Consider the following 288,358-nt stretch of genomic DNA (forward strand, 5'->3'; position numbering starts at 1 on the left):
CCATTATCAAGAAGAAAGTTGAGAACCGGTTTTAGTTTTTGTGGATTGAACCACAGTATGCATTTATGGTCTTTCGTCTGGACTATGCTGTCTTTGCCTCTGTTGTAATACAGTCTGAAGGGACTCGGATTATCTGGACATTGTTTAGAACTTCATATTGGTCTATTGTATTAATGATATGTTAACCAGAGAAAATGAGAAGTACATGGCAATATAGTCTGGCTGTGTCCCCATCCAAATATCACTTTGAATTGTAATAATCCACACGTGTCAAGGGTGGGGCCAAGTGGAGATAATTGAATCACGGGGGCAGTTTCCCCCATACTGTTCTCCTGGTAGTGAATAAGTCTCACAAGATCTGATGGTTTTATAAATGGGAGTTCCCCTGCACAAGCCTTCTTGCCTGCTCCCATGTAAGACATGACTTTGCTTCTCCTTTGCCTTCTGCCATGATTGTGAGGCCTCCCCAGCCATGTGAAACTGTGAGTCCATTAAACCTCTTTCTTTTATAAATTACCCAGTCTTGGGTATGTCTTTATTAGCAGCATGAAAACAGACAAATACACATGGCAAATATATGGGAAGATACATGAGTTTCAGGGTTAGAGATAAACTGTACTTCTCTCCATTGGAGGGTGAAGCCAATAAGGAAGAAGCATAGACAAGCAGAACCGAAAGGAAAAATGAGGAGGCAGATGAAGCCGGGAGGGAGAGGAAGACTCTGCGTGTACCTGATCTCCTGCTGGGCTTCCCAGTGATTTGAGTAAATAAATTGCTTTTTTTTTTTGTCTTAAGCTGGGTTGAGTTGAAATTTTGTCACATGTAACCACTGACACTCATTGACAGTCTGCCCAGATTAATTCATTTTCATGGGAAATGTGCCCTTACAAAAAGGACACATTCTGGCCTTTCTTCTGTATGGCACATGTCTCTTAGAGACTGTACCACCTTCAAACAAGGGGGACACCTACCCTCTTCCCTGCATCTCCCCGTTAGAGAGGAGAAAAAGTTAAGCATTCTTCCTTATGCAGATTGCATGGCTTTATTATCACAGACTGGGAGAAATCTCAGTACACAACTGGCTCTGTGATCTGATCATTGGCAAAAATTATGATCCCAGGTCAACCATTTCAACTAATAATGGTTGTTTTAGTAAGTAGTATACTTTATCCAAAAGTTGATTGTTTAAATAATTGAACAAATCAACTTAATTACCTTGGGGTATATCAAGTTTATTTTAGAGGATTCACCAGAAAATTACAGCTCTTGAAGGTAGATGCATAATGAGGATTTTACAGAGAATTTTGTTCTCTTTTACATGAGTGAGCATTTGCTAATACTCACTTTAAAAGTTTTTGTGGTTACAATTATTGTGGCTAATTTCTGTGGCAGTAACCAGTTAGCAGTTACAATAAAAAAAAGATTCTGTTTGCATTAGCAACAAAAAAGAGAAAATGTCTACGAATAACACTAAAACAAAAACTGTGAATCTTTATGGAGAAAATGATGAAATTTATCTGAGAGACAGAAAATAATTTGAATGATGTAGACATGTAAAATGTTTCTGAAGAGAAGCATGATTAATGTGGAAATGTCAATTCTTCCCAAATTAAAGTTTTAATGTAATTACTATAAAAATTAAATTGGATTTCTTTTTTACTTTTGGAAATTGCCAGTTTTTTTAGTATCACTTAGAAGAATAAACAGGTGAAATAAAACAACATTAAGAAAATGCTGAAAAAATATAATGAGGCAGAAACAAGCTTACTGGATTGTATTGAAAATATTTATTACTTATTATAAAGCATAGCAATTATATCTGCACAGTACTGGCAGATAAGTAGAAAGATAATTCAGAAGAAGAATGTGATTCAAATAAAATGTAATATCTGATAAATGATGTAACATAAGTAATAAAGGGTAGGATTATTTAATGATTACTTATAAAGTAATTAGAAAATAGTCTGTTTAGAATTATTTTACTAAATGCTCACCTATTTTCTGATGGATTAAAAGACTGCATTTAAAAACAACAAAATGTAAATAAAAATGAATAGTCTTCTGATCCAGAGATTGAACAGGATATTTAGCCCAAAGGCAATGAAAGAGAAGACTGTGGTTGATTTGATTTCTTACCTAAAGAAAAATTAAAAAATTGTTTTGACTTAAAAATTTAGAACAAAACAATACAAAGTAAAAAACCAATAACAAAGAAGAAAAGTATTTTTAACAGCTCTCTAAGGGAATATCATGTTTAGTATATAAATAAATCACACAAATCAATAAAAATATATTGAGACTCAAGTTCAGTAAAAGAGAAAAAGTTGTGAACAATTCAGAGAATTACCCAAGAAACATTAAGAATTTTACTCTCAAATGGTGGCTCATGCCTGTAATCCCAGCACTTTGGGAAGCTGAGGCAGGAGGATCACTTGAGCCCAGGAGTTTGCGACCAGCCTAGTCAAAATAGCTAGACTCCATTTCTACCAAAAAATAAAAAACTTAGCCAAGTATGGTGGCATGCCCCTGTAGTTTGAGCTGCTCAGGAGGCTGAGGCAGCAGAATAGCCTAAGCCTGGGAGGTCCAGGCTGCAGTGAGCCCTGATTGCCCCACTGCACTACATACAATCTGAGTGCTAGAGTGAGACCTTGTCCCCTGGCAAAAAAATAATAATCAGATGAATGTAAAATAAAACAATGAGATACTGTTTTAAGTATGCAGTTATCAAACAGCAAATGTCTAATGCTTGAGCATACTTGTTTAAATTTTAAATTGTAATTACATGCTTGTATTACACTTTGATTGTATATATTGAAAACTCTCAAACTGTTAATATTGTCTGATTTGGCACTTCCAGTTCTCAGAATCTATCCTAAGGAAATAATCCAAAATGCAGATTTCCACAAAACATATTAATTATAGCATCATTCATAACTGTGAAAAATAGAAACAAGTTAAATATCCACTGAACAGGAAATGAAGGTAAATTTTATTAGATCCATACAGAACAGCCATTTAAAATTATACTTAGAAAAAACTTTTATTGTTTGTATTGCAATGTTAAATGAAATTAATATTAATATTTAAATATATATTTAGAATTAATATAAGTAGTTAAATATATTTTGTTTATCTCCAAGTGTTGGGGGCATGTACACCCCTTGAGGAGCTCACCATTTTTCCTCCCATCCTTCCACCTCCACATCCCATGTCGACTCTTTGAGCATTCTCTATTTTCTTTCCTTTTTCTTTTTCTTTCTTTCTTTTTTTTTTTTTTGAGACAGTCTTGCTCTGTGACCCAGGCTGGAGTGCAGTGGCGTGATCTCAGATCACTGCAGCCTCCACCTCCCAGGCTCAAGCAATTCTCCTGCCTCAGCCTCTCAAGTAGCTGGGATTACAGTCATGCGCCATCATGCCCGGTTAATTTTTGTATGTTTTGTAGAGACAGGGTTTCACCATGTTGTCCAGGCTGGTCTTGAACTCCTGACCTCAGGTAATCTGCCTGCCTTGGCCTCCCAAAGTGCTGGGATTACAGGCATGAGCCACCATATCCGGCAGCCTTTTCTATTTTCAACCATGCCTCAGAAAACCTGCTTTTGTTGTTGTTGGTGTCTTTTTGTTTTAAACAAAAGTCCCTTAGATCTACCATGGGGTCATAAAAGCCCAGACCTTCAAAACAGCCCTAAGATAGATACCCTGATGAGATGGATACCTGATGAGTCCACGACTAAGAAACCAAAATACAGTCAATTTCTCAGTCAGATGCTGGTGATATATACAGATAAAAGAACTTTAAAAAATCATTTATAATCTAATAATGAAAAGATTACCAGAGCTAAAGTTTGCTGCACTGACAGCTTGGTTTTGATTGTGTTAGGAGATACACATTAGACAACCAAGTAGAAAAGTAGAGTAGACAGTCAAATATACACATGTTGAGGCCAGGACTTTAGAAATAAATGTGTGAGCCACCAGCATAGAGATGGCATGTAAAAGCATAAATGGGATGAGGGCACCCGAGGAGTGAGTATAGATAGAGAAGATAGGCATACATGTGGGTATTTTGTAGTATGTGTGCCCAAGGACCCTTTTAGAAATTTGAGCCTGCTATATAATGGGATTAGTATAATGTCCCCAAATGAAAGTAATTTCAGTAAGAATTCCAGAAAAGTTTGCAGCTTTCAATACTCTGTTAAATGGCAACCTAAAAACAAGGGAGAACCCATGGAAATTGTTACCAGGGAGACGTCAACATTCCAGGAATAAGAATGCATTGCAGGTCAGCTGGCTGAACCTCATTGTGACCTGGGAGCCCTGCATGATGAAGGGATGATGGGTGAGCTACCAAGGCTAACATTTTCCCGAGGACATTGAGTTAGGGAAGTGGCCTCTCCTTGAGGGAAGGAGCCAGATGACTTCTCAGAGAACAACAACCATATTCAAAATATTCTCAAGTTTCTTTTGTTTCTTCTTGTCTGCATCTGATATCCAGGACATTATTCCACAGGAAAAGGTTAACAGGAAATCAAGATCGGCCCGGTGAGGGAAGAAGGGAAGTGGGAACTTGACTACATGGGTTAGGAGGGGCACACACAGGTACATGGGTAGCTGAGAAAGGAATTGTACAGAAGAAAAGGTAACTTTGGTACAAGTTGATTAAAAAGGTAAGGATAGGAGTGCTGTTCAATGATGGACTGAAGACATTCCTCTTTCTGCCCTTCCCAATTCTCACTAAATTGACAGTAAAATAAGTCAAACCATAAGATTTTAGAGAAAGAGAAGAGGCAATAATGGACGGGAGATGTAAACACATTTTTCTAAGATTGAAAGCAGAACAGAGGAAGATGGAAACCCAGCGCTGGCTGATGAGAACTGAGACCTTTTCAGGATTTGGTAGCAGCCGGCTCCAGGGAGGATGAGGTGAAGTCACGGGACTAAAAGCAGAGGGGGTTACCTGAAAGTTTCTGTCATAGTTTCTGACGCCATCCCCCGTGCCCACCTCCCCACTTGAGAAGCAGCCAATCACCCTTGCCCGCCTCAGGAGTCAGAAATCATTCTCTAACTACAGAGAATTTAAAATGGAGAGGGTGTAGTTTTAGAAACGTAGATTATCTGACGCATTTGACCACACAGAAAATAGTTTTGACGAGGATTTATGAACGTGTGGGAGACCCTGAGACTTTCGAATTAGAAGAAAAAAGCAAGAGGCATTAATAATTTTTCCAAATCCCAGAAAACAGGACAAGAAAGAAATGTAATTACAAGACCTTTCTTAATGCACTCCTAATGATGGAAACACTATATCATGATTTAGTTTACAGCTGTGATAGAACTACACCGGGAGGATGGTGGAGGAGAAGAAGGCTACAGACTGGTGGAGGAGAGATGCCTCTTTTTATGATTAGTTTTACATTATTTGATTTCTTAAACTTTTTTTTTTTTTTTTTTAGATGGAGTCTGGCTCTTTTTCCCAGGCTGGATTGCAGTGGGGCGATCTCGGCTCACTGCAACCTCTGCCTCCCGGGTTCAAGCAATTCTCCTGCCTCAGGTTCCTGAGTAGCTGAGATTACAGGCACCCGCCACCATGGCTGGCTAATTTTTGTATTTTTAGTAAAGATGGGGTTTCACCATGTTGGTCAGGCTGGTCTTGAACTCTTGACCTCAGATAATCTGCCCTCCTTGGCCTCCCAAAGTGCTGGGATTACAGGTGTGAGCCACCACACCTGGCCTGTTTGTGTATTGTTGTGATAACAAATTGCACTCCAGCTGGGGCAACAGAGTGAGTCTCCATCTCAAAATAATAGTAATAATAATAAAATAAAACTTCAAAATTGTAAAGAGGGGAAAGAATTGTATACTGTCTCTAGGCTCCTCCCATGCCATCTCAGTTTCCTCAGCATCTCTGTATTTACTTAGCATTGTAGCCATTTTTAGAATCTCCCCCACCAAGTTTTGAGGAACTTCAAGATTTAAAAGTAGGTAGAAAAAGATGAGCGAATCAAAGAGGCAGAGAAGTGGTCAGACACGTAAGATGAAACCAGGAGTGTTGAAATTAAGAAGGAAATTGTCAACAGCCAAATGCTGCAGATGGGTCAAATGAGTAACTTTCTCTGTCTTAGCTTTTCCGTAAAGATTGTTTCTCCAAAGCCTCCCACATACTGCTCACCCGCTCCCATCCCAATCTCAGGCAGGTGCCACATCATGTACTTTCATGGCAGCTGTAATCACTCTATACCTGAGTATCTCTCAGCTGCCCCTACAGTTCTAAGCCTCTTAAGGGAAGGGGCCATATTCTCTATGTATTCATAGCTAAGCTTTACACAGATAATTCTTCTGTGTATTCAATTTCACATTCTGCTTTTTCTTAATACTTTTTTCTGATGAAAAAAGTAATACAGATTTAATTTTGAAATTTTAATATTATAGAAATATAAACTACAGAAGGTCAAAGTTCCCTTATCTCCCCACTACCTGCCTATGACTGTTGTTTAAAGTTTATCTTTTTCTCAGATAGTGTTAGGTAAAATACTTAGGTTAATATATTTTCATAAAAATGTTTAGTGTTTGTATATACATATGATCATTTGCAATACCTAAAATTCAGTGTTATTAAAAATTTAGAGCCAGGCACAGTGGTATATACCTGTGGACCCAGCTACTCGAGAGGCTGATACCTCTGGGAGCATCACTTGAATCCAGGAGTTCTGGTCCAGCTTGGACAATATAGTGAGACCCCCATCTCTAAAAAACAAAAAGAAGAAATTTAGGTTATATCTATTTCTTACCATTAGAAATGAAGTTAGATGGATATTTTGTGTTATAGGTTTGTTCCTATTTCTGATTCTTTAGATTCCTAGGAATGTAATTATTTGATCAAAATGTGTACTTTTAAGACTTTTAATTTATAGTACCAAATTAAAGTGGTGGATAGTGTTTTTCAAATTTTTTTATCTTTAGTGACATTTTGCCTAGTCATTTGATCAATTACTATAAGAGGTATATTAAGAAATAATGTTTTGAATTCTCCATGTATCCCTTTTTTTACTTTATTCCTTTCATGTATATTAAAGCTCTTAGGGGCATATAAGTTTACATTTGTTATATCTCCCTGATTTATTAACCCTTTTATCATTATAAAATTTCCTTTTTGGATCTAATAATATTCCTTGTCTTAAAGTTTATTTTTTCTGATATTAATATAGCCATTCTGGCTTTCTTTTGATTTGTGTTTGTATGATATTCTATCCTCTTACATTCAATTTATTTATGCCTTTGTGTTTGAAGTGTGTTTCCTGTAGACAGTAGGCAGTTAGGTCTTCCTTTTTAAAATTAATCTGTCTTTAGGGATATCTAGACCATTTACATTTGATGTGATTACTGTTACAGTTATACTTAGTTCCATCACTTTGCTATTTTTCTATTTGTCTTATCTGTCTTATGTCCTTTTGTTTTGTGTTAATCAGGTATTAATTCCTCTATTAGCTTTTTAGCATATATATATATATATGCTGTATGTGTATATATATATATATGCTGTATGTATATATATATATGCTGTATGTGTATATATATATATATATATGCTGTATGTATATATATATGGACAAACTATTAGCTATTTCCCAAGAAATGAGAAAGAGTCACACCTCAGACCATTTCTTTTTCTGAATAAAGTGGGCAACAACATGTTGTTGGAAATTCTGATTTACTCTCATATAATCCAGAGCTAGCTGGTAAAGCAGGAAATAGTATTTTCCTTCTCAATCAAGTTAATGTAGGGCCCTCCTTATGTTTTGATATTATATGTATCAAAATATCACTATGTACCCCAAGTTGTTGGCAACATTACATTGCAGTATGAGTATGCACACTGGAAATAGAAAGCAAACTCATATTTTGTGCCTTAACATCTATTTGAATTCAATTTCATATATTTACCTTTTCCACTTGATTATGGAGTCTTGCTGGGCACTCTAGACTTATGGCTTAGGGGATCAGCTAATACCCAATTCAGGATAGATAACTCCACTTGTATGTTCATTGGGTGTCCCATGTTGAAGCATTGACTCTACAAGGTCCAGTAGCCACCAAAAAGTTTTATTCAAAATAATAATTACAGCAAAATCCTCTAGGAGTACTCTACTGGGGCTTGCTACAATTTTCACACAGTATCCTGATTGTGCACCTCTGAGAACTGCTGACTTTGCTGGGTCATAAAGTTCAAATGGCGGAGTTGCATGTTCTGCAACGAACAATGAACAACAAGCCTTCTCTTGCTCTGAGCCCACTCATGTTTGACAGTCTTTTAGAATGCTCAATAAATAGGTCAGCATATCACACCCAAGTATGGGACATGTTTTTCTTAAAATTAAAGTGGGCCACAAAAATGATCGATACTCCGTTGGTGAGATTAATGTGCAGCAAATTGCCTTTCATGTTGAAAGGAATATTCTAGTATGACTCAGACCTTTGGACTCCTTAGAAACTTTACTGACCCAGCCTCTACATTGAATTTGTTTTTCTTTTTCTTTTTATAAATTTCAGTTCTAGGGTACATGTGCATAACGTGCAGGTTTGTTACATATGTATACGTGTGCCATGTTGGTGTGCTGCACCCATTAACTCGTCATTTACATTAGGTATATCTCCTAATGCTATCCCTCCCCCCTCCCCCCACCCCACGACAGGCCCCGGTGTGTGATGTTCCCTACCCTGTGTCCAAGTGCCCTCATTTTTCAATTCCCACCTATGAGTGAGAACATGCGGCGTTTGGTTTTCTGTCCTTGTGATAGTTTGCTCAGAATGATTGTTAGTTTTACAATCTACCCATCTGACAAAGGGCTAATATCCAGAATCTACAAAGAACTTAAATTTACAAGAAAAAATCAAACAACCCCATCAAAAAGTGGGCAAAGGATATGAACAGACACTTCTCAAGACATTTATGCAGCCGACAGACACATGAAAAAATGCTCATCATCACTAGCCATCAGAGAAATGCAAATCAAAACCACAATGACATACCATCTCACACCAGTTAGAATGGCAATCATTAAAAAGTCAGGAAACAACAGGTGCTAGAGAGGATGTGGAGAAATAGGAACACTTTTACACTGTTGGTGGGACTGTAAACTAGTTCAACCATTGTGGAAGACAGTGTGGCGATTCTTCAAGAATTTGTTTTTCGTCTGTTGGCATGCATCTTGATGTCTGCTACTTCCTGCTTATCAGGTTCATTTAGCAGGATACAGTAGACCAGTGCAATGTCACGTGGGATGTTGAAGCCTTTGGTTTTGGAGAGGTGAGATATCATTGTGTCAAATTTTTGAAAAGTTGTGTTTCTGACCCTACCAAATGAAAACAAAATGCTAAGAGCTAAGACATGGAATCAACCTAAATGTCCATCAATGACAGACTGGATAAAGAAAATGTGGTACATATACACCATGGAATACTGTGCAGGCATAAAAAATAATGAGATCATGACATTTGCAGGGACATGAAAGGAGCTGGAAGGCATTATCCTCAGCAAAGTAACGCAGGAACAGAAAGCCAAATATGATATGTTCTCACTTATAAGTGGGAGCTAAATGATGAGACCACATGGACATGTATTGGGGAACAACACACACTGGGGTCTATTGGAGGGTGAGGTTGGGACAAAGGAGAGGATCAGGAAAAATAACTAATGAGTACTAGGCTTAATACCTGGGTGATGAAATAATCTCTACAACAAACCCCATGACACAAGCTTACCTATGCAACAAATTCTGCACATGTACCCTTGAACTTAAAAGGTTAAAAAAAGTTTAAAAAAAAAAACTGATAAATGAGATGGATATACTAATTATCCTGATCTGTTCACCATATATATACCAAAACATCACTATGTACCCCATGAATATGTACAATTATTATTTGTCAGTTAAAAATAAATTTTAAAAAGTAAAAAAAAACCCAAAATATTTCTGGTAATTTTTGTTTCATGGGATAGAAAAAAAGCATTTACCAGGATAATATCTGCTACTAAGTAATAGGGGTTTTGTTGCCATTTATTTATTTATTTATTTATTTACTGTGATTTGATCACAATAAAGAGACCACATCTGGAAGAGCAGCTCCAATTAAAATCATCACCTAGTTGAGTTATCAATGATTTAATTCTATCTCCCAAACTCCAGTTGTCTTCTTGCATAGACCAAATGGTGATTCAAATGGTGGTATGACAGGAGTCATTAGTCCTGTATATTTCAAATTATTTATGGTAGCATTAAATTCAGAATTTTCCATGAAGATATATTACTTTTGGTTTAATATTTTGGTAGGGAGAGGGAGATATACTGGCTCTTCTTTGCATAATAATTCTTAATGTATTAGAAAGCCAATGTGGATGTTTTGTCAGCTGCTGATTGTTTATTCCAACCATATACACAGAAACTAAAAAAATATCTGAGGACTAGGTTCAGTATCCCATTGGGCCAACTGTGTGGTGGACTTAGGTTGTAACTCCTTTTGTCACGTAGTTTCCATGAACTTCCACTGTGATCTGAAGATTGCACTAAGTGTTCTAGATTCACTGGAATTAGCTTTAGGTCAGAACAAGTAGGTAAGAAGATTCAACATCATACAAATGTCAATGATGACTCACATATGTGGTCATTTGATTGGTGACCATATTGACGGTCAAAGGTTTTTCATTGCTAATAGTGTTGGTTCAACTGGTTATCAATATAGAAAAGTGTCTCTTGACTCTTGATGCACAAAAATAAATTCCAGATGAATCATAGATCTTGATAGGCTAAGTAAAACAATAAAGCTCTTAGAAAAAAATACAGACAATTTTCATCTGGGAGGGGGAAAACATTCTAAACAATTTGCCTAAGAAATCTAGGCAAAAATTTCTTAAATAGCATTCAAAATGGTACACAAAAAGATCCAATTATAAGGGGAAATTGATAAATTATTGTGTTCATCAAAATTATTAAAATGAAAAGGCAAGCTTCAGAATGGGACTTGTATTCATAATATGTAAAGAACTCCTACAAGTTAATAAGAAAAAGGTAGAATGTCCAGTAGAAAATGGATAAAAGATGTGAACCCAGAAAAGTATATCCAAGGGGTAGGAAACATATAAAATGTTGGTCACGTTTACTAGGCATCAGAGAAATGCAAATTAAAACCAGAAATTGATACAAATACACACACACACACACACACACACATACACACACACCAATTCTAGTTTTGAAAAAGTAGCTACTCTAAAAGTCAAGTGTTGTCAAGGATGGGGGTAATTGGAACTCTCATACACTGCTGATGGGAATGCAAATTAGTACAGCCACTTTGGAAATTGTTTGACAGTATTTACTAACATCGAATGTGCATATACTCTATAACCCAGTGACTGGCTTATATCCTAAAAATGCGTACATATTTCCAACCAAAGACATGCAAATAATAAAAATAATGAAAACTGATGAGCAGACATGTATGCCCCTGTGAATTCTCAGATGAGAATCCTAAACTCCTGCATTTTCATCTGTGTCTCATTACATTTTTCATTTTCATTTCATCTATTTTTTTTTTACAAATTTTTACCATTTTCATCACATTTTAAATTTCTTATTCTGGCCTGTTCTCTCCAGATAGCAGTACTCTATTATTTTATAGTAGAAAATTCAAAAATACATTTTATTGAGAATACCAAATAGTTCTCTGAAGTTTCCTGTTGGATGCTGTAGTAGATAACTTCCAGGTATTTGCTCTTCATTTGATCTTCCAGAAGGACTATATCTTTTACTGTCTTGAAATATTGTCCCCTAAAGCCTCCACATTAGTTTTTCTTTACTATTGACTGTCAAATATGCTGAATCGTTTCAAAGTCACTGTATTGCGACATAGCAGTATGTGGAGATTGTACTTGCCCCCACTGTCTGCACTTGGTTTATGGTTACATTCACCTCTAGAATCTTACATTCATGAACATGGTCCTCCTCTACCAAGGAGGCATTCAAAACCCACTGCTAAATTAATTGATATTTTGGACCAATGTGTATATGATACACTACAAGTCCCAGAATATACCGTACCACAACTGGATTTCTTTATACCCCTCCCTGCCCTGATACCTCATTTGACATAAGCATGGGATATAGCTAACAGCACTTTGAAATGCCCGCATTCATGACTATCACAATATAGCATGTAGCCAATAGCTTTCTATGTTATGGCTTTAGAAAGCTATCATTTTCTTAGCCTTCTTTACTTTTTTTTTTCTACTAGCACTAGCAGGTGGGTTTCCTTGGAGAACTATTTTTATAATCAATTTTTCCATGTTGCTTTATGGAGAAGGTGAACTGAGAACTATCAAGCTACTTTGGGATGGGAGCACTGGGCTATCAGATATGCTTGTTCATTGCTTAAAGGACTAATTTCAGTTCACCAAGTCAACATGCAGTACCAATTTGTGCTTCAGTAAATTTTTAAATTTGAGAATTTCCAGGATACTGTTTTGAAGGTAAAAATTAATTCGGTCATTTCCTTAATCACCTGCCAATCTAATTTAAGTTGCTACTTTCTCAGTGGAATCCCAAGATGATTCGGGAATAAAAGAGACTGAGGTATTTTGAAATACAAGTGTTGAAGACTAGATTCTCAGTAGAAAATTATAACCGTCTTTTATTTTAGGATCTGGTTTATTTATCTTAAGTGCTGTCTCTTTAAATCTGTTCTTCATCTCCTGCTTAGACCAAAGAATCAATCATGTTTTTTGTTCTTGACTTTTAGGGTCTGAATCTCAGCCCTCAGAGAAGACTTATTTTACATGGTTTCTTATTTTTTTCACAGTTTTTAATAGGAAAGAAAAAAAGGCATACAAATTTACTTGGTCATAGTTTTGCGTGACATGGGAGCCTTCAGAATGAAAACCAAAGAGACACAGAAAAGTGTCCATTTGAAGAAAAATTGATACAAAGTATTTTACATATCGATGGGCTACATGTTGAGTATTTGCTACATGCATAGAATGTGTAGTGACCAAGTGAGGGTGTTTGGAGTGTCCATCACCTTGAGTATTTATCATTTCTATGTGTCGATAACATAACATCTTAAGTCTTCTATTCTAGCTACTTTGAAATATACAATACACTGTTGCTAACTGTGGTCACTCTACTCTGCTATAGAATATTGGAGCTTATTTCTTCTATCTAGCTGTGTGTTTGCACCCACTAACCAGTCTCTTCAGTCCCAGCCACAAACCCTTCCTAGCCTCTGGTATCTTTCTATTCTCCATCTTCATGAGATCAGCTTTCTTTCAGCTCCCACGTGTAAGTGAGAACATGTAATAAATGTCCTTCTGTGCCTGCATTATTTCACTTAATTACCTTCAGTTTCATCCGTGTTGCTGCAAATGATATGATTTTATTTTTTATGGCAGAATAATGTTTGTGTATACATACCATATTTTTCTTATCTGTTCACCGATTGCATATATTTGCTATTGTGAATAGTGTTGGGATAAGCATAGGTGTGCAGCTATTCTTTTGATATACTGATTTCTTTTCCTTTGGATAAATACCCAGTAGTGGCATTGCTAGATAAAATGGCAGTTCTGTTTTAAAAAAATGTCCACGTTTATTCTTAGGTTCAACAAAGTATGGACAGCCATGTAGAAATGTGATTAGACAGAAAGGGTATGATCTAATACTAACATACTACTGAGGGGAACACCCAGCAAGACCTGTTTGTTTAGCTTCTTCTTGGCCCATTTCCACACACTTTTAAAGGGAATTACATGGCTAGGCCTAGATATTGTGATGAGATAAATACGTCTTCAGTGCCCTCAGATGTGTCTTCCATTATGTCTGGCATCCTTTCTTTCTTTCTCTTCCCTTCTTATGTCAAGAAGTACAGCTTGCTATTGTGGGATACCTCTAACAGTATTGAGGTGTTTTAATGGTAGAGTTTGAAGTTTTGTTCCTTGTTATGGGAGTGGCACTGTGACCATCTGCTAATAGAACTGATGCCATTTAGAACAGCTGATACTCTCCCCTTTCCTCCTGCTGGCCCAGTTCAGTATGTAGTCTCCGGATATCTAGTTTGCAGTTTCTTAAATGAGATACAATGGGTAACCTGATCTGAGTACTTCTGCTTTTTCCTTTAAAGATAAAATGATAAAAAAACTTATAAAAACTTCCAAAGAAGGAAGTACATTAAACTTTCCCATTCTCCATGCCTTAAGCCAGTGGTCAGCAAACTTTTTCTGTAAAGGGCCATATAATAAATATTTTAGGCTTTACGTATTTTACAATCTCTGCCGTAACTACTCAACTCTGCTGTGTCCTACAAAAGCAGCCATAAACAATACACCAACAAATGGATGTGGCTGAGTTCTAATAAATCTTTATTTACTAAAACAGGCAGCAGGCAGGTTGGCCCACATACTGTAGTTTGCAGACACACCTGACGTAAGCCCAAAATTCCCTATTCTTTTGGGTAGTTTTAGTTTCATCTTCCCCATGTGCTTCAGTTCCTCTAAAATGAAACACTATAAAAAAAGTGTTCCAGTGTCCAGTGATGTAACAAAATAGAACTCTGTGAAATTTTAGGCCTCTTGGGGAATAAGTTATTCTCCTGCTATCGCGCCTGAACCTTAACTTTTGAATTACTTAAAGCTATTTCTAAGGCAGCATTTCTGGTCCCGGAATATGACTTCTGGAACTAGAGAGAAGACATTCTCAAGAGGGGACAGGTGCTCCCAAATTGTACTCACCATCTGGTCAAACAGAGTGGGAATCAATTGTCTTTGAGGGCAAGGTGTGAACACCTGTTCTTTCTTTTGGATGGCAGATTTAGTATTTCAGGTAAATATCAAAAGGTGTATTTGCCCACCACTATGGAATTTAAGCCTATTTTTAAAGCATGAGCAAACACATCCTCAAGTTGGGCCATGGTCGGTTGATTTATGACTCAGGAATGCTGAATTCCCGTGTTGGAAGCGGACCAACAGTTACAATGTTCTGTGTGCTGCTGGCTGCTTCCCACACAGATAATTACCAGAGGCTAATTTACAGATGCCAGTGGGAACGTAAATGGAGTGAATGGCTGCCTGCAGAGCTAGGAATTGGATTTTATCAGGAGTCATGGAGAAGCGTGTTTGTTCTCAGAGAAAAAAGTCCAGAAAAGTGACTCGTTGAGAAACATGCCAGCAAAATGAGTTATCCAAAGGGCGGTGCAGTATTTAAAGCATTGCTTTAGAGTTAGACAACCTGGGCTAAAATCCTTATTGCCCCACTTAATAGGTAGAAACCTTGAATCAGTTACTTAACCTAACTTTCCATTCCTCACCTGCAACATCAACATAATAGTAGAATCTATCTCAAAGTTGAGATGATTAAATAAAAAAATGCACATACAGCATCTACCACCATATTTAGAAAATAGTAAATGATCAATAAAAATTAGCTATTATTATATTCTAACACTTCCAGTCTTGGGGTTATCACAAATTTTGTTCTCTATTCAACAATCAGGAATACACATTTTACCTTCCTCATTTGCTCAAGGTTATTGGAGATTTTGAGAGTCTTTGATTGCTTATCTTGTAGAGTAGAAAATGGAGATTCATGAATTTAAGTGAATTCCCCAAGGTTAGAAATGGATGGAACCAGAATTAAAACTCACCCAACTGACCTGCTTTTTAATCTAGACATTCCCAAATTTGAGCTTCTCCAGAAGCTGCACTGATCCTCTTCCACTCAGCTTACTTCTCATGTTATTCTAGCAATCTTAGCACCAAAAATTGAAGCTATAAATAGAGTGACCTTTGGCAAATTATATCCCCCAATCTCAATTTTTCATTTATAAAATAAGCAGCTTGGTATATAGAGATGATCCATGTCATTTCTTCCAATTCTAGAATGTAAACCTAAAAGATTTGTAGAGAAACTCATCACTGAGGTGAAAAACCAGAGTCATGGAAGTAGGTAGGTCATGGTTGACCAACGCCACCATCTTCATGAGGACATCGGTAATCAGAATTAAAGTCAAACTCTGGATTGTGACTATTACCAAGACCAGGTTTCTTGCACCCACAAAACATCCTTGCTGTTTGTATTTGGTGGCCAGCATGGGCTACCTCTGGAATTTGCATCATGCTGTCACAAGAAGGACCAGGGATTTTAGCATTTGAGGAAAACTTAAAGTAGGTAATAAATCAACTATGCAAATAGCAAAGTATGCAAGTCTATTAGTCTGTTCTCATGCTGCTATTAAAGACATACCTGAGACTGGATAATTTACAAACGAAAGAGGTTTAATTGACTTATAGTTCAGCATGGCTGAGAGGCCTCAGGAAACTTAAAATGATGGTGGAAGGGAAAGCAAACACCTCCTTCTTCACATGGTGGTAGCAAGGAGAAGTGCTGAGCTAGAGGGGAAAGGCCCCTTATGAAGCCATCAGCTCTTGTGAGAATTAACTATCATGAGAATAGCATGAGGGTAATTGCCTCCATGATTAAATTACCTCCCACTGGATCCCTCCCATGACACATGGGGGTTATGGGACTACAAGATGAGATTTGGGTGGGGACACAGCCAAACCATATCAGCAAGTAAGTGTCTTTTTTTCCCACTGAACTTAGGCAAATTTATTTTGCCTTGGAAATTAAGGTCACATAAGTTCTTGAATTAACAATAAAATAATATTATTTAGAATTTAATCTCTCTCTCTCTCTCACACACACACACACACACACACACACACACACACACACACACACTCTACTTATGTTGCCTGTTACGTTTCTCAATGTGCAGGACATTTAAATTGAAGTACCTCATATTTTAGGAGGAATTAAGTAATGGAGCTAAAGAGGGCTACCTAGTTTTCTATATTCTAGTATGATACTCAAAACTCTAAATTAAGATAATTTAAAAAATAGCATGGGGAAAACAATACAAATATTTAGCAAGATTATTACTATAGAGCTGTTTAGAATTGTTAATTAGATGTGGATATTGTTGATGAGTTTAAATCATAACTAAATAATTTAATAAATAAGTAGTTCTATAGCATATAAGAGTAACCAAAGTTTATATTTGGAAGAAACATTATCCTTAATATACACACTTCAAAATCAACAGAGATTTTTAGATTTAGACTTATATTTTTCTTTTTAAAAAAGATAGATAATTGTCTCAAAAGATGGGTCATTCTCTTTAATGTGAGATACACTCTTCTACAAAAGAAGATGTATGAGTAGCCTGAATTAGGCAGTTGATATTCAAGTGATAATTTTCTATGGTGGAGGCCATCACATTTAGGCTAGTGTTGTGGTTAAGAAAGTGGACTTTGGTATCAGACAGACTTGCATTTGATTTTGTTCTTTGTCCCTTACTGTGAGACCTTTGATAAAGTATTTGACCCATCTAAGCCTGTGTTTCTCCAATGTGAAATATAGAGAGTGATTGTAACTAGTATTTCATGGGTGACATTGAAAGAATTGAGATAATGACATGTAACTTGCTAGGCACAGCATTTGCCAAGTGCTTCGTGCCTTTGTTACTGGCTGCCTGGCTTCGAGAAACATCTCCAGCTTCCTCTTTACAGCAGCCTTCCTGCAGGGAGGGAAAGTGGGGCTTTGGGATGCTTCTGCCCACTTTGTCATTGATGGTCAGAAGCCAGTAAGCAGTGAGCAGGTGACTGTCATAAGCCTGCAGGTGTGGTGAGTCCTTTAAATGCACTGATCTGAGCTTTTCAGTTTTGTATTTGAAATGAGATGTTTTTCATGTGGGTGTAGAATTCGCTTCTTGGGTTTGGTGGATATTTTAAACCATCTGCATTTGCCCACTTCTTTTCAATTTGTCTCTCTGATTAATCTCAGTAGAGATATGTCTTAGACAATTATATCTGATGGAAATTATGTACTTGGAATTTTAGCGATAGAGTTCCTTATAGAGTTTCAATTTTTTGGAGAAAAAATGATTACTATCTTGAAACATTAATTAGAAGTAGTATATATTTTTGTCTGTTCATATAAAGATATCCATTCTTAAATTTTCCTTTGAAAATTTGAATTCAGTAATTATATAATATTTTTAGCTCAATTGACTAACCTATTTACTATAATGGGGATAAATTACACTTTTTAATTAATTAATTTATTAAGGCACAGTCTCGCTCTGTTGCCCAGGCTGGAGTGCAGTGGGCAGTGGCACAATCTCCACTCAATGTAGCCTCTGCCTCTTGGGTTCAAGTGATTCTCATGCCTCAGCCTCCTGAGTAGCTGGGATTACAGGCATGCACCACAACACTCAGCTAATTTTTATATTTTTAGTAGAGACAGGGTTTCACCCTGTTGGCCAGGCTGGTCTCAAACTCCTGATCCACCTGCCTTGGCTTCCCAAAGTGCTAGGACTATAGGTGTGAGCCACTGCGCCCACCCACTCTTTTTATTTTTATTTTTTATTTTATTATTTTTTTTTCAGACAGAGTCTTGCTCTGTTGCTCAGGTTAGAGTGCAGTGGCACGATCTCGGCTCACTGCAACCTCCACCTCCTGGGTTCAAGCGATTCTCCTGCCTCAGCCTCCCGAGTAGCTGAAATTAGAGGCACCGGCCACCATGCCCGGCTAATTTTTGTATTTTTAGTAGAGATGGGGTTTTACCATCTTAGCCGGGCTGGTCTCAAACTCCTGACCTCGTGATCCACCCTCCTCGGCCTCCCAAAGTGCTGGGATTACAAGTGTGAGCCACCACGCCTAGCCTCTTTTTATTCTTATAGATAAAACTTGAAATAAACTTGGAGTTCTTTAGAGTTCTTGACATAAATATATGTCATTTCACTGTACTGGGGTGGAACTCTCTTTTTTGTCAGTCAACCAACTTGACAGTTTATTCACAGATAATGACATATGCTCAATTTGCCATTTTTAAATTGTAATCATGCAATCAAGCATGTTCAGAAAAAAATCCAGTAGGCAGTGAATGCATGCTAGGTTACTTAGGCCATGGCTTTGGATAAAAGTGTTATTACTTTTGCAAACAAATGGTCCCTTTTTATTAATGTCAGTGCCACTTAACATTCTATTACCTTTTGATACATTACCTTGTGACTTTATTTTTTCCAGCTTTATTGAGGTATAACTGGTATTTAAAAAACTGCACATAATTAATTATGCCATTTGGTGAATTTGGACTATGTATACACTCATGTTGCCACCACCACAATCCAGGTGATAAACATATCTATCACCTCCAAAAGTTTCCTGGTAAATCCTCCCTTTTTTGTGTGTAAGAATACTTAACATGAGCTCTATGCTCTTAATAAAATTTTATTTTATTTTATTTTTAGTTCTGGGGTGCATGTGCAGGATGTGCAGGTTTGTTACATAGGTAAACGTGTGCCATGGTGGTTTGCTGCACCTATCAACCCATCACCTAGGTATTAAGCCCAGCATGCATTAACTATTTTTCCTAGTACTTTCCCCCCAACTCCCCTTTCCCCCAACAGGCCCCAGTGTGTGTTTTTCCCCTCCCTGTGTCCATGTGTTCTCATTGTTCAGCTCCCACTTAGAAGTAAGAACATGAGGTGTTTGGTTTTCTGTTCCTGCATTAGTTTGCTGAAGATAATGGCTTTCAGCTTCATCCATGTCCCTGCAAAGGACATGATCTCATTCCTTTTTATGGCTTCATAGTATTCCATGGTGTATATGTACCACATTTTCTTTACACAGTATATTATTGATAGGCATTTGAGTTGATTCCATGTCCTTGCTATTGTGAATAGTGCTGCAATGAACATAATGTGTGCATGTATCTTTGTAATAGAATGTCTTATATTCCCCTGGGTGTATACCCAGTAATGGAATTGCTGGGTCAGATGGTATTTCTGGTTCTAGATCTCTGAGGAATTGCCACGCTGTCTTCCACGATGGTTGAACTAATTTACATTCCCACCAATAGTGTAAAAGCGTTCTTATTTCTCCACAACCTCACCAGCATCTGTTGTTTCCTGACTTTTTAATAATGGCTGTTCTGACTGGCATGAGATGGTATCTCACTGTGGTTTTGATTTGCATTTCTCTAATGATCAGTGATGTTGAACTTTTTTTCATGTTTGTTGGCTGCATGAATGTCTTCTTTTGAGAAGTGTCTGTTCATCTCCTTTGCCCACTTTTTGATGGTGTTGTTTTTTTCTTGTAAATTTGTTTGAGTTCCTTGTGATTCTGGATATTAGACCTTTGTCAGATGGATAGATTGCAAAATTTTTTTTCCCACTCTGTAGGTTGCCTGTTCACTCTGATGATAGTTTCTTTTGCTTTACAATAGTTCTTTAGTTTGCTTAGATCCCAATTGTAAATTTTTCTTTTGTTACAATTGCTTTTGGCAATATCATCATAAAATCTTTGCCCATGACTATGTCCTGAAGGGTACTGCCTAGATTTTCTTCTAGGGTTTTTAAAAAGTTTTGGGTTTTACATGTAAGTCTTTAGTCTATCTTGAGTTAATTTTGTATAAGGTGTGAGAAAGGGGTCTAGTTTCAATTTTCTGCACATGGATAGCCAGCAAAATTTTAAGTGCACAATACCTTATTGTTAACTACAGGTACTTTGTCATACAGCAGATCTGAGGAACTTACTTATCCAGTATAACTGTAACTTTATTTATTTGTTTGTTTCTTGAGACAGAGTCTTACTCTGTTGCCCAAGCTGTAGTGCAGTGGTGTCAACACAGCTCAATGCAGCCTGGATCTTCTGGGCTCAAGTATTCTTCTTGCCTCAGCTTGCCAAGTATTTGGGACCATAGGTGTGCACCACCATGCCTGACAAGTTAAAATTTTTTTTGTAGAGATAAAGTCTCCATATGTTGCTCAGGCTGGTCCTCAATTCCTGGGCTCAAGTGATCTCCTGCCTTGGCCTCCTGAAGTGTTGGGATTACAGGCGTGAGCCAACATGTGTGGCCTAACTGTAATTTTATACCCATTGAATGACAGCTTCTCATATCCCCTTCCCCCATCTCCATGATTCTACTGTCTACTTCTTTATCTTTGATGATATTAGATATCTCCTATAAGAGGAATCATGTATTCAACCTTCCATCACTGACTTCCTTAGAATAATCCCTTCTAGGTCCATCCATGTTGTCACCAGAGGTAGGATTTCCTTTTATAAGGCTGAATAATATTCCATTGTATGGATATACCACATTTTCTTTATCTATTCATCCCTCAAATCTTGGCTATTGTGAATAATGTTGCAATAAGCATGGGAATGTAGGTATCTTTTTGAGATCCTGATTTCAATTGTTTTGGATATACCCCGAAATGGGATTGCTGGATAGTATAGTAGTTCTGTTTTTAGTTATTTGAGCATCCTTCACACTGTTTTTGATAGTGGCTGCACCATTTTATATTCCACCCAACAGTGTACAAGGGTTCCAATTTCTCTGCCACCTCACCAACACTTATTATTATTATTTTTGATAATAACCATCCTAAGAGATATGAGGTAATATCTCATTGTCTTTTTTTTTTTTTTCGAGATGGGGTCTTGCTCTGTCACCCAGGCTGGAGTACAGTGGCATGATCTCAGCTCACTGCAGCCTCCACCTCCCAGATTCAAGCGGTTCTCCTTCCTCAGACTATCAAGTAGCTGGGACTTCAGGCATGCACCACTGTACCTGGCTAATTTTTGTATTTTTAGTAGAAACAAGGTTTCACCATGTTAGCTAGGCTTGTCTCGAACTCCTGACCTCAGGTGATCTGCCTGCCTTGGTCTCCCGAAGTGCTGGGATTACAGGCATGAGCCACTGTGCCTGGCCCTCATTGTCATTTTAACTTAGATTTCCCTGATAATTAGCAATGTTGAGCATCTTTCATATACCTTTTGGTCATTTGCATGTCTTCTTTGGAGAAATGTCTATTCAAATCCTTTGCCCATTTTTAAATTTATTATTATTATTTTTGCTATTGAGTTTTAGGAATTCCTTATATATTTTGGAAATCAACCCCTTATCAGATATGTGGTTTGCAAATATTTTCCTCCATTTGGAAGGTTGCCTTATTACTCTGCTGACTGTCTCCTTTGCTGAATGGAACTCCCTTTTGATGGTAGGTGAAAACATTTCTCATTCGCTCTCAGGATGGCAAAATTGTAGACAAAATATAAAGTCATAAAAAGAAAATTATTCCAAGTTAGTTAAAATAGAAAACTGTTCACAGTTAGTACATAAAATACAAATGAGTTAATATGTGTGGAAAACTTCAAATCGTTTCTGACAAATGATTTGTGCTTAGTGTGTGCCAGGTGATATGATTATGTAATAGGCAGATGCAATTGCCAGTAACAGAATAAGGTAGGAGCGGGTCTTCCTATTTATTGAATAACATGACTTGCCTTTCAACTTGATCTTTGGTAATACTTAGCAATGGATGTTATTAGAATAAAAAAGATCAGGAGGCCTAATTTATTGTTAAGAATGCAAGAATTGGCTGGGCACAGTGGCTCACGTCTATAATCCCAGCACTTTGGGAAGCCAAGGCAGGAGGATCGCTTGAGCCCAGGAATTCAAGACCATCCTGGGAAACAGAGTGAAACCTTGTCTCTAAAAAAAAAACAAACAAAAAAAACAAACAAACAACAACAAAAAAACAAAATTAGTGGGGTGTGGTGCTATGTGCCTGTACTCTCAGCTACTTAGAAGGCTGAGGTGGGAGGATCACTTGAGCCCAGGAGGTTGAGGCTGCAGTGAGCCAAGATCATGTCACTGCACTTGAGACTGGGCGACAGGGTGAGAACCTGTCTCAAAAAAGAAAAAAAAAAAAAAGCAAGAACTACCATACTTATGTGATTTCATATTTTTTAATTGATAAAATAAGTATGCATCCTTCAATTTTTCAGAAAATTAACAACCCCCAGGGGCCCCAAAAGGACAGAAAGTATATTCTACTTACCAATATGATAGGTTGGTTTTTTTTTCAAATAAATGTAATTGCAATTGATACACTTATTGAATTCATACACTGTACATTTTTTTCATGTTTAAGGATTTTGACATTTAGGAATTACTAGAGGTTCAGGAATTTGACGTTCTATCTGGTACAAGACCAATATAAAATAGTCTGTTTCTCTACCACAACTTTGTGATTACTATTTAATTTTCAGGAAGGCAACAAAAGTTGTTGTAGTGATTCTTAACATTTAGATTGGGCTCTAGGACCAAAAGGTGCCATCACATCTGTTACCCCATTTCCACGTGAGATGGGCTGTGTGATTCTCATCTTAGCTGTGATTCAGAAGCCACTCACCTTACATTTCTGAGATCACCGCTCTTTCTACCACATCACAGCTTCTTGCAAGGTACTGTGCTTGTATTTAGATGTATCGTGGCAACACCTAAAAATAAGCAATAGCATCTAACAGACTTGTGTCATTCAGCAACTTTAGGTAAGTGTATTTTTCTGTGATTACTTTGCACTTGAGAGCACAGGGTGGATCCTTTCACTTTCTTCCCTTGAATAGTTTTATCTGAGGGTTGAAGGATGAAGGCTTAGGGACATAAAGAACAGTGCCTTCCCTCCCCGGCTTTTTACAAATAGAACTTGATTGCTCTCTTGTGGGAATATACACTGGCATTCAGGTAGACTGTGAGAAAATTAAGCAAGGAGTTGGGATCCTGTGACAGCAGCAGCACCTAGGAAGCTGGCACTGAGAAGGAAGACACTGTATTTTCTTTTTCTTTTCTTTTTTTTTTTTTTGAGACAGAGTTTCGCTTTGGTCGCCCAGGCTGGAGTGCAATGGCACAATCTTGGTTCATTGCAATCTCCACCTTCCGGGTTAAAGCAATTCTTCTGCCTCAGCCTCCTGAGTTGCTAGAAGCACAGACTGCTGTGCCCCCATGCCCGGCTAATTTTTTGTACTTTTAGTAGAGATGGGGTTTCACCAGTCTCTACTGGCCAGGCTGGTCTCAAACTCCTGACCTCAGGCTATCCACCTGCCTCGGCCTCCCAAAGTGCTGGGATTGTAGGCATGAGCAACCGCACCTGGCCAACAATATATTTTCTAATAGGATGGTCAGTAGAGAATGAAGTCTTATTTGTTTCCTCATCATGGTGCTCCTCTGCATTAGGGGAGTATATTTGTCCATTTGGACTGCTATCAGAATACCACAGACTGCTTGGCTCATAAACCACAGAAATTGATTTCTCACAGTTTTGGAGGTTGGGAAGTCCAAGATCAAGGCGCTAGCAGATTCAGTTGTCTAGTGAGGGCCTGCTTCCTGGTTTATAGACTGTTGTCTTTTCTGTGTCCTAACATGGTACAGTAGGCCAGGGAGCATTTTGGGGTCTCCTTCATGAAGGGAACCAATCCTATTCATAAAGCCTCCAACCTCATGACCTCCTAGAGGCCAGGCCCTACCTTGTGGTATCATTACATAGGGGGTTAGGATTTCAACTGAATTTTGGGGGCACAAATATTCAGGCTAGGGTAGGGAGCAACTTTGATGGAGCACTTTGTTTTTTAGTTCTTTGCAGCCCTTAGTTTTGTTTGTTTTTATTATGTATGTATTTATTTTTGAGATAGGATCTTGCTCTGTTGTCCAAGCTGGAGGGCAATGGCATGATTGTAGCTCACTGCAGCCTTGAACTCCTGGGTTCAAGCAATCCTCCCGCCTCAGCCTTGCAAGTAACTGGGACTACAGGAGTGCACCATCACACCCAGCTAATTTTTTGTGTTTTGTAGAGACAGGGTCTTGTTATGTTGCCCAGGCTGGCCTCAAATTCCTGGCATCAAGCGATCCTCCCTCCTTGGCCTCCCAAATTGTTGGGATTACAGGCATGAGCCACTGTGCCCAGCCAGTTTGTTTTGAAGCTTCTCAGTCACATACAGTAACCCATTGAGGAAAGTTAGAAGAGTTGTTTTTGGCTTCTTAGCTTCTTAACAGTGAATTAGGCCACTAGTTAATTTACTCTAATAGAGTCTTATGCTCTGTTGGAGTAAACACCTGTTTTGGTAACAGTCATTTAATGAGTTGGGTACCCTGACAACCCTGCTTTTCCCTTATTCTACTAGCTAGCACTAGTTCTTCAAAGTCACCCGTTCAGATTACCCCAGAGGCTTATCTATTCCCTTATTTTAATTTAACAAATATCTATTAAAAGCATATACATTCAGATAATTTTCCAGGCCTCATGGGACACTTATGAAGATGAACAAGTCAGTTTCTATCCCTCAAGATGCTCATAATTTACTAGGCATGCTATATACAAAGTTGTTTTACTCTAGCTCTGATGGTGTTAGGTGCTGTGATGGAAGGGCCTATGTCAGGGCTGCCAGAGAACAGTGGAAGGAGTTACTAATTTCTCACAGATAGGATAGTGAACTCCACAGGGAATGTGGCATTTGAATTAGATCTGAAGAAGATAAATGGGTTTCACCACCTGGAAGGAAGAGGAAGAGGAAGAGGAAGAGGAAAGGGAATTCTAGTTTGTGGATATAACTTGAAGAAAATTCAGAAAGATTTAGATTTTCAAGTGCATGATGTTTTAGCAATTTTTTTACATAAAGAATTAATGTTATAATATTCATTAATAGAGGGGTTATAATGTTATGCATGGTAATGATATTTGAGATCTAAGGTTGGAAAAAAGCATATGGAGAAAAGGGCTGAAAATGAAATTCTCAGTCATGTTCACAGTTGCAGAGTTGATGGAGGAGGAAATCTAGAGATAGAATCTGAGTAAGCAAGTCCTAGCAAATAGATTAGGAATCATGACAGTAAAATTGGACATTAAAATTATTGTCCCAGTTGGATAAAGAAAATATCCCAGTTGGATAAAGAAAAGAAATCTGAGGGTGGAAGGATGAAGGCTTAGGGACATAAAGAACAATGCCCTCCCTCCCTGGCTTTTTACAAATACAACTTGATTGCTCTCTTGTGGGAACATACACTGGCATTCAGGTAGACTGTGAGAAAATTAAGGAGTTGGGATGCTGTGACAACAGCAGCACCCAGGAAGCTGGCATTGAGAAGGAAGACACTGTGTTTTCTTTTTTCTTTCCCTTTTCTTCTTCTTCTTTTTTTTGGAGACAGAGTTTCGCTTTTGTCACCTAGGCTGGAGTGCAGTGGCACAATCTCAGTTCACTGCAACCTCCGCCTTCCAGGTTCAAGCGATTCTTCTGCCTCAGCCTCTTGAGTAGCTAGAACCACAGACTGCTGTGCCCCCATGCCCGGCTATATGGATATGTATATGGTACATATACACCATAACAAAGAACGACATCATGTCTTTTGCAGAAACATGGTTGGAGCTGGAGGCCACTATCCTTAGCAAACTAACTCAGGAACAGAAAGCCAAATACCACATGTTCTCACTTATAAGTGGGAGCTAAATGATGAGAAATCATGGACACAGAGGGGAACAACACACACTGGGGCCTACTTAAGGATGGAGGGTGGGAGGAGGGAGAGGATCAGAAAAAATAACTATTGGGCATAGGCTTAGTACCTGGGTGATGAAATAATCTGTACACCAAATTCCCGTGACATGAGTTTACCAGTATAACAAATCTGAACGTGTACCTTTGAACCTAAAATAAAAGTAAAAAACAAACAAACAAACAAACAAACAAAATGATGTATACTTAAAGACACCAAGATCAGGCATGAGAAGAAAATGCAGTTCCCAAACTGGATCCTGGATCTAAATTTAATCTTCTTTGGCTATAAAGGACAAAATTAAAAGAATGGGCAAAAATTAGAGTAAGGTCTATAGATAAGATGATAGTATTATAACAACAACCATGTTAATTTCCTGACTTTTATAACTGAGTTTGCTTTTAGAAAATACACATGGTTCATTTAGGAGTAAAGGAACATCATGCCTGTAACTTACTTACAAATGTCTCAGAAAAAAATATGCACATTAATAGAGAAAAGGATAAAGCAAGTAAACTCATAAGATTGAGGGAAACTACAGACAAGTAAACAAGAATTCTCTGTACTATTCCTGAAATTTTTCTGTAAGTCTGACATTTTTTCAAAAACAAAAAGTCACATTTAGCAAAATATTCAGTACTGGTGATCTGGGTAAAGGGTACACGGGAATTCTTTGCACTATTCTTGCAATATTTCTGTAAGTTTGAAATTCATTCAGAATAAAAAGAAAAAAGATACTAGTGTTCATTTATACTTTTTTTTTTTTTTTTTTGGTGACAGAGTTTCGCTCTTCTTGCCCAGGCTGGAGTGCAATGGCATGATCTCGGCTCACTGCAACCTTCACCTCCTGGGTTCAAGCAATTCTCCTGCCTCAGCCTCCCAAAGAGCTAGGATTACAGGTGCCCACCACCATGCTTGGCTAATTTTTGTATTTTTAGTAGAGATGGGGTTTTGCCATGTTGGCCAGGCTGGTCTTGAACTCCTGACCTCAGGTGATCCGCCCACCTCTGCCTCCCAAAGTGCTGGGATTACAGGCATGAGCCACCACACCTGGCCCATTTATACATTTAAAAGAGCCCTGACAAAAACATTTGCTCGTGGCATGGTTGTTTCCTAATATAAATTTAAAAATTGCCATCTATCTAGAATAAAGTACTTGCTGTTAAATAGACAACAAAAATAAAAAGTCGATAAACAACAAAAAAATTGTCCCAAACGTTTGCATTATTAACAAAATTCTTGATTTTGGTATGCCTTGGATATCTGAAATCAACATGAATAAATTACATTCATGATTTTGATATCTGCCATCCTACTTCTCCTCTTATTCTTTTAGCTCAGTAGATGGCACCATGCAGTTGCTCATGGTATAAACCTCACCGTCAACCTCATTTCCTTTTCTCTAGTATCTCCCACATCCTATCAGTCACCGATCCAGATGTCCCTTCCTCCAAAATACTCCTCAGTGTACCTGACTCAGCTCCATTCCTGCAGCCACTCCTGCAGTAAAGCCACCTATTGTAGCTACTGCATCAGTCACTGAGCTGGTTTGGGGCAGTGGTTCTCAGAAAACTGGGGCTATTAGGCAAGATCTGAAGGCATTTCTGATTGTCATGACTAGGGCAAGGTGCTACTGGCATCTCGTGGGTAGAGACCTGGGATGCTGCTAAACATTCTCCAGTGCACAGGAAAGCCCCACAACAATGATCTGGCCCGAATCATGTCAACAGTGTGGCCACTGGGAAATCCTGGCAAAGGAACATCTTTTACCATCTGCCTGATAAAATTTCCCGAAAGCAGTGTGCATAATCTAGAAAATAAAAAGATGTAATTACCGTTATTTAAAAATGACAGATATTTCTATGCATCACTAAAACCCCAAATGGGCACTCATTTTATACTAGAATGACAAATTTTGTTAAATGGATCCAACAGTTGATGATTTTAATAGTTAACATCAGGATAACATTGGTTACCTTAGCATATACAAGTAAATCATTTTCTCTGCCTTAATCACTGTCATACAGTTGTGTGTCTGCTCTTGTTAATTTCTTTTATAATGGTTATGTTCTTTTAAGAGTATGCTTACTACTGGATTCCACATAGGATATTCAATGGTTAGCAATTTAAACTTAAAAAATCCTAACAGAACAGAAAATACCAAGGAAATAAAAGCAATGCAAACAAACTGACGTTGTGGAGGGAAGACCAAATGAAATTATCACTGTTATAAACTGTGCAGCTAAAACTAGGTCAACACGAATACTGTGAAGGGAGCATTGGCAGTTACGTGGCAAGTTGTGCAATTGTGAAGTTAACTGCATCATGGCTTTCCTCTCCTGATGGGATGGCATACACTCAGACTCCCAGTAGATGGGGAAAAGTGCCTCTTAAGCCAAGATGGGATTTCAAATGCAACTCCAGACACAATCAGTTTCTCCTAATGAAAATGGAACAAGTTAGAGCATGACTATTTTAAATTTGTGTTGTTTTTACATTAAGCAACAACATAACAAGGATCCTAATCATGCCATGTCTCTGCTTAACATCCTTTAGAGGTTTTCTTTGCAATTTGAATTAAGTCTAAATTCTTGGCTAAAGTTTAAAAAGCTGTGCAAGGTCTGAACTCAACACCCCTCTCTTACCTCTTATCTCTCTGCAATTGGCCTTCCTGAACTTCTTTCAGATACTTGTACATATAATGCTCACTCATCCTGTTACTTCTGCTACCTTGCATGTGCTAATTTCTCTGTCTGAAACATCCTGTTTCCCCATCCCCAACCTTCCTGGTGGGCGTCTCCATCCAACTGACCCAACTTGCCTTTTAGCTTTCGAGTGTCCATTTTGTTGTGTTGCTAGCAGTGCTAAATTCCCAGCTGTTTCTGTGAGGCTTATCTAAGTTTCCAAGAAAGTGTAACCTTCCTTCCCCCAATCAATCAATCAAACAAACAAACAAAGCTATTAGAAGCGGAAGTACTAGGTATTTCATCAATTGTTAAATGTTGTGCTCCATTAACACTGACTTTTGGTCAGTATGCAATATTCTTCCTCTGTTATTCATTGATCTTCATCGAGTTTGGGTTTTCCATAGCACAATTATGCTAGTTTACACCTGAATAGAGCCCCCACAAACTATCTTTAGCAGTAAAAGAAATGAAACAAAATAAATGGAAACAGAAGAATGTATCTCTTGGAGGGGAGAGTTCAGAATATGAGAGTTAAAACTCCTTGAATACTTCATGTAATATTCTTTTTTTTTTTGAGACAAGATCTCACTCTGTCTCTCAGGATGAAGTGCAGTGGAATGATCTCAGCTCACTGCAAACTCTGCCTCCTGGGTTCAAGCCATTCTCATACTTTGGCCTCCTGAATAGCTGGGACTACAGGTGCCTGCCACCAAGTCGAGAATTTTTGTATTTTTAGTAGAGATAGGATTTCATGTTGGCCAGGCTGTTCTTGAACTCCTAGCCTCAAGTGATCTGCCTGACTTGGCCTTCCAAAGTCCTGAGATTACACATGTGAGCCACCGCGCCCGGTGTTGTGTAAAATTCTTGATCATCCCTGAGAACTTCCATAAAATTACTGAAGGGTTATCACTTTCTATGTGTGGTATTAGATCCCATAGTTGAGTAAGTCTATTTATGCTGTTATCACCATGTTAATTACTTCTGTATCATTTTAAAAACTAGCTTTTTGGAGGTGAAGTGTAGTTTTAATCTTTAGGATAGTGCTTTGACCTTCTCTTTAGAAGAAAAACATGTAAAAATCATCTTAATGCTCAGTGATTGGGAGACTGTGTTGCAGACTCACCCTGTGAATTCAGGAAGTCCATTTTGGCTCAGCTTGAATTCCAGTTTCCAACAGGGCTGTGCCCTTGCTCTCTACGTCCTCTGAATTCTTAGCTGATACTATTAGGAAGTAAAATATGATAATATGTCAAACTGTCAATGAATGCTTTCCTTAAATATAATAGGAGCTTTATGACTAAGTGCCAACACTGTTTGGATTTTATTTGACCTGAACAGCAAGTCTGCATTTATGCATAAGACATTATGATATATATATAAATTATGGTGTCTAAATAGGTACAGAAGCATTCTAGAGGTTAGCAGCTTAGGAAGTCAAGTCTTAATGTGTTTGGAGAGGAGCATCTTAAATGAGGATTCTGAAGGATGTAGATAGTTGAAAGAGTAAAAAGCACAGCATCAGAGAGAGGGTACGTAACTCTATGTGGAAGCTAATTCTAACTGGAAAATGGCCATAGTCATGAAGGATGTTCACCAATCATTCTGCCTGCCTTCCAGACACATTCCAGGCATTGAAGTTAGACATAGATCTGTGATTCGACGTGGCCAATAGAAAGATAGCTGAAGTGCTGAGAGTCTTTTCTGGCAGAAGTCTGTTGGAACAAAACTGGGAATTTCCAAGTGTCTTAAGCCATGTTCCACTGATTGGCGATGTTCCAGATGGGGGAGGCCTCATCAGCCTGCACCCCTCAGTGAAGATGATGAGGGTGTGTCCAAGTAAGCCTCTATGATTTTGGGGCCTGTGATTTTGAGGTTATTACAATAGCATAAACCAGACTATCATGACCGATAGAGTGGGCTGTTGTTTCCTTACCTAGATTGAAAAAAATTCAGAATGTCAGGGTACATCTGATTCTCTGGAATTGTCACCACCTTATAGGAGGCCATGGGGAAAGTGTATGAGGAAACAGATGATGAAATATCACAGAGCTATGTTTCTATATATGACACCTTATACAATTAAGATGAATGGAAAGAGAATTAAAATTAAATAGGTTTGCCATTTACTCTACTAGATAGCTCTATTTAATTTAATAATTGCTTAGCACAATTAATTATACATTTATTTATTTACAGACTGTAAATATCATATCTCCTCCTGTGTTTGACTCATACATCTTGAAACTCCCAGGCTATTTGATTAGAAATATCCAAACTCGGGGTGGCACATAGAATGATTATGATGGGAATTTTAAAAAACAAACTAAGAATCACCACCTTCTCTCTAATCTTAAAGTATATGTTGTTTAAGAATTTTTCACACTCTGATTTATATTATAGATAAAAAATATACCTGGATACTCAATTAGACTTCATTGTTTTGAGAGCAAAAACCTGTCTGGTGTATTTAAGAGAGTTTCTGGTCCATAGAGTGTGCTCTGAAATGTTTTGAATATTTGAATGTTTAGAATTAAATGAATTGGCAAGTGATAACAATCATACCACGTGAATGGAGATCAACAAAACCGCATTGAAATTTATGTCAAGGAACAATGATTTTGCTTTCTGGAATAGATTGAGAGATAGCATCAATCCACAGTTAGGAAGATAGCTAGTCACTGGGAGATCATTCGGAATAAGCTCTCATTTGGTCATAGAGAACATAATTCTGTTTAATATCATGATGTTTTTTAAGCTCAGAGAAGCATACGGTAGCCAAGAGGGTTGGAGAGATGTCAGAATGGAACCTACCAGGATAATTTTCTTTCATCTGTGGCAGTTGCTTAACCCAATGGAAAAAAGAGTATTTAGTCTCAAGCAAGGGACTTTGTATCATTAACATTAACATTAGGCAGATGGTGAACCTGAGAGACATGCTCAGTTGTTAGTATTTTGCCTTATGAGATAAGCCAAAGCAAATTCGTTGCTAACATTGTTTTTTCTTTGTTTTGAGACTGAGTCTTGCTCTGTTGTTCCAGCTGGAGTGTAGTGGCCTGGTTCAATCTTGGCTCACTGCAACCTCCGCCTCCTGGATTCAAGCGATTCTCCTGCCTCAGCCTCTCAAATAGCTGGGATTACAGGCATCCACCAGCATGCCCAGCTAATTTTTATATTTTTAGTAGAGTTAGGGTTTCACTATGTTGGCCAGGCTGGTCTCAAACCCCTGACCTCAAGTGATCAACCCATCTGGGCCTCCCAAAGTGCTGGGATTACAGGTGAGAGCCACAGTGCCTGGCCATATGCTAACATATTTATGCATGAATAGCATTAGTTTAGTTTAAACTGGAGTTCAACACATAGCTGCGTGCTTTATTTATTTATTTATTTATTTATTTATTTATTTATTTATTTTTTTAGCTTTATCGAGGTATGATTGACAAGAATTGTATATATTTAAGGTGTACAACTCGATGTTTTGATATGTGTACACATGGTGAAATGATTATCACAATCAAGTTAATTAAGATATCCATCACCTCACATAGTTACCATTTTGTGTGTGTGTGTGTGTGTGTGTGTGTGTGTATTGAGAACACTTAAAATCTACCCTCTTTGCAAATTTCAGCATACAATACGGTATTATTAACTGTAGTCACCATGCTGTACATTAGATCTCCAAAACTCATTCATCTTGCATAACTGAAATTGCATGCCGTTTGACCAACATCTCCCCATTCCACAGTCCCTGGCAACCACCATTCTACTCTCTGCTTCTGTGAGTTTGACTATTTTAGATTCCACATATAAGTGAGATCCTGAAGTGTCTTTCTGTGTCTGGATTATTTCACTTAGCATAACATCCTCCAGGTTCATGTTGTCACAAATGGTGGGATTTCATTCTTTTTAAAGGCAGAATAATATTATATTGTGTGTACACACACACACACACACGCACGCACACCACATTTTCTCTATCCACTCATCTGTCAACTGGCATTTAGGTTGTTTCCATATTTTGGTTATTGTGAATAATGCTTCAATGAACATGGGGTATAGATATCTCTTTGAGATCCTGATTTAATTTCCTTTGGATATATGAGGGGACTTCATAAAGTTCATGGAAAAATGAAACTAAGAGATAAAAATAAAAATGTAAACTTTTTTCTCAACATACACACTATCAAGTTCAAGACATTTTTGTAAGCGATGATGCCAGCTGTTTAGTCCATCCCTAAAGAACTGAGGGTCCTGGGAATTAAACCATGTCAATGTGGATTTTTAGATTATTAACTAAAGAAAATAGGTGCTTTTTATAGATTTGCTTTAAGATTAGGAAGCAAAAGAATTCAGAAGGACTTTGGCTAAATCAGGACTGTAAGGTAGCTGCCTAATATTTCTCACAGAAATGCTTGTAAAATTGTCCTTGTTTGATGAGAGGAATGAGCAGGAGCATTGCCATGGTGGAGAAGGACTCTGGTGAAGCTTTCTGGGTGTTTTACTGCTAAAACTTTGGCTAACTTTCTCAAAACACTCTCATAATAAGCAAGTGTTGCCATTCTTTGGCCCTCTGGAAAGTCAACCAGCAAAATGCTTTGAGCGTCCCAAAAAACTGTTGCCATGACCTTTGCTCTTGACTGGTCCTTTTGCTTTCGCTGGACCACATCTACCTCTTGGTAGCATTGCTTTGATTGTGCTTTGCCTTCAAGATTGTACTAGTAAAGCCGTGGTTCATTTACTGTTATAACTTTTCAAATAAATGTTTAAGAATGTTGACACCACTTGTTTAACATTTCCATTGGAAAGTCTGCTCTTGTCTGCAGCTGATCTGGGTACAACAGTTGGTTTTGACTCTCATTAAGTGGAAAGTTTAATTTAAATGTTTCAGTCAGAATTGTGTAAGCTGAACCAGTTGAGATGTCTCTGGTGTTGGCTATTGTTTCTACTGTTAATCATCAGTCATCTTCAGTTAAGGCATGAACAGGATGATTTTTTTCCTCAAAAATTGAAGTGGATGGTTTGCTGAGAGCAACCATTCACTTCAACAACAATTAATCCCTTTTTAAAACAAGGTACCCATTTGTAAACTGCTGATTTCTTTGGGGAATTGATCCCATAAACTTTTCATAAAGCCGCAGTGATTTTACCATTCTCCCACCAAAACTTCACCATAAACTTGATGTTTGTTCTGGTTAGATTTTAGCAGAAATCATGTTGCTGTCATAGGGGCTGTTTTCAAACTGATTATTATCCTTCTTAGTGTCTCAAATGAGATCCTGTTCAGATATGTTATAATGAGCTAGTACAAGTTTATTTTGGTGCAAAATAATTTTGAAATCCTTGCGTAATTTTTTCAAAATATTCATTTCCCATGAACTTTTTGAAGAATCCTTACACACCCAGAAGTGGAATTGCTGGATCATATGGTAGTTGTATTTTTAATTTTTTGAAGAATCTCCATACAGCTTTTTGTGTAACTACTGGCTATTTGTATGTCTTCTTCAGAAAAATGTCTAGTTAGACCTTTTGCTCATTTTAAAATTAGTTTTTTTTGTTTTTTTGCTATTGAGTTGTATGAATTCCTTATATATTTTGAGTATTAACTCTTGTCAGATATATGGTCTGCAAATACTTTCTCCCATTAAGTTGCCTTTAACTCTGTTATTTATTTATTTTTAGTTTATTTTTTTATTTTTTATTTTTTTGCTGTGCAGAAGCTTTTTAGTTTGATGGAATCCCACTTGTCTATTTTTGCTGTGTTGCCTGTGCTTTGGTGTCATGGCCAAAAAAATCTTTGCCAAGACCAATGTCAAGAAGCTTTTCTCCTATGTTTTCTTCTAGCAGTTTCATAGTTTCAGGTCTTACATTTAAGTCTTTTATACCTTTTGAGTTGACTTTTGTGTGCGGTATAAGATAAAGGTCCATTTTCATTCTTTGGCATGTGAATGTCCAGTTTCTCCAACACCATTTATTGAAGAAACGATCCTTTCTCCATTGTGTGTTCCTGACATCCTTGTTGAAGATCAGTTGACCATAAATGTGTGGATTTATTTCTTGGCTCTCTTTTCTGTTCCATTGGTCTATATGTGTTTCTATGTAGTTGGGTGCTTTTAAAAATAATATTTTGCTGGTTAATACTGCAAACTGTCTTCAGTGAGTTTTCATGTTTACATCATTTTTCTAAAATTCTAAAGCTTTATGGACTATGCACTTTGATTATTTCTTTAAAGCATCCAGAATGGTGCCATATATACAATAGGAACAGGCGATTTTTGAGTGAGTCTATGTTCTAAGCACTGTATTTAGATATTTTACTAATATTATCTCATTTAATACTCTCAACAAGCACACAATGTACGTATTTATTCTTTCATTTAATAAGTATTTATGAAATGCCCACTACTATTCACCCATGATATTCCCACTTCTGTGAGCACTGGTATAATTACTTCCATTTTACAGATGAGAAAACAGACTAGGAAACATTTATTTAACCCTGCTAAAGTTACTGTTGTAGGTCTTTGCTAAGATGTCTACATCTTAATTTCCAGAACCTATGAATATGTTAACTTACATGGAAAAAAGGATTTTGATGATGTGATTAAGGTTAAGGATCTTAAAATGGAGAGATTAGCCTGGCTTATCCATGTGGCCCCAATCTAATCACATGAGTCCTTAAAAGTGAAAAACTTTTCCAGCTGTGGTTATAGAGAGATGTGAAGAGAGGAGGAGGTCAGAAATATGCAACATTGCTGGCTTTGAAAATAGACGAAGAGGGCCATAAGCCAATCAATGTGGTTGTCCCTAGAGGCTGAAAAAGTCCTGGAAACAGCTTGTCCTCTAGGGTTTCCAGAGATGAATGCAGCCCCGTGGACACCTTGGATTTAGCTCAGACACATGAATTACATTTCTGACTTACAGAACTTTAATATAATAAATTTGTGTTGCTTTAAGCTACTAAGTGTGAAATTTGTTATGGTAGCAATAGAAAATGAATGTAGTTACATAGATAGTCTTATAGCCAGGATTTCATTACCAGGTCTCTCTGACTCAAAAAATGCACTTATTTTATTATGTACTAATAAATATCATTACAGCCAATGAAATGCCTTTCATCCTCCTCTTTTTTTTTTTTGACTGAACAGGCTCTATTTCCTCTTCTCCTCATAATAACTGCTGATATTGTTTTGAATATTTACCCCTTATTGGATATGGTAGAATTGTTAACTAAGGGACCTCACTTTCTTCTGAACAAGGAGTGGGCATGCCACACAAACCAGGTCAATTGTAGATTTTTTCCTGAGATTTTGAATCTTGGCTGGCATATCAGTTAAAATGCCATTTATATGGCAGCAAATTAGATGTCCATAGAACCCTTTTCTGATAAAAATTTATGATGGATATATGGAAAAAACATTTTTGCATGTCTATGCTGTCAGGAAAGTAAAAGATTTAATCTGAAGCAAGAAATCAGGAGAAAGATGAATTGAAATGGCTGAGCCAGCATTGGAGCTTGCACTTGCTGTAGGTTATTTGTTCATTCTGGGTGGTCTAGAATGTGTGTTTAGTAACCATATCTGTGGAAAACAAAAGGAAAAGGTCAGGATCAGGGTATGAAGTCTGATTGGAGACTCCTTCTTTGCCCATAGCACAGTGTTTCCAGAAGTGGCAGTGTTAGTTGACAAAACAGAAAAACAAAACTCACTTCATCTAGGGAGATAGTGGGTATGTATAAATATATCTTTTTTAGCTTTGGCTCTAGGCAAGCTAGAAAAAGAAAAATCCCCTGGGAGCATGAGGCTGGAATTCACACTATATGTATGATCCCAAAAGCTCTAAGTTGAAAATGTAGTTTAAAGTGGTCCCAGGTTATTGGCGTTTAATGCACCTGTAAGAAATAAACACAAATTCTGCTTGAAGAAATTTATCATCAGCCTAGACCTCAAAGAATTTCCACAAAAGGGGTGCCAAGGAACATAAATTTATGATAAAAACAATAAATAGGGAACAAATCCTTGTATCAGCAAAACAGAAGACCACAGAAACAGACATGCAATGATTGTGGATATTACAATCATAAAATAACTGTGTTTAATATGTTTATGAAATTAAAAGATTGTATGGAAGTATAATGTGAGAAACAATGCTATCAAACTTGACCAGGTAGATTAGAAAATAAATACAACTTAGGTACACATTCACAGCTGCTACATCCTATGTATTTCTTTCTGGCTTGTGTAGTTCCACTGCTTGGAGACAGCTAATGACTTACCCTTCTTGGATGCTGTTGTGCCACCAGAATAACCAGCTGTATGCCTGGTGTCTTTGGCTATTTCCACCACTTCCAGACTTGGATAAAATTCTGCATGACAGGGTGTAGAATCTGCATCCTAAGGTGTTACTCTTAGGGCCAGATGAGAAATTTGGAAGTGCAGGGGGAATTAATTTCCATTAGGGTAAAGTTAAGCTACTATAAACAAGAGACATAAAACAGCTGAGTATGGCCAGGTGCGGTGACTCACGCCTGTAATCCCAGCACTTTGGGAGGCGGAGCCAGGCGGATCACCTGATGTCAGAAGTTTAAGACCAGCCTGCCTAACATGGCGAAACACGGTCTCTATTAAAAATACAGAAAATTAGCCGGGCATGATGGCGGTCACCTGTAATCTCTGCTACTCGGGAGGCTGAGGCACAAGAATTGCTTGAAGCCGGGAGGTGGAGGTTGCAGTGAGCCGAGATTGTGCCACTGCACTCCAGCCTGGGTGACAAGAGTGAAACTTCATCTCAAATAAACAAAAAACAAAAAACAAAAACAAAAAACCAGAAACAGCTGAGTATATAAATTTTCTCTTTTTCCCCTTTTCCATGCACTATTCCACAGGATGGTTACTTCTTAAAGCCATTTGTGAAATGGGAGCCAATCTGATACTACATCATTTTTGTATTTTTTCACTTCTTTTCTTAATTTACTTTTTGTTCATCTTTGGTTTATGAAATGTTCACTTAAGAGCTCATGCTAATACATGAGTGCTTAAGATAGTTAATCTATGCAGAGCTTGTACAAAATAATAATTATTAGAATAAGTTCTTAGAAAAATCAGGCTTGATGGGGTTAAACAAATAAAATAGAACTAAAATCCTGGGCAACAGTTGAGAAGGTGATGAGTGGAGTAAAAAAGGTTCTAAGGTTCTGGTCTTGTTTCATATTAATTAACTTTGGACTTTGTAAATCTAATCAATAATACTAAAATCTCCAGAGCAACTAATAGAAATGTGGTGAAATAATTACAAAAGAAGTATAGAGAAAAAATAAAACAAGGATAAAGGGTATTAAAGCCCTCAGTCTATCCAAAAGAAAGCAAGAAGGAGTTGTGGAAAACAAGGCAAATAGAAAGTAAAAAATAAGATGGGCTATTTGTAATTACGAGTAATATAAATGAAACTCTTAAAAGACAAAAACTCTTAAGCTTGATAGAAACATCTAAAGCTGGTTTGTCTACTATCTATGAAAAACATAGCCAAAACATAAAGACACAGATTGTAGGTCAAATATGGAAAAAGGTAATAAATACCATTTAAATATTATCCCTCTGCCAAAGCTGGCATGACTGTATTAATGTCTGACCAAGTAAAATATTAAGGCATAAATCATTTCTAGAGACGAAGAGAATCACCATTGATAAAAGTTTGAAATAATCAGGAAGTTTTAACATTCTAATCTTGAATGTTCCTATTAACATAGTTTTGAAATATATAAAATAAAAATTTACACGAAATAAGGAGAAATAAAAAAAATCTTAGAGAGGTTTTCACATACTCTCTTTGTAAATGTTAAGATAAGCAGACAATCAGTAAGAGAATAGATCTGAACCACATAATTGTTACAAATTTTTAAATTTCAATGGCTTAAAACATTCTAGGTTTATTTCTTGTTTAAATAAATAGCTTAACACAAGTGTTCCTAATTGGTAAGAGAGTGTATAGGTGGTATGTAGGGCTTCTGTGCACTGTGGCCATTTAGGGGCCCAGGAAAACAGATGGTCACAATATACAATTTCCAAGATCATGCTGAGTATCAAACACTAGCTGGTAGACAGGGGAAGAAAGCATGAAAGATCACATGGGGAGTTTATATGACATAGGCTGAAGGCGGCTTTTTTCACTTCCATCCATATTCATTTTCCGGAACTCCAACATACGGCTACACCTAACTACAAGAAAGGCTGAGAAATAGCCCATCTAAATACATGATCAATATTTTAAAAATGGAATCCCATTTTATGTAGAGTATTAAGAGTTAGAAAATTCAGTGAAAATGTTGGTATCATTTACAACAGCAACAAGAATGTAAAATGCCAGGAACAATTCTAACGACAGATGTGCAATTTTGTTGGAAGAATTATGGAAGACCCGAATCAATCAATATATTATGTTCATGGATAGGTAGAGTCAGTATCATAAAGATGTCAGTTTTCCCCTAATTGACCTATAGATTCAAAGCAACTAAGTCAAAATCCTAATCGGAATTTTGTGGAATTTGACAAGCTGACTTTAAAGTTTGTATGAAAGAGCAAAGATTGATGAATAGTCAAGATGCTCCTTGAGAAGATGAAGCATGTGGCAATGGAGGTGGTGAACTGGTCTACCAGAGAGCAAGAATTAGTATACAGCTACACTGATGAAAATGGTGTGGTATTGGTATAGGATATAGAACAGATAGATGGGGCAGAATAAAAGTCCAGAGACAGAACCAAGTGTATTTGAAAACCTGATGTATGGCAGAGCTATTCAATAAATGCTGCTGGGAGACTTAACTGTAGGAAAAAAGCAATGAGGATTCCTATATACTGCCATATACAAAGATCAGTCCCAGACAGAGCAAAGACATAACTGTGAAAAACAAATACTTAAAATGTTTAGAAGAAAATATAGGAGAATATCTCCATGATCCCAGAGCAGGAAAGGGCTTTTTAAAGCAATATATAAAAAGAACAGCATTTATTTTTTTTTCTTTTTATATATTGCTTTAAAAAATCCTTTTCCTGCTCTGGGATCATGGAGAATTCTTCTATAACCGTGTTAATTAACCATGTTAAAACAAAGAATCTCTGTCCATCTAAAGATACGTAATGCAGATGAAAATATAAGTAATCAATTGGAAGAAGAGAATTGATACATAACTATTTTTTAATATTTATAAAATATAGATATTATCTATGATTCAGTAAGAAAAGATAAATGATCTGGTAGAAAATTGGGTAAAAGACCTATACAGACATTTTACAGAAGTATAAATATAGACATATGAAAAAATTGTAATCTTTTGAGATAGTTAAACCAATAGTTAGAACTCAGGAGAAAGTAAGACTTTAAGACTTTAACTTTCTTTTCTTAAATAAGTTGATTTTTTTCACTCTTGTATGGCATCATCCTTTCATTCTTTTTTATTAGCCATCTTCATCTTTCTCATCCGATGCTTAGTATGACAGGCTGATAAGTACAATGTAATTTTGAATGTCTCAAGTGGGTTTGCTGCCTTACTTAGAGTAGAGTGCTGCTTCAGAAACTATTTGGGTCAATTTCCTAATGTTTGCCTTTATCTCAATTGAATGAGTCATGCTTGTCAGTTCAACAAAGAAAAAAGAAGAAATTGATCAGTTTTCTTTGTTTAAAAAAGCATTAGGTTTGTAATTGCACATCTTGAGCTATCTGATCTTTAACAATAGAAAGGGTGACTTAGGTTAAGAGAATTATTTGGCTTAGTCAATTGATTCATGCCTCTGGCCTTTAATACACCCAGTTATGTTATTATTCCAGGAAACTAGTTTTCTGTGCTACCATTTGTCATTTTCTATATGTGAGTAATCAGTTCACTTCTTCCAAGTACTTTAAGTTTTGACACAAACCTAACACCATGAAAGCCAGTTAAGTTTTATTGTTAAGGGAAAAAAATCCTGACCTAGCAATGAGAAAATAATGTTTTCATATTTGCTTACTGGAAGAGTTCAAGTTTGCTGGAGTGCCACCTCTTATTTGTTGAAAACTCCTGGATTAGAGGAAACCCCTGCCCTCCAGAGATATTCATTAGCCCCAAAGAGTAAAGGTGTGTGTTTTTACCTCCATGCTCAAGGGGAGTACTGTGAATGTTTAGTTATTTTGAAGGAGAAAGTACAATGAGATCACAGAGAAGTTCTAGAAAGAAGAAAAACATTGTAAGGCAAGACCTATAGTCAAAAATCAGAATAGGCTGATTTTCTTTTGTTTTACGTAATGTGATTTCTGCTATTCACAAGTTCTCTTTCTAGCTCTTTTTTTTTTTTCTGATTCACCATTCATTTTTCAACACATTTATTGAGCATTAATTGCATGCCAAATCTCTCCTGGGTATTTGTGATGCATGCTTTAGCAAAACCAACAAAAATCCCTGTCTTCATGGAGCTTGCATTGAAATGGAGGAAGGCCAATGATAAGCAATAAGTGTAATCAATAAGTGAATTAAATGGTATGTTGGGAATTGATAAGTATTGTCAAGGAAAGTTGGGAATTGGTAAGTATTGTCAAGGAAAAGAACAGAGCAGGATGAGGGACACTGAATTGTTGACATGGGGTGGTTGTAATCTTGAATGTGGTTTTCAGAAAAGACCTCCATAGGATGGTGACATCTGAGCAGAAATTAAGGAAGGGAAAGGAGCATGTCAGGCTGACCTCTGTAAAGAGAGCTCTAGACAGAGGGCATAGCCAGTACGAAGGCCCCAGGGCAGGAGCATTCCTGGGGCACTTGGGGGACAGCAGAGAGACCTGAGTGGCTGGAGTGAAATGAGCATGGGAAAAAGCAACAGGACAGGAATTCTGAGAGTTAATGGCAAGGAGTGGAGGGAAGGCCAAGGGTAGGGGAAAGGCAGGCTCTTGGAACTTTGTACACCATCAGAATAACATTAGCTTTTTGCTCTCCCTTCAGTGGGCACCTATGGTGAGATAGACCGCTAGGGAGCAAGTAAGGAAGAAGAGAGACCAGTTAGGATGCTATTGTGTCAAAAAGGTGAGAACTATGATTAACTTTGGCCATGTGTGAATGGTGGAAGGGATTGCATTTCTTGACAGACTGAATGTAAAATTTAAGAGAAAGATGGGGATGGGCGCAGTGGCTTATGCCTGTAATCCCAGCACTTTGGGAGGCTAAGGCAGGTGGATCACGAGGTCAAGAGATTGAGACCATCCTGGCCAACATGGTGAAACCCTGTCTCTACTAAAAATAGAAAAATTAGCCAGGCGTGGTGGCATGCACCTGTAGTCCCAGCTACTTGGGAGGCTGAGGCAGGAGAATTGCTTGAACACGTGAGGTGGAGGTTGCAGTGAGCTGAAATGGTACCACTGCAGTCCGGCCTGGCAACAGAGTGAGACTCCATCTCAAGAAAGATGGAAGTCAAGCATGACTCCCAGGGTTTGGGTCCCAACAGTGGAAGAATGTAGCAGGCAGAAATGGTGATGACTGCATGCAGAGCAGGCTTTTAGAAGTAGGGGAGGACCAAAAGTTTGGTTTTGGATATTTTAAACTTGTGATATCTATGGGAAATTTATATGGAGTTGAAATGTGGGCTGGAGTTATAAGTTTGAGAGCTGACACCTACTGATTGCATTTACAGTTGTGAGTCTAGTTGAGATGGCCTAGGGAGTGATTAAAGATAGAAAAGAGGCTCTGAAGTGCCTGGGGTGTACCAGGGTTAGGGAGATCAGGGTGAAGAAGGGCAACTAGCTGAAGAGAAAGAGACTGAGAGGCCAAGGAATTAGGGCAAAACCCAAGAGAATGTGGGGATCTGGTAGCCTAGAGCAGAAAGTGTGCTAGGAGGAAGAACTCAATTGTATTAGACGCTGCTGAGAAGTCAAGTACAAAAGGGACTGATAAGTTAATAGGGTAGCTAAAAAGAAAAAAAAGGGGGACTGAGAATTGGCCATTGGATTTAGCAGGGTGGTGAGTTCTGGTGACCTTTATACAGAAAAGTGGTTTCATTTGCATGTTCATTGCAGTACTATTTACAATAACAAAGACATGGAATCAACCTAAATTCCTGTCAACAGTAGACTGGATAAAGAAAATGTGGTATGATATACACCATGGAATATTATGCAGCCATGAAAAAGAACAAGATCATGTTCTTTGCAGCAACATGGATGGAGCTGAAGGCCATTATCCTAAGCAAACTAACACAGGAACAGAAAACCAAATACCATGTGTTCTCACTTGTAAGTAGGAGCTAAACAAAGAGAACACATGGATATGTGTAGGGGAACGACAGACACTGGGGCCTACTTGAGGGTGGAGGGTGGGAGGAGGGAGAGGATCAGAAAATATACCTATCGGGTACTATGCTTATTACCCAGGTGACAAAATTATCTGTACACCAAATCCCATGACATGAGTTTACCTATATAACAAACCTGCACATGTACCCCTGAAACAAACAAACAAAAAAGATTTTAAAAAGTAGGTTGAAGAGAGTGGGGAGAAGAGGGCTTAGAGACAGTGAAACGGCATATGCAGAAAACTCTTTTGAAGAATTTTGCAAGGAAATATGGCTGTGCCTGGCAGGGGAAGGATTTTGATCTATTTTTGTTTGCTTGTTATTAAGAGGAGAGAAATAAGCAGGCAAAAAGAATAATCCAACAGACAGGGAAAATTTGATGATGCCGGAGAGAGTTTTTAATGCCTGCTTCAGTTTGCTTTTCTATCTCAAATTTCACTCTCTATTTCCTCAGGTCATTTGTCCTTAAAATGCATTTGTTTCTCAGCCCACTTGACGGGATCTTCATCAATAAGCATCTCTGTTCATAATAGAGCAAAAATGATTAAAAATGTAAAAAAAGGAATCTGTGGGAAACTGACGGCAGGTAGTGGATGAAACAATTCAGATTTTAATAATCAAACTTTAATTAAACATAAAAGCCCAATTTTTGGAGGTTTAGGGAGTTTGTATGTTACAATACAATTCTAGAATGAAAGCATGGGAATAACTAGGTTATTTTCCCATCCAATGATCTAGGGAGGTTTGGAAGGGCCTGGAAGAGTTTACTTTCTTTGGCCAAATGTAGAACAGTAATTTGCTGTAGTGTAGAATTCACCTGCCAGTGTTGGTGATTTCTGTGGTCATTAGTTACCAGACACTATAGATAGGATTGACTGTCTTTGGGAAATGCCAGAAAGTGGAGACAGAAATGCCTAAGAAATTGTGATGCAGTCCCTGCTTTGTAGCCTCTTCTGTGACCTTCAACAAATCATTTAACCTTCATGCTGAATAATCTATCAAGTTTACTCTTAGATTTGAGCTATCCAAGCTTTCATATCCCTGTTGTTTGATTTCCCATATTAATGGTGCATGACTCTCTGCTTTCCTTAGGACAGCATGGCCTTATCATGATGGCAGGATTTTAGGCATAGTATCTCTAGTGTTTGGGTCATCTGATAAAATGTAAAAATAAACTTCACAGATACTTTAAGAGCCTTTCGCATGGGTATAGGGATTTGCTGTCTTTTCTGTTCCTCTCCTCATAAGGAAAATGAAAAAAAAAATAAGTGGAGAACTCAACTATGAAAAAGTGGCAATTCAGTGACTATGCATGTAAGAGGTATTTTGGTGCCTAAAACTAAATCTCAATTTCCATACCAATTTACTTTTAAACACCTTAAAGTTTTGGAATCTCAAAGTCTCCGAGAATTAGCCATTTTCTGGTCCTATTTACTGCAGAAGTAAGGCTTGCATTCTTTAGCTTGAGGTTTGAAAGTGCGGATTACAGAATACAAAGAATATGAAGAAATAAGAGTAACTCATGCTAAGTGAACTATTGCTAACATTATTTTTGGGAAAATAAGTTTAATGGAGCAATATCTATTCCTCAGTGATTATTTTACTGTGCAGGTATGCTGGGAATGTGGGGACCTTTAATAACCTTCATTGCTTGCTAATTCAGATGCTTATCATTTGATACCAGCAAAATCACTAGAAAGCCCAGCAGCATAGCCATAAAACCTTTGATTTACATTACTGGAGCTATCTAAAGTGAAATCGCTTTTCCTTTGTGGGCTGGTATTGAGAAAGAGACCTCATCATTGGTAGGAAAGAGATTTGAGCTTTGTCATTCGCAAAGTGGATCAATTTTCATTTATTAATAATATCTCATTATGTGGTACTTAAGTGGAGGATAAATAATTCTTTTTTGTATCATGGGTATTCTATGACACTTTAAAGTGCTTTTGTTAAGTGCTTTCTCATTTAGTTAGAGAAGAGTAAAGTAGCTGCTGAAGAATCCTCATTTTAAGACTTGAGTATAAATTATTCTTCCCCTGTAGCTTTTCTGGGCATATGCTCAGAGAAAAGCGGGTGGTTAAGGAAAAATGCAATTATGTTTTCTTTCCTTGGCTAGGAAGCACCAGTATGAAAATTTTCTCACAGCCTAATTTTTAAAAAACAAAAAGGCTTTGTGGCAAGGTAATTGATTAAGAGGGAAAGTACTGAGGATGATGACCTTTCTACAGTGACAGAGAGTGATGAAATTGGTTCAAAGTAAAAAAAAAAAAGAAAAGAAAAAACAAATATAGAGATTCATTAGATAGTCTAAGGTTGCCATGGAAGGTAACTTTTTCTTTTCCTAATGATTACAAAATTTCTTCGCAACTTTTTGAAATTGTTTGGTTCACTTATTGGTAGTATGATTACTAAGTTCTACGAAAACTTGAAGATAGAAGGTGCCACGGACCAAATGTTTATGTTCCCCCCAGATTCATACATTGAAACCTAATCTCCAATGTGATAGTATTAGGAGGTAGGGCTTTTGAGAGGTTATTAGGTTGTGGAGGTGGAGCCCTCATGAATAAGGAGCCCTTATAAAAGGGTCCTGAGAGAGGCTCCTTGCCCTTCTCCCAAGTGAAGATATAGCCATCTATAAACTGGGAAGCCAACCCTCACCAATTGCTGAATCTGCTGGTGCCTTGATCTTGGACTTCCCAGCCTCCAGAACTGTGAGAAATAAGTTTCTGTTCTTTATACATTTCTCAGTCTGTGGTATTATGTTATAGCAGCCTGAATGGATTAAGATAGAAGGAAGAACAAAATGCTCCATTGTGGTTTCTCCCAGCCCAGTGATCTTGTTTAGAATACCAGCCCTGGTAGACAGTATACCTAACTTTGTAGAAAGATAGAATAATGGATAGTGAGAGAACAACCTGCGTTTAATCTTTAGATTACCTAGCTTGTGAGGAATGGGCTTTCCTTTCTGTTGCCCCATATGACTCTAGAGTTTTAAAATTCTAGGTCGAGGGTGGCAACTTGGAGTGAATATTGGTGTCTGTCTACACTGGGAAGGATTCTGAAGTCATAACAATTTCAGTGGGAAGACGGTCCTTTGTTGATTAGTAATTTCAAGGGGAAAAGTCCACCAGTCAGATTCTAGATGGAGGTTGTCAAACTTTTTCTGTAAAAGGCCAGATAGTAAGCATTTTAGGCTTTGCTGGTCATACAGTCATTGTTGCAACTACTCAGCATGACCATTGTAGTGTGAAAGCACACATATATATTATAATAATACTCTCATTTGAAAACAAAATTAGTGACTGTGCTCCAATAAAGCTTTATTTACAACAACAGGCAGCAGGCTGGATTTAGCCCATGGGCTGTAGTGTGCCAACCTCTGTTCTATAGACTGTTAACCAAATCCTACTGAAGTCAGAGTTCCTGGCTGTCTGCTAATGCCATCATATTTTCCTCAGGCACTTTGATCTTTGTGGAGACACACTATAGAGTCTATGATGCTTTCACCAAGGTTGCTTGACAACATGCTTTCCCAGGGGTTAACACTGCAAAAGGAAGAAGGCTGTGCTAGAGTCAGAGCTGATGCTTTGTCAAAGAAAATATTTAGGCATCAGGACTTGAAATTACGTGTACAACCCTGGCTATGTTGGAAGCAAATTTCTGGGGAAATTGTCAGAGCATAAAATTAGGTCTAGTTGAGAAGGAATGCAAGCCCCAAGGTATGGCTAAGCTGAGACAGCAGGATGGAGGAAATTAACACTGGGATAACTTATGAGTCTCAAAAGGTCGCTATTTTCATAGAAACCATGCCTCTGGAGAAAGATGATTTTGTATTTTATTCAATCTTAATTGCTTGAATAGATTAGAAATTTATCCTCTATACTTTTAGTAAAATGACTCCAATTACAACGTCTCCTATTATTATGCTTCCCAAATCCTGCCAAGTCACGCCTGCACAGACCTCACTCTGAACAGAGTGCCATTGTGAGCATACTTTCTAGAATGAAGACTTTAATCCATTCTTAGTCAAAAGCAAATTCTATTTTCCTGCCAAGGCAATAGTACATTTTGGCCTAAGTATAAGCTAAGTTGATAAGTTCCCATGTTACAAGATTTGAGCAATGGAATGGTCCAGCTATTGTAAATCTTTTTCCTTTAAAATTTACGTAAATGCTTTGATATTTCCAAAATTATGGTGTCTTTAAAGTACTATATTGTAAATACGTGAAACAAAGATGTAGGGCAAAAAGGAAAGCAAGAAAATATGCTGTAGGAAAAATCTTGTTTTAGCCAAGGAAGAATGGTAATGATAATATGGCTATGAGTTAGGCATGCCAGTTACAAGAGAGATGCCAAGATTCCTTTTGAAAGGGGGAAGACTTCCAATTTCATGATGACTCTGATATTTACGGTCTTTGTTGTTACTATTTTTATGGCATGATCTTTCCAATCTCAATAACTCACAGTTGCAAAATAGAAATCACTTCTTGATTTGAAGGCTATATTTGGAACAAATTCAGAGAACAATAAATAGTAAAGAAGGTAGAATTGAACACCATGAAAATGTGGCAGGGTTTAATTTTTTTTATATTGTAACTGAGATATGCACAAAAAGTACTGTCCTTTATTATAATTGGGAGTGGAAGGGAAAGGTCATCAGAATCCTTACTGTTTGCTGCTGGGAAAATTAGGCCCCAAAAAACGTATCCCTGAAGGGAACACGGTGTCCAATCAATTTCAAGTCAGTCTAATAGCCAGTATCCTTATCGGGGCTATTTCTCTTCTCCAAAGTCTCCCCTCATCTTCCAGTCTCCTTTGCAATTTGACATTGCGTGCGTAGAGAAGCCTGACAGCCTGTAAGGAGGGAGACAGCCCCTTGGTACAACTTCTGTTCTTCTCTGCTGGCTCCTGCTGATACCTGGTTTATCTCTGGTCTCTGGGTGACTGTGACTATTTTTATTTGAGCTCTATACTCTCTGCATGGCTACAGACAACCTTCTCTGCCCCACTGCTGATGTAAGCCCCTCTGGGTTTTTTTAGTATCCAGCTTCCAAGTTTTACACAGGTTCTCTCTCCAGTCCCTTACGTGGGCCCTCCACTCACTGCCTTGACATGGGGTACCATCTCCAGGCCTCACCTTGCCCACCACACTGCCATTTCTGTTCTGATGCAGCTGCCCCACCTTGGCCCAGAGTTAACTTGAAAGGTGCTCTCCTCCCAAGGAACCAAATAGGAGGTAGGGCACAAGTTCTTCTACTTTATTGCCCCCAACTCTCTGGGGGTTCTATGTTCTTAAATACTCCCTCAATCCAGTTCTTAGAGTAGAGACTCTAGGGTTTGGGATACTAGATCATGAGAGACCTTGGCATAGTCCTAATTCTTATTCTCACTTTTAAATCTCTTCCTATTCTTGCTGATGGAATTTCTACTTTTCCTATTTTCCTTGTAGGGGCTGCATTCATCTCCTTTTCTTCAAGCAGATGCCTGTTGTTCCTATTGTACCTCCCCTCCTAGGCCCTGTGGACTTAGGATGACCAACTACCCTGGTTTTCCTGGGACCATCCTGGTTTTAGATCACGAAGTCCTATCTCCTGGGAAACCCTTCTGTTCTGGGCAGACTGGGATGGTTGGTCACCCCATCTGTGATAAATTACCTCCATGGCTAAGCTTTAGTGTCCAAAATGCTTTAGGGGAAGGAAAAAGAGATTACTCAGAAAGAAACATGGCAAAGTACAGAACTACAAAATATTTTCCTTCACTGTAGAAATAATGGCACATTTGTTTCTATTATATCTAGCAACTAATTTATTGAAAAGGAGCTGGTGTCACTGCAGAATTAAAAACAGGCCAGAAAATCGCTTCTTGAAAGTAAAGTGGCTGTCACATTTATGAAAACTTTCCACTCATTGTAGAAGTTTTCAGTCCAGAAAACTAATCAAATTCAAAATTTTGTGAAACTTGAATCATTTAAGAAACTATTTGACTACACAATAGCTTTTAAGCCGAGTCTTGAAATAAATCTCAAACATGAACATATAAATTGATATTGTCATCGTGACAAACAAAACAATATCCATTCAGTTTCTACTATAATAATATTTAAAATTGAATTAAACAAACCAGGAGGGAAATGAAAGCTATTGGTAGATTCCCAAAACCACGCTTGATTTTGGGCAGTCCAGGGAAGCCCAGGGGGCTTATCCTGGGTGTGGGCATGATGGCTCTTTCCGTTAACACAGGGCAGCCAACCTAATGAGTGTCTGGCGGGGACAGAGAGGCAGACAAGCTGGGCCAGCATCTCAGGGCTTCCAGTGTCTTAAAGGCACATCCCAAGCTCAGGGATGATTTAGGCAACAGCCCACCTTAGAAGTTTCTAAGAGAAGTTAACAGTGTTCTGACAGGTGGGTGTGGAGGAAGCTCATGTGAGAGGACATGGATATGGGGGAGAGGGATAACTGCACAAGTGGACAGCTGTCACATCAAGAAGGCTGGTCTTAGGGTACTGGGCAGGGTTGAAAACAGGAAAAGACCAGCAGGAGCAAGAAGAAATCATGTACCTCAATAGAAGTTTGATCCTACAAATGGGCATAAGGAAGCAGAAAATTGATAACCCAAGAGACCACGTGGGATCTCAGTGGCCTTCACTGGGTTGTGGGCACTGGGTGTGACAAGAAGCTGTAAAGATTTAGGATGCAAAGTGGGTAGACTTGTGCTACAGCCTAACAGAATATTAGGCTACCATGTTTAAATTCAGTTTAGTCTTGACCCTGGGACTAGATAAGCCTTCAGGTGGGGAGAACTTTGAAGAGCAAGGGAAGGTACAGTCAGGTAAGTAGGATTAAGGGATGCAGTTACCCAGGGATCTTTTCTTAAATTGGCTTAGATGCTTTTGCCTGTAGCTACCAGAAGCCTGTTTTGCCAGTGTGATCGAAGTATGAATATAAGAGCTGAAAGGGATCCCTCCATTTACTTATACATTTTAAATAAATAATTTATTAAAATTTGTTTATTAAATTATTTAATACAATTAATTTATTATTTATTTACTAATTTGTTCATTAAATTTATTTTGAAATGTATTATTTTTAAATAAATTTTAAAATAATTAAATATTTTAAATATTTATTTATTAAAATTTATTTTTAATAACTCCATATTAATTGATTCGCTATAACTGGCTTGTGTTAGATGCTGGGGATGCCTTGGTGAAAAAATTAGAGCAACCCAAAGGAAGTCTTGTGTTCTTGAAAGAGGAATCAGACAAATACACAGGTATGCATGTTTCCATGATAGGAGTGTCAGAAAGGGTGACAGAGCACACTGGTGGGGCACCCAATTAATCTAGGCTGGGATGCCATGGTGGGCTTTCAGCTCATATAACCTTCTCATTTTATGGTGGAAGAACAGAAAGATTAAATTATTACATGTCACATAATACATCAAGGCTTAAGTCTTCCGTAGTGAGATCATTGCCCTGGGGATGATCCTAGATACCTGGTCAGGCAAAGTCAGCCAAAGCTATAGAAGGAACTGGTGGCTACACTTCCTCTCTCTGCCTGGGTGGCTGCACATAGTCTGTTGCTTCTCAAGGCCTCCAAGTGATATAAGCACAGGCATGCAACCCTCAGGAATGGCTGGCATGACAACTCAGATTATTATTTCTTTATTTGCTTGCTTGTTTGTCTTATATGAAATGGTAGAGTTTCAGGGGGGTAGGGGAACCCCTCTTGAAGCATAGCCCACAGTATGTCTCAGCCCCCACATACCTCTCCATGGGTTGCCCACAACATGGGAGAACTGTGTGCCTCTTCTTACACAGTTTCTGCTTGTAAATTTCCCTAATAAAATCAGCTTCCTGCCTGCCCTGCCCAATGTGGTGCCTGCTTTCATCTATCAGTCCGCACCTCCATTTGCATCTGCCATTCATTCAGCACACTGGCAAATTTTTGGGATAAGTCTCTGAATGGCTGTCTCACTGTCTCAGCAAAGCAGCACAAATCCAGGATTTGATAAGCACTGCTCAGTTTTATGCACAGATTGGAAAGTAGAGGATCATTACACTACTTCCGTATGGTAATATCCATTAGGAAATTAACCTACAGAACACTATGTGAAGCGTTCTGGTCACCTTAGGTGAGAGGACTAAGTAAAAGGTGTAATGCTCATTCTCTCAGAGTGCAAACTCTTTTTCATGGAACAACTATTCAGGCCTGGAAATAGGAGGCCTATGATGAAATTTCAATTCTGCCACTCTGGGTTTGAGCAAGTCACTTTACCTTTTAACATCTTTAAAAATTATCGAATCTTATGAGTATATTAAAGTTGTGATAGTTAAATACAAAACAAATGAACATAGTAGCATAACAGAGTCAGCAACAGAATGGTGCTTTGTAAACGTTTACTGAATTCAGTAATACTAACACACATGCATTGATAGTAAAAAGCCTCAAATAGCACACAAAGCAGCATATCATCAAGTGCTCAATTGTGTGGAACGCAATAGAGGAAGTCATGGAGGCTTATTCACAAGTGGGTTTGATGAAAAGTTAGCTGTCACATTGGGGTAATGAATCTCACATGGACTCAGTCACAGGGTGCAGTCATTTGGATGCTGAATTCATAATTTTAGTTTTACATCAGATAAAAAGTCTATTTTTTTCTGATTTTAAAAGCAATATAGACATGTAGAAAATAGTAACAGAAATGTTTAAAATGATATCAGTTATAAATCTCATTTCTAGAGAGAACCATTAATATGTACAAAATATATACATATTCTATATGTATCCTGGTTTTTTAAATGTATATCTCATTGTGTTTTAAATTTGTGGAAAACTGAATTTTAATAGATGTGAAATACAGTATTTCATTTATGCATGTGGTATGTTGTATTAATCACTTTCTTGTTTTGTTAGAAATGTTTGTTTTTTTCTCTCTCTTTTTAACCATTCGGTATTTTTATTTTATTTTTAAGTTCTGGGATACATGTGCAGGATCTGCAGGTTTGTTACATAGGTAAACATGTGCCATGGTGGTTTGCTGTACCTATCAACCCATTACCTGGGTACTAAGCCCCGCATGCATTTATTATTTTTCCTGATGCTCTCCCTCTCCCTGCCCCCAACCCCACGGCAGGCCCCAGTGTGTGTTTCCCCGCCGGCCCATGTCCATGTGTTCTTATTGTTCAGCTCCCACTTACAAGTAAGAGCATGTGGTGTTTGGTTTTCTGTTCTTGTGTTAGTTTGCTGAGGAAAATAGCTTTCAGCTCCATCCAAGTCCCTGCAAAGGACATAATCTCATTCCTTTTTATGGCTGCATAGTATTCCATGGTGTATACATACCACATTTTTTTTTTAATCCAATCTCTCATTGATGGGCATTTGGGTTGGTTCCAAGTCTTTGACATTGTGAATAGTGCTGCAATGAACACATGTGTGAATGTATCTTTATAAAAGAATGATTTATATTCCTTTGGGTATATACCCAGTACTGGGATTGCTGGGTCAAATGGTATTTCTGGTTCTAGGTCTTTGAGAAATCACCACATTGTCTTTCACAGTGGTTGAACTAATTTACATTCCCACCAACAGTGTAAAAGCATTCCTATTTCTCCACAGCCTCACTAGCATCTGTTGTTTCTTGACATTTTTTTTCTTTTTTTTTTTTGAGTTGGAGTCTTGGTTTGTCACCCAGGCTGGAGTGCAGTGGCATGATCTTGACAAGTGCTGGGATTACAGGCGTGAGCCACCGTGCCCACGCCCAGCGTTTTTAATGATCACCATTCTGACTGGCGTGAGATGGTATCTCGTTGTGGTTTTGATTTACATTTCTCTACTGATCAGTGATGTTGAGCTCTTTTTCATATGTTTGTGGCCTGCATAAATGTCTTCTTTTGAGAAGTGTCTGTTCATGTCCTTTGCTCACTTTTTAAGGGAGTTGTTTTTTTCTTCTAAATTTGTTTGAGTTCCTTGTAGACTCTGAATATTAGACCTTTGTCAGATGGATAGATTGTAAAAATTTTCTCCCATTCTGTAGGTTGTCTGTTCACTCTGATGATAGTTTCTTTTGCTGTGAAGGAAGCTCTTTAGTTTATTTAGATCCCGATTGTCAATTTTCGTTTTTGTTGCAATTGTTTTTGACATTTTAATGAATCTTTGTCCATGCCCATGTCCTGAATGACATTGGTTAGATTTTCTTCTAGAGTTTTTAGTTTTGGGTTTTACATTTAAGCCTTTAATCCATCTTGAGTCAATTTTTGTATAAGGTGTGAGGAAGTGGCCCAGTTTCACTTTTCTGCATATGGCTAGTCACTTCTCCCAGCACCATTTATTAAATAGGGAATTCTTTATCTGTTGCTTGTTTTTGTCAGGTTTGCCAAAGATCAGATGGTTGTAGGTGTGCGGTCTTATTTCTGAGATCTCTATGCTGTTCCATTGGTCTGTGTGTCTATTTTTGTACCAGCACCATGCTGTTTTGGTTACTGCAGCCTTGTAGTAAAGTTTGAAGTCAGGTAGAGTGATGCCTTCAGCTTTGTTCTTTTTGCTTAGGATTATCTTGGTTATTCAGGCTCTTTTATAGTTCCATATGAATTTTGTTTTTGTGTATATGTGTGATAGGATCTTACTCTGTCACTCAGGCTGAAGTGCAGGGGTATGATCACAGCACACTGTAGCCTTGACCTCCCTGGGCTCAGGTGATCCTCCCACCTCAGCCTCCCAGGTAGCCAGGACTACAGGTGCACACCAACATGCCTAGTTGATTTTTGTATTTTTTGTAGAGATGAGGTTTTGCCATGTTTCCCAGGCCGGTCTTGAACTTCTGGAGTCAAGTGATCCTCCCACCCTGGCCTCCCAAGGTGCTGGGATTACAGGTGTAAGCTGGCCTCCATATGAATTTTAAAATAATAGTTTTCTAATTCTGTGAAGAATGTGATTGGTAGTTTGATAGAAATAACATTGAATCTGTAAATTGCTTTAGGCAATATGGCTATTTTAACAATATTAATTCTTTCCATGAGCATGAAGTGTTTTTCCATTTGTTTGTGTCATCTCTGATTTCTCTGAGTAGTGTTTTGTAATTCTTGTTGTAGAGATCTTTTACCTCCCAGGTTAGCTGTGTTTCTAGCTATTTTATTCTTTTTGTGGCTGTTGTGAATGGGATTGTGTTCTTGATTTGGCTCTCAGCTTGGATGTTGTTGGTGTACAGGAATGCTCCTGATTTTTTGTATATTGGTTTTATATCCTAAAACTTTGCTGAGGTTGTTTTTCAGATCAAGGAGCTTTTGGGCAGAGACTATGGGGTTTCTAGGTAAAGAATCACATAGCTTGCAAACAGGGATAGCTCGACTTCCTTTTTTCCTATTTGGATGGCTATCTTTCTTTCTCTTGCCTGATTGCTCTGGCTAGGACTTCCAGTACTATGTTGAATAAAATATTTGTCTTCATTTAATTTCAAAATCTTAAAAAACTTTTTTTGCTGTTGTTGAGAAATGACTTTTCAAAAAAATACCAAAGATATAATAATATAAATTTGTAGTGTCAACAGAAGAGTATGCACATAAACCTTACTATATAGAAGTTTAGTCTGTGATAAAGTTGACATTTCAAATCAGTATTTTTCCTAGTGCAATTATCTTTGTTTCTGTCTTCTGTTTCATTTATTTTCTTTTTGTGTCTTATCCTATTTACTTGCTTATGTTTTCTCTACTTTTTGTTTTCTTCTTAGTTCTTTCTTTTTTCCCATTATTTTTTATTTTTCTGTATTATATTTTTATGACTATTCCAATTTTGATTAGTGATAAATTTAATGATTAATACAGTTGATGCTATGCACACAGTTTATATTTTCATTAGTGACAAATTCAATGATTAATTTTAACTTGCAAAAGGATACCTTGCTCTATATTTTTTGTCAGTAAACTATAAAATATTATCTTTTGAGACCTCTCTACTCAAGGCAAGAAAATTATACTACTTTTGTTTTCTTAAGCCAAATGTAGAATTTATGTTTATAACATAAGAATTTGTCAGGTTTATTTTTATCTTTTTTTACATTTTAGATATATAAAATATAAGTTAATATGTATATTTATATAACATGTATATACTTATACATTTATTTACTTATATATGTACATTATTGAAAATGTTCATTTCCAAACACATTTTAGGACCATTAGTTATTTTTTCCATGTTTTCTACTGTGTTGAAATGCACATAACATAAAATTTACCATTTTAACCTTTTTTAGCGTACAGTTCAGTGGTGTTAAATACATTTGTAATGTTCTGCAACCATCATTACCATCCATCTCCACACTCTTTTCATCTTGTAAAACTGAAATTCTCACGATATTGATTCTTCCTAATCAATATTGTGAAAATGGCCATACTGCCCACGGTAATTTACAGTTCAATGCCATCCCCATCAAACTACCAATGACTTTCTTCACAGAATTGGAAAAAACTACTTTAAAGTTCATATGGAACCAAAAAAGAGCCCGCATTGCCAAGTCAATCCTAAGCCAAAAGAACAAAGCTGGAGGCATCACGCTACCTGACTTCAAACTATACTACAAGGCTACAGTAACCAAAACAGCATGGTACTGGTACCAAAACAGACATATAGACCAATGGAACAGAACAGAGCCCTCAGAAATAATGCCGCGTATCTACAACTATCTGATCTTTGACAAACCTGAGAAAAACAGCAATGGGGAAAGGATTCCCTATTTAATAAATGGTGCTGGGAAAACTGGCTAGCCATATGGAGAAAGCTGAAACTGGATCCCTTCCTTACACCTTATGCAAAAATTAATTCAAGATGGATTAAAGACTTAAATGTTAGACCTAAAACCATAAAAACCCTAGAAGAAAACCTAGAAAATACCATTCAGGACATAGGCATGGGCAAGGACTTCATGTCTAAAACACCAGAAGCAATGGCAACAAAAGCCAAAATTGACAAATGCGATCTGATTAAACTAAAGAGCTTCTGCACAGCAAAAGAAACTACCATCAGAGTGAACAGGCAACCTACAAAATGGGAGAAAATTTTTGCAACCTACTCATCTGACAAAGGGCTAATATCCAGAATCTACAATGAACTCAAACAAATTTACAAGAAAAAAACAAACAACCCCATCAAAAAGTGGGCAAAGGATATGAACAGACACTTCTCAAAAGAAGACATTTATGCCGCCAAAACACACATGAAAAAATGCTCATCATCACTGGCCATCAGACAAATGCAAATCCAAACCACAATGAGATACCATCTCACACCAGTTAGAATGGCAATCATTAAAAAGTCAGGAAACAACAGGTGCTAGAGGGGCTGTAGAGAAATAGGAACACTTTTACACTGTTGATGGGACTATAAACTAGTTCAACCATTGTGGAAGTCAGTGTGGCGATTCCTCAGGGATCTAGAACTAGAAATACCATTTGACCCAGCCATCCCATTACTGGGTATATACCCAAAGGACTATAAATCATGCTGCTATAAAGACACATGCACATGTATGTTTATAGCGGCACTATTCACAATAGCAAAGACTTGGAACCAACCCAAATGTCCAACAACGATAGACTGGATTAAGAAAATGTGGCACATATACACCATGGAATACTATGCAGCCATAAAAAATGATGAGTTCATGTCCTTTGTAGGGACATGGATGAAACTGGAAACCATCATTCTCAGCAAACTATCACAAGGACAAAAAACCAAACACTGCATATTCTCACTCATAGGTGGGAATTGAACAATGAGAACACATGGACACAGGAAGGGGAACATCACACACTGGGGACTGTTGTGGGGTGGGGGGAGGGGGGAGGGATAGCATTAGGAGGTATACCTAATGTTAAATGATGAGTTAATGGGTGCCGCACACCAACATGGCACATGTATACATATGTAACAAACCTGCACATTGTGCACATGTACCCTAAAACTTAAAGTATAATAATAATAAAATTAAAAAATAAAGATAGGAAGCTAAAAAAAAAAAACTGAAATTCTAACCATTTAATCACTTCTTTCCCTTTTACCCTAGGCCCTGACAATCACCATTCTTCTGTTTGTCTTTATGATTTTGTCTACTGTAAGCACATATATAAGTGGAATCACAAAGTATTTTTTTTTTGTTACTGGCTTATTTCACTTAGCATAATGTCCTCAAGGTTCATCCATATTGTAATTCACTTATTAGTTTTAACAGTTATTCTGTGAAATATTTAAGATTTCTATATATAATATCATAGCATCTGTGAATAGAGGTCATTTTACTTCATCTTTTCCAATTTTGATGCATTTTCTTTTTCTTACCTATTTGCTCTGGCTAGAACTTCCAATACCATGTTGAACAGAAATGGAGAAGTGGAGAAAGCAGGCATTCCTGCCTTATTCCCAGCTTAGAGAAAAAGCTTTCAGTTTTTCATCGAGTATGATGTTTCCTGTAGGTTTTTCAAACATGAATTTTATTATGTTGAGGTAGTTTCCTCTATTCTTAGTTTATCCAGTGTTTTCTTAAATCAGGAAACGGTATTTTGTCAAATGCCTTTTCTGCACTTATTGAGATGGTCATGTGTTTTTCCCCCCTTAATTCTGTTAATGTGATGTATACTTTGATCTCTTTTTGTATGTTGCACATACAAACTCCTTCCAGGAATAAGCCACTGCATTCCAGGAATACATCACACTTGGTTATGGTGTATAATCCTTTTAATATGCAGCTGAATTTGGTTTGTTAGTATTTTGTTGAGAATTTTTGCAGTAAAGTTTAGAAGGGATATTGGTTTGTAGTTTTAGCATAGTGTCTTTGTGTGGTATTGGTATCAGGGTAGTGCTGGTCTCATAGAATGAGTTAGAAAGTGTTCCCTACTCTTCAGTTTTTTGTGAAAGTTTGAGAAGGATTGGTGTTTGTTATTTTCAAAATGTTTGGTAGAATTCGACAGTGAAGCCATCAATACAGGGCTCTTATTTTTTGATAGATTTTTGATTACTGATTCCATCTCTCTGTTAGTTACAGGTCTATTCTAATGTTCTATTCCTTTGATTTAGTCTTGGAAGGTTTTGTGTTTTTAGGAATTTGTCTATTTCATCTAAGTTATTCCGTTTGTTGGTGTAAAACTGTTCATAATAATCCCAATGCCCAACTTGCATCTTTCATCTTTTTTTGCATCTTTCCTCTTTTTTTCTTAGTCCATGTAGCTAAAAGTTTGTCAATTTTTTTGATCCTCTCAAAGAAACAACTTTTGGTTTCATTGACTTTATGTACTGTTTTTCACATCACTATTTTATTTATCTCCGCTCGACTCTTAATTATTTACTTCCTTCTCTTAGCTTTGGGTTTAGTTTGTTCTTTTTCTAGTTCCTTAAGTTTACAAAGTTAGGTTTATGATTTGAGATCTTTCTTGTTTTTTAATATAAACATTTATAGCTATAAATTTCTGCCTTAGTACTGCTTTCACTGAATTTCATATATTTTTATAGGTTGTGTTTTCATTTTCATTCATCTCTAATTTCCTAATTTCTCTTGTGTTTTCTTCTTTGATCCATTGGTTGTTTAAGAGTTTATTGTTTAATTTTCAAATATTTGTGGATTTCCTGGTTTTCTTCTGTTTTTCACTTTTAACTTCATCCTGTTGTGGTTAGAGAAGACATTTCATATAATATTTATCTTTTAAAATCTATTGAGACTTAATCTGTGGCTTAACATAGGAGCTAGCCTGGAAAATATCCATGTGTGCTATCCATGGCTATCCAATAGCCATGTATACTTGATAAGAATATGATACTGTTGTCATTGGGTATGGTGTTCTGATGTTTCTGTTAGATCTTGTTGGTTTATTGTGTTGTTTAAGTACTTTATTTTCTTATCTTCTCTCTGATAGTTCTATCTATTATTGGGAATGGGCTACTGAATTCTTCAACTATTATTGTAGACCTATCTATTTCTTCCTTAATTCTGTCAGTTTTTGCTTAACGTATTTGGATTTTGATTTACACATTAGGTATGTAAGTGTTTATAATTGTTATATCTTCTTGTTGTATTGAACTTTAAAAATGTATATAATGTCCTTCTTTGTCTCTTGTAAACCTTTTTGACTTAAAGTCTATTTTGTCTCATATTAGTATAGCCACCCTGGATCTCATTTGGTTACTATTTGTATGGGATGCCTTTTTCCATACTTTCACTTTTAACCTATTTGTGTCTTTAGATCTAAAATGAGTCTCTTGTAGACAACATGTAGTTGGATATGTGTTTTTAGGGATTCTGCTAATTTCTGTCTTTTGATTGGATAGTTTAATCCATTTACATTTAAAGTAATGCATAATAGGAAGAACTTCTGTCATTTTGCTATTTGCTTACTGTGTGCCTTATAGCTTTTACGTCCCTCATTTTCTATTTAACTGTCTTCTTTTATATGTAAATTTTTGATTTTAGTGGAATGCTTAAATTTCTTCCTCATTTCTTTTTGTGTATTTTCTATAGCCATTTTCTTTGTGGCTACCATGGGGATTACGTTTAATAGTCTAATGTTATAACATTCTATTTTGAATTTATAATATCTTAACTTCAATAACATATAAAAACTCTGCTCCTTTACAGCTCGGTGCCTACTCCTTTCAGGTGTTGAAGTCACAGAATTACATCCTTATAGATTGTATGCCACAAAACATAAAATAGTTCTTTCAAATGTATTATCTCTTAAGTTATGTAACAATCAAAATGTGGAGTCATTAATACAAACCAAAGTTACAATAATACTTGCTTTTAGACTATTAACTGTTTTTCTTAAAATGTATTAGTCTCTTAAATCATGTAGAATACAGAAAGAAGTTACCCTTGCTACAATAATACTAGCTTTTACAGTTGCCCATATATTAACTTTTATTGAGATCTATATTTCTTCATATGGCTTTGAGCAAGTGTCCTTTCATTTTACCTTGTAGGACTCCATTTATAATTTCTTGCAGGGCAAGTCTAGTGGTAATGAATTCCTGTAGCTTTTGTTTATCTGGGAATATCTTATTTTTTCCCTTACTTTTAAAGGACAGTCTTGCCAGATATGTTAATAGAATTCTTGGTTGACAGTGTTTTTCTTTCAGCACTTTGAATATATGAGCCCACAGACTTCTGGCTTCCAAAATTTCTAGTGAGAAATCTGCTGTTAATTTTATTGAGTATCTCTTTTATGTGACAAGTAGCTTTTCTCTTGCTACTCTCAAGATTCTCTCTTAATGTGGCTTGGTGTAATTCTCTTTGAATTCGTCTTTCTCGGAGTTTGTTGAGCTTCTTGGACATCTATGTTCATTTCTTTCATCAAGTTTGGGAAGTTTTCTATTATTTTTTCTTCAAATATTTTCTTTACCTATCCTTCTTTTCTCCTTGTGAAATTCTCATAATGCATAAGTTGGTCTTTTTGATGGTGTCACACATATCCCTTAGGTTGTGTTTACTTTCTTCAACCTTTTTTCTTTCTGTTCTTAATACTCAATAATTTCCATTGTCCTATGTTGAAGTTCACTGATTCTTTTTTATGCCTCCTAAAATCTGCCTTTTAATTGCTTTAGTGAGTTTTTATTTCAATTGTACTTTTCAGCTCCAGAATTTTTTGTTTTCTTTTTAGGTTTTCTACATCTTTATTGCTATTTCTATTTTGTTAATAACATGATTTTCTGGACTTTCTCCACATATTCCTTAAGTTCTTTGAGCATCTTTGTGTAGTGAATCTGTCATCAGATCTTTTCAAGGCCAGTTTCTGTTGATTAATTTTTTTCTCCTTTGAATGTGCCATACATTCTTGTTTCTTTGTATGTCTTGTGATTTTTTTTGTTGAAAACAGTATTTGAATTTGATAACGTATCTTTGGAAATCAGATTCTCCTCTTTGCCCAGGTTTGCTGTTTTTTTGTTATTGTTTATTGTTTTTGTTTTTTTGATGGTTTTAGGCTAACTCTGTGCCAGTTTGAGATGTAAACTTAAGATCTTCTCAAGTCTTTTCTGAGCCTTTGCCTTTCTACGGGAATATGAGATAATTTTTTAATTTTTCCTGTATATTCAACTCTTTTTTTTTTTTGGATATCCTAGTTTCTAATCTCTCATTCTCAAAAGGGGAAAAATGAAGGGAGGAAACAAAAAGGGTGCTGGCTCTTTGAATCCTCTGGAAGTCACTTCAGCCAGATGGGAAGGAGCCTGTAACAATTCAGGGAGGTACAACAACAAAGTCTGCCCACCTTCTTGTGTGCACCTCTGTGATCAGAAGTAGCAATCAGTGATCGGATGCAGATCTCTAATATTTGGAAGACAACATCCTTTTTGCCCACCCTGGAGCCCATAGGCTGCATGCAAGTTTCTCCAAGAACTGGGGGATGGGTAGCTGCTACCGTTTTAAGAGCTAAAATTAAAATTAATTGTGCTTTTACCTTATACCTTCCCCTGGAATTTGCAAGCTTACAGTAGACTCCAGAGTTGCAAAAATAGTTACATTAGGCAGATTTTGCCAGTATAATTGTTGTCTAGGAGCACGGCCAGACTCCTGGTGCTTTCTACCCTTCCATCTTCCCCAACCGCTAGTTATTGAAACTTACTTTAATACAGGAATGTAAGCAGTTTACTTTGTGTTTTTTCATTTTCATCACTTATGAATAACTCAGCTAGTGAAAAACTTCTTAGAGTAAATCATTTTTCTTTCAAAATAATGTTGACATTGCTCTGTTGAAATCTAGTGTTTATTTCAGAGAAGTCTGCGGCCAGTTTGATTTTTATTTCTTTTCAGATTACCTGTCTCTAAAGATCTGGATGCTTTAAATACTTTTTCCTTTTAATCAATAACCATGAAATATCTGGGTGTGATGTATGTTTATTGCAACACTATTCACAATAGCAAAGACTTGGAATCAACCCAAATGTCCATCAGTGATAGACTGGATTAAGAAAATGTGGCACATATACACCATGGAATACTATGCAGCCATAAAGAAGGATAAGTTCATATCCTTTGTAGGGACATGGATGAAGCTGGAAACCATCATTCTGAGCAAACTGTTGCAAGGACAGAAAAGCAAACACCGCATGTTCTCACTCATAGGTGGGAATTGAACAATGAGAACACTTGTACACAGGGCGGGGAACATCACACACTGGGGCCTGTCATGGAGTTGGGGGAGCAGGGAGGGATAGCCTTAAGAGAAATACCTAATGTAAATGATGAATTAATGGGTGCAGCACACCAACATGGCACATGTATACATATATAACAAACCTGCATGTTGTGCACATGTACCCTAGAACTTAAAGTATAATAATAAAAAAAAAGAAATATCTGGGTGTGGGTCTTTTCTCATTAATCTTTTTTATTATGTGATGAGCTGTTGTCATCTATATGCTTTGTATTGCAGATGTTTTTCCTCCATGGTTTTTTATACCTGTTGGCAGGATGGCTAGAGTTCCTTTTGATAGCTCTCTCTCTTTTTTTTTTTTTTTTTTGAGATGGAGTCTCACTCTGTCACCAGGCTGGAGTTCAGTGATGTGATCTCGGCTCACTGCAACCTTCGCCTCCCGGGTTCAGGCAATTCTCCTGCCTCAGCCTCCCTAGTAGCTAAGACTACAGGCGTGTGCCACCACACCCGGCTCATTTTTTGTGTTTTTTAGTAGAGACGGGGTTTCACCATATTGGCCAGGATGGTCTCGAACTCCAGACCTTGTGATCCACCCGCCTCGAGCTCCCAAAGTGCTGGGATTACAGGTGTGAGCCACCACACCCGGCCTCTTCTGATACCTCTAATTCTCACCTTTAGCAACTAGTTTCTGGAAGCTCGTGTGCTAGGATTATAGATACCTAGTTACATCTCCTTGTTTGGACAGAAAATTTCACCTCAGAGAGTCAGGCCTGTGTCCCTCATCAGGATAGGGTCAGATGCCTGGGCAGGGAAGGAAACTGGGGAAAATCGGTGGAAATCTTTAGCCTTGAGTCCTCTATAAATTACTATCTAACCTTCCTCTACTCAGCAGATAATAGACAGTGATCGCAGGGACAACTTGGTCTCTGTGTAGAAATGGCAGGGCATAAACAGGCAAAATGGCACTAGTTTCCTGGGTACAGGCTGATCAAGAAGCAGGGAAGGATTTGAAATGTCTAGTTCAAAGGAATCACTATAGAGCCAAAATAAAATCCAAAGAAAAAGGGCTGGGCACGGTGGCTCACACCTATAATCCCAGCACTTGGGGAGGCTAAGGAGGCCAGATTACCTGAGCTCAGGAGTTTGAGATCAGCCTGGCCAACCACGGCCAACATGGTGAAACCCCGTCTCTACTAAAAATATAAAAATTAGCTGGGTCTGGTGGCAGGTGCCTGTAATCTTGGGAGGCTGAGGTAGGAGAATTGCTTGAACCTGGGAGGTGGAGGTTACAGTAAGCCAAGGTCGTGCTACTACACTCTAGCGTAGATGACAGAAGGAGACTTCATCTGAAATGAACAAACAAACAAAAAACAAAGAAAATGTTTTGCATATACAAGGGGAGTGATCAGGATTGAAAGGCAGAGCCCACCCAGATCCTGTTCTAAAAGTATGCCTGGCTAATAGAACCTCAGGTGACGATGGACATGTTCTGTATCTGTGCTGTTCAATGTGGCCTCCACTAGCCACTGTGGCTATCTAGTACTGAGGAACTAGACTTTTAATTTTACTCAATTTTAATCACTTTAAATTAAAATTTTAAATGCCACAAGTGACTAGTGGGTACTGACAGTGAAGCTCTAGAGTGGCTTTCTCTGAAGAGGAGGGGGGCCATGGAAGCTGCAGGGTTGACTCTGAGACCATTAGCTTCCTAGACAGTGAAAGCTACTCTCATAGTTGGCAACAGGTTGACAATCAGCCTCATTATTTGATATTGTAAGTTTTATCTTTTTCTGTGTCTTTTTAGGCATTTTGATGGAAATTTGGAAGTAACTAAGTGAAGGAATGTTAAACACCATTTGAGAAGATGTGATGATTAATTTTAGGGGACAACTTGACTGGGTTGAGGGATGCCTTGATGGCTGGTGAAGCATCGTTTCTGGGTTATGTCTGCTTTCAGACAGTGCTTTCAGGGGAGATTGCTGTGAGTCAGTGGACTGAGAAAGGATTTCCAGCTCTCAATGTGGGGGTACTACCCAATTAGCTGGGAGCCCTGGTTGGGACAAACATGGGGAAGAATGGGGATATGCACTCTCTGCTCTTGCCCTCTCCCTTCCCTGCTTTTTTTCCTCCTGCCCTTGGACATCAGACTCTAGGTTCTTCAGCTTTTGGACTCTGGGACTTGCACTTGCAGTCTCCCAGGGGCTCTTGAGCCTTCAGGCATAGACTGAGGGCTTCGTCTTTGGCTTCTCTGTTCCTGAGGCTTCCAGAGTTGGACCAAGCCTTGCTACTGGCTTCTTCTGTTTTCTAGCTTGCTGGCAGCCTATGGTGATACTTCTCTACCTCTGTGTTTGTGTGAGCCAATTCCCTGATAACCCACCCTCATACATATCTTGTTGGTTTTGTCTCTCTGAAGAACCCTGACTAACTCACAGCAGATGTCTAGCATACTCTTTCCCCATCCTTTTCTTCCTTCTTTCTATAAGTTTGTAAACAATGGAACATATCTTTCAGAAAACTTTTATAATCATGCATCTTTCCATTTTGGCCCCCTTTGGGAGTTCAATTATATTATGTCTAGGAAAATGGGTGTTGAGTTTGTTATAGCAGGTGAATAGGGGAGTGCATAGAGAAGAAATACTTTCAAATTTTCAGTCCAGAGACTGTCTTCTTAGCCATTTTACAGTATTATCTTCTTCCTTAAGGGTATTTTAAAATGAAAGAATATTTGAGGGATCTAATTAAACTGAAGAGCTTCTGCACAGCAAAAGAAACTATCATCAGAGTTAACAGGCAACGTACAGAATGGGAGAAAATTTTTGCAGTCTATCTATCTGACAAAGGGCTAATGTCCAGAATCTACAAGGAACTTAAATTTGCAAGAAAAAAACAACCCCATTAAAAAGTGGGTGAAGGATATGAACAGACACTTTTTTTTATTATACTTTAAGTTCTAGGGTACATGTGCACAACATGCAGAAAAGAAGACATTTATATGGCCAACAAACATATGAGAAAAAGCTGATCATCACCGATCGTTAGAGAAATGCAAATCAAAACCACAATGAGATACCATCTCACGCCAGTTAGAATGGTGATCATTAAAAAGTCAGGAAACAGCAGATGCTGGAGAGGATGTGGAGAAATAGGAATGCTTTCACAGTGTTGGTGGGAGTGTAAATTAGTTCAACCATTGTGGAAGACAGTGTGGCAATTCCTCAAGGATCTAGAACCAGAAATACCATTTGACCCAGCAATCCCATTATGGGATATATACCCAAAAGATTATAAATCATTCTACTATAAAGACACATGCACATGTATGTTTATTGCAGCACTGTGTACAATAGCAAAGACTTGGAACCAATCCAAATGTCCAAATACTCAATGATAGTCTGGATAAAGAAAATGTGGCACATATACACCATGGAATACTATGCAGCCATAAAAAGAATGAGTTCATGTCCATTGCAGGAACATGGATGAAGCTGGATACCATCATTCTCAGCAAACTAACACAGGAACAGAAAACCAAACACCGCATGTTCTCACTCATAGGTGGGAGTTGAACAGTGAGAACACATGGACACAGGGAGGGGAACATCACACATCGGGGCCTGTTGGGGGGTTAGGAGCCAGGGGAGGGAGAGCATTAGGACAAATACCTATTTCATGCAGGGCTTAAAACCAAATGACGGGTTGATGGGTGCAGCGGAACACCATGGCACATGTATACCTATGTAACAAACCTGCATGTTTTGCACATGTATCCTAGAACTTAAGTAAAATAAATAAATAAATAATACTTGATTTATGTTTTCCATGATGGGAATGAGTTTTTAGGGAAGTCACCTTGTAACACATTTATCAACTAGTTGGTTAATTGATTAATTAGGTAATCAATAAACATGATTAACTTCTGTTCTATGGAGGTCTCTGTGCTACTTACTCTGCAAGAGAAAAAGGGGATAAAGTGATAGAGACTGAGGATAAGTTTTTTTTGATTTTTTGATTAAAGTGAAGGTCCAAGAGAGATAAAAATTAAATAACACTGTGTTAAGCATAATGATGTTATGGAAAAGAATGCAAGTGGATGAAATTTGGACAGCCCTAGGAAATCTGGGGCATATGGTTGTTATGTGCATTGAAACAATTCTTAAAGAACTTGATGCACCAGCTGATGAAATAAAAATGATGCACAAAAAAGTAGGTGGCCTATCCAAGGAGAAATGCTGAGCACTAGCAGATTAAACTGATTTACTTTTTATTTTAAAAACTGTTAGTTTTGGCCGGGTGCAGTGGCTCACACCTGTAATCCCAGTACTTTGGGAGGCTGAGGTGGGTGAATCACTAGAGGTCAGGAATTTGAGACCAGCCTGGCCAACATGGTGAAACCCCGTCTCTAGTAAAAATACAAAAATTAGCCGGGTGTGGTGGCGGGCACCTCTAATCGCAGCTGCCTGGGAGGCTGAGGCACGAGAATCACTTGACTCCTGGTGGCAGATGTTGCAGTGAGCCGAGATTGTACCACTAGGACTGGCCACTGTACTCCAGCCTGGGCGATACAGTGAGACTCAGTCTCAAAATAAAAAAAGGAAAAATTGTTAGTTTCATGTTATTTTTTAGACCAACTTTATCTAAACAAATAACTTTAAAAAACTTATTTGGTATCCCTTCACCTTCTCTTCCTTATAATTATCTCACATTTGTACCGTTAATGTTTTCTTAATGAAAAGATCTAGAGTAAATCAAAATGAATGCTATGTTGAATTCTTTCATTTCACACAAACATATTGTATCCACTACATGCCAGCCCCTGGGCCAGGTCCTGGTTGGGGGAAGAGATGCCCTTCAATTGGCCAATACTGCAAAAACTGAGAATGGATTTATACTTAATAAAAGTGGTTTCTGCTGCAGAGAAAAAAGAAAGTGTGAGTGAGAAATGAGAAGGACTAGTTGTCACAATAAGACTAATGTATTATTCTGAAGTGCAATTGGAAAGTTTCCGTGTCATTTAAGTTCTTAAAGACCTTTATTTTGTCTGCTTTTGCCTTGGTAAGCCTTAGTGTCAAAGTGAAGCAATTTTATGTTTTGAGAAAGGAGTGAATGGAGGGGAAGGAGATGCTTCAAGGTCAATCACACCAATTCTGCTTCCCCAACCTCCGTGGTAAGCGCTGTCAATTATTAAATGTTTGAAAAGGTTTGCTCTGACTGTAGCTTTCTCAGTGTTGCTAGTCAGTGGTGCTTCTAAAGCTCTTGAGAAACAATATGATGCAATATGATGTTTTGTTTTGTTTTGTTTTGTTTTTTTTCCTGAAAAGGGGGAACTAATAATCTTGTTAACTAATACATTTTTTTTGGCCATTATTGATTTGTCAAAGGATCCGTGTGTCTGCTCTTCAGCATCCCCTAGGGAGAGTCCACGTTATTTCTAAGAAGACAGGAGAGAAGGAGGGAGAAAAAAACGTGCAGATCAAAAGGCCTCAGAAAAAAACAAAGTGGGATGAAATGCTGGGCTTTATTCTGTACAACCTAAGCATTTTCTATCTTTGATGAGTCAAGGTATCCTTATTTTTTTATTCTTGTGGTTAGTGATGGTGGAGAGAGGAATACAAATGGCTGGCTTGTTTCTACAGAAAGAGGAGTATAGTTCAAAGTGGATTAAGGTGGGCAGTTTAGGGTCAACATGTGACAGGACTGGTCGATGCTAGGGTGGGCAGTGGTTGGAGGATGACCCCTAATGCATCAAAGACTGAGAAAGATTTCAAAACATGAATTAATTGCAAAGGTTCTGGAAGGCAAGTTGAGATTTGGATTTTATTCTCAGTCCTAGCTTTAATTTTGCAAGCCTGGTCTAAGTCACAGTAACCTGTCATGTGTGTGCTGTATTAGACTATGAAACAGAGTTTGTGAACGTGTCACTACATTTTCCTGTTACACTTGATTTTTCCTTCTGGCTTTTACTGATCTCACTCCAAGTCTTCTTCTCTCCAAAACGATGGTGGGCTGTTCTTTCCTCTCGAGTGGCCACTGATGTAACCACTCAGGGGTGGCCCAACCATAGGCTAAACAGTGAACTATGGCAGGCTTTCAGATGGAGGAATCTTCCCAGAGATGATAATTGTTGGCTGAGACAAATGGGCTTAATCTCTCACAAATTTGAACTAATACATCCACAGGGACATTGTTAATTGATGATGGTTGCTGAAGCTAAAACGTGTAGTAGTCCTGGTTGATGTGGTCTTTCCATGAGCTGGTTGTTTGCAACCAAATGAACCTGAGCAATAGAAAGACCTAGTAAAAATTTATTTAATTTCTTATCCTTTGGTTCCTACATTAGTCAATGAAATTTGTATACTCACTTGTTTCCCTTTATGAACATTTTACTAGAACAGCATTTCTCAATGTTTTTAATCTCGAGAACTCTTTATACTCTTAAAAATGGAAGGTCTGAAAGACCTTTTGTTTATATGCATTATATCCATCAATATTTACTATATTAAAGTTAAAACTGATAATTAAAAATATTTTCTTATTTATTTAAAAATAAAAAACTCATTATATGGTAATATAAAAATATGTTCTTTAAGCAAAGAAAATCCTATCTAGCAAAACAATACTGAATAGGGTAGGCATTGCTTTATTTTTGCAAATATTTTAAGTGTCTGAACTGATAAAAGACAGCAGGATTCTCAAATGCATATTTAGTCTGTTGCAATATGTCCTATTGATTGAAGTTTATGAAGAAAATTCAGGCTAACACAGGCTAAAGGGAGAAAAAAAGGAGAATTTTAATAGACTTTTCAGATAGTTGTGGATATTTTCCTTTATTATACCTAAATTTGACAAGTTATAGTTTCTTTTTTTTTTCTTTTGAGACGGAGTCTTGCTGTCGCCCAGGCTGGAGTGCAGTGGCGTGATCTTGACTCACTGCAAGCTCTGCCTGCTGAGTTCACGCCATTCTCCTGCCTCAGGCAACCGCCACCACACCTGGCTAGTTTTTTTGTATTTTTAGTACAGACGGGATTTCACGGTGTTAGCCAGGATGGTCTCGATCTCCTGACCTCGTGATCCGCCTGCCTCGGCCTCCCAAAGTGCTGGGATTACAGGTGTGAGCCATTGCGCCTGGCCGACAAGTTATAGTATCTTAAAGATTAGTTACAAATAAATTCTAAAACCATATCAATGAACTTTTTGTACTCTGTCATGTAAAGACCCATTAGTCTACACTACACTTTGAATGGTCTTTTTATCCATACTTGACTTTGTAATATTATGTCTTGATCATTTGGAAAATGTTGGTTCAGCAAATTATACAGATCTTCAAAATGCTGACATAATTCTAAAATATAAAAAAGTCACTTTCAGCACTGATATCAGAAAAATCTCTAAATCTTGGGAAGTTGTCAAACTCATTATGGCAGGCAAATGTTTTCCATAATACCAATTTTTGATAGAAAGTTTAAGTATTATCATTAGCAACAAATACAATTGGTTTTCCTAGAAGCGACAGGCTTCTCTCATTCTTTTTTTGAGAAAATATTTTGCAAATATCCACGTCCAAATAATCTTTATTTGCCTGCCGTCATTCTTTCTGATAAAATTGGTGTTCCAGGAAGAAATAGGTAGTTCAGGTGAAAAATCAATTGCACAACAGTTTCCCTCAAGATAACAATTGTACTTAGATATGCGTACTTCCCGTTTTGGCACACAAAATATTAAAGAGTGTACCTCAAGGGTTGAGATTTAATAATATCAAAAGTCTTGCTTCATCAAGGACATTCTTAAGTGAAACTGGCTTTTTTTTTTTTTTTTTTTCAAATACATGTTTTGCCTTGATTTTGTAAGGTACTGGCAGTTCTGTCCACCATTACTTTTGCATCATCAATGCAAATATCAACACAACAAAAAGGAAAATAATGTCTTAGTATTATTATGAAAATAATTTTGACCCTGTGGACCCTCTGAAAGTGTTTCTGCAGACAGAGTTACTGCAAGTTTCCTGGGGACCCTTGGTTGGGCTCTGTGTGCCACATTTTGAGGACTGCTGCCCTAGAGGGTAAGTATGGGTTTTATAGCACACTGGTCCTTAAGCTTTTGTGTCTGTATCACACTTTCCATTACTGGAGATTGGAGGACACAAATGAAGGGATTAAATAAAGCAAACACTAGATTTTACAAAAGCACCTTACTGAAAAGTTAAAAGAGATACTAAGAGGTTAAATGGACTTCCTTGAGGATTCTGCTTTGATCTTTCCTAAACCACTCTGTAATTTTAAGTCAATAATTTGCCAAGTGCTCCATGAACAGAGAATATGGCCTCATAAACTTAGGAGTAAGATTGTCTGCCAGTGGGAGAAAGAGAATTAGTGTCAAACAAACAAACACACATATTTCAGATTCATGTAGTTTATGCTTTGGGGGCTTGGGGGAAAAAGCTGCAGAATTACAAAAAAATGTGAATTTTGTGCTATGGAAGTATTAGTAGAGAAAGAAAATGATTAAACAAGTAGGGAAATAATCACAGTGCAGTCAAAAGAAAAAAGTTTTCTAAATTCTAAGTGGTCTTAAAGCCTAGGAATGAATTCTAAAAGACTGGGTGGGTAGTTAAGGTTTGGAGGGGAAGGAAGGTTAACTTGAGCTCATTAATTAGCTCATGCCGGTTAAATTTACAATGTTAGAAAAAGGAGCCCTTAAAATAACACATTATAAGAAAATGCCAGTACAACAGTGTATTCATTAGAGAAAAATGTCAAATATGTGGGGGAATGTTAACATTTTATTTAAAAGAATGGCTTATTTTAATGTATATAATTATATCTAGACTATGGAAATGGTTATTTTTTGTTGTTTTGAAAAATAAAAGATCCTTGAAATGACATTCATCCTATTAAAACTGTTAATAGGATGAATGTCACTTCAGGGATAAGTGAAAACCACAGAATGTGGCATTCATACAAAGCTAGTTCTGTGCTCACTCTGGAAATAGAAGATATTTTGGAAAAATCTTACTTCATAATAATATTTTATGGGAGAAAACTATAGCCTATTTGTATACTTTGTTCCATTGTAAAGTATAATTCTCTAATAGTTTTGCTACTATAGCCATGTAAAATTTTCCTGTCTTTCCCATCCAAAAGAACTGCCACAATCCACAGTGGCTTCAATATCCAAAGAATTTCTCACACCATTAGTGATAATGGCACACATTATAGTCATTAAAAAGAATGATGTACAATATACTCATAGACTGAAAAATTAAATTGTATGCATCTCACAGAAACAAATTTTATATGCATATATGTCAGTAATGCATTTATGTATGTATATATATATATATATATTTATACCAAATATTAATCGTGGTTATCTCTGATAGTTAGCAAAGGTGGTAGGATACAATTATAGATAACCTTCACTTTTCACTCTTTATTTCTGTGATATTTGATTTCTTCCAAGTATGCATTCCTTAAAAATTCAGGAAAAATCACAGAAAAAAAAAATAAAAGGAACATTGCATTTTGCTTATAGTAGAAAATTTGAAAAGCCAAAAAAGTTTTTGAGAGGAACATAAAAACCTTCATCAAGTTAGAAAGATAAGTTATATAAAAATAACTAGAATTCAAGATAGAGTCATACATTTATTAGTATTCCAGTGATATGCTTTGGCATCAGAAACTATTTCTAACTATAAGAATAGAAATAACCTTATACCACCTTGGAATCAGGGTGCCAGGGACAAAATTCCACTCCAACATTATTTGTTGTCCTTATGAATGAATAAGGGTATAAAGTAAGGATAGAAAAGTCAAATGCTCAGGTAGGTTTCCATTTATGCTACTGGTAAACTTCTTGTTTGTCTTTAAGGAGAACCCCACTATGAAGCCGGTCAGGTGGGGAGACAGCACTTCCATTCTCTTTAAATGATAGAAATGTCTAATTTCTGAGACTCTCTGTCTTGTGGAGCACTGTCGTCTTCATGGACACAGGCAGGATGGCAAGTAAGTGAAAGGCAAGGACAGTATGTACTCGAAAGTCTTCATCTACATAAAAGCAAGAGGAGAAAGGGCCTCTGAGCATTATTTGCTAAATGGTCTGTTATCATTTGTCCCCTCCAAATCTCATGTTGAAATTTGATCTCTCATGTTGGAGGTGAGGCCTAGTGGGAGGTATTTGGGGCCTCCCATTCATTGGGGAGGATCCCTCATGAATGGCTTCCTGCCATTCTCATGGAATCCAGTGAATTCTCCCTCTTAGTTCATGTGAGATCTGGTTGGTTAAGAGTCAGACACCTGCCTTCCCTCACTCTCTTTCAGCCATGTGATGCTGCTTTCCTTCACCTTCCACCTTGAGTGGAAGCTCCATGAAGTCCTCACCAGATGCTGATGCTGGCGCCGTTCTTGTTTTATAGCCTGCAGAGCCATGAGCCAAAGAAATCTATTTTATTTATAAATTACCCAGCCTCAGGTATTTCCTTTACAGCAACACAAATGGACTAAGACATGGTCATGACAAAGTCTCCCATAGAAAACTGATCTGGCCTTCTCCAAAACTGAGGGCAGCTGGGAGGCATAAACAGAAAAGGACATTGGACAACACTGGGTTTAGCCTGAGAGACTCTCCTCACTAGAGAAGCAGATTTTCAGTTGTCCAATCAAGCTGCTAAAGAAAGAGGGGCTGATTTGTCAGACTATTTTGTCTATAACTAGGGTAGCCATATATGCCAATTTCCCCAAGGCAGTCTTGATTAGCTTCTATTTTTTGGCACAATTCTGAACAGTGTCACCTCTTTTATTCTAAAATGTTTTCTGAAATAAAAATGATTCTTATGGCCGAACTCTTCTTCTGTTCTTATGGTTGAACTGTTGAGGAAAACAACATCCTGGTCATGGCAGACTCTTGACTGTGTTGGCAAAAGAGTCATTCCCAATCAGCTTGCCTTTTGTCACGTTTTGTTACAGAGGTGAGGAAAATGAAATACTTTTGCAGCCACCCTTGAAGCCAGGATTGGCCATGCTAAGTACTTTTGGCCAGAGAGTATTTTCTGGGGAATTTTACAAATATTTTGGTACTGACTTCTCTTCTTCCTGTTTTGAGTGAGGACATGATACTTGGAGCAACAACAGTCACCTTGAAACTCTGAGTGAAGGGCCAAAACAGTTTCAAAGACCAAAGTCCTAACAGTATTGAGCTGCTAATCCTATGCCAACAGTCAGCTAATCCAAGAACAGATTACAACTTTATTGATTTAAGTTTCTTTTAGGTTGGTTTTCTGTTACTTGCAGTTAACATAATTCCCAATGTACACAATGAGTTATTTTCTTCCCTTACTTTAGATTATTCAATTGGTTGACTTAGGCCTGGAAATCAACCTCTCATTTTGGCATGTAGCTCACTGCCTTTGGGGACATTAAATATATTCTTTGACTATCTCCCATTACAGGTACTGTATATAAATACTGAAACAAAACAATGGAAAAAGCAAATAGGAAATAGAGTGAGAATCAGGGGAACTGAGGGGAAGCACCAAGTTTATCTTCTTTAGATAGTTCTTATTTTGGAGACAGGATATTTATTTCCTGCGAGCTCTAAGGACTGTGCATTTAGCAAGGACCGTTCATTTTTCATCTTCCTCACTAATGTCTTAAGGGAGGGAAAGATAAATCTGAGTGTCATCAGGATACATATGGAGCTGAGGGCCACAGTTGCTAATTAAGTCCTCTTCAAAGACCCATTTGGATGCCTCAGCATACGTGATAAAAAAGATTACCCCCAATGATGTCATGTTTTTCCAGGCATCAAAAGAACCCCAAATTACCTTGTGTTAACAAGAGTGGTTGGAGAAAGCTAAGATACCACTACAATCTCCCCTTACCCTCTGCATAGTGCTGGCTAAGTGGTATGGTCCTGATTTTCTGATAATTACTACTTTTAAGGAGATGGTATTTTGTTGCAGTGTCACTGAGGAAACAGAATTCCAATCATAACAGGCCCCGAAGCAATTTAAGTGCTGCAAACCGACCCCAAATAGAATTCACTTGAACCTTGCCAGAAATAGGAATATCACTTTCTTGAAGCTCAAGGGGAGAGAAAAGTAATTTGGGAAACAGACAGTACATTGCAAGGTTCTCCTTTGCCTTCGCGATGTTCATATGTCCACTGAGTCTGACTGGCAATTTAAAGAAATCTGTTTATTTTATTCTGTGTTTTTCCAAAGGATTTCCTCCCATTTTCCCTAGCTCCATTTCTTAACCCACATGGAGAACCTGGCAGGAACTTATCAGGGCTGGTTCTTAGTCTGGTCCTATTCCCACAACGTTCCCTGCTAAAATCAAGCCAAAATGATACCAGAATCCATCTATGAGATGAAGTAAGAGTGTCTTTCAGTTCACTTTCAGACAGCTGGATTCCAGCTTTAATGGCTGGTGAGCCAGCAGAACAGATAGACTGTTTTTTGTTTGTTTGTTTGTTTCAGACATGGTCTCGCTCTATCACCCAGGCTGGAGTACAGGAGTGTAATCACAGCTCACTGCAGCATTGACCTTCTGAACTCAAGCTATCCTCCCACCTCAGCCTCCCAACATGCTGGGATTATAGGCGTAAACCACCATGCATAGCCTTTAGGACTGTCTTTTTAACCTGAAAGCTAGATGGACGCTAACAAAGATTGTCCTGTGTTTCTTTTGTGTGTGTGTGTGTGTGGAGGGGGAGCACTTTCATTTAGATACACAGATGATTTCCCTAAAGAAAGGATATCAGATCAGCAAATGGCCTGTTTTTATGAAATTTACTCTTAAGAAATGGATGTAAATATCTAAAAGTTTTCCAAATCTGGTCATGGAAGATATAGCCCATTTAGCCCAAAGTTTCTCTCACCTCGTCTTCCACTAGTTAACTTTGTTTTTCAGGAAACATTCAGTTAACAATCAGTGAATTTTCTAAGCTGATTTACAGGTCTAAGCAACATACTCCTATGAGAATCTGACTTTCTGCTTGGTTAAAATGGAATAAAGCATTTACAATTTTGGATAGCCCCTGCTTAGACTAAAGGGTGGTAGAATTGTTCTATGTTATTGTAGGCTGCTAGCCCATGAAGATTAAGAATGAGATTCACTTGGCAATATCTGACCAAATACCAGAATGGAACAGGCCAATCGCAAGGGTAAAATCAAGTCCTGTTTTAGCAGCAGGTCCAACAGGGACAAGGAAGTAAATTATTTCAATTTTGCTCCAGGATAAAAGCAAACATATATTTCATTGATTTTTTGCAGGGCTCAAGGGTGGTAGTCAACAATTTTTTCAGTTTCTACAGCAAATTTCTAATATTAGCTGCATATCTATAAAATCATCAGATCATTGGAAGGTAATTACTTTCTATATGGCAGATGGAGTTCTATTAGGTTTTCACTGAGGCATCAATAAATAATGACACAATTTCTCAATAAAAAGAACTCATTTGGTAAATTTTCCAAGACAGCTATTTTCTTGCTCGCTGAAGACATGACAAGCAATATAAGTTGAAATAGAAACTAAATTTGTCTTAATTATATCTATGTATTCTAGGAGCTTATCTCCCAAACTGCTTACCATTATTTCTCTGTCCATCTGAATTACTAATGGAAACTAGGAATAGATAAAATACTGAGGTTGAGTTGCCTAAGATAATAAAAGTTAAGATTTACTGGCAGGTGGTGAAGGAAGGGGATTTGGTTTGGATCTGTGTCCTCACCCAAATCTCATGTTCAAATGCAATCCCTAATCTGGAGGTAGGGCCTGGTGGGAGGTGATTGGATCATGTGGGGCAGGGTGGGGAGGTGGGTGGTTTCTCATGAATGGTTTATCGCCATCCCGCAATGCTGTTCTTGTGTTATAGCTCTGTGAGATATGGTTGTTTAAAAGTGTGTAGGCCCTCCCCCACCTCTCTCTATCTTCTGCTCCAGCCATGTAAGTTGTGCCTGCTACCCCTTCACCTTCTGCCATGATTGTAAGTTTCCTGAGGCCTCCCCAGAAGCAGAAGCCACTATGCTTCTTATGTAGCCTGCAGAACCCATGAGCCAATTAAACCTCTTTTCTTTATAAGTTACCCAGTCTCAGGTATTTCTTTATTGCATTGTAAGAACAGATTAATACAGAAGGGGTCAAATGATTCAGAAAAGTGGGAATAGGATAGTGGGTACACCACTTAGAGCCAGAAAACCCAACAGTTTTCTGTGGGAGAACCCAGAAGACACTCAGTTTAATCAAGTAATAAGAAGGTGTTGCTGGGAGGGGCACTGGAACCACTGAGAGGCTCAGATGCTATTAAAAAGTTGGGCTCCTAAAAGCAATGGGGTGATAAAAATCTGAAATATTAGAGACCAGATGACATTTTAACCCTTGGAAGAAAGATACAAACAAATATCACAAGTGACAAAACCAGAGTGGCAGCCAGGGGTCTCAATCTGCAGAAAGCTTGGAGATGCTGAATGGGACACTGTATTCCTAGAGGCAGAAGAGTGAGGCAGCCGAAAGGATACTACTTAATTTATACAATCAAAAGAAACCAAGGATGCATGATCCGGAAACTAAAGGCAATCACCTCAATAAAAGTCATGATCTGTTGCTCAGTTTTTGAACTTGGGCCAACTCTCAGACTCTAAACCCATTGACTGAAGGAGAGGCCAGCATCCTATAAGGAAACACACTGCAATACCATGTAACCCTCTGTATCTTTCCCCAAATAGACCTATGGACATTTACTAGGAAAGCATGCACTGGGGAAAGGAGGACACCCAGACTTGTGAGGATTGTTGGGCACACAGTCTGACTTTATTAGTACCTGGAGACTCAAAGTGGCACCCTGACCCCCAGTGGGTGGTAGATGGCGTCTTGACTCAGGACTGGCTAACTGTGAGTCCATCTAGCCCATGGACCTATGAAGATGCTATTTCTTTTGTCCCCTAAAGTATAATTGGAAGGGCCAGACTTAGTAGCTGGCAGAACACTCACATTGGTTCCTTGACCTGGGGGGTAAGAGAGCTCATAGAAGTGAAGGCAAAGTGAAAGGCTCTGAATCTGACCCCTCTTCCCAATTTATCCCTGGCCCAGATAGTGAATCAAAGTAAATACGATGTCCTGCAATCTTGGACATTTTTAATGCTGAGGAAAGATTAATGCCACTCCTTAAAATACCTAAAGAATGCAAGGATGGTGGTCTCTGTCAAATTTAGTGAAATTGCATTTCCCCTGTAACAATCAAGGCCCTGAGACCTGCAGAGATTGCAGAGGCAGGAAATAGAAATTTCCCAAGTGAATCACTGGAGAAGTCCACTAGTCTGATCCCTGCAGAAACCAGGTGGTTCAACTGCTGCAAACAAGCAAGTAGTAATCTCAATTGCAGCTGCTGTGCTGGATGCAGCACTTTTGCTGGAGCAGATTAACACAGCCTCTGGCATAGGATATGCACACATTTACCTAGCACATATATTACTTTTTGTCTCTCAGGAAGGAGACACATAAGCAGTTTTCATTCATATGAGACATAGGAGAGTGTATTTTCATAGCCTTTCCCCAGGTCTGTGTTAACCTTTCCACCTTCAGTCATGATGTAGTCCAAAGGGATCTGTAATCATCTGTAAATTCTGTAGAACATCAGATTCATTCGCCATGTTGATGACATAGTCATTGAGCTAGATGACAAGAAGTGACAAATACTTGGTAAGACACATGTGCTTCCAAGGATGGGTGATAAACCTTTGGAAATTCAGGGGCCTACCACCCCAGTGAAGCTTGTAGGGGTCTGGGTCTGCTGCCTTGACGGAGTGACAGAAAGGTTTCTCAGAGACACAGCTGAGGTGCCAGCTTGGAGATGACCCCCTTAGAAGATGGGACACCATTTTCCAGGATATGTCTGGTCACCAGACCATCCATCTAGTGGTGAAGGCCAGGAATTCAAGACTAGCCTAGGCAACATAGTGAGACCCTGTCTCTACAAAAAATTTAAAAAGAATTTAGCCAGGCATGGTGGTGTGCTCCAATAGTGCCAGCTACTCAGGACGCTGAGGTGGGAGGATCACTTTAGCTCAGGAGTCCAAGGTTGCAGTGAGATATAATTGCTCCACTGTACTCCAACCTGGGTGACAGAGCAAGACCCCGTTTCTAGAAAACATAATAAAAAAGAAGTGAATAATAGTGGTATAAGATGTGCACTGTAATAGATACTGGGGTGCTCTGCCCAGATCCCCTCTTCAGGACTGAGATATCCATCCTTCAACTGCTGGAAATATCAGCTGCTGATAGCTCACAGCTCATCTCTTGATGGGAATTGTACTCAGCCACAAGTAACTGCCTTACCCAGGTTTATGCCGCATATACCATCAGATGTTTACCAGTAACAAATTACTGGTGGTTCCAGGATTACAAATCACATGTCTGTTTGGGATGTACTGTAGGGACATGCTAGTTCCAGATCTCAATGTAAGATCAACCACAGTACTAGCTGCATTCACACTACAGTTCAGCCTCTCCCTCTGCCCATTCCTGCCTTCCTTATAGGTTTAACTCTCCTGAAATCACTTCCCAGTAAAACTGCACATATGTCTCAATTCCAGGTTTTGTTTTCCGGAGAGCCCAGTCTAACAAATGTTAATGCTTTGCATACATTATCTCATACTGTAGAAAAAGGATTCAAAATTGTCCCTGCCTCTCCCTGATACCTAGATTCTCAAAATTCATTAGTTATTTGGCAAATAATGAGAGATTACAATTGCCATGGGCCTGGAAGAAATACTGCTTCTGCAGTGATTTGCTCAAAACTGCTGCAGGATTGTGGCTCTGGGGAAGATAAAAATTGCCCTTGGTTGATCATTTGAGGAAAGGCTGATTCAGCAAAGGTCTAATTATAAAATGAGAGGGAGGGATCTCACAGTGGTTAAAATAATGTTCAGCATGACTTACAGCCAATAACAAGGTGTGCTGATGTCATCAAGCAAGGGACAGTTTTTTCCTGTTTCTGAGGTCTGATAGAAGCCTGTTGGAGTTTTAAATGTGGTCTCATCCAACTCACCCACTTATTTGCAGATTGGGGTTATGCAAAAAAGGTTGATAGAAAACCTTTTTTGAACCACAAATTAGGGACAGAATTTCAGCTATTACTGCTGTAACAACTATTTCAGCTATTACTGCTGTAACAACTACCCCCAAACTTAGTGGGGTAAAACCTTAGGCTCATACATTCTGTGGGTCAGTAATTTGGACAGAGCACAGTTAGGGCAGCTTGCTTCTGCTCTACATTTTCTGGTGCCTAAACTAAGTCACTAAAAATGTTACAGAACAAGGCTGGGCGTGGTGCCTCACGCCTGTAATCCCAGCACTGTGGGAGGCCGAGGCAGGTGGATCACTTGAGGACAGGAGTTGGAGACCAGCCTGACCAATATGGTGAAACCCTGTCTCTACTAAAAATACAAAACTTAGCTGGGCATGGTGGTGTATCCCTGTAATCCCAGCTACTCTGGAGGCTGAGACAGGAGAATTGCTTGAACCAAGGAGGCGGAGGTTGCAGTGAGCCGAGATTGCACCAATTGCACCACTGCACTCCAGCCTGGGTGAGAGTGAGACTTCCTCCCAAAAAAAAAAAAAAAAAGTTGCAGACCAAACCGGGGTCTGCTTGGCTGGTGCAGTAAGATCATATATCTACACTGAGGTTTGCATTGGTAGAAAGAAAGGTGTTTATTTGCAGGGCTCCAAGAAGAAAGGATCAGACAGTTAATGCTTAAATTCTGAACTCCCCAATGACTGGGAGGTAAGGGTTTTTAAAGACAGGTAAATTTCAGGAAAGCAGAAATTGGAGGCAAAATTATAAATCAATACATGGAGGGTACACATTGGTTTTGGCCTAAAAGGGTGGAATATCTTGAAGTGGGGGCTTACAGGTCATAGGTAGCTTCAAAAATTTTCTGATTTGCAATTGGTTTAGGATGATAAGCTTTGTTTAAACATTTGGGGTCAGCATAAAAGAATACTGGCTCCAGCTCACAGGTGTGAGCTCCAGGCCCCTCAGGAAGAAAAAAGAATCACAGTCAGAGTTCAGTCCCCAAATTCTCTCTTTCCTGAGGTCTCCCTGCTGATGGATCCATTTGGTGGGAGTCCACGTTTCTGAAATACAAAACAGGGACATATGTTAAGATGTGATCTTTAGTTTCTGTACTGGAACCAAATATCTTGTGACTCTAACTTCCTTGGCTATTGACTTAAGCTACTATTACCTTTTTCCTTATCAGGTTGCTTGTTTACTTTTCAAGGCTGGCTAGGTGCTTGGAATTTTCCTTGAAAGAAATCAAGACTTTCCTTTATTTCCATGCCTGGAGTGGGGAGCTGTAGGCCCCTAAGAAGGGGTCTCGGCTCCATCTTGAAGTTGGAGTGACTCAATAGCTGGATGCTAGAAATATCTGGAGCACGTCACTCACGTGTCTGGTGGTTGATGCTCACGTTTGCCTGAGACCTCAGCTGGGTTGTCTGACTAGAGTATTTACAGGTGGTGTCTTCATTGAGTCTCTTTGTGTGGTAGTTTGTGCTTCCTCATGGCATGGAGACTGGGTTTTGTGAGCGAGTGCCCCAAGAGAACAAGGTAGAAGTGAATGGTGTTTTAATGATCTAGCAGATAGGCTTATTTTTGTTGTACCCTATTGGTAAAAGCTACTGTAAAGTTTCACCCATATTCACCTGAACGAGAACCAGCAGACCCACCACTTAACGTGATGATTACGTGGTAAGAAGGGAGGTGAGATGGGAGTTGCTGTTGTGGTCAACTCTGGAAAATACTTTTCGCCACAGGTGGCTTACAAACAATATTAGTCCTTGAGATCTTCTCTGTTCCTTATGTTCTTATTCGGTTTGACTGACAGATTGGCTGTTAGGATGAAAGACTAAATTCTCCTTATGTATTTGTTGAAATGAACCAAATTGAATCTGTGGGATTCCCAAAGGCCATGCAAAAAGCAAATGCTCGTGGTGAGGAAAAATGACATGACATTTTGCTCCTCAGTCCTGTTATGATTTGTGTTGCTCAGGGCTCCAATCCAAACTCCGGGGAATAACAGAGACCCGGAAAATGGGGACCCTAGTGCTGACATATGTCTGGGAGTGCAGAGTCTCTTCTGTGGAGGGCCTCAGGGGAGGTTACATATACAACACGCCCTCCAGCAGAATTCAAGCCCGATTGAATGCTACTGCACTTCCTGTGAGAATGGAAGATGCTTTCTCTTTATAAAGGAGAGACAACTGCTTGAAATTACTGGGCCAGTAGTTAGGAGAGCTGAATTCTAGCTCTGGATCTTTCGTTTTAACAATTGCAAAGATATGAAACCAACCTTGACAGTTTAAGAGACCTGGGTTCTACCACCTGAAAATGGGGTTAGTGATCTCTAATATGAGATTTTATAGGATTATTGTGAAGCATAAACAAAATATACAAAGTCCTAACAGTTGTAGGGCACTGTAAAAGTGAAGGTATCAAGAAAGGTTTACTTATTAGTTTTTATCCATGGTTAAAGTCTTCATTGGGTAGGGGTTCCTCAATATGCTGCCTTGTAATAGAAGTGCTTTTTGGGGGTATGACCAAGCTTAGTGAAGCTCTTCCTAACTACCAAGTGGTTGATCTTGAGCCTGATGTTAGCCTGCCTAATACTCACAGTACCAAAATAAGATTAATCCTTGCCAACCCTTTGCTGTACCTAGCTAAGCTCTTCCCACTGTGTGCCCAGATTTTCCTACTTAATGTGATCAGAATGAATTCATATTCATTTCCTGTTTGGGCTTATTTCCCACTGTGGCTAGGACATTGCCTTGATATAAGTCTTTCAACTTTTCATGTAGGCATTTAGTATTTTAAGATAATTCCAAAGACAGCTGTTGTCAGTAGATGATCCCAAATAGCTTTAAACTCTGATCCTTAGAGCAATGATAAGGAGGACAGCAGTTGGGAAAAAACCGATTTTCATGAGTCAACATAGCAACTTCATAAATTGAGTCATACCGTGTGAATATCACTACTGTACCAAAATAGAGAAAGAAAATACTGCCATGTCATCTGCCTCTCTTGTGCCTAAGCACCCTCCTCTGTCTCTCCTTCTGCCAAATGGAACAAAACCAGCATCTGAGAATGAGTAAACATCCTTAAGACAATCAAGAACTAAATGTTCAGTCCATAGATGGAAAAGAGAAACAGTGGGTGCTGGAGAATGATCTTCCCGAAATCTCAATATAAATAAAATCTACACATAGCAACAATACTGTTTTATTGCTTTGGTGCAAAGAGGCAGTGCACATTCCTGGGCAGGATATGATCACAGGTATGAGAGCCATGAGCTTTTCTTGAGATTCATGAAGACTTCTGAAGCTTTGGTCACCTGGAGTGTGTGGCATTTGGGGCCTGTTCTTGCTCATAGGCAATAATTTTCTATTTGTAAGTGAAAGAAAATGCTTTAGTTTTTGTTCCCCCAGATAATTTTATCTTGAGATAAAAGCAAGATAACAAACCTTGTCAACTTTCCTTAAGCAGAAATATCTCTGCCACCTTGAGGTACACCACTGCAAAGTTATAAATTCTGACTCTTAAGCAAGTATTTTTAAATGATTTATTGTTTTGTTCTACTTAGAACATCTGTAAACCAACATTTATCTTTATATAAACTGTTTCAAATTCTCTTCCACTAGACAGTACGGAGATTTCTCAAAGAGCTTAAAGCAGATTACCATTTGATCCAGCAGTCCGGATCTACCCAAAGAAAAGAAGTCATTGTATCAAAAAGACACCTGCATGTGTATGTTTATCACAGCACAATTCACAATTGCAAAGATATGGAATCAACCTGGGTGTCTATCAGCTAACAAGTAGATAAAGAAAATGTGGTATATATACACATGAAACACTACTAATCCATAAAAAAGAATGAAATAATATCTTTCACAGCAACTCGGATGGAGTTGGAAGCCATTATTCTAAGTGAAGTAGCTTCTCACTTATAGGTAGGCGCTAAGCTGTGGGTATGCAAAGGCCTACAGAATGTTATAATGGTCATTGGAGACTCAGAAGTGCGGAGACTGGGAGGGAAGTGAAGAATGAAAAATTACCTATCGGGTACAGTGTACACTACTTGAGTGTGGGGTGCACTAAAATCTCAGACTTCACCACTATACAATTCATCTATATAACCAAAATCTGCTTGTACCCTAAAGCTAGTGAAATAAAAAGTAAAAAAGTAAAATAAAAATTTGGGAGCCTAATTATTTCTTCATAGTAGGAAGAAATGATTTGATAACTGCAAATTTCACAATTAGCAGTGCTAAGTTAAAAAATTTTGTTTAAGGAAGGTAAATCTGATATGAGGTTGTACTTCTGATTCCTCACAAAATTCTTTTAATCTGATGTATGTAGTAGCTTATATTTTTGGGACATTTACATTGTGTCAGGTAATTTTTTTAAAGTTTGATTTTATTTTTAATTGACAAGTAATAATTGTATATATTTATGGGGTACAATGTGATGTTTCAATACATGTATGCATTGTGGAATGATCATCAGGCTAATTAGCATATCTGTCATCTGAAATATTTATCATTTCATTGTAGTGAGAACATTTAAAATCCTCTCTTGCCAGGTGCGGTGGCTCACGTCTGTAATCCCAGCACTTTGGGAGGGCAAGGTGGGCAGATCACCTGAGGTCAGGAGTTTGACACCAACCTGGCCAACATGGCAAAACCCTATCTCCAGTAAAAATACAAAAATTAGCCGGGCGTGGTGACGGGTGCCTGTAATCCGAGCTACTTGGGAGTCTGAGGCAGGAGAATCGCTTGAACCCGGGAAGGCAGAGGTTGTAGTGAGCTGAGATTGTGGCACTGCCCTCCAGCCTGGGTGACAAGAGTGAGACTCTATCTCAAAAAAATAAAAATAAAAATAAAATCCTCCCTTTTACCTCTTTTGAAATATACCATACATTATTATTAACTATAACACTGTGCTGTGCAGTAGAACACCAGAACTTCTTTCTTTTAACTGTAACTTCATACTTGTTGATCAGTGTCTCTTCTTTTCCTGTCCCACCCCAATCCCCAGCCTCTGGTAACCTCTATTCTATTGTCTACTTCCATGAGTCTGACTTTTTTTTTTTTTTTTTATGGGACAGAGTCTTGCTCTGTCACCCAGGTTAGAGTGCAGTGGCACGATCTCGGCTCACTGCAAGCTCCGCCTCCTGGGTTCACGCCATTCTTCTGCCTCAGCCTCCCAAGTAGCTGGGACTACAGGCGCCTGCCACCACGCCTGGCTAATTTTTTGTAATTTTTAGTAGAGACGGGGTTTCACTGTCTTAGCCAGGATGGGCTTGATCTCCTGAAGTCGTGATCTGCCCGCCTTGGACTCCCAAAGTGCTGGGATTACAGAGTCTGACTTTTTTTGATTCCGCATATAAATGAGATCATATGGTATTTGTCTCTCTGTGCCTGGTTTATTTCCATGAGTCTGACTTTTTTTGATTCTGCATATAAATGAGATCATATGGTATTTGTCTCTCTGTGCCTGGTTTATTTCACTTAAAATACTGTCCTCTAGGTTCATCCACATTGTTGCAAATGACAGAATTTCCTGACTTTTCAAGGCCGAATTGTATTCCACTGTGTATATATATCACATTTTAAAACTCCACTCATCCATTGATAGACACCTAAGTTGATTCCATATCTTGGCTATTGTGAATAAAGCTGTAATGAACATGGAAATGCAGGCATGTCTTTGGCATACTGATTTCAATTCCTTTGAGTATATACCCAATAGTGGGATTGCTGAATCATACAGTAATTCTAATTTCAGCTTTTTGAGGAAACTTCATACTGTTTTCCATAATGGCTGCACTAATTTACAGTATCACCAACAGTGTTCCCTTTTCTCCATGTGCTGGCCAACATTTGTTATCTTTCATCTTTTTGATAAAGCTATTTTTACATGTGTGCAATAGTATATGACTGTGGTTTTAATTTGCATCTCTCTGATGATTAGTAATGTTGTGCATTTAAAAATATATCTATTAGGCCAGGCACAGTGGCTCACGCCTGTAATCCCAGCACTTTGGGAGGCCAAGGTGGGTGGATCACGAGGTCAGGAGTTCAAGACCAGCATGGCCAAGATGGTGAAACCCTGTCTCTACAAAAAGCTACAAAAATTAGCCAGGTGCGGTGGCAGGCGCCTGTAATCCCAGCTACTCAGGAGGCTGAGGTAGGAGAATCACTTGTATTGGGGCAGCAGAGGTTGCAGTGAGCTGAGATCGTGTCACTGTACTCCAGCCTGGGTGACAGAGTGAGACTTCATCTCAAAAAAAAAAAAAATTATGTATATATATATATACTTTTGAGAAATGTCTATTCAAGTCGTTTGCCCATCTTTCCACTAGGGTATTTGTTTTCTTGTTATTGACTGAATGGAGTTCCTTATAGATTTTGGATATTAGCCCCTTTTCCAATGTATAATTTGCAAATATTTTCTCCCAATCTGTGGGTCGTCTCCTCATCCTATTGTTTCCTTTGCTGTGTCTTTTAGTTTAATGCAAGTTCATTTGTCATTGCCTATGCTTTAGGGGTCCTAGCCAAGAAATATCTGCCCAGACCAATGTTATGGAGCTTTCTCCTATGTTTTCTTCTAGTTTCAGATTTTATATTTAAGTCTTCAATCCATTTTGAGTTGATTTTTGTATATGGTGAGAGGTAGAGATGTAGTTTCATTCTTCTGCATATGAATATCCAGTTTTCCCATCATTATTTATGGAAGAGACTGTCCTTTCTCCATTGTGTGTTCTTGTCACCATTGTTGAAAAAATTTAAAAATTTTGTGTAAATAAGGAAAGTAAAACTGATATCAGGTTGTACTCCTGATTCCTGAAAAAATTCTTCCTGTAATTCTGATATAAACAGTAGCTTATAGTTTTGGAGCATTTATATTGTGGCAAGTACTTAGTTAAGTTCTTAAATATAGTATTTCACTTACATTTCATTATAGCTCTATGAAGTAAGTGCTATAGTGCCATTTTACAGATGAGAAAATCAAGTTTCAGAGAGGTGAATAAACTCAGTCAAGGACACATACATAGTGAGTGGCTGAGCCTAGATTTAAGCCTAGATCTGTCTGATGTCAAAGGCCAAGCTCTTTCCACTATAAAGTATTGCTTTTCAAGTCACGAAGTTATAAAGTTCATTCCAAGTCCATGAGTCTCCATATCAATGATAAAGATGAGAGATTCTTTAAATATGGCTCTTTTTCCTTCTGGGCCATGGCCAGACTACACTTCTAAGCCTACCAAGAAGTTAATTATGGCCAGGTAATGGAGTTCTTGCTTATGGACTCTATAGGGATAAACTATGCATATAATTTTTCAGATCTGGTCCATAAAATCTTCTTCATGACTCTCCATGTTTTCTTCCCAATATTCCAGGGGATGACAATACCCAGGGCAATCTTGGAAACCATGCAAGCTATATATATGTAGAAGATGGCACGACCTTTGTCTATCTGGGCCTTGAATGACTGTATGGAATGGAGTTTCCTCCTGGCAACAAATACATTTTATGTGACTGAGAAATAAGCTTTGGTAGTGACATTTTGGAATTTATAGGTTAGAGTAGCTGGTGTTGATTTTGAGGTAAATTCCTATGTTATTTAAGTGGCATGCTATTGTAACAAAAACCTATAATATATGGCATTGGCTTAGCAGTTGGGTAGTGAGAAAACTGATATCACAGGCAGAAGAACTAGAGTTCCATCTTATTCAGTGACATTATTTTTGCTAGAACCATCAACCTGAGAAAACCTGAAGTCAGTCTGGTGTTTATTGAGCCTGTAGTAAAGCAGTGTGTTAGGAGTGTGTATTGGTTGTTATGGGCTGTCATTAGGAAGATATTGCAAGAAAGAGATGAGTTCAGGAAAGAGTTGGAGAAAGTATGGTGATGAAAAAGCATTTAGAGGAGTGGAAACATTTTTTACTCTGCTAGACCACATAACAGTAAAAGACGGAAATGTGTGAGTGACAAAGATTCATTAAAATTTAGCCTTAGGTAAAAAAAAATCTTTCAATAACAGCCATCATTTGCATATCCAAAAACTCACTAATGTGCTGTGCTAAATTTAACTAAATTGACTATTAGCCCTGAGTTACCATTAATAGTATAAAGAACAGCCAGAAGCTATGAAATATGAGTTTTAAAAAAACATGTCCTGGATCAAATTCTTAGGAAGAGTCCTCAGTTTAACTAGAGCAAACCACAGTGGTGACTGGGGATAGCAGTAATGATGACTTTGTCCCCTGCTTAACCAAAAAACAATACATGGGTTAATATACCCAGTTACTGAGTACCTACTACAAGCACAGCATTGGGTGTGTCAACAGTAATAAGACTCAAATCAGCTGTAGAAAAGGAAAAGTCATACACCAAGAGTTAAAATACTGTAGTCACCCCCTTATCTAAAGGGGATAAGTAACAAGACCCCCACTGGATGTCTGAAACTCAAACTGTGCGGGTTGTATAAACACAATTACGTGACGTTAAAGATAAGATTAAGTTCTTCATAATGAAGATGCAAATCTGGGTTTAGTCACCAACTTGTGTGGCCTTAAACAAGTAATTTCACTTCTGTGGGCTTCATTGGTAACTTGAGGGATTTTTGTTATGTGATCTGAGAGGCTAAAATAAACACCTCTGTATCAACTAACATGGACCCTAAGATTAAGGAAACAAAAGTTAGCTATGGATGGAGAGTGGAGGATTCAGAGATTGGCCTGTATGGCAACTCCCTAAATTCCTTTGGCCATAAGAAAGACTAAACTCTTACGAAACCCCCCTAGCAATGGAAGCTATCAGGCCAATCAATTATCAGACCCCTCCTAACTCTGATTTTCAACTCAGACCCACTAAAGAGGAATGACCTTACAAACATTCTTTCCTAATAAGCAACTGCAGACCTTAAGCCAGTTTTGGCCTGCTTATAGAGGCTGTGCCATGAACTGTCTTTCTGTCCTTTAGTAAGCCTTTTGACATAAAAAGCCAAATTCCACCTCATTTTATTGGTAAAACCTTGCCCCAGGTGAACATGGGATGTATGCTACATATATGTTTGCCCATTGCACATGTGCTCAATTGCTTTCATAAAAATGTGTAGCTTTTCCCCAAACCTGCTAAATATGTATGACTCTGTTGTGTATTACAGCCCCTGTGAGGCATAAAACCCAACCTGCCCTTTCTGTTTTTTGAGGAAAGAGTATCTTCTGTACACACTGGAGACTCTGTCTCTCTCTCTCTTTTTTTTTTTTTGAGACGGAGTCTTGCTCTGTTGCCTAGGCTGGAGTGCAGTGGCATGATCGCAGCTCACTGTAACCTCTGCCTCAGCCTCCCTAGTAGCTGGTATTACAGGTGTCCGCCACTATGCCCAGCTAATTTTTTTGTATTTTTAGTAGAGATGGGGTTTCACCAAGTTGGCCAGGCTGGTATCAAACTCCTGACCTCGTGATTCACCTTCCACGTCGGCCTCCCAAAGTGCTGGGATTACAGTCGTGAGCCACTGTGCCCGGCCAGACTCTCTCTTCTTGGTTTGCAAACTGCTATCACCAGTAAAGCTCTCCTTTCTACTACTTAGCCATCCTGGTGGTCTTTTGGGTGGCAAATGATTTCCAAAGTCCTTTCCAGCTTTATTTTATGTGACTATATTCACAGGACTACCTGCTCTATCAGGGCAAGAATCATGACTATTTTATTTACCATTATTTCTAAAACCTAGCACTGTACTCTGCATTTTGCAGGCCATCGAGAAATATTTTTGCATGAATGAATAGTGTAGTTGCACTAATGCCATCTAATGAAGGGACTCATCAATTAGGTTATTTTTGTCACAAAGTGGACTTTTATGACGTGGGCTTATGCCTTATGAGTTCTTTGTTTCCTTTTACAAAAGAGAAGAAGGTAATGGTACCCACTTAACACCACAGAGTAGGCATGGGGTGAAAATTAATCAGTTTATTGTAATTGACTATTTAGGCAAAAATGGTAGATGGAGGTGAATAACAATCAGGGCTATTTTTCAGATAATGGTTATGGGATTAGCAGTTATTGGTGTCTGCATATGTTAACCAAGATGAGGCAAGAGACCAGACTGCAACACTGTAAGACAAGGCATTGATTGGCATCTTAGGAATTGCAATTTGGGAGACACAGATTCAGCTAGAGGACAAATTGTGATTCGAAGAGAGGAAAAGGAGTAGGGATTTTTAAAAGGAAGATAAGGGTGATTAGACAAGTTGTTCTGAAAGAATTATCACTGGTGGAGGTGGCTGGCTTAGTGCACGAGTTCATAGTTCACCGGTCATTCAGGAGCTGCAGCAATGGTAAAGTTTAGTCATTTCTCAGGATGTGATCATGGAAGTACGGCCCAGTTCAGAAGTTCATGGCAAGTTTTGATTCTTTTTGCTTATTTTTTTTGCAAGGTTTTTAAATTTAAATTTAAATTTTTTTTAATTTGTAAGGCTATAGGTCGTGCATGTAGTCCTTCTTAGAATGGAGTCCTTTCCAACTCCATTTCAGAGCTCTGAACCAGAGTGATGGCATTTTGTATATCACATTTTACACATATAAGAATATGTTCATAAATATTTCTCAATTTAAACCTTGAGTGGAAGTTGAGTATACACAACAGCCTTGTGTTAGCAGTGTTTCGTGGCAATGAAAGAGAAGAGGGTGTTTTCATGCTCGGATGAAGGGTGAAGGCTGTAGGAAAGAACATTAACTATGGAAAGTGAAGAAGAAGGAATTGGTCAAGAGGAAGTTTGGAGCTAGTTAAGCGGCGTCATTTGTCTGGGGTGAATACCCAAGGTTCGTCGTCTCACGCCAAGGGAATTGAGGATGTGGACACACAAGAAATGAGTTTGAGTGGAGGTTTAATAGGCAAAAGAAAGAGAACAGAGAATAGCTGTCTCTCCTGCTGAGAGAGAGAGGCTCCCGAGTGGGTCTTCAGATTTCAAGGTGAAATGCATGGAGTTTTATAGACGAGCTGAGGAGGTTGTGTCTGATTTACATAGGGCCTGAGAGATTGGTCGGACCAGTACGACAGGCCAGCATGAAGAAGTTGGCCATCCCACCCTAATCTTTTATTATGCAGATGGATTCCCTACCTGGCTGACACCATATTTTCTGTTCCTTACGGTGCCCATGGTTGACAAAGAAAAGGGAAGATGGAGCCGCCATGTTGAACATGCCTGGCCCCCAGGTAGCCTTTTCTACGTGCACAGCTGCCGACATTTACCTTTGCAAGCTTTTAGTTTGCTTATCTATGCCTGCAGCTTGATTTTTTCAGGCTTCTTTTTGTTAGAAAAGAAATAATTTGGGGGCTGCTTTTTATTAAAAGGGAAACCTTGCTGAGGACTTTCTTACCCTCACTAACTGCCTAAATAATTTCTCTTTAGCTCCTGTATCACTAGCATTCAAGAAAATGGATACAGTTAGCAGCAAAGGAAACGGAAGCCCTTACCACTAGGGAATCATCAGAAATACTTGATACGGTTCTGGGCCTACAGTAGTTACATGGAATGGAAACTTGAGTCATTTTATTTGAATAACAAAGTAACAAGTGATCACAAAACACTGGAGGATATAAGACATACAAAACTATGGAATTATTCCATGAATTCAATACAGTAAATCTTCATTTATGGACAGCAACCATATATAGTATAGTTTGAATACTTACACTGCAAATCAGGCATTACTTTGTACATGTTATGATGAGAAAATTGTAGTTCAAAGAGTTGAACAACTAAATGTATTTTAAAAAGCAAAGGACTTGATTTTGAACTTATTTCTGTTGGGTCTAGTTAAAAGAAAAACTTCAGTTGAATTAAATTTAAAGGAGTTTAATTGAGCAATGAATGATTCATGAATCGGGCAGCCCCCAGAATCACAGCAGATTGAGGGAGACTCCAGGGAAGCCCTTGTGGTCAGAACAAATTTACAGACAGAAAAAGGGATGTGATATACAGAGATCGGAAGTGAGGTACAGAAACAGCTGGATTGGTTACAATTCAGTGTTTGCGTCATTTGAACACAGTTTAAACATTTGGCAGTGTATGTCTGGTTGAAGTATGACTGCTGGGATTGGCCAAGACTCAGCTATTGTTACAGATGCATACTCCTAAATTAGGTTTTCAATCTTGTCTACCTATTAAGTTAGGTTGAAGTTCATCCACAAGGACTCGGATATGGAAGTACAGAGTCCTTCTCAGGCCATATTTAGTTTGCTTTAACAGTCTGATGCCAAATTCTAAAATGTTCCCTTTACAGAATACCATGGGTCATCTTAGATTCTCTTTGTTGTGACAATGCAGCTCAGTGGGAGACATACCTAGGCCCACTATGGAAAAGTCACAAACTACCTCTAAATTCAATATTTCAAAATTAACTTGTATTGTCAGGAGGTAATGACCAGTAAGATTTGGGACACCATAACACTCAAAAATAGCAGATAATATATTGTTGTTAAGGGATTTTCTAACAGAATCTAGAATGATTTTGCCTTATCTACACCATTTTTTTAAACCTAGGAAGTATATTTTGGTTATCATTTTTACTTATATGTTTGTGTCCATTTGGATACTAGAAAAGTTGGGGAGACAGTTTAAAATGTGGAAAGGTTTTGATGGTTTGTGAATGAAGTAGAGCAGAATATTTGATATAAGGACAACTGCTAAATCTATGACTTTTGTTCCCAATTCAAACAAAAATTTTCTAAAACAGTGTGATTGGTGACTATAAACATACCCCCTCTCTTCTCCCATCCCCTATCAATATTTTTTCCTTTACTTAAACATGAAAACAAAAGTTAACTTCTAGGAGTTCTGGATTTGGATTTTTGAGGCTACCGTTTTCTTTCCTAATGACTGCCTGCCTATCCAATCAAGTGCAAAGATATTGTCCTCAATAATTAGCTAATTGTGACACATCCAGATGCTTGCAGGGCAACTGAGACACTTCTCTCTCATTTTGACAAAGAAGCATGTTACTGCACTTCTAATTAACCAGTTAAAGGTGAATTCTCCTCATTGATGATTTTTAGCTCACTAGGAATTTTATTTCCAAATGCTAAATGAGAAATGAGTATGACTCAATAGTCTCTCTGTTCTTCCACTGTACCTTTAAGGTCAGTTTGTTTTCTAAGTTCTCACTTAAATTCTATTATGAGTAAACAGCTATTTTTTTAAAAATCAAGTCATAATGAACATCACACTTAAATATGACAAAGAACTATTTTAGCATTGAAACAGAATAATATATATAAGATGTATATATGAAGAACATGTATAAGGTAATATTGACAGATCTGACAAAACAGGCTTTATTTTTTTTGCTTTTTTTCTCCCAACATAATTGATGTGTAATTGAAGTGCACATATTTAAAGTGTATAATTTTATCAGTTTTGACATATGTATATACTTGAGAAACTGTTCACATAATACAAATAAACATTTCTATCACCCTCAAAAGTTTCCTTTGGACCCCTTTTAGTCAATCATCCCATTATTGAGCAAACATATATATGTATATATATATATTTTTATTATACTTTAAGTTCTGGGATACATGTGCAGAACGTGCAGGTTTGTTACATAGGTATACATATGCCATGGTGGTTTGCTGCACCCATCAACCCATCTTCTACATTAGGTATTTCTCCTAATGTTTTCCCTCCCCTTGCCCCCCATCCCCGACAGGCCCTGGTGTGTGATGTTCCCCTTTCTGTGTCCATGTGTTCTCATTGTTCAACTCCCACTTATCAGTGAGAACATGAGGTGTTTGGTTTTCTGTTCTTGTGTTAGTTTGCTGAGATTGATGGTTTCCAGCTTCATCCATGTCCCTGCAAAGGACATGAACTCATTCTTTTTTATGGCTGCATAGCATTCCATGGTGTATATGTGCCACATTTTCTTTATCCAGTCTATCATTGATGGTCATTTGGGTTGGTTCCAAGTCTTTGCTATTGTAAATAGTGCTGCAATAAACATACGTGTGTATGTGTCTTTATAGTAGAATGATTTATAATCCTTTGGGTATATACCCAGTAATGGGATTGCTGGGTGAAATGGTATTTCTGGTTCTAGATCCTTGAGGAATTGCCACACTGTCTTCCACAATGGTTGAACTAAATTCCACTCCCACCAACAGTGTGAAAATGTTCCTATTTCTCCACATCCTCTGCAGCATCTGTTTTTTGACTTTTTAATGATTGCCATTCTAACTGGTGTGAGATGGTATCTTGCTGTGGTTTTGATTTGCATTTCTCTAATGAGAAATGGTGATGAGCTTTTTTTCATATGTTTGTTGGCCGCATAAATGTCTTCTTTTGAGAAGCGTCCGGTCATATCCTTCACCCATTTTTGGTGGGATTTTTTTTTCTTGTAAATTTGTTAAGTTCCTTGTAGATTCTGGATATTAGCCCTTTGCCAGATGGATAGATTGCAAAAATTTTCTCCCGTTCTGTAGGTTACCTGTTCACCTGATGATAGTTTCTTTTGCTGTGCAGAGGCTCTTTAGTTTAATTAGATCCCATTTGTCTATTTTGGCTTTTGTTGCCATTGCTTTGGTGTTTTAGTCATGAAGTCTTTGCCCATGGGGTTTTTATGGTTTTAGGTCTTACGTTTAAGTCTTTCATCCATCTTGAGTTAATTTTTGTATAAAGTGTAAGGAAGGGATCCAGTTTCAGTTTTCTGCATATGGCTAGCCATTTTTCCCAACACCATTTATCAAATAGGGAATCCTTTCGCCATTGCTTGTTTTTGTCAGGTTGGTCAAAGATCAGATGGTCGTAGGTGTGTGGTGTTATATCTGAGGCTTCTCTTCCCGTTGGTCTATATATCTGTTTTGGTACCAGTACCATGCTTTTTTGATTACTGTAGCCTTGTAGTATAGTTCATAGTCAGGTAGTATGATACCTCCAGCTTTGTTCTTTTTGTTTAGGATTGTCTTGGCTACATGGGCTCTTTTTTGGTTCCATATGAAATTTAAAGTAGTTTTATCTAATTCAGTGAAGAAAGTCATTGGTAGCTTGATGGGAATAGCATTGAATCTGTAAATTAGTTTGGGCAGTATGGCCATTTTCATGATATTGATTTTTCCTACCCATGAGCATGGAATGTTTTTCCATTTGTTTGTGTCCTATCTTATTTCATTGAGCAGTGGTTTGTAGTTCTCCTTGAAGACGTCCTTCACATCCCTTGTAAGTTGGATTCTAGGTATTTTATTCTCTTTGTAGCAATTGTGAATGGGAGTTCACTTATGATTTGGCTCTCTGTTTGTCTGTTATTGGTGTATAGGAATGCTTGTGATTTTTGCACATTGATTTTGTGTCCTGAGACTTGGCTGCAGTTGCTTCTCAGCTTAAGGAATTTTTGGGCTGAGACAATGGGGTTTTCTAAATATACAATCATGTCATCTGCAAATAGAGAAAATTTGACTTCCTCTCTTCCTATTTGAATACCCTTTATTTCTTTCTCTTGCCCGATTGCCCTGGCCAGAATTTCCAGTACTATGTTGAATAGGAGTGGTGAGAGAGGGCATCCTTGTCTTGTGTTGGTTTTCAAAGGGAATGCTTCCAGCTTTTTCCCATTCTGTATGATAGTGGCTGTGGGTTTGTCATAAATAGCTCTTGTTATTTTGAGATATGTTCCATCAATACCTAGTTTATTGAATGTTTTTAGCATGAAGGGCTGTTGAATTTTATCAAAGGCTTTTTCTGCATCTATAGAGATAATCAAGTGACATATTTTAAATTTCTGTCAATATAGATGTTTGCATTATTAGATTTTTATATAAATTAGATCATATGGGATGTGTGATTCCATTTACCACTTTTTGCCCAATTTATTTAACTGAGAACAATGATTTTGAGTTTCATTCACATCGTTGTGTGTATCAGTAGTTACTATATTTTTAATTGCTAAATAGTATTCCATTGCATGGATATACCATAGTTTGTTTATACATTTGCCTGTTGATGGACAGTTGTATTGTTTCTAGTTTTGGGCTGCTGAAAATAGAGCTGCCATGAACATTTGTGTACATGTCTTTGTGTGGACCTGTGTTTTTGTTTCTCTAGGGTAAATACCTTAGTAGGCACATATTTAACATTTTACAAAATTGACAAATCATTTTCCAAAGCAGTTGTACAATTTTACTTTCTTATCAGCGATGTATAAGCGTTCCAGTTTTTTCACAACCTCACTAAGTGTGGTTTCACAACCACACTTGCTGTGGTCCAGCTTCTTAATTTTAGCCAATATAATGGGTGTTCAGTGCTATTTTAATGTGATTTTAATTCGCTTTTCCCTGCTTACTAGTGATGTTAAGTATCTTTTCAGGTGCTTATTGGCCATTTGCAAACTTTCTTCTATTAAATACTTGTTCAAATTATTTGCCCAGTTGTTTGGTAGATTCATGGTATTTTCCTCACAAAGAATCACATAATCTCCAAATAGGTAAAATTTCATGTCCTCCTTTCACATCTTTATTTCTTTTTCTTGCCTAATTGCAATGACTAGTGCCTCCAGCAAAATGTGGAATAGAAGTAATGAAAGCAGGTATCCTTGTCTTGTTTTCAATCTCATGAGGGAAATAATTTGTGTTTCACTATGAAGTATGACATTGGATGCAGGTTTTTTGTTGAGGTCCTTTAGAAACTTGAAAATTCCCTATAATCCAAGTTTACTGAGAGATTTTTTTTTCATATAATGAATGGGTGTTGAATTTTGTCAAATGCTTTTTATGCATCTATTTAGTATGAAATTTTCCCTCATCTAAAGAGAGGTCTGGCTATTGTTCTGGCCTCTGCAAGGTTACCTCTAAAAGCATGGAGTTTTCTAAGTGATAGAAGTGTCTTACTTTGTTATTGATAGTGGGCTCCTTGGGCCATATGTGATAGTTTTTGCTAACAAGGTGACTTAGAGTGAGGGATGACCTCTTCAGAAAGACCAGCCATGTGATTAAGAAGAGCAGGGCTTCAAGCTATGTTTTATCAGCCTAATCTCTGAGAACTAAGGGAACATGGAGATTGTGTTCAACCACATGGGCAATGATTCATTCAATCATGTCTATGTAATAAAACCCCAGTGAAAACTCTGGACACCAAAGTTCATGTGAGTTTCCTATGTTGGTAATACTCCAAGTGTATTGCTACACATGGATGCTGAGAGTAATGTGTCCCTGAGGACGATGAAAGTTTTACATCTGGACCTCTTTGAGACTTTGTCCCATGCGTTTATTCCTTTGGCTGGTTCTAATTTGTATCCTTTCACTGTAATAAAGGTTTGTAATGGCACAGTGCTCTACTGAGTTCTGTGAGTCATTATAGTGAATTATAGAACCAGAGGGAGTCTGTGGGGACCCCACATTTGTAGCCAGATAGTCAAAAGTGAGAGCAGCCCTGAGGACCCCTGAACTTGTTGCTGGGGCCTGAAGTGAGGGCAGTTTTTCACGGAGTGTTCTCTCAGGCTTTGCAGTTTGCAAGATTCGTTGCAGTTCATGTTAGAAGTCTTAAGCAGACGTGGCGTTTCAGAGTATTGCACCTTTAACCTTGAGTCTGCCTAATTGTAGATAGCGTCTATTAAAATGGTCATGTGTTTTTTCTTCTTTGTGCTGTAAATTTAATTCATTATATCCACTGAATTTTGATCCTTAAACCAACTTTGTACTCTGAGAATAAAACTTACTTCATAATGATTTATTATTGTTTTCATACAGGGTTGAATTTAACTAATATTTTGTCAAGGGCATTTGCATCTATATTCATGAGAGGTATTTGTAATGTCTTGGTCTGGCGTTGGTGTTAGGATTACACTAGCCTCATATAATTTTGCTGGGGAGGTGTCCCTCTTCTGCTGGGCAGTGGATTCCAATATCTGAAAGATTTTATGTAAGACTGGTATTATGTCTTTTTTGAGTATTCAGTAGAATTCACCAGTAAAATCATCTGGTCTTCCAGTTGTTGTTTTTTTTTTTTGTTTGTTTGTTTTGTTTTTTTTTTGTGTGAGAAATGTTTTTGATACCAAATTTAATTTCTCTAATAATTATATTCAGATTTTCTGCTTCTTCATGTATCAATTTTGTGAGTAGTATGTTTTAGAAAAAATTGTCTTAGGTAAATTGTCAAATTTATTGGTTTGTTGATGGAGTTACTTTTTTAACATGTGTAGGATCTGCCATGATAAAGTACTTTTCATTCTTGGTATTTGTGACTTGTGTTCTCCCTCTAATTTTTTTTATTAGTCTAGCTAGGGGGTTGTCAATTTTGTTTTTCCTCTCAGAATACCAGCTTTGGGCTTTGTTAATTTTTCTATTGTCTGCGTTTTTTATTTTATTGATTTCTATTATTTTCTTTATTCTTTCCTTCCTTTTACTTACCTTCAATTTACCTACTCTACATTTTCCATCTATTTAAGGTGGATACTTAGCTGATTGGCTTTTTATATTTTTTTTAATATAAGAATTTAAAGTCATAGTTTATCTCTAAGCACTGCTTTAGCTAACCTCATTAATTTTGATGTTTTAATTGCCATTAAAGTTCTAGATGTTTTCTAATTTCTCTAGTGATTTCATTACTCATTAGTTATGAAGAAGTATGCTATTTAATTTCCAGATATATAGGATTTTCTTATACCACAGTAATATTGATTTCTAATTTAATACCATTTTAATCATAGAATATTCCATGTGATTTTGATCCTTTTAACTTGTTTTATGCCTTAATATGATCTGACCTGATAAATGAACCAGCTACACCTGAAAAGAATACACATTTTGCAATAATTGGAGTTAGTGTTTTATAATTGTCAATTATATCATGGTGATTAATTATGCTGGTCACACTTTCTATGTCTTTAATGCTTTTTTTCTAACTAATTCTTGAATCAATTATGGAGAAATGGATGGCAGAATCAACTACTGTAATTTTGAAATTTTCTATTTATTCTTTTATTTATTTATTTATTTTTTTGAGGCAGAGTCTGGCTCTGTCACCCAGGCTGTAGTGCAGTGATGTGATCTTGGCTCACTGCAATCTCCGCCTCCCGGGTTAAAGTGATTCTCCTGCCTCAGCCTCCTGAGTAGCTGGGATTATAGGTGCCCACCGTGCCCATTTAATTTTTCTACTTTTAGTAGAGATGGGGTTTCACCATGTTGATCAGGCTGGTCTCAAACTCCTGACCTCAGGTGATTTGCCCTCCCAAAGTGCTGGGGCCTCAGCCTCCCAAACTGCTGGGGTTACAGGCATGAGCCATCATGCCTGGCCTATTCTTTTATTTTTTAACTTTTATTTGAGTTTCAAGAATATACGTGCAGGTTTGTTATGTAGGTAAATTGCAAGTCACAGAGGTTTGGTGTACAGAATATTTCAAAACCCAGGTAATAGGCATGAGTACTCTATAGCTAGTTTTTCAATCCTTATCCTCCTCCCACACTGCATCCTCAAGTAGGCCCCAGTATCTATTCTTCCCTTCTTTGTTCCCATGGGTACTCAATGTTTAGCTCTCACTTATAAGTGAGAACATACAGTATTTGGTTTTCTTTTCCTGTTTAGTTCATTTAGGATAAGCGCCTCTGACTCCAACCATGCTGCTGCGAAGGACATGATCTCATTCTTTTTTATGGCTGCGTATATTCCATAGTGCATATGTACCACATTTTCTTTATCCAGTCTACCATTGATAGGAATTTAGATTGATTTCCATGTCTTTGCTATTGTGACTAGTGCTGTGGTGATGATACATGTGCATGTGTCTTTATGATAGAATGATTTATATTACTTTGGATATATACCCAATAATGGGATTACTGTGTCAAATGGTAGTTCTCTTCTCAGTTTTTGGAGAAATAGCCAAACTGCTTTCCACAATGGTTGAACTAATTTACACTTTCACCAGACTTGTATGAACATTCAGTTTTCTTTACAACCTCGCCAGCATTTGTTGTTTTTTGACTTTTTAATAATAGCCATTCTGACTAGTGTGAGATGGTGTCTCATTGTGGTTTTGATTTGTATTTCTCTAATGATTGGTGATGTTGAGCATATTTTCATATGATTGTTGGCTGCATGCATGTCTTCTTTTGAAAAGTGCCTGTTCATGTACTTTGCCCACTTTTTAATGGGGTTATTCATTTTTTGCTTGTTAATTTGTTTATATTGCTTATAAATTCTGGATATTAAACTCTTGTCAGATGCATACTTTGCAGATATTTTCTCCCGTTCTGTAGGTAATCTGTTTACTGTTTGATAGTTTCTTTTGCTGTGTATAAGCTCTTTAGTTTAATTAGGTCCCATTTGCCAATTTCTGTTTCTGTTGCAGTTGCGTTTGGCATCTTTGTCATGAAATCTTTGCCAGGATCTATGTCCAGAATGGTATTTCATAGGTTATCTTCCAGGGTTTTTATAGTTTTAGGTTTCACATTTAAGTCTAATTCATCTTGAGTTGATTTTTGTATATGGTGTAGGGAAAGGGGTCCAGTTTCAATCTTCTGTGTATGGCTAGCCAGTTATCCCAGCATCATTTACTGAGTAGGTAGTCCTTCCCCCTTGCTTGTTTTTTTCAACTCTGTATAAGTTCAGATGGTTGTAGGTGTGTGGCTTTAATTCTGGACTCTGTATTCTGTTCCATTGGTCTATGTATCTGTTTTTGTACCAGTGCCGTGCTGTTTTGGGTACTGTAGCCTTGTAGTATAGTTTGAAGTAAGATAAAGTGATGCCTTTGTTCTTTTTGCTTAGGATTACATTGGCTACTTAGGCTCTTTTTTGGTTCCATATGAATTTTGAAAGTGTTTTTCTAATTCTGTGAAGAATGTCATTGGTAGTTTGATAGGAATAGCAATGAATCTGTAAATTGCTTTGGGCAGTATGGTCATTTTAGCAATGTTGTCTTCCAATCCATGAGCATGGAGTGTTTTTCCATTTGTTTGTATCATCTCTTTTCTCTATCAGCAATGTTTTATAATTCTTGTTGTAAAAATATTTTACCTCCTTTATTAGCTGTATTCCTAGGTGTTTCATTTTTTTTAGAGCTATCGTGAGTGGTATAGCATTCTTGATTTGGCTCTCAGCTTGGATGTTGTTGAGGTACAGGAATGCTACGGATTTTTGTAAATTTATTTCATATCCTGAAACTTTGCTGAAGTTGTTTATCAGATATAGGAGTTTTGGGTCAGAGACTATGGTGTTTTCTAAGTATGAAATCATACCATCTGTGAACAGAGATAGTTTGAGTTTCTCTTGTCCTATTTGAATGCCTTTTATTTCCTTCTCTTGCCTGATTGCTCTGATGAGGATTTCCAGTACTATGCTGAATATGGGTGGTGAGAGTGGGCACCCTTGTCTTGTCCTGGTTCTCAAGTGGAATGCTTCCAGCTTTTGCCTGTTGAGTGTGATGTTGGCTGTTGGTTTGTTATAGATGGCTCTTGTTATTTTGAGGTATGCTCCTTCCATGCCAGGGTTATTGAATGTTTTAATGAAGGGATGTTGAATTTTATCAAAAGCCTTTTCTGCATCTATTTAGATGATCATATGGCTTTTATTTTAAGTTCGGTTTATGTGATAAATCACATTTATTGATTTGCATAACCAACCTTACATCCCAGGAATAAAGCCTACTTGATCATCATGGATTAGTTTTATGATTTGCTGCTGGATTCAGTTTGCTAGTACTTTGTTGATGATTTTCGCATATGTTAGTCAAGGATATTGGCCTAAAGTTTTATTTTTTTGTTGTGTCTCTGCCAGGTTTTGGTATCAGGATGATGCTGGCCTCATAGAACGAGTTAGGGAGGAGTTTGTCCTCTTCAATTTTTTGGAATAGCTTCATTACTAATGGTACCAGCTCTTTACAGATCTGGCAGAATTTGGTAGTTAATTCATCTGGTCCTGGGCTTTTTCTGGTTGGTAGGCATTGTATTACTGATTTAATTTTGGATCTTATTATTGGCCTTTTCATGGTTTCAATTTCTTGGTTCAATCTTGGGAGGTTGTATGTTTCCAGAATGTGTCAGTTTCTTGTAGGTTTTCTTGCTTGTGTGCATAGAGGTGTTTGTAATAGTCTCTAAGGGCTTTTTATATTTCTTTGGGGTCAGGGGTAATGTCCCCTTTGTCATTTCTGATTGAGTTTATTTGGATCTTTTCTCTTTTTTTAAATTTATTGGTTTAGATAGTGGCCTGTCAATCTCATTCTTTCAAAGAACCGCTTCCTGGATTCATTAATCTTTTGGATGGTTTTTTACGTGTCAATTTCATTCAGGTCAGCTGATTTCAGTTATTTTGTGTCTTTTGCAAGCCTTGAGGTTGATTCGTTTTTGTTTTTATAGTTCCTCTAGGTGTGATGTTAGGTAGTCAATTTGAGATCGTTCAAACTTTTTGATGCGGGCGTTTAGCACAATAAATTTTCCTCTTAACACTGTTTTAGCTTCATCTCAGAGATGCTGGTATGTTGCATCTTTATTCTCATTAGTTTCAAAGAATTTCTTGATTTCTGCCTTAATTTTATTGTTTACCCAAAAGTCATTCAGCAGCAGGTTGTGTAATTTCCATGTAATTATATGGTTTTGAGTGATCTTAGTATTGATTTCTATTTTTATTGTGCTGTGGTCCAAGAGTGTGGTTGGCATGATTTGTTTGACTTTGCTAAGGATTGTTTTATGGCCAACTGCATGGTCAATTTTAGAGTATGTGACATGTGCAGGTGAGAAGAATGAAGCTTCTATTATTTTTCAGTGGAGGGTTCTGTAGATGTCTGTAAGGTCCATTTGGTCAAGTGTTCAGATTTTTCTGTATCCCTCAACTTTGAGCCAATGGGTGTCATTATGTGTGAGATAGGTCTTTTGAACATAGTATACAGTTGGGTCTTTCTTCTTTATCCAACTTGCCACTCTGTACCTTTTAATTGAAGCAATTAGTCAATTTACAGTCAAAGTTAATATTGATATATGCAAATTTGATCCTGTCATCATGCTGTTAGCTGATTATTATGCAGACTTCATTGTGTAGTTGCTTTATAGTGTCAATGGTCTTTGTACTTAAGTGTGTTTTTGTGGTGGCCATGATGGTCTTTTGTTACGGTATTTGGCACTGCCTTAAGGCTGTCTTGTAAGGCTGGTCTGGTGGTAATTAATTCCCTTAGCATTTGCTTGTCTGAAAGTAATCTTATTTCTCCTTCACTTATGAGGCTTAATTTGGCTGGATATGAAATTTCAGTTAGAATTTCCTTCCTTTAAGAACATTGAATATACGTCCTCTATCTCTTCTGGCTTGCAGGGTTTCTGCTGAAAGGTCTGCCATTAGCTTGATGGGGTTCCCTGTGTTGGTGACCTGCCCCTTCTCTCTAGCTGCCTTCAATATTTTTTCTTTCATTTTGATCTTGGAGAATCTGATGACTATGTGTCTTGGGGATGGTCATCTTGTGTAGTATCTCACAGGGTTCTCGGCATTTCTTGAATTTGTATGTTGGCCTCTCCAGTGAGGTTGGGGAAATCCTCACAGATTTCCTTCACAGATATCCTTGAATATGTTTTCCAAGTTGGTTGCTTTCTTCCTCTCTTTCAGGGACACCAATGGGTCATAGAATTGGTCTCCGTACATAATCCCATATTTTTCAGAGGTTTTGTTTATTCTTTTTAATTATTTTTTCTTTATTTTTATCTGGCTGAGTTAATTTGAAGAACCAGTCTTTGGGCTCTGAGATTCTTTCCTCAGCTTGGTCTATTCTGCTGTTAATACTTGCAGTTGTATTATATATGCCTGTAGTGAGTTTTTCAGTTCTATCTTATCAGTTTAGTTCTTTCTTAAAATGGCAATTTTGTCTTTCAGCTCCTGTATCATTTTATTGTATTCCTTAGATTCTTTGGATTGGGTTTAGACTTTCCTCTGAGTATCAGTGATCTTTGTTCCTGTCCGTATTCTGAATTCTATGTCTGTTATTTCAGTCTGGCTAAGAACCATTGTTGGGGAACTAGTGGGGAGGTAACCATTATCTCATTTGGAGGTTAGAAGAAACTGATGTTTTGAGTTGCCAGAATTCTTGGTTCTTTCTCATCTGTGTTAATGTTCCTTTAATCTTAAAAGTTACTTGTCGTTCGGATGGGGTATTTTGCCTTTTATCTTCTTTGATGCCCTTGGGAGTTTGATTGTGGTATAAGGTGGGTTCAGTCAACTGGCTTCATTTCTGGAAGATTTCAGGAAGCCAAATCTCAGCACTGCCTTGCTGCATATTCTTACTCTGGGGCACTGGTACCAGGCCCCCTGCTTTTTTCTCTGGCCCCTCAAGGTTAGGAACCTGCTGTACTAGGGACCCAGGTGTTCCTGGTCCACTAACAACAACAATTTGATGAGGGGTGCTAGCCAAAGTGCTTCATTTGGTTGGTGGGAGTGGGATCCATGTCAGTAGCTGCCATGGCATGGTGGGATGCATGTGTATCAGCTGGGGAAGGATGTGGAGTGCCAGCATCTGTGCATACACTTGCACATGCAGCAGTGGTGCAGTGGGCTGCCTCTGTATCAGTGGGGATGAGGTGCCAAAGGAGATAGGGTGCCAGCAGTGTGGCGGGGGTTGGTGGCAGAGTGCACGCACATAATATGCACCAGTGGGAGAGGGGAGGCAAAGTTCACCAATGTGCTCATGCCAGCAAAGTAGTGGGGGGCAGCTGTGGGTGAGTGCATGTTGGCAGAGTTGGAGGCTGTAGTGGGAAGAGGCTGCAGGTAGGTTGGTGCATGTTGGCAGGGGCTGATTTTCTGGAACTCTCCAACAGTTAGGAGTAGTCTGCTGGTGAAGGAGCTATAATGGGAGCTTCTGGGAAGCACCCTGGCTGAGCATCTGAGGCTGCACTGTAAGTGGGCATGGCCAGGCTGGGGCCCCAGGAAAGGCCAGCAGACAGAGCGGTGCTCAGATTGAACTGGCCCTGTCCCATGAGCAAGATTGCCCTGCTTTGTCTGTCCAGGTCCAATGGTCACCCAAAGGGTAAAACCACCTAGAGAAGTGTAGCAAACCTTGAGGGATAGGCATCCCTGGCTGTGCTCCAGTGTAGAAGTTCCCACACCAAACCCTCTGGGCTCCTCACAGGCTAGATTCCTGCTCCTACCATTTCTTTGAGCAGCTCTCCCTTTCAGCTCAAGTGTCTGTTGGGGTTGTGGGATCTCCTGCAGCTAGGATTCCAGAGGTCTGTGATGAAAACAAGCCACTCCTTGCCTGTTCAACTCATCCCTTCCCCAGGAGTCACTGGGAGCCAGGGCAAGTCCTGGTGCTCAGCAGCCCTGTGCAGTGCTCCCACGTTTCTTCTTCTTCAGCCCAGTGTCTGTTTCCTCCCTCTGTTCACCCTCAATACCTTCCCTGTAAAGATCTGCTCTGAGTGTGCTAGTCTTCCCAATGTCCCAGTCTCTCGGTAGGAGATGTTCCTCCTGGCTGTGTCTAGTTGGCCATCTTGTCTCTAATCTGCCACTTAGTATTTACAATTTTTTTCACTCACATTTCATCATCTCTCATATTATTTCTGTAGCCAGACCATACTATCTCTTACACTTGATACTGCTGTCTCCTCTAGTTATGCTTCTCTACCAGTTCTCTCAGCCTCTATTTCTTTTTTAATTCTGCCAATTTTTGCCTTATGTTATTTCGAGATTCTGTTATTAGGTAAATTCACATCAATAATTTTGATGTCTTCCTGATAAAGTGTAACTTCTATTGTTATGAAATGTTTATATACCTGGAAACACTCTTTGTCTTGAAGTCTATCATACATTAAAATAGCCATTTTAATTTTCTTATGCTAACTGTGTTTTTACTATTCTTTACAAAATCAATTTATGTTCTACTAATAATATGTAAAGACTGAGTCTTGTAAGCAACAGATGCTAAGGTCTTGATTTTTAAATCCTCTTTATCAATCCCTCTCTATTATTTTGGGGCATTTAGACCATTAACATTGAATGTAATAATTGATATGCTTTGAATCAACCGTACCATTTTATTGTTTGTGTTCCTTTTGTTCCCTCAGTTTTTTGTTCCTCTAAGGCTCCTCCTGTGCTGCCTTTTCTGTAGTATCTTAATTTTTAGTATTACATTGTAAATTCATATAGGGCTCTTGGTTTATATCTTTTGGATTTGTTTTTTATTAGGTTTTCTAGGGTTAGGCTGAAAACTGCAGGTGGTTCAAATGTCAGCTCAGCTTTTCACCCTGTTGGTATGCTGGTTTGGATCTGTCCCATGCATGGATAGTTGAAGATACAGACAAAAGACACACGTGAGTGCATGTGCAGTGTTATGGGTACTTTACTCTGGCTATCCATTTTGGAATTTCTCTCCCTGTTTTCTGGCCTTCAAAGTCTCCTTTTCCTGGTTCTTGTGGCCCAAAGGTAGAGTTTCCTCTCAGGGTGTTAGCCACCGGGGCTGCTGCCACCATTTTCACTGTGCTCCTTTACAATATGAGCCCTCTCCCCAGGACAACGTTTTGAGAGAAAAACAAAAATGGGAAACTCATGATGGATGCTGCCACAATTTTCAATTCCTCCCCACAATTCACTTATTTTTGTTTACTTTTTAAACTCTCCAGTAGTTATTTGTTTATATTTTGTCCAGAATTTTTAGTTGTAATCATCAGAAGGGATGGATGGTTGTGGTCTTTTGCCACCATAATGGAATTGAAAGTTCTCAGTTATATTGTAGAGAGGCCTTTATATGAAGACTGCATCATAGGCACTCTTAGGTATCCCAAGCCAATAAATCATTAAATATTTTTATAATGACTTTATTAAGATAATTTCATGCACACACTCTCTCTCTGTGTGTATATATATATAAAATGAAATTATTATACTATATATATTCATACTATATACTATATACAAATTATTCATACTCTATATAGTAACTGTTCATACTGTACTAAATATAGTATGAATAGTACACTAGTATAAATAGTATACATAGTGTGAATGATTTATATATAGTATACAGTATGAATAATTTACTGTATATGCTATATACATACTATATACGTATATACATACACACATATAGTATGAAATTTTAGTATATATAGTATGAAATTATATATATGGTATGAAGTTTTCCTAATAAAACTATTATAAAAATATTTTACTATATATATACACATATACATATACCCATGGAGTGTATATGAGGTATTTTTTTGAAAATTCATAGAGTTATGCAATTCTCATTATAGTCTTTTTTTTAGAACATTTTAATTACCTCTACACGAAATCTTCAAAAGTCACCTTCATCTTTGAAACATACTTTTGCTGGATATAAGATTTTGGTGTTATTTTTTTCTTTGAGCTCTTTGAATATGTTATTCCACTGCTTCTGCCTCCACTGCTTCTGATGACAAGTCAGTCTTCTTGGAGTTGTCTTGAATGTGAAGGGTCATTTTCCTCTTGTAGCTCTCAAAATATTCTCTGTCATTGTCTTTCAGTATTTTTACCATAATGTGTCTTGGTATGGATCTCTTTGTGATTATCTTACTTTGAGTTTGTTAATCTTCTTGTATGTATAGATAAATGTGTTTTATAAAATTTAGAGTTTTCAGCCATGATTTCTTCTATTTTTCTCTCCTTTCTCACTATTATCCTCTATTATTATGTGTGTTTGTGTGCTTAATAGTGCTCCACATTTTTATGTAGCTCTATTAATTTGTCTTCGCTCTTTCTTCTCTCCACTTTCTTCGGAATGCATTATCTCTATTGATCTATCTTTGAATTTGCTGATTCTTTCTTCTGTCAGTTCAAATCTGCTGTTGAGCCTCTGGTAAGTTTTTCATTTCAACTAGCATATTTTTTCAATCTAGAATTTTCATTTGGTTATTTAAAAAATCATTTCTACCTTTTTATTGATATTCTGTATTTGATAAGAATATCCAGCCATTACCTCTTTAAGCACGAGTTTCCTTTAGTTCTTTGAATATATTTGTAATGGCTGCTTTGAAATCTTTAAAATCTGACGTCTGTTGACCCTCACAGGCAATTCTTGTTGTCTTCCTTTTTCCTGTTTGTAAGCTACATTTTCCTATGTTTTTTTTTTGTTGCAAGCTTTTTTTTTTTTTTTTTTTAAACTGGACATTTGAAGTAACATGTTGTAACAACTCTAAATTTTGATTTCCTTCCCCATTTCAGGGTTGTTTTTGTTGTTGTTTGCTTGTTTGTTTTGTGACTTGGCTAGACTCTTTCAGTTGCATCTATTTCCCATGTAGTGTGAAGTTTCTAATGTTGCCCTTCAGAGAGGCACATCCTTGGGCATGAGCACGTTCATCCTAGATAACAGTGTATTCTTTGGTTAAATTAGGGGAGTCTTTGTCTCTTTTTCTGATTTCTCTGTTAATCTGTCTGCCTCTAGTGGTATCATACCCAGCTCTTAAACTCAGCTGATTGATGGCTGATATCCCTATTGTTTTAGACAATGCCCTGGAATGTTCCAGGCATAAATCTCTCCACAGTCTCATCCAATTAAATCTGGATAGGGGTAGTTTTTGAGGCCAATCTTTGAGGCTTGTTATGTCCCCCTGGTGTCTCTTTTTGGCTGTCTCTTTCTCTGGTTCTGTCTGATAAATTAGCTGGCCTACAGTTGAGCTCTCATAGAGCTACAAGTCTTCTTTTAATTGTTTACTGCCAAAATTACCAATTGTTTTTGAGAGCATTCTTAGGCTTGAATTTTCCCACAGTTCTCTTCAAATAAAGACAGTTATTTTGGGAACAGCACTGGAGTTCTCTTTTCTTGTGGACTACCTCTGTTCCTGAGAAAAGTCTCTGAGCTACTGCTCCAGGGCTGGGGGTAGGGACAGTGGTCCACTTCTCTTGGAGTGACACCATGCATTATGAGTAGGGTGCTTGTCAGAGCCATAGCTTCTGGTATTCTTTTCTTGCCTCTTTGGCCTACAAATGAGCAGGGCTGAGGAGAGAGACCTCAAGAGAGAGACCAAGTCAGAGACCCAGTATTCTTGACCTGCCAACCCTGTGACTGAGAGTGTGAGTTGGGGCTGGGTGGAGAAAGAGAGTCCCTGACTTCTCAACTGCACTTGCCAGGAATTTAGCCTTTGCAACTTGGTGTTGGAGGTGATAAGAAATGCTGGTGGGCTGCTCCTCCTGGTGAGATACCGCATGCCTTGATTGGGAACTGAGGGAGAAAGAAGCTTTGTCTTTTTAGCTGTAGTTATGCAGAAATGAGCTTCAGTCAAGCTGAACTGGCATACAGGAGGGATGGAGTAAGTCATGGTTCAAGTGCCTCAGCCTCTTACTGTTCATACTGAGATTTAATAGATTTTCAAAAAGATTTTTCTTGAACAAATGTTGCTGTATGCCCTTAGAACAATTTTCAAATACTTTATACGGTTGTCTTTTTTAAATGTAATTTTTGCCAGTTATGGTTGTTTCACTGGGAAATGGGTCTATGGTCTGCTCACATCACCGTGCAGACGTGAAACTATCAACGAGTGTTTTTTTAAAAATTATATCCTTTGTATTCTTGATTCTGCTAGGCAAACTGGGGGATAATAACGAATTCATTTAAAAGACATAATCATGTAGCATATAATGTAGCTGGGGAATGAGATTCACATATGCAAGTAAATAGAAACAGTTGAAGATAATATGTAACTGCTAAGCGAAGTATTTTAAACTGTTATTGTCAATAAAGGCAGACATATAAAGGATGTGAAAGCAGTGCATGTGGGTATAGTGTGGTTCAATAGAAAGAACACCGATATTAGTGCTAAAACCAAGGAATAACCTGATTAAGCCCACCAAACTTAACCTGTGTTGCTTGCTTTTAACTGCTTACTTATAAGTGGTCTAGGTGCAAGTCACATAGCCAGACAATAACTAAACTTCCACTACCTTCTTTACAGACAATATCTCTGACTATGGGTTACTATAGTAATGAGTGCTTAAAGTTGTTTTTCAGGAACTAGAGGGCAGCTCTTGTCCAGTTCAAGCCAGTTGAGAATACTGACCCTTCACCTGGGTTTGCACAGGTGCCTGAAGAGACATCTTTTGACATGAGAGGGCCAAAAATTCTACCTGCAGGTCATGCTAGTGCTGCCTTTTTCTGAACATGCATCCTATAAAGAGCCATGTTGCTCAATTATGCTTGCACAGAACCCTGATTACCTTTCCTATCCACCAATTATCATTCCCCAGACATTAGACCATCCCGTTTTCTATTCCATAAGTACCTGCCCCCGACAAGCCCTATTTTCAGTGAGGCAGATTTGAGATTTGTTCTTCTGTCTCCAGGCTTGGCAGCCTTGTGAATAAACTCTTTTCTCTTTTACAAAACCTGTTGTCACACCGATTGGCTTTCTGTGTGTGCGAATAATGAACCTGGTTTAATATCAGTGCCATTAAACCTGGATTCAAATCCTGTTTCTATATCTAGATCTATGAAGGTCTTAGCAGATACAGGGATGGTTAAAGTACACTAGTAAGAGATGATAAAGTATCCTGGGGCTAGCAACAGTGGAGAGCCACTACCACTATTAGACATGAAGGGGCAAGGAAAAGGAATGGTTATGAGGAATAAGAGAGAGCTGTGGTTCTAGCTGTAACTGTAGTCAAGCGCTTCATGACAGGAGGCTGAGGCTTTCACTTCTGGCCTTTATTTCTGAACTCCAGTAGAGGAAACCAGCTGCTGTCAACCTGTGGCAGAGCAGGAAGGAAGTCAGGGAATAAACACCATTACCTTTCTTTTCTCCTGCCCTGCATTTTCCTCCTGTTGTCTCTCATTGACTCAATCCAATTGGAAACCATAGGACAAAGAAAATCCATTTATATGAGACAAGGAAGTCAGCTGCCTGCGTGTGCAACATGGTAGAAAAGGGTGAAGAATGGATTTGTAGAGCAATGTAAATATCCAGAACAATCACTCACTAGTTACATGACTTAGCAAATCACTTACATTCACTCTTTCCATTATATAGTTATAAAATATTAGGATAACAATATTATACTGGAGAAGAGCAAGAGACAAAGTCGAGGATTAAAAAGTTTAACCATATCCTATTTTTCAAGAGCATAAAACATCTGAAAGTCCTATAAGATATTTTATGTGAAATTTTATTTATATTTTATGTGCTCCTTTCTTGAATTTAAAGGCATTTAGTGCATGATGAAACTTATTTTATTTCTTCTAAAGTCTGTATCAGTTATCCAGGGGCAAATAATTCTTTTGTCAATTAATTTTGGTAAAAAAAGGCATATGCTGCCTTGGTGAAAATTTTGGAAAAAATGTGTTTTTGAATATGCTATTCGTTTAGAACTATGCAGTTAACCAAATTATGCTACTTTACATGTATTGCAAGCTACCTTGGCATTGCTCTCTTCTCTTACAACACAGTCCCTTGTGAGCATGCAGGAACACATGTAACTGTGGTTATGCGCTGTACATGAGGAGTAGCTGCATGGAAAAGTGAAGAGACTCAAAGAGAATGTGCAGGTGGCACTGTTTTTGCCAGTGGATAATATGAGTATTTTAAAAGCTAGCAACTTCTTGGTCATTTTTCTGGTCAAGTAATTTATAAGATATTTAGTTTTTATAATTTTGGGTCCAATTAAGTGTATCTGCAAGTGCATTTTATGAGTGCTGTATAAAAATTAATTACATTCAGTTTGAATCTTATTTAAAAAAATGGTTTTCCGTTGGTTGTGATTTTTCTTCTCTACATGACCACCCTGCCTTCCCCACATTACCTAGGGCAAGTCATTTCTACTTAATGTTTTTTGATAAAATAGGGACTTTCATTCTGAATCTTATCAGTGGTTTAGTATAGTATAAACTAATCTTATCTTGAGTAGAAAGACTAAAGAATGAACCAATCAAGAATAATAACTGTAACAACTTTTCAAGACATAGACAGTAGAGTAAGATATAACTAGAAACAACAAAAAGTTAAAAAGCAGGGGGATAATGTTAAAGTGTAGAATTTTTGTTAGTTTTATCTTTGCTTCTTTGTTAGCTTATATGTTTATGCTATCACTGTTAGGTTATCATGAGTTAAAACTTATGGGTTATAAGATATTTGTAAGGTTAATGGTAACCTCAAATCAAAAAACCTACAACAGGTGCACAAAAACAAAAAGCAAAAAAAATTAAAACCTACAACATGTGCACAAAAATAAAAAGCAAAAAAATTAAAACACACTACCAGAAAAACATCACCTTCATTTAAAGCAAGACAGAAAGGAAGGAAATAAGGATGAGAGGACCACAAAACAACCAGGAAACAAATAACAAAATGGCAGGAGTAAGTCCTTACTTATCAGGAATAATAATGAAGGTAAATGGACTATACTCTCCAATCAAAAGACATAGAGTGGCTGAATGGATTTAAAAAGAAAAAAAGACCCAGTGATCTGTTGCCCACAAGAAACACACTTCACCTATAAAGACACACATAGACTGAAAATAAAGGATTGGAAAAAGATATTCCATGCAAATGGAAACTAAAAAAGAGCAAGAGTAGCTATACTTACATCAGACTAAATAGATTGCAAGACAACAACTCTAAAAAGTGACAAAAGGTCATAATATCATGACAAAAGGGGTCAATTCAGCCAGAAGATATAAACATTTTAAATATATATGTACCCAACACTGAAGTACCAAGATATATAAGGCAAATATTTTTAGAGCTAAGGAGAGAGAGAGACCACAATACAATAATAGCTGGAGACTTCAACACCCCACTTTCAGGATTGGACAGATCTTCCAGGCAGAAAATCAACAAAGAAAAATTGGACATAATCTGCACTATAGACCAAATAGACCTAATAGATATTTATAGAGTATTTTATCCAATGCCTACAGAATACACATTCTTCTCCTAAGCACATGAGTCATTCTCGAGGATAGACCATTTTTTTAGGCCTCAAAACAAGTCTAAATTGAAATTATATCAAGTAACTTCTCTGACCACAATGGAATAAAACTAAAAATCAATAACAAGGCAAATTTTGGAAACTGTACAAACACATGGAATTTAAACAATGTGCTCCTGAATGACCAGTGGGTCAATGAAGAAACTAAGGAGGAAATTTTAAAATTTCTTGAAATAAATGATGATGGAAACACAGCATACCAAACTCTATGGGATAAAACCAGTGTATCATTCTTTAGTCTTTCTACTCAAGCTATGAGTAGTTTATACTTCACAGGTATGATGTTATAATATTCTGTATTTTTATGTGTACTTGCTATTTCTAGTAAGCTTTGCAACTTCAGACGATTTCTTATTGCTCATTAACATCCTTTTCTTTCAGCTCCTACAGCAAAAGAAGTACTAAGAGGAAAGTTTATAGTGATAAGCACCTACATAACAAAAAACTTCAAATAAACAACCTAATGAGGCATCTTAAGGAATGAGAAAAGAGCAAACTGAATACAAAATTAGTAGAAGAAAAGAAATAATAAAGTTCACAGCAAAAATAAATGAAGAAAACAATACAAAAGATCAATAAAATAAAAATTTGTTTTTTTGAACAGATGAACAACATTGACAAACCTTCAGGCAGACTAAGAAAAAAAAGAGCAAAAAACCCAAATAAATAAAATTAGAGATGAAAGAGGAGACATTGCAGCTGATTTCACAGAAATTCAAAGTATCATTACAGGCTGCTATGAACAACTATATGCCAATAAATGGGAAAACCTGGAAGAAATGGATAAATTTCTAGAAAAATACAACCTACCAAGATTGAACCATGAAGAAATCCAAAACCTGAACAGATCAATAACAAGTAATAAGATCGAAGCTGTAATAAAAAGTCTCCCAGAAAAGCAAAGCCTAGGATTCAATGGCATCACTGCTGAATTTTATCAGACATTAAAAAAGAGCTAAACCCTATTCAAATTATTCCAAAAAACTTATTCTACAAGGCGAGTATTACACTAATACCAAAACCAGACAAAGATGCATAAAAAAAGAAAACAATATGCCAATATCCCTTATGAACATTGATGCAAAAATCCTCAACAAAATACTAGTAAACCAAATTTAACAGTACAATAAAATGATCATTCATCATGACCAAGTTGGATTTATCCCTGGGATGTAAGAATGGCTCAACATATGCAAATCAATCAATGTCATACGTCATAGCAATGAAGGACAAAAACCATATGATCATTTCAATTGATGCTGAACAAGCACTTAACAAAATTCAACATTTATTCATGATAAAACCCTAAAAAAATTGGATCTAGAAGGAACATACCTTAGCACAATAAAAGCCATTTACAACAGACTCATAGCTAGTATAATACTGAATGAGGAAAAACTAAAAGCTTTTCCTTTAAGATCGAGAACATGACAAGGATGCCCACTTTCACCACTGTTATTTAATGTAGTACTGGAAGTCCTAGCTGGACCAACCAGACAAGAGCAAGAAATAAAGGAAATCCAAATTGGAAAGGAAGAAGTCAAATTATCTTTGTTTGCAGATGCTATGATCTTATATTTGGAAAAGCCTAGAGATTCCACAAGAGAACTATTAGAACTGATAGACAAATTCAGTAAATTTGAAGGATACAAAATCAACATACGAAAATCAGTAGCATTTCCATATGACAACAGTGAATCTGAAAAAGAAATCAGGAAATTAATCATATTTACAATAGCCAAAAACAAAATAAAATACCTAAAAATTAACCAAAGAAGTCAAAGATGTCCACAATGAAAAATATAAAACACTGATGCAAAATTTGAAGAGAATATAAAAAAATGAAAAGATATTCCATGTTAATGGATTGGAACAATCAATATTGTTAAAATATTCATACTACCTAAAACAATCTATAGATTAAATGCAACCCCTATGAAAATACCAATAACACTCTTCACAGAAATAGAGAAAAACAATCCTAAAATGTATATGGAACCATAAAAAACCCAGAATAGCCAAAGCTATCCTCAGCAAAAAGAACAAAACTGAAGGAATCACATTATCTGACTTCAAATTATACTACAGAGCTATAGCAACCAAAACAGCATGGTACAGTCATAAAAACAGACACATAGGCCAATGAAACAGTATAGAGAACCCAGAAACAAATCCATACATCTACAGTAGACTCATTTTCAACAAAGCCAAATATATACATTGGAGAAAGGATAGTCTCTTCAATAAATGGTGCTGGGAAAACTGGATATCCTTATGCGGAAGAATAAAACTAGACTCCTATTTCTCATCACACACAGGAATCAAATCAAAATGGACCAAAGATTTAAATATAAGACCTTAAACTGTGAAACTACTCAAAGAAAACCCTGAGGAAACTACCCAGGACATTGGTCTGGGTAAAGATTTCTTGAGTAATACTCCACAAGCACAGGCAGCCAAAGCAAGAATGGACAAATGGGATCACATCAACTTGAAAAGCATCTGCACAGCAAAGGTAACCATCCACAAAATGAAGAGTCAACCCAAAGAATGGAAGAAAATATTCACAAACTATCCATCTGACAAGGGATTAATAGCCAGAATATATAAGGAGCTCAAATGACTTTATAGGAAAAAACCTAATAATCAGATTTTAAAATGAGCAAATATCTGAATAAACATATCTCACAAGAAGATATACAAATGGCAACAGGTATATGAAAAGGTGCTCAACATCATAGATCATCAGAAAAATGCAAATCAAACTACAATGAGATATCACCTTACTCCAGGTAAAATGGGTTATATCCAAAAGACAGGCAACAACAAATGCCAAAGAGGATGTGGAGAAAAGGGAACCCTTGCACACTATGGAATGGAAATTAGTACAGTCACGATGGAGAACAGTTTGGAGGTTCCTCAAAAAACTAAAAATAGAGCTACCATATGATCCAGCAATCCCACTGGTAAGTATATACCCAAAAGAAGGGAAATCAATATATTGAAGAAGTATCTGCTCTCCAGTGTTTATTGCAGAATGATTCACAATAGCCAAGATCTGGAAGCAACCTAAGTGTCCATCAACGGATGAATGGATAAAGAAAATGTGGTACACATTCCATAAAAAAGAATGAGATCCTGTCATTTGCAACAACAAGTATGGAGCTGGAGGACATTATGTTAAGTGAAGTAAGTCAGGCACAGAAAGACAAACTTGGCGTGTTCTCACTTATTTGTGGGAGCTAAAAATTCAAACAAACTCATGGAGGTAGAGAGTAGAACAATGGTTACTAGAGGCTGGGAAGGGTAGCAGGTTAGTGAGGAGTAAGGAGGGAATGGTTAATGGGTACAAAAATATAGTTAGAATGAATAAGATCTAGTATTTGATAGCACAACAGGGTGACTATAGTCAACAATAATTTAGTGTACATTTGAAAATAGCTCAAAGAGTATAATTGGATTGTTTGTAATACAAAGAAAGGATAAATGCTTGAGGCAATGGATCCTCCATTTACCCTGATGTGATTATTATTTGTTGTATGCCTGTGTCAAAATATCTCATGTACCCTATAAATATATGTACCTACTGCGTACCCACAAAAATTAAAGATTAAAAAAAGATTAATTATAACAAGAGATTGCCTACTAAGAGGCAAAGAGAACTCCAAGGAATATAGTAATAGCAGATATAAGGAACAGCTACTACCGCTAGGACTGAGGCAGAACACCCAAGGAGAGGAAATCCCCACAGTCATCAAAGTCCACTTTCAACCCCCCACCTGCATCCCCAGGCTGAGATCCAGACCTCATTGGAGAGGGTGTGGGCGTGGCCTGTTGAATACAAGATACACAATGCCAGATGGCACTCTGGCAAAAGTTACTGAGAGGCCCCTTTATGGAGCTGGGGGAGGCTCTCTGTGGGGAGGTACTGTACTGGTGATATCTGCTGGGAGGCTATACTCTGGTGGACATGAGGAAGTCATTCCCAGGGAGATGCCACACTATGGAGCTTACTCTAAAGCTGCCCATGGAGGTAGTGTACTGAGAAGTGGCTCTGGTTTATCAGGAGGTGATGCCACTGAAACTTGCTGAGGGTGAGCACTGGGGCTCCCACCTGTCCCTGGCCACTGGATGCTAGAGGTGCAAGCCCAGAAGAAGCCTATTGGATTCTTCCTCCCCTCCCCTCCCTTCCCATCTCTTCCTCCCTCCCTTTCCCCTCTTCTTCCTCCCTCTCCCCCTCTCCTCTCCCCTCCCCCTCTCCTCTCCCCTCCCTCTCTTCCCATCCTTCCTCCTCTTCCCTTCCTTTCCCTTCCCCTCTTCCTTTCCCTTCCCCTCTTCCTTTCCCTTCCTCTCTTCCTTTCCCTTCCCCTCTTCCTTTTCCTTCCCTTCCTTCAGCTCCCCCTCTCTCTGACTCTTCCTTTCTCTCTCTCTCTCCCTGACTCCTCTATACCCCTTTAACCAAAGTCAGTTTCTTTAGAAGACTCAGGACACTTCTTGTGTGTCTGGGCATGGCAATTTGTTCATCAGTTTCCTATGAGCATATTAAAACACTAATTATAACTATGAAAATGTACAGTTGGTGTATAGTTAGCTCTTACACCATATCAGCTGATGGGAAGTAAGACTGAAAAAAAAATAGAATAATGTCTTTCATTAGGAGATTAGATTGTGCTGTGTGCATTTTGTATCATGTTTTCTTCTTTGCTCTTACATATAAAAAGCAGTGTTTCTACATAAGATTTGCATGAGTGAAAAGAACACAAGGTTAGGAGATATCATCCTGGTTGTGTCCCCAAGTGGTATGGTGACCCTAAGCAAATAACACTTTCTTTGATTTCAGTTTTCTCATCTTTCAAATAGGAATAACATTTATTCATTCACGTACTTGTTAATCCTGTCTGTAAACATTTTTTAGGTTGCTTATTTTGTGTCGGCCGCTGTGCTAGCACTGGAGATTTGTAGCTTACTAAGTCATTACCTGTCTCCTTAGGGAGCCACCTTGTAGTCCTAAAAATAAAATACAATGCCCCATTTTAGAGAGTTCTCATAAAAATCAAATGAGATGATGGATTATAGGTACTTGAAAAAGATTAAAAAATCACTCTTCAAATGTAAGAGGTTGTACTGATATTAATATCACAGTCATCACAACCGCAGAATGGCAATTAACTTATTGTGTTTTTTATTTCATTGACATTAGGGCTAAGAGGAGGATTGTAAGTGATTCAGGTAAGGACCAGAACATCTATATTCCCAAAGAATGTTTCCCATAAATTAACAGTCATTAAAATTAACCTGTGAAGTTAATTATGGTATGTGACACAGATGGCTTTAAGCTTTATGCAGTTATGTTCTTGACCAGATGAGGTCTTCCTTTTATTAGTTTATGAGTCACAGGGCAAGTGTGATGGTGTGCTAGGAATGCTTAATCAGGATCAGGAGCTAGAGTTACTTCTGGCCTTGGGGGGAAAAAGAAAACCTTTTCGGCATATTCATTTTTGTTTTTTATTGTGAATAAAGCACCCTTTATTGCTGCTCAGGGTGCAATAAACCTCTCAAATCCTTGGGCCCTGGATCTTGTGTGACCTGCCCTTTCATCTCTGATGCTTTCGCTTCTGGAGTTTTGACAATGTCGGATCTCCTTCATGCGCTCTTGCTCCTCTTTGCTCTCTCTCTTTTCCTTTATCAAGGTCTCACCAGCTCTCTGGGAGGAGGATTGCATCATCCCAACCACAGACTACCCGGAGCTTTGGGTGCTCTGTAGCTGCTCATGTCCTTTCCAGTCCCTTCAACCAAGGAGAAGAATGACAGATTGCTGGCTGAGAGTATCCAGAGTGGCTGTTAGCTAATGATTGCTATAAATTCTGATAATAATAATAGCAATCATAAATAATATAAAACAGTGGCATTGCAGCAGCTGGTATTCATGCTGCTCAGACTCTTATTTAAAGAATTTAAACTTTTTTTTTGGAGGAGACTTACAAGAATCTTGGGTCACATGGTACCACTTGGCCACAAGGACTTGACAAGTAGTAATGAGCAGGGTTTCTTGAAGGCAGACAGAAAGATAGGGACAGCTGTCCTGGAGAGTCACCCATCCTGCATCAGAACCGAATAAGTGAGAAATAAACCTTTATTGTGTTAGGCCACGGAGGTTTTGGGTTTTGTTTGGTACATTAGTGTAGCATGACCTATCTGTACTACAGTCACTCACATCGCTGCTGTTATGTATTTTTTTAAATAAGCTTAGCACTGGAGACCCCATGGCTGGGTTAACTCTAGTTAAAAATATTTGTTACGGCCGGGCGCAGTGGCTCACGCCTGTAATCCCAGCACTTTGGGAGGCCAAGGCAGGCGGATCATGAGGTCAGGAGATCGAGACCATCCTGGCTAACATGGTGAAACCCCATCTCTACTAAAAATACAAAAAATTAGCTGGGCGTGGGGGCAGGCGCCTGTAGTCCTAGCTACTCGGGAGGCTGAGGCAGGAGAATGGCATGAACCTGGGAGGCGGAGCTTGCAGTGAGCTGAGATAGCACCACAGCACTCCAGCCTGGGTGACAGAGAGAGACTCTGTCTCAAAAAAAAAAAAAAAAAATTTGTTATTCATTGTGCTTTTAAAAAAAAATCAAGATAGGGTTTGTGTTTTGAGATATTTTGCGGTAACGTAGTAACTTTTAGAAGCTTAAACTATGAGCTTCAGGGCACTTGCACATATTGTAATTCTAAATTCCTAAGAGAAGTTTGCGGTACTGGAAGAGCTAAGCAGCTTCCCAACTCCCATCCAAAGCTGACTTGTGGGGAGTTAATCCTACATAAGAAAAATCTTGTTTCTCTCTGGCATTTCAGAAGCAAAGCTTATTGATCACGAAGCATGACAGTGGAAGAATTTCCTGAAAATGGAAGGAGAAGATGGTTTCACAGCAAAGCTACTAATCTGAAACAGTAAAAGCAACAAACAAATGCCCACTCCCCTTAGCTGACCAGAACACAATCCTTGTGAAATATAAAAACAATTAGGTACATGTAACACAGGACACTGTTTTTCAAATTTAATGTTAACAGTGGGATTATTTGTTTTCCCTGCGACAAATTTCTTTGTGGGAGTCTGATATATCAAATAGGATTGGTAAAGTGAAGCAGGCACGGGCATCTAGAATTCTGCTGCTTCGTACTGCCCCTTCCCAGTCCCCAGTGGCCAGGAGATGCCCCATCAGAGCTCCAGGGCTCTCAGATCATTGTTTGAAAACTACTCATCAGAATGTCTCTTTGAATCAGAGCTTGGATTTCTGATGCATCGGACATTTAAACTCTCCCCGTTTTGCCACCTCTCTTGCAGTGAGTTAACCTAAAACATAAAGGGAAAAAGCAACAACAAAAAAGATCAAAAAAGCCCAAACGATCAAAAAAGGCACGCTGAAATCTGTGTCCTCACCTATTCAGAAAGTCAGGGGAAAAAAAGATAAAAGAATAAATCCTAAGCAAAAGCAACTTTCCATCGAGATGACAAGTAAGATAGCTTCTTCCCTTCTGCATGTGAATTGCAATTCCGATTTATGATCTGTGACATGATAATCAATCAGTCTTAACTGCATTTTGCAGATAGTAGCAGCTGTGGAGATGGGTGCTGAAGTTGACGTTGCCCAGAGATGATGTCATTTCTGGCAAACTCCCCTCAAATGTGCTTTGATCGATGTGGTTGTTCTTTCCTCTGCTAAGTTGACGTGTACTTAACCTCAGGCAGGAATCACGGTCAAGTCCGTTTAGGGGTCAGATCCGATGCAGCCATGGAAAGCTAGAGATTCTCAGTCCTGTCATCCCTTGATTTTACTTTTCTAGACACTAAGTAAAAAAATGAGAGGAGAAGGAAGGGAAGCAAGGGACAGGAGTAGAGACTGCTGGTGTCAAGGACAACAGGGTGGAAGGCCAAATGGAACATCACAGTCATCTTGAGTACCACTGCATGCAAGAACAGCTACCTGAAAGTCAATGATGCATTTAAGATTTTTCTTCCTGGCCCATAATTCCCGTTTGGTTGAGAGTATAGCTGCATTAAGTATATGGTAAATTTGCTGCAGGTGGCCCAGAAAACCTCCCCAGCGCTAACAATCAATTACCTCTCAGGACAGAAGCTGCTTCCTGTGCAGGAAATGCGAGATCTCTGCTCAGTGACAGAGGCTCAGGAATTTCATAGGACCTATGGATCTTCCAGTCCAACTGAGTGCAGAAAACTGCCAGGTTTCATCTTCCTCCTTCTCTGCACCAAAAAACCTGAGACCGGGATGCCATGTAGCTGCTTCAGTTGGGAGATGATGCCAAGAACCACAAATGAGGAAATGGTAATGTGGGTCAGAAGAGAGAGAAAAGCCAATAAGGGTCTATTTGTAAGTGGGCTACCACCACGGGCAGGTGGGGCTCAATCCCTCTGGGGCCCTCACAAAATTGTGTATCTCATGAAAGGACATGGAAGCTGGGATATTTGTCCAATCACTTCCTCCTCTAACAGGGTGAGGGATGCCTCAAGTGGCATTAACCCCACAATTCTGGTTATAACAGTGCAGCAGGGAGTTCTCCTGGTATCAGAGAAAGCCCGGTGGCTGAGAAGAGAGACCCAGGAGCTACACAGAGGTGGGATGCTGTTCAAAGCCCAGGAATTGTCTACCCTGGCCTGCAGGTAAACTCAGCTGGGTCAAAGTGACAGGAGGCTGTGGTATCAACAGTGGCTACTATAGCCTCCTAGAACCTGAAAAGGACTCAAATAATATAAACACATATCATTCATAGTGTTGCATTAGTTTTACACAATAAGATCAAATATAAAAATATTTATTGTAATCTAAAGTAGTTTACAACTAGGCGATCAGTCCAAAGTGGACAGAGGCTGCTAAAGAGAAGAATACAGAGAATAGCATAGAGAAAGAGGAAAATAGGAAGAGAAAATAAACTTCTATAGATTTAAAAAGGTTGGTTCATTGAGAATATAATTATTGAGCATGACTTATGTGCAGGAATCTGCTCTAAGTTGAAGGTAATAGGGTAATGATCAAAAATCACAAAGTTCTATGTTCTCATGAAGTTATATTCCAGCTGGAGGTAGACTGATCATTAGTAAGATAAATAAGTTTACAGAGTGCTTGATAATCATGAGTGCTAAGGAGAAAAACAGCAGAAAATGGGACTAGGAGGTGTGGGCTGGGGGAGGGTGTTAAAATCTTAAATGGGGCTGGGCTTGGTGGCTCACCTCTGTAATCCGGGCACTTTGGGAGGCCGAGGCGAGTGGATCACTTGAGCTCAGGAGTTTGAGACCAGCCAGGCCAACATGGTGAAACCCTGTCTCTACTAAAAAAACCAAAAAATTAGATAGCTGTGATGGCATGTGCCTGTAATCCCAGTTATTCAGGAGGCTGAGGCAAGAGAATGGCTTGAACCCGAGAGGCGGAGGTTGCAGTGAGCCGAGATCGCGCCACTGCACTCCAGCTTGGGAGACAAATGAGACTCAGTCTCAAAAAAAGAAAAAATAAATAAAAAAGAAAACATTGTAAATGAGCTGGGCAAGGAAGGCCCACTCCTGGGCAAGGAGGACTGAAGTGGGGAGGGCAGGAGGGAACCCTGAGGGTATCTGGGGAGGAGCATTCTAGGTGGAGGAACAGCAGGTACAAGACCCTGAGGTAGGAACATGCCTAGCAAGTTGGGGAGCATCAAAGGAGGCTCATGTGGCTGTAGCAGCATGATCCCAAGGAGAGTAGGAGGGCCTCAGTTCAGAGAGGAAATTGCAGATTAATAAGGTAAGCCAGATTCCAACTACAGGGCCTTGTGTACCTTTTTAAGGATTTAAGTTTCTACTCTGTGTGAGATTGTTATCAAACAGAACTTGGGTCCACTTGCCCAGCACAGCAAAGCCAAACACTGAGAAGAGAAAGTGAGGCATTTACCACAGGGTGCCAAGCAAGGGGAACTAGGCAGCTCATGCTTAAGACCCAAACTCCTCCATGGCTTACAGGTGTTTTTAAAGGCAGGGAGGCAGAGGTTACAGGCAAAGTCATAAATCAATGAATGGAGGCTATATATTGGCTTGACCTAAAAAGATGGGACATCTCAAAGTGGCAACCCACAGGTCATAAATGGATTCAGGGATTTTCTGATTTGCAATTGGATAAGGAGGCACAGCTTTGTCTAAAAGTCTGGGATCAGCAGAAAAGAGTATTAGCTCTGGCCTGTGAGTGTGACTTTCCCCAGTCCCCCCAGGATGAAATTTGAAAATAATGGCAGAGTTCAGTCCTCAATTCTCCCTTATCTGAGGTCTACATGCCAGGAGACAGCATTGTTATTTGGTTGGGGTCTGGGTTTCTGCAAAACAATTCAGGGACATGAGTTAAAATGTTATTTTTAATTTCTATAGGGACCCTATGGAGGGTCTCTGTTCCGTCCCACCCTGAGGAAAATGTTCCATACAGGGGCTTGATTTCTAACCCATTCCTGGCCGGCTAGAAGATCCGGAGTAACTTGGGCATGGATCACTCCCACCAGCTTCTCTAAACATTTATACTTTGAGTATTTTTCAGGTTCAAAGATAAAACAAGCATCTTAAAGTTCCATTTAGGCACAGTAGAATAAGTCTAGAGATTTCTCGCCCTCAAAGAATCTTGGAAGATCTGTGAAATATGCTCTATGCATTCACCTGACCTCTGCTTTGAGACCACCAATATTTTGATATTATATTGTCATATATATTGGTTAGGGTATTTGGTTGTAAGCAATAGGAACTAATTTGATAGACACAATGTGAGGTGGCCTATAGAGAAGCAATCATTGAAGAACTGGGCTTTGAGAGGGGTGGGAACTAGGGAAGTCCAGGAGAACCAGGTAATGGGAGTATGAATTAAGAATCTCAGAGGTACAACCCTTTCTGGGTCAAATCAGCTCCAGTCACTTTCTATTTTTTAGTTTTCCTGTTTCTGCAAAATATCACACAAAGTTCAAAATCTTGGTGGAGGGTCTCTAGACTCATTGAAGACCCGTGTTCAGTGGGCTGGAGCAATGAATGACAGTCCTACAAAGACTGCACACAATGAATGAGAGATAATCCCTTCATATGAAACCTAAGTACTGTCACCAGAGAAATATGGAATAGATGCTAAGCAGACCCATACAATAAATGTCCACTGGTCTACATCTGTGCTATCCAATACAGCAGCCACTAGCTAAATACAGCTATTAAAAGTAAGTCATATGAAAGAAAATGTAAACTCAGTTCCTCAAAAGTAAGTCATATGAAAGAAAATGTAAATTCAGTTCCTCAACTGTATCAGTCACATTTCAATTGCTCATTAGCAACATGTGGTTAATAGATTCTAAGTTAGCACATATATAGAACATTTCTATTGCCATAGAAAGTTCTTTTGGACTGCACTGGTATATGTAGTAATATATCTATCTGTACACATATTCCAAGCACTTTATACCACTTTTTATAAAATAAGCCCTCACTTTCATTACATTATTTAACTTGTATTTCTGCCTTGTGTTATAGATAGAAAGTATATTATTATTTCTACTTTATAGCTGAAGAAACTGAGTCCAAAATGGGTAGAGCAACTGGCACTAAAGATCACCTAGCCAGTCCGAGATCACACAGTCAGTATTAGGACTGGGGCCTTGTGCCTTCCAGTGCAGGGTCCCTTACACCAGTCATGACATAGATGCCCAGATCATGCATGACTTGATGTAAAAACAACAATTTTTGTTGTCCCAGTTTGAGTCCTTATAAATTTCCCCTGTCAAAGAAATAAACATGCAACTCTCAGAAATTATCTTTTATGGAGCTTTTAAAGGCCACTTTGCCAAAGGGAGCTATATAACCATGACATAAACATGAAGATGGATTGACAGAAAATACTCTTTCACAGGCTGGAGGAAATATTGGGGGAAAGAAATTTTCTCAGACTGCCCTTCCAACGTGGCATGGATCATGGAGGTCAGCTTTTCTAGCTTGTGCCCAGAGGTCTGTCTACCTCAGCTGTGTCTTGTGATTGATAGGAGGATACAGTCTCCCAGGGTGTGATTTAAGGTGGAGCTTATAGGTCTACAAAGCTCAAGCTCTTATCAAGCTACTATGGCATGATAGTACAATTATAAAGAAAGTAGACTAGTTTCTATAAGCTGTGTATAAAACCAGGCCCACCCTAACATTTGCAGGGCCTAGGCCAAGAGTGTATGTAGAGTCTCATATACCGTATGTCTAAATATTTCAAAGTTATAAACCAAGAAGGGCCTGTGGCCCAAACTGTGTTCCCACCCTAAGCCTGGTAGAGGCTTCTCACAGGTGTCCTTGGAGTCCCTCCAGGACCAGCCCTGCTGCTTGCCAGTCTGCATGGTCACCTGGATGTGCTGAGTCAAAGGCAGGTGGAGCTGGGTGAAAGTCTGTGGTTTTCAGTGAGGACTGGAGATTCTCAAATCTGGGATTGGGAACTGACTCAGTCAAGCGCCTCAAGGAGCTAGGGTGCTCCTTGAGCAGGTTCCTCTCCTCCTTATTTCAATTTGCTGATTAAGAACTTCTAGACAGTTCTAAGCCCCTTTCAAACAACACACGTTTTTAGCAAATGAGAAGAAGAAAGCTTGGTCATGTTAGAAATAGTCCTGTCCAGACACACACTTCAGAGCAATCTGGAATGGCCATTCCCCAAGCATGGGCTGCAATTCCTTTCTCCCCTGTGTCTCCCTAACGCCCACACCCACTCATCAGCTCTTAGTTCAGCACACTGGCCTGTGGGTCCGAGTTTGGTGTGTGCCGCATCCCTCTCCTATAAACTCTTTTTGCTCAATAAATTACTGAATCTTCAAAAGAAAAATTTTTAAATAAGACCAAAACCACAAAACAAAGCAAACAACAGTGACCTGGTATTTTGGCATTCATTTTGTGTGGGGCCCTCTAAAGCAGAGGGTCCTGGAGGAGTCTCTTCAGTCCAATGGCTGAATTACTCCAAGACTCTTTCATACAAAAGTTAGCTGGGCATGGTGGCATGCGCCTGTAGTCCCAGCTACTTGGGAGACTGAGGCGGGAGAATCACTTGAACCTGGGAGGCGGAGGTTGCAGTGAGCCAAGATTGTGTCATTGCCCTTTAGCCTGGGTGACAGAGCAAGACTCCATCTCAAAAAACAAAACAAAACAAAACAAAAAAAACTCTTTCTTTACTTTATAACCATATGGCAGGACATCTCAGTTCATCTATGACCTGTGGTTTTAAAGTAAATTCTGTTTAAAGTTATCTTTAAAATAGCTTTATTTTTGTTAAAATAGAGCCATATCTTCATCTGCGGGAAATCATATTGACTCCATGATAAGCTATATTCTGGAAAATAGTCAGTGTGCTGACGATTGCTACCTGTGAGTAGCTCACCCAACCCATAGGCAAAGTAGCAAAGAGAGAGGCATGGCAACCCCCAACGTGAGAGGCTTGTAGACAACCCACAGTTCTAGCAGATGTCAGTGCAACGGGGCAAATTTCATCCCCCTCAGAGCATGGCTCTGGGCACCACTGGACACATCTGTTTCAGGATAATTTGAAGTCCAGTTGTTCAGACAGAGTTGATCTTAAGACCATGGTGGCTACTGCTGAATTTTTTCAGATAAAGTTAGTAAAATCCGAAGTTCACCCAGGTGGTTGATGGCAATATGAACTCTATATAATACTGTCTGATGCCAAGTATCTTAGTCAACTCAGGCTGCCATAACAGAATACCACAGACCAGGTGGTTTAAACAGCAGATATTTACCTTTCACAGCTCTGGAAACTGGGAAGTCTGGGATTAAGCTGCCAGCATGGTCAGGTTCTGGTGAGGGGTCACCTCTTGGCTTGCAGGTGTCCACCTTCTTGCCGTGTGCTGTGTGTGGTGGAGAGATCTCTCCTTACGAGGGCCCTGATTCCATCATGAGCCCATCTAACCATGATTACCTCCCAGAAGCCCCACCTCCAAATACCATCCCATTGGGGGTTAGGGTTTCAACATATGAATTTTGAGAGGACACAGACATTCAGTCCATAACACCAAATCTGTATTCATCCTAGTTCAGCACAGAGCAGAACCTATGTTTACCCAATATCCTTTGAATACTAGTTCTGACCATAGCCTTTGTAATTTAAAAGCTCTACAGTCATTTTTTTTGAATTATAAATGCAATACACACTTTTACTAGAAAATAGGAAAAAATTAAATAAAACTTATCCATAATTCCACCAATTTGAGACTAACAGTTGGTTTCTTTTCTTCCAAACACATATGTGTATATAAATATACGCATATATACTTCCATAAACAACATATTTTTAAAATGAAATTAGATTCATACTGTTGAGGTTTTTTTTTTTTTTTTTAATCTTACTTCTTTCAACATGCTTTAAATAGTAAGCTTTTCCCTTGTCCTAAAAAAATTTTTACTTCTTCACTTTTTAATGTTTTGGCTGTCTGGACCATAAATTATCTGCATTTATATCTTATATTATTTAGAAAATATATATCTGCTTTTAATCCCCTCGTTTTTAACTTTTAATTTTTCAAATGGATTTTAAAAGCTGTGTTTTTGCTAAGTATCAACTCAAGAAGGAAATGTTCTCTTTTGAGTTCTACCTTTGCTAGATGAAGAATGTGGCCCACCTCTCCTCTCACTACCCCTTCATGTCAAAGCCTTGGATTTGTGGGGCTTTGGATGTTGTGCTTATTTTTTGAAATAAAAATAAATGAACAATTTCCTATGTATAGAAAATTATTATGCATATAAACCATGCATTTTTATCACAAAGGATTTTAGTTGGCAGTTTTCTGCAATATACTAGTTATTTTCACAAGGTGGAAATCCAGAGGATCGATTGACTTGAATCCTGAATCCCTACATCCTCTATCAGCACCCAGTGTTCTTGCAGGTTTTCAAAGAAACTCTCCCTGCTATTAGGCTAAGGCTTTAGATTCAAATACTCATAGAGAATCTTAGCCCTAGGCTAAAAATAGGGCCCACCTTTAGCATGGGCCGTATTTTGTTCCTTCTTCCATGGATATGTCTGGAGCAGTCTTCTTTAGTTCTGATTCCTGGCCAACATCATAGAAAGATGAATCCTTTAGGAAGTGCACCAAAGAAGGAGCACTTTTGCATAATGACTAGAGCTCCTCATCTCTGCCAACCACCCCAAGTCTCTCTCTCTTTTTAATTTTTATTTTTTTGCTGGGCCCAACCCTTGTTTCTGTTTGAGCAAAATGCATAAACTTAGAACAGACATTCTTAAGCCTTGTGCTGTGTTACACTGTTGTACTACGAGCATTTGACTTATTTTTGCTGGAACCATGAATATGTCTTGAAAGGCTGCTGTCTGCTGGATGAAACACTGAGCTAAGCAGGTCATACAACAGGCTGTAGAGTAGGAGCTCCAACTTGGAACTAAGGGGCATAAAGTGTGGTACCCTGCCCACTGGTGTCAAAGAAAAATTAAGCATTCAAAGGAACATGTGAGGGCTTTGCTTTCTGACAGTGTGGTTCTGGCTATACTGAGGGTTATCTTTTAAAACTAGCATGGTATAGAAGAGTGACCTCATGGACAGTGCAGTAACTAGATGCTTCCAAAGGGTGTGAGATGCTGCTTTTCTCTAGTAGTATTTGTGTTATAATTATTCCTGGCTTGTTTGCCTTTAGTATTTTTTTGACTGCCAAAAATTATAGCATTCAAAAAATGTGCCACAAAAACAACAAAGTTGACAACTACTGATCTGGAACCTTTCTAAATGTGACCAGTCAGAGACCATAGCCAATATTTTCTATTGTCTATAGAATGGGATGGGCAGAGAAAACAGCTAACAAAAAAGGAAAAAACAACCCAAAATATTTCATGGTTTCAGCTTTATTAGCCTAACAGTCAAGTTGTTTTGGTTCCACGACTTTTAAATTAAGCGAAGGAGAACTCTCCCATCAATAGGTTCATTGTGATGCCAAACTTTACATATTTTGGAAAAACATTCATTTACCCGCCAGGCAAGCTGCCTCCTCTCTTAGAGTTCGTGGTAGGGAACTATAAGCATAAAGACCTTTCTGAGGAGGTTTTCCTTATTTTATTGACTGCCTCATATATTTACAACTTCCCAATTTATTTTTTCAGACTGCTAACTCCTGTGTTCCTAGATTCCCATTTTTCAATTGATTGTGGGCTTTTTCTAGGGTTACAGATTTAACTTCCATGCAAGTGGTGGGGTGTCCCACATCAGGACCTTGTATATTCTAACTCTAAACACTCTTCGTATTTCTGTATGTCTCCAGACCAGCAAACTTACACAGTCTTCTTGTTATTGATATTTGCCTTTTGTGTGTTCCAAGAGCATATCCCTAAGTGCACAGAAGATGTGATTTTTCTTCTGTCATTGTCTCCAAAACCTCTTCTTTCCTGCATCTGAAGTCCCCAGACCCTGGATAAGATTTCTACTTTGTTGCACTGAGGAACAGAACTTTTCCCTTTTTATTTACAGAAGGGTCTGGCTCTTATCACCTCTGAATAGCATGCCATTCTCTTAGCCTCATCTAAGAAACAGACTGTAGGGGAAGAGAAGATCTAGAATGTTGGTCACCAACCAATGGCAGACATTATCAGGTAAGAAACCTGCCCACCCAAACTCTGGACCCTAATATGCAAGTCTAACTAGTTCCATAAAACCAATCCCTGCTAACCCCACAAACAGGTTGCCTATAGCCTTACAAGTGGCCTCCTTGGTTTTTAGTGGCATAGTGCAGGTGAGCCATATATTATGCTTCTCAATTTATTTCCATTGGTCAGAAAACTGGTAAAAAATTCCTTTTCAATGGTATAGTTTTCGAATCTCAACAGAGACTTCTTTGGTCTTAGTGATGAGTCTTCATGGTATTTTGGCTTGCACGTAGTAACAATAATCAAGTCATTCACCCAGTGCAAGATTTTGGTGTCTTTATTTTTAACTATTTGTATTGTGCATTATCACATAGATAACCATTTGTTTTGCTGGTCTCATTGCTCACGTAGAAGTCTGAATATAATTCTTTCTCAGAGTGTGGGAAATCATGGATTGATATTCTTAGTTTTTGATGTAGTGCTTTTTATTTTTAACCTTCTTAGACAATTTGTGAGCAAGGAAGTCAGGAACTGTGAGCCACCTGCCATCTTAATTTGACATCTAGTCTCACTACTTTCAAGCACCTCCACTTCAAAATACTCTTACAAGTGAATCACCATTGTTAAATGGATCTTTGAAGGAATTTTGACAACCAGACTGAAAACAATCTAGACATCTTAGATATTTGTGGCTTCACAGAAAATAAAATAAAACAACCCTTTTCAGCATCAAGTTATATTTTCCATAGCTACAGAATCTGGTAAATAACTATGTTACTCATTCATCTAGGTAGTTTGATACTACCTACTGATACTGGAGTTGGGGAGGGAAGTGCTGGGAAGGGAAGGGTGTGGTCCCTGGCTAGGGCTCCACCCCTGGGCCTGTGCCCATGAACCTAGGTGAGGACAGGCATTTCTGTTTTTGTGCCCAAATGTTGCATTTCCCAAGACCAACCTGGCCTACCACACCCCTCTCCTGTGCCTATAAAAACTCCCAATACCCTAGCTAGCAAGCACACAGCAACTGGATGTCGAGAGGAACACACCAGCAGAATAAGATACAAGTGGCTGGGCATTGAGGGGAATGCTCTGGCGTAAGAGCACATCAACAGATGCCGGCAGGCCAGCAGGCTATTGACCAGCAGGACGAGGTGAAGTTTGGCTGGGGCAGTCGAAGGAGAGAGCTCCACTGCTGAGTGGCCGACTCCAGGGGAAAACCACCTTCCCACTCCATCTCCCTTCTGGCTCCCCCATCTGCTGAGAGCTACTTCCGCTCGCTAAAATCTTTGCACTCATTCTCCAAGCCCATGTGTGATCTGATTCTGCTGGTATACCAAGGCAAGAACCCTGGGATACAGAAAGCCCTCTGTCCTTGCGATAAGGCAAAGGGTCTAATTGAGCTGACTAATGCAAGCCGCCTACAGAGAGCTAAACTGAAAGAGCACACTGTAACACATGCCCACTGGGGCTTCAGGAGCTGTAAACATTCACCCCTAGACACTGCTGTGGGGTTGGAGCCCCACAGCCTGCCCGTCTGCATGCTCCCCCTTGAGGTTTGAGCAGCGGGGCACCAGAGAAGTGAGCCACTCTCCCTGTGGCACACCCTGTGAGGGGCACAAGGGAACTTTTCCCATTTTACTACCAAGGCCAGTGACATGAATGATCAAATACCAACCAGCTACATTTTATTTAATTTTTAATTTTTTTAGTTGTCAGAAGATTTTATTAACTGTAAGCCAGGGAATGGACTGATCGATTTTATTATGCAAATCAATGAAAAAAAAAACTCTTTTAGAAGGACACACACACACGTGCTCACAGGGAAGCTGGTTGTTGGTTGAGAGTCAGGTCAGAACCTTGGAGAGCTCAAGATAAAGGGGGGCAGAACCACAATCAGAAGCTTCCATGGCTGCCCCCCACATGGATGAGTTTTATTTAATTATTTTTTTCCTTCAACTTTTATTATAAGCTCAGGGGTACATATGCAGGATGTGCAGGTTTGTGACATAGGTAAACCTGTGCCATGGCGGTTTGCTGTACAGATCTTCCTGTCACCTAGGTATTAAACCCAGCACCCATTAACTATTCTTCCTGATGCTCTCAACCAGCTACATTTTAAACCCTATTTTCTCTAAAGATACATCAACAGATTAGCTTATTCTTCAGTCCTGGATCTAACATAATTTGTACAGTAAAGTGAAGATAAAGTTTATTCAGATTATTTGTACAAGTACTTTCTCATCAAAGTGCAGCAGTCTACTTTCTGTTTCCCATGGGTGATAGGAGATAGGGTTAATGAAACAGCAGTAATTTAGAGACCAGTTTTAGCTGCATATTGCAATCTTTCTTTAGAACTATCCTAAAAGCTGTCTGTTGCTTTGAAATGAATCTTACTTCCATTTCCTCCTTTTCTTTTGGACCTGCTCAGGAGCAATAAAATAGAGCAAATGTAAACAGCAGAAATGAGACAGAAGGGGACTTGGAGATAAAAGAAATTTGTTTCTTCTGCATTCTTCAGAATGCAGAGTAGTTCCTGGCAGAGAGTAGATGCTAAGTTAATGTTTGTCAAATTAAGTGCATAACCCGAATATTCAGAATAGAAATCTAAATAGTTTTTACTTGCCTGAACACAGGAACCTTACTCCTAGAAAATTTGGCTGGCTAGCAGAAACAACTTTAAGTGCCTTGAAAAAATAAGTAACAGATGATAGGTTGCTTCTAACTGGAGGCTGGTGGAAGACAACATCACATTAGGTCTAGGGGAGGATTATTACTTGGGAAGGTGGGCTTGAGTCAGTGATGGGTTGAGAGGATGCGGTAGTAACCAAACAGGTCAGCCAAGCCAGCAGCCATCAGGGATGGAGCCAAGGCAAACTTCAAGCAGACAATGCTGAATACAAACCATGTCTACCTTCTCAGATTGCCTCCCACCCACCTTTCTCTTTACATATTGGTGTAATAGCTATGCTGATTAGCCTGTCTCCTTCTGGATGTGGGTGAAAGGCCACATTCTGGAGTTTAGGACCTGCTTTTTCAAGTGGTACTCAGGGGATTAAATGACACAATCCAGAAGTGTGTGTGAGGAGTGATTAGCTCCCTGCATGTAAAACTTGATAAAAGAAAAATGAAAGACAGAAGTCCTCGCTTCCTTCTTTCTTTCAAGGACTACTCCAAGGTGAGATTTCATTTGCACATTTTCTTAAGAAGTCCTGAGAGCTGGGCAGACATGGTTGCATCCTGGCCCTTGTGTTGCTTCTTTCTCCTCTAACCCTCATTCTTCTAGCCTTTCATTTCCCAACTAAAGGGTCAACCCTTTCATTCTTTCTTCAGGCTCTGCTTTCTAAGAAATCAGGAGTAAGGTACTGACTACCCCAGAGCTGTCTCACTTGGAGCTCTTTCCCTCAAGCTTTTCTGTTTAGTGTTTTTGTTTGCCATCCAAGGACATAAAAAGAGAAGGATCCTTCCTCAAAAACCATGCCCTCAGTCTCCTATGTTACTCCTTTTTTTGGTGCTGTGTAATAGTTATTTCACACCATAATAAATATTAGCTATACTTGCCATTGTATAGGTGTAGGGGAGGATGAGGAGGTTCAAACTGTATTCCCAACATCATAACTTCCTGTTACATCCAAGAGCTGTTGAACAATATCGAGTTTCCCAACATATGTGTGATTGGAATCAAAGGAGGAGAAGAAAGGGAGACAGTTCAGAAGATAATATCTGTGGAAATAATGGCTGGGAATTTTCAAAAAATAATGACAGAAACCAAACCACAGATCCAGGAGTCTCAGAGAACAGCAAGAACAAAAAAACAAAAAACACTCACTCCTCTCCCTACATACACATGCTGTGGCATAGCATAAAACCAAAAAAACAGACAAAATCTTAAAGGTAGTCAGAGAAAACAAAACATTACATAAAGAGGAACAAAGGTACAGTGGTGCAAAGAATTACAGTAAACTTTTTGTCAGAAACTATGCAAGCCAGAGACAATGGAGCAACAACTCTAAAGTGCTGAAAGAAAAGTATTTGTTAACCAAAAATTCTACACCTTGTGAAAATACCTTAAAAACTCAAGGTAAATAAAGATTTTCTTAGACACACAAAAATGGTGAGAATTCATTTTCAGCAGACCTACTGTATGAGAAATATTAAAAGATGTTCTTCAGGCAGAAAAAAATAATATATCAGACTGCAATGTAGACCTATACGAGGAAATAAATTTCATTCTTTCTTTAAGATACTGACTACCCTAAAGCTGTCTCACCTAGAGCCCTTTCCCTCAACTTTTCTTTTCTTTTCTCTCTCTCTCTCTCCCTTCCTTTCTGTCTTCTCTTCTCTTCTCTTTTCATTTCTTTTCTTTCTTTTTGACAGAGTTTCACTCTGTCTCCCAGGCTGGAGTGTGATATCGGCTAACTGCAACCTCTGCCTCCTGGCTTCAAGAGATCCTTGTGCCTCAGCATCCTGAGTAGCTGGAATTACAGGTGTGTGCCACCATGCCTGGCTAATTTTTGTATTTTCAGTAGAGTCGGGGGGTTTCACCATGTTGGCCAGGCTGGTCTCAAACTCTTGACCTCAAGTGATCTACCTGCCTTGGCCTTCCAAAGTGCTGGGATTACAGGTGTGAGCCACTGCACCTGACACCCCCTCAAACTTTTCTATTTAGTGTTTTGTGTTTGTAATTCAAGGACATAACGAGAAAAGAGTTCTTCCTCAAAAACCATACCTTCAGTCCCCTATGTTATTCCTTTTTTAGTTCTCTTACTCTGTAAAATTCTTTCACACTATAATAAATATTAGCTATACTTGCCTAGGTATAGGTGTAGTAGGTGGTGAAAATGGAAATAATGAAGGTAAAATTAAATTAATTTTCTAAATATTCTTAATTACTCTAAAACAATGGTTCTGAACCCCAGGAGATCCCTTTCCATTACGATTCTTCCCCATGGGAACACTGGCAATGTCTGGAGACATTTTTGATTGTCACAGCCGGGGTGGTGCTACTAATGCTAGTAGGTAAAGGTCTGGGATGCTGCTGAACACCCTACTATACATGGGACAGACTCACACAAACAGAATTCTCCAGTCCAAAATATTAATATTGCTGAAGTTTAGAGAATCTGCTCTAAAAGATAACTTCTAAAGCAAAAACAGTAACACTGTATTGTGTGTTTACAGTATATATAAAAGTAGAGGGTATGAAAGCAATAGTACGATTAATGGGGGGGAGGAATTGGGACTAACTATTGTGATGTCCCTACATAGCACAGGAAACAATGTTATTTGAAGGTAGGCTCTTGTTAATTAAAGACGCATATTTTAAAACCTAAGACAGCCAATAAAAATAATTAAGATAAAATGGAATAATAAAATACATTCAATTAAAAAAGAAGAGCCTGAAAAGGAGAGCAGAAACTAAAGAATAGATAGAACAAATATAAAACAGCTAGCAAGATGGTGGATTTTAATTGAGCCATTTAAATAACCACATAAACCTCATTTAATGAGACCTGAATTAACTTAAAACCAAATCAAAGACATGACAAAAGAAAAATGTTATGTCATTATCCCTCATGGACATATCTATCCACATCAAAATACATTAGTCCCACTTATTGGTGGGGGATATTTTCCAAGACCCTCAGTGGATTCCTGGAACTGCAGATGATACCAAACCCTATATATACTATGCATGAATTTCTTGTTCCTTCTTCACAACAGATAAAGTCACAGATGGAAAATTAGTTTTCATCATGGATCTTAGTAACTTCAGCATACGATTTTTTTTCTTTCCATATTAAGTCAAGAACTTTCACCTTTTCACTTAAAGGAGGCACTGATGGCTTCTTTTTTGGTAGATCTGAATGGCTAGCATCACTACTCTTGTGCTCTAGGGCCATTACAAAGTAAACTAAGAATGACTTGAACACAAGCATCACAATACTGGATACTATGATGGTTGGTCTGATAAATAAGACAACTCCTGAGTGAGTAACAGGTGTGGGGGAGGGTACAGACACATGGATACCCTGGACAAAAGGAGGATTCACCTTCCTGGTGGGGCAGAGCCAGGCGGTGTGAGATTTTGTCATGCTATCCAGAGTGGTGTGCAATTTAAAATGCGTGAATTGTTTATTTGTGGAATTTTCCATTTAATATTTCCAGAACACCACTGACCATAGGTAACTGAAACTGTAGAAAGTGAAACCATGAATAAGAGGAGACTATTGTATTGGCAAGTTGAATATAGCAATTTTCAACTTTTTATTTAAAAAGTTGAAAATTACTAGGCTGGGTGCAGTAATTAAAATTAAAAAATTTAAAAATATTAAAATTTTTATTTTAATATTTTTAAATTAAAATATGTAAAAATACTAGGCTGGGCGCAGTGGCTCATGTCTGTAATCCCAGCACTTCAGGAGGCCGAGGTTGGGGAACTGCCTGAGGCCAGGAGTTTGAGACCAGCCTGACCAACATGGTGAAACCCTGTCTCTACTAAAAATACAAAAATTAGCTGGGTATGGGGGTGTGCCTGTAATCCCAGCTACTTGGGAAACTGAGGCAGGAGAATCACTTGAACCTGGGAGGCAGAGGTTGCAGTGAGCTGAGATAGCACCACTGCCATTCAGCCTGGGTGACATAGTGAGACTCCATCTCAAAAACAAAAACAAAAACAATAAACAAAAAAACACTACACAGTGAAGTGAGGCTTACATGGGCATGTCATGCTGGTTCAATACTAAAAAAATTCAGTCAATGTAACTCATCATATTAATGATGTAAAGAAAAGCCACTTGATCATATCGACAGATGCAGAAAAAGCATGTGAAAAATTCACCAGCCATTCATGATGAAAAGTGTCAGCAAACTACTAACAGAAGGAACTTCCTCAGCCTGATAAAGGGCATATAAAAAAACTGTATAGCTAACATCATTTTTAATGCTGAAAGACTGAATTCTTACTCTCTGAAATCAAGAACAAAGCAGGAACGCCACTCTCCCCAGTCCTATAATTTACAGCACTAGATGTCTTAACTAGTCCACTGAAGCAATAAGAAGAAATAAAAGGCATGGAGGTTGGAAGAAGAAAAAAACTGCCCCTATTTGCAGACAACATGAACATTTATAAAATCTAGGAATTTAGAAAAAGGCTTCTAGAATGAAAAGTAGGTTTATCAAAATTGCGGGACACAGGCCAATACCCAAAACCAACTGTTTTTCCATAAACTGGTAACAATCGGAAACCACAATCTGAAAATGATATCATTTACTATAGCTCCAAAAAATGAAATACTTAGGTATAAATCTAAGAAAACATGCATAAGATCTGTATGCTGAAACCCACAAAACGCTGATGAAAGAAATCAAAGAAGACAAATAAATGGAGCGACACATGGTATTCATGGATTAGAAGACTTAAGAGAGTAAAGATGTCAATTCTCCCTCAACTGATCTATAGACTTAATGCAACACCAATCAAAATCCCAGCAAGTTTTTTCTTGTAAATAAAGACAAGCTGATTCTAAAGTTTATATGCAAAAGCAATGGAACTAGAATAGCTAAAACAACTTAGAAAAAGAATACAGTTAGAGGAATCTCATTACTAGATTTTAAGACTTACTATAAAGCAACAGTAATCAAGGCAATGGGATAGACACATAGATCGATGGAACAGAAAAGATATCCCATAAATAGACCTTCACAAATATGGTAATTTGATTTTTGATAAAAGTGTAAAATAATTCAATGGAGAAAGGGTGGTCTTTTCAACACATGGTGTTGGAACAATCTGTCATTCACATGCAAAAGGAGACATGCATCCTCAACTTTATCCCTCATACCAAAAATTAATTGACTCATAGCTCTAAGTATTCACTGTAAGACTATAAAATTTTTAGGAGAACACAGGACCACAGGGACCTCTTTGCTTAGTTATTCGGGTCAGAGAGAAGTACTTTCTTTCAGTTTCATGCCTCACATTGCTGTGTGCCTAGTGCTGTATCCGCCTATGTTGCTGCCTTGAGAATGCAGCTTCATGACTGGGACTTGCTTCAGTCTAGGGCAGGGAGAACAAAAAGAGGAAAAAAAAATGAGGATTTGCCCACAGATCCTCCATCCCACGGGGGCCCTTCTTTCAGGTTTTCTGGTTAGAAACAGAGGATTTCTCTGGGAACCTTTTCTGCCCACAGTTGCTGTGCAGTTCCTGGATTTGCATTGCCCTGCAGTCTAAGCTGGAAGATATGGAATGAAAAGATGTCAGGAAATTCACTGCCCTCTGGGTTACTTTCAGGATTTGATTTTCTTCCCAAATATGCCTGCTATTATTTACTAATCAGCCTCCAGATGCTCACTTTATGTATTCTGTCCAAGGATTTTCGCCACCCTTTCTGATACCGCAAACTGCCCTCCGTTTTACCTCCCTGCATTTCCAAATGCATCATCTTAGTACCTCTTAGTAGAACTGGAGCCACTAATTCTTTCCTCTTCTCCATGTGTTTTTTTTTTTTTTTGAATCAGAGTTTTGCTTTGTTACCCAGGCTGGTGTGCTGTGGTACAATCATAGCTCACTGAAGCCTCACTTCCTGGACTCAAGCGATCCTTGTAGCTGGGACTACAGGCATGAGCCACCATGCCTGGCTAAGTTTTTCTATTTTTTGTAGAGATGAGATCCTGCTATATTGCCCAGGCTGGTCTTGAACTCCTAGGCTCAAGTAATCCTCCCACTTTGGCTTCCCCAAGTGTGGGACTGCAGGAATAAGCCAGGGTGCCTGACTAAGTTTTTCTACTTTTGTAGAGATGAGATCCTGCTATATTGCACAGGCTGGTCTTGAACTCCTGGGCTTAAGTGATCCTCCCACTTTGGCCTCCCAAAATGTCGGGATTACAGGCTTGGGCCACCGTGTCTGGTCCCACCAACTTTTTGATGGAAGAAGTCAGGTTCCTCGTGTGGGTGATTGCTTTGAAGTGGAAACAGCACCAGGTTCTAGCCAACAAGACATAAGGGGGCCTTCTGGGAGAACTATTTTGCCCTAACAAAGAGAGCGACCCATGGAGAAATTCTACCTCCCTTTCTGCCATTGAGCGTTATTGTATAAGGACATGATGCTCAGAAGTGTGGCTGCCACCTTGTACCACAAAAGAAAAGCAAAAACATTATAGAGAAGCAAAACTAGAGCCCAGATATGTTGAGCAGTCAATTAGACAAACTTGAGCCAGTTGCCTTTAGACTCCTACTTGTGTGGGATCATAAATTTCCAATATTTAAACCACTTTTAGTGAGTAGTTTTAAAATTGCAACCCAGGTCATTTTAAGTTATAAACTAATATTATTCCATTTAGGGATTCAGCCATCCACAAAAATAACTGGGATGGAATTAATGAATATTTCTTAATAATTAAATTATGTTTTAAAAATATGGGTGAGTTGCTAGTTTATTCACTGATTTGACATATGTGTGAAGATTGTTTTTATGTGTTAGAACAATAAAGCTAAAAATGGATATACAACCTGAAAATAAATATGGATTACATAGAATTATTCTTGATTTCTTTGTGGACTTGGAGAGATGTTATAATTCTATTCATTTAAAAAATTTGTTTAAATGTATGGGGTACAAATGCAATTTTGTTACATGCATAGATTGTGTAGTGGTCAAGTCAGGACTTGAGGGTATCATATAATTCTATTCTTTATTTTCCTTCATTCACCCTTAAGAAATATTAATTGGGTGTCCATTATGTACCGGAAACTCATTCTAGGTTCTTGGGGCACTAAGAAGAGCCAGAAAAAGTTGCTGTTTTTAAAGTGTTAACAGTATAGTAGGAAATAAAGACATATCAACCAATACTGTAGTTAAAATGCAGAGTGATACAAACTAATATATGGACATGTATAAAATTATTACAGGAATAAAAAAAGCTGTTTTGAGGTATAGTGTTTCTTTCCTATGATAATGGATTTATATAACACGTATGAATACAGTCCATTTTGTTTGGTTCTAGATTACTGGGTAGTATCAGATGCTTTAATTTTCATAACTTAAGACTTTGAAAGGAATATTTGTCATAGAAATGAGTGAAAAATGGCCCCTGTTTATTGGCCCCTACATTGTTTGCTTATTCACAGCACAGTAGGATGGTTAGCTCAGAACCTGCCAGGGCCAAACGCAAATTCTTTCACAGCCAATTGCTTAAAGGTAGCCCAAATAAGCATATTTTCAGCCACTTACAGCTCACCTGCTTTGCATCCTCTACACAATTGCATTTAACATCTGCTAGCCACAGAGAAGACAAACCTTGTAGCTGTAGAAGACCCCAAACTGCTGCAGCCCTTTTGAGCTCTCTGAGCCAGAGACTCCCTGTATTGCTTCTGGGCAATACCACCTGGACACATGTGCCCCCTCACCGATCCCCGTCTCCCCTGGAATTTCCCTTGCCCTCTTCTTCTGGGTGTCTCTGGGACGTCTTCTGCTGTGAGGACTTTCCCTTTTCTGCAATCCTGTCCAATAAAGCTTGCGTTGTGCAATATTGCCTTCTTGTTCTATCTTTCTGTCTTTTCTTTGATCAGCCCCCAGATCCTCAAACTCACCATTGTTCTCTGCTATTATTTTTCTTTTAATGCGCATTAATACACACACATATATATACACACACATATACACATATATACACTCTTTGGAATTCTTTTCCTTGTATGTCTCTTCAATATTCTCTCACACTTCCTTCAAATGTCTGCCCAAACCTTGCTTCTCAATGAGTCCTTCCTTGACCACCCTTTCTGATACTGCAACCTGCCTTCCATTTTACCTCCCTGCTTTTCCAAATTTCCCTTCCCTTGCTCTATTTTTTTTCTTATTTCTCTGCTACTTGTTGTCTATTCACATACTATATACTTTACTCATATATGTTTATTGTTTATTGTATGTCACTACCTATTAGGATATTATTTCTTCAGAACTTGAAGATACTGCTCCTTGGCCTCAGCAGTTTCACTGTTGCTAGTGACAAGTCAAGATAAGACTATTTCCTTCGGTAGCCTTGAAATTTTTCCCTAGAAACTTTTAGGTTCTCTTGTTTATCTGTGTAGTTCTGAGCTGCACCAACTTTTTAAAAGAGAGCAGTCTTGTTCTTTCCTACCATTTGATACTTAGTAAGCATTTAATTCTGAAGATGTGGGTCTTTTTTTCAGTTCTGGAAACTTTTCTGTGTGTATACCCAAACACACACACACACACACACACACACACACACACAGAGATCTTTCTATAAACATAATACACATATATAATTCTGTGTGTAAATATAATACACATCATACACATAGATACACACATGAACACACACATAAAATTTTATATCTGTGTGTATTATATTTATTTCCTCTCTGCTATTGTAGAACTTGTGGATCTGTTTTTTATGCAACTGAAGGTTTATCTCATATTTTCCACCTCTTTTTGTGATTTTTAATGTTTTATGAAGAATTCTTTAGTTCAATTTGATTTTAATAGCTCCATTTTCCCCTTCAGCCTACCAGTTGAGTTTTTAAATATGACCATATGTTTAATTTCTAAGATCTCTTTTGTTATATTTTTATAGAAGGCTTTTCTTATTTCTCTGAGGGTATTAACTGCCTTATTTTAAAACTTTATTTTCCTTTGTCTTCTATTTGTTGAATTTGGCTCCTGTCTTTTGTGGATATTAATTTTCCTCAAATGTTGTGTGATTCTTGTTTGGTTGCCCATATTTTTATTTGAGAGTCTCCTTTTGCCTCTTGGTGGTCTGAGTACAGAACCCTGTCTCAGGGGGTCTAGGGGGAGGTGGGGATTGTTGCCGAGTAGGTTGTGTGAGACCATAATCTTCCGGGCGTAAGTCACTCTTGGGGATTGTGACTGATGGTGGTAGCTGGAATTGTTCTCATTGACAGGCTTTTCTTACACAAGAGTCAACCCCAAGTTCTAGGGCTCAAATCTTCCATTTCTGAGAGCTGTGCTCCCTGCTTTTACTTAGGGGCTAAAGCCAGAACCTCTGTTCCCTTTCAACGTTTTTCTTCCTTTGTTGTCCACTTCGAAGTTTAGCAGTACTTTGGTCTTTGCTCTTCTGTTTTCAGCCCCAACATTTCTACAAAGCCTGTGGCTCTAAACCTTGTTTGCTCATTGCAATCACCTGGGAAGCTTGAGAAACTACTGAAGCCTTGGTCTTACCCCCATCCCCACCCCCACCCTGAGATCTTAATTTATTTCGTCTGGGGAGCAGCTTGGATGCTGGCATTTTTCTAAATTTTCTAGTTGATTTTAATTTACAACCAAGATTGCTAACCACAGTGCTAGGAAATGGTCTCAAGCAGATCTTTCCTGTAAGTGTATTAAAAGTTCTTGGAGTTTATCGTAGGGCAGAAGCCTTCTTTATCTGCTGCTCACTGTAAGAATCAGATAGGAAGGAAGGGGGCTGTCTACACAGCCTTTGGTGACACAGTTTCTTTAATTAGTCATCTTCTTGTTTGACCAATAGCCTTTCCTTATTTTGTATCTCTTAACCTTAATAACTGAACTTGAAGTACTTAGAATTGCTTTTACTTCAATAGTTGTTTTTATTATTTTTCTTAGTTGTTTTAGGCTAAAGTTTCTCTTCCGTTTTTTCCCCATCACTCTCCTCTTAGTGATGTATGATTTTCCAAGATTATTTAAAATTTCTGGTGCACTGATTGGCGCTATTTTTCAGCATGGCAGTACATTTTTTAAAAATTATTTTTCTTGTTATTTGCGTGGATTTGAAGAGGAATGGATGGACACATCTGTGATCATACTACCAAATTTATTCCACCTCCTAGTTCTATCTCCATTTGTCTTTTTCTGCTAATAGATCTATAAAATGTGGAAAGAGATGTTTTACAATCTCTCATAGCAATCCTATTTTTTGTTTTACATAATTTGATGCTTTTATATGAAACATAAAGTTTCATGGCTATTATAAATTTTATGTAGATTTTGCCTTTCATGAATATAAAATGACCTTCTTTTCTATGGAAACCTTTTTTTTTTTTTTTTTACCTTATATTAAATTTTGTTTGAAATCAAAGGGGCCATCCTTTCTGTTTTTAAAATTTCATTTGTCTGGTAAGCCTTTGCTTATTCTTTCAAAACATTTCTCATTTTAATGTGTCTCTTTAAGCTTAAATAGCGTATGTCTAGATTTTTAAAATCTTTTTTTAAATGGGGAGTTGAAATAACTTAAATGTATTATCATAACTTATATGCTTGGCCTCATCTCCGTTATCTTGTTTTATATTTTTAGATTTTATGCTTTCTTGCTGTTTTCTGGATTTATGTCTTTTACTTTGTGTAATATGCTTTGTTTGCTTTTACCTTTTCCAATGTTCTGAAAGGTAAACATTCCTCTTAAAATTTTAATTTTGGTTTTTAGAAAATGATACTTAACCTATTATTAGAAATTTAAAAAAAATTAAAATTTCCATCAGAATTCTTACTTGCAAACAATAGAAACTGACTCTGGCTAGATTAAGCAGAAAGGAATCTTCTAGAAGGATAAGGAGCTGTCCACAGAATTGATAGGAAGGAAGGTTTTACATGGGGAGAAGCCACTGGTGGCTGCATGGCAGGACTGGCTAGGCCACCCCCAGGAATGGCAGCTATCTGATTGCCTCTGTTTTTCCATGGTCTTTGTGTTCCCTGGACACTGGCACCAGACACTTCCTCAGCCACCTTCCCCACCCCTGCTCTGGACACTGAGCTCCACAGCTGCCACTGCTGGATTTCTGAAAAGTCTCTGCTACTAAGCATCATTTGTTTCACATGAATGTCCCAAACAAGAGCACACCACGGGCTAAGCTTAAGCCTCCAGCCCATGGCAGAGCCAAAAGGGGTTTGAGAGGGCAAGTTTCTGGCTTTTTCAGCTTGGAAGTGTGGCAAGTTCTTGCTTGCACCCTTCCCCAAGTCCCAGATCTCTGCCCAATATTTATCCCTCCTCTAGTTTTATTATAATCTCTTCTCAATATTTTATAAATTATGACAAAACTGAAAAGTGAAATACCTCTATACCAGAGGTCTCCAGTCTTTTTGGAAGCAGGGACCAGTTTTGTGGAAGACAATTTTTCCATGGATGTGGGTGGGAGGGGATTCAAGTGCATTACATTTATTGTGCACTTTATTTCTATTATTATTGTGTTGTAATATATAATGAAATAATTATACAACTCACCATAATGTAGAATCAGTGGGAGTCTGGAGCTTGTTTTCCTTCAACTAGATGGTCCCATCTGGGTGTGATGGGAGACAGTGACAGATCATCAGGCATTAGATTCTCATAAGGAGCACACAACCTAGATCCCTCGCATGTGTAGTTCACAATAGGATTCATGGTCCTATGAGAATCTAATGCTGCCACTGATCTCACAGAAGGTGGAGCTCAGGCAGTAACGTGAGTGATGGGGAGAGGCTGTAAATACAGATGATGCTTGGCTCTCTTGCCCACCACTCACCTCCTGCTTTTCAGCCTGGTTCCTCCCAGGCCCTGGACTGGTATCAGTCTGTGGCCCAGGGATTGGGGACCCCTGCTATATACAGGGGTAAAAAAAGAGGGAAGAAGAGAGAATTTGGTTAAAATATATTCATAGAAGGAAGGAAGTGTGAAGAGAAATCACGGTCCTTATTGCTTCCATTGGTTATGTGGTTGCAGATCCATGCTGCCCAGTGAAAGTTCTTGTAATGATGCAAATAGTTTGTACCTGCACTGTTCAATGCAGAAGCCACCTGTGGCCAGCAAACACTCAAAATGTGGCTGGTGAAATGAGAAACTAATATTTTAATTGCATTTAATTTTAATTAATTTACATTTGGATTTAAATAGCCACGTAAGGCTGGTGGCTCCAATGCTGTACAGCGTAGCTGTGAATAGAATGATATTCCCTTTGTCTTCAGCCATACGTCAGTGAACTGGGATCTCTCCCAGTCTAATTCTTTGCTCAATTTCAGGACAACCGAGAAACCTAGCTAATTTTGCCTCTATGAGACTTCCATAGTCATTCACTCAAAACTCATCATTGAACATGTTAAGAAAGGATCTAACCATATTTTCCTTTGTCCTTATGGAGAAGGAGCAACCTTATTTCCTTTTTGATAATTCATGTCAATTACTAGGCAATCCTGTAACACTGCATTTTTATCTGTTCACCCGATGGTAAAGGGAATACAGACAGTCTGGTGGCAGTTCACTGGGATGGTTATCTCCTTCCTTGCAAACAAAACTTCCAAACTAGTGGATAACAGCTATAAGAATGTGTAAAGTTTTTTATAAGTACATTACCAGGTTTAATTCTTAGAGGTATCACACCTCCTTCTGCTCCATTGTTTCCTGGACCCATATTCTGACTGTAGAAGAAAGAGAACATACCTAGAATCCTTCAGGGCTGCAATCTGGCCTGTCTTTCAGCTGGAGTGACTCATTTTTCCACAGCTCATGGAAATGTTCTATAAGTCTAGCTCCAGCTGCTTTTAGATGATGGGATACATAATAAAACTAGTAGCTGGTTTATTCATTTTTTCCCCATCACTGTAAAGTGAGTTCCTAGGTCAGAAACAATATCCTTTGAGGCACCATGCCTGTCATGACTATATATGAGGTATTCAGTAATGGTTGCACTTGTAGAAGCATAGTTGGGAAGGAAAGCATATCAAAGTCCAAATAATAAGTGAAGATAAATGGCACCTTTATCAGGAAGGAAGGTTGCCAATGCAATTAACCTTGTGCTAGGTAGCTGGCTAGGTGGCTATCCCCCAAAGGCATGGTATTATATTGGGGGCTCCAGGTTGGTCTTTTAATGGGAAAGTTGAGCAAACAGCAGATGTGTTATCTAGGGAAGAGAGGGTTGGCTGACAATAGAGAAGGTAATTTTATCTACCTGATTATTAAAAGCATCCCTGCACTGGGTATTCACGTTTGATACAAATATTCTCTCCCTTTGGGCCCATTCTGAGGGTCCTCTAGAATAGTAGCTGAAATTGGGGTTAAAAGCTGCTTAAATTTTGACAGTCTGCTTTACTTCTCTAAATACCAGACATCTTCACCAGGTTATTCCCTTGATCTTGTGTCCTGATATTATGACCATGCCTCTGGCATTTAAGTGCCCCATGTGGCCTCTGTCACCCTCAGATCTTCCCATTTTCTTTAAAATCAAGGAAACAATTTCACTGCATCATGTTCTACTGGTCTCCCTGTCCCATAGGGACCTGCTCAAGCTGTTACAAAGAATATAGAGTGTCAGTGGTGAAATCTATGTCAATAAATACAGTCTTATGTAATATATTCTCCCCTCCTTGTCCAATATTGTCTGAATCCATTCACATATATATTCCCCATATGTTTTGCCAGCATAAACAGGTGAGGCCCTGCACTGTGTGTGTATGTGTGCATGCGTGTGTGCATGTGTGTGTTAAGCAAGCAAGTTCCTCCTGGGCTTGATTTTGATTTTGTAATAGTATCCCTGGGGCATGTTTAGATATGCTTCTTAGTAAAGGTTTAGGGACATTGACGAAAGGGAATTCTCTCATTTTTAAAATGACGTATGTAGAGTTATATTGTAATGAGGAATCAGTGTTCTTTTGGCTGGCAATAAAGGCTTACTGGAAATTGAGGCTTGCAGGCATAGAATTCTCCAAATATTTTGAATGTAAACACAAACACAAACACACACACACACACACACACACACACCACACTAGAGAGCACCAGTAAAGAAAAAAAGGTTAATTAAATTACAGTATAAATGCATATTTGTTCTCTTTTGTTATCTTAACTAACTTAAAAAGCAATTGTAAAAAAATGTAGATAATGTATTGCTTTGCCTATAACATAGGAATGTGTTATGTTTGTCAATAACAGCACAAGTAGGTGAGTGGGAACAATGGTGTGCTGGGAAAATGATTCCAGATGGTTACTTGATCAAAGTATAAATGAAGGAAACCAGAAATGATAAATGGGAAGGTTAATACAACAAAAGCTACAAATATATATTTGCTCCCCTTTCTTTTCTCTGCTCTTTAAAAAGACCTAAAATCATATAAAGGAAGAATTTTAACAATGTATTATTGGGTTGGTAATATTGACAGATATACAACAATAGTACTACAATAAGTAGGAAAAGGGAATGGAACTATTAAAATAACATATCTGTATTTCACTGGAATTAAAATGATATCAATCTGAAGCTGATTCTGGTTAGTTAAGATGTGTTGGTAGGCCCTACAAAAGACGCTAAGAAAATGACTCAAGAAAAGTAAAAAAATTGTTAAAGAAATTTAAATGCATTAGTAGAAAATATTCACTCAATTCAAAAGAAAACAGTAAGAAAGGATTAGAGGAATAAAAAACCATGAAATTTATGGAAAACAATAAGTGTAATGGTGAATGTAAATCTATATCAATAATAACATTAATGTTAATAGAATATACAATCAAAATGCACAAATGATTAGATTGGATAAAAAATAAGATCCAACTGTATGCTGTCTAAAGGAAATAATTTTGATTCAAAAACACAAATAGAATGAAAGTAAAAGGATAGAAAACATTATGCAAATGGCAACCATAAGAAAGGTGGAAGGGCTATACTAATATCAGACAAAATAGACTTTAAAACAAAAAAAGGTACTAGAGACAAGGAGAGGGACTTTATAGAGCTAAAAGGGTCAATTTGTCAGGAAGTTATGAGTGATCAGAAGTGTTTTATCAGTTTTGAGAAACCCTTTGCCAGTATTTGTTCACATCTCTCTTACCCCATTTTCCTTCTCTTTTTCTTCTGTAACTTCACTTGCTTGTTTATTAGATCTTCTCCCTAAATCCTACCTGTCTCTAATGCTTTTTTCTGTGTTTTCAATTCTTTTTTTTCCTTTCTCTGCTTCAGTTTGATTGTTTTCTGTTACCTGTTTTCCAGGTGATGGATGCTGTGTCTAATGTGTTATTGAACCCAACTAGTTAGTTCTTAATTTTAGATTTTGTTTTTTTTTAGTTCTGGAATTTCCATTTGATCCTGTTTTCACCATTTTGAATATACCGATGAAATTACCTAGCCTTTCAATTCTTTATGCATATTCTTCATTTTCATATTAATTGAACATTAATTGAATTGTGGTTATTTTAAAATCCTTGTTAGTTAAGACTAAAATTGGGATCACCTATGGGTCTGTTTCTATTGGTTATTTATTTTCTTTTGTTATTTTTTGACATGTGAAGGAATATTTGAATAAATGCCAGACATTATTTATTTAAAAAATACAGAAACTCTAGATTCCTGAGAAGGCTCACTTTCCCCTCTTGGCAGAGTGGTGGTCAGTTGGCTTACTTCAGTAAGGAACTGTGCTGAATCATGGCTGCATGAGGGATGACCTCTGGCTCAAGACTGACCTTGTGTAGTTTCATCTAGGATGTTGGTGTGTTTTGGGAACGTTCTTTTTTATGGATATCAAATTCTAATCTTTGTCATGTGAGACTGACAACAGAGCTCTGTTTTGTTTTGCAGGGTCTTCCCAGTTACGTTTTTGCCTTTTGCCACATACGGGTTCCAGTTTTCAATACATGTTTTGGGGAAAATAATCTGCCATATGCTTGAAACCTCATAATTCTCCACCAAAACTCTTCTGATTCCTTTTACTCCTGCTGCAGCCCTCTTCCAGCTGTTGCCCTGGATTTTGCCCTAGACTCTTAGCTTCTTGCCCATATTCAAATTCATCAATACCTCCAGGAGAAAAGCAACTGCAGAGGCCAGTTCACCTCTCTGTTTCTTCCCTTATAAAGTATTAGTCCATTTTGTTCTTGTTGCCTTAGCAACTCTTGTCTTTTTCAAAAGAAAATTTTTGTATTCCGTCTGGCTTTTCTAGCTCTGGATGGGAGCACTGGTCTTTGGACAAGTGGACAAGTAATACATCCTCCCTAGAAGGTAAAGAATCTTTGTGTAGTACATATTTTGAAATATCTTTCTGTTTATTCATACAAATTTGCCATTTAGCTGATATCAGAATTTGAGGGACATGATATTTTTCCTTAAAAGCATAAATGTATTTTTTTTGTCTTTTTAGCATTTTAGAGTTTATCAAGAGTCTGATTTTTATTTATTTTGTTGTTAAACTTAAAAAAAAATCTGGGTGTTTAAAGGCTTATCTGTTTAGTGAAAATACTATATATTTTTCCAGGATATGTGTTTATGTGGGTTATCTTTCAGTGATTTTGAAGAGTTTGTGATAAGCTTTATACACTAAGCTTTCTTGACAGTTTCTGTGTGGTTTTCAATTAAGCTCTAGATGTTTGCTTCTTCTCTAGTTGGAGTGTCTTCCTGAGAATACCTGTGACTCTTAGGTTCAAGCTCTCTTTCCTTTCTCCTTACCCGTAATCTTCACCATCCATTTTTTTTTTTTTTTGGTCACTTTGGTTTTTTTGTACTGCATTTTGAAAAATTTATCAAATTATTTCTGTTTGATTAGATTTTACCAAGTTTAATCTTATGCTTCATTGAATCAATTTGCATTTAAATCCTACTATTGTGATTTTATCTTTTTGAAAATTATCCTACCTTGAGTCTTTTTTCTCTCTTTTCTATGCATATTAGTCTTTTATTCTTAGTCTTTTTTTTTTCTTTGTATCTTGGCTTTCTGCTTCTGTTTCATAGAAGTCATGCATTCTAATAAGTATGGCAAACTAATGGAAATTTCTCCTTTCTTTAGCAAATCATTTTCAGATATTTGTTATCCTTGTACATTTTTAAGGTGATCTTTCCTTTCATTTTCATTGCAGTATTTTAAAAATCAACTTTAGTGAGGTATCATTTACATTTATTAATATACACCCATTTTAAATGAACACTTCAATGCCCTTTGTATATATCCATATATTCACTACCACAATCAAGATAAGGAATATTTTCACTTCCTCAAAAAGTTTCCTATACTTTTTTTTGTAGTCAGTTACTCCAACATCATTCTCATGCAACCACGGATATGATTTCTATCATTACAGATTAGTTCTGGCTGTTCAACAATTTCATAAGACCAGAGCCATCTGCTATGTACTTTTCTTCCTAGCTTCTTTTGCTCAGCTTAACATTATTAAAATTTATTAGTATTGTTATGCCTATCAATAGTTTGCTTCTTTTTGTCACTTAGTAATATTCCATTGTATAACACGCTGCGTGTATCCATTCTTGTATTGACTGAATGTTTGTGTACCCCCAGAATTCATAACTGAATCCCTAATCCCCATTATGATGGCATTTGGAGGTGAGGCCTTTGGGAGGTGATTAGGTTTAGATGAGACAATGAGGATGGGGCTCCCATGGCGGGGTTTAGTGTGCTTCTAAGAACAGAAAGAGAGCAGAGCACTCTCAATCTCTCTCTCTTTCTCCACCGCCCACACCCCCAAAACACACACTGTGGCTGTCTGTAAGTCAGGAAGAGGACCCTTATCAAGAGCCTGACCATGCTGGCACCCTGATCTTGGACTTCCCAGCCTCCAGAACTGGGAGACATAAATGTCTAAGTTTTTTTCACCCAACCTATAACATTTTGTTTTATCAGTCTGAGGAGTCTAAGACAATTCTCCTGTTGATTGGACTCTTGAGTTTTTTCTAGTTTGCAACCATTATGAATAAAACTGCTATGAACATTCACGTATCAGCCTCCTTTTCTTCATGTGTATGTTTAAGTCTTTGTATATATTTACAGTAACTGTTAATGAAGACCCTGCTTGCTAATTCAATCATTTCCATGTTTTCTTTGTCCATTCCAATTAACTGATATTTCTCTTGGATATCAGAAGCATTTTCCTGCCATTTTGTATGTGGCATAATCTTCATCTGAATGCTGGACATTTTTGAGTGTCTGGATTTTTTCCTCCATTCCTTTAAAGATTTTGGAGTTTTTCTGTGTCGGGAGGGTAATTTACTTTCTGGATCATTTTCATACTTTTGGGATGTGTTTTCAAGTTTCTTTTGAGTGGATCCAGAGTAACCTTTACTCCATGGCTATTAAGCCTTACTCCTAAGGTGCACACATTTTGGAGTCTCTATGACTGCTCCAAATGTTCAGTGGTAACTCTTCATTCTAGGTTGTCAGAACTCAGATACCTCCTGTACTGCCTGAGGAAGTTGTTCAGCTTCCAGCTTCCCTGTAGGTTTTTCCTAGAAGCCATTCTTTGCCTGGTTAGTCCTACGTTGCCTGTTGTTCAATGTCTGAAAGTAGTTGTTACATATATTTTGTCTAGATTTCTAGATGTTTATGATCGGAAGCCTAGTCTGGTACTGGTACATCATCATGGCTGGAAGCAAAAATCATATTGTAGTATTTTCTTTTTTAATTTTTATTTTTTGAGTCAGGGTCAGGGTCTCACTTTGTCACCTAGGCTAGAATGTAGTGGTACAATCATAGCTCACTAAAACGTCATACTCCTGGCTTAAGTGATCCTTCCTCCCCAGCCTGCTGAGTAGCTAGGAGTATAGGCACTCACCATCAGGCCCAGCTGATTCATTGTTTTGTTGTTGTTAAAGATGGGCTCCCATTGTGTTGTCCAAGCTGGTCTTTAACTCTCGGCCTCAAGCAATTCTCCCACCCTGGCTTCCAAAAATGCTGGGATTGTAAGCATGAGCCATCACACTTGGCCATTATTGCATTATTTTCAACAGTTATTTAAAATTCATTTTACTATTTGATTATTTTATTTTATTCACTATTCATTATTTTATTTTATTCACCATTTTCTTAGAGTCTATGTGAATGGTTTGCTTTGTAACACCTTTGTCCTTTTGGAGGTGATTGAAACCTCTTTTCAAATACATAGCTAAGACAGAAAATTAATTTCTTCCTAGTCTTAGTGAAATTCTCAGTGACATTCAATACTTGTATGTCAGCTAACATTACTGAGTTTGACTACATGAAACAATCCAATCCACAGGTCCAGATCTTTGACACTTTGAATAAATCTACTATGAAACTTCATGACTCCTTGTATGTTCTGCAGTCAGAGATCTTCATCTTTTCATTCAGAGGATAAATTTATTGCTCTTCTTTGAGAGTTATGAAATAAGACTCTCCCTTTCTGTCTTTCTGGATAGTGTAGTCCAAAGATGTTACATCTAGTATTGCTTCGGCAAGTTTGACACCACGACGGTAGGTAGAAGGATGGTAGTTTAAGCAGAAAATGGGATCCTACTTTAATTTATACAAAAATATTTATTTAGTACCTATTGTGCATCAGACACTCTTCTATGAGCTAGAGATACAAAAATACCTGAACCTTGCATTCCATTGAATCAAACCACTGCATTACCTAACCCTGAAATGCATACCATCTTTAGCTTTTTGAAGTTACGATAGTCATTTTCTCATCTTTATTGTTTAAAGCCATTTGACTTAAGTTTTCTGTACTTGCAAACAAAGGAATCCTCAGAATATTTCACTGGGCTGCATGCTCACATTGTAGTTTACCACTGCCAGTTCCCCATCCCTCTTCTAACAAAATTCTTGCCTGGTGATATTTTTGATAAGAATGGTAGCTAACATTAATTGAGCCCTTACTATGTATTGGGTACTTTTCTAACCACTGTACATGCATTGTATCATTTAGTCTTCCAAACAACCCAATGAAGTAAGTACTACTATTATCGCCCTTTTACTACCGGGGAACTGTAAACTTTCTCAAAGCTACCTTGCCAGTAAGCATGGAGGATTTGAACTTAGCTTGTCTGGTGGGAAAGTCTGAGTTTTCAACCACAACATTCTTTTACTAAACACTTGCTTTTATTCACTGGCTGTATTGTGAATATGTTTTCGTGCATTCAAATATCCTCTTACAACTATATTACCATTTTGCTCCAACATATTCAATTATGTAGGTACCATATTATATTTAGCCTACATCTCCTTTTTTGGCATTATTTTCTTCTAATTTTTCACTTGAATAATGACATTGCTATGTACATTCTTGTATATGTTACTCTTTTTTTTTTTTTTTTTTTGAGACAGAGTCTCACTCTTCTGCTCAGGCTGGAGTGTAGTGGTGTGATCTTGGCTCGCTGAAACCTCTGTCTCCCAGGATCAAGCGAATCTCCTGCCTCAGCCTCCTGAGTAGCTGGATTACAGGTGCATGCCACCACACCCAGCTACTTTTTGTATTTTTAGTAGAGACAGGGTTTCACCATATTGGCCAGGCTGGTCTCGAACTCCTGACCTCATGATCCACCCGCCTCGGCCTCCCAAAGTGCTAGGATTACAGGCATGAGCCACAGCACCTGGCCATATTACTCTTTTTAGAAAACCAGTCTAATTATTTCTTTTCTTTTTTTTTTTTTTTTTTTGAGACAGAGTCTCTTTCTGTCATCAAAACTGGAGTGAAGTGGCACAGTCACCACTCACTGCAGCCTTGACCTCCTGGGCTTAAGCAATCCTCTCACCTTAGCCTCCTGAGTAGGTGGGACCATAGGTGTGTACCACTATACCTGGCTAATTAATTTTTTTTTCTTTTTTGTAGAGATGGGGTTTCTCTATGTTGCCTAGATTTGTCTTGAACTCCTGGGATCAAGGAATCCTCCCACCTTAACCACCCAAACTGTTGGAATCATAGACATGAACCACTGTACCAGGCTACTCTAATTATTTCTTTAGAAAAATTCCTAGAAGTAGAATATCTGGAACCAATGACCAGTCTATTTTAAGTTCATGATGGAATATGCAACGTTGTCCTCCAGAAAATATTAGTTTACATTTCTACCATAAGTATATCTTTCTCAGTATTTTAGTAAGAAATGTGGTAAGCATTAAAATTTAAACCAGGCTGGGTGTGGTGGCTCATGCCTGTAATGCCAGCACTTTGGGAGGCCAAGGTGGGTGGATCACGAGGTCAGGAGTTCAAGACCAGCCTGACCAACATGGTGAAACCCTGTCTCTACTAAAAATATAAAAATTAGCCAGGTGTGGTGGCACGCGCCTGTGATCCCAGTTACTCAGGAGGTTGAGGCAGGAGAATCGCTTGAACCCCAGGAGGTGGAGATGGCAGTGAGCCGAGATTGTGCCATTGCACTCCAGCCTGGGCAACAGAGCAAGACTCCATCAAAAAAAAATTAAACCAGAAATTCCCTTTATTCATTTTTAGCCCAGATTTATCTGTTCCTGATCACTTTATTTCTCAAGGCTATCAGTGCTTATCATTTTTTCCTCTTGGGCAGTATCTATCTGAATTCTGTATTTTTAACATGTATTTTGACTCCTCATGTTCCTAGTTTTAAAGAATTAGTCTGTGAACTTGCTGTGGGTTTAAGGTTTTTTCCTGAGACCCTGAGACCTCACTAAGATTTTCACTTGGCAGGGTTAAAGAGTGAAATAATCACCTGGATATCATGGCTGAAAATGCTATTGGAAAGTGAAGAGGAGGTTGCATGCAGTGGCTCAGTCCTGTAATCTCAGCACTTAGGGAGGCTGAGGTGAGAGGATCTCTTGAGCTCAGGAGTTCAAGACCAGCCTGGACAATGTAGTGAGACCCACTCTCTACTAAAAATACAAAAAATTAGCCGGGTGTGGTGGGACATGCCTGTGGTCTCAGCTATTCAGGAGGCTGAGGATGAGGCAGAAGGATCGCTTGAGTCTGGGAGGTTGAGGCTGCAGTGAACTGAGATCCTGCCACTGCACTCCAACCTGGGCAAACGAGCAAGACCTTTTCTCAAAACACAAAACAAAGAAAGAAGGGAGTTGGGTTGGAATCACTTAATTTGAGAACTCATTTATATCTCATTAACTAGTTTCCTGTTTTTATTTTAAAACCCAGATATCACAGTGAAATTTAAACTCATATTCATAAAGGAAAACAATCTGCAAAGTCCAATCTAGTTTATATCATTAGTAAGAATAATAGTATGGTTTAAATAAGATCTATATATTTTTACTAATATTCGTTCTGCTTTCACAAATATATTGCCACGTGTAGACCTCTCCTTCATACCAAGAGTTCAGTTGGCACCATGAACAGTTCAAAACACTAATACTTGTGATCACAGTATTGGTTCTTAATTAAACGTACAATTCCCCCCCACACACTATTTATGGATTGCTAAAACAATATTTTCACCTTTATCTTTGGCTGTCAGATAGCAAGTTGGACAGTGAAGTAGAACTGACAGAAATGAAGATAACTACAAAGTTAGCATTGATTTTTGCCTCCCCCCCTCTGTCTTTTGAGATTGTTTCTTCACATTTCTCATATCTTTTCTCCTGACTTATGAAAGGCACCCTTTCTTGCTCTAGGCCTTTCATTGTTTTGAAACATAAAAAGGAACATCAAAGACTTTCATCGTGTGCGTTTTGGATCTTACTCTACGTTGACAATATCGAGAGGTTCACATTCCTACTAAGCCTGTGGGTTTAGTTCAGCAATGCTCCCCATTTTTCTCTACTGACCATAACATTTCAACCCTGCTGGAATCTTTGAAGATGGTTATTGAGTGACTTTAGAATCATCCTCGGAGTTAGAAAACCCCAGAAAGCATCTTTTCTTTGGTATTTTATTCTACATCTTGAAAACAGTAAGAACAAATGCACTTCTCTGGGGATATAATGACTAGGAATGGAGACCATACTAGGAAAATTGACATGAAGAGCAAAAAGATCCACTCAAATAGTTCTTTTGCACTATACAATGTGTCACAAGTTGCTTCTTAAGAAGAAAGCTAGTCAAAATATAGCTTACCTTTTGTGTCTCAGATGGCTGGGCTTTAGAAATTGAGACACTCTGGTCAAATATCTAGCTTCAGAAGGTGTTGTTTACATCCTCATCAATTCATCTATTATTTGCAATTGTTTGCATTTCAGGTTTTAGAAATAAAAAAGTGTTATAAGAATTCACTGTATACAAACTGACTTAAATGTTTTTATAGGCTTAGTCAAAGCCTGATTTCTTTACAAGATTAGTTCTAAATGAAAATAGAAAGAGCTTTTGATCCCTCCCAAGGGAGTATTCCCAGATAATATTATTCATTTACTCTTCCTTATAAATGATTTTCTCTGCTTATAATTTGTGGTTTATGTTTTCATACTTGCAGTTGGTAAAACTGTCCACGAAATCACTTCTGACACCAACTGCAAGTTTGGGGGTTCCCACGACCACCCTCACCTCTGACACCAGCTGTAAGAATGAGTGTCTATGAGGCTACTCTCGGGCTTGATAATTTGCTAGACTCACTCACAGAACTCACTAACAGCCATTGTCCTCATGGTTACAGTTTATTGCAGCAAAAGAATATATACCAAAATCAGCCAAAGGAAGAGATGCATGGGGCAGAGAATAGGAGAATTCAAAACGTTGAGCATCTAGTCGTCCTCTCCCAGTGTTAACTGCACCTGGAATGATGTGTAACAATACTCAGTTAGTATTGCCAACTATGTGTCTGTTGTCACATGGCACTATTTAACACTGAGCTGTGGTGACCAGAGTTTTCAGTTGGGTTTCAGACACATAGAATGGTTGGCTAACTCAATCTCCAGCCCCTCTGGAGGCAGAGCTGATACTGTGTAACCCAAAACTTCTACCATAAATCCCATTGCTAGAAGATCTGGGATGGCCCAAGGCTCTTAGCTAAACTAAGACAGTCCTGTCAGGCAGAACATTCTAAGGGTTCAGAGATTGTCTCCCAGGATCCAAGGACAAAGGTCAGACCTCTCTTTGGGCAAGATTAAATTCTGTATTACACAATACCAGATGAGCAGCTGTCTTTTGATGGCTGTAAATGGATAGTGAAGGATATTTTCAATATATTTTGGGTAGGAGTAGTGATCTGTCATTTCAGGAAGATTACAGGAGTGTAGATTTGTGTCTGGTAGGATGAGAAAGCCACCGTTTGAACCTGTAGATAATTCTGAGACCACTGATAGGAAGCATTTATCCTTTGGCCAATATTAGGTTGGTTGCCATCAAGTGTTAGCAGCATACAACAAGCTTAGGTTTTCTAAAATACAAAAAGATCCTTACTGAGAGCATATTAGAGGAAACTAATTCTGTGGAAGGAGAAGTATATTTGCTTCAGGATTAAGAAAAAAGCAGCATCAATTCTACATTCCATTTAAGTACATTTCCATTTGCTTGAGAAAACACATCCATTATTTAGTTGCGAATCAATTTTTGAGTGAGCAGTGAAGAAAGACTTAGACGAGAGTCTTTCTGAAAGCTTTTATGGGTAGAATTCTACAATAGAGACTTGATTGTTCCTCATTGTTTCCTCCAGTTCCATGAGGATTCTATGTCATCTCTCCTAAGTTCCCTTTTATCTCCCCCATTAGATGAGAAAATGTGCACCAGGCCATCTCCTGCACTCTTCCCCATCTTGGCTAATCATTGCTCCATCTATCCATTTGCTCAGGCCAAAACCTATGTAGATATCTGTATCAGTTATTATTGTTGTGTAATAGGCTACTGCAGACTTAGTGGCTTAAAACAACACCCCTTTGTTAGCTCACAATTCTGTAGTTCAGAAGCCCGGACATGGCCTATCTTGACTCTCTGCTCAGGGCCTCACAAAGCCAAAATCAGGGTGTCAGTCTGCTGCATTCTTATCCAGAGCTCAGGGCTTTTTTCCAGGTTCATCCAGATTGGCAGAATTTAATTGCTTGTGGTTGTGGAATTAAATTTTCCATTTTCTTGCTGGATATATGGGCTGAAGTTTACTCTGAGCTCTTTGGGGCTTTTCTCAGGTCCTAGTTGTGTGGATTTCTCAAAACCTGGCAGCTTCCTTTTCTGAGCAGGCAGGATGATCTTTCTCCAGTCTGCCAAGACAGACTCTTATATAATGTTGAATAATCACTAGAGTAACCATCCTACTACCTTTGTCACTTAACACAACCTAATCAAAGGAGTGACTAACCCTTAATGGTTACAGGTCCTATCTGTGGCCACAGGGAGCGATTAAGCAGGGGTTGGGGGTTTTGGGACATCTCAGAATTCTGCTCATCACCATGTCTTTGTATTGTATTACATTATTCTTCTTCTTATTTTATAGAGACAGGGTTTTGCCATGTTGTCCAGGCTGGTCTCAAACTCCTGAACTCAAGCGATCCACCCACCTTGGCCTCCCAAAATGTTAGTATTATAGGCGTGTGTCACCACACCTGGATTGTGTTACGTTATTTAATAAAATAATCATGTATCTCTTTGTAATATTAAAAAAGACTTTAAATGAATAAAATCTAGAAAGAAAAAAATAAACCAGAGACTTTAAACATTCAAATAAATGGGGGAAAACAAAGAAGATTTTAAAGTTTAATACATGCAAAATGTTAAGGAAAAAGAAAAAGGGAAGCAAAGAAATTACATGGTTAAAAAATAAAATAAGATGGTAGAAATAAATCAAAATTTATCAATAGTGCCATAAATGTCAATTGACTAAACATACCGTCAGTAGAGATTCTTTCATTGGATGAAAGAATATAATCCAACTACATGCAGTTTAAAGAGTGCCCCTGAACTATGGTGATACACAAGGTTTATCCACTAAATTATTTAACTAATATTGTTTTTGTTTCTAAGGGCTCTTCAGGGAGAAAATTAAAGTCTCTGTGCTCCTGAAGCTCACGTTATAGGGTGGGATGTTGATGAAAAATGAAAAGCTATGTAATAATGTAGAGAATGATCAATGCTACTAAGAATGGAGCAGGACAAAGGGGTAGAGAGTAGTTTGGTGGGTGGGAAGGCCTGGATCTTTTAGCTGGGCTGTTTAGGGCTGACTCTGAGAAGTAGAGATCTGAATGGTGTGATCTGAGAGACCAAAATATTATTTAATAGATGCTCCTTTATCAACTAAGATGGACCCTACGGTTAAGGTAACTTTTGTTTTCTTAACCTTAGGGTCCATCTTAATTGATAAAGTTCGATTTTCAGAAATCAGCTAATATGACAAATTTCCAAATTCTAAGGCTACAAGAAAAAAACACAATCTTGCTAAATTCCCTAAAAGTAGGAGCTATCAGGCTCCTCCTAACTCTGATTTACAACCCAGACCACTACAACTCTGACTGGACTGAGGACCGGCCTTACAAACATTCTTTCCTGATAAGCAAATGTAGACCTTAAGCCAGCTTCAGCCAGATATAGAGGCTGTGCACAAACTGTCTCCATGTCCTGTAGTTCACCTTTTTGAGATGCCCAGGTGGGAAGGACTCCCTGGCAGAACTTCCAACAGACCTGTGCGCTGGGAGCAACGCGCACTCGGGTGGAGTCTTGGGAAGTTTGCCCCGTTTCCAGTGGGGAGGAGCCTGGACCCCCTCTTCCTGGGTGGAACCTGGGATTCAGCCTGCGGGGCAGCAAGCACGCTAGCAGGACTCTGGCTTTGAGAAGGGTCCCTTTTTCCCCCTTTTTGCCCAATAAATTTCATTTTTTCTCACCCTTCAAAGTGTCCGCGAGCCTAATCTCTGATGGTCATGTGACAAGAACCCGGCTCTTAGCTGAACTAAGGAAAATGTCCTACAACATTTCGACATAAACAGCCAAATTCCATTCTATTTTAATACTAAAACCCTGCCCAAAGTGAACATGGGACGTATATTACATATATGTTTATCCATTGCACATCTGCTCGGCTCCACTTGTAAATATGCATAGCTTTTCTCCAAAACCTGCTGAATATGTATGACTCTATTGAGTAATATGTACCCTGTGTGGCATAAAACCCAACCTGCCCTTTCCCTCCTTGAAGCAAGAGCACCTTCAACCCACACCAGGGACTCTTCCTGTTTTGCAACCTGATAATGCCAATAAAGCTCTCCTTTCTACTATTTAGCCCTCCTGGTGGTCTTTTGGACCAGAATAGATTGAGGGAATGAGCCACGTGGGTATCTGCATGCAGAATAAGTATGAAGACCTTGAATTGGGATGTGCTTGTCATGCTTGAGTAGCAGCAGGCTGATAAAAATGCCACTAAAGCAGAGTGTGCAAGGGAGGACAGGTGGGGAAAGGAAGTGGCAAGGGGCAGGTGATGTAGGTCTTTAACAATTATGCTAAGTGAAATAATCCAGACACAGAAAAACAAATAGCATGTGGTCTGTCTTATATGGTAGAATCTAAAGAAGGTGAATTTGTAGACGGAGAGAATTACAGTGGTGCTTGTCAGGCACTGGGTAGCAGGATGGTTTAGAGGGAATTGGAGAGCTGTTGGTCAAAGGGTTCACGCTTTCTGTTATAAGAACAACTTCTGGGGATCTAATATACCATATGAGTGGTGATGGATGTACTAATTAAGTTGATTATGGTAACCATTCACAACGTATATGTACATCAAATCATTGTTTTGTACACCTTGAACGTATTCAATCTTTATCAATTAAATATTTTAAAATAAAGAAATAGATGGGGAAATATATTTATTGAACACCTATTTTGTATCACACTTGGTACCTAGTTTGGGAACACAAAATGGACAAGACAGATGGGGTCTTGCCACCTTGAAGCTTTTGCTAAATCATGTTCCCTATGAAATATTACTTACTGTTATGACACTGACCAAGGTTCTTTCCTTGTCCTGACTCTAATCAGGCTGCATTCAGCCTTTGTGGTCTCAACCTTGGGCTTTGGTGCCTATTCTTGTGGATTCCAGTTGTAGCAAGAATCCTGCTTAAAGTCAGTTTAGCCAGAACTCCAACTCTTGATACTTAGTCACCCTCATTCTTCAATTAAATTCCTCATCTCTCATCATCCCCCAGGTAATATCTGATCACCTTAGCCTGCTCTCAGCAAGAATCTTGCCAAGTTGGTTTGGTCAGAATCCTGTCTGATGTTTCCTGTTAGTAATTTTGCATCCACTGATCCCTGCCCTGCTCCTTGGCTGTAAATCCCCACTTTTCCTTGTATTCTGAATTGAGCCCAGTTCTATAGTCAGGTCTCTTTTCTCCTGTTGCAATAATTCCTGAGTAAAATATATTTGTCACGATTTAACTCCTGCCATCTCTGGTATTCTTTGACATCACAAATACATAAACAGCAACAACAACTTGGTCTCCTTGAAAATAATGGGAACACTCAAGCTCATCTAGGACCATGGAAATAGCTTATTTCCTTATATCTTTCCCTTCATCTTCTTTAAAAGCTATGATCTTTCAAGAGCTACATTTAGAATCTTACATGGCTGGGCAAATTTTGATCTATCTTTTGGTGAATGAATCACTGACTATTCAACCATATAACAACTTCTGGCTGCATTGTTACCCAGTAGCGAGAGTTTGCCAAACAGTACTTTGCATGACAAACTACACTGTATCTGCCCATATCCCAGCTTTCCAAGTAATCTTTGGAAAGTGTTTATTATACCACAAAGTTTCCAAATGTTTATTTCAATTGCTTAGGGGAAAAAGGATTGGTTTGGAGGGCAGTGAAATTGGTTGTTTTTCCTACCCATTTTCCATGTGTTTCACTCCATTAGGTCTGGGCTTGCAAAGTTTAGGAAGGGGTTTGTATGTCACAATTCAACTGCAAATAGAACATAGCAAATTCTCTTGTGAGTGTTTTGGAAAATGTATGCTGCTCTTTCAGTGCTTCATCAGGCTGTGAGAGATTGTGAAACCCCACAGCTTTCACAGTTTTGCAGTCAGAAGAAAGCCTTTTTTGTTTTTATTACTGAGCATTTAAAACTCACGAGAAAAAATGGAAAAGCCCTAGAATAAAAGCGTGTTGAGAGGAGGTTCAAGGCAGTGGCAAGAATGGCTATCCCAGTTTTGGGTCAAAACAAGTGACAACTAACAAGACAGAGAACATATTTATGCTTGCTACTTTAATGTTTGGTCTCATTATCTTATTAGATATATTGAACGATATTTGTAAATAGGCAGGGAAAATTGAAGCTTTGTGTGTGTGCGTGTGCGTGTGTGTGTGTGTTTTATTATAGGTAGCTTTTATAGCATGGGATTTCTCTCATAACAGGTAGAGGGGCATGGTTCCTTCCCCATTCTGAAGCTTTGTGTTGTTTTTTTGCTTTTTTTTCTAGTATAAAGAGTTCAATTAGGGTAACTCTGCCCCTTACCTCATTTGTCCTGGTGATACGTATGAAATAACACCAATTTGCTAGTTAGATTAATTGTGATTAGTGATTAGATTAATTGTGTGCACTCCACTTCTTCTTGCTCATCTTCCTTTTAGGAGGAAGGCTGCCCTTGGAGGGGAAATGTTCCCTATGTTCCTTTCGCCCATGAGAATGGGCCTGCTGTCTTGTCCACTACTGCCTGTGACTGGCTCAGAAGTGGGCCTAATGCTGGGATTCATTGAATGTGCCTTCCTACCCAGCTGTATCTTTGTAAATATTGATCTTTTAGTTTCTATCTTTAATCTTTTATGTTTATTTTTCAAATTTTTCAGAAGCTTATTTGGGAAGAAGGGTGCTATTTATTGGGGCCAATTCAGAGACCTAAACTGTAACTCAAAGATCAGTTCTATGAATATAGAATACAGAAATCCAATCATCATTGCATGAGAGAGTGCCAAGTTCAAGCCAATCAGCTAAAAGGCAAATCTCAATGTTTTGTCTCTCAAAACACTCTCTGCATAAAGACCTTGGACATACTAGTTTAACCAATAGAAAAGCTTGTCAGGGCCAGGCATGGTTGCTCGGCCTGTAATCCCAGCAATTTGGGAGGCCAGCATCGAAGGATCACTTGAGGCCAGAAGTTCAAGACTAGCCAAGGCAACATGGCAAGACCCGATCTCTACAATAAATTAAAAAAAATATATTAGTAGGGCATGGTGGCATGCGCCTGTCATCTCAGTTAGTCAGGAGGTTAAGTTGAGAGGATCACTTGATCCCAGGAGGGTGAGGCTTCTGTGGGCTGTGATTATGCCACTGCACTCTAGCTTGAGTAACAGAGCAAGACCCTATCTCTAAAACAAAACAAAACAAAACAAAACAAAACAAAACAAAACAAAAGGCTAATGAGCATTAAACCTACAGAAAGGAATCTGAGCAGAAAAAGCCAATGGTCAATGATAGGGAATCCTGATTTCTTACTGACACCCAAAACACTAATAAATCTCTTGATGATGTATGAGTTGCTGTTACCTTGCACAGCAGTGAGCAGTTCTATATGGCAATTGCTCAGTTAGCTCTCAACTTCCTGAACAGCAGTTGCAGTTATTCAGCCTTGCTCTTAAGCGTTAGTCTGCATGCTGAGTTTTAGACTAGCTAACTGTTAGAAAAGGTGGATGCTGAGACCTGCAGAGGGAAGTTCTCATGACACAGATGTATGTGTCTCAAAAACTGTTTTCTCCCAGTATGTAGCCTCCAGAGAGATTCCCTGCCTGGCTTGGCTCTGGGGTGAAGGAGGCTGGTGGTTTTCAATTAAATGCTTATAAAATATTTTAGAAGAAACAGGGACAGATTGTAAATTATAAAAATGACCACAGAAGTATTTCCAGCCCCATCTGCTCTTCCAGAACCTTGTCACTCCCCATGAAAAGGTAGATTTTATCTGGGTAGGGCTTTCTTACTGCCTTGAGGCAAAAATGTGGTTCTGAAAGTGATGCTGGGACATAAAAGACCGTAAGATACTTCTCTGGCTCTTTCTTAGGATGCGGTTCCCTGGAAACTGAGCCACCACACGGTAACGAAGCTGTGAAAAAAGAAATATATATATTATATATATATAGCCATGCACGGTGGCTCACACCTGTAATCCTAGCACTTTGGGAGGCCGAGGTGAGCAGATTACTTGCAGTCAGGAGTTCGAGGCCAGCCTGGCCAACATGGCGAAACCCTATCTCTACTAAAAATACAAAAATTAGCCAGGCATGGTGGCACACGCCTGTAGTCCCAGCTACTCAGGAGAGGCAGAGGTTACAGTGAGCCGAGATTGTGCCACTACTCCAGCCTGGGTGACACAGCAAGATTCTGTCTCAAAAACAAACAAACAAACAAACAAATAAACAATATATATAGGTCTCCATCCACAGTTTTTTTTTTTTTCTTTTTTTTTTGAGATGGAGTCTCACTCTGTCACTCAGGCTGGAGTGCAGTGGCGTGATCTTGGCTCACTGCAACCTCTGCCTCTTGAGTTCAAGTGATACTCCTGCCTCAGCCTCCTGAGTAGCTGGGTTTACAGGCTCCCACCACCATGTCCAGCTAATTTTTGTATTTTTAGTAGAGATGTGGTTTTGCCATGTTGGCCAGGCTGGTCTTGATCACCTGACCTCGATGATCCCCCCACCTCGGCCTCCCAAAGTGCTGGGATTACAGGTGTGAGCCACTGCACCTGGCCTCCACTCACAGTTTTTAACACAGAAGTTTCAAAACTTTTGTAAAGAGAGGTGCCAGGAGAATCTTTTGTTCTAATATTTGGTCTTAGACCCCAGTTCCGTACACAGGGTTTCTAAGACCTTTGTAATAACCATAGTGATAGGAGCATCTGACACAAAGCTCCTAAATCCCTTGGAATTTCCCAGGTGATAGGAGCCTCTTTTGTTCTAGTGAGCTGACTCTTGGTGGGCTCCTGGGTGGGTACTGGTCACCAGAAAAACCAAGGCATGCTTAGAAGCTTGGAACTTTTAGCTCCACATCTCGTCCTCTGAAGAGGGGAGAGGAGCTAGAGTCTGAGTTAATCGATCAGGCTTACCAGTGGCATTTAGAAATGGTGCTAGACCCAACTTCTGAGGAGTTGGCTTATTGGATACATGAGGAAATGCAAAACAATAAGAAACATACTAAACATACAATCCTTTGGTTATTGTTATTTATAACAGCAAAAAATGAAAGAAAGTACAGAGCTGGACTTTGGGTCCTGCACAAAGCTCAGTTTTGGTTTGAATGAGCTTCAGCTATTAGCCTCAAAGATGCTTGCAAAGGGAAAAATTAAGCAGGGACAACAGAAAGTATCTCTGGTCACCAAGAGGGCAGTCAGCTTGGGGAAAGGGACAAGCCAAGAGACTACTGAAACCTGGGGGTATTGCATGAAGAAGTTATCTCATCTTGTGGATTGATACCATCAGCTCCCTGAAGAACCTTTACTAACGTGGATTGTGAGAGTAGCTAATTTGGGGGCTGTGTCTTTTGTTTTGAATGCTACAGAGTGGAAGCACATGCTTGAGTTGATTCAGGATCCACAGGTCACTATTGAACAATCCCTCTACACAGGGAGTTATTCCTATACAGTATGGCTATAAAGTGTGTTTATCCTAAAAGTGGGATTGTAACTCCCCCATAAATCCCAAGTGGAACATCTCAGATGATGCAGCTGATAGGCTTCATATGCAAGCTTTATGAGGAGTGGCTATTCGTTTGCTGAATATGCCTGTAACTGAGCAGCTTGGCTTCAAATAGCATTTTAAAACTTTGCTTTCTGTCCTCCTTTCTCTCCAATCTCAAGATATAACTTTGAGACAAATTGTATATGTGTTACCTGTCATCTTGAAATACAGCCTTGGAATGTGCTGTGAACATCCACTCCTTTTCTTTTCCTGTTCTATGCTACCATGTCTGATGCACGTTTATTTACCTATATGCTTGTTAAGCACACACCATACTCACTTATCTGGTCATATGTTTCCTTAGAAGCTTCAGGGGCTGGATCCTGATATGGACCAGACACCTCCAGCCACAATGGCACCAGACGTTTCACCAGATGGAACAATAACTTAAGACAAGCCATCATATTGGTCATGCCACCTGATACCTCCTAGGCCCCCTGCCTCTTCTGCATTCCAAACCTTCTCTTTAAAACCAACCCCCGTGTTCTCTTCACAAATTGAAGAGTGGAGATTTTTGGAAAGTATTACACCCCTTCTTCCCCTTCCTAGCATGGATAATAAAATCTCACTCTCTTTTTGTCACACTTCACTCTTGTTATATTGGCTTCTTTTTACAAGCTACAAGCAGCCAGACCCTTTTGCCAATTACATGCCCATTATGAGGTTATGGAAAATGTTGTGATTAAAGGAGTTCCTTTTCCATGGGCACCCCATGTGTACTTCTGCAAAATGGAACAATAGCTTGAAAAGCCTTACCAGATTTGCTGTCTCAGCTTCCCCTGTGGGTCTTACTGATCAAGGACATTATAGTAAATAAAAAAAAAAAATGAGAGAGACAAAGAAGAGAGTCATGGACTTGTCCCAGCAGGGTAGGAGTCTTTAGATGGTTATTGAGAAACTGGATGAATGTTGTGGATATTGATGGTGTTGAAACAAAAGTATTAATGCAGCACTATTGAAGGTTAGATGAACCAATGGGACTTTCTGTTTGTCTCCCAACATTGAAAGGCTCCAACAAGTTTTCTCCATTTACCCCAGTTTGGAGAAACTTAAAAAGTCAGAGATTACTCAGAACTGGTTGGGGTGACGGTTAAGCAGGTTAATCAAGATTGATGAGGGGCCAGGGTCTCCTGGCCAGACCTCAGGCTGGCAGGGGTCCCAAGGACATATGCACATGTGTAGATAAAATGGTCAGTGGAAGGAGAAGAGACTTTTCTGGGACTCCTTGGTATAGGAGGTCAATGCATTGTAATTCCAAAAGCTGTTGGTGAAGACTTAACAGGAGTTAAAGTTAAGATTGGGGGAGTATATGGAGCTTCAGTGGTTGGTGGGGTTAACATGGAAGTTTGGAGGACAATTGGAATTCTTGAAAAAGCTTTATGTGAGTTGGTTGTGTCACCTTTACCTGAATGTATTATTGGGATGGATATTATGTCTGACTGCGGATTGCTTCCCCTACCTAATATTGTTATTAGAAGTTATGTAAGTCTTCCCTCAGGCCAGTTTTCTTTGAATGTGCTAAATGAGAACCATTAGAACTGCCTGAATCCACACAGGTGGTTAATTTAAAACAATATGGAGTACCTGACAGCAGCAGAGGGGGGTGGGGGGGTGGGGGGCAAAAGGACATTCACACTTTAATTAATGACATGCTAGATGCAGGAGTGCTGATACAAAAGAATTTTTTGAACAACAGCCCTGTGTGGAAAAGGAGGATGGCTCATGGAGAACAAACAGTAGATTATTGAGGCTTAAATACATAAATTTGTACCTCAGTACAATTTTATAGCCTCAGTAATTTTAGTCATGATTTCAATCATACAAAAAGACTGCTACTCAGTGATCGACCTTGCAAACATTCTTCTCTCAGTCTCAGAAAGTGCCAAACACTGTTTGCTCTTATATGGGAAGGATCCCAGTTTATGTATACTATGCTACCATAGGGTCATCTGAACTCACTGGTTTACTGTCATAATTTGGTCAGAAGGGATTTGGATTTGATGTAGGTCTCAAGTGTAATAATACACTATATTGATGATGAGATGATAATATTGGAAACTAAAGAGCCAGGTTAAGACTGAGTTGAATGCAGCGATGACTCACATGACCAACCAAGGCTGATCAGTAAATTCAGCAAACATCCAAGGACTTGCCCACATGGTAAAATTCTTAGGAATAACATAGGCAGGAGCCACCCAGTTCCACAAGTGACTACAAATAAACTGCTGTTGTTAATCACCCCCAAGACCAAACAAGACATCTAGCATTTGGTTGTTGTATTTGGAGTTTAGAGAATGCATATTCTACATCTGAAAATATTGCTAGCTTCTATACATAAGACTACCTGAAAGAAAACCATTTTGAGTGGGGACCTGAACAAAAGCAGACCATGTCTGAATTACAAAAATCAATAGCTCTCTCAATGCCTCTGGGCCATTATGATCTCCATTCAGATGATTTTGGAAGTGTCTGCTACCAGTGCTCATGCAAACTGCAGCTTATGGTAAAAGCCTGAGCACCTGGGATTCCAGATGCTGCCGCCCCATACACATCATTCGAGAGGCAATTACTAGCTTGCTGTTGGGCTTTAATTGAGACGACCTCAATGACTGAAGGACATAAAATAATCATGAAACCTGAGATACTGATAATGTCTTGGGTGATGTCAGAGAAACACTCTAATAAGAAAGGCAGTGCCCAGAAGAGCTCCATGATAAAGTGGAAATGGTTTATACAGAAGCATGCTACTGGTGGAATGCAAGGAGGCACCTACTGTATCCATAAGTAGCTAGCCTCAGGTCCCCTAGGACTGACTTCAGAATCACTGGAAGAACTGCCAGACTCTATTGCCATGTGGAAGTGCCCTATGAACAGCTCTTGATGGGCTGACAAAGAACTGCTGGGTTTATGGATGGCAGTTCCAAGATGGATGGACATTATGTTGTCTGGAGATATGCTGTATTAAGACCAGAAGATACAAAAACTAGTTTAAGAAATTAAGAACAAATTGGCTTAATGGGTTGAATTACATGCCGGTTTTTTTTTTTTTTAGCAGTGATGGAAGAGTTTAACAATGGTAAAAGCCCTTATGTTTGGGTTTTTATAAACTCATGGGCAATAGCCAATGGTCTGGCTATGTGGTCAGATAGATGGACAATGGAAAACTGGGCTATTGAAGGGATGGTCTTATGTGGTGTGGCCTTATGGAAATTACTATGGGAAATTAAGGGGAGCATTGAAGAACTACTTACAGGTTCAGGAGGTGACTTAAACCATCATATAGACTTATTGATGCTCTCCCATGAGGTGGTGAGCTGGGTCCATGAAATAAGTGAACATGGTGTGGGGGTTACAGCCATGCAGAAATGGACTGAATGTAGACATATTCCTCTTCACTCTCTGAAGCACAGAATGTCACCAAGAACTGTTTCATCTGTCAACAGGAGAGATAGAGATTGCAGATGGCTACAGAGAAGATTCTACATGGGGAAGGCCCCACACATAGCTGGTAAGTGGATTATATTAGACCAATGCCAGTAGCCCCTGGGAGCTACAAATGGGTCCCAGCAGGAATAGACACTTACTCTGGACTGGTAGTAAATGCAAATGCTGAAAATACTATTTAAAGATTGGAACAGACAATACTGTTCCAATTTGGCTCATCAAGCTACATTTCTTTAGCCCAAGGATGCACTTTACAACCCATAGTGTCCAACAGTGAGCAAAGAAATACTACATCAAATGGACATATTATGTTGCATATCATCCTCAGGGTAATCGTTTAATAGAGAATTGGAACAGGCAATTGAAATATTTACCACCTAAAACAAGAGAAGACAAAGGCATGAGGGACTTGCCTTCATGAGTGTGTGCTCACACTCAACATGGGGGAGGATAAAGGAAGGCTCCCCCTGGATAGATTTCTCACTTTTCTGGGGGATCTGGCAAAGCAGGGGTGGAAATCTCCCTCCTGCTGCCAGTGTGGTTATATGATTTTTCCCATATAATCTCACTTTTTTTTTGTCCCAGTAAGAAGCACTGGAGCACTGCCTGATGCCAAGGGTCCTAGGACCAGGGATGTGACTGTGTACATCCTCGTAAGCAAGGATGATTTCTAGGCAAGAAAGTGTAACTAACTTTTAAACATCTATGCCAGAAGTCCTAAGGGCCTGATAGTGTGAATTCACATCTGTGAATATTGCTGTGTTGCCTAGGGATTGGGCTAGCCCTGACATCCCCGATAGGACAGTTCTGTACCCAGGTAACCTGACCCTATCTGAATGGAAATGGACTGAAAGGGAGGCATTTGTTAGACTAGCATCACTGTCAGCAATGGCCCTCCCAAAGATGGAAAACTCTGGGTCAGAATAAATGACAAATGGAGAGAAGGAGTAATAGTAGCCGGGGGTAAAGGAATACAGTGCATACATGAGGTATGCAACAAGGGAAATGCAACATTGTCTTAATACCTCAGGAGAGACTCAGATCAGGATATTATTTCTTAGCACAATTATGAACAGATGTTTGGAACGGTGAAGCTGTATGTTTGCTGAGACCACCCCTGCTTTTGGAACCTTTCAAGGTTGAACGACAGCCTGCAAACCTGAAAGGCATAGTTCTGGGAGCCATTCTGGTCATATGGTATGATGATGAATTAGACTGTTAATGACCAAATGGGACTCTAGTAACGTATCAGTGGTATCTTTTGACTTCTATATTTTAGGCTACATCAACTACAAAGGATATCTTTTGGGGAGGAAGTTTTGAGGACTGCTTTCTACTGAGACTTCAATCTATGTGGTGTATGGCTCTCAACAGACTGATCACTATGGTAACCACAAAACCTACAAAACCTGATGGTCAAATGCTTAGAAAGGTCCTTGGTTATGATAGAAAAAATATGATGGTAGCATGCCCAACATAGCATGCATTTAGGCTATGCATAAATACATACCACTCTTGTTTTTGTGGACAGAAAGCTATTAAGCAGTATAGGGAAAAACAATGGGCCTCTGGTAGGATTAAAGAAGTTGGCATCACATTGTAGATCCAAGTTCCCCTGGGGAATGACCCCACTCGAAATAAGGAAGGCTGTGAGAGGCCTTATGGCACACTCAAATTAAATTACATCTACCTGTAAACACCAATCATCTAACTCTAGTGTGGGGACCCAAAATTTTTTGCAAAACATTTATCCTAACTGCATTCGCGCCATTAGTACGCAATACCAATGATATGCATGGTAGATTAAACAACACTGGCTCCTAAGACAGAAAAGGGCCTCAGGAGAGATAGGTGCAGGTCTAGGTATCCTGGGACAAGCTGAGTTTACTCTTAATGTGGAGCAGCATTCGGAGGAAAAAGATTTATTAACTAGAAGAGACAGAATAGAGGAAATTCTCTTCAAGGAGGAAGGCAAAGGATGGAGTCGGGGCGGAAAGATAATGAGGCTTTAGCGAAGTGGATCAGGCCAACTCAACAAACAATGCTGGGCACTGCTAACACCCAGCCCAGGGGAAAGGGCTTGTACCCTGACCCAATAGGACCTCTTGACTATTTTAATACAGATGGAAGCTGAAGTGGCCATGGGGCAGTGACCTGCTATTCTGGCTGCTGAGGTCCAAGAGACCCACCCATGGGAGTCTGATGGCCTTCCAAACTTATGGAAGTTCTCTGAGGGCACTTGTAGTTTTACACTGATAGACTATGAATGCTCTCACCCACAGCATAGATCAAAATGAAATACATCCTGCAGTACAGTTGGTAGAAATGGGAACCACTCTGAATACCACCTGTGTCCTCCCTGCAAGAAGGAGGTGGGCCTTGCTATCTAATAATACACAATGGAAACCAGCCTCAGTACAAGCCTGTGAGATGAGGTGGGGTGGTTCTTTTTGTCCTCAATTAACTAGAAACCCAGATATAACTAAACCATGGCCAACTGTAATAATGCCCTTCCTTAATAATATCTGACAAATGGACAAGAGTAGATTCTGTTGGGAAGACAAGACAAATTCCTCTGTAATTCTTACTTATTTGTTCTTTTATGAAACTGAGTTGTCCCATGACCATACGGTGATATGGTGTCATACTGGTGCTGTAAGTAAGATTCAATTACCTGGTATAAATAAATCTTATGATACTACTGATATTGGTGACTCAATGTAATGGGAGATTGAGTTAAAGTCTCTCCAGGATGTAATACTTATGGAAAATAACTGACTTGAAGAGAAATTGGATTTAGCTAACCATCAGCTGATTTTTCTGCTAAATAGTTCTGCAAAGCTTATTACAAGACACAAATAGCAATAGAATGCACAAATTAGTACAAGAATATGAAAATGTTGGTTATGATTTTATAGGATAAATTAGCTGTTCCTTTAAATCTATCCCTACTCCACCCTGGGGGTTCAGAGAGCTTCTGGGTAATAAGTACATCTGTGTGCTGGGTGAGGGAGGCACACCCCTATTCCATGAGGACAGAAACCTCCATAAACAGGACCCTTCTACACCTTGCCCTGTGTATCTCTCCGTTTGGCTGTTCATTTGTATCCTTTAAAAAGGACTAAGAAACTCACTCAAAACCGCTCAACTACATGGAAACTGAACAACCTGCTCCTAAATGACTACTGGGTACATAGCGAAATGAAGGCAGAAATAAAGATGTTCTTTGAAACCAACGAGAAAAAAGACACAACATACCAGAATCTCTGGGACACATTCAAAGCAGTGTGGAGAGGGAAATTTATAGCACTAAATGCCCACAAGAGAAAGCAGGAAAGATCTAAAATGGACACCCTAACATCACAATTAAAAGAACTAGAGAAGCAAGAGCAAACACATTCAGAAGCTAGCAGAAGGCAAGAAATAACTAAGATCAGAGCAGAACTGAAGGAAATAGAGACACAAAAAACCCTTCAAAAAATCAATGAATCCAGGAGCTGGTTTTTTGAAAAGATCAACAAAATGGATAGACCACTAGCAAGACTAATAAAGAAGTAAAGAGAGAAGAATCAAGTAGACACAATAAAAGATGATAATGGGAATATCAACACCAATCCCACAGAAATACAAACTACCATCAGAGAATACTATAAACACCTCTACACAAATAAACTAGAAAATCTAGAAGAAATGGATAAATTTCTGGACACATACACCCTCCCAAGACTAAACCAGGAAGAAGTTGAATCTCTGAATAGACCAATAACAGGCTCTGAAATTGAGGCAATAATTAATAGCTTACCAACCAAAAAAAGTCCAGGACCAGATGGATTCACAGCCAAATTCTGCCAGAGGTACAAGGAGGAGCTGGTACCATTCCTTCTGAAACTATTCCAGTCAAAAGAAAAAGAGGGAATCCTCCCTAACTCATTTTATGAGGCCAGCATCATCCTGATACCAAAGCCTGGCAGAGACACAACCAAAAAAGAGAATTTTAGACCAATATCCTTGATGAACATCAATGCAAAAATCCTCAATAAAATACTGGCAAACCGAATCCAGCAGCACATCAAAAAGCTGATCCACCATGATCAAGTGGGCTTCATCCCTGGGATGCAAGGCTGGTTCAACATACGAAAATCAATAAACGTAATCCAGCATATAAACAGAACCAAAGACAAAAACCACGTGATTATCTCAATAGATGCAGAAAAGTCCTTTGACAAAATTCAACAACACTTCATGCTAAAAGCTCTCAATAAATTAGGTATCGATGGGACATATCTCAAAATAATAAGAGCTATCTATGACAAACCCACAGCCAATATCATACTGAATGGGCAAAAACTGGAAGCATTCCCTTTGAAAACTGGCACGAGACAGGGATGCCCTCTCTCACCACTCCTATTCAGCATAGTGTTGGAAGTTCTGGCCAGGGCAATCAGGCAGGAGAAGGAAATAAAGGGTATTCAATTAGGAAAAGAGGAAGTCAAATTGTCCCTGTTTGCAGATGACATGATTGTATATCTAGAAAACCCCATCGTCTCAGCCCAAAATCTCCTTAAGCTGATAGTCAACTTCAGCAAAGTATCAGGATACAAAATCAATATGCAAAAATCACAAGCATTCTTATACAGCAATAACAGACAAACAGAGAGCCAAATGATGAGTGAACTCCCATTCACAATTGCTTCAAAGAGAGTAAAATAGCTAGGAATCCAACTTACAAGGGATGAGAAGGACCTCTTCAGGGAGAACTGCAAACCACTGCTCAATGAAATAAAAGAGGATACAAACAAATGGAAGAAAATTCCATGCTCATGGGTAGGAAGAATCAATATCGTGAAAATGGCTATACTGCCCAAGGTAATTTACAGATTCAATGCCATCCCCATCAAGCTACCAATGACTGACTTCACAGAATTGGAAAAAACTACTTTAAAGTTCATATGGAACCAAAAAAGAGCCTGCATTGCCAAGTCAATCCTAAGTCAAAAGAACAAAGCTGGAGGCATCACACTACCTGACTTCAAACTATATTACAAGGCTACAGTAACCAAAACAGCATGGTACTGGTACCAAAACAGAGATATAGATCAATGGAACAGAACAGAGCCCTCAGAAATAATGCTGCATATCTACAACTATCTGATCTTTGACAAACCTGAGAAAAACAAGCAATGGGGAAAGGATTCCCTATTTAAGAAATGGTGCTGGGAAAACTGGCTAGCCATATGGAGAAAGCTGAAACTGGATCCCTTCCTTACACCTTATACAAAAATTAATTCAAGATGGATTAAAGACTTAAATGTTAGACCTAAAACCATTAAAAACCCTAGAAGAAAACCTAGGCAATACCATTCAGGACACAGGCATGGGCAAGGACTTCATGTCTAAAACACCAAAAGCAATGGCAACAAAAGCCAAAATTGACAAATGGGATCTAATTAAATTAAAGAGCTTCTGCACAGCAAAAGAAACTACCATCAGAGTGAACAGGCAACCTACAACATGGGAGAAAAATTTTGCAATCTACTCATCTGACAAAGGGCTAATATCCAGAATCTACAATGAACTCAAACAAATTTACAAGAAAAAAACAACCCCATCAAAAGTGGGTGAAGGATATGAACAGACACTTCTCAAAAGAAGACATTTATGCAGCCAAAAAAAACGTGAAAAAATGCTCATCATCACTGGCCATCAGAGAAATGCAAATCAAAACCACAATGAGATACCATCTCACACCAGTTAGAATGGCGATCATTAAAAAGTCAGGAAACAACAGGTGCTGGAGAGGGTGTGGAGAAATAGGAAGACTTTTACACTGTTGGTGGGACTGTAAACTAGTTCAACCATTGTGGAAGTCGGTGTGGCGATTCCTCAGGGATCTAGAACTAGAAATACCATTTGACCCAGCCATCCCATTACTGGGTATATACCCAAAGGATTAGACATCATGCTGCTATAAAGACCCATGCACACGTATGTTTATTGCGGCACTATTCACAATAGCAAAGACTTGGAACCAACCCAAATGTCCAACAATGATAGACTGGATTAAGAAAATGTGGCACATATACACCATGGAATACTATGCAGCCATAAAAAATGATGAGTTCATGTCCTTTGTAGGGACATGGATGAAGCTGGAAACCATCATTCTCAGCAAACTATTGCAAGGACAAAAAACCAAACACCACATGTTCTCACTCATAGGTGGGAATTGAACAATGAGAACACACGGACACAGGAAGGGGAACATCACACACCAGGGACTGTTGTGGGGTGGGAGGAGGGGGAGGGATAGCATTAGGAGATATACCTAATGCTAAATGACGAGTTAATGGGTTCAGCACACCAACATGGCATATGTATACATATGTAACAAACCTGCATGTTGTGCACATGTACCCTAAAACTTAAAGTATAATAATAATTAAAAAATAAATAAATAAATAAAATGAACTTTGTAAAAGCCTTTGTAATAAATTGGTAATAGTACGTAAACCATTTTCCTGGGCTCTGTAAGCTGCTTTAGCAAATTGTTTAACTCAGGAGGGGATTATGGGAACCTCTGATTTGTAGTCAAGCTAGACAGAAGTTGTGGGGAACCTGAGGACCTACCACTTGTGATTGAATCTGAAGTTGGGGGCAGTCTGGTGGGGCTACAGCCTTAACCTGTGCAGATACTAATTCCAGTTAGTGTCAGAGTTGAATTGAATCATAGGTCATCTAGCTGGTACAGGAGAATTGTACAGTGTGGGAAAAAAAATCCATATCTGACTACAGTAGTGTAGAGTGTGAGTATAGAGAAAAACAGTTGATTTTTCCTATACATTTTATGTCAGAAGTGAAGCACGTATTGAGAATGGTGTGAGTATAGAAGGAAAAGCAGTTTGTGTTTCTCTATATACAAGCCCAGGCCACATGGAGAGATATGTGCAGGTATTCTAGCCGACAACCCCAGCTGAGGTCTCAGCTGATAGAATCAACCTCCAACTATAAGTGAGTAAACCTTCAAATGCTTCCAGGCCTCAGCCTTTGAACCCCAGCCAATCCTGGGTGGAACAGAGATGAGCTAACCTACCGAGCCTGCTGAAATTGCAGATTATGCGAAAACTAAATATAGCCGTTATTTTAAACCACTGCATTATGAGGTAATTATTATGCAGCCACACAAACAGGAATGGAACCCATTTTATTCAATGACAGCTTCTGCCACTTTGCTGAAGCCTTAATCATGAATTATATGGCAAGAAGTAGATTTACATTTATGAACAGGTCAAGAGGAAAGAAATGAAGTCTTGTTAGAACAACTGTGTTTCTGGAAAAACTTTTTCTCTGGTAAAAGTTTCAGCAATTGTGTTAGTTTCTCGTGGCTGTCGTAATGTTACCACCAATTTGGTGGCTTAAAACAGCAGAAATTTATGCTCTCACAGTTCTGGAGGCCAGAAATCAGAAATTGGTATCACTGGTGACACCATGATGAACCTGGACAACATTATGGCAAGTGAAACAAGGCAGACACAGAAAGATAAATACAGGCTGATCTCATTCATATGTGAAATCTCAGAAAGTTGAACCCATAAAATTAGAGAGTAAAATGGTAGTTACCAGAGGATAGGGGAGGGGAGTGAATAGGGAAAGGGAAGATATCGATTAAAAGGTACAAAATTTCAGCTAGACAGGAGGAATACACTTAGTGATTCATTGCACAGAATGGTGACTATAATAAATAATAATGCATTGTGTATTTAAAAATTGCCAAAAGAGTAGATTCTAAATGTTTTTACCACAAAAAGGGTAAGTATGGTAATTAGCTTGATTTGATCATTCCACAATGCAAATATATATCAAAACATCACATTGTATCTCATAAATATATATAAAATTATTTGTTATCTCAAAATAAAATAAAATTTAAAAAATAAATCAGTATGACTGGTATGAAACCAAGGTGCTGGCAGGGCTGTGGTTCCCCTGGAAATTCTAGAAGAGAATCCATTCTTTGCCTTTTCCAGCTTCTGTCTGTGGATACCAGAATTCCTTGGCTTATGTCTACATATCATTCCAATCTTTAAGAGTGCCATCTTCATATCTCTTTCCTCTCTCTTCATATCCTTTTTTCTGTGTGTCAAACCTTCCTCTGCCACTCTCTTATAAGAATATATATGACTGCATTTAGGGCCCACTGGATAATCCAGGATAATCTCCCCATATAAAAATCCTTAATTTAATCACATCTTCAAAGATCCTATTTCTCTGTAAGGTGGCATGCACAGGTGCCTGAGATTAAGACCTAAATAACTTTTGGGAGCCAATTTTCAGCCTCACATTGCAAATATTTTTCCCTTTGTATTATTCACCACTGTAACTTTTATTATTAAAATGTTGAACATTCTTGCACACATACATTGTTAAGAATATATTTTTAGGAAATATTGTGAACATTATTAAGAATAATACACATAACCCAGATTTATTAATATTTTAAGATTTTGCCATATTTGCTTCAGGATTTTTCTTAAATTAGTTAACACTTTATAGAAAGAGCTGGAGCTGTATGTGTACCTCTTTCTTCTTCCTTAGAGGTAGCCATTATCCTGACTTTGTCATTTATGATTCCTATGGATGTTTATAGCCTATTTCTACATGGAAGAGGAGGGAACATTACTCTAGATATCAAACCTAGACAAAGATATCATAAGGAAAGAAAACTAAAGATCAATATCTTATAAATATGAACACAAAAATCCTCAATAAAATACTGGCAAACAAATTCTAGAAACATATAAAAGGAATTATACACCATGGGTAAGTAGGATTTATTCCAGGAATGCAAAGTTAGTTTGGCATCTGAAAATTAATTAGTATAATATATTGTATCAATAGAATTAAAAGGAAAATGTATATGATCTCAATAGATGCAATAAAAGCATTTGTCATAATTCAATACTTTCCAAGAATTTATACACCACCAACAACCCATTAACCTAGGAATGGAAGAGAACTTCCTCAATTTGATAAAGAGCATTTATAAAAAGCCCACAGCTAACACTGTACTTAATGGTGAAAGACTAGATTATTTTCTCTTAAGATCAGAAACAAGACTCTCTGACTGCTTCTATTTGACATTGTACTGGTGGTTCTAGTCAGGGCAATGAGGCAAGAAAAAGAAATAAAATGCTCCGAGATTGGAAGGGAAGAAATAAAGCTATCTCTACTTGCAGATGACATGATGTTATGTACAGAAAAATCTTAAGGGATCCACCAAAAACTATTAAAGTGAGTTCAGTAAGCTTGCAGGATACAAGATCAAAATGAAAATATCAGTTGTATTTTTATACACCTGAAATAAATAAGCTGAAAATGAAATTAAGGAAACAATTCTATTTGCAGTAGCACCAAAAATAATAAAATACTTGGAATAAGTTTAACAAAAGTGTGTAAAACATATTATCTGAAAACTATAAAACATTATTGGAGAAATTAAAGAGGATCTAAAGAAATGAAAAAAATGTTCCATGTTAATGGATCAGAGGGCTTAATATGGTTAAGATGGCAATACTCTCCAAACTGACCTACAGATTTAATAATATCCCTATAATAACACCAGCTGATGTCCATAGAAATTGACAAGATCAGTCTCAAATTCACATAGGATTGCAAGGGACTCAAAATAGCCAAAACAGATTTGAAAAAGAACAAAATACGGGGACTTACACTTTCAAATTTCTAAACTTACTACAAAGTAATAATAATCAATTGGTGCTTATGCAATATGGTAGTGACATAAGGCTGGGTATATATATCAATAGAATAGAACTGAGAGTTCAAAAATAAACCCATACATCTATGGTCATCTGATTTTCAACAAGAGTATCAAGACCATTCAATGGGGAAGGAACAGTCTTTTCAAGAAATGGTGCTGGGATAACTGGATAGCCATATAAAACATAATGAAATTGGATCCTTACCTCATGCCATATACAATTCAATTGGATCAAAGACTTAAATGAAAGTGCTAAAACTGTAAAATACTTAGAAGAAAACATAGGAGTAAATCTTCATAACCTTGGATTTAGAAAAGGATTCTCACATATGGCACCAAAAGCACAAATAGCAAAAGAAAGCTAGATGAATCAGACCTCATTAAAAACGTTTTTGCTTCATAGCAGCAGTCCCCAACCCTTTTTGGCACCAGGAAGTGGTTTCATGGAAGACAATTTTTCCACACACTGGTGGGTGATGTGGGGGCTGGTTTTGAGATGCAACTATTCCACCTCAGATCATCAGGCATTAGATTCTCGTAAGGAGTGCACAACCTAGATCCCACACATGTGCAGTTCACAATAGAGGTCACACTCCTGTAAGAATCTAAGGCTGGCACTGTTCTGACAGGAGGTGGAGCTGAGATGGTAATGCTCGCTTGCCCACCACTCACCTCCTGCTGTGAAGCCCGATTCCTAACAGGCCATGGACTAGCATCTAGCCATGGCCTGGGGGTTGGAGACCCCCTGCTTCAAAGGACACCTTCAAGAAAGTAAAAAGACAGGTCAAAGAATGAGAGAATATGTTTGCAAATCATATATCTGATAAGGGATTTGTATCTAGAATATATACAGAGCATGTACAACCCAATAATAAAAAGACAACACAACTAAAAATGGACAAATATTGAAAACCGGAACACCACAAGGATGCCCACTCTCACCACTCCTATTCAGCATAGTACTGGAAATCCTAGCCAGAGCAGTCAGGCAAGAGAAAGACATAAAAGGAACCCAAATAGGAAAAGAAGAGAAAAGTCAAACTATCTCTCTTTGTTGACAATACAACCCTGTACCTAGAAAACCCTGAAGACTCTGCCAAAGGCTTGTGGAACTGATAAATGACTTCGGTAAAGTTTCAGGATACAAAATCAACATACAAAAATCAGTAGCATTTCTATACACCAATAATAGTCAAGCCGAGAGCCAAATCAAACAGGCAATTCCATTTACAGTAGTCACACACACAAAAAACACCTAGGAATACATCTAACCAAGGAGGTGAAAGCTCTCTATACAGAGAACTACAAAACACTGGTGAAAGAAACGAGATGACACAAACAAATGGAAAAACATTCCAAGCTCATATACTGGAAAAATCGATATTGTTAAAATGGTCATACTGCCTAAAGCAATCTATAGACTCAACACTATTCCTATCAAACTACCAATAACATTTTTCACAGAATTAGAAAAAACTATTCTACAATGCACATGGAACCAAGAAAAAGCCCAAATAACCAAATCAGTCCTAAGCAAAAAGAACAAAGCTGGAGGCATCACATTACCTGACTTCAAACTATACTATAAGGCTACAGCAGCCAAAACAGCATAGTACAGAAATAGACATATAGACCAATGGAACAGAATAGAGAATCTATAAATAAAGCCACACATCAGCAGCCACCTGATCTTTGACAAGGTCAACAAAAAAAAGGGGAAAGGACTCCCTGTTCAATAAATGGTGCTGGGATAGCTGGCTAGCCGTATGCAGAAGAATGAAACTGTAACCCTTACCTTTCACCACATATAAAAATTAACTCAAGATGGATTGAAGATTTAAATATAAGACCTCAAAATATAAAAATCCTAGAAGAAACCTAGGAAACACCATTCTAGATATAGGTCTTGAGAAAATGTATGACTAAGTCCTTAAAAGCAATTGCAACAGAACCAAAAATTGACAAGTGGGACCTAAGTAAAAGAAAGAGCTTTTGCACAGCAAAATAAACTATCAACAGAGTAAACAGACAACCTGCAGAATGGGAGCAAATATTAAAACTGCAATGATATACCATCTCACACCAGCCAGAATGGCTGTTATTAACAAGTCAAAAAACTGATGGTAGTGAGGCCATGGAGAATAGGGAACACTTATACACTGTTGGTGGGAAGGTAAATTAGTTCAGCTACTGTGGAAAACAGTTTGAAGATTTCTCAAAGAACCTAAAACAGAACTAGCATTCAACCTAGCAATCCCATTACTGGGTATATACCCAAAGAAAAGAAATCATTCTGCCAAAGACACAAGCACTTGTATGTTCATCACAGCACTATTCACAATATCAAAGACCTGGAATCAACCTAGGTACCCATCAAAAGTGGATTGGATAAAGAAAATGTGGTACATGTACATGATGGAATACTATGCGCCATAAAAAAGAACAAGATCACGTGCTTTGCAGCAACATGGATGCAGCAGGAAGCCATTATCCTAAACAAATTAATGCAGGATCAGAAAACCAAATATTACATGTTCTTATAAGTGGGAGCTAAACATTAGCTGTATGTGAACATGAAAACAATAAACAAGGGGGACTACTGGTGGGGAAGGGCAAAGGTTGAAAAACTACCTATTGGCTACTATGCTCATTACCTAGGTGATGGGATCAATCATATCCCAAACCTCAGCATCATGCAATATACCTATGTAACAAACTTGCATATGTATCCCCTGAATCTAAAATAAAAGTTGAAAGTATATAAAAAGGATATATTATCTGATTAAACATCTCTCCAAAATAGAATATACAAGTGTCCCATAAATATATGAAAAGATACTCAATATTATTAGTTATTAGGGAAATGCAAATAAATAACACAATAAGCTACTAATTTGCATACATTAGGATGGCTACAATGAAAATGTCAGATAATAACAAATGTTGTCGAGGATACACACTGTTATGGTTTGAATGTGTTTGCTCCAAAATTAAGGTGTTTAAACTTAATGGCCAATGTGATGATATTAAGAAATAGAGCTTTTAAGAGGTGATTAAGCCATGAGGAATTTGCTCCTTGTGAATGTGATTAAGGCCTTTATAAAAGAGGCTCCACATAGCATTCAGTTCATTTGCCCTTCTACCTTCCACTATGTGAGGACACAGCGTTCCTCTCTTCTGGAGGATGCAGCAACAAGGCACTATCTTGGAAGCAGTGAGCAGCCCTCACCAGACAACAGAACCTATTATTGCATTTATCTTGGACTTCCCAACCTCTAGAATTATGAAGAAATAAATTTCTATTATTTATGAACTATCCAGTCTTTGGTATTTTGTTATGACAGCACAAATGGACTAAGGCATGGACAAGCAGGAATTCTATACACTGCTGGTGGGAATGTAAAATGGTGTGGCTGCTTTGTAAAAACAATGTAGCACTTCCTTAAATGATTACATTCAGAGTTACCATATGACCCAGCAATTCCATTCCCAGATATATACCCAAGAGAGATTAAAAACATATTCACACAAAACTTGAACCTGGAAGTTTATAGCAGTATTCATCATAGCCAGTTCCTCAACTAAAATGTGGAAACAACCCAAGTGTAAGTGAATGGATAAATAGATAAACAAAATGTGGTATATTCGTAAAGTGAAATATTGCCAGGCCATAAAAAGAAATGAAGTACATACTGATATACATACTTTCAGATCCAAACACAAGTATGTGAGAATTCTGTTGTTCCAGACTTTACCACCACTTCACATCATCAGACTTAAATTTTTGCCTCTCTGACGGATGTGAAATGTATCTGTTTTGTACTTCCTTGACTATTAAGGCTGAATGTCTTTTCATGTTTATTGACTATATGAGTTTTTTTTTCTTCCATAAATATCCTGTTCACATGTTTTAACTATTTCTTTTTCTGCATTGTTTGTCTTTTCTAATTGATTTACTGGAGTATTTGGAGACCCCAACCTGGGCACTAGGGGTTCACATAGCTCCCTGCTTGTCCTTGTTTCTAGGCCTTTTTGTGAACTACGGTTTTTACTGATGCTCCAAATTCACATTCAGGCATAGGGTTTTAAAATAAATGTGTTAAACTCATATCTCCAACTCCTTTCCCTCATACACACAATAGTTTTAGAATAACAATGCCATGTGTTCTACAATAATAAGAGAAGTGAAAATTATTTAAGAGCATTTGCCCTATTGTTTTTCTAATTCTAAAAGAAATACATATTTAATATGGAAGAGTTATAAAATAGAAAAATCATAAAGAACAAAAGTTATTTATAATCCAGTAACCCATGTATTATCAATGTGAACATTTTGGAACATTTGTTATTCTTGAAAATGGTTTAGATAGTAAACTTTTGAATACAATGAGCACCTGTCCCATTATGTATTTTAAATGGGAGAATAATGATGTGTTCTCAGCTTATATAAAAGTCCCGAACCATTCTTCAAATATTACTAAAATATTCTTAAGCATCTATAGAAAAATTGACTGGAATTTCTGCAAACTTAAAGACATTTTAAACACTGTTGAGTTAACATTTGCTAAAATCATAGGGGGGTATATTTGTATGTTTTATGAAACAATGTTGCATAACATTGGAAATTAAAATTGTCTTTTGCATTGCAAAGAACATGTACTATAATGTAAATCAAATTATTAAATATGGTTAGGTTGCATAGGAATGCAAATAATATTTAGCAAAATGAAACAAGTCAAAGCAATTTTTAAACAAAATATTTAATTGTCAACTGAATAGCTGCCTGAATGTGGTGGGTAAAGAGAAATGGAGGACATAGTCTGTTCCTGTTTGCGGGGTGAAGGGTTGGTTGGTGGTGGCTTAAGAGACATGTGAGTGAACTGGAGATGGGATGAATAAAACAGTAAATATATTATGTTTGTTCTTATTTAAATTCAAGAAACCAGATGTTCAGGCTTCTCTTGTTGCACTCAAGACATCAGAAGTTGGTGTCTATTTTCCATAATTCATTAAAGAGAAATGTGCAACCTCACTCTTAGATTTGCAGTATCTTTATTCCAGAGAATTCTCTTTCCTTGATGGAGACCTACACAATTTCTTTTTTGTTCAATCTATGAAATTAGGATCAGCCAGGTGGTCAGCATGACTAATTTTACTTCTTATACAAGTAGCATTAAGGGAAATGAATGCCTAGGTTTTCATTTTCTGCAGGGCAGATGCTGGCTAGTTAAGCTTGCCTGTAAATCATAGTTTGTCCATAAACTCCAGCATATTCTATTTAGAACCACAGAGCGAAAAACTAATAAATACATTTAAAAATCTTAGTAGACATTAACTCCAGAGAGGTTCTTAATTTTTAACTTGATCAAAATTTTAGCTATGTCTTAGTGGTTTGGTTGAATTTTAAGCAGATATTGAGAACTCGCATTGCTTTATAAAATGCTTGGGCCGCATGTGGTGGCTCACGCCTGTAATCCCAGCACTTTGGGAGGCTGAGGCAGGCAGATCACTTGAGGCGAGGAGTTCAAGACGAGACTGGCCAACATGGCAAAACCCTGTCTCTATTAAAAATACAAAAATTAGCTGGGCGTGGTGGTGGGCGCCTGTAATCCCAGCTACTCGGGAGGCTGAGGCACGAGAATCGCTTGAACCTGGGAGGCAGAGGTTGTGGTGAGCCGAGATCATGCCACTGCACTCCAGCCTGGGCAACAGAGCAAGACTGTATCTAAAAAAAAAATTCTTAATATGCTTTATAAAAATGGACATTCCATAAAATAGTTCTGATTTGCCGAACAAAACCTTTTTAGTATAAAACATAAAGGCGTGGGTGCATTATAACAGGTTTCTTTTTCAAGCAAGGTTTAGAGTAAAGAGATACAAAATAAATGGATCTATATCTACGTTGTGTGGTAATACTCTAATTCCTACTTACTCTTGGATTGGGGTCCTGTTGAATTCTGAAGTCTTGGTGGGGAAATGGTATTGATGCCACTTGGAAGGAACAGGTCCAGTAAAAGTTTTAATAGGATGGACTGCATTCCTCTTTCTATAAAAACATACCCCCAGGAAAAGGGATCAAGGTCCATTAACCTAATCACCATTTCCACACTGTGAGAAGAAAATAGGCTGTTATTTTTTATTTTTTGCCACAGTGATTAGTTTAAGCTCTCACACTCTGGGTTTCTGAGGTCTAATGTCTGTTTCCATGGGAACGGCAGTGGCAGGCAGCTGCTAAGTTGTTAGACATCTAATAATCTGGGGAAGCTCCTGTCTGAATGCAGGCCAAGTTTCTCCAGCATCTTGGGTCATTTAGTCACAAGTGGCTGTGCAGCCTGTAGAGACATCTTGGAATATAGGGAGTTGAAATACTTGCTATATTGAAATTATATATATAATTTTTTTATTCATTTAATGGAGAAGCATTGAGTAAGAAGTGATTTGAGGCCAGGCATGGTAGCTCATGCCTGTCATCCCAGCGCTTTGGGAGGCCAAGGAGGGCGGATCACTTGAGGTCAGGAGTTCGAGACCAGCCTGGCCAACGTGGTGAAACCCTGTCTCTTCTAAAAATACAAAAATTAGTCAGGACTGGTGGTGTGTGCCTATAGTCTGCACTACTTGGGAGACTGAGGCTTGAGAATCACTTGAACCAGGGAGACAGAGGTTGCAGTGAGCTGAGATCATGCCACTGCCCTCCAGCCTGGCCAACAGAGAGAGACTCTATCTTAAAAAAAAAAAAGTTATAAAAAAGAAGTGATTTGAAAAAGAAAAAGGGCTTTAGGAAGGACACAGAATATAAACAAATCTCCTGTCCTCATGACACTTAAGATTTATAGGGATTCCTAAGTCTCCTGTACTGCATACTCAAAATGCAGGGTCCTAAGACTTACAGGAAATATTATACTCAAATGCACTTTCTTCATTCCTGTCTTGACCATCTGTGCTGAATCCTCACCTCTTTTCCTATTCTGTGAACTGGGATGTATAAACGAATAAGAAATGTAAATATCCTGGCTGCTAATTCCTTGTAAGTCTAGAAAGTGGTTAGGTATTTGACTTGTCTCCTCTGGTTCTTACCCTGGCCATTCTTGTTGCTAAGAAGGAATGATGTCTCCTGCAAAGAGCCCACCAAACACATTTCTACCCTAAGTAGCCTGCTCAAAACTCATCAAAAGCCCTACTAAGACGTTTTGCTGCACTGAACCCTTTCATTTTATAGTTTCCTCATTTAGAATTCCCTTTCACACGTCCATTCATTCATTCAACAAATATTAAGGGTCTACTATGTGCCAGGCCTGGTAGTAAGAATTTGGTATAGACATAATATTCCTTCAAGAAGCTTAAAGCCAGGCACGGTGGCTCATGCCTGTAATCCCCACACTTTGGGAGGCCGAGGTGGGTGGATCACTTGAGCCCAGGAGTTTGAGACCAGCCTGGGCAACATTGTGAGACCCTGTCTCTATAAAAAATAAAACAATTATCTGGATGTGGTGGCACATGCCTGTAGTCCCAGCTACTCAGGAGGCGGAAGTGGGAGGATTACTTGAGCCTGGGGAGGCAGAGGTTGCAGTGAGCTGAGATTGTACCATTATGCTCCAGCCTGGGCGGTAGAGCCAGACCCCTTTTCAAAAAAAAAAAAAAGCAGCTTAGAGCTTGATGGGAAAAAGCTATTACAGGAATAAATGCAAAACTTGTTATACAATAACAGGCTACGTTATGTATTATGAGGTTTCTGTGGAAAAAGAATAAGGGATATAACCTAATTTATATTGGGGTTGGGTTCATAGAGGCTATTTTCTACAGCCAAAATCCAGATATAGAGTCTAAAATACGTGGAGTGAGATGGACAAGAGAAAGAAAGTGTCTTGAATTGGTTTTTTCCCCCATTGTCTCACATCTCTTTTTGCCTTTGCAGTCACATCAATTGAGCATCTTTATGGTGGCCCATTTGTGCTCTTTCATCAGTTTATGTCTTCGGTTGCTTAACAGATTCCTCTTTGAGGAAGCTGAGATTATGGGGGAGGGTTTGAGAGCAGCGATATAGGCACTTAGCAAGAAAATAACAACCTACAGGAGCCTGTGTGTTATAGGAGCCTTACAGACAGCAAGGGTGCATAAAGTCAATGTTGAGATGGCTAAGGCAGGCTTCATTGAGAGGAAAGGACATAGGCTCGGCTAAGAAATTTCTTCTCTATCCACTGTTATGTTCTGAACCAGCAGCTATCAGGTCCAGAGGTTTTCTAGCTGTACCCTCTTCTCTCCCCTGTGGCAGGGCAGATGTAGTATCCAGGGTGGCCTGGCTGCAGGTCACCAATTTAGAACTCATATGATGGTCCTTGGCAGGTGCATGGCAACGTAATCCATTCAATCACATTGCACAGTGATAAGTCACTGCATGTGCGACAGCAGAGAATGAGCCCCGCCTGGGAAATAGCCTGTATCTTTCCACTTGTCCTGACTGATTAACAATTTATGCTGCATGAGTAGAAAATAATTTTGACCTCATTCACTTTATTGCTTGTGAAATCATGGCAGTATCCATAGACTTTTTGCTTAAACATTTATATTAGTAGGCATTTTTGTGTTTTCACATGGCTGCATGAAATGAACAGGCACTTTTCTAATATGAACATACAGTGAATGAATTAATAACTGTATGTTTCTAAGAGCCACATTTCTGTTAGAACTAGCCATATAAGGCATATGACTAATGAATTCAGATATTTAATATTGAAGTTTAGGAAAATGTCATTTCCACTGGGCTGAGAATTAGAGTCAGGAGCAAATCTTCCTATCTCCCTCTCCTACACATTCATTCATTCAGCATTGTGTGCCTATTATATGTCAAGATAGTATAATGTATATATTTAATATTATATATAGTATAGTATAATACATATTGGCACATAAATATGTTTTTTATATATATATAATCATCGATAGTAACATGTTTATAGGCAATAGCAATTCAATGTGGCAAGTTTTATGACAAGGCCATACACAGGATGCTATGGAGCATGGAAAGGAAGGAGTCCCTGAGAACATGTCATCGAAACTGACTTCAAATGGAGATGTAGGTATGAGCTGGTTGTTAGAAACGGAATGTTTGTGTCACCCCGAAATTCTTGTGTTGAAACCCTAACCCCTAGTGTGGCTACATTTAGAGATGGGGCCTCTAAGGAAGTAATTAAGTTTAAATGAGGTCATGGGAGTGGGGCCCCAATTCAACTGGATTAGTGTCCTCATAAGAAGAGACATCGAAAGCCAGCTCTCTCCCTCTCTGAACATACACACAAACACGAGGCCATGTGAAGACATAGCAAGAAGGCAGCTGTCTGCAAGCTGGGAAGAGAGCCCTCACCAGAAACTAAATTTACCAGAATCTTGGAGTTTTAGCTTCTGAACTGTAAGGAAATAAATGTCTGCTGCTTAAGCCACCAAGCCTGTGGTATTTTGTTATGGTAGCCTTAGCAGGCTAATACAGTGGTAAACTCTGCATATGGAGGAGTTGAAAAAGAGAGAGTAGATGGCAATTTGGGCAGAAGGGGAATTACCTGCAAATGTTCAAGGGAGTGGAGATAATTCTTCTTAAACTGTTTATCAGTCCTTCAGGAGATAAGTTAACAACAGAGGATAATTATCCCAGAGAACTGGTTTCTGGCAAATGTCTGAAGGGCATGGTAGGTCATAAAATACCCACTGGTGGTATTTTATATTCTGAAAACCATTTTAATCTACCTTTCATGACCTGGATGCTTCAGCCTCCTGTGCTTCCTCAGAATTTGATAACTGACCCATGAGACAAAAACTGATCTTTTATCTAGAATCCTCTAGATTCCAGTACAACTCAGCAGCTGTGAAGCCTCTAAATTTGCAACTTGCTTTCTTTTAAACTCAGTAGAATCCCTCAGCCAGAACCAATCCTCATGCCAATTTTAGAACTGTTCGATATTCCCAAGAAAAGAAAATGGCTGGTGATTGTCAACTCTCTTAAGAAAGTCTCTTATTTTGGGGGGGTGGGGTGAGGGGGTGGGGGATGGACTCTCACTGTGTCACCCAGGCTGGAGTGCAGTGGTGTGATCTTAGCTCACTGCAAACTCCGCCTCCGGGTTCAAGTGATTCTCCTGTCTCAGCCTCCCAAGTAGCTGGGACTACAGGCACACGCCACCATGCCCTGCTAATTTTTGCATTTTTAGTAGGGACAGGGTTTCACCATATTGGCCAGGCTGGTCTGGAACTCCTGACCTTGTGATCTGCCCACCTCGGCCTCCCAAAGTGCTGGGATTACAGCTGTGAGCCACCGCGCCCAGCTGGAAATGTTCTTTTGACTCTGAAATTTTAGTTCATCGAGTCCTCATTGACTTCACAGCTCTCTGGTATCTTTAAGTGTATTATTTTTGTAATTTATATGCTTTTTTTTCCTGGTTACTAGCAGGAACATTGATCCACCATAACCAATTTCATGTTTCTGAGAAGTGAAGCTCATTTTCTGTTAAAGAGAAAGAGAGACATGAATTCCAAAACAGGTAAAGGTGTCTATAAACCAGTAAGTTTATTTTAGATACCAAGCAAAATTCTAGAACTTATTATTTATAAGGCAGATGGAGAGTTATTATAAAGGGCACAGTAAAAAATGTCTAACATAGGATTATCGAGAGCATATCATCACTAAATAGTTCTATTTTTTTTGACAAGGCTACAGAAAAATAGATAATGTCTATCTGAAATTCAGAAAGACATTTGACAAAGTTTTTCATAATATCCTTATTGCCAATATAACGAGATGTGAAGTTAATACTAATACGTTCAGATGGATTTAGAGTCAAAAGATTTTATTTTATAACTTTTTAAAGAGAACAGTGTGAGTTTGAAGACATGTTTCTGTGAGTGGAGTACAAAGCTTGTTATCAAGGAAACTGGGTGGATTTTAATCAATGAGTTTGATAGAGACAGAGCACACAGATCATGTAAAGTTGGAGAGAATGCCAGTAAATTGAAAGACAGAATCAAGAACCAAGGTATCTTCTGTAAGCTGCAACAAATAACACTTAATGGGTATTAATGTCATATCCTACATTTGGATAAAATAAAAACTGTTAAAATGCAGGCTGAGAAAGACATGGCTTAATAAGAATATGTGTTTTAAAAAGCCTTGGGAAGTATTGTTGGCTTGAGCTCAGAATGAGTCAACAGGGTGACATGGCCAGCAAGAAGGCCAGTGGGATTTATAGCAATGCTGAGAAGGGCAGAGGGTGCAGATTGAATATATTGCACTGGTGAGTGCATTATCCTGAATACTGCATGGACGCGTGCTGTTGCATTCTGCTCTGAGCATCATACTTTAGGAAGGAGGACCATATATGAAGCTTGCCAGAGGAAAGTAACTAGGATATAAAGCATGAGGGAATGTAAAGACATGTCAGGAAAAGAGTTGAAGGATAAGAGAGTGTCTAACTTGGGAAAGAGAGGCTTTGGAAGATGGAAGAGGTATCTTCCACTGCATAAGGGATTGCTTTGTTATTGAGGTCAGAGCTAGGACAGAAATATAGAGAAAAAGGTTTTATTGCTAAAGTGCAGAGGAACATTTTCAAAATAGTGATAGGTATGTAAATTTTGAATTTTGAATGAGACCACTTAGCGTAGTGATGACGATTTAGGAATTTTTTTTTTTTTTTTTTTTTTGAGACGGAGTCTCGCTCTGTCGCCCAGGCTGGAGTGCAGTGGCGGGATCTTGGCTCACTGCAAGCTCCGCCTCCCGGGTTAACGCCATTCTCCTGCCTCAGCCTCCCAAGTAGCTGGGACTACAGGCGCCCGCCACTACGCCCGGCTAATTTTTTGTATTTTTAGTAGAGACGGGGTTTCACCGTTTTAGCCGGGATGGTCTCGATCTCCTGACCTCGTGATCCGCCCGCCTCGGCCTCCCAAAGTGCTGGGACTACAGGCGTGAGCCACCGCGCCCGGCCCGATTTAGGAATTTTAAATCAGGAAAAAATTTAATATTGGACCCTCTTGCCACTTACAAGCTCTATGATTTTACCTAATCTTTTGGATTCTCAGTTTTTTAAATCTTTAAAATGAGAATAATAGTACTGTTTGTTAAGGGTCATTAGGTGATCAAAGGAAATAATTCATATAAAGTGCTTGCCATGGTGAATCACACATTTCTATATGCTTAATATGTATGAACTATGTTTAAGTTACTGAGATGTGGTCAGAAAGAAAAGCAAGCACCTGGCTGGGCATGGTGGCTCACGCCTGTAATCTCAGCACTTTGGGAGGCTGAGGAGGGAGGATCACTTGAGGCCGGGAAATTGAGACCAGCCTGGGCAACATAGCAAGACCCCATTTAAATAATATATAAAAAGAAAAGCACTTGCCCCTTACATTGGCAATAGTTTTATTGCAGGAAGTAGGAAACTAAACCCCAACTCAGAATTTAGACTTGCTGCCAGAAAGGTAGGTGCCAGGGGAGCTGATGTAATCAAGTGTCACCAATTAGAGTCTACAGATCATGAAAAGTAATTCTAGGAGATTTTCAAATGCCTTTTTTAACCTAGATCTTCTGCTTGGATGAATTCATACTATGAATTTAGGAAACATCAATTCATTTATTCCTTCTAGGTGGCCAGCATTTTAACAAAATTACACATGTGTATACAAGCATGCATCCTGGATTTGGTGAGCACACATAATTTCAAATATTCTACTCTTTGTTCCTTAACATACATTATCGTTTTAAGATTGATTTGGCTGGAAAATACAACCACAGTTTATGTATGTCACATTCTTTTTTTTTTTTTTTTTTTTTTTTTGAGACAGAGTCTCTCTCTGTCGCTGCCAGGCTGGAGTGCAATGGTGCAATCTCAGCTCACTGCAACCTCCGGCTCCCGGGTTCAAGCAATTCTCCTGCCTCAACCTACTGAGTAGCTGGGACTACAGGTGCCACCATGCCTGGCTAATTTTTGTATTTTTAGTAGAGATGGGGGTTTCACCATGTTGGCCAGGATGGTCTCGATCTCTTGGCCTCATGATTCGCCCGCCTTGCCTCCCAAAGTGCTGGGATTACAGGCATGAGCCACCGTGCCCAGCCTATGTCACATTCTTGTGGTACTGAGATTGTCAAAATTCTTTTCTGTTAAGAAGCATGGTTCAAACCTACTGTGAGGTACTATTTTGCACTCACAAGTTCTGCAAAGATTGATGTAATAAATGGAAAGGATATAGGGCAATGGTAACTTGAAACTGCTGTTGGGAGAGTAAATTGGAATATTCATTGTTTTACTGCTCTAAATGTTCTCATCACACACAAAAAATAAGTATGTAAGGTGATAGATATGGTAATTATTGTGATTTAATTGTTCTACAATGTATACTATATCAACACATTGCACACCATAAATATATACAACATACATTTGTCAATTATAAAAGAAAAATATTGGCAGGAAATATTGTGTATAGAATGATATATACAATATGATTCTACTTATATAATAAGTTAGTTATAAATCAATAGTTATGCCTATGGGTTTTAAAATATGGAGCCAAGACTTATGTCTTGTCTTTTTTATAATAGCCATCCTAATAGATGGAAGGTGATATCTCATTATGATTTTGATTTAAGTTTTCCTGATGAATTGTGATGTTGAGCATTTTTTCATATACCTGTGGGCCATTGGTATGTCTTCTTTTTGAGAAAGGGCTCAGATCCTCTGCCCATTTTTTAATCAGGTTATTTAATTTTTGCTATTAATTCTATACATTCTATTAGTTTCTTTTATATTTTGGATATTAACTCCTTATCAGACATACGGTTTAGAAATATTTTCTTCCATTAGTAAGTTGATTCTTCACTCTGTTGATTGCTTCCTTTGATGTTCAGAAGCCTTTTAGTTTGATGTAGTCCACTTTATTTTTGTTTTTGTTGCCTGTGCTTTTGGGGTTATATCCAAAGAAAACATAACCCAGTCCAACATCAGGAAGATTTTTCCCTGTGTTTTCTTCTGGGAGTTTTATGGTTTCAGGTCTTATGTTTATATCTTTAATTTATTTTGTGCTAATTTTTGAATATGATTTAACATAAGGATTCAATTTTGTTTTTTTGCATGTGGATATCCAGTTTTCCCAATGCCATTTATTGGAGCAATTATACTTGTTCCATTGTATATTCTTGCTACTATTGTCAAAGATTGGTTGACTGTATATATGTGGGTTTATTTCTGGGCTCTCACTTTTCTAAAACTGGGTATGATAAGACCTAGGTAACTAAGACGGTTGGGTGAGCCTGAAAGAAGGGAAAGATTGCCTTAGGTTAGGCCTTATAGCTTAAGAGGCAAAAGGAAGTCTCAAGTCTCCTGTTTGCTTCAGCCCATTAACCAGGTTTGGAGATCATACAGAAAATTAAGGTTTAAGTGCTAACTAGCAGTGAAATGTAATAAAAAACTAGTTATGACTCTACTGTGGTTTTAAATGGATAAATGAGATCGTGAGTCCAAAGATTCAGAAACTCTGATACTGTTCATATTGAGAGATTTAACTAAAAATAAGTTTCTGCTGGAGAGAAGAATGAAAGGTAAGTACAGAGGAAGGCAAGGTACAAAGGAGATTTTCTGAGTCCAGTCAGGGTTAGCGTGGAGACCCTGTGCACTTGGGGAAATGGAAAAAGTGGCAATAAAGAGCAAATTGTAGATAGAAGCAATGAAGGCCCAAACTGGTAATGTCACACTTTTGCTTTGAGCAGGCTGGTAATGATTTCCCCAGGAAACTCAACTATGCAAATAAGAAAGCTTGGAAGTATGACTTAACGATTAATGAAGCTCACACTACTTTGTTCAATGGAAAATTTGTTCTTGTCTAAATGTCCAGAGAGTAACTTGGTTCTTTTTCTCCAGGGTTATGCAGAACAGAGGAGACGCTTTTCTGCCAGCTGGAAGGGGTAGCAGGTGGGGTAATGGATTCCCAGCTTGCCAGCGGCTGAGATTCTAATTAGAATCTTCCTTCTGGCTTTTAGCAAGCAGCTTTCACTTCATAGTGTCCTTAGAGAAGAAAGTTCCATATTCAGCAAGAAACTGCCCTATTTAAATGTATAAAATCTTTTTGTGTTTGGGCTATAAAGCAAGTGGTCTTCAAGGTTCATGGCAAGTATATCGTGTAATATAAAAAGCATCATTAGCTCATGAAAATGCTATTTAAAAATGCAAGTTTGCCTTAGGTAATAAAGTTGAAGAAAGTAGTCTGGAAATTTAAGACAGAATTGGGAAACTTAAAAATTTAGATTTTTTAGTTTATATATTGTATGGATTTTAATATACACAGATGAATGGTGAAGCTGGTAGAAGGAGAAAGAAAAGAGAGATATGGAGGTGAGGGAGGGTGAAAATGTGCAATAGATGATGACAGTGTTGGAGAAGGCAGAGGTTTTTGCCATAAAGAATCTCTAGCTGGGATCACTTGAGGCCAGGAGTTTGAGACCAGCTTGGGCAACAAAGTAAGACCCCAGCTCTATAAATAAATAAATAAGTAAATAAATAAATAAATAAATAAATAAATAAATCAGCTGGGCATGGTGGTGTGCATCTGTAGTCCCAACTACTCAGGAGGCTGAGGCAGAAGGATCCCTTGAGCCTAGGAGTTCAAGGCTGCAGTGAGCTATGATGTGCCACTGCACTCCAGCCTGGGGAACAGAGCAAGATCCTGTCTTTTAAAGAGGAAGAGAGAGAGACTGACTCCATTGGGCTTTTTCTTTTTCACGTTAAATAAAATTTAAGGGTTTAGTTGTTTAGCCTGTACTGCCTTCTCCTGGTTGGTCTTGGATTAGCAGCTCAGATGTAACAAAAGTGAACTGTGTGAATGGACCCAACTGTAACACAGACGTTATGTGCCAGATTATGCTGCCTGCCTGTTGCAGTTTACCACGGTGCTGGTAATATATCCAGGTCCCATTGGGCTGGCTTCAGGCCGTGATGGTCTTTTTTTCATGAGCCTTCCTATTGTGATACTATGCATATATTAGTAAGACGTCTTAAGTAGAATACCTATTCCAAAATGGAATGAGGCACATGTGTGCATACTGAGGTGCCTGTGAGTTGCTTACTTCTAAAAGAGAGAGGTTACACAAAATCTTAAGCCCTTGTAATGTACTTAATCTTGTAAATGTGCTATGGGAACATTTATTGCAGGCCTCCAGAGTTGACTTTAATTTTTCTTTTATGACCTGCCAGGAGTAGAGTGGAGAGATTAAACTATAGCTTCCAGAATCACAGACAAATCTGAGTTCGAAGAAAAGGTGATCCTTTCTCAGTGAGAATTCTCTTGCTTAATAGTCAGAGAGATTTTGGGAAATTCTGAGAGTGATGCCTATAAAGTGAAAGAAAAGGAGGAGACTGAGAAAAAGGAAACAGAAAAGCAAAGTTATTGATTTTTGAGCAGGTAAAACCGAAAAACTCATTCTATCAATTATCTATCTGTCTGTCTGTCTGTCTGTCTATCTATCTATCTATCTATCTATCTATCTATCTATCTATCTATCATCTATTGTGAAAGGAACTGCTCAGGGAAAACTTGCCTCCCATTTCTATTCAAAGTCATCCTTCTGCTCACTGCGATAGATGCATATCTGATTGTCTCCTTTGGAAAGGCTAATCAGAAACTCAAAAGAATGCAGCCTTCATCTCTTGCTTATCTGTGGCCTGGAACCCCCGTCCCTGCTTTGAGTCTTCCTGCCTTTGCTTCAAGTTGTCTGGCCTTTCCAGACCAAACCAATGTACTTCTTACATATATTGATTGATGTCTCATGTCTCTCTAAAATGTATAAAACTAAGTTGTGCCCCGACCACCTTGGGCACATGCCGTCAGGACTTCCTGTGACTGTGTCATGGGCACGTCCTCAACCTTGGCAAAATAAACTCTCTAAATTAACTGAGACCTTTCTCAAATTTTGGGGGCTCACACTATCTATCTATCTATCTATCTATCTATCTATCTATCTATCTATCTATCATCTATCTCCTACCTATCATTTACCCATCCATCGTCTACCAGTTATCTATATATCTATCTCATTATGCTGCCAGAAATTGTATAATATTGGGAACCTATCTTTAAGGAACTTAAAAAGATGAAAAAGAATCAGGAAATGCTGATACAAAAGAAATAAATAGAGAATGAGGAGCAGTGCTGGATCCTGGCTCTGGCTTTCTGTTAAGAGTGTCTGTGCCTTCAGAAGTGCTGGAGCAGGAAGGGTTCATGGACGTGGCTGGGTCATAAGTAAAAGTCTATGTCCAAATGGTGGAAACTTGGGAGGTCTAACCAGTCAAGAATTGTAAGCAGCTGTAGGAAACAATACAAGTGAAGACCGAATAAGAGCTAAGTAAAAACTTGGAAAAAGCCCCTGTAATCCCAGCACTTTGGGAGGCTGAGGCAGGCAGATCACAAGGTCAAGAGATTGAGACCATCCTGGCCATTATGATGAAACTCTGTCTCTACTAAAAATACAAAAATTAGCTGGGTGTGGTGGCGTGTGCCTGTAGTCCCAGCTACTTGGGAGGCTGAAGCAGGACAGTCGCTTGAACCTGGGAGGCGGAGGTTGCAGTGAGCTGAGATCGCGCCACTGTACTCCAGCCTGGTGACTGAGACTCCGTTTCAAAACAAAAACAAAACAAAACAAACCTGGAAAAAGAAAAAAAAAAAAACAGAAGAGGGAATCAGAAAGTTAATGTCTGATCATATAGGGAAGAGGCCAGAGGAGCAGCAGGGAAATCAATCTGGGTTGAATCTGGCAGAAAATGCATACAGAGAGAGAACTCAGCATGGGAGTTTCTTGTATTTTCAAATGACTTCTAATTCCTGGTTACTCCATGCACAGAGGTTGTACTCCTGGAGAGCTTAAAGGTAACAAATAGCTTTGATGGAATGTGGCTGCAAAGATATTAACCTTCCTACAGAAGAGAGATTAGCAGCAGACATGTGCCTATTGTGTGTGTGTGTGTGTGTGTGTGTGTATAAAATCAGTATGTTCAAATAAACTGTCTGGGTTGCTGCTTTGGTTTGTGCTAATTATTTTGTTTTCAAAGTTTTAGGAAAGAACTCCATTTATATTGTTTTAAAGAAAAAACAAAGATTGACTGAGGTAAACTTGGAGTAAGTATAGGCATAATCAAATAGGGTCCCCTAGATCAAAGCTCAAGCCTGCTGGTTTATCAATGAGATGTCTTTGCTAAAGAGTTGATTTTGGATCAGGGGCTATGTTCATTTAATAAATTACAAGTGTGAAAAAGTCACAGAGATACTATAAAGTGATCTGATTATTTAATTTTTGGAATATAAAGATATGGGGGAGACTTGTCTCTTGTTTATTATAACAGAGCCTAGAATTGAATAAATACCAACTAGTGATGGTAACGTGAAAATCTTGATCACTGCAGAGATTAAAAAAACCAAATCTCATAGCTTTACCCAGAGGCCTAATAAGGGCTAAAATAACTAATTAAAAAAATGAATAAAAGCCAAGCCAAACCGCGAGAGGATGATCTAAGTTAAAATACGTGACCAGGCAGGTTGCTTCAGTCGTAGTAGAAATATTTTAATAAGCTAGGAGCAAGATGAATATGGAGTATTAATAATTGTAATTTTCTTTCATAGTTAAGATATCAGAAACCAGTGAGATATCTCATAGCCTGTAAAAGCAGAGCCTCTAATTTTAAGAGCCAATTTATTTTACTATAATTTGAGATGCTGGAAAGACTTTTGAGATTGTTATTTAAATGCCGTTTGCTATTAAACTGTGGTTAGAAAATCTGCTCAGCCAAAATGATGCTGAAAGAGCATTAAGTTTATGAGTCACAAAAGCCAGAGTAATTCTAATTACTTTCCTGAACTTCAGTACAATAGAGATGTTTAATATGCAATGGGACACTCCTTTAAAATTGTTGCAAGACAGGTGATAGGAGTCTTGGCTTCTCTCCCCACCTTGATTATCAGTGAAGTAAAGGTTAGGTGCGGTATTGTATTGTGTGTTTTCATCTTAAAGTTTCTTCTTCTGCAGAATGGGTTAATGATGGAAACATTTGGGTATTGTGGTGCACAGAGTGGGTTCTCGTGTCTCTTCAGAGCAAAGTCCTCTTATACATCATCATGAGCCTCATAATGACGTTTCGGTCAATGACAACTGCATATATGATGGTGGTCCCCTAAGATTACAATGGAACAGAATGCATAGCTGAAGAAGAGCCAAGAGAAAAGGAAATTGCAGGAGAAGAAAAAGAAGAAAATTCACAGTGAAGGGTTTAGCAGAAGCTTTTGCAGACCTCAACAAGCTTCTTAAAAATTTGAAAATATGGACTCCAACACCAAAAGATTTTCATTAATAGAGAGAAATCTTCAGGGTGCATTATCTGCTCCCAGGCAGATAATCTATGATGAAAAAAAGAAACAAACTAAGAAACCATGATGAACATATTCCTGAAAAAAGTGACACCTTCTCAGGAAGAGCCTCAGGCAGGTCTTTCAGGAGTATCCAGAAGAAGGCTTGTTATCACAGGAGATGGCAGCACCATGTGTGTTTTAACCCCTGGAGACCGTCCAGCAGGACAAGATGTGGAGGCAGAAGGCAGTGCTGTTGATGATCCTGACCTTGTATGGGGTTAGGCTAATGTGTGTGTTTGTGTCTTAGTTTTTAACAAAAACGTTTAAAAAGTAAAGGAAAAAAAATCTTAAAAACAGAAAAGAGCTTATAGAATAAGGTTATAAAGAAAGAAAATATTTTTGCACAGCTGTACGGTGTGTTTATGTGTTATTACAAGAGTAAAAAGGTTTAGAAAATTTAAAAATTGATAAAGTTGAAAAGTTACAGTAAACTGAGTTTAATTTGTTATTTAAGAAAGAAAAATATTTTCTATAAATCTAGTCTAGCCTAAGGGTATAGTGTTTATAAAGTATACAGTAGTGTACAGTCAAGTCCTAGGCTTTACATTCACTCACCACTCTGTCACTGACTCACCCAGAGCAACTTCCAGTCTTGTAACCTCCATTCATGGTAAGTGGCCTATACAAGTGTACTATTTTTTATCTTTTACTCTGTATTTTTACTGTACCTTTTCTATGTTTAGTTATGTTTAGATTCACAAATATTTCCCATTTTGTTGTAATTGCCTACAGTATTCAGTACAGTAACATGCTGTACCAGTTTGTAGCCTAGGAGCAATAGACTCTACCATATAGCCTACATCTGCAATAGGCTACACTATCTAGGTTTGTGTAAGTTCACTCTATGATGTTCACCCAATGAAGAAATCACCCGAGACACATTTCTCAGAACGTATCCCTGTCATTAAGTGAAACATGACTGTAGTTAAGTGAGGTTATAATGGTTTAGAATGGGTCCTAAATCCAATGACTGATGTCTTTTTAATAGGCCAGTAAAAACAGAGAGAGACACAGAGGTCCACATAGGAACACCATGTGAAGATGGTGGAAGAGATTGAAATGATGCATCTACAAGCCAAGGAATGCCAAGACTTATGGTAGTTGTATTATTATTAGAATTATTTTTTATGCTATTATTATAATTGGTAGTGTTTCATACAGTATTTATTGACCTGACATTAATATTTGACCAGTTTTATTTTTTTTCTTTCACTGAAAAACCTAGGTCCATTCTTCTTTTTTTCAAGCATCATTTTGTATGAGTATGTTTTAGTTGCTTCTATTGTATATTTAAGACTTGACTCCCCAAGAAATAGGAACACTTTTACACCGTTGGTAGGAGTGTAAATTAGTTCAACCATTGGGGAAGACAGTGTGGTGATTCTTCAAGGATCTAGAACCAGAAATACCATTTGACCCAGCAATCCCATTACTGGGTATATGCCCAGAGGATTATAAATTCTATAAAGACACATGCACATGTATGTTTATTGCAGCACTATTCACAATAACAAAGACTTGGAACCAACCCAAATGCCCATCAATGATAGACTGGTTAAAGAAAATGTGGCACATATATACCATGGAATACTATGTAGCCATAAAAAAGAATGAGTTCATATCCTTTGCAGGGACATAGATGAAGCTGGAAGCCATCATTCTCAGCAAACTAACACAGGAACAGAAAACCAAACACTGCACTTTCTCACTCATAAGTGGGAGGTGAACAATAAGAACACATGGACACACGGAGGGGAATATCACACACAGGGGCCTGTCGGGGGGTGGAGAGAAAGGGGAAGGGCATTAGGACAAAAACCTAATACACACAGGGCTTAAAACCTAGACGATGGTTTGATAGGTGCAGCAAACCACCATGGCACATGTATACCTATGTTACAAACCTGCACATTCTGCACATGTTTCCCAGAACTTAAAGTAAAATAATAAAAAAAGACCTGACTCCCCATTCCCCCAATTTTGTAATCAAATAAGAGAGTATTTACCTCTTTATTGGGAAATATATATAATGCCCATTTTTCTAATATCAAAGTTGCAGCTTAAATATATATATGTAATACATATATTTATATTAGAAATATAGTTGTACTTTACACACACACACACACACACACACACATACACACACACACATATATTGGAGATAAGAGTCTTGATCAGGCTGGACTCAAGCACTCCCGCACTCAAGTTATCCTCCTGCCTCAGCCTCCTGAGTAGCTGGGACTATAGGTGTGAACCACTGCACCCTGCTTATAGCTGATAATTTAATATGAATTTATCTTAGCTAATCTGCAAAGACCCTATTGCCAAATAAGGTCACATTCTGAGGTTTGGGATAGACATAAATTTTTTATATTTGCTATAGTTAGTGTTCTTTTTTTATTTATATTAAATAAATGCTTCTGTTTTGAAGCATTTATATTATTAAATGAATATTATTTATTTATTTTTTATAAAATAAATTTATATATTAAATAAATGCTTCCTTAAAGTTTCTATATTTCCTGTCTGGCTTCCTTGTTGTTATATTGCTAAACTTGTTTGGGAAACATATTTTGTTTCCATTCCATGGGTGGTTACTCAAAAGTTTTTTCAACTATGTTTAACGTGATGTTCCAAGGGTTTTTTTGGGGAGTGTTTCCCCTTGACATAAGAAGTTTAGGATACTTTTATTTTTACTTCTCCAGTACCACAACATTCACTCCCTTCTCTGAATTCTGTCTTTTACACTGATACTGTTTTGTAATTTAGATACTGATAATTTTACTAACAATATTATTTTTATATTATATATCTTCTCTTTGGGGACATATTTTGCTTTGCATTCAATTTTATATCAAGACATTAAAATTTTTCTTAGCTTTAATATGTATTTTTAACTGATCTTAAAGGATTCTGTTAATTCTGTTCTCTCAATCAGTTGGAGTATATCTTTGAGTAATTTCCTTAAAGAGAAGTATGTTTCCTGAGCTGTTGCACAGCTGACTTTTTTTTTTCTTTTTTACTTTGAACTTGAATAATAGCTTGAATTTTGCTCCATTTGGTTCTGGTGTTTTGTGTTTTGTTTTTATTTTTTTAGAGACAGAGTCTTTCTGTGTTGCCCAGGCTGGAGTACAGTGGCATGATCATAGCTCACTGTAACCTTGAACTCCCAGACTCAAGTGTCCCTCCTGCCTCAGCCTATGGAATACATCCAGCTAATTAATTTTGCTTTTGTAGAGGTAGGGTCTCACTATGTTTTCCAGGCTGGTCTTGAACTCCAGGCCTCAAGTAATCTTCACGTTTCCGCTTCCCAAAGTGATGGTTAGAGGTAGCTAAATAAAGAATTCTATCACTGTCATTATTACTATTCAAAAATATTACGACAATGTCATTAGGTATAACATTTCTTCTTATTGATTTTTCTTGGGATAGAAATCTTTTTTGATTTATATATACTGGATTTCTGTAAATTTAGATTTTCTTCTAATGATTCACTTATTATATTTCTTGCTGGCTTCTTCAGAAACAAATATTATCCATATGATGTCTCCTTTTTCTTCATCTTCTATATTGTCCATATTTTCTCCAATTATTTTAATCTGTTTATACCTTTATTCTATGCTGACATATCTTCTTGAGTTTCACTTTTACAGTTTTGATTTGAATTTCTTCTCCATCTATTTTTTTCCATTACCCTCCATATCGATTAAGTTACATTAAATTAAGAAATTATTTCTCTTACGTTTTTCTTGGGTTCCTTGTTTTTATGTTTTTCATATCTCAACTAATCTTTCTTATTGCTTATAAAAATCTTGTTCTATTATCACCTTATTCATGAAAAAACTCAAAATTCTGTTTTCTTTAGATAATAGCATATAGTTTCCTAAAATTCCCTTCTGAAAACTTTTAGAGATCTACTTTTTGGAAGCAACTCTATTTAACTTACCCCATTATATTTCTTATTTGTTATAATTTTATATTTTTCCAGTCAAAGATTGGCAAAATATATTTTTGACAAGCAAAGATTCTCTATACTTATTTTTCATTAGAATGGGTGTGTGTGTGGCCCTTGGTCACATTCTGTCTATTGATGTGATCTTGGAATTTGTACTTTAAATCCATAATTGAAAGGCTAGTTGGTTTGTGTTGTTCCCAGTTTAATTCTCATTTGTAAGCAAATATCCTCCTAGTGCTCCTTTGTTCTAGTGCAGTTTTATCTTCTGAGTGCTGGAAAACCTCTACTTCTTGAGAAGTATGTGTTGTTACTAGGATGTTGTTTTTTCCCTCTGCATATATTGCTGTCTTCTTAATGGAAAGTACACCTCTCTGAAAACTCTATTCTCTATTTTCTGCCCATTTGTTCTCTGGACTTCATAGAACCTTCTTCTATGTGGAAAGATAGTGGGAAAAAAAATCATGCAGTGGTTTGTATGAAAAACTACACCTTTTGCCTAACAGCAATATCTAAGATGTGGAGAGAAATAATTAACCTGTTTTCTGGCTAGTACAGGTGTTGGATCCTTGAGTATGGGGACACATTTACATTTTTTGTGCATCTGTTTCTATTTCATGTAATGATACTGTGTGAAGTCAGGAATAGAATTCTAAGTAGGATTTTCCTCAATTTAACTTCTACTGTCTTATAATTAATTTCCATTTATCCTGCATTTTGGCTTTGAATTATCTGTCAGTGTTAGATTTCAGAGTTTTTGAGAGCTTCTTTTTTTTTTTTCCTCTTGGGTACGCCTTTGTAAGTATTTAAAGGTTAGTTGGAAAGAATGGTTTGGAGAATGCTACCCAGACACTCTTTTGGATTTTAAGTCTCTCTACTGATTCAAAATGCTATTTCAGTAATCTCAGTTGTAAATGTTTACTATTTATTTAGAGACAAGGTCTTGCTCTGTCATTCAGGCTGGAGTGCAATGATGTGATCATAGCTCACTGCAGCCTTGAACTTCTAGGATCAGGTGATCCTCCTGCCTCAGCCTCCTGAGTAGCTAGGACTACAGGTGTGCACCACTGAGTGTGGCTAATTTTGTTTATTTTTTGTAGAGATGGGGTCTCTGTCACCCAGATGGGTGTACAATGGCACAATCATAGCTCACTGCAGCTTTAAACTCCCAGGCTCAAGCTACCCTCCTACTCTGGCCTCCTTTGTAGCTGTTACTATCGTGCACACCACCATGCACAGCTAAGTTTTTCTATTTTTTTGTACAGACAGGCTTTCACCATGTTGCCCAAGTTGATCTCAAAATCCTAGGCTCAAGCGATCCTCTTGCCTTGGCCTCCCAAAGTGCTGGGATTATAGGCATGAGCCATGGTGCCTGTCTTATTCTTTTACTGTTGAGGAAAATATCTTCAAAAAGCTCATTTAAGAATGAAACATAGTGTGAGAATTCATTTTTGAGTTGTAGCATGTCTAAGAAGGTATAGAATTTTTGGATAGCATATTTTTTTCCGGCAGAGTTCTAGAAATGTTACTCCTGTGTCTTCTAGTGTTTTGTATTAAGGAAAACAAATGCATGGCCAGGCTGATTATTAATCTTTTGTGAAGAGTCTAATATTTTTCATGTTGATTTTTATTCCTTTGTGAAGAATAAATATTTTTAAGAGTATTTGTGGGATTCTTTCATCTCTGAAATTTGATATTTCTATCTGATTAAGCTGTGTAAGTCTAGTTGTCTAGTTTCTTTTCATGAGGTTTTTCCTAAGCATCAAAAAATACGTTCAAAATTTTATGCTAGTATAAATTTCAGATTGGGAATAATTTTTTTGTTATTTCTCTGATTATTGATTATTTTGTTTTCTGATGCATACTCTTATAGGAGATAACATCTTCTAGAATTATTCTTCATGTATCTTATCTTCTACCTCCTTTTGTTCATGTCTTTATCTTCTTCTGCTAATTCTGGGATAATTTGTTGAGTTTATCTTCTCCAGCACTCATTCATTTCCTGCATATCTTTCTTACTGCCATCATCCAGTTAGTTTGGCATTATGTTTTTTGACCTCACTGGGACCTTTCTAATTTAAGTCTTCCTTTGTGAATATTTCCCAGCTACAGAGATGCCATGGCTTCTTGAACCCTTCTGGAAGAGAATCTAATATTTTCTAAAAATTTCTTCTGAATTTTGGAGTAACCCTATTTTAAAAGGAGATATTCCATCATTTTTTAAAACAATGACTCACTTATTTTGGACACCACTATTTTCTCATATACTTTGGATTTGCTATTTTTAAGAGAAGGAGGCTCAATGCTGATATTAATCAAGTAGGAATTGAGGTAGGCTAATGTTTGTGTGTGTACTTTTCACTCATTTTTAGAAGGACCCTTAGCTTCAGAGTCCCCAGAGTCTTGAATGAGGTGAGAAGTGGAAATTCAGAAGGTTGGAATGCCCTATATAGTCATCACATAAAGTTTTAACAATACCGCACATTTATAGATGAATTACTCAGGAAATTCATTCTCCTCTCTATACTGCCTCATATATTTCTACTCCATGTCCTCTTCTGCTTATCTTGACTCCCATTCCAGAGGGAAATCTCAGGCAGAGTTTCTAATTTTTAAATTTCTGCCTGCTTTGGGGCTGCCAATTTCAGGAAGGTATCGCTGAGTCTTTCAGTATTGCCAGTGGAATCGAACTCCAGAAAAACTCAAAGGACACCACATGGCTATCTCCCCAGTGTCCAATAGCCTGTTCCCAATGCCATTCCCAACTCTTCTAAATTCATCTGGGGCTTAATAGACTCTCCCCATCCCAACTCTTCTAAATTCATCTGGGGCTTAATAGACTTTCCCCCTCATAGACTTCCATGATAAGCTGCTCTGTTTCACAATAGGGAAGCTTACACAGGCCTTTCCTTCAATCTCATCCTGCCCTCCCTAGCTAACAGAAATTTCTAGAAATATCTAGCCAGTGAGAGCATCCATTTCTAGTTTCATCCTATAATGTTGGTTTTCATAATGTTGGTTTTAAATGTAATTATTCATTACAAAGTATTTGTGAGGGAGTAGAGAAGAATGGGTACTTATAATAAAAGCATGACTTTTTAATGTATCAAAACTATACAGAAACAAAGACAACATAGAGATAACTCTTGAAGAAGACAGAACATCAACATCATAAGCCCCATTTCCTTATTTTGAAGTGTGGGTCTTCTATTCAATTTCTACAATAGATTTCAAATGTAATATTTGATAATGAAGGTGATGATAACAATGATATTGATGATAAGAGATGATACTGATGAGCACACTTAAGTGCTTAATTTATGATAATAATCATTGTTAACATTCATTAGCCTTATTGTATATCAGGCACTGTGCTGGCTTCTTTACACACATGATCCCAGTGAATCTCTGTAACAGGCCTATAAGAGAGACACATAAATTTATCCTCACCTTATATATGAGGAAACCAAGGAACAGACTAGTTAAGTAAGGTACCAGAGGTCACACAGATAGTAACTGACAGAACTGAGACTTGAATCCAGATCAGTCTGGCTACAGAGCCCATGTTCTTATCTACTGTCTGATTAAAAATAATATGACACATGACAGGTACAAGTTACATGAGAATTCCTTTGACATGTGAATGAATGGTTCTTTGAAGACAGAGTGCAGTAAATTCCAGTCTATAAAAGAGTTTTTTGAATAATATGATGACCAAACTTGTGTGTCCAGGGCAAAAGGAGGGTACAAATAGACAGAATATGCAAGATAGAGAAATGCTGGAGTTAAGTCTCAGATATCTTTGAAGCAAGAGTTTCATCCTTAATTTGCTTGGTGGGCATGTGTTTCTTACATATAAGATTTTTATGTTTCTGAAGCCCAGAGGATAAGATGGAGAATTCAGCTCAGGGTTGGCCTAAGGGAGGGAGGTGAACTAGCGAGAAAGAAAAAGGTCCCATAAGACACCCCAGGAAGAACCAGACTACTGAGGAAGATTCAGACTGTTGAATATTATGTTAATGAAGACAACTGAGTCACTCTATGCCTAGTGTTTATTTCTTTTGTACTTAAAGATTCCAGTGTTTTCTAGTAAAAATAACATGTCTGTACTAAAGGGACAGGTTGGCAGGAGAAATCATTAATGGGAGATGGAGGATGGCCCTGGACTATGTGTGTGTGTCTCTGTCAAGTCGTGGTGGGAACCCAGGGGAAAGGCTTTATGTTTGTGCAGATTTTTTATTTTGACTCATTCTATGTATTAAGAAATATGGAGAAGACTACAGGCATATTTTATCTTATAGGTTAAAAACAATGTAAATGACCTTAGAATGACTTTTGTGTGAGGAGCACTTTAAAAAAAAATAGAAATCTTTAGTATCCTTGAACCCCTAATGTGATTAGGTCTAATTGTGCTATCAGTATAAATATGAACAATCATGGCATTAGAAGCTGTAATTGCCTAATTATGACTTGCACTAATGTGATGATTTTTGTTAGATCTGAATCCTAACTAATAGGACTAGTCTGCCAAATCTGAAGTCAGAAATAAAAGTCAAATCAAGTATTATTTTGTGTCCCTGGGTAAATTCACCAGTACAATTTCTCCATGAGCTAGAGACCCTGGACTTCTGGCTTTTCTCTGCTATATATCTTATACCATCCCACTCAGGATGTGGGCACCTGATCATTCAATTTAAGTCATTCGTGGATGACTACTAAAGGAAAATGGCAGTAAAGGTATTGAATTAGTGTGGATTTTTATTAGCACAATATTTTATTATTCTTTAAAATTTTCCTAAGAGCTGATTAACATAAACTCTTTGCAGATTGAAATCAATCCTCTCATCAGGTAACCAACATAAAAATAATCAGGGCATTCCTGAGGGATCACATATAAAACTGACAGAGGCAATGAAGTGTCCTGCCCACTTTCCAGCATGTTCCTTATGATCACACTGCCTTCCTCCGTACCTGTTTTATCTCACCTGCCAATGTTTATTTGTTTCCTGGAGGAAAGTCTTACAAAGCACACTCCCTAAATATTATTTGAAAGTCCAGATGTACAGGAACATTTATTTCTCAGCGAGTGAGTTGTCCACTAGTGCAAGAAGCAGAGGCAATAGTTCATCTCTCTCTGTCTTTGGAAAATTTGGTGACTAGCAGTTAACACTCATAGAGAGAAAACAATGATGTATAGAAAGTCCAGCGTGGAAGACTATATTTTCTCCACTTTCCTGGTCTATTTGTGATATTTTAGTTGCTTCAACAATGACTGAAATAAGACTGGTTATACACAAGGCTGACTGCTTGGAAGCATTCTTTGTTCCTGGGTTTTAGGTGTGTGAGTGTGATAGAAGACTCCTCAGAGATCCTCCATAATAAAACCATCTAGATGACAAACAGAATGATCTGTACAACAAATTCTGAATTATAATGGGTAAAATGAAAGCAAACTCCAGAGTATTTCTTTTTGTGTCCTACAGCATTAGATATTTTGTCTGGTAGCCACATACGCAAGACCCAATCTCGTTTCAGTCTAATAAATTACATAAAGCTATTTTTGCAGTCAATTAGCATGCTGAATGTTTCAACTTCCACATGCGCATTCTCTTTCTTTTCTACAGTTTGTAAACTGCTGGAGAGGTGTGTTAACATTCTATTTCAATGTCACAGTGAGAGGAAGTGGTGATAATAGAAGGCAGGGGCAGGACATGTTGCTTTCTCGATACTTTTTTTTCTGTTTTTCTTTTTTCTTTTTTTTAAAGAGGTGGGACCTCTAAACAGATGAGTGTTAGCTCTAAGTAAAATATAGTTCTAAGCATCACAATTCTGTGCTTATATTTTAATAGGTAGTTGGTGTTTCCTAGGGCGGCTATAAAGGTATCACAAGCTGAGTGGCTTAAAACAACATAAATTTATTTTCTTCCAGTTCTAGAGGTTAGAAATCTGAAATCAAGGTGTTGGTAGGGCCATACTCTATCTGAAGGCTCTAGGGAAATTCCTCCATTGCCTCTTTCTAGTTTCTGGTGGTTGCAGGCTGTAGCTGATGTTCTTTGGCTTATAGATGCCTCGCTCCAATTTCTGCCTCCATCTTCATGTGGTCATCTTCCTAGTGTCTCTGTGTCCAAATTTTCCTCTTCTTAGAAGCACACCCAATATTGGAATTGAGTTCACCCTAATTCATTATGACCTCATCTTAACTTTGTTACATTTTCAATGACTATTTCTAAATAAGGTCACATTCTGAGATACTGGGGGTTAGAACTTTCATGTCTTTTGGGGGAACAAAATTAAATCTGTAACAAATGACAAAATGGAAAGTTTCATTCTTGCATTTGCTCAGAGAAGGGTCCCTAAGGGAATAGTTACCCATCAGATTTAGCAACTTTTTCCTAGAAGCCTCATGAGAGGGGTCAGGATGAATGCACCTGTTCTGCATATAAGGTAGGCAGCCACCCTCCAATATCATCAAATTCAACACTTTATAGTTAAAAAAAATTAGCCCAGAATCTTAAATAAGCTACAAAGTTTACAAACAACTAATGATGAAGAGGCTGAGAGTGGATTCCACTGTTGCTTGATTTCTGGCCTGGAGTTCTTCCTTCCTGCTCACACTGTGGGGGCATGTTGAGGTGCACAATGCTTCTGTGGTTACCCAGTAGGACAGTGACAGCTTGGGATGCCTCCTGTCACACTGTGAATCTTGTGAAGTTACTTTTAGGCCACCTTGTGACTAGCCACTTCAAAGTCTTTAAAAGACAGGAGGTATAAATGAAATGAATAAAACAAGAGCTTAAGCTATTATCTCTCCTCTGGGGCATTTGCATTTTAATGGAGCAGCCTGGGCTCTGTCCCAGACCTATTGATTCATAATCTCCAAGGGAGAGTCCTGGGAGAATCTGTATTTTAGAGAGCATACCAGGTGACTCAGATAGTTGGGCATGTTTAGGAAACACTGGCACAGAGAAATTCTGACTTCTGAAATAGTAAGAAAGAAATATTTACTGGAAGGATTTTAGGTAAGAGCCAGGTGGGGATGGTGGGGGAGGAAGGGAAGCTACTACTTGATGGCCTCCAAAAAACACGAGTCAGATGCATAATTCTGTATTCTTTGCCCAAAGTCTGAGGCCTGGTTTCTGCCCCAGGAGGAATTCAGAGGAAGCAGGTTTTCTGGGCTTGGAGTGTAGTATCCCTCTTAGGAGAAGCAAGAGAGATTTAGGATTGCTTATTTATTGCAGAACCCACGTCTTCTTGCAGATTGCAAAGCCAATTCTGAAACTGCCTTTGCAAAAATTAAAACAGTGAGGAAACTATGACAGTGAGGAGATCTGTCTAACTAACTCCCATCTTGCCTTTTAACCTTCCAACTGCCCTTCATCACTCCTGGGCTCAGGCCACGCTAACTTCGAAAGACATTTATTTTGTAGTTTAAATGATAATAGCCCTTCTCCCAAACTAAACCACCTTGGTACAGCTGATAAAAGACAACCAGGTTAGGAGGATGAGCAATCTGAATTCTGCTCAGGTGTTGACCTAAAGGATTACCCACCATGATTCCAGAAGTCACAAGATTTGCAAATCCCCCAATTATTGCTGCAGATAACATCTCTGGAACTAAGATTGGCCTTTTGAGATGTTTTTTCAGGTGTTTGCATTTCTGATGACCAATAGCTTCACCTGGACCTCCCCACGCCCTCTGACCAGTCCTGTGGCCCCACCCAGAAGCGGACTCCCTGGCCCACCAAACTATTATTGAAAAACCATAGCCTCCGAATTTTCTGGGAGATCGGTTTGAGTTATTACTCTGTCTCCCACATGGTGTGGCTGGCCTTGTGTCAATTAAACTCCTTCTTCATTGCAATGCTGTGGTCTCCTGAGTTGGTTTTGTCTATGCAGTGCAGGAAGAATCTGTTGGCTGGTTACAATTTTATATTAAGGGAGGGTACCCAAGAGAAAATTCTAGCCCATTTCTATTGCTTCATTTTTCACATTGCATGCAGTCAGTGGTGATGTACTTTCTCTCTCTCTTTTTTTAGAGAGAGAGTTCCTTTTTTTTTTTTTTTAGAGAGTTCCTCATTACTTGTTTTGAACCTAAAGTTATAATTTAGTGTCTGTGACAGCACATTTGATTGTTTTTAAATGAAGGTGATAGGAAAGGCAGAAGAATGACTAGGGAAGAAAATCTGGAGAACAGATGACAAGATAACATTGCTTTTGATTCTCTGCAAACAAGCATGGTATTGAAAAATGATCCAAAATCGTTTGCTTGAGCACCACAGTTACTTTTGAGTAATATTTTTGTGAGATACTTTTAAATTTATTTTTTTGAAGTCTGGTGCTCTGAAATTGAATTTGAAGTCAGCTTAATACCAAAGTGTGACACATTCTCTTTCAGCAGGCTTTACTGTATCTCACGTCTATTTAGTTTTTACAAATTTAGTTTTCATGATTTCTGCATCTTTGGAATACAAATCCTGGGATGGTTTCTATCTGAATGGAGTCTTCAGTGAATGGTGACATGGTTTCCTTTATTTTTTCCTATTTCTTTTTTTTTTGAGACAGAGTCTCGCTCTGTCGCCCAGGCTGGAGTGCAGTGGTGCGATCCCGGCTCACTACAAGCTCCACCTCCCGGGTTCATGCCATTCTCCTGCCTCAGCCTCCCGAGTAGCTGGGACTACAGGCGCCCGCCACCACGCCTGGCTAATTTTTTTTTTTTTTTTGTATTTTTAGTAGAGATGGGGTTTCACCGTGTTAGCCAGGATGGTCTCGATCTCCTGACCTCGTGATCTGCCCTCCTTGGCCTCCCAAAGTGCTTTATATCTTCTGTCTTGATTAATTTTCTTCCTCTTTGGTAACACCTGTTGTCTCTTACGGACCAACCCTGTGCTAGGGCTGAGGCACAAGGAGCTCTAAGAACCAAGCTGTGGCCGGGCACGGTGGCTCAAGCCTGTAATCCCAGCACTTTGGGAGGCCAAGGCTGTCGGATCATGAGGTCAGGAGATTGAGACCATCCTGGCTAACACGGTGAAACCCCGTCTCTACTAAAAATACAAAAATTAGCCGGGCATGGTGGTGGGCGCCTGTAGTCCCAGCTACTCTGGAGGCTGAGACAGGAGAATGGTGCGAACCCGGGAGGTGGAGCTTGCAGTGAGCCGAGATCGCGCCACTGCACTCCAGCCTGGGCGACAGAGCGAGACTCACTCTCCAAAAAAAAAAAAAAAAAAAAAAAAAAAGAACCAAGTTGTGAGTGAGAAGGACCTGGAAAGGCACTGTTAGTGGCAGTGGATCCGTAGGGGTCTGCAGGAACCTCAACTCTTGCGTCCTCAGAAGAATTCGACGGAGGAGGCATGAGGCAGAAGGAGAGACAGAGGCAAGTTTTATAGCAGAAGTGAAAGTTTATTTAAAAGCTTTAGAGAGCAGGAATGAAAGAAAGGAAAGTACACTTGGAAGAGGGCCAAGCAGGTGACTTGAGAGACCAAGTGCGCTGTTTGACCTTGACTTACGGTTTAGTATATTGGCATACTTCTGGGGTCTTGTGTCCCTGATTTCCTGATTTTTCCCTGGAGGGTGCGCCGTCTGTATGCGCAGTGGCCTACTAGCGTTTGGGAGAGGCCGTAGGCGCAGTGTGTTTACTGGAGTTGTACGCATGCTCCCTAGAGTGGTTCTTCCCTTCCCGGTCTAGCATTCCTAGGGGAAAGTGATGTACCAGTTAAGCTCTGCTGTTTTGCCTCTTAGTGCTCATGCTTGAGCCCACTCGCCCAATTCCTGAAATCTTAGGGGGAAGCGGCTGATCACCAGTTTCAGATTTTTCCTATGTATTGTGAGACTGCCTTTCCCTGGCACAGGCTGCAACTAATTATTATTTTAGAGACACAGTAAACAACCACTTGATCATCACCTGATGGTCAGCTGGTGTGTGTATGGGGGGGTTGGGAGGGCCCTCTCCTGCCCTGCTCATGTGTGATTAGCTACCCAGTTTAACAGGACCATGTTATTGCATCATTAAAAGTGAAGTATTATGCCCTATGTCAGGAGGGTAGAGGTGCACAGATAAGGTCAGTGGACCCCAGTTAAGGGGGCAGGGAATACTTCCTGGAATAAATTACATTTGAGCTGAAACTTGAAGGATGTATTTAGGTGATGTAGACAAGTGGTTGGAGCAGAGATCTCATCTGTACCCACATACTCCACCTTCCCTCTTGCTGCAATTGATTATCTACTCCCATGTAAGACAAGCCCTTGACTTATACACTACCTCTCATCCTCTGATATTTTCAAGTAGCTCATTCTGCAGTTGGCTCTTCATCCTGCAGTGGCAATTTTTACTATTTACATGGTCTTTTGCATAAACATGCAATATTTTCTTTCTTTGAAAGCAAAACAAAACTCCCTTAATCCACATTCACCTCCAGTATATGTCTCATTTTTCTGTTACTCTACAGCCAAATTCCTTGAAATTGTTACTTATATTCACATCTCCATTTCTTTGCATTGCGTACTTCCTGAAGCTCATTGCAATTATAGTTTCATCCTTGCCATTTCACTGAAATCACTCTTGTCAAGGTCACCCACTGCCTCCCATAATGCCAGAGTGGTCAATTTTTAGTATCCTTACTGTGCAACCAGCTCTCATGATTGTACCCAGTCAAATCTCTATAATAAATTATACATCTCTCTACAGACCTGGACTGAAACATTGCTATTTGGTGTTTTACCCTATTTAGAGCCAAAATATATTTTCATAAGAAGAAACTCACAGCTGTCACATGTAAGTAAGTTATAAACTGATTTCAGAATCTCCAATACAGAAAATAGTAACTTTAGTGTTCCTATTGTTTGGTACTCTAATAATAATTAGAGAAAACTGAGAGTTTGGGATTATGTGACTACAGGAAATACCTGTAATTGCCAATTGGCTTCATAATAAGAAAATTGGCAGGGCTAAGAAGGCCCAGGGAATTAAGAATATAAATGTAGAGGTTAACATGGAGAACTACTTAGCATGAAAGAATATGGATGTTTCATTTAATTTTTTTCATATCAAAAATCTCTCTTCTTGTACCAATTTCTGCTCATTGGCTTATAGCAGGTACAGTTCAGGGACTCTAGCATTGATTAGTATAAGTTCCTAATTTTCAGGTGAAGGCACTGAGGCCCAGGAGAGTGAAGGGCTTGAGGTCAAACACCCATGAATGGAGAAGGCTTCTGGCCCCCTCCAATCCCCTCTGCATCTCACTAACAGGACTGGAAGCTGCTGAAACAGAGGTATTGGAAGCCCACAGATCATCAATATACAGTTTGAACTTGTAGTGAGGTAGACAAGAATAATTCATAGGGATGTATTATAGAGTAGGTAGAGAAGGCTGACTCCTGACAGTGGCATATTTGATAAAAATCCCCCCAAAGGCATTTAGTACCTGGTAGGCTAATGGCTCATGAGAGAAAACACAAGAAAGGAGATGATATGGGAGGGTGGGAAAGCCAATCTTTAGGTAAAAAATTACAAGTCGTCTTTAAACTATTTACTTTAAAAATTACTAGTTTTTCTGCTCTGCATGCTAATATGCTACTCTTTTTTTCTCAACTTTATTATTTCTCTTTGAATGTATATTAGTCCATTCTTACATTGCTATAAAGAAATATCGGAGACTAGGTAATTTATAAAGAAAAGAGGTTTAATTGCCTCATGGTTTCATAGGCTGTTTGGGTAGCATGGCTGGGGAGGCCTCAGGAAACTTTTAATCATGGTGGAAAGTGAAGGGGAAGTAGGGACGTCTTACATGACCAGAGCAGGAGGAAGAGAGAGAAGGGGGAGATGGTGCACACTTTTTTTTTTTTAAGCTTTGTATCTAATTTGGCAATCTTATTCCAGTATTTTTCTTTTTCTTTTTTTTTTTATTATACTTTAAGTTCTAGGGTACATATGCACAATGTGCAGGTTTGTTACATATGTATACATGTGCCATGTTGGTGTGCTGCACCTATTACCTCGTCATTTACATTAGGTATATCTCCTAATGCTTTCCCTCCCCCCTCCCCCACCCCATGACAGGCCCTGGTGTGTGATGTTCCCCTTCCTGTGTCCAAGTGTTCTCATTGTTCAATTCCCACCTATGAGTGAGAACATGCGGTGTTTGTTTTTTTTTGTCCTTGTGATAGTTTTCTGAGAATGATGGTTTCCAGCTTCATCCATGTCCTTACAAAGGACATGAACTCATCCATTTTTATGGCTGCATAGTATTCCATGGTGTATATGTGCCACATTTTCTTAATCCAGTCTATCATTGATGGACATTTGGGTTGGTTCCAAGTCTTCGCTATTGTGAATAGTGCCGCAATAAACATACGTGTGCATGTGTCTTTATAGCAGCATGACTTCTAATCCTTTGGGTATATACCCAGTAATGGGATGGCTGGGTCAAATGATATTTCTAGTTCTAGATCCCTGAGGAATCGCCACACTGTCTTCTACAATGGTTGAACTAGTTTACCGTCTCACCAACAGTGTAAAAGTGTTCCTATTTCTCTACATCATCTCCAGCACCTGTTGTTTCCTGACTTTTTAATGATTGCCATTCTAACTGGTGTGAGATGGTATCTGATTGTGGTTTTGATTTGCATTTCTCGGATGGCCAGTGATGATGAGCATTTTTTCATGTGTCTGTTGGCTGCATAAATGTCTTCTTTTGAGAAGTGTCTGTTCATATCCTTCGTCCACTTTTTGATGGGGTTGTTTGTTTTTTTCTTGTAAATTTGTTTGAGTTCTTTGTAGATTTTGGATATTAGCCCTTTGTCAGATAAGTAGATTGCAAAAATTTTCTCCCATTCTGTAGGTTGTCTGTTCACTCTGATGGTAGTTTCTTTTGCCGTGCAGAAGCCCTTTAGTTTAATTAGATCTCATTTGTCAATTTTGGCTTTTGTTGCCATTGCTTTTGGTGTTTTAGACATGAAGTCCTTGACCATGCCTATGTCCTGAATGGTATTGCCTAGGTTTTCTCCTAGGGTTTTTATGGTTTTAGGTCTAACATGTAAGTCTTTAATCCATCTTGAATTAATTTTTGTGTAAGGTATAAGGAAGGGATCCAGTTTCAGCTTTCTACATATGGCTAGCCAGTTTTCCCAGCACCATTTGTTAAATAGGGAATTGTTTCCCCATTTCTTGTTTTTGTCAGGATTGTCAAAGATCAGATGGTTGTAGATGTGTGGTATTATTTCTGAGGGCTCTGTTCTGTTCCATTGGTGTATATCTCTGTTTTGTTACCACTACCTGCTGTTTTGGTTACTGTAGCCTTGTAGTATAGTTTGAAGTCAGGTAGTGTGATGCCTCCAGCTTTGTTCTTTTGGCTTAGGATTGTCTTGGCAATGTGAGCTCTTTTCAGATTCCATATGAACTTTAAAGTAGTTTTTTCCAATTCTGTGAAGCAAGTCATTGGTAGCTTGATGGGGATGTCATTGAATCTATAAATTACCTTGGGCAGTAAGGCCATTTTCATGATATTGATTCTTCCTACCCATGAGCATGGAATTTTCTTCCATTCGTTTGTATCCTCTTTTATTTCATTGAGCAGTGGTTTGTAGTTCTTGAAGAGGTCCTTCACATCCCTTGTAAATTGGATTCCTAGGTATTTTATTCTCTTTGAAGCAATTGTGAATGGGAGTTCACTCATGATTTGGCTCTCTGTTTGTCTGTTATTGGTGTGTAAGAATGCTTGTGATTTTTGCACATTGATTTTGTATCCTGAGACTTTGCTGAAGTTGCTTATCAACTGAAGGAGATTTTGGGCTGAGACAATGGGGTTTTCTAAATATACAATCATGTCATCTGCAAACAGGGACAATTTGACTTCCTCTTTTCCTAACTGAATAACCTTTATTTCTTTCTCCTGCCTGTTATTATGTTGAATAGGAGTGGTGAGGGAGGGCATCCCTGTGTTGTGCCAGTTTTCAAAGGGAATGCTTTGAGTTTTTGTCCATTCAGTATGATATTGGCTGTGGGTTTGTCATAAATAGCTCTTGTTTTTTTGAGATACACCCCATCAATACCTAATTTATTGAAAGTTTTTAGCATGAAGGGCTGTTGAATTTTGTCAAAGGGCTTTTCTTCATCTATTGAGATAATCATGTGGTTTTTGTCTTTGGTTCTGTTTGTATGCTGGATTACATTTATTGATTTGCATATGTTGAACCATCCTCGCATCCCAAGGATGAAGCCCAGGTGATCATGGTGGATAAGCTTTTTGATGTGCTGCTGGATTAGGTTTGCCAGTATTTTATTGAGGATTTTTGCACAAATGTTCATCTGGGATGTTGGTCTAAAATTCTCTTTTTTTGTTGTGTCTCTGCCAGGCTTTGGTATCAGGATAATGCTGGCCTCATGAAATGAGTTAGGGAGGATTCTCTCTTTTTCTATTGATTGGAATAGTTTCAGAAGGAAGGGTACCAGCTCCTCCTTGTACCTCTGGTAGAATTCGGCTGTGAATCCATCTGGTCCTGGACTTCTTTTGGTTGGTAGGCTATTAATTATTGCCTTAATTTCAGAGCCTGTTATTGATCTATTCAGGGATTCAACTTCTTCCTGGTTTAGTTTTGGGAGGGTGTATGTGTCCAGGAATTTTTCCATTTCTTCTAGATTTTCTAGTTTATTTACATAGAAGTGTTTATAGTATTCTCTGATGGTAGTTTGTATTTCTGCGGGATTGGTGGTGATATCCCCTTTATCATTTTTTATTGAGTCCATTTGATTCTTCTCTCTTTTCTTCTTTATTATTCTTGCTAGCTGTCTATCAATTTTGTTGATCTTTTCAAAAAACCAGCTGCTGGATTCATTGATTTTTTGAAGGGTTTTTTTTGTATCTGTATTTCCTTCAGTTCTTCTCTGATCTTAGTTATTTCTTGCCGTCTGCTAGCTTTTGAATGTGTGTTCTCTTGCTTCTCTAGTTCTTTTAATTGTGATGTTACGGTGTCAATTTTAGATCTTTCCTGCTTTCTCTTGTGGGCATTTAGTGTTATAAATTTCCCTCTACACTGCTTTAAATGTGTCCCATTTAAAGGTGATTTGGGGTGGAGAGTTCTTTAGATGTCTATTAGGTCCACTTGGTGCAGAGCTGAGTTCAACTCCTGGATATCCTTGTTAACTTTCTGTCTCGTTGATCTGTCTAATGTTGACAGTGGGGTGTTAAATTCTCTCATTATTATTGTGTGGGAGTCTAAGTCTCTTTGTAGGTCTCTAAGGACTTGCTTTATGTATCTGGGTGCTCCTGTATTGGGTGCATATATATTTAAGATAGTTAGCTCTTCTTGTTGAATTGATCCCTTTACCATTATGTAATGACCTTCTTTGTCTCTTTTGATCTTTATTGGTTTAAAGTCTGTTTTATCAGAGACTAGGATTGCAACCCCTGCCTTTTTTTGTTTTCCATTTGCTTGGTTGATCTTCCTCCATCCCTTTATTTTGAGTCTATGTGTGTCTCTGCATGTGAGCTGGGTCTCCTGAATACAGCACACTGATGGGTCTTGACTCTTTATCCAATTTGCCAGTCTGTGTCTTATAATTGGTACATTTATCCCATTTACATTTAAGGTTAATATTGTTATGTGTGAATTTGATTCTGTCATTATGATGTTAGCTGGCTATTTTGCTTGTTAGTTAATGCAGTTTCTTCCTAGCATCAGTGGTCTTTACAATTTGTCATGTTTTTGCAGTCGCTGGTACCAGTTGTTCCTTTCCATGTTTAGTGCTTCCTTCAGGAGCTCTTTTAGGGCAGGCCTGGTGGTGACAAAATCTCTCAGCATTTGCTTCTCTGTAAAGAATTCTGTTTCTCCTTCACTTATGAAGCTTAGTTTGGCTGGATATGAAATTCTGGTTTGAAAATTCTTTTCTTTAAGAATGTTGAATATTGGCCCCACTCTCTTCTGGCTTCTAGAGTTTCTGCCAAGAGATCTACTGTTAGTCTGAAGGGTTTCCCTTTGTGGGCAACCCGACCTTTCTCTCTGGCTGCCCTTAACATTTTTTCCTTCATTTCAACTTTGGTGAATCTGACAATTACGTTTCTTGGAGTTGCTCTTCTCAAGGAGTATCTTTGTGGCGTTCTCTGTATTTCCTGAATTTGAATGTTGGCCTGCCTTGCTAGGTTGGGGAAGTTCTCCTGGATAATACCCTGCAGAGTGTTTTCCAACTTGGTTCCATTCTCCCCATCACTTTCAGGTACACCAATCAGATGTAGATTTGGTCTTTTCACATAGTCCCATATTTCTTGAAGGCTTTGTTTGTTTCTTTTTACTCTTTTTTCTCTAGACTTCTCTTCTCACTTCATTTCATTCATTTGATCCTCAGTCACTGATATCCTTTGTTCCAGTTGATCGAATCAGCTACTGAAGCTTGTGCATTCATTACATAGTTCTCATGCCATGTTTTTCAGCTCCATCACGTCATTTAAGGACTCCTCTACATTGGTTATTCTAGTTAGCCATTCGTCTAATCTTTTTTCAAGGTTTTTAGCTTTTTTTGCAATGCGTTCTAACTTCCTCCTTTAGCTTGGAGAAGTTTGATCTTCTGAAGCCTTCTTCTTTCAACTCGTCAAAGTCATTCTCCATCCAGCTTTGTTCCATTGCTGGTGAGGAACTGTGTTCCTTTGGAGAGGGAGAGGCGCTCTGATTTTTAGAATTTTCAGCGTTTCTGCTCTGTTTTTTCCCCATCTTTGTGGTTTTATCTACCTTTGGTCTTTGATGATGGTGACGTACAGATGGGGTTTTGGTGTGGATGTCCTTTCTGTTTCTTAGTTTTCCTTCTAACAGTTAGGGTCCTCAGCTGCAGGTCTGTTGGAGTTTACTGGAGGTCCACTCCAGACCCTGTTTGCCTGGATATCAGCAGTGGAGGCTGCAGAACAGTGAATATTGCTGAACAGCAAATGTTGCTGCTTGATTGTTCCTCTGGAAGCTTCATCTCAGAGGGGTACCTGGCTGTGTGAGGTGTCAGTCTGCCCCTACTGGGGAGTGTCTCCCAGTTAGGCTACTCAGGGTTCAGGGACCCACTTGAGGAGGCAGTCTGTCTGTTCTCAGATCTCAAACTCCATTCTGGGAGAACCACTACTCTCTTCAAAGCTGTCAGACAGGGACATTTAAGTCTGCAGAGGTTTCTGCTGCCTTTTGTTTGGCTGTGCCCTGCCCCCAGAGGTGGCATCTACAGAGGCAGGCAGGCCTCCTTGAGCTGCGGTGAGCTCCACCCAGTTCGAGCTTCCTGGCTGCTTTGTTTACCTGCTCAAGCCTCAGCAATGGTGGGCGCCCCACCCCCAGCCTCACTGCAGCCTTGCAGTTTGATCTCAGACTGCTGTGCTAGCAATGAAGGGGGCTCCGTGGGCATGGGACCCTCTGAGCCATGTGTGGGATATAATCTCCTGGTGTGCCGTTTGCTAAGACCGTTGGAAAAGGGCAATATTAGTGAGAGGTGACAGCATGCTGGCAGCCCTCACAGCCCTCGCTTGCTCTCAGCACCTCCTCTGCCTGGGCTCCCACTTTGGCAGCACTTGAGGAGCCCTTCAGCCCACCGCTGCACTGTGGGAGCCCCTTTCTGGGCTGGCCAAGGCTGGAGCCGGCTCCCTCAGCTTGCAGGGAGGTGTGGAAGGAGAGGTGCGAGCGGCAACCAGGGCTGCACAGGGTGCTTACGGGCCAGCTGGAGTTCTGGGTGGGCATGGGCTTGGTGGGCCCTGCCAGAGGGCCCTCTCAGAGTGGCCACCTGGCCCTGCCAGCCCTGGGGAATGAGGAGCTTAGCACCCGGACCAGCGGCTGCGCAGGGTGTGCTGGGTCCCCCAGCAGTGCCAGCCCACCAGTGCTGTGCTCGATTTCTCTCCAGGCCTTAGCTGCCTTCCTGTGGGGCAGGGCTCGGGACCTGCAGCCCGCCATGCCTGAGTCCCGCCCCCACCCCCACGGGCTCCTGTGCAGCCTGAGCCTCCCCGACGAGCGCTGCCCACTGCTCCATGGTGCCCAGTCCCATCGACCACCCAAGGGCTGAGGAGTGTGGGCGCACAGCACAGGACTGGCAGGCAGCTCCACCAGCAGCCCCAGTGCGAGATCCACTGGGTGAGGCCAGCTGGGCTCCTGTGTCTAGTGGGAACTTGGAGAACCTTTATGTCTAGCTAAGGGATTGTAAATACACCAATCAGCACTCTGTCTCTAGCTCAAGGTTTGTAAACACACCAATCAGCACCCTGTGTCTAGCTCAGGTTTTGTGAATACACCAATCGACACTCTGTGTCTAGCTACTCTGGTGGGGACTTGGAAAACTTTTATGTCTAGCTAAGAGATTGTAAATAACACCAATCGACACTCTGTATCTAGCTACTCTGGTGGGGACTTGGAGAACCTTTGTGTCCAGCTCAGGGATTTTAAACACACCAATCAGCACCCTGTCAAAACAGACCACTCGGCTCTCTGTAAAATGGACCAATCAGCAGGATGTGGGTGGGGCCAGATAAGAGAATAAAAGCAGGCTGCCCGAGCCAGCAGTGGCAACCGGCTGGGGTCCCCTTCCACACTGTGGAAGCTTTGTTCTTTCGCTCTTTGAAATAAATCTTGCTGCTGCTCAATCTTTGGGTACACACTGCCTTTATGAGCTGTAACACTCACTGTGAAGGTCTGCAGCTTCACTCCTGAAGCCAGCAAGACCATGAACCCACCGGGAGGAATGAACAACTCCAGACGCGCCACCTTAAGACCCGTAACACTCACCGCAAAGGTCTGCAGCTTCACTCCTGAGCCAAAGAGACCACGAACCCACCAGAAGGAAGAAACTCTGAACACATCCGAACATCAGAAGGAACAGACTCCAGACGATCCACCTTAAGAGCTGTAACACTCACCGTGAAGGTCCGCGGCTTCATTCTTGAAGTCAGTGAGACTAAGAACCCACCAATTCCGGACACATTAGGGTGTGAGTGACCCGATTTTCCAGGTGCTGTCTGTCACCCTTTTCCTTGGCTAGGAAAGGGAATTCCCTGACCCCTTGTGCTTCCCGGGTGAGGCAATGCCTCGCCCTGCTTTGGCTCACACTTGGTGTGCTGCACCCACTGTTCTGCCCCCACTGACTGACGAGCCCCAGTGAGATGAACCCAGCACCTTAGTTGGAAATGCAGAAATCATCCGTCTTCTGCGTTGCTCACACTGGGAGCTGTAGACTGGAGCTGTTTCTATTTGGCCATCTTGGAACCACCTTCCCAATAGTACACATTTTTAAACAACCAGATCTCATGAGAACTCACTCACTATCATGAGAACAGCAAGGGGGAAATCAGCCCCCATGATCTAGTCACCTCCCAACAGGTCCCTCCTCCAACATTGGGGATTATAATTTGACATGAAATATTGGTGGGGACACAAATCCAAACCATATTAGAATATATGCACAGGAAATGGCCTAAAGATGTCATATGCCCTTGGTTTTACTTAGAGTTTGAAAATCAGGTTATGAGGTCACTTATTTCAGACAGTAGTTCACATTATTTAACTATCCTCTGTCACTTTTAGAGTTTTTATTTTATTAAAGGCTTTAATTGGTAATACTCATTTCTTTTTCTTTTATTAGCATTGATTTTACTTTCTGTAGAAATACAGAAAGCATTTTCAAATGCTAATTTTATTATGTCTGTATCTGGTAGAAGATTCAAAACATTGCTCCAAAAACACTTGGCAGCAAATTCCCCATTCACTGGCAACCTGAAATGTAAGTTTATTGAGCATGAATGATAATTCGTTATCAGATGTAAGTCTTGGCTCTAATTACAAGATGCTTGTAGTCCAACATGTAGTCTAACACCTTATACTCTGATCAAGTATAAGAAAGAGGCCAATTTACTAGTAGAAATTGCAACAATGAATAGGAAAAAAATGTACGCTGCAAAGCAGAGCACTGTGAGAGAAGAATGTATGGTATATTCATAGTGGTTGAGGGGGAGAGGATTAATAGCTTTTGGACATATTACAGAATGTTAATTACATGCAAAACAAAATAGTTCTGTATAGGGAAGTGTGAATGCTGTACATAGCATGTGACTAGCTTGCATTTAATGGGGAAAAGAATTTAACTAGATAATTAGTATATATCAAATGCAATTTATGTGTCAGACATCATGCTATTTATGTATTTTACACAATTATTATCAAAATGTAATACATTACCAATGACTAGAAATAATAGTTGAAGAATAAGAATAGTTTCATAAAAAGTGTAGGATAATTGAATCAGAGAGAGACATTCAGAGAAGAAAAACGTTATGAAAAATTTTAAGTAGTAGTTTGAAGGAAGAAAAAAGAGTTTTCCAAAAAGAAAATGTCTGGAAATATAAAGCAATTCAAAATTTGAGAAGCAGAGGTTTTGCTTTAGTAAGGAGAGGGTAAATAGATATGGCTGGTAGAGTGTAGACTGTGACCAGAGCAGCGATTCTCTTGGCTTATAAGAGGAAACTGCTGGGTAATCCCAAAGGGCCTTGAATTGTTGATGAAATGTAAGTTCTTTGTGGAGTTAATTTTGGTCAAACATTGACCAAAATGTTTATAAATTTCCTTTTTTCGTGGTAAAATAAAATTGTCTTATGATTGCTTCTTGAGTGAATTTTTAAGGATATTAAAAGTTGGTATTCCTTAAAAGTTAACCTTTTACGGTTAATAAACTATTGCTATAGTTTATTATGGTCTTTGATTCATTTTTCTACTAGGTTACTTGAGACTGCTACACAACATCAAAAAAATTCTAATGCACATGGGCACAGGTTTATTGTTTGAATTCCCATAAAAATTTAAAACATCACTGAAATGGCAAAGTTGATTTAACATTAAATGTAACATATCACATTAAAAATAGAAGATACTAAAGAAAAAATATACAAATATTGTAGTAGATGGAGGAAAACTTCTCTATGCATTAATGATAAAAATTATCAGGAAGTTCAGAGTAGAAGGAAAAGTTTTCAACCTGAAAAACCATTTTTACTAAAAGCCTACAGCAAACATCATGCTTGAAGATTAAATAGTAGAAACACTCCTTTTAAAATGAAACATGACAGACATGCATATGTTTTTATTTTTTGCTTTTTTCTCTCTTTTTCTTGCTCTCCCAGTCTTCCTCTTTTTTCTTTTTTAGTATTATATTGGAGGTCTCAGAATGCTCAGGAAGACAAGAAAACAAAAATATATTGGAATATGAGCGGAAGACTTTTTTTGTCATTACTTATAATTGATAAAATTAACTTCACAGAAAGTCCTCTACAACATACAGGAAAACTATTTGAATTAGTATGAAAGCTTAGTGACAGTATTGGATATACAAAATATAAATCTCAATTGCAAATCTATACACAAGGATGAAAGATTAGGAAATATATTTTAAAATATATTATTTACAAGAGCAGTAAAATATATTAAGGTCCTAGTAATAAATCAAATAAAGATGTGCAAGACCTCAAAGAAGAAAATCCAGAAAACTTTATTCAACAATGTTAAAGAAGAGAGACAGATCATAGGGAGACACAATAGCATAAAGGTCCAAATTCTTTCCAAATTGATATATAGTCTAATGCAATTTAATAAAAATCCCAAACACTAATTTTTATGAGATTAGACAAGCTGATTCTAATATATACATGGAAGAACAAACGGCCAAGAATAGCCAACATATGCTTAAAGAAACAAAATCAAGGGGCTTATAATAATGCTGCTATAATTAAGAATGGATGATTATGTAGATCAATGGAATAGAACAGAAAGTTCAGAAATTGACATGTTAATTTAGGGAAATTAAATATTTTGAAAAGGTAGCATTGAATATTAGTGAGCAAATAATTCTTTTATTAAGTCACCTGGTACAATGATTATTTATATAGAAAATTTATAATTGGATCTCTACTTCACATCATATATGAAATTCAATTCCAGGCAGATTTAGGATTTAGATGTGAAAAACAAAACTTTAAAATATTTAGAGAATAAATGTTTAAGAATATTTTACAGGGTAGGGGAAAATTTCTTAAGCAATCACATGTAGCATAATGTCAAAATGGAAAGGCTGATAAATTAGATTTAAACAATCTAATTTTAAATTAGATTTAAACAGTCTAATTTTAAATTAGATTTAAACAGTCTAATTTTAAATTAGATTTAAACAGTCTAATTTTAAATTAGATTTAAACAGACTAATTTTAAATTAGATTTAAACAGTCTAATTTTAAATTAGATTTAAACAGTCTAATTTTAAATTAGATTTAAACAGTCTAATTTTAAATTAGATTTAAACAGTCTAATTTTAAATTAGATTTAAAAAATTAAGGCCTTTTCTTCGTTCAAAGATACTTTAAATTTTGTAAAAAATAAGCATCAAATTGAAAGAAATTTGCAATACTTTTAACCAACAAAGGATTAATGTTCAGAATGTATGCATAACTCCTATGTTTCATATAGGAGTTAGAAAAAAACGAAGAGCATACGGAGGATATGGCAGAAATTTTAGGTTTTTTAAAAATTAGATGTTGTTTGGACTGTATATACATTTTTTTGTTCCTTTATAAAAAAGTAACAGCTTTGAGATATAATTCATATACCATCATACATTTCCTTTAAAATGTATAATTTAATGGTTTTTAGTATATTTACAATTATGTAACTGATAGACTCTTTGTGTTCCTTAGCTCAGCTAGGTCTGAGTTCTTGTCAAATGACCAGGAAGAATTAGGCACGTGGACACCAGAGAGTGAGTGGAGTAGAATTAATTAAGCGAAATGAAAACTCTCAGTGGAGAGTGTATGTGGGGAAGGGGGTGGTTCCCCTACCTGAAGGTGGGAAGGCCCCCCAACCTGCCGCCCCATGTGGCTGGGTCTGGGGTCTTTTATGGACTCAGAATGGAGAGTGCATGCTGATTGGTTTGTGAGTATGCAAAAAAGGTTAAAACAAAGACACCACTCAGACGTGGGCATGAGAGTGTAGAAGACCAATTAGGAAAGGGTAGGTATATGTAAAATAGATGAAGGGTGAGGATCAATCACAGAAAGCATGACAAACAGGAAAACAAGTTCTCAAGTCAGTCTGAGGATTTAACTTGCAGCTTGGTTTTCAGGCTTTAAGCTCTTTGGCTCGGAGGTGGGGTTTCACCATGGAGCCACCCCTATCTGCCTAGGTATTTGGCTGCCTCCTGCTACTCTGATAGCCACCACCACAATACATTTTAGAACATTTTTAACACCCTAATAAAGAAACTTGGGACTCATTAGCAGTCAATCCCAATCTCCTCCTCCCTAACATCTCCAGCCCTAGGCAACCACTATTCTACTTTTCTCTATAGATTTTCCTGTGCTGAATATTTCATATAAATAGCACCAAATAATATGTGGTTTTTGTGTCTGGTTCCTCTCACTTAGCATAATATTTTCAAGGTTCATCCATGTTACAGTACATATCAGTACTTCATTTCTTTTTATTGCTGAATAATATTCCATTGTATGGATATAACACGTTTCTTTTCCATTCATCACTTGATATTTAATGGTTTCCACTTTTTGTCTGTTAGGAACAGTGCTGTAATATACATTCATGTACCAAGTTTTTATGTGGACATATATTAATAATTTCATTTCTGCTGGGTATGTAACTAGGAGTAGAATTGCTGCATCATAAAGTTATTCTATATTTAATCTGAGGGACTGTTAGACCTGTTTTCCAGAGTGATGATACCATTTTATATTCCCACAAGTGTCCCCATGGATACTTGTTATTATCTGTTTCTTAAATTATGGCCATCCTAGTAGATGTGAAGTGGTATCTCATTGTGATTTTCTTTGGCATTTCTCTAGTGTCTAAGGATGATGAGAAAGTTTTCATGAGTTTAATGGCCATTTGAATATTGTCTTTGGTGAAATATACATTGGTTTTAAATAAACATTGCTTCATAATAACACAACTTTAAAGATAAACAGAATGAGGAGAAAATAGAAAAAAAGTTAATGTAGATAACTCTTTAGATAAGCTTTGCTGTGAATAGAAGCAGTGAAAGGAGATAATTCAAAGGACATGTGAGTTGAAGAAAGGCTTGCAAATGTTCCGGTTCAGCAATTTCTTTTATGCCACAGTGATAATAGTAGCCCACAGTCACAGTCTCAGTGGGCACAGAGTGAGGGAGGCAAAGTGAGGGACAGAAATGGGGAAGGAAGAGGAACACAGGAGGGAACTGAGTTTATTGCAAAATGCAGAAGAATGGTTGAATAATAGAAGAGTCACCTTGTCTGGCAGAAGTGTTGAAAATGGGCTCTTGTAGGGGCAGAAGAAAAGCACTCAGGCCATTGGATAGGCAGACTTTTTCCCTTGAGAATCCATGACTCTTGTCACCCTTTGCTTCCCTCTCTACCCAGGGACTTTACTGCTTTACAACCTAAGGAACCAGCTAAAACAACAGCAACAACGATAACAACAAACCCAATTCTCACCCGCCGCACCTGCCCCCACCACCCGCAAAAAACAAATCCAAACAAAAAACTATTTAAAAATCACACAATTCACAAAAAGCGTCTCAAGAGTATGTTAATGTAAATACCATTTGTATTAAACCCTTACCTTATTTAAACGTACACATAGGGCTTGACTTTAAGAAACCCATGCATGAATTATTTGAATAACTGAACTAATGAAGGGTGAAATTAAAATAAATATATTCAAATAATGAGAGGCGGTATAAGTGAAGGGAAATATGGTTTAAATTCTGAGTCTTATAAAAATAATATGTATGTACATGTAGTACAACTATTAAAATTTGGGCTATTCTTGTTTCTTAATATTTTTGTGTATAATGATAAAAAACAATAAAAGAAATAAAGCTATTTGATTTGGATGTACAGAGAAAAATCCAAGCTATGGGAAGTACATTGTGACCCCCAGGTGTATACATATGTACATAAGCTGGGGTTAAGCTATTGCCTTAATTTTAGCCCCACCCATGTACACTCTGTGACGCTGCCTGGGATTCTACAAATCACATTTATCTTTTGCCACTAAGCTCCCTGTTAGGATCTGCCAATCAGAGGACGCTAGGGGCGGACTGGAAGGCTGAGTGGGGAAGAAGGAAGACACTTCCTGTTTGCTTCCTGTTCTGTTTAACGACACCCTAACGATTACTTTTCATTTCAGCAGTTATAGTTTGTTTCAGTAGCAACAGTTATTTCCAGTTTTAGTTTTGACAGCATTCCTAGAACTAGCTCCTTAGGGTTTTTTAAAGACACCAACGCCAACCAGCAAGCGCCCCCTACTGAGCGGTCTAGGTCCCAGCTCTGAGAAGCCACTCAAGTTTCTAAGTTTAGTATTTATATTATAATTCTAACCTCTTCCCTTTGTTGTCTCAGCACTAGGTAGCTGCTTCCTATGTTGCTTATACCATGATATTTTAGTATTCCCTCTTGCCTTCTCCATTTTTCAATATCTGGTCGGATAGCAATTCTTTATATTGAATTATTTCTGTAAAAATAACTGTTGGGGTTTCTATTCTATATCTTAGATGGACTCTAACTGAATTAATACATATGTAAATATATGGTGAATATATATAAATTATAAACATATGTCTCTGTATATATAGATATGTGTCTCTATATCAATGTATGTATTATAGATATATACATATATGTATATATAGAACCATAGATAATTCTCCTTAATATGCATGTACATAGATATGTACATCCATATTATATGATATAGAATATATAAATATAATATCTAATATATGCATATTAAGGAGAATTATCTATGGTTCTAAATATGCATTATACATATCTATATGCATACTGTATATCATATAATACATATCCATGTACATGCATATTAAGGAGAACTATTTACGGTTTTTGGTCTCATTTGTAATGCTCATAAAAATTTTCTCTTTTAATTTTAATTTCATTGAAACCATCCTTGGACTCATACTTGGAGACAAACTTACTTGGTCACTATATATTATTATTTTGACACACTTTGGTGTTCAGTTAGCTAAGTTAGAAATTTAGTTTATGTGTTTATTAGTTAAAATAAATAATTGACTTTCCTTGTACTGTCTTTTTCTGGTTTTGATGTCAGTGTTGTTTAGCTTTGAGGAATGGGCTAGGAAATGTTTCATATATTTTGAAATAATTTGTATAAATTGGAATTATTTGTTTCTTAAAGGTTTATGGAACATCTAAAGAACAAATTCATCTGGCTCTCATACAGTTTTTAGGATACTACTTTGATTGACATTTCAGTTTCTTTTAGATCTATATCTTCTATTTTTCTTGAGGCTATTTTGATAATTATTTCTTAAGATATTATCAATTTTCATCTAGATAAAAAAATATATCATTTTATGTATTTTTAAATTCATCGATATTTCCACTTTTCATTGACAACATTATTAAGTTTTATTGTGTCTCTTTTTTCAAATTATACTTGATGAAATTTTGAAAATGATTGGTCTTTCCAAAAATCACCTTTAGGTTTTATTGATAAACTTTTTCTTATTTTCTAAGTCAGGATACAAAATCAGTGTACAAAAATCACAAGCATTCTTATACACCAATAACAGACAAACAGAGAGCCAAATCATGAGTGAACTCCCATTCACAATTGCTTCAAAGAGAATAAAATACCTAGGAATCCAACTTACAAGGGAGGTGAAGGACCTCTTCAAGGAGAACTACAAACCACTGCTCAAGGAAATAAAAGAGGATACAAACAAATGGAAGAACATTCCATGCTCATGGGTAGGAAGAATCAATATCGTGAAAATGGCCATACTGCCTAAGGTAATTTACAGATTCAATGCCATCCCCATCAAGCTACCAATGACTTTCTTCACAGAATTGGAAAAAACTACTTTAAAGTTCATATGGAACCAAAAAAGAGCCCGCATCACCAAGGCAATCCTAAGCCAAAAGAACAAAGCTGGAGGCATCACACTACCTGACTTCAAACTATACTACAAGGCTGTAGTAACCAAAACAGCATGGTACTGGTACCAAAACAGAGATATAGACCAATGGAACAGAACAGAGCCCTCAGAAATAATGCCGCATATCTACAACTATCTGATCTTTGACAAACCTGAGAAAAACAAGCAATGGGGAAAGGATTCCCTATTTAATAAATGGTGCTGGGAAAACTGGCTAGCCATATGTAGAAAGCTGAAACTGGATCCCTTCCTTACACCTTATACAAAAATCAATTCAAGATGGATTAAAGACTTAAACGTTAGACCTAAAACCATAAAAACCCTAGAAGAAAACCTAGGCATCACCATTCAGGACATAGGCATGGGCAAGGACTTCATGTCCAAAACACCAAAAGGAATGGCAACAAAAGCCAAAATTGACCACTGGGATCTAATTAAATTAAAGAGCTGCACAGCAAAAGAAACTACCATCAGAGTGAACAGGCAACCTACAAAATGGGAGAAAATTTTCGCAACCTACTCATCTGACAAAGGGCTAATATCCAGAATCTACAATGAACTCAAACAAATTTACAAGAAAAAAAAAAACAACCCCATCAAAAAGTGGGCGAAGGACATGAACAGACACCTATCAAAAGAAGACATTTATGCAGCCAAAAAACACATGAAAAAATGCTCATCATCACTGGCCATCCGAGAAATGCAAATCAAAACCACAATCAGATACCATCTCACACCAGTTAGAATGGCAATCATTAAAAAGTCAGGAAACAACAGGTGCTGGAGAGGATGTGGAGAAATAGGAACACTTTTACACTGTTGGTGGGACTGTAAACTAGTTCAACCATTGTGGAAGTCAGTGTGGCGATTCCTCAGGGATCTAGAACTAGTTTATTAATTTCTTTTAAAAAATCTTCAATAATTCTACCCTAATTTTCTGAGCATTTTCTTAGCCATCTGAAAGCTTAGTTCAACAATTTTCAATGTTTTGTTTTTTAATACTACCTTGGCATAACACTGAGGGTATATCCTTATTTTCTCATTCTCACACTCTCAATAGTTCTATGTAGTTTGTAATTTTCATTTTGCTGTTCCCTTGTCCTAAAAGTAATTTTGAATGCGAAGAGCACTTTTCAGTCACTTAATTTTTAAAATAAATTTTATTGTGTACATTTAAAGTATACAGCATTATGTTATGGAATACACATAGGTAGTAAAAATTTATTATGGTGAAGAAAATTAACATATACATAATCTCATATAGGAAGAAAAAACTTTGTGTGTGGAAAGAGCAGCTAAAATCTACTGATTTAGCATGAATTCTATGTACAGTACAATTTTATTACCTATAGTCTTCATCTTGTGCATTAGATCTCTACATTTGTTTAGCCTATATATCTGCTACTTTGGTTTTTTTTATTTACTTTTAATTTTTGTGGGTATACAGTAAGTGTATATATTTATGGGGTACATGAGGTGTTTTCATACAGGCATGTAATATCAAATAAGCACATCGTGGAGAATGGGATATCCACCCCCTCAAGCATTTATTCTTGGAGTTACAAACAATCCATTTCTATTCTTTCAGTTATTTTAAAATGTACAAATAAGTTGTTATTGATTATAGTCTCCCTGTTGTGCTATCTACTAATTAATAGTAGTTCTTATTCATACCTTCTATTATTTTTTGTGCCCATTAAACATCCCTACCTCCCCCACCACCAACATCCCACTATCCTTCCTGGCTTCTGGTAACCATCCTTCTACTCTCTCTGTCCATGAGTTTAATAGTTTTAATTTTTAGATCCCACAATAAGTGAGAACATGTGATGTTTGTCTTTCTGTGCCTAGTTCATTTCACTCCACATGATCTCCAGTTCCATCCATCCAGGTTGTTGCAAATGACTGGATCTCATTCTTTTTATAACTGAGTAGGAATTCATTATGTATATATACCACATTTTCTTTATCCATTTATCTGTTGATAGGCACTTAGATTGCTTCCAAATTTTAGCTATTTTAAACAGTGCTGCAACACACTTAGGAGTGCAGATATTTCTTGGATATAATGATTTCCTTTCTTTTGGGTGTATACCCAGCAGTGGGATTGCTGGATCATATGGTAGCTCAATTTTTAGTTTTTTGAGGAGCCTCCAAACTGTTTTCCCTAGTTATTTTGCCAATTTACATTCCCACCAGCAGTGTACAAGGGTTCCCTTTTCTCTACATCCGTACCAGCATTTGTTATTTGCCTGTCTTTTGGATATAAGCCATTTTAACTGGGGTGAGATGATATCTCATTGTAGTTTTGAGTTGCATTTCTTTGATGATCAGTGATGTTGAGTACATTTTCATATCCCTATTTGCCATTTGTATGTCTTTTCAGAAATGTCTATTCAAATCTTTTGTCCATTTTTAATCAGGTTATTAGTTTTTTTATAGACGTGCTTGAACTCCTTATATATTCTGGTTATTAATCCCTTGTCAGATGAGTAGTTTGCAAATATCTTATTTCACTCTGTGGATTGTCTCTTCACTTAGTTGATTGTATCCTCTGTTGTACAGAAGCTTTTTAACTTGATGTGATCTCATTTGTCCATTTTTGTTTGGTTGCCTTGCTTGTGGCATATTGTTCAAGATGTTTTTTTTTGCCCAGACCAACATCCTGAAGATTTTTCCCCAAAGTTTTCTTGTAGTAGTTTTATAGTTTGAGGTATTAGATTTAAGTTTTTAATGTGTTTTGATTTGATTTTTGTATATGATGAAAGATAGAGGTCTATTTTCATTCTTCTGCATATGAATATCCCGTTTCCCCAGAACCATTTACTGAAGAGTCTCTCTTTTCCCCAGTGTATATTCTTTGCACCTTTGTTGAAAATGAGCATACCTGTGTGGATTTGTTTCTGGGTCCTCTATACTGTTCCATTGGTCTGTCCATTGTCCTGTGTATGTCTTGAAAAGTTGTAGTAGTTATTATTTTTGATTGGTTCATTATTTCATCTTTCTACTTAAAATAAGAGAAATTTACACACTACAGTTTCAGTGTATAGTATTCTGTGTTTTTCTAGGTACTTACTATTTCTAATGAGTTTTGTACTTTTAGATAATTTCTGATTTCTCATTAACATGCTTTTCTTTCTGATTGAAGTACTCCCTTTATAAGTACTCCTTTTACAAGTACTCCCTTTACAAGCATTTCTTGTAGGACAGGTCTGCTGTTGATGAAATCCTTCAGCTTTTGTTTGTCTGTGAAAATCATTATTTCTCCTTAATGTTTGAAGGGTATTTTTTGCCAAATATACTGTTCTAGCATAAAGGTTATTTTCCTTCAGCACTTTAAGTACATCATACCACTCTCTCCTGGCCTGTAAGGTTTCCACTGAAAAGTCTGCTGCTAGGCATATTGGCTCTCCATTGTATGTTATTTGTTTCATTTTTCTTGCTGCTTTTAGGATCCCTGCTTTATCCTTGATCTCTGGCAGATTGATTATTAAATACTTGCCATTTTGAGTCTATTTTCTAGATCCTGTAGGTGTGCTTCATTGTTTTTTATTATTTTTATTTTTTTTCTCTTGTCTCCTCTGTGTATCAAATAGCTTGTCTTCAGGCTCACACGTTCTTTCTTTTGGTTGATTAATTTTGCTATTAAAGGACTCTGCTGTATTTTTCATTATGCCAATTGCATTTTTCAGCTTCAGAATTTCTGCTTGATTCTTTTTAATTATTTCAATCTCTGTTAAATTTATCTGATAAGATTCTGAATTCCTTCTCTGTGTTATCTTGAGTTTCTTTGAGTTTCCATAACACAGCGGTTTTGAATTCCTTGTCTGAAATTTCACATATCTCTGTTTCTCTAGGATGGGTCCCTGCTGCCTTATTTAGTTCATTTGGTGAGTTCATGTTTTCCTGGATAGTGTTGATGCTAGCAGATGTTGTTCAATGTCTGGGCGTTGAAGAGTTAGATATTTATTGTAGTCTTCACTGTCTAGGCTTATTTGTAGCCATCCTTTTTGAAAGGACTTGGGTGTTGTGATCTAAGCTATATCTGCTTTAGCAGCACCCCAAGCCCAGTAATGCTGTGGTTCTTGCAGACTTGTAAAGGATCACCTTGATGGACTTAGACAAGATCCAGGAGAATTTTCTGGATTACTAGGTAGAGACTCTTGTCCTCTTCCCTTACTTTCTCCCAAACAAACAGAATCTCTTTCTGTTCTGAGTCACCTAAAGCTGGGGGTGGAGTGACACAAACACCCCTGTGACCACCTCCAGTATGACTGTGCTGAGTCAGAACTGAAGCCAGCACAGCACTGGGTCTGCGGTAACCACTCCCTGGCTAATGCCTATGTTCATATAAGGCCCTGAGGCTCTACAATCAGCTGATTGCAAAGCCAATCAGGTCTGTATTCTTCCCTTCAGGGCAGTAAGGTTCCCTAGGCCCAGGTGGATCCAGAAGTGCTATCTAGGAGTTAGGGACTAGAGTTAAACACCTAGCAGTCTATCTGGTGTTCTATTGTACTGTGGAGGAACTGGCACTCTAACCACAAGATGCAGTTATTCTCACTCTTCCCTCCTCTTTCCAAAGGCAGAGGAACCTCACCCTGTAGCCACTGCCACCCCAGGCCATAAGGAATACTGTCAGACTGACTACCTCCAATGTTTCTTTAAGATCCAAGAGCTCTTAAGTCAGCTTGTGGTGAATGTTTCCTGGCCTGGGACTCATCCTTCAGAGCAGTGGACTCCACTCTGGCCCAGGACAGAGCCAGAAATTTTATGCAATAGTCAAATCCTGGAACTGGGGAGCCCAAGAGCTTGCTTGGTGCTCTACCCACCCTATGGCTGTGCTGATACCTGAAGCCAGCAAGTCTCAGAGGCTTACCCAATGCCCTTGATGTGGTACCTGAGTATCGCTTCTGGTTTTTCAGGGACGAAAAGCTCTTCAGTTAGCAGAAGATGAATGCTGCCAGGATTGGATCCTTTCTCTCAAGGTTATGGGTTCTTTTATGACCCAAGGTGTGTCTAAAATGTTCATGTGGGAGGTAGGGCCCAGAACAGGGGCCTTTTGACTCTGACCACTGCCCTATCCTGCTATGGCTGAGCTGGTATCCAAGATCCAAGACAAAGTCCTCCCAACTTTTCCCTCTCCTCTTCTGAAGTGGAAGAAAGGGATTTCTTTTCGAGCTGTGAGCTGTGAAGCCTGGGGGTAGGGGAGGGGTGATGCCGGCACTCCTTTATCCACCTCAGCTGGTGTCTCAGTATGTCATGTGCCCCCCCCCCCCCCCCCAGTCCACTGTTTCAGGACCTGGTTCAGCACTGGGACTCACCTAATTGTTGCAGACCTTATGGACTACATTGGCTTTCAAGTTTGTTTGGAGACACAGAGCACTTTGGTCACTGGTAGTGAGGTTTGCAGGAACTCAAGTTCTGACCTCTGGGATCCATGATCCCTCTCTGAGTAGTGCCGGTTTAAATGCTTCCCTCGTGGGCAGGTGTCAGCTGAGTTTGGTCCGGTTTCCCTTTCTGCTCCACCTGGATAGCACAAAATTTAATGTCTCACAGTTGCTATGTTCTCTCTCCTCTAGCACCCAGAGATGCTCTCTGCACCATGCCATGACTTCCAGGGGGTGGAGAACAGGTAATGTCAGGGGTTCAGGGCTCTTTTTTCTATCTCTTCAGTTGCCTCTTTCAGTGATATGAAGTTAAAACCAGGTACTATGAGTGCTCATCTGATTTTTGGTTCTTATGAAGCTGTTTTTTTTTTTTTTTTTTTCTGTGTAGATAGTTGTTAAATTGGTATCTTTGTGGAGAAGGCAATCAGTGGAGCCTTCTGTTCGGCCATCTTGCTCCTTATACCTGCTACTTTGTATTCTCTGATCTATGTCTCTTCATTTCTCCACTCCTCTGTTCCAACCACCCCTGGTAACCATGTTTGTCTTCTCTATTTCTGTATATTTATTTACTTATTTTAGAATCTACTTATAAATGAGATCATGCAGTATTTTTCTTTCTGTGTCTGGTTTATTTCACTTGTCATAATGTCCTCCACCCTCTTTCATGTTGTGGCAAATGGCAAGATCTCATTCTTTTTTAAGGCTGAAGAATATCCCATTGTATATATGTACTACAGTTTCTTTATCCATTCATCCATCAATGGCCACTTAGGTTAGGTTGTTTCCATATCTTGGCTATTGTAGAAAATACTGCAATGAATATGGAAGTGGGTTATCTTTATGAGGTGTTGATTTCATTTCCTTTGGGTATGCCCAGAAGCGATATTACTGGGACATGTGGGAGTTCTATTTTTAACTTCTTTAGAAACCACCATACTCTTTTCTATAATGGCCACACCAATGTACATTCCCACTAACAGTGTATACAAGTTCCCTTTTCTTCATACTCTTACTGACATTTGTTATCTTCAGTTACTTAATTTTTATTGGTGGGAAGGGGGCTTTATTAACATTTTTTTGTTGAGATTATTCATTTCTAATTTTTTGCACTATTATTGGTGCTTGCTACAATTTCTAGTTTTTGTTTCATAATTTCAACTTTTAGATTCAGGGAATACATGTACTTGTCACTTGGGTATATTGTGTGATGGTGAGCTTTGGGGTATGATGGATTTTGTCACCCAGGTACTGAGCATACTACTCACTAGTTAGTTTTTAAGCCTTTGTTCCCCTCTCTACCTCCACACTTGGTAGTCCCAAGTGTCTATTTTTGCCATCTTTGTGTCATTGAGTACCCATTGTTTAACTTCCACTTATAAGTGAGAATATGTGATATTTGGTTTTCTGTTTCTAGGTTAATTTACTTAGGATAATGGACTCGGGCTGCATTCATGTAGCTGCAAAGAACATGATTTTGTTATTTTTAATGTCTACATAGCATTTCATGGCATATATGTACCACATTTTCTTTGTCTAATCCACCGTTGGTGGGCACCTAGGTTGATTCCACTTCTTTGCTATTGTGAATAGTGCTGCAATGAACATATGACTACATGTGTCTTTTGGGTAGAATAATTTATTTTCTTTTGGATATATACCCAGTAATGGGAATGTTGGGTTGACTGGTAGTTCTGTTTTAAGTTCTTTGAGAAATCTCCAAACTGCTTTCCACGGTGGGTGAACTAATTTACATTCCTACCAACAGGGTATAACATTCCCTTTTCTCAACAGCCTCACCAGCCTTTGTTGTTTTTGACTTTTCAATAATGGTCATAATGACTGGTGTGAGATGGTATCTCATTGTGGTTTTGATTTCATTTATTTGATGATTATTGATGGTGAGCATATTTTTATGTTTGTTGGCTGCTTGTATGTCTTCTTTTGAAAAGTACCTGTTCATGTCGTTTGCCCATGTTTAATGGGGTTATTTGTATTTTGCTTGTTCAATTGTTTAAGTTCCTTATAGATTCTGGACATTAGATCATTGTCAGATTCATAGTTTGCTAATATTTTCTCCCATTCATTAGGTTGTCTGTTTACTTCGTTGATAATTTCTTTTGTTGTGCAGAAGCTCCCAGGTTTAATTGGGTCCCACTTGTCAATTTTTGTTTTTGTTGCAATTGTTTTTGAGCACTTAGTCATAAATTCTTTCCCAAGGCTGATATCCACTATGGTGTTTCTCAGATTTTCTTCTAGGATTCTTATAGTTTGAAGTTTTTCATTTAAATCTTTAATTTGTCTTGAGTTAATTTTTGCAAATGGTGAAAGATGGGGGTTCAGTTTTATTCTTCTGCATATGGCTAGCCAGCTGTTCTAACACCATTTGTTGAATAAGGAGTCCTTTCCCCATTGCTTCTTTTTGTTGACCTTGTCAAAGATCAGATAGCTGTATACATGTAGCTTTATTTCCGGGTTCTTTATTCTGTTCCATTGGTCTATGTGTCTGTTTTTGTATCAGTACCATACTGTTTGGGTTACTGTAGCTGTATAGTATAGTTTGAAGTCAGGTAATGTGATGCCTCCAGCTTTGTTCTTTCTGCTTAGGATTGGTTTGGCTATTCAGGCTCTTTTTTAAGTTCTGTATGAATTTTAGAATAGTTTTTTTTCTAGTTCTGTGAAAAATGACATTGGTAGCTTGAAAGGAATACCATTGAATCTACAGTTTGGGCAGTATTGCCATTTGAATGACAGTGATTCTTCTAATACATAAGCATGAAATGTTTTTTCATTTGTTTGTGTCATCCATGATTTCTTTCAGCAGTGTTTTGTAGTTCTCTTTGTAGAGATCTTTTACCTCCTTGGTTAGAGGTATTCGTAGGTATTTCATGGTTTTTGCAGCAGTTGTAAACGGGATTGCTTTCTTGGTTTTGCTCTCAGTTTGAGTGTTATTAGTATGTGGAAATGAAACTGATTTTTGTACATTGATTTTGTATCCTGAAACTTTATTGAAATTGTTTATTTTATATATATATATATTATTATACTTTAAGTTCTAGGGTACATGTGCACAACGTGCAGGTTTGTTACATATGTATACATGTGCCATGTTGGTGTGCTGCACCCATTAACTTGTCATTTATTTTAGGTATATCCCCTAATGCTGTCCCTCCCCACTTCCCCACCCCACAACAGGCTCCAGTGTGTGATGTTCCCCTTCCTGTGTCCAAGTGTTCTCATTGTTCAATTCCCACCTAAGAGTGAGAATATGCGGTGTTTGGTTTTTTATCCTTGCGATAGTTTGCTGAGAATGATGGTTTCCAGCTTCGTCCAAGTCCCTACAAAGGACATGAACTCATCATTTTTCACGGCTGCATAGTATTCCATAGTGTATATGTGCCACGTTTTCTTAATCCAGTCTATCATTGATGGACATTTGGGTTGGTTCCAAGTCTTTGCTATTGTGAATAGTGCCACAATAAACATACATGTGCATGTGTCTTTGTAGCAGCATGACTTCTAATCCTTTGGGTATATACCCAGTAATGGGATTGCTGGGTCAAATGGTATTTCTAGTTCTAGATCCCTGAGGAATCACCACACTGTCTTCCACAATGGTTGAACTAGTTTACAGTCCCACCAACAATGTAAAAGTGTTCCTATTTCTCCACATCCTCTCCAGCACCTGTTCTTTCCTGACTTTTTAATGATCGCCATTCTAACTGGTGTGAGATGGTATCTCATTGTGGTTTTGATTTGCATTTCTCAGATGGCCAGTGATGATGAGCATTTTTTCATGTGTCTGTTGGCTGCATAAAGGTCTTCTTTTGAGAAGTATCTGTTCATATCCTTTGCCCACTTGTTGATAGGGCTGTTTTTTTCTTGTAAATTTGTTTGAGTTCTTTGCAGATTCTGGATATTAGCTCTTTGTCAGATGAGTAGATTGCAAAAATTTTCTCCCATTCTGTAGGTTGTCTGTTCACTCTGATGGTAGTTTCTTTTGCTGTGCAGAAGCTCTTTAGTTTAATTAGATCCCATTTGTCAATTTTGGCTTTTGTTACCATTGCTTTTGGTATTTTAGACATGAAGTCCTTGCCCGTGCCTATGTCCTGAATGGTACTACCTGGTTTTCTTCTAGGGTTTTTATGGTTTTAGTTCTAATATGTAAGTCTTTAATCCATCTTGAATTAATTTTTGTATAAGATGTAAGGAAGGGATCCAGTTTCAGCTTTCTACATATGGCTAGCCAGTTTTCTCAGCACCATTTGTTAAATAGGGAATTGTTTCCCCATTTCTTGTTTTTGTCAGGATTGTCAAAGATCAGATGGTTGTAGATGTGTGGTATTATTTCTGAGGGCTCTGTTCTGTTCCATTGGTCTATATCTCTGTTTTGTTACCACTACCTGCTGTTTTGGTTACTGTAGCCTTGTAGTATAGTTTGAAGTCAGATAACATGATGTCTCCAGCTTTGTTCTTTTTGTTTAGGATTGTCTTGGCAATGTGAGCCCTTTTTTGGTTCCATATGAACTTGAAAGTAGTTTTTTACAATTCTGTGAAGCAAGTCATTGGTAGCTTGATAGGGATGGCACTGAATCTATAAATTACCTTGGGCAGTATGGCCATTTTCATGATATCGATTCTTCCTATCCATGAGCATGGAATGTTCTTCCATTTGTTTGTATCCTCTTTTATTTCATTGAGCAGTGGTTTGTAGTTCTCCTTGAAGAGGTCCTTCACATCTCTTATAAGTTGGATTCCTAGGTATTTTATTCTCTTTGAAGCAATTGTGAATGGGAGTTCACTCATGATTTGGCTCTCTGTTTGTCTGTTATTGGTGTATAGGAATGCTTGTGATTTTTGTACATTTATTTTATGTCCTGAGACTTTGCTGAAGTTGCTTATCAGCTTAGGGAGATTTTGGGCTGAGACGATGGGGTTTTCTAAATATACAATCATGTCATCTGCAAACAGGGACAATTTGACTTCCTCATTTCCTAATTGAATACCCTTTATTTCTTTCTCCTGCCTGATTGTCTCTGAAGATAGACCAATAGCAGGCTCTGAAATTGAGGTAATAATTAATAGCTTACCTACCAAAAAAAGTCCAGGACCAGATGGATTCACAGCCAAATTCTACCAGAGGTACAAGGAGGAGCTGGTACCATTCCTTCTGAAACTCTTCCAATCAATAGAAAAAGAGGGAATCCTCCCTAACTCATTTCATGAGGCCAGTGTCATCCTGATACCAAAGACTGGCAGAGACACAACAAAAAAAGAGAATTTTAGACCAATATCCCTGATGAACATCGGTGCAAAAATCCTCAGTAAAATACTGGCAAACCGAATCCAGCAGCACATCAAAAAGCTTATCCACCGTGATCAAGTGTGTTTCATCCCTGGGATGCAAGGCTGGTTCAACATACACAAATCAATAAATGTAATCCAGCATATAAACAGAACTAAAGACAAAAACCACATGATTATCTCAATAGATGCAGAAAACACCTTTGAGAAAATTCAACAGCCCTTCATGCTAAAAACTCTCAATAAATTAGGTATTGATGGGACATATCTCAAAATAATAAGAGCTATTTGTGATAAACCCACAGCCAATATTATACTGAATTGGCAAAAACTGGAAGCATTCCCTTTGAAAACTGGCACAAGACAGGGATGCCCTTTCTCACCACTCCTATTCAACATAGTGTTGGAAGTTCTGGCCAGGGCAGTCAGGCAATCAGAAATTGGTTATTTGTTCCAGTAGTCTTTTGGAGGAGTCTTTATGGCTTACTCAGTATAGATCATATCATCAGCAAAGAGAGATAATTTGATTTTTTTACCTATGTGGATGCCTTTTATTTCTTTCTCTTGCCTGATTCCTCTGGGAAGGACTTGCAGTACTCTATTGAATAGGAGTGGTGAGAGTTGGCAACCTTGGCTTGTTCCAGTTCTTAAAGAGAATGCTCCCCGTTTTTGCCTGTTCACTACAATGTTGGCTGTGGGTTTGTCATAGATGTCTCTTATTGTTTTGATATATGTTCCTTCAGTGCCTAGTTTTTTGAGAACTTTTACCAAGAAGGGATGTTGGACTATATTGAAAGTTTTTTGCATCTATTGAGATGATAATATTGTTTTTGTTCTTAATTCTGTATATGTGGTGAATCACATTTGTTGATTTGCATATGTTGAACCAAATTTGTATCCCAAGAATTAAGCCTACTTGGTCACGGTGAATGAACTTTTTGATGTGCTGCTGGATTCAATTTGTTAGTATTTTGTTGAGGATTTTTGTATCTATGTTCGTCATGGATATTGGCCTGTAATTTTCTTTTTAAGTTGCGTCTTTGCCAGGTTTGGTTATTAGAGTAGGCTGACTTCATAGAATAAGTTAAGGAAGAGTCCCTCCTCCTCAATTTTTAGAAATAGTTTCAGTAGGATTGGTAACAGCTCTTCTTTGTGCATCTGGTAGAATTTGGCTGGTGTGTATCCATCTGGTCTGGGGCACCTTTTTTTTTTGGTATCTTTTTTTTTGTTGCTGATTCAATTTTGGAACTTGATATTTGTCTCTTCAGGGATTCAATATTTTCCTGATTCAGTCTTGGGAGATTATGTATTTCCAACGATTTATCCATTTCCTCCAGATTAGCTAGTTCATGTGCATAGAGGTGTTCATAATAGTCATTGAGGATCATTTATATTTTTGTGGGATTTGTTGCAATGTCACCTTTGTTATTTCTGATTGTGCTTATTTGGATCTTCTCTCTTCTGTTTGTTAACCTTGTTAGTGGTCTATTGATCTCTTCTGTCCTTTCAAAGAAACAACTTTTGGTTGCACTGATTGTATAAATTTTGAGGTCTCAATTTTGTTCAGTTCTGCCCTCATTGATTTCTTTTATTTTTCTAGCTTTGGGGTTAGTTTTTTGTATTTCTAGTGTGATGTTAGATTATTAAATTGAGATATTTCTACCTTCTTGATGTAGGAGTTCAGCACTATACACTTTCCTCTTAACACTACTTTTGCAGCATCCCAGAGATTTTTGGTATGTCGTCTCTCTGTTTTTATTCCTTTCAAATAACTTTTTTTTGATTTCTACCTTTATTTTGTTGTTTACCCCAAACTCATTCAGGATAAGCTGTTTAAATCCCATGTAATGGGGTTTTGAGAGATCTGTTGGTATTAATTTCTATTTTTATTCCACTGTGGTCCAAAAATATGGCTAGTATGATTTCAGTTTTTTTGAATTTAGAGACTTGCTTTATGGCTAAGCATGTGATTGATCATGGAGTATATTCTGTGTGCAGACAAGAAGACTGTATATTCTGTCATTGTTGGGTAGAGTATTCTGTAGATGTGTATTAGGTCCAAATGGTCAAGTGTTGAATTTAAGTCCAGAATTTCTTTGCTAGTTTTCTGCCTTGATGATCTGTGTAAGGGGATCAGTGGGGTGTTGAAGTCCCCTGCTATTCTTGTGAGGCTGTGTAAATCTTTTCTAGGTCAAAAAGTACTTGTTTTATGAGTCTGGGTGCTCCCATGTTGGGTGCATACATATTTAGCATAGTTAAGTCTTTTTGTTGAATTGAACCCTTTATCATTATGTAATGTCCTTCTTTGTCCTTTTTTACTGCTGTTGATTTAAAGTCTGTTTTTTTCTATGAGAATAGCAACCTTAGCTCTTTTTTGTGTTCCATTTGCATGATAGATCTTTTCCAACCCTTTACTTTGAGCCTATGGGTGTCATTACATGTGAGATTGGTCTCTTGAAGACAACAGTCAAATGGGTCTTGTATCTTTGTACAAATTGCCACTCTGTGCCTTTTAAGTGAGGAAATTTAGACCATTTACATTCAAGATTGACTATTGATATGTGAGGCTTTGATCCTCTCATGGAGTTGTTAGGTGGTGGTTTGTAGTTTCTATTGTTTGGTTGCTTTATATGGTCTGTGGGCTATGTACTTAAGTGGTTTTTTTTTGGTGGAGCAAGTATATTTCTTTCATTTCTATGTTTAAATCTTCCTTGAGGATCTCTTATAAGGGTGGTCTAGTGTTAATAAATCCCCTTAGTGCTTGGTTGTCTGAAAAATATTTTATTTTTTCTTTGCTTATGAATTTTAGTTTGGCAGGATATGAAATCTTGGTTGGAATTTCGTTTCTTTAACAATGCTGGAAATAGGCCCCCAATCTGTTCTGGCTTATAAGGTTTCTGCTGAGAAGTCCAGTGTTAGACTGACGGGGTTCCCTTTGTGAGTGTTCTGACCTTTTTCTCTAGCTGTCTTTAAGATTTTTGCTTTAGCATTGACCTTAGACAGTCTGGTGACAATCTGCCTGGGTGATGTTCATTTAGTATATTATGTCACAGGCATTCTCTGTATTTCCTTTGCTTGGATGTCTACCTGTCTAGGAAGATTAGATAACTTTTCTTGAATTATTCCCTCAAATGTTTTCTAGATTGTTTTCTTTGTCTCTCTTTCTCTCAGGAGTGCCAATAATTCATAGGTTTGGTCACTTCATATAATCCCATATTTCTTGAAGACCGTTTATTTTTAAAATTCTTTTTTCTTTACTTTTGTCTGACTGGGTTAGTTTGAAAGATTGATCCTTAAGCTCTAAAATTCTTTCTTCTGCTTGGTCCAGAGAGATGGAGTCTTGCTTTGTTGCCCAGACTGGTCTTGAACTCCTGGCTTCAAGTGATCCTCCTGCTTCAGCCTCCCAAAGTGCTGGAATTACAGGTGTAATTCAGTGTGTCTGGCCTTTGGCTTACACTTTTATTATAATTTGTCCTGTCTAAGGTTTCTTTTTCATATTGTTATTTTTGGTTTTCCTCTGTGCTTTCATGTTAAGGATGTCACTTATAAACAATGCATAGCAAGCTTCTTTTTTTTAACCTAATCTGTGAATTGCTATATTTTAATAGATAGCTTAGCCCTGGCATATGTATTATAGCTAATAATGAATTTAACTTTTTTCTGTGATTTTATTTTGTTTTCTTTTTACTTCACTTGCTATATATTTCTCTTTACCTCCTTTCCAGCCTTTTGTTAGAATGATATTTTTTCTCTTTTTTTCTCATTCTAATGGTTTGGAAGATAATGCTATTCTGAGTAATTATTAGTAAATTTCTATCATACAAACTTATGTTTGTTCATCTCATTTTTTTTGCCAAAGTTCAGTTATTCAGTATCCTGACCTTCCCCATTATTTACATAGGTATCTCTGCACTTTCTCATTTTCATATAATTTGAAATTTGAGTTTGATAGCTACTATGATTTTATTGTTCTAGCCTGTCAATATGCTTAGACAATTTTAAGTAGCCTTCTTTTCTTATCATTACCTTTTTAACTCCACTTTTTCTTTTTGTATTTTATTTTTGTTTTGCTTTTTTTTTGTTGCTCTTCTCATTCCTCTATTCATTGCATCCTCTAATAATTCTTTTCAGACAGCATTTCCAAGTGGTAAATGATGTCAGTCTTTTTCTTTCTTTCTGTAATTTCTATATATTTGAAATCCTGTATTTATCTAACTCTTTGTATTTACCAGGTTAGATAAAACTAATCTGGTTAATTTTTATTTCTATAGTAAAATTTTTTTATTATACCTTAAGTTCTAGGGTACATGTGCACAAGGTGCAGGTTTGATACATAGGTATACATGTGCCATGTTGCTTTGCAGCACCCATCACTCATCATTTACATTAGGTATTTCTCCTAGTGCTATCCCTCCCCAGCCCCCAGCCCCCCAACAGGCCTCACTATGTGATGTTCCCTGCTCTATATCCAAGTGATCTCATTGTTCAATTCCCACCTATGGGTGAGAACATGAGGTGCTTGGTTTTCATCCTTGTGACAGTTTGCTCAGAATGATGGTTTCCAGCATCATCCATGTCCCTGAAAAGGACGTGAACTCATCCTTTTTTATGGCTGCATAGTATTCCATGGTGTATATATGCCACATTTTCTTAATCCAGTCTATCATTGATGGACATTTGGGTTGGTTACAAGTCTTTGGTATTGTGAATAGTGCTGCAATAAACATACATGTACATGTGTCTTTATAGTAGCATGACTTCTAATCCTTTGGGTATATACCCAGTAATGGGATGGCTGGGTCAAATGGTAATTCTAGTTCTAGATCCTTGAGGAATCGCCACACTGTCTTCCACAATGGTTGAGCTAATTTACATTCCCACAAACAGTATGAAAGCATTCCTATTTCTCCACATCCTCTCCAGCGTCTGTTGTTTCCTGACTTTTTAATGATCGCCATTCTAACTGGTGTGAGATGGTATCTCATTGTGGTTTTGATTTACATTTCTTTGATGACAAGTGACGATGGGCATTTTTTCATGTGTCTGTTGGCTGCATAGATGTCTTCTTTTGAGAAGTGTCTGTTCATATCCTTTGCTCACTTTTTGATGGGCTTGTTTTTTTCTTATAAATTTGTTTAAGTTCTTTGTAGATTCTGGATATTAGCCCTTTGTCAGATGGGTAGATTGCAAAAATTTTTTCCCATTATGTAGGTTGCCGGTTCACTCTGATGGTAGTTTCTTTTGCCATGCAGAAGCTCTTTAGTTTAATTAGATCCCATTTGCCTACTTTGGCTTTTGTTGCCATTGCTTTTGGTATTTTAGTCATGAAGTCCTTGCCTATGCCTATGTCCTGTATGGTATTACCTAGGTTTTCTTCTAGGGTATTTATAGTTTTAGGCCTAACATTCAAGTCTTTAATCCATCTTGAATTAATTTTTGTATAAGGTATAAGGAAGGGATCCAGTTTCAGCTTTCTACATATGGCTAGCCAGTTTTTCCAGCACGATGTATTAAATAGGGAATCATTTCCCCATTTCTTGTTTTTGTCAGGTTTGTCAAAGATCAGATGGTTGTAGATGTGTGGTATTATTTCTGAGGCTTCTATTCTGTTCCATTTGTCTATATCTCTGTTTTGGTACCAGTACCCTGCTGTTTTGGTTACTGTAGCCTTGTAGTATAGTTTGAAGTCAGGTAGTGTGATGCCTCCAGCTTTGTTCTTTTTGCTTAGGATTGATTGACTTGGCAATGTGAGCTCTTATTTGGTTCCATGTGAACTTTAAGTAGTTTTTTCCAATTCTGTGAAGCAAGTCATTGGTAGCTTGATGGGGATGGCATTGAATCTATAAATTACTTTGGGCAGTATGGCCATTTTCACGATATTTATTCTTCCTATCCATGAGCATGGAATATTCTTACATTTGTTTGTGTCCTCTTTTATTTCGTTGAGCAGGGGTTTATAGTTCTCCTTGAAGAGGTCCTTCACATCTCTCGTAAGTTGGATTCCTAGGTATTTTATTTTCTTTGTAGCAATTGTGAATGGGAGTTCACTCATGATTTGGCTCTCTGTCTATTATTGGTGTATAAGAATGCTTGTGATTTTTACACATTGATTTTGTATCCTGAGAGTTTGCTGAAGTTACTTGTCAGCTTAAGGAGATTTTGGGCTGAGATGATGGGGTTTTCTAAATATACAATCATGTCATCTGCAAACAGGGACAATTTGACTTCCTCATTTCCTAATTGAATACCCTTTATTTCTTTCTCTTGCCTGATTGCCTTGGCTGGAACTTCCAACACTATGTTGAATAGGAGTGGTGAGAGGGGGCATCCTTGTCTTGTGCCGGTTTTCAAAGGGAATGCTTCCAGTTTTTGTCCATTCGGTATGATATTGGTTGTGGGTTTGTCATAGATAGCTCTTATTATTTTGAGATACATTCCCTCAATACCTAGTTTATTGAGAGTTTTTAGCATGAAGAGCTGTCGAATTTTGTTGAAGGCCTTTTCTGCATCTATTGAGACAATCATGTGGTTTTTGTCATTTGTTCTGTTAATGCAATGGATTATGTTTATTGATTTGTGTATGTTGAACCAGTCTTGCATCCCAGGGAGGAATCTGACTTGGTCATGGTGGATAAGATTTTTGATGTGCTGCTGGATTTGTTTTGCCAGTATTTTATTGAGGATTTTTGCACCAATGTTCATCAGAGATATTGGTCTAAAATTCTCTTTTTTTTGTTGTTTCTCTGACAGGCTTTGGTATCAGTTTGATGTTGGCCTCATAAAATGAGTTAGGGAGGATTCTCTCTTTTTCTATTGATTGGAATAGTTTCAGAAGGAATAGTACCAGCTCCTCTTTGTACCTCTGGTAGAATTCAGCTGTGAATCCATCTGGTCCTGGAGTTTTTTTGGTTGGTAGCCTATTAATTATTACCTCAATTTCAGAGCCTGTTATTGATCTATTCAGAGATTCAACTTCTTCCTGGTTTAGTCTTGGGAGGGTGTAGGTGTCCAGAAATGTATCCATTTCTTCTAGATTTTCTAGTTTATTTGTGTAGAGGTGTTTATAATGTTCTCTGATGGTAGTTTGTATTTTTGTGGAATCGATGGTGATATCCCCTTTATCGTTTTTTATTGTGTCTATTTGACTCTTCCCTGTTTTCTTCTTTATTAGTCTTGCTAGCTATAATTTTGTTGATCTTTTCAAAAAACCAGCTCCTGGATTCATTGATTTTTTGAAGGGTTTTTTTAATGTATCTATCTCTTTCAGTTCTGCTCTGTTCTTAGTTATTTCTTGCCTTCTGCTAGCTTTTGAATGTGTTTGCTCTGGCTTCTCTAGTTCTTTTAATTGTGATGTTAGGGTGTCGATTTTAAATCTTTCCTGTTTTCTCTTGTGGGCATTTAGTGGTATAAATTTCCCTGTACACACTGCTTTAAATGTGTCCCAGAGATTCTGGTATGTTGTGTCCTTGTTCTCATTGGTTTCAAAGAACATCTTTATTTCTTCCTTCATTTCGTTATTTACCCAGCAGTTATTTAGGAGCAAGTTGCTCACTTTCCATCTAGTTGTGTGGTTTTGAGTGAGTTTCTTAATCCTGAGTTCTAATTTGATTGCACTGTGGTCTGAAAGACAGTTTGTTGTGATTGCTGTTCTTTTACATTTGCTGAGGAGTGCTTTACTTCCAACTATGTGGTCAATTTTAGAATAAGTGTGATGTGGTGCTGAGAAGAATGTATATTCCGTTGATTTGGGGTGGAGAGTTCTGTAGATGTCTATTAGGTCTGCTTGTTGCAGAGCTGAGTTCAGGTCCTGGATATCCTTATTAACCTTCTGTCTTGTTGATCTGTCTAATATTGACAGTGGGGTGTTAAAGTGTCCCATTATTATTGTGTGGGAGTCTAAGTCTCTTTGTAGGTCTCTAAGGACTTGCTTTATGAATCTGGGTGCTCCTGTATTGCATGCATATATATTAGGATAGTTAGCTCTTCTTGTTGAATTGATCCCTTTACCATTATGTAATGGCCTTCTTTGTCTCTTTTGATCTTTGTTGGTTTAAAGTCTGTTTTATCAGAGACTAGGATTGCAACCCCTGCTTTTTTTTGCTTTCCATTTGCTTGGTAGATCTTCCTCCATCCCTTTATTTTGAGCCTATGTGTGTCTCTGCATGTGAGATGGGTCTCCTGAATACAGCACACTGATAGATGTTGACTCTTTATTCAATTTGCCAGTCTGTGTCTTTTAATTGGTACATTTAGCCCATCTACATTTAAGGTTAATATTGTTATGTGTGAATTCATCCTGTCATTATGATGTTCGCTGGTTATTTCGCCCATTAATTGATGCAGTTTCTTCATGCCATCAATGGTCTTTACAATTTGGCCTGTTTTTGCAGTGGCTGGTACCAGTTGTTTCTTTCCCTGTTTAGTGCTTCCTTCAGGAGCTCTTGTAAGGCAGGCCTGGTTGTGACAAAACTCTCAGCATTTGCTTGTCTGTAAAGGATTTTATTTCTCCTTCACTTATGAAGCTTAGTTTGGCTGGATACAAAATTCTGGTTTGAAAATTCTTTTCTTTAAGAATGTTGAATATTGGCCCCCCACTCTCTTCTGGCTTGTAAGGTTTCTGCCGAGATATCTGCTGTTAGTCTGATGGGCTTCCCTTTGTGGGTAACCTGATCTTTCTCTCTGGCTGCCCTTAAAATTTTTTCCTTCATTTCAACCTTGGTGAATCTGACAATTATGTGTCTTGGGGTTGCTCTTCTCGAGGAGTATCTTTGTCGTGTTTTCTGTATTTCCTGAATTTGAATGTTGGCCTGCCTTGCTAGGTTGGGGAAGTTCTCCTGGATAATATCCTGAAGAGTATTTTCCAACTTGGCTCCATTCTCCCCATCACTTTCAGGTACACCAATCAAATGTAGATTTGGTCTTTTCACATAGTCCCACATTTCTTGGAGGCTTTGTTCTTCTCTTTTTACTCTTTTTTCTCTAACCTTGTCTTCTCACTTTATGTCATTAATTTGATCTTTAATCACTGATACACTTTCTTCCACTTGATCGAAGCAGCTGTTGAAGCTTGTGCATGCATCATGAAGTTCTTGTGCCGTGGTTTTCAGCTCCATCAGGTCATTTAAGGTCTTCTCTTCACTCTTTATTGTAGTTAGCTATTCATCTAATCTTTCTTCAAGGTTTTTAGCTTCCTTGCAATGGGTTTGAACATCCTCCTTTAGCTCGGAGAAGTTTATTACCAACCTTCTGAAACCTACTTCTGTCAACTCGTCAAAGTCATTCCCCATCCAGCTTTGTTCTGTTGCTGACGAGGAGCTGTGATCCTTTGAAGGAGAAGAGTCGCTCTGATTTTTAGAATTTTCAGCTTTTCTGCTCTGGTTTCTCCCCATCTCTGTGTTTTTATCTGCCTTTGGTCTTTGATGTTGGTGACCTATAGATGGGGTTTTTGTGTAGATGACTTTTTGTTGATGTTGCTGCTATTCCTTTATGTTTGTTAGTTTTCCTTCTAACAGTCAGGTCCCTCAGCTGCAGGTCTGTTGGATTTTGCTGGACATCCACTCCAGACCCTATTTGCCTGGGTATCACCAGCAGAGGCTGCAGAATAGCAAATATTGTTACCTGATCCTTCCTCTGGATGCTTTGTCCAAGAGGGGCAGCCACCTATATGAGGTGCCTGTCGGCCCCTACTGGGAGGTGTCACCCAGTTAGTCAGGGACCCACTTGAGGAGGCAGTCTGTCCATTCTCAGAGCTCAACCACCATGCTGGGAGAACCACTGCTGTCTTCAGAGCTGTCAGACAGGGATGTTTAAGTCTGTAGAAGTTGTCTGCTTTCTTTTGTTCAGCTATGCCCTACCCACAGAGGTGGAGACTAGAGGCAGTAGGCCTTGTTGAGCTGCAGTGGGCTCTGCCCAGTTCAAGCTTCCAGGCCACTTTGTTTACCTACTGAAGCCTCAGCAATGGCGGACACCCCTCACCCAGCCAGGCTGTCGCCTCACAGGTTGATCTCAGACTGCTGCACTAGCAGGGAGCAAGGCTCCATGAGCATGGGAGCTGCCAAGCTAGGCATAGGAGAGAATCTCCTTGTCTGCTGGTTGCTAAGACCTTAGGAAAAGCAGGGTATTTGGGCGGAAGTGTCCTGTTTTTCCAGGTAGTCTGTCTCGGCTTCCCTTGGCTAGGAAGGGGAAATCCCCTGACCCCTTGTGCTTCCCAGGTGAGGTGACGCCCTTCCCTGCTTCAGCTTGCCCTCCATGGGCTGCACCCACTGTTCAACCAGTCCCAATGAGACGAACCAGGTACCTCAGTTGGAAGTCCAGAAATCACCCATTTTCTGCGTCGATCACACTTGGAGTTTCAGACCAGAGCTGTTCCTATGTGGCCATCTTGGAATGCCCCTATATAGTCAAAATTTTAATCTCTTCCATCTTATGTTGATTTTATTTAAGGATGAAATTTTAAAATATGTTTTGGAGAATATTATTTATAATTATAAAAAGTCTTGTCCTGCTCACTGTAAATTTTCTTGCTTTGCATATAAATTTCTTCTCTTTGTTGAGTCACATATTGTTTCTTCATGGTATTGGCTTTCTCTAAATATTTTATGATTCTTGCATATCTTCTGAAATTCCCTATTAAACTCAGAAAAGGGTGTATCTGTTTTTGCATTCTGCTTGGTGGGAGAAAGAGGACCAATTTTTGAACATGAAAATAAGTAGATAAGAATCTGTGCCCTGGGCTCACCATTTCTACTGGGTGTTGACAGTTGCCTGAAGCACAACTTTGTCTCTCTGACCCAGTGTTTTGCCACTCTCCTCCACCTGAAGAAGATTTTTTTTTTTCTATTGCTTGGCTCTTGGGCAGGTTGAGGAGAGAAGAGAGGAGATGAAGGATGTGTAGGTTGCTCCTGCTGTAAAGATCCGCCCTATTTTGCCTGGCCCCTGTCCTATTTCTAGTTTCTGCTACCTTCAGACATGAGGTTACTGGTGCTTCTCCTGTCTTTTGTAGTTTCGACTCTCTTAAGTGCATTTGGGCTGTGGTTCCCATCTCCAATTCAATCTTCTGCTTTCTGCCTTTTAAAGTCCTGACAGTATCTCCTTTTTTTTTGTTTTCTGTTGTTGAGATAGATTTATTTATTAGGTTGGTGCAAAAGTAATTGTGGTTTTGGCAATTTTAATGGAAAAAAAAAAACACAATTACTTTTGCACCGACATTTTTTTTCTTCTTTTAGCTTGTAAAGGAATTTGTACCAGAAGTGGAGGCTGCCCTGAATGCTCAGTCCATCATCTTGAACTGGAACCACCCTTCACTTCTTAAGATAATTTTCATCATGCAAAAAGAGTGAAATTCAGTAGTCTCTTCAACATCCTATATGTATTCTTTTGGTTTTGGCTGTGTTTTTGTTTTTTAACCATAACTCATAAAGCATAAGAATGGCTACCAGAATTAATGTTAAGCAGTTAGCAGCTACTTAGGGCTATAGTTTTTAGTTATGTTTTTACAGTATATATTTCCATCCTATGTTCTCTTACTCTAGAAAATGTAAGATAAATCTAGGGCTATCCCTGTATAATTTTAGCCTCATAGAATCTTGAAATGAAGAATAGGTGTTGACCAGTTTTTTAGAAACAGGGTAGGGGGTCTTGTTCTTTCATCGAGGCTGGAGTGCAGTGGTCTAATCATAGCTCACTACAGCCTTGACCTCCTGGGCTCAAGCCATCTTCCCACCTTCCAAGTAGTTGGGATTAGAGTCATGAGCCACCATGCTTGGCTCCAGTTTTCTTATTTGTTTGCCAAGTGGATTGTCTTCTTTTCTGTTATTCAAACAAATAAATATGCAAAACAGCAAAAAAAGTTTTGCAGACACGGTGGAAATATCCAAGGAGTTTTTTTAAAGTATGGGGTTCAATTTGAATTTTACTACCTTCTGAATATACCTTAATTAATATTGAAATTGATCAATGGATTGGAGACATTTGTTAATGATCACAAAATAATTTTGCTGATTAGGATCAAACACAGAGTCTCCATGTAATGATTTGGAAGGGTGTTTAATGAAAGCTGCAATATTGCCTACATTGTTTTCATGGACTTTGCTGGAAGCATCTTTGAAACTTAATGGCAACTTATTATTATATTCAATGGTCTAATAAGACAAATTCAGAAAAAAATTTTGGGCTGATCCCCTGAAGTTTCAACATTTAAATAGTCTAGGAAGTATTGGTGGGTGTGTGATTTTATTCCCAGATCCTTAATAGGCTGTTAAGTAGGTGGCTCCACACACACCCACTTTACATTTTTCTTGTCACATGTGATTCATTTTTATTCCACATTTAAAAATCCTTCCGAGAAAAATATTAGATAATTTTCATTTCAAAGTCTAATAGTCCCTGTGGCTGACATTATTTCCAAGGTCTCATCTCAATATTATATGCTACAGGATAAATTTATTACTTTTGTTCTTTCCTTAGTGGACGTAATAATAATTACTACTACTTTTTGGGCATTACTTCTCTGCTTGTGATACGGCTCTGGCGAGTAGAGGAACACTAGGGCTCTTGTCTCATGTTCAATTAGATAAAACAACATGGACACACTTGGAGTGGTTTTAAGGAGCAGAGGGTTTAATAGGCAAGAAAAAAGGAAGAAGAAAGAAGGAAGAAGCTCCCCTATACAGAGACAGAGGAAGGGGGGCTCCAAAGCCAAGAGAGGGAACCCCAAGTGAAGCAGAAACCAGCCATGTGTATACAGAGGCTGGAGGAGGTGGTGTCTGATTTGCACAGGGCTCGGGGGATTGGTTTGACCAGGCATGTGATTCACATAGCCTGGGAAAAAGCTGGCCTTCCCACCCTAGCCTTTTAATATGCAAATGCAGGGAACCATGATGTTCTACAGAAATTCTCTACAGTTCTCTACACACTTGGAGATATGTGGGGGTGGCCATGTTGCCAGGCACATGTGGGGCAAGGGCAAGAAGGCAACTCCTACAACACTTGTAAATATACACGTAAATATAATAATGCACATGAAAATTGTTACTAAACTGTAAAGTACTATTCAAAAATATTAACATTATTTATGGTAGTATTATTAGCATAATATCATGTTACCATATCATTGATTTTTAAGAACTTTGGATAATAAAAATAATGAGAAAGTCTCTCTCTCTGTCTCTCTCTCACTGTCTTTTGGTGAGCAATGCGACTCTTCCCAATATCAGAAACTAAAATAGAATTTCTTTAACTTTCCAGCTGAGCCCCAGAAAACCTTTCAGCAAACAAACATGATGGTTTCATATACCAGTTGGCATGAAGATAAAGTGTTGGTGCTGCATTTTAAAGGGGAAGTTTGAGAAATATGAGGAAAGTAACTAAACTAGAATCAATTATAATAGGCTGGTTATCGGCAAATATACTTTTCAGAGGAACTTGGAGCATCTCAAAGAAAGCCAGGAGTTTAGCAGAGTGTTCTACATTCTCTTTCTACTGTGATAGACATGGGCCTAAACTTTTCATGCCTCTTTTTCATTACCTGTGAAACTGGGGTCATAGTAGCTTTACCGTTCTTAAGAACTTGTTATAAAATACCGTGTGTACCCCAGTGACTTATGGAAAAATAAAATAAAAAAATTATAAAATCACAAGACAAGGGACTTCTAATGCCTTGTTTTCCTCAAAAGGAAACAGTCTTAAGTGAATAAGTGATTTGTCCCAAGTCAGAAAACCTAGTTGGGCTATAATAAACTGGAAGCTTTTTGAATTGGAATAGATGTTTTAGTTATATAGTATTTAAATCTTTTTACTGAATCAGGAATTCTCTGCAATCTCTCTGGCATTCATTTTGAGATCACTCCTTGTTAAGAAATTGACTGCATTTCAGGGTGGAACATTATATTATTGGACCACTTTAATTGTCTGGCAGTCATTGTTTTTAATGTCATGTCAAGTTCCTGTGACTTCTATACCTTGACTCTTATCACAAGTGTGACTCCCTAGAAAGCAGACACTTAGAAATTAGCAAGTTTATCAGGGAGTGCTTTTGGTATCCATTCTGTGTAAAGGAAGAGAAAACAAATAAATAAACAAACAGGATTTGACAGAGAAAGAAGTCACTCTGTAGTGCAGTTTGAATAGAGTGCCTCAGTGGATGCTGCAGGGAATTTAGATGGAACAAACTCTTGAGCTGGGATGACAGAGCCAGGCCTTTAAACCTCTCTGTCTATCACTTACTGAAAGTAGGCTGCCCTGGGAAGGGGGCGTGACCTTGGGTGAAACAGCTTTCTTCTGCTGAGGCAATTCCCAAATGGGGCTGACATGCTAGGGCTGTTTGTAGGCAGCTAAAGCTTTAATTCCTTTATTTCTGAAAAATAATAAAGGTGATACCTCATAGCATTCACCACACATAATACATTTTTAGAATTAGTTTGTAAATTTCTACTAAAAATATTCCTGCTGTCTTTAATTGGGATTGTGTTGTATCTATAGATAAATTTAGGAAGAATCGATATGTTAACAATGTTGAATCCTCAATCCATTAGTATAATTATTTATTTGAGTCCTCTTTAATTTCTATGGGTAATATTTTGCAGTTTGCAATGTATAAGCCACAAATACTTTTGGATACATTTGTGTCTTGATGCTATTTTGAATGGAATATTCAAATTTCCATTTAAAAATATTTATCACTAGTATATAGAAGTATAATTACTGCTTTTTATGCACTGGTTTTATCTTCTGAAATCTTGTTAAGCTCACTTACTAGTCATAGTAGATTTTTAAGTCAATTCCTTAGAATTTTCTATGTCCATGATCGTATTGACTATGAAGAAAGTTTTATTTCTTTGTTTCCAATCTGTATGCCTTTTATTTATTTTTATTGCCAGGTTGCAATGGTTAGGGCCCATAGTACAATATGGAATAGAAGAGCCGAGAGCAGACATCGTTCTGTTGATCCTAGTCTAGTTCAATAACATTCAATCTTTCATTGAGTATGATATTAGTAGATTATAGTAGGTGAATTAAAATTCTAGAGTAACAACATGAAAAGGATGCAGTAAGGGTCCATTGCTTAGTAAAGTCATACACTGTCTCAATTTAACTGCATTAATACTGGATACAACAGTAGCTGGAACAAGTTGTAAATAATTATCTACTACCTAGCTTTGAAAGAGAGCACATTTTACATTCTTATGGAAACTTTTTTTTTTTTAATGATGAAACAACCAATTCTGTAGCATATAGAAAATGCATAATGTCCTGCAAAAATAACTGTGTAGTGGAAAATTATCTCTTTCAGATATTCATCACTTACTGTTCACTGATTTTCATGCTGAGAGGTTCATGCTTAGACTACTCTTCAAACAAGTTTATCTGGGTTGAAGTTTTTTGCCTCGCTCCCTTTGGACGGGAGGTTGACATTTTCTTATTAAATTCATAAACATATCTTCTACTTATATAATATTCAAGAGCCAGCCATGACTGCAGGAAAATCCATGAGGGTACTCATGGCCTCATTCTTTTACCACTTCCTCTCCATCTCCTCACTGCTTACATAGGAGCTCAGCTTCCTCTTAAAATCCCTTTCAGAGAACCCTGGAAATTTTCAGGATGTTTTGCTCAGGAAAAAGGCTGCTCATGTTGTACTAATTCTGGCTTCTCATTTCCGTCTCTTAGTTCTGCTTCTGTGGGAGCTGCCCTCCCTGAAAATGTGTGTTTCTGTAGTGGGGTACGATCCACTGACGTTCCTGAAGGAAGAGCAGTTCTTTAGGTGCCTGACTTGGTGAGGACTTTGTCATTGATGCCTTAAAGCATCAATGGTCATGATGAGAGCCTTACGTAGTCTTTCATGAAGTCAGCTCCTTCACCTGTCACCATCCCATTTTTCCCTCCACAGGTGTCATGTAGGGAGGAGAGAAGGAAATTCCTTGGCATCCCCTTTATCATCTTTACCATTTCTTTGACCTTGTCCAACCAGTCATATCACAAACAAGCAAACAACCAAGCAAAACCCAAATATTTTCTTCTTTTAGTCAAAACACGAAAACTAATATGAATATTAATTCATGCAAATGAAAACCTGCAATGATCACCCACAAACCAGTTACAAATAAACAAATTTGGCCTCAGTTGGAAACCTGGCTACACAGCAATGCCTCCATTGACTAGAGTCAGTCAGTTGCATGTTTCTATTTTGCAAAATCAATCCAACAATCATTTACTGAAGGCTCATAGAGTATTGCTCTGGGGGATATTGAAATGAATATAGATAAAAAGCAAGAATGTAATCTTCTTAATGTCTTCTGTTTAGAATAGCTTCTACTTCACAAGGCCTTTTTGTTTTGTCATTCATTTTCAAATTAATTAAAATACAGCTCATTATTTTCCAGGCACAAATATTTGCTCACTATATTTAAACATATAAATATTTAAACACATAAATGTCCACTGCTAATTGCCAGGCAATTAGCAGTGGACATTTGACTGCAAATGGAGTAGAGCTGATTGTAACATTATATGCAAATGAGGAGTGCTGAATCTAATCATGCATTGAGATTTCCAGACAGTAAAAAATTATACCCTCTCTAAAAACCCAAAGCTTTACATTCAAAGGTCTACCCAGGAATAAAGGCAGTAATGGATGTCACTACTTGTAGTTATTTACTTTAATCACCAATGCCAAAAATGATATTTAGATGATGATTGAGAACATTAGCATCTTGTAAATATCAAACATGATTATTTCCTGTATGGTTCTTGAACCCCTCACTCTTAAGTCAAATATTTTCTTGTGTATCATTTTTAATAAATCAGAACAACAAGAGCTGAAATGAAGACATCATCTTATTTAATCATTTTAAAAATAAACACAATAGTTATTACTCTTATACTTTATAATAGCCTGAGTATAATCATACCTACTTCTGGAGAGACAGATTTTCATTCATAAGACAGCTTTCTGAAATCCTCTTCTCATTTATCAAACTGGAAGGATTGGCTAATAAAGCAGTCAAAATTTAAAAATATATATTTAGTTTGGTTGAACTCTTTGTTTTAATTTAATGAGCTCATCTAGCTTAAAACATATATAAACATGAATATGTGTGTTTCATTCTTCCACAGAATTTTGGAAGCAATACGGGCGTAAAAGGTTTAATTCATCATTTCTTTGCCACCTCGATTAGAGGTTTTAAGCCTATTCCTTCAAGCTGCATGAGTCATATCAGAAAATATGAGAAATCAACATCCTGAAATAACTTGAATTGAGATTTGTTTAATGGTGGGATGGAGCAGTATCTCACAAAGTGAAAGCTTTTTATTAACACTGAAGAAAATACAACCATCATCAGGCGAGAAGATTATAATGGAGGTTGAGAAGGATAACTTTGGCTGTGGATGTTTCCACACTGAGAAAAAATGTCTCTGCCCTGATCAGATGCTAGTGACCTGCTCATTTCCTGCATTTGCTATCACCAACACTTCAGTCCTAATTTCATATCTACTGATTGGTTTCATATCCTCCTCCCCCTTCTCTTCTTGTCAAAATTGGAGCCACTTTTCAAGACCTAGCTCAGGATTTTGCTCTGAAACCCTTCCTGATCCTCCCGGTTTAATTTAATCACTCCTTCCTCTTCTTCTTAACAGCACTTCTTATCTGTACCGGTCCTTTGACCCTGAATCATATGCTACTTTATATGGTTCATTGCATTTGCAAGCCTATTTGTCTGATCTTAGCTAGATTAAAAAGGCTTTGAGGGCAGAGGCTGTTTGTTTCTGTGCTTATACTATCTAGTGGCTGTATAGGGGGAAAAATTACATGTTGATGATCCCAACTAATCCTTTTGCTCCAGGATACGTGGCTTCCTCAGGACATGCCATGCATATGTGAGGTCTATTTTAATTCATAACATCCTAGATATGGCTCCAGAGTCAGATAAACCTAAATTTGAATCTTTGATCCACCACTTATTAAATGGGATTTTGGGGTACATTTCTTAATTTCTGTAAGCATCCATGTACTCATCTGGAAATAAAGGGAATAATAAAATTGTGAGGATGAAATTAGATAATGGCTAACAATCACCTGGCATGGTTCCTGGCCAATAATTAGCACAAAATAGTGGCAATTATTATTACTATGGGTGTTGAAGCATGGTGGACCCTCAAGTGGCTCTGGTAGTCGGGGAGGAGGATTGCTTAGAGAGTGCACAGAGTGCTGGACTCTATCAGCCAGTCATCAAAATCGCAGGGCCAAACACAATGCAGTGAGCTCACACTTAATGTAGGGCAGTGTCAGGAGAGAGGCAAAGTATGAATGAGAATCATGCCAACAAGAGTCCCTAATGGTAATAATACTAGAAATTAGGCATCTGGCAAGTACTGTTTCGAGGTGGTCTTTTCAGTTTGGTTGAAGACATTGAACAGCATCTAAGATTTCTCAAAACAGAACCAGTTTTTCTGAAAGGGAGGCTAGGGAATGGGTAGGCAGGGTTTTAGGTGCTTTGTTGAGTAGATGAGAGTTTGTTTTGTTTCATGTTAATGCTTTTTCTTCCAGCAACTGCCCAAAGCCCCTCTTCCTCATGTTGGGGCTCAGAAGCTGATACCCCAATACATGGCGCTTTGACATGTTGAGTTGAAGGAAAAGCCTCAGGTCTCTTTGACCTTCCCCTCCACTCCCGATATTCTGTCTTCCCCAAAGCACAGGGTGAAATTGTTCTCTGAGGTTCCTTGATCTGCCTAAAGTCTGGAACTGCCAAAGAATAAAACAATTACCTCTGTTCCCTTCCCTGAGTTTGTATTAATTGAAATCACTTTTAGGGAAGAAAGATTGAAGTCTGTTAACACGCCTGGACAGACTTTTGTCATAAACCATTGTCTTCTGCTTCAGTCCCATTCAGTATTATATAGAACCATTTACCAGCCATTGTCTGCTCTATGGGCCCAACAGACTTTGTCCCAGGCCATTGTATATTCTTCAAGCCCATTGAATTCCCCTAAAAATAATTTACTACTCCCCCCATAAAATCATCCATATTTCCTCATCTCACATTATCCTAAGAAGAAGGGTAGATAACCACTTGTACCCCACTGGGTGTTGGGGTGATCACTCTGTGATTTCTCCCATGCATGTTAATAAGAATTTATATGTCTTTTCTAGTATTAATCTGCCTTTTGTTGATTTTTTTGCAAAACTTTGGAGGGAAAAAGGGAAGTTTGCCCTTCACCCCTATACTTTTCTTCTTGTTTGTAGAGTCACTGACTCATTGTTACCATTTTCTTATCTCCATTCTCTTACCAACCCAATGCAATAGAGTTTCTCCTACAGGTCCTCTGAAATCACTCCAGCCAAGGACATTAGTGTTTTTCTTGTTTCTGACTCTATGGATTCATTGTCATCTTGTCTCTCAACAGCATCCAAATCTATAGACCACTCTGTTATTCCTGAGTTTTTCTCTGCTTTTGTCTGCTGTCAGATCAAACATAATCACTTGGTATTCTTTTTTGGCTTCTCCTACTCACTTTCCCCACCAGGTTCCTCTTCCTCCTGTCAATTAATTGTTAATATTCCTCACAATTCCCTCTTTGTCTCTGTTATAACTCTACATCCTCTCCTTTAGTGATGTCTCTGACCCTACCAAGTAGTAAGCACTCAGCCGGGCATGGTGGTTCACACCTGTAATCCCAGCACTTTCAGAGGCTGAGGTGGGCAGATCACTTGAGGTCAGGAGTTTGAGACCAGCCTGGCCAACATGGCAAAACCCCGTCTCTACTAAAAATACAAAAATTATTTGGGCATGGCGGCACATACCTGTAATCCCATCTACTTGGGAGGCTGAGGCAGAAGAATTGCTTGAACCTGGGAGGTGGAGGTTGCAGTGAGCCAAGATGGCGCCACTGTATTCCAGCCTGGGTGAAAGAGTGAGTGAGACTCTGACACACACACACACACACACACATACACACACACACACACACAAAGTAGTAAGCACTCAGGAGTTCGATAACCACCTTTATGTTGATGGCTTCTAAATCTCTGATATCAGTCCAGATCCTTTTCTTGACCTCAACTACAGGGCCAACTAACTACTAGATTTCTCAAACACTATTAAGACAGAACTCTTCACCTCTCCCAGGTCTCCAAATTTATTCTTCCTCTCCTGTTCCTTCTCTCAGGGAATGACACCATTATCCATTCTGTTGTTATTCAAGTAAAACAGACTCACATCCTTCTTGACATTTCATTTTTTTATATCCAATTAATCATCAAATTTCTACTCAAGCTTCCTGACCCTGTTTTCCTCTTCTGGGTAGATAGGTCTTGTTTGATAATTCATCTGCAAATATATAGACTAGAGTGCTTACTTAAAAACCGCTCTCTTGTTTTTCTTTTCATCCACCTGTTACCACATAGCTTAATCAGTTTTGCCACATCCCTTTCAGTGTGGACTTAGAAAATATACCCCCAAAAAGCTTCAGTTTCAATTAGCTGGGCGTGATAGCACGCGCCTGTAATCCCAGCTACTCGGGAGGCTGAGGCATGAGAATTGCTTAAGCCCAGAGGTGGAGGTTGCAGTGAGCCAAGAATGGGCCACTGCACTCTAGCCTGGGCGACAGAGCAAGACTCCGTCTCAAAAAAAAAAAAAAAAGAAATGAATGCGCATATGACTACCATCCTAATATAAATGGAGCTTATGCCAGTACTATTTGCAGTAGTACTACTTGAAATAATGCTCACAATAAATTTTATGCTTATTAAATAGTAATTATACATAATATAGAAAGTCAAATAGTGCTACAAAACTTACAATAACAACACTCATTAACTTGACCCCCTTCCAAATCTGATTTTTTTACTTCTCCAAGGCAACCACTTTCAATTCTTTTAGTTACACTTTCAACACTTCTATTGTTGTCTCCTTATTTCTAAATTAAATGCTTATACTGTGACTTCTTGATTTTAAACTTTAGGTATTATTTATTGACTTCCTGTTTTGAGAGTTTTGCTTTCTTATACCACACCTCCCCTTGCCTTTCCCCCCTGATTATTCCTCTCTCCATCTTCCTAATAGATTTACATATAATTTCTATTTACGTTTAGAATTTTCATTACCATGACTATGGCTAGAGCTGAGCCCTGTAGTGTACTACATATAATAACATTTTTGTTTTACTACAAATGCTTTTGCTTTTCCTGGAGTTAAAATGTTCTTATTTTAATGTGTTTTCTTACATTTCTTTTTACCTATTACTAAATCAGTCATATGCTTTGCACAAGCACTATAAAAATCTTCTCAGTATGGTCAGGTTTTTTTCTTTTTTCTTGGCGAATTCCTCCTAGAAATCTCTATCTGACTACTCTAATCTTAACTGGTTACATTCTAAGCCTGCTCCACAGCTGTTGTTTTAGACACTTATATTCACTCTTTTTTGGAAATTCCCTTTACCACTCTCCTTGGTTCTTTGTAACATTACTGGATTTCCTGAATACTATTTCTTAGATTCCATCTTATTTGTTAGAGCACATTCTCCAATAATTTCCTGAGAAAGGGGTTAGGGGAAATAATGTTTTGTAGAAACTTGCATGTCTGAAACTATGTATTATATTGTCACATTTGATTAGCTGTTTTGCCAGACATTGAGTTTTAAATAAATTTTTTTCTGAAAATTTAAGCCACTTTTCCATTATTTTCTATTTTCAGAGTTGATACTGAGAAGTCTATTAATGCGTGGATTTCTAGTTTCTGTGTATAATTTATTTTTTTCTCTCTGAAGCTTTCAGGATCTTTCTCCTTGATACTCTAAAGTTTTGCAATGATGTAATATGGCTTGAGTCTTTCTAAATTATTTTTCTGGGCCCTACTTGGATCATTTAAATGTGGAAACTCACATCCTTCATTTTGAACTATATTCTTCTATTATTTATTCCAGAATTGTTTCTCCTTTTTTTTTCTTCTCCTGATCCTTTCATTCTATTTTCTGGGTGATTTCCTCATTTTATTGTACAACTTGTCTATTAAATTTTTGCATTTGCTTCTATATTTTTAATTTCAAAGACCTTTTTCTTATTCATTCATTCATTCATTCATTCAACAATATTTATTGAATAATTATGATATGCCAGGGACTAAGATAGATGCTGGAGATAGACACAAACCCCTGCCCTTCAGTATCTTATCTTCTAATGGTTGAAGGCAGGTATGGGATTGCAAGTACCAAAAGATGGGTGATATCAATTTTTTGTTTTTTTGTTTTTTTTTGAGACAGAGTCTTGTTGTTGGCTGGGGCTGGAGTGCAATGGCAGGATCTCCATTCATTGCAACCTCTGCCTCCTGGGTTCCAGGAATTCTCCTGCCTCAGCCTCCCGAGTAGCTAAGATTACAGGCATACGCCACCATGCCCGGCTAATTTTTGTATTTTTAGTAGAGACTGGGTTTCACCCAGTCAGGCTGGTCTGGAACTCCTGACCTCAGCTAATCCATCTGCCTCAGCATCCCAAAGTGCTGGGATTACAGGAGTGAGCCACCATACCCAGCTGATATTACATTTTAAAAAGGAGAGTCTGGGTAGGCCTCATTGAGAATGTTTGATGATGCTTGACTGCTCATCATATTTACAAATGAGGTATGAAAAAGTAATTGGAAGCACTTTGTAAATGTGTGCATGTGGGGGATGGATTGTTTTGTGAACCATTGGGCCTTACCATAGATTAATTGAGCATTTAACCACTTCTTTGGGCCCTTTGCCTTGAACTGACTGCTTTCTCCAGGAGAAGCTTTATTCTCCTGTCTGAAACATATGTGCCAGACTGCCAGCATTCTGGAGCCAAGTCACTATGTAGATCATCTCTCTTTTTATTTGAGACAAGGTCTGGCTCTGTCGCCCAGGCTGGAGTGCAGTGGCATGATCTCAGCTCACTGCAACCTCTGCCTCCCAGGCCAATGCTATCCTCCCACCTCAGATTCCCAAGTAGCTAGGGCTCCAGCCACGCACCATCATGCCCAGCTAATTTTTATATTTTTTGCAGAGACAGGATTTCACCATGTTTTCCAGGCTGGTCTCAAACCCGTGAGCTCAAGTGATCCACCTGCCTTAGCCTCCCAAAGTGCTGGGATTACAGGCCTGAGCCACCATGCCCAGTCAATATGTAGATCACCTCTTAGTTATGCTGTTTCTTGCAGGGACTCTACTTGAACACTCAGTTGTGATTACTGTCCCTGAGGCAAGAGCCTCTTCAGCTTTATTTCTCCTGAGATTGAATCCCCAGTTTTATTCCAGAATAGTGAAGAGGCAGCTATTTGACAGTCTGGGCTTGGGAAGAAGACACAGATGTATAACTGATTTTTATACATATACTGACATTTGAACAGTCTTCTTTTTGTCAGCTCTGACCCACACCCATTTTGAGAGTTATAGTTTCCTGGTGGCTCTGCTGTCTGAACTCTCTAGGGTTCTGAACCACGAGAGGCATTACTTCCCTCTGACAACCACCATTTCCCCCAAAGCTGATAGTAGGCTTTTAGCTTTCTCTTTTCTGTTAGCTACTGCTCATCTACCCACACTTCATCTTACAAAATTTTATCAACATCTGTCACCTACTAGTATCTCTGAACTCATGTCTTTTGTTTTCCTGGGTTTATACCAATTTCCTTTGCTTTTATTTTAGTGGAGTTTTGGAGGAAGACAAGATAAACCTGCCCTATTTAATAAGAAGTCCAAAATAAAAGACTTAATCCAAATTACTTGAAAACTTTTCTGAATATATGAAATAAAATTTTCATTCTCACAATGAGAATAGTCTTTCATTCTCTATGAATTCTCCAAATAATTTAGTGATTAAGAAAACAGATCTATTTTCTTAATATTTCATAAACCTTTTGGTTACATACTAAAACAATGTATTAATATTCTTATACGGTAATCATATTTGAGTTGGTTCATTAGACTTTATTTTAACATTATGAGTAATTTTTTTTTTTATTAGAAAGTCTTTTGAATTGTAGGGCATAAGGAATTTTTAGTTGTGACTCCTAGGTCTAACATTTAAAAAAATTCAAAACACACTGTCTTAGCAATGTTACTAGAATTAATCAAACGCTAAAATTTTGTAAGCCTGACTCCATAGACCATAAAATATTGGAAAGATCACTTGCTATGAAGTCAATAAACTTGGAATTTAATCTCAACTATACCACTGGCTACCTGACTTTAAATGAAATGAACACTTTTGACCTCAAGTTCCTAATCTTTAAAATGGGGCTTAAACTAGTTGGCCTAATACCAATATTGAATGATTATTTGACAGTTACATAGAAATAGATTGGATGTAGAAATAGAGATATGAATTGCATGGTGTTTGCTCACTAGAATGTGGAAAACTGTAAAGGATGCATGAATATCAAGCAAAGAGAAATAAGTCACATAGGTTGCCTGCCATTCTTTAATGCTTATTTTCTTTCAATTTTTTCTTTTTAATAATCTTACTAAAGTGAAGCTGGGGCTGTTAGTGGTGGCAAATCCGTATGGGTCTGCAGCAACCTTACTTCTTGCCTCCTTAGAAGAAAGAATTCAACTGAGGGGCATTAGGCAGAGGGAGAAACTGAGGAAAGTTTTAGAGCATGAGTGAAAGTTTATTTAAAAGCTTTAGAGAAGTAATGAAATTCCTTTCATTACTTCTCAAGCCGGCGACTTGAGAGATCAAGTGCACTGTTTGCCCTTTGACTTGGGGTTTTGTATGTTGGCATGCTTCCAAGGGGTTGCATCCCTTCTCCCCGATTTTTCCCTTGGGATGGGCAGTCTACATGAGCAGTGGCCTGTCAGCAATTGGGAGGGGAGCATGCAGTGTATGTACTGGTGTTGTGCACATGCTCACTTGAGGCATTCTTCCTTTACCAGTCTAATGTTCCTAGGAGGTCATCTACCAGTTAAACTTACCATTTTTGCCTTTTAGTGTACATGCTTGAGCCCACTTGCCCAACTCCTGAGATCTTATTGGGAAGCTGCTGATCACGAGTTTCATACTTTTTCCTATCTATTGGGAGACTGCCTTTCCTTGGTGCCAGTTGTGACCAATTATTATTTTAGAGAGGCAGTTTAGCCACCACCAGACCATCACATCATAGTTGCCTGACATTCCTGGTGACTGGGGGGACCCTCACCTGCTCTGGTTATGTCTGCCTGACTGACTACTGTAACAGGGCCAGGTCATTTTCTTGCTTAAACATCTTACTATAGTCCATAGGATAAAGATCATCACTCCTACTCATGACATATGCACAGCCATTGCCAGTGGTTTCAAAAGGCTTGCACATCACGAAGGCTCAATAAATGTTATTGATTTGAACTGAACAGTAAATAGATCAAGATGGTATAACTGCCTTTTAGTGCTCATAGCCAATGTTCTAAAACATTCTCCTGGTCTATTTTTTTGTCTGGCTGCCGTATTGCTATGATTTCTAAAAAAACCCATAGTTTTCTGGATCAGGAAGACACTTTACTGGTGGGTCAGGTTATAGAGATCACTGAGAATGAAGATTTTAGTAGTAAAATGATGTAAATAATCTAAATACAAACCCTTCTACTGCTAAATCAATTAGAGTCTTTTCCCAATCCTTAGAGGGAAAAAAAGTTAATAGATTTGCTGAATTTTAACTATTTCTCTCCTTTATTTTTCATATCTTTTGGATATTTACTTGATTACCAGGGTTCAAGCAAATGATTCTCAATTTGCTTGAATCATTGTTTTAGATTTATTGTTTAGAATAATTGTTTTAGATTGTTTATTTCATGCTGCTTTCTGTGTGACTGCTCTAGGAACGAAGTCATGAGTAGAAGCCAGGGAGGCATGAAAGAAAAAGTCTTGTGGCACCCACACCGAGAAGATGCTAAGCAGAGATGTGAGGAAACAAAGCTGAGAATTGAGGGACAATCCAAGGGAAAGAAGTGGACTGGGAAATCGGTTCTCCTGGCCTGGAAAAGACACGTCACCACAGGAAAAAATCTGGCTCCAGAGAACAATTTATTTTAATATGCCTCATTTTGCTATTTCATTAATTCAGAAATACTTGGCCTTTTTTTCTACTGTTACTGTGGAGGCATAATAGGAAATGTAAACATACTGGTACAAAATAAGAAATAACTTATTTATATGGCAGGAAGACTAGAAAAATCACAGCCATTTTCTTCTTCTTACTATAAGCTCTAATTTTCCATGATACTGCTCTACATACAGGATCTTTATTTAAAAAAACCTGAAGTGATGATATTACATTGCCACATCAACATTTGAAATTAAATGATCAATGGGTGATATAAAAATGGCCAGCACATGGTACATTTTGTAATACTTTAAGTCACATTGTTGAGATCCTTGATAAAGATATGATTTGCTTTTAATCTGGCACCATCATTTATTTTGGGCAAAGCTAGAAAACAAATAACATAATTTGCATAATGAAACCATTGAGAGAAAAATCACTGTAATTTGTCAGAGGTATCTGCACCATTTTGACTTACAGTTTAAATTCATTCAAGTTTATTTCTTTCCTTACCCCAACTAAACAATGCTTTTGATTTATTCTTGCCATTTAGTGTCATATAAAATAAAGTGTTCCACTAGGAGGAGAAATAATTTGTCAAGTAGAAACTATATTAAATGAAACATTCTCTCTGATATGTTTTTAATTTGTTTTATTCCCATTTTGCTATTGCAATTTTCCCACCTGCCAATGGAGATAAGGGGCTGTTTCATTCTTTCTCTTTTGGCTCGCGAAGGCCACACGCTTGTTTTGTTAAGGAGAGTCCACCTATCACCAGGAGGGACAGAAGTCAGCTCAGGAAGGGAGACCCTGCCAGGGGACTCAGCCATGAGGTAAGGCCAGCCATGAGTCCAAAGACAAGTATTCCTGAGCACCTGACCGCTATTTATCAAACATTGTTCTAGGGGATGTGGGGAATTGTAAGAGAAGCTCAAGACAGTGTTCTTGTCTGGGCTGATGAAACCTTATCCTAATTCAGGCTACAGTGAATACTTTATGTGCATTCTGAGTGTTCCTATCCTTTCCTTGTTATATGGCAGGAGTTTTTGATATAGGGTACATGGACCCCAGGAGGCCCTTGGATAGAACACAAGTGGTAAAATTCCATCTTTTAAATAATTAACTACTAACTGAAATTTAGCCATTTCTTCAATTATATATGTTGGCACAAACCACAGTAGTATTAAGAGTGTCTCTGACCTTGTCAGCAGTAGAAAACACTGATATTTTTATATAATATCACAGTTGTTGCAGATATCTTGGAACATCATTTGTGCTTTATCACTATTTTTGAAAATTATAGTAGTTATTAGACCTGCAGCTAGAGTTTGTTACTTAATGCATTCATATAGAAAGACATCATTAAATCACATTTTTCTGGATACTTTTATAATTGTACTTCAATGCAATTGGTGTCTTTTGTAATCCTACGTATTTTCTTTCATACATTCAAACACTCATCGGAGGAGTGGCCCACAGACCTTAACAGTTGGCCAAAGGTGTCAGCAATACAACAAAGGTATCGAATCCTTATCTATGATGATCAGATTAGGTAATTTCTTTATTCACTTATACTTCTAATAGAAAAAGAAGAGAAAAAATGAAAAAAAGTAAAATTAAGGGTTTAATTTCAAATGTTTGGTGGGGTGGAGTTGTTGAAGTGGTTAACAGCATTGAGGCTTCTGAGTTAGTAGAGGCTTAAAATTTTTCCTTTATATATTCATTATTTCTGGTAATTGAGTTATTCAGCATCTGACCTTTACCGTCTTGATAATATTTCTGTCTGTTGTTTCTTGCGAACCTTTTCTCGAATCTGTCAGCTTGTGACCTTGGAAGGTTACTTAACACCCCCTGCCTTACTTTTCATCATTTTCTGGTTGGAGCTAATAATGCTTCGTTTGATGTTGTATTTTTGTGTGTGAGATCTTTTGTTTGTAAGATCTTAAAAGATATTGACAGTATTTAATTGAATAAGAATACATTTGTAGGCATTTGAAACTCTAATGCCTTATATAAATATATCAATGCAATGATTTATTATTACAGCTGTTATGCCATAGCATGTTGGGTTGCTGACAATTTTTTATTTTTTTTTGTGACGAAGTTTTGCTCTTGTTGCCCAGGCTGGAGTGCAGTGGCGTGATCTTGGCTTACTGCAACCTCTGCCTCCTGGGTTCAAGTGATTCTCCTGCCTCAGCCTCCCGAGTAGCTGGAATTATAGGTGCCTGCCACCATGCCCAGCTAATTTTTGTATTAATTTTTATTATTAATTTTATATTTCACCATGTTGGCCAGGCTGGTCTCGAACTCCTGACCTCAGGTGATCCACCCGCCTTGGCCTCCCAAAGTGACGGTATTACAGGCGTGAGCCACCACACCTGGCTGACAAATTTGTATGTATGTATGTGTGTATGTATGTATGTGTTTATTATTTTTGAGATAGGATCTTGCTCTCTCACTCAGGCTGAAGTGCAGTGATGTGATCATGGCCCACTGCAGCCTTGACCTCCTGGGCTCAATCCTTCCTTCTGCTTCAGCCTCCTGAGTAACTTGGAAAATTGGCATGTGCCACTGTGCCTGACTAATTTACTTTTTGTAGAGACAGGGTCTCACTATGTTGCCCAGGTTGGTCTCAAACTCCTAGCCTCAAGCAACCCTCCTGCCTCAGCCTCCCAAAGTCTTGAGATTACAGGTGTGACCCATCACACCCAGGCAACAATTTTTAAAAAGAAACTCTAATCCCTCAACTATATCATTGTTGGGTAAGGAATAAAACATAAATAACGTCAAAAGGGGGCACCTTATGATTATTTCTCATGGGAACATGGTGCTTGGAAATGTTATACCTCTCAATTTTCTAGGATATGATGTGCTGTCATCAATTTTTTCTTAAACATGCCTCTGACATGGTTAATAGCACAGTGCATTTCCTGAGAGTTAGGGTGGATGGTGGAGTGAAGGGTCTTGTTAACATCATTTGGTGTACCCATAGTGATGCTCCCTTGACCATAGTTTCTTCTCAGTAGTTGAAGGAATTGCAATCATTTCCCCTTGCAGAGCTAGGAACATATGCTGGTAGTGTTAAGGAACATTTTGGTCCACGCATCATCTTCATTTTTGCAGACAGCATATTTTTAATATAACCAAGAGTCCAAAATATTTCAACAAGTAATAAATGTAAACTTTTCTAACACCTTTTATTACATACTGTGGCCAAAATACATTGAAGAAGTAGAGTACAAATTTTGAAAAGATGGCTGTAATGTGACACCTCTCCTGTCATTTAAATCAATATTGCAGCTAATATATATTAACTTTAGGTTGATGGTGATTAACCCAGCACCCTCCATGTGCCAAGTGTTCTATCCTGGCTTTTATTAGTTACTGCTTACCAACATCCATTGGTGGTGCTACTGTTCCCATCTTGATTTGTTTTGAGAACCTTGAATATGAGAAACAGACTCTCCAACCTGCTTTCTCTTACAAAATCAGCAGGCTTGGGGAGCAATATTTAAAGAACACAAAAACTTTGATGCAGACAGTAAATATTTCCTTCTCTCCAAGAAATTTCATAGCCAGCATCCTTATTTCTTTGTTAGCATCAACTGTGGCATTAATGTAGCATCCCCAGCCTCACGTCAGTGTTTGGAGCTCAGTTGAACAACAGAGTAGGTGGAATGGGCTGTGATTTATGTGTATCAATAAGCTCATAGGCCCCACCCTTGCTTAGTCAAAATCCTATAATTAGTAACTGATATGGTTTTGCTGTGTCCCCACCCAAATCTCATCTTGAATTGTAGCTTTCTTATTACCTACGTGTTGTGGGAGGGACCTGGTGGGAGGTAATTGAACCATGGTGGTGGGTTTTTCCCATGTTGTTCTCCTTGATAGTGAATAAGTCTCATGAGATCTGATGGTTTTATAAAGGGTAGTTTCCCTGCACACATTCTCTTGCCTGCCACCACCTAAGACGTGCCTTTTTTGCTCCTTCGTTTTCTGCCATGATTGTGAGGCCTCCCCAGCCATGTAGAACTGTGAGTCCATTAAGCCTCTTTTTCTTTATAAATTACTCAGTCTTGGGTATTTCTTCATAACCGTATGAAAATGGACTAAAATAGTAACCATCTCTGGTGACGCCTTTATTACAGACTTTGCAATTATAAGCTATTCCTTAAGCCACAGAAAGAAATGAAGAAAGGAAGAGGGGAAGACAGAAAGAAAACAATTATCACTTGGTTTAGTGACCACGTGTGTTGAGGACAGGTAAATGTTTTTATTGTAAAGCCATCTAAGACCCAGGCATTGGGAATAGGGCATGGTTAATAATAATTAACACTAGGGAGGCAGCTGACAACTTTGGCATTTAGAGGCTCATAGAAAGAAGAAAGCTCAAAATCATGTGTTAGCTTAAAAGAGTTGGGTTTTAGCCTCCCACTGATTCTGCACAATTTAGTGGCAAGATTTGAAAACAACACCAACAACACTGCTATCTTTGACATTCATGGAACAATAAAAAGTAAACACCCAGAAGGTAACAAGCCTGGGAGATATTAACCGAGGGATCCCATGGTTTCTCACTTTTCCATTCTTCCATGAAGTCACTGTTTCACATAGCTTGGAGTCTGTGAACCATGCCAATATATGTGTCTTTTTAACATGGTTCATTTTTTAAGTACATCATTGGTTTGGAGAGATGAGAATGAGAAGATGAGTTAACTTTTATTGTGAGGCACCTGTATGGTTTAGACTTTCACTGCAACTTTGTTACAGGTGAGCGATATGCCCTTCATTTCACAGACTCTGTGGGGTGTCCATCAGCACATGAGTAAAGATCTTCCTTTGGAGGGTAACCACTTTCTGACATTAACTGTGTCTTGATGGAGAACACAGCATATGAGTTATGAGTTTTGGCCTGCGAGTTGTGAAAGATGACTCGGAAAATATAGCCTTGGAGAACTAACTCAGAAAACTCCTCTGGCAGCACTAAGCCATAAACAGACTCAGCTCATTTCTAATTTTGGCTCCTCCTCAGATGTCCAGGATGACACAAGCCAGCCGTCAAGCCCATTTCTAATTGCTCCTGTTGCAATGTGTTGACATCTCTTGTCTTCTTTGTGAAAACGTGTGGGATCATTTAGATGAGAGTAGAGATAGGAAAGGAAAAGGACTAGTTTGAGGCAACCTCTATGATAATGACCAGAAAGGGGAGCAAACTGAATGGAGTGGAGCAGGAAGGTAGTTGAGAAAGGGTATTAGTAGAAGGAAAGAATTTGGTGAAACATGACAATATTTCTGAAGAGCTCTAGTAGTAAACGCTTGATGAATATAGGAAAAAAAGACCATGGTAGAAAATCCCCACAATGCAATAGAGATGGTAAAAAAAGGGAACAGAGCAGAAAATATGAAGTGTTTAAGATTAAGCTAACTAATAGTTCTATGTCAATGCTAATACTCATGTTGTTCTCCCACTATTTGCATATCTTTCTAGGAATAGAAAAAAGAAGGTACATGTCTAAGAAGGATTTAAAAATGTCAAGGAAAGAACAATGAGATGAGAAAGATTAAAGTCAGAGGTGAGCATCAGGACTTAAAAAATTTTTTTTCCTGACAACAAGGTTATTCATAAAATGGAAAATGCCATCTTAAATGCTATGTTACAGAAATAATGATTGTGGGATTTACATATTTAGACCCACAGGCTATTAGAGCTGGAAAGAGCACTAAAAATCATTTAGTCTACTTCTTATTTTAGAGACAGGACAAAAGGCTTGGATTGTTATTCTCAGGGTCACAAAAGCAATTAACAGCCACTCAGGAACTTAAGTATAGGTATTCTGGTTCTTAGTCTAGGACTAAGAACCACAGCAATTTCTTTCCTTTCTCATAAATGTGATGATTAAAAATAAAGGTCATGTAGTTTATTGACTTGCTTGGGGGAAATCAACACATTAGAAGCAAACACATGACTAGAACAAGAGTCTCTTGATTTTTGGTTCAGAGCATAAATTTGCTTGACATGAAACTATCAATGGTTTCATAGATTGAGTTTCCTGAAATGACATAAAGATTAATGAGCAGGAATCTTATTAGGTAATTCTCTTGGAAACAGTACTTATAGAATGGAAGAGGAAGGAGCAGAATTGGGAAGAGGGGAAAAGTGGGCTGTGATGCAGTCTAATCAAAGTCATAGGTAATCCCAGAGGAAAGTCTGAGACTGGATGGCTCTTGGGGATTGTCATGAGTTGGGGCAAAGGGGTCAGTCCTTCATAACCCTGAGATCAGTCTTTATTTGCTGCACCCAGGGAGAAGCCATGACCTTGAGCAAGGATGCGCTTTTCAGCCAGGACACTTAACAAAGAGGGCTGACAGCTGTCAGCACTTCCAGAAGCTGGTAAAATAAGACCTTCATTCTTAAAGGGACATCTTGGCAGAATACCAATGACTATTCTAGTCCACTGCTTATACCACTCAGATACACATCTTCATATACATACTGAAAATCAATCTTCTAGGATCTTAGTAGGTTTCTTTTGCTGGCAGAATGTTGTAAGATTAAGGTTGATAGGATAAACTGGTACCCTTGCAGAAACAGCTAGTTGCAAGATCTCAAATGATATTTATCATCTCTCTTCTTCACTATCCACTTTAGATTTTCCTCATCATCTGCTGGTCTTGGTGGCTTCCCAGTGGCATGGTGGTGACCATCCTGAGCTCCTGGCCACCCTGTCCTCTTCAAGCCATAGCTGCACTTGTCCATTTATCATCAAACGTAGGCAAATAGACCACATGGGTGCCAAACATATTTCTTCGTGCTCCCCATTGTATATAAGAATGCTACTTTCTTTCAGGGTTAATTGCTACCACCAAGATGGTGACTCTTTTTATTTTAAGCTGGTCACTTGCTATGAGGAACCTGAAATGCCCAGGTGTCAGCCAAAGCTTATATTACAACTAGAATTTTCCTATGTTTCCTGGTGGAAGCATTTCCTCTTTGGCTTGAACTTCAAGCCATGCAGCTCCAAGAGTTGCAGGTATGAGAAGCACAAATTTCCCAAGTGGGTCACTGTGAGTGGTGATAAGTGGGACCACTCTTGCTTCCATATATCAGTTCCTGGATCCATGTATTCAAGCACCTGGGATACAATACCATATAAAGATCATTGATTTAGGGTGTACAGTGTATTTGGGAGGTTAGAGCCCCACATTGACAATGTCATCTTCAAGCTGGCACTTCAGCTGTGCCTTCAACGGGCCATTCCGTTGCTCCCTCAGACCAGCAAATTTTGGTTTGTGTGGTATGTGGATACAAATCAGTGATCCAGTGGTCAGCCACCAGATACCCACTCTTCAACCTCCTTTCTTCAATGTGAATCTCTTGATCTGATGCTGTATCATGTAGGATCCCACACTGGTGAACCAAACCTCTGTAAGTCTTCAAGTAGTAGTGATGGCTGAAGTGCTATGGGCAGAAAAGCCAAACCCATACCTAGAACATGTGTCTATTCCTATAAAAATGAATTACTGCCTCTTCCAGGATGAAAAGTCCAATCACCAAGGGACTGTTTGGTCTCCTGTAGAGATGGTGCCATTCCAGAGAATTTGTATTGGTCTCCGTCTCTAGCAGATTGCATATTTGATTGGACCAGTCACTTATCAGCCTCAGTAAGTGGAGGGCTATCCTGCTGATCCTATGCAAAACTTCTAACCCTGAAAATATAGCCATTTTATTTATATGAGTGTTGTGCTAGCACTAGGGAGGCTAATGAGAAAGACTTGCTGATGTGAACTGGCCAGCTCATATTGTCTAGCTTGTTATTTCGTGCCTCTTCCATGGTAGGTGCTTTCTGGTAGATGTTAACATTTGATACAAAAATCTTTATATTTCACTCCCATTCCTATAGGTCCATGCAAATCCCTCTACCTCAGACCGTATTTTTCTGTCCTTTCAATTTTATTTTTTCTTACCCCTTAACCTCCCAGTCAAGCCATTTGCCATTGCTCATGAACCCATGCACATTCTAACTACAGGACACTTCCTTTTCTATGTAAAGAGCTCACCACATGCACTGCCACTTGTCACTGTTGTTAAGGGCCACCTCAATGTCAGGCTGTGATATAGCTTTCATCCATTTCCTGCTTGCACACACATACCAAGCCAACCCATCTCTAAACCAATTTTTTTTTTGTTTTTGAAATTGATACATAATAATTATATGTGTTTATGGGGCACATGTGATATTTTCATACATGCATGCAATGTGTAATGACCAAATCAGGATATCCATCACCTTAAACATTTATCATTTTTTTGTATTGGAAACATTCCAAATTTTCTCTTCTAACTATTCTCAAATATACAATAAATTATAGTTAAGTATAGTTATCCTACTGTGCTATCGAACACTAGAACCTGTCCTTCTAAATGTATTTTTTGTACCCATTCATCAACCACTTTTCACGTCCTCTTTCCCAATTTTTTCCAGCTTCTGGCCTATCATTATGCTCTCTAGCTTCATGAGATCAGCATTTTTAACTCCCACATATGTGTGAGAACATTTGATATTTGCCTTTCTGTGCCTGGGTTATTTTATTTAACATAATGTCCTCCAGGTCAGTCCATGTTTCTGCAAATGACAGAATTTTATTCTTTTTATGGCTGAACAATACTCCATTGTATATATTCCATTTTTTTACTGAGCATATTATTATAAATCTTCTTTATTTTAAATTTAGCACATTGTGCTTTAAAATTATATCCAAGTAAAACCATATATTCAACTCTTTGTTGTTTCTATACAGAAGTGTAAATACAACATTACTTTTTGTCACTAAGTTGCCTTAATAAGTTTTACAGGAAGAAAAACATTGAATGAGAAAAGATGGCTTAAATTATATGTGGCAGGCCTGTGAAACCATGCAATGGATACGGTATGTGTGTGTGTCTATATATATACATATATATATATTGATATTATTGATCTTGAGCATCTTTTCATATACCTGTTGCACATTTGTCTGTCTCCACATCCTCATCACCATCTGTTATTTTTTGTCTTTTTGCTAATAGTCATTTTAACTGTAGTGAAATATCTAATTGTGTTTTGATTTGCATTTCCCTGGTGACTATTGAACTTGAGCATCTTTTCATATACCTGTTGGGCATTTGTATGTCTTCTATTGAGAATGTTTATTCAGATCCTTTGCCCACTTTTTAGTCAAATTATTACTATTTGTTGTTGAGTTGTTTGAGTTCCTTGTATATTCTATCAAGCTGTTGCATCAAGCTATGCAGAAGCTTTTCAGCTTGATGTAATCCCATTTGTCTATTTTTGCTTTTGTTGCCTGTGCTTTTGAGGCTTTACTCAAAAAAACCCTTGCCAAAACCAATGTCCTGAAGCATGAAATTTGGATTTTTATCCTCTTCTGTTTGTTGGCTAGAAGGGATTCCCCTCTATTTTGGTAGGCATAAGATGATGGTCAAGAGCTATAACATCAATAGTGGATGACTTCAGGACCTAAGCTACCTGCTCATGTTGTCTGTTTCTGTTAATGCTTAATCCTGAATGTGCTACTTTTATCTCAGGATGTTAAGGTCCTGGACCCACCCTGAGGTCTGATATTACCCAGCTCAAAATGAGCAGTTCAGGCTTCATGGTTACTTGGTGTCCATAATCAGACACTGCACTTCTACCAGGACCCAGTAGCAAACCAGGACCTGTTTTTCAAAAGATGTATCTGCTGTAGATGGCACAGCTTTACTCTACAACCCTAGGCATCTGCATTTTGATTCTCCCATTGGGCTTTCAACAAACACCACATGGCACCTTTTCCTACCATAGATTAATGCTATGTCATACTGGTAGTTTATATCACTCAAGGGAAGGGTCACTGGCACCACAGTCTGAATTTCTATAGATTCTTTTAATGCTTTGGTCATTACTTAAAGTTAGCAGTCTTTCATGCTACCTGACATATGATTTGGTGCTGTATTCCTGCAATGGAATATGCTGCCTCCAGAACATGGGAACGCCTACTAGGCAAGGTGCTTCCTTATTTGTGATAGAAAGTGCAAATTGCAATAATTTGTATTTTCTTTGGAAGGGATATCCCAAAATACTCAAAACCATAGGACTTCTAAAAATATTACTAATATATCAGGCCCTGAATCTCTATAGAGTTTATCTCTTATCCTCTAGTGTGTATATGTTTTACCTAGGCCTACAATGTACTTGTCACTTCTTTTTTCTAGTTGGTTCAATTGCCATGACATCCTAGATATAGTGGACTAATGAAGTTTTCTGTGATATCCTAGTCATCAAGATCTCTTAGACTATATAGCAACTGAACAGAAGAGTTAACATAGCCCTTGGACAAGGTTGCAAATGTATACTATTGTCCATTTCAAGTGAATGAGAGTTCTTTCTGATTGCTTTTGGTGTGGTTAGAAAATAATGTATTTGAAGGATGAATGGTCACATACCAGGTGCCTGAGGTTATTGTCATATATACTAGCAAAGATGCCATATTTGAGCTAGTATTGCTTGGTTGAGTTTGTGGTATCCATTGTTATTCTCCAGGATACATCTTTTTTTTTTTTTTTTTGGTGGGTGGGGGTGCGGGGGGTGAGTGGTTGAACTAATTGAATTAATTGGAGATACAATGGGGCTCACCCTCCTCCATCCATTAGGTCTTTCATTGAAGCCATTAAATTTCTGCCAAATTCCAGGAAGACCTGGAATATGACAGTTTATTAGAGAGTACCCTGGAAAAAATAGCCATGAAAGTGAAAAAAAGGAAGCAAGCTTGGACAGAAGAAAAAACTGGACTGAAATACAATCTCAGTGAGTACCATAACTGATCTCTAGAGAGCTCTTGGTGTGCATTGGCCCTACAGAGCTGTCCTGAGCTAGGTGAGGAGACTGGCCTTGATAGTCTTGTATTGACCATTTCCCAGATGCGTGGTCAAGGCAGTTCTCTTCAACCAAGGCACTTCCAAAAGAGGTTGATAGCTGAGGACTCTGCTGGAAGCAGTTCCAGCAGCTGGGAGAAAAGGTCTTTCATTCTTAAAGATGAATCTGGACAGTGTGTCCACTACCAAATGAAATATGGGATCTCTTATATAATGTGATAGGAACCTCAAAATTGGAATCATATATTTTATTTTTTTTCAAAGTAGAGGCTTTCAGGAGCTTTTAGTATATTTGAAATGAAGGATAACAAAATAGTAGGTGGGGAAGAGAAAAAGAAATGGCCTGCCATACTCTAATTATAGAAGAGTACCTCTAACTATTAGCATATTGAACAGACACCGAACTCAGAGGAGAATGGTATTTGTAGACTGATAAATGAGTCTGGAATAAACTACTTCCCAGAAATTGCCTAAATGTAGCTCAGGCTAGCGTAAACTAGTCACCCCAGGCTGGCTTCCTTGTTTCACTGAAAAACAAGTGGCACTTCATATTATGGAACTAATTGCAATTGGAGTGTATTCCAATATATTCTTGAGAGCCCCAGGTATACCTGTGAATTGGAATTCATCCATAATCAGTAATTATGCTCTTCTATTTAAATATTTGATCTTGGGCAAGATTTTATGCAATTAAAGGTATGAGTTTGGTGTATATTGTTATACTTAATGTCTTATTTTATTTAAAATATGAAAAAATGAATTTAATCAGAAATTTCAAAAATGATTCCTTATCTGAGAGGCCTTCTATGATGTCATTTAAATAGCAAATTCCTTATTATTCTCTATCTCCTTACTCTTTTGTCTTTGCTTTTGTCACTAATATATAATATACAGTATATTTTTAATGGAATGACTATATCTCCCATCTCTGTTTGGAGTGTGTTTCATGACAGCACAGAATTTATCTACTTTGTTTATTGCAATGTTGCTAACCTCTAGAACATAGTAAGTGCTCAAAAGATGGTGCCTAAAAGGATGGACCAAGTGTTACACAAGTCATATTCTATTTGGTTAATACACTTCTCCACTTCTGAGAAACATATTATTGTTAAAGTTAAGGTAGATTAATTATGTTAAGAATAAATGGTCTGGGCATGGTGGCTCATGCCCTGTAATCCCAGCACTTTGGGAGGCCGAGGTGGGTGGATCACTTGAAATCAGGAGTTTGAGACCAGCCTGGCCAACATGGCAAAACCCCGTCTCTACTAAAAATACAAAAATTAGCTGGGCGTGGCGGTACACACCTGTAGTCCCAGCTACTTGGGAGGCTGAGGCGCGAGAAGCACTCAAACCTGGGAAGTGGAGGTTGCAGTGAGCAGATGTTGCGCCACTGCACTCTAGCTTGGGTAATAGAGCGATACTCCATCAAAAAAAAAAAAAATTAATGGATGCTTTTGGCAAATTCAGGACTGAAAATTGCTGTGACTTTTCCTCCATGAGAGTTTCTGCAGTTTGGGTCATAAGAGTTAAATATGGTTAATACTTCATTAAGTACTGTTTAACTTTAGCAACCTAAGACATTACATGTCATCAATTGTTCTGACTTTGTGGCACCTGATAGCTACTATGCTACTGTGGCATTGATGATGTTGGCGGTGATGATAGCGATGATGATTATGATGATGATAATGGTAATGGTGGTGGTGGTGGTAATAGCAGGTTAATATTCACTGAGTGGTTTTTCACTAATTGTCATGCTGAATTTTGAATTCACTGACTTATGTAATGCTCACTAAGACATTATAAATACAGTTTACCATTTTAATGATAAGAAAACTGAGACATAGAGAATGTAATATCCAACCTGGCTGGTTGTGGAACCAGCATTTGAAGTGGGGTGAGACTTATACCAAAGACTGCAGATCTTAACTATTCTGATATTCTGAGCAGTGGCAAGCAGAGAGAAGGGAGAGGGAAGTGATAAAATTTGAGGAAAATAAATCCCACACTCCCTTTCAAAATTGTGAGTGGAGAATAGGAGGGAATGTTTGAGAGCAGTCCAGAAACATCATTTAAAAGCAGGTAACTATAAGGCAGAAAGAAAAATGGCAACATCAGAGCATAATACGAAGATTCATGGGAAATGGGAGCAGAGGAGAAGGAGACCCAGCCTTCTGGGGAAGACAGTGTAGGATTAGAGAGGAGGCTGTATTTCAGCTGAGACTGAGGAGGGGAGGTAAGACCTACCAGAAAGAAGTACCACCAATGTAAACATATCATCAGAAGTATGTTGTGTAATGTATCTAAGCAATGTAGTAAAAAAGCGTAGTGGTTAAACTTTACTCTCCTAGGATATTGCGGTATATTTTATATTTGCTATATATAGTACATAGTAGTATACAGAATATGTGTATATGTATATGTTACTACGTAATATACATATACTACTTTCCAAATAGTATACTGCAGTACACTGCCAAAAGTAATACAACTGATGGGCCTAAAACAAAACACATTTCTTTCAAGGGATTTGTCAATCAAAAATAGTGAAACAATAGTAATGCTTCATTCCTCTCAACAACCCACAATCCTCATTTCTGTATATCCTTTACTTACACAGATTCACCAACTGTTTACATTTTCCACATTTGTTTTATCATACATGTATATATATAATTATTATTATAGCTAAATCACTAAAATGCTTGAGAGTAAGTTTCAGACTTAAAGACTTTACCACAAAATATCTCACTGTGCATTTTCTAAGAACAAGGACATTCTTTTATCTAGCCACCATATAACTATTAAACTTGTACAATTTAGCATTGATAAAAATTATCTTTGAACATACAATCCATATTCAGATTTTACCAATTATCCCAATAACATTCTTTATAACAATTTCTCCTAGTCCAGGATCAAAGCCAGTATCACACATTGCATTGAATTCATATCACTTTAATCTTCTTTAATTTAGAAGATTTCCTCAGCCATTTTTGCTTTTATACATTAACATTTTGAAGTGTATAGGCCAGTTGTTTTGTAAAATGAAACTCAATTTGGATTTGCCTATTTCCTCATGTAAATTCAGGTAGGTAGTTTTGCTTAGGAACTATGTATGTGATTTATGTCCTCTGTGACATCAATGGTGTCACAGATATTGGTGATGTTAATTTTGATCACTAGATTAAGGTGTTATCTGTCAGGATTCTCCATTGTAAACATGCCATTTTCCCTTTAAAACCAAATAAACTGTGGGGTGCTACCACTGAAAGTATGTAAGTACCCCAAGAAATCTTCACTCAATGATTTCAGCACCCATTAATGATTCTTGTCTGAATCCATTATGACTATATGATTAAAAATTTTTGAATTTTTCATTCAATCCTTTCATATATTTTAGTTAGCATTTCTCTCATTGTTTTGTGAGCAATTTCTTACTTTTTGGCACAGTAAAATATTCCAGGTTCCACTTGTAATTTCTCTCTCCATCCGTGGAATCAGTTGTTTCCTTAAATAGCCCTGCTTCTTTTATTGGATAATGGTATCTTGAAACCAAGACTTGGGTGTTGGGGTGTGGCTTTTTGCTACTAGGGTGTTATTGCACATATAATGTTCCCTCCTCAGCCATGGGGCCTACATTCCAAGGTCTTCAGTAGATGCCTGAAACCACAGATAGTACTGAACCTGATGTAATAAGTTGGAACATGTTCCTGTTTATGTTTTTTTCTCCAACAAACTTAATGCCTTTTCCATCTTAATTATGCATTTATCATGCATGGTGCCCATTACTTTTGCAGTCTGAGGTGTGACAGCAAAACTGGCATGAATTTTTTTCCTTTTTCACAATTTCATAGGTAGAAGATTCATATTTTACTGTAAATCTTGAAAACCTCAGCATAAGATTTTTCCTTTCCTTATTAAGTTGAGAACTTACACATTTTCACTTAAAGGAAGCACTTAATGGCTTCTCTTTCGCAGATCCAAATTATCAGCATCACTACTATTGCATTTTGGGGCTATTATTAAGTGAAATAAGAGTAACTTGAATAGAAGCATAGTGATAACGCAACAGCAGATCTGATAACTGAGATGGCTCATAAGTGACTCATGGGCAGAGAGTATACTGGGCAAAAGGAGGATTCATGACCTGAGTGGGATGGAGCAGGATGGTGTGAGATTTCATCATGCTACTTAGAGTGACATGCAGTTTAAAACTTATGAGTTGCGTATTTCTGGAATTTTGCACATATTATTCTTGTACTGCCATTGACTGTTGGTAACTGAAGCCACAAAAAGTGAAACTCCAGATAAGAGGAGAATTCTGTATATAGATGATATGATTTGGCCCTGTGTCCCCACCTAAATCTCACCTTGAATTGTAATAATCCACATGTGTCATGGGAGGGACTGGGTGGAAGGTAATTGAATCATGGGGGTGGGTTTTTCCCGTGCTGTTCTCTTGATAGTGAATAAGTCACATGAGATCAGATGGTTTTGTAACGGGGACTTCCCCTGAAATGCCCTCTTGCCTGCCGCCAAGTAAGATATCCTTTTGCTCTTCCTTCATCTTCCGCCATGATTGTGAGGCCTCCCCAGCCATGTGGAACTGTGAGTCCATTAAACCTCTTTTCTTTATAAATTACCCAGTCTCAGGTATGTCTTTATTAGCAGCATGGGAACAGACTAATACAATGCATTTGACTACTGCTTAATGGGACATTTGTTATTGAACAACAAACAAGTGGACCTTTTAGGTACATCATTTTGGGAGTAGCCATCAGTTATTCAAAGCTAAAATCTAGTTGAAATCATGGTTTTAAGAATCCTTATTGTAACTATGACAATAAAAGACTGCATCATCTTTTAAAATCTTCTTGAGATTAACAATCAAGTCTCATGATCGATTGGTTGGTAACACAGATTCTATAACCATGGATTTTTGAGCTTGTGTTCTTTATCCTTTTGATTTGATAAGAATGCTGAAACTCTGGGAAGGCATCAAAGTTAACATTGCCATAACACTAGAAATATGTGAAGAAATATAGAAGTAACGAAGAAAATAAGTCAAATGTGTTGTTAATCTTCTAGAACAAGCTTAAGTCTGGCTATAGTAATATATTTTCAAAACATTGTATTTCTGTATGTTTTGTCTACTAATGAAGGTGTTGGAGGCATTCAAAGGAATCATTAAATTCATTCTAAATCAGTAAGTCTATTCTAAAGTGTTTAAAGAGATTTAATTAATTAAGTTTATAATAAGTGTTAAAATATCAAAGAAAAATGTATTGGAAGTTTTACTGGCAAAAATTTAATAAATAGAGAATTCAAAAATACAGCAAAGAATGAGTGTTTTCCATGCACAAAAGCTCCCTGATATTAAAAAGCTGAGGGGTGGATGGATGGGCTTTGAGGTAGGATCTGGGCAGAGCATCACTGTATCCACTACAATTGTCATTTTATTTTACCTTCCCCTTGTAAGGTCAAATAAAATGTTAGAATATATAGATTCATAGACTATCAACTCTGAGAGGGACCTTAAATATCACATACTTTATTATGGAACACTTAGCACAGATAAAAAAATTCAAACACTCACTAAGAGTCACTTCATCAAGGTACCAAAACATAGGTTAAGCTACTTCACTATGTTTTAGATGCTCACACTGTATCTTTCTTCACGACTTCATAATAAAGATTAAGCGTTGTGTTTTGGATAGTCCACGTTGTGCTGTAAGTGTGCTACTAAATTCCATACCAGATACTGCCTCTGAGAAGCTTCAGAAGAAGCAATGAATTATAAAGAATGCTAATGCGTAGTAACCAGGGGTTACAGGTGGGAACATCACAATCACTACCTAGGACAGCTGAAATTCCTAGAAGCAGGGAATTGAACCAGGGACCAAACAAGGTCCCTATCAGCTCTTTAGCTCTGGACTGAATTGAGAAAGTATTATTATTTTTAACTGGTTCCCATTTGGCCTTATTAAGAGTTTAATTGTGCTTTTACTCTAACCTTTTATCCTCTTGACATTTCTTTCCTTAATTTTATAGGTTTTTTTGTCTCCCTTCATTATAATTTTCTTCTTATATTATACTATATTTCCATCTGGAAAAAGAAGTCTGTGTCTGCCACTTTGTTAGAAGGACCAGCAGAAAAATATTCTTAAGAATAGAAATTGCCTTTATTAGCTGAGTTGATGAAAGAATTATATGAGGCAATTATTTCCCACATCTCTGAGATCTTGGCCATGAATTTTAACAATAATTGCTTGCAAGTGTATTTTCTTTTCTATTGTATTTAACTTGAGAGGAAAGATACTTCTTTACCTCTTTGTTTCCCCAATAACTGGTATAGGTCCTGACACATGGTAAACTCTCAATAAATGTTTTTAAATGAATTAATAATTGGTAACATGTTATAATTGTTCATTCAAATATCTACGTCTTTACTAGACTGAATTTAAAGAATGGAATAAAATCTTATTAACCTTTGTACTACTACTAGTTCCTGCATTAACTGTTTATGTAGTAGGTACTCAATACATTGCAATGAATGAAGGAATGAAAAAAGAAATGAGATGGACTAGGAGGAACTCTGCATCTTTACTTTAGGGTTGTGGATGTAAAATTATTTTTCTTCCATTCCTGTCATTGATGTGGGCAATTCCACAGTATTCTTATGTACTGCCTGCTGCTAAAAGAGCCTCTTGATGAAATAAATCTAGAATTTAGTAAGAACTCAAGGTAATTTTTAGAAATGCAATTACTTCTTCACAGGGTGAGAGCACTGGCTACCTAAAGTGAAAGGAAATGATTATGGTAGGCAAAGAATACTGAAAGGAGAAAGCTTTGCTACTCTCTTAATGTTTCCCTGGGTCATCCCCAGGTACTATGGAAAGACATTGAGACAGTCTAGCCTAGTGTGTAAGTACTAAAATCAGAAAGAAAAGCATATGCAACAGCATTTCTATAGGACTAAAGAGGAAAGCAAGTGAAACAAGGCAAATGGACAAACGAAAAGCTTCAATAATTCATCAAAGAAACAATCAAAAATAGATTTAAGTGCTTACTGTGTCCTAGGAATTGTGATAGGTACTGTAGATATAGCAATAACTAGCAAATGTTTTCTCTATGCTAAAGAGTTTCCTAGGTTGTAGGGGAGATTGATATTGAATGAATACCCTCATGAAAAATGATATGTTTACAGTTGAAAAAGTGATATGAAGGAAAAAAAATCTGGTTCCATGTTGCATATAACAATGGGGCTACCCTAATCTGAAAGGTCAGCAACAACATTCCTGAGGAGGCATCTTATAACACTAGAGGGACAAAAAAAGGCATTAGTAATACAGAGAGAGAAGGAAAGCTATTCTAGATACAACTGAGAGTTCATGAAAAGACCCCAAGACAGAACAAGCTTGAGGTTTCTTAGAACCAAAAGATTGTTATGGTTGGAGCTTAGTGAGAAAGGGAAAGAATGGAGCAAATTACAGTGGGAGAGGAAAACAAAAGCATCAGATAAATTATGTAATGCCTGAAGGCCAAGGAGCTAGGGTCTTATTTTAATAGGAAGATATTGACTAATTTAATAGAATTTATGGAGGTATATCACCCAATTTATATTTTTATAAATAATGAATGTGGAAAATGGCAAACTAGGAAGCTCCAGGCTCTCCAACTCCCTCAGAAATACCAAGTAAACAACAACATACCCATCAAGGTAGCTCTGTGAGAACTCTAGAAACCATTAAGGATCTGCAACAACTAACAAATGCATAACCAAGAAAAATCCACAGGCAAAATAGTAGAAATTTTGTGGTACTTTTTCAGATTTAACTCACTGTTTCCCTGATGCAGCAAGGAAGAGAAGCCAACCAATGACTGATTATTCTTTCGGGATAAAAAATAAAAAGAGTAACGCTTATTTGCAACATTCTGGCTCATATAGGGGGCTGGCCAAGGGACTTGTTTCTATCTTGCCTGACTTGAAATATTGACAGAAATTATGGCAGAGTTTGGATGTCAAGTTGGGAGTTGCTGAAAACAGTTTAGTCATGATGGCATGAGAGGGCTTCAGGATAACTGCAGACCCATTGGTGCCTGGGGCAAGAGATTACAGGAAGAGGAATACAGTAGAACATCTAAGGCCCTGAGAAGGAGCAGAGGTGAGACTCTTCTGGGAATCAAGATTTTAAAAGCAAGGGAATTGGATAAAAAGCACATGCACTGGCCCAGGAAAGATGAATTCCAGGAAAAGGCCTGAGGAAACCTTAAGCTTTTACACCGGGCCAGTTTGTGAAGGTCTTCCCCTGCATGGAGCCAGTTTCCAAAGACTATCTATGGTGGCTATTTTATTCAAATGCCAAATTTTCAACAGTGTATTATAAAGCATATAAAGAAACAGAGAAACATGGCCTCTTCAAATTAACAAAGCAAATATACCAAAACTGACCTGAAAGAAACAGGCTTCAGACTTACTTGACAAAGATTCAAAAGCACCTGTCTTAAATATGCTCAATGAGATAAAAGAAGTACAAGGGCAACAAACTAAAGGAAGTCAGGAAAATAATATATGAAACAATGAGGATTTTAACAGATATAAATTATGAAAAAGAACCAAACATAAATTCTTGAACTGAAAAATACAATAACTGAATTTAAAAATTCACTAGAGGGCTTCAACAGCAGACTTGACTGGATAGAAAAAAGAATCAGCAAACATGAAGCTAGGTCATTTGAAAGTAAGAAGTCTGAGGACAAAAAAAAGGGAAGTATGAAGAAAAGTGAACAGAGCCTAAGAGACTTACGGAATAACAGTAAGTGGACCAATATACATATTACATGAGTCCTAGAAAGGGAAGAGAGAGAGAGAAAGGGGAAGAAAGTTTATTTGAAGAAATAATAGCTGAAAAAAATATCAAATTTGAGGAAAAACATGGAAATACTTTTCAAGAGGCTCAATACATTCTAGGATAAACCAAAAGAGACCCACACTAAGACACATTAAAATGAAACTGGAAGGTGAAAGACAAAGAATCTTGAAAGCAATAAGAGAAAAGCTATTTTTCATGTACACAGGATCCTAAATAAGATTATCAGAAGATTTCTCCCCAGAAATCTTGGAGGCTTCAAAGTAGTGGAGTGACATATTTAAAGTGCTGGAAAAAAAATCCTGTCCACTGAAAATTTGATAGTTGGCAAAAATCCTTCAAAAATGAGGAACAAATTAAGACATTTCCAGATAAACAAAAGCTGAAAGAGTTAAATGTCATTATGCCTGCCTACAAGAAATGCTAAAGAAAGTTCTTCAATTTGGAATGGAAGGACACTAGACAGAAACTCAAAACCATAGGAAAACATACAGTTTCCAAGTAAAGGTGAACACGTGAACAAATTTAAAAACTATTGTTGTAATTATGATCAATAACTCCACTTTTTTGTTTTATAGGACTTAAAAAACAAAATAAAAAATTATAAATCTATGTTAATGAATACACAATATATAAAGGTTTACTTTGTAACATCAACAAACAACATAAAGTGGGGGGTAGGCAGAGCAATAAAGGAGTACCATTTTTTCTGTATTTGGTTAAAGTTGTCATTATTTTAAAATAGATTGTTACAACTTTAGGACATTATATAATCCCCATGGTAATCACATAGAAAATATCTATAGAATATACACAAAAGGAAATGAGAAGGAAATGAAGACATATCATTACAAAAAAATCAAACACAAAAAAAGCAGTAAGGGAGGAAAAGAGGGATAACAAAGCCACAAGATATATAGATAGCAAATAACAAAATGGTAATAGTAAAAACTTTCATATCAGTAATTACTTTCAAGTCATGTAAATAGATTACATTCCCCAGTCAAGAGACATAGATTGGTAGATGGGCAGGATGGAAAAAGAAATCAAACTACCCAACTATATACTGTGTACAAGAGCATATAGTTGGAAGTGAAAGATTTAAAAAAAACATATTTCAAGCAAACAGTGGCCAGAAGAGAGCAGAGGTGGCTATACTAATATCATACAAAATAGACTTTAAATAAAAAACTATTACAAGAGACAAAGAAGGACATTGTAGAATGATAAAAGGGTTAATTCACCAAGAAGATATAATAATCATAAACATTTATGAATCAAACATTAGAGCTCCTAAATACAGAAATAAAAAGTGGACAGAATTGAAGGGAGAAATTGACAGTGCTACAATTTTAGTAATAAACTTCAGTACCCGACCTTTAATAATGAATAGAAAAATCAGGCAGATCAATAAGGAAATAGAGAACTTGAACAGCACTATAGACAAATTGGAGCCAATAGATACAGAACACTACACCCAACAGCAGCAGAATACATATTTTCTCAAGTATGCATGGAACATTCTCTAGAATAAATCACATGTTAAAATACAAAACAAGGCTTAATAAATTTTAAAAGATTAAAATCACAGAAAGTATCTTTTTTATTACAATGGAATGAAACTAGAAATCAACAGCAGAAGGAAAACTGGAAATTCTACAAATATGTGAGTTAGACAACACGATATTCAACAATGAATGGGTCAAAGTGAAATCACATAGGAAATTGTAAAATATCTTGAGGCAAATGAAAATAAAAACACCATGTGTTGAAATGTGTGGAATGTAAGAAAAACAGTGTTAAGACAGAAGTTTACAGTTATAAATGCTTACATTAAAAAATGCAAATAAATAACCTGAATGTATACATATGTAACTAACCTGCACGTTGTGCACATGTATCCTAAAACTTAAGGTATAATTAAAAAAAAGAAAAATAAATAAATATTAAAATTCAAAAAAAAAAAAAAAGAGAAAAAGGAAAATAGAGAGGGAAAAAGCTAAGATGGCTGACTAGATGCAGCCAGGAAACATCTATCCCACAAAGAGAACTCAAAATATTGAGTAAATCATCAGACTTCATACAGATCTTTTGAGAGAAAACACTTAAAATCAATAAACACAGAGACACTGAGGTTGAAGAGGGAGGAAGCTGGGAAGCCTGCACAGAGTCATCGAGTAGCAGGACTGGCTTCTGGTCCTGAACAGGTCGCAAGGAAGGGGTGAGTGAAGGAACTTTGGGGCACCACACCCCTGCCATGGACCTCTGGGATCCTAGCTACAAGAGAGCCCGTGACCCCAACGGACATTTGAATTGGCAGGGGGAAGTGCCTGAAGAGTAGGCAGAGGTAGAGCTCAAACCTGCATGGAGCCCAGAAGGTTTTGCAGTGCACAGGGCAGCTACAGCAAAATGCAACCATAAGTTCCCATCCCTCAAGACTCTCCGTCTTTCCCTGAGTAAGTGTAGCCCTTGCTGACTGTCAGGCTGGGAGAGAGGAGGGCTACCTTTCTCATGGGACCAGGGCACATCTGATCCACATGCCGTCTTTTCTGCTGGCCTCATGCTCCTTCAAAAGGGTACGTACAGCACAGCCTCTACTAACCCACCTGAGTGTTTTGGCAGCTTCCTGGGAGCAGTTCATATCCCCAGCACTGCTGGTGCTTGACCCCAGGGAGCCTGAAGACAAAATTGCAGGATGGTCCCAACCCCCCAGAGTTCAATCATACCACCCAAGGGTATTGAGCTGAAATCTGTGGCCAGAGCTCAAGCAGGAAGGAGCCCCACTCTCAAAACACAGAGAAGAATGAGGCATGGGTTCCTGTGTCAGTGTGAGTGCTAGATGTTCCTCCCTCTGCAAAACTGGTCTGGGCAAGGTGTAGTCTGTTGGCCAGCCACAGCTTCTGTTTGAGGGAGCCCTGGAAGAGCCCAGTGATCTGGGCACAGAAGGTTTTGGACGAGTTTAGCTGTTCAGGCCTGCTCCTGTGGCAGACACTGGAGGGAGACCTGGTAGGGAGATGGTGAGCTGGGTGGACTCCACAGCCATTTGCTGGGCTAAAAGATCCCAGGGCAAGGGCATCACACCAACTGCACACCTGTGGCACCACAGCCCTACCAAGGGATCCTCCACCCTTGACCCACTGCATCACGAGACCACCACCAGACATATCCCACAACCTGGTGTGACTCTCCCAAACTCAGAGGACTAGCAGGTTCACAGAGAGTTGCAACTGTCCTTGTGACCTAATCTTTGGCATTGGCCACCCCTAATGGAGGGCCGAGTGCAGCCTACAAGGGCCCCTTTTGGGCTAAGGAGATGTAGATATGGTGCCAGTGATTGAAGGGGGTTTCTCCAAGGTCTGGGAACAGCCTTGGTGAGAGGGTCATCTCTTGCCCCATCTCCCCCTCCCCAGAGCACTGCTGCATAATCGCTGAAATACAAAAGTGGTCCACAGCTCAGTAAGAGCCTATTTGCTGGCCCATATTCTTAAGTGCTATCTACTGTATCAAAGCTTGAATTATACCACCAAACAAAAATAAATTTCTTCAGCATAGAAAGCCTGTGAAACTCAAAGCAGGAAACTAGCCACAACTAAGGAACCCACACAGAACTTTGGCCCTCTGAAAGCACCCAGAAAAGAAGCCAATAGATTATGCACTAGAAGTACCACAGTCAGGCCGGATGCAGTGGCTCATGCCTGTAATCCCAGCACTTTGGGAGGCTGAGGCAGGCGGATCATGAGGTCAGGAGATCAAGACCATCCTGGCTAACATGGTGAAACCCCATCTCTACTAAGAATACAAAAAAATTAGCCAGGTGTGGTGGCAGGTGCCTGTAGTCCCTGCTACTAGGGAGGCTGAGGTAGGAGAATGGCATGAATCCAGGAGGTGGAGCTTTCAGTGAGCCAAGATCACGCCACCACACTCCAGCCTGGGCAACAGAGCGAGACTTCTC

The 288,358-nt window shown here is 38.3% G+C and overlaps 2 long non-coding RNA genes across 5 annotated transcripts, besides 3 other annotated features; both read left to right on the plus strand.

Moving 5' to 3' along the window:
- Window positions 1–3,521: 3,521 nt before the first annotated feature.
- On the plus strand, window positions 3,522–129,854 carry LOC101929492 (uncharacterized). Of its 4 annotated transcripts, XR_001745865.1 has the most exons (6): window positions 115,660–115,695; window positions 117,707–117,735; window positions 119,356–120,016; window positions 120,631–120,845; window positions 129,010–129,131; window positions 129,630–129,854. It is a non-coding gene; the product is annotated as an uncharacterized LOC101929492 (long non-coding RNA). The 4 variants fall into 4 exon arrangements; XR_949649.3 differs by lacking the exon at window positions 115,660–115,695 and adding an exon at window positions 3,522–4,539 and having other exon boundaries at window positions 119,356–120,845; XR_247156.3 differs by lacking the exon at window positions 115,660–115,695 and adding an exon at window positions 115,435–115,472 and having other exon boundaries at window positions 119,356–120,845.
- Window positions 36,837–38,036: an enhancer, noted in NCBI's record as "BRD4-independent group 4 enhancer chr8:31165622-31166821 (GRCh37/hg19 assembly coordinates)". NCBI's record gives its function as "activates an origin of replication core promoter dependent on BRD2, P300/CBP, MED14 and CDK7 cofactors, and independent of BRD4, by STARR-seq in HCT116 cells {active_cell/tissue: HCT116}" and the evidence as "EXISTENCE:reporter gene assay evidence [ECO:0000049][PMID:35650434]".
- Window positions 140,051–140,251: a silencer, noted in NCBI's record as "peak6984 fragment used in MPRA reporter construct". NCBI's record gives its function as "represses an SCP1 promoter by STARR-seq MPRAs in K562 erythroleukemia cells {active_cell/tissue: K562}" and the evidence as "EXISTENCE:reporter gene assay evidence [ECO:0000049][PMID:32103011]".
- Window positions 207,390–208,221: an enhancer, noted in NCBI's record as "OCT4-NANOG-H3K27ac hESC enhancer chr8:31336175-31337006 (GRCh37/hg19 assembly coordinates)". NCBI's record gives its function as "activates a minimal SCP1, AML or CMV promoter by ChIP-STARR-seq in primed H9 embryonic stem cells {active_cell/tissue: H9 hESC(primed)}" and the evidence as "EXISTENCE:reporter gene assay evidence [ECO:0000049][PMID:30033119]".
- Window positions 264,405–271,425, plus strand: LOC105379360 (uncharacterized). Its single transcript, XR_001745704.1, has 4 exons — window positions 264,405–265,457; window positions 268,773–268,887; window positions 270,113–270,197; window positions 270,927–271,425. It is a non-coding gene; the product is annotated as an uncharacterized LOC105379360 (long non-coding RNA).
- The last annotated feature ends 16,933 nt before the right edge of the window (window positions 271,426–288,358 follow it).

Source organism: Homo sapiens, chromosome 8 (assembly GCF_000001405.40).
Source record: "Homo sapiens chromosome 8, GRCh38.p14 Primary Assembly".
In the NCBI taxonomy this organism is placed as follows: Eukaryota; Metazoa; Chordata; class Mammalia; order Primates; family Hominidae; genus Homo; species Homo sapiens.